The sequence below is a fragment of the Rissa tridactyla genome, chromosome 5 (genome assembly GCF_028500815.1).
Source record: "Rissa tridactyla isolate bRisTri1 chromosome 5, bRisTri1.patW.cur.20221130, whole genome shotgun sequence".
Classification (NCBI taxonomy): Eukaryota; Metazoa; Chordata; class Aves; order Charadriiformes; family Laridae; genus Rissa; species Rissa tridactyla.
The window spans coordinates 45,846,168-46,134,525 of record NC_071470.1 but is presented as its reverse complement, the minus strand read 5'-3'; the positions used below and the strand labels follow the sequence as shown (position 1 = coordinate 46,134,525).

The 288,358-nt window shown below is 38.7% G+C and overlaps 7 protein-coding genes across 27 annotated transcripts; 4 read left to right on the top strand and 3 right to left on the bottom strand.

Annotated features, from left to right (window-relative positions):
- Positions 1–17,786: 17,786 nt before the first annotated feature.
- On the bottom strand, positions 17,787–36,378 carry GASK1B (golgi associated kinase 1B). Its single transcript, XM_054203271.1, has 5 exons — positions 36,189–36,378; positions 34,312–35,598; positions 26,851–27,065; positions 22,834–23,060; positions 17,787–22,537 (listed from the first exon to the last, which is right to left on the bottom strand). The coding sequence occupies exons 2-5, from the start codon at positions 35,306–35,308 to the stop codon at positions 22,333–22,335; spliced, it is 1,644 nt and encodes a 547-aa protein (XP_054059246.1). The 5' UTR covers positions 35,309–35,598; positions 36,189–36,378; the 3' UTR covers positions 17,787–22,332.
- On the top strand, positions 34,098–62,064 carry TMEM144 (transmembrane protein 144). 11 transcript variants are annotated; one of them, XM_054203275.1, is made up of 13 exons: positions 34,098–34,344; positions 44,271–44,355; positions 45,526–45,703; positions 46,898–47,020; positions 47,456–47,555; positions 48,120–48,200; positions 50,122–50,203; positions 51,367–51,437; positions 52,361–52,479; positions 53,726–53,845; positions 54,330–54,427; positions 56,465–56,518; positions 57,520–62,064. In XM_054203275.1, exons 3-13 carry the CDS (start codon positions 45,565–45,567, stop codon positions 57,601–57,603), a joined length of 1,071 nt encoding a protein of 356 aa, XP_054059250.1. In that variant the 5' UTR covers positions 34,098–34,344; positions 44,271–44,355; positions 45,526–45,564; the 3' UTR covers positions 57,604–62,064. The 11 variants fall into 11 exon arrangements, with proteins under 11 accessions (XP_054059250.1, XP_054059248.1, XP_054059249.1 ...); XM_054203273.1 differs by lacking the exon at positions 34,098–34,344 and adding an exon at positions 41,339–41,506; XM_054203274.1 differs by lacking the exon at positions 34,098–34,344 and adding an exon at positions 41,339–41,611.
- A 71,629-nt stretch (positions 62,065–133,693) lies between these two features.
- Positions 133,694–185,857, top strand: RXFP1 (relaxin family peptide receptor 1). Its single transcript, XM_054201726.1, has 18 exons — positions 133,694–133,815; positions 151,769–151,924; positions 164,872–164,976; positions 165,717–165,822; positions 167,739–167,810; positions 169,959–170,030; positions 171,214–171,285; positions 172,115–172,186; positions 173,681–173,755; positions 174,046–174,117; positions 175,053–175,124; positions 175,875–175,946; positions 177,205–177,276; positions 179,683–179,754; positions 179,983–180,212; positions 181,497–181,907; positions 182,405–182,623; positions 185,217–185,857. Exons 1-18 carry the CDS (start codon positions 133,767–133,769, stop codon positions 185,516–185,518), a joined length of 2,301 nt encoding a protein of 766 aa, XP_054057701.1. The 5' UTR covers positions 133,694–133,766; the 3' UTR covers positions 185,519–185,857.
- A 1,843-nt stretch (positions 185,858–187,700) lies between these two features.
- On the bottom strand, positions 187,701–189,052 carry C5H4orf46 (chromosome 5 C4orf46 homolog). Of its 4 annotated transcripts, XM_054201733.1 has the most exons (4): positions 188,691–189,052; positions 188,459–188,586; positions 188,233–188,290; positions 187,701–188,090 (listed from the first exon to the last, which is right to left on the bottom strand). In XM_054201733.1, the coding sequence occupies exons 1-3, from the start codon at positions 188,844–188,846 to the stop codon at positions 188,281–188,283; spliced, it is 294 nt and encodes a 97-aa protein (XP_054057708.1). In that variant the 5' UTR covers positions 188,847–189,052; the 3' UTR covers positions 187,701–188,090; positions 188,233–188,280. The 4 variants fall into 4 exon arrangements, 3 of the variants coding, with proteins under 3 accessions (XP_054057708.1, XP_054057707.1, XP_054057706.1); XR_008466484.1 differs by having other exon boundaries at positions 187,701–188,290; positions 188,378–188,586; XM_054201732.1 differs by having other exon boundaries at positions 187,701–188,290.
- Positions 189,053–189,099: 47 nt separating this feature from the next.
- Positions 189,100–209,688, top strand: ETFDH (electron transfer flavoprotein dehydrogenase). 2 transcript variants are annotated; one of them, XR_008466483.1, is made up of 14 exons: positions 189,100–189,255; positions 191,249–191,395; positions 192,210–192,439; positions 193,354–193,435; positions 193,709–193,827; positions 194,136–194,213; positions 196,884–197,030; positions 198,825–198,965; positions 200,850–200,993; positions 205,703–205,871; positions 207,676–207,858; positions 208,350–208,571; positions 208,879–209,175; positions 209,254–209,688. XR_008466483.1 is itself a non-coding variant. In XM_054201727.1 (13 exons), exons 1-13 carry the CDS (start codon positions 189,222–189,224, stop codon positions 209,040–209,042), a joined length of 1,860 nt encoding a protein of 619 aa, XP_054057702.1. In that variant the 5' UTR covers positions 189,100–189,221; the 3' UTR covers positions 209,043–209,688. The 2 variants fall into 2 exon arrangements, 1 of the variants encoding a protein (XP_054057702.1); XM_054201727.1 differs by having other exon boundaries at positions 208,879–209,688.
- Positions 209,689–209,817: 129 nt separating this feature from the next.
- Positions 209,818–225,977, bottom strand: PPID (peptidylprolyl isomerase D). 2 transcript variants are annotated; one of them, XM_054201728.1, is made up of 10 exons: positions 225,764–225,977; positions 223,720–223,860; positions 223,153–223,259; positions 218,513–218,701; positions 217,621–217,743; positions 215,845–215,951; positions 213,159–213,300; positions 210,760–210,846; positions 210,631–210,673; positions 209,818–210,051 (listed from the first exon to the last, which is right to left on the bottom strand). In XM_054201728.1, the coding sequence occupies exons 1-10, from the start codon at positions 225,846–225,848 to the stop codon at positions 209,963–209,965; spliced, it is 1,113 nt and encodes a 370-aa protein (XP_054057703.1). In that variant the 5' UTR covers positions 225,849–225,977; the 3' UTR covers positions 209,818–209,962. The 2 variants fall into 2 exon arrangements, with proteins under 2 accessions (XP_054057703.1, XP_054057704.1); XM_054201729.1 differs by lacking the exon at positions 210,760–210,846.
- Positions 225,978–233,874: 7,897 nt separating this feature from the next.
- Positions 233,875–285,819, top strand: FNIP2 (folliculin interacting protein 2). Of its 6 annotated transcripts, none has more exons than XM_054202851.1 (18): positions 233,875–234,251; positions 256,602–256,728; positions 260,106–260,240; positions 261,318–261,418; positions 261,501–261,572; positions 262,178–262,278; positions 262,422–262,511; positions 263,655–263,726; positions 264,329–264,458; positions 267,845–268,046; positions 268,578–268,666; positions 269,521–269,667; positions 269,794–269,963; positions 273,284–274,601; positions 275,404–275,560; positions 276,719–276,919; positions 280,561–280,676; positions 281,926–285,819. In XM_054202851.1, exons 1-18 carry the CDS (start codon positions 234,157–234,159, stop codon positions 282,002–282,004), a joined length of 3,402 nt encoding a protein of 1,133 aa, XP_054058826.1. In that variant the 5' UTR covers positions 233,875–234,156; the 3' UTR covers positions 282,005–285,819. The 6 variants fall into 6 exon arrangements, with proteins under 6 accessions (XP_054058826.1, XP_054058829.1, XP_054058824.1 ...); XM_054202849.1 differs by lacking the exon at positions 233,875–234,251 and adding an exon at positions 247,843–249,950; XM_054202852.1 differs by lacking the exon at positions 233,875–234,251 and adding an exon at positions 249,986–254,537.
- The last annotated feature ends 2,539 nt before the right edge of the window (positions 285,820–288,358 follow it).

Sequence of the window (288,358 nt, the reverse complement as noted above, 5' to 3'; positions counted from 1 at the left end):
CCTAACTCTTGTGTGTTCCTGTCCTCCTCATCCTAATCACTCTTTTTATAACTTACATTGCTGTTTTCCCTTAGACTCAAAACACGTCCAACTCTATGGTCAGTATATCTATGGGATGTCCCTGATTACAACTAGTTTTTCTTTTAGATGTTCACATATCTTGAAGTAATCCTAGAATATGAAATAATTCACCATAGCGGTAAAATCCTCTATGTTCTTATTGTACAATCAGAGCAGTAAGGGATGAAATATATACATAGTTCACCCATTGTGTCTGTGACAGATTTAGATACGCTTTATGAGAATTTAGGGTTTACTGTGGTCACATAATCCACAGCAGTTGCAGAAGTGGTGCCCACAGCTTCACCAGCTTCTATCGTCCCTCCTGACTCTGCGTCTGATCATGATCTTAATTCTGTTTTTCCATCCTCTACTGTACAATCGAGAGATAAGATCTAATACTGCAATATGTACTAAACATTGACCAAATGGAATTGCTGCCCCCTGTCCTTCTCTATGCAAATTCTTGCTCTCAGTTTCCTGCCTGAGGATCCTGTGCTGGAAGAAGGCAGAGGGGTGGCATTGGACATGTGTGCCACATGGGTGCCACCTGCCTCCACCTGGACAAACATGTCATGGGACCCAAGAGCAGGTCCCAGCTCTCCGCTGTGACGGAGCCTGGAAATAACGTGAAATAGTTCCCAGGCACAGCCTTGGCACTTGTTGGAGGCCAGTGCTGGCTCCTGCCTTAGCTCTGGTTGGGCAGTGGCAGAAGCTGGGACTTGGGACTGGTTTCTCTCACATACCAAGCTAATGTGGTAGGTGTGGCGTGACATGAGAAGCACTGACTTTCACTGTGGGGTATTTTTTTATTATTTATTCCACAACCACCGCTGAGGCCATCGTATTCTTCCTAGTAACATTCTTGCGAACATAAAAGTTCACCATTCCCCAGAGTTCATAGGCTGTGGCCACTTACCCGGTCCTCAGTGTGCTAAACCTCAGCAGCTAAGGAATGCTGCTCTGGGCTTTTTTTTGGTTTTTCTTTCTCTTACTTCAGACCTTACCCCTTCACTCACTTCTGCTGCTTATTACTGAAATCCTTCCAGCTTATCACTGTTTAGCATAGGGCACTAAATTCTTTAAATTTGGTGGAATTAGATTAACATGGAGAAATACAGACCCCTTCTTGTTTTATCAGCTGGAATTCTGATATAAGCACATCAGAAAAGATTTGCAACTACCTTTTGTAGCAGCATAGTGTTCTGTTCTGCAAACTCAGTTTGACTTTGGTGTTCTCCCTCAGATTTAGGCTTTTTTATTCACTTCTTGTTAACATAATTCTTTTCTTGTAATACATGTATAGATAAAATCCTTACAAAATTCCTCTTTCTTCTGGAGATTGGACTTAAAAAATTCATAACTTTTATAAATATATCAGCCTACTTCTTTTCCACATAGTAGCATTATTTTCTGTTGATGCTTGTTAATCTTAAATTCTTTGTGCATTTTCCTTCTCTTCATTGCTGTTTTCATTGCTTTCAATAGTCATTTACATTTTAATTAATTAGTTTTATTTTATATCTTAATTCAGATCAACCATTAGAAAATCCATTACATTTGAGAATTAACATTAAATTACTGAATAGAAACATCTGGGAAGAATATAAAGCACATATAAATTATCTGCTCATTTGCCTTACAGTTTCAAAAGGGAAAAACGGAGGAAGGAATTCTTAAAACAAGGACTTTTAAGAACAGGAATACACATCACTTTAAATGTATTATCTCTGGATTTGTTCTTGAGATACCTGAAATTCATGAAAAAAAAATCCCAAAATATTAAACAATACAATTATCAGTCTTTTCCTATGCCCTTATAGTAACTAATGAGCTGTAGCAGAAAATGGAGGTGAACGTTCCAGGTGAGCAGCTAGAAGGGGAATGAGATTCAGAAAAAGAGACACTTTTCCCTTGGGAGCAGCTCTGCTCCATGGAAGTATTGGCAGTAGGAAATAAGGACTTGAGTAGAATAAGACTAGTGGAGATTCATAGATAGTTACTGTTTCCCATGGCTCAAAAGGACACTTAAAGATGGGGAACTGATGCAGAGATATCCCACCAACTCACCACCCCACCATTTACACTATAAAAATTAATCTATGCTGAAGTGAGCTGTAGGTCACTGAAGGTGTTAATAAGTGTTGACACATTCATTTTAATTAGAAAACAACGAGTAAGCCGGTTATCCCAGCAGATTTTTTTCATGCCTTAAATCTATCCATAGAGGTGGAAAAGTTAGAATATAACATTTGGTCTTTCCTGTGTGGGAAAGTTTTTTCAGTATAAGTTATGATATTACTTTATGTCAAAAATTAAGGCAGGAAAACCATGTGGCTTGTGGCTTTAACTGCTGTATTTTGTTTTGGCTTACCCTATGTCATTTTAAGTGGGGTTTTAGTATGCACAGCTGTGCACCTTGGCGCCAGTGGTAATTATGCTAGTATAACTGACAAACTCTTCTTTGCAGGCAAAACCTTGGTTTTCCTAGATGTGATGCGGGGGAATAGCTACAGTTTCAGCAACATCCTGAAACAGTCACCCCAACAAATCTTGCCTGAACAGCATTTTAAATTATCTACTGGGACATACTAAATTACCACTTGAATGACGCATTGTGATCATTCCAATCAAAGCCAAGTAAAGTAGTTAAGTGAATAGCATTGGTGTGATGGCCTTCCGATTTTGCAGTTGAACCCTTCTTACAGACCGCAAAAGATTTGTGCCTGCTTGGATGAGCAGTGACAAAAAAAAAATCCTTTCTCTCCATTTTCTCTGGCAAATAAATGCCTCTGTGTACTGTTGCTATACATTTAATATACCTCCTTCACCTTACCCAGGCTTTTCAATGTATTATACATATTTCACTAGACCAGCCACTGCTCTACTGCTTTTAAAATTGCAGCATAAAGAAAATGTTAATCATCAGTCTTAACTTTCCTGTATTTTTTTCTTCTCCATGAGCAAGTCATTACAGTATGTCTGATTACTAGGAACAAGGAACAAACATTTCCTCTCTGTGAAGAACAGGAAACAATGTTTGGAGAACAATCAAGTAAATTCTCCATGGAAAAAAAAATGTAGCAACAGGGGAGAGGCTTGGTCTTTTTCCAATTAAAAAAAAAAAAAAGAAAAAAAGAAAAAAAAAAAGGAAAATCCATTTTCATCTGAAGAAGAAGAAATCAGCTTATGTATTCACCCTGTCTGACCTCTTCTCTAAAGATGTATTCCATTGTAAAGTATATTTAAATATCAAGTATAACCATGAAAGGAAACCAAAGCACTAGGAGTTTTGGACTAAGTATTTTGCTTTTATCTTGTGAAATTCTTGTTTACATCTGCCTGCCATTGCAAATTATGTTTTCAGCCGAACATGAAAAAATGCACAAGATACAAAGAGAGGCTGTTCCCCTTCATGGAGCACACATGAACATGCGCTGCCACCTGCTCACAGCTGTAGTTTACATGGGGGAGTTAGCCTGGGAAATAACATCAGCAAAGGCAAAGTGAATGCTCTGACCACAGTCCAGCTGGGGACTTGTAAACACCAACAGTTACCTTCACCGCTTCAAGTTTTTCATTTTCTTCTGTCTTTTTTCCAGTATCTATTAAAGATCAGGAGGGAATAAAAGGTGAGACAAACATGTACGGCAGTGGCACATGCACTTATTCCCTTAATACGACAGAGTTTGAAGTCATATGGGTATGTATACCTCCTGTCACCTGTCTCATCCAATTGCATATCATACTCCAGATTTCTGTTGTACTGCATAGTTCTTCCCTTTGGACTAATAATTCTTCAGTGCAGGGCAGTATGTCATTTTGTTGCCACAGCAGCTAAGGAGTCACAATATGGTTCCCCATTTGGCCCAAAGGGAGGAAGCAATTGATGCCAATTTTTAACTGATGAACAATACTTCCCTGTGTGTCAGCTCAGACATGTGGTTTGTGCATCTGGGAGCTAAACACAAGGTTTGAATGTTCCCACTCGCACCCCAGACAGCAGAAATTTGATGGAAATGTTTCTCCTTGCTGTGCTGTACAACAGCTGCACTGACCATCTCAATACTGACATTAAAATCCCTGGGTCAGTGCTTCCTCTCTGGCCCCTCAACAAGTGCCATGAGAACACTGACATCTCAATACATTACATTTCAGAAGAAAATGTAAATTTGCGAGTCATAGGCAGCAACAATGTAGCCAGAGCTTACAGTTTTAGTATTAGTTTTGCCCTTTTGGGTGGGATTTCCCAACTTGCTGACCAACAACAGAATCTCAGGGAAGGGAGACTTTTTTTTTTCTCTTTTTAAAGCATATTTCTAGATCTTTTGGATAAGGGGGAGAAAAAAAGAAGGAAAAAAAAAAAAGGCTTGTTGAGGCTTGTTGGGGCACGAAAAACAGGAGGCTGAAGGAAAGAAACTAATCTTTATTTGTCATATTTTTTAATTCACTATTTTTCATCTGAACTCTTTTCCACAGATGATGTCATGGTTTTTAGGCACCTGAGTCTGGCATTACTGAAATAGCAAATGTTCCTTGCAGTCTCTCTGCACCCTTACAGCTGACACATTTCCACCACCGTGCTCCCAGCCTTCATGCTCACTTGACAGGAGCAGCATAGCCGCTCTGACCTTACCATGTCCAAAACCAAGACATTAAGAAAAGGCAGCAAGAAGATCAGAATTGCTTATTCTAAGGGGAGAAAGACACATTGCAAAGACAAATGCAATGAGTGGTGACTGTCAGGTACAAATTCCTGCTCAGAACTCACAGCAGACTGAGGAAACAATGTTCTTTAAAAGTCTGCACACTCAGAAATTTCCGTGAACTGATAGCCCGTGAAATTCATTGCCATTAGACTCTACCAAGCTTAAAACACATCAAGAAAAAGATTAGATGCATATGGGCAAATTCAAACACTGACATGCACAAGGACATGAAGAAGCCGGGAAGAAGCTGACCTGGCGAGCAGGAGGATGTGAAGCAGTACCTGCAGTGTGTAAAGATTACGCGTTTTTTCCCACAGAAAATAATGCTCCATTGGCGCTTGCCAAAGCACTCAGCCACCATCTGACATCAGGCTGAGAGCTTGTTGATTAATATGCATAGAATAACCTTTCTGGCACAGTTTTTTAAAATTACTGGTTGCATTGTAGCTGTGTTTCAGATTTCACTCCCTCTAGAATGAAATAGTCTGTCAAATGCATTCAGCAAATAATATGTTTACTGAATTTCATGATGTATTAGAAAGCTATTATTCAAAGGAACGTTCTCAATAGTTCATTCAGCTCTGGTCAAGGCTCTGCCATACGGGCTGTTGTTGACTGAATTTGCAAATCCTCCTACACATGCAGCAAAGTACCAAGGCATCACAAGAACAAGTTAACTTTATAAATCTCAATCACTTTTTCCCTTTGTTTGAAACAATGCTGCTATTGTCTTATTTGCAAAATTCCTCTTGGGATATAATGATCTTTAGTTCTAACTTATCGCTGTAGTACCATGGAGATCTTAACTTTTTCAGTTTGTTTGCAAAATCAAGCAATTAAGCTTGCAAACTCAATGCTTAATATGTTTTCTGTCTCAGAAATCTGGTGTCTGGGGGCTATTTTATAAAACATAAGAAGCAAATTCTGCCAGTAGTTGTCTCACATTGAGTACAGAGCAAAAGACTGATAGCCATATCTTAAAGATAGAGCTATACATTTAGCATGAACTGTGGGAATATTCTAGCAAGTCATAATTAGTATTCATTAATCACAAAAATGGATTAATTTCTCTTTTTGCATTCCATCCGGGTTTTAATGCATATTATGGAGTGGATTCCACCTACTTTGTGGGTTTTTTCCATTTTAACTCATTCCATTTGTCCAGGTAGAGTTAAAAAACAAAACAAAGTTGTACAATCAATCCTTCATAACGCTGTAGTAATACTAAAGAAATTACGTATTACCCAGAAACTTAAATTTGTTTCCACTGTCACTGGAAGAGCTTTTCTAAATTAGCCTTGCCGCAAAAAATCACTGTCATTCTGTTTTATCCTGTGAAGATTTACTGCTGGGTGTGCAAACCCTTCCAACCACTAGACTACTGAATCCATTAATCCAACCTTTTTAATGCAACACTGGGCCTTGTTCTTTCTGTACCGCCTGCTAAGCGTCAAATATATTTTGCGTTTTTGTACAGTATAAAATTTGAGCTGTCTATGGACCTGTATAAGAGGCTACCCTCTGTGAAAACAATAGCAAAGTGCTAGTGACATTTCTAGTCTGGCAACGGGCCTGGCACGACGGGCCGGTCAGCGTCTGTTGATTTTGGCACTAACACATGGTAGAATTTGTCATAGGAATATGCCATAAAAGCTCTTGAAAGGGGAGACAAAGTTTGAGTTCGATGTGTTAGGGAATTGAAGGTTACTAGTGAAAGCCAAAGGAGAGGTGCTATGGTCATACCATTTGCTAGTGGTATTACGAATGGCTGCATACAGGGCAGCATTGCAATTAGCAAGCACACCCCAGAGGAAAGGGCGTTTCAGGACTCTAGGCATGATATGAGAGCTTGTACAAAACTTAGCGGTGGGTGGGAGAGAGAAGGCTGTATCCTACAGAAGCCGCACAGCAGAATTGCCAAGCAGAATTTGACAGCGAAGTTGCAGGCCTGAGTGACAAGCCAGCTATTGATGTTGTCCACAGTGACAGAGGAGCTGTTTGTGAGGATTTGAGGGAAAAGATTAAAATCTTCATTAAACTTTAGCTGCTGGCAAGAAACCCATGAGATGGTATCAGGCAGAGGCCAGTCAAAACAAACCGGAGGCTTGATGATTCAAGCCAGTTTAAAAAATACAGACAATGAGGAACCGTTTGAAACAATGCTGAACTTTCAGATTCTTTTTATAGTTTGTCTTGAATTTTTCCCAGAAGAATACTATTTTGGTGTGAAAAGTGGCATGCAAAAGTGAAAAAATCATACATTTCTGCATTTTCAAAGAGCATAAGAGGCTACTGAATTAATATATATTCGGTGCAAACTTCTAATCAAGAATGACCAATCTCTATAAGGATTATACTAAACATATATTATGATTATTAAATATATATTATGATTTTCCTTAGCCTGTTGTTTAATTCCTTCAGACATTTAGTGTATTTAAATCATTATGCTTTTTACTATTTATTCACTGTCATGACTGAAAATCCTTCTATAGCGAGAGCATGACTTCACCTTAGAAGCCTTTTAATTACAGCTTCTTCCAGTATTTTTCGGGCTTTTCCTGGCTTTTCCCGGCTTAACTTTACCTCAGTCCCACATCCCAGCCCTGAGTCCCAGGGTGTGGGAGAAAACTGCTTTATACAGGGCAGCTGGAGAGGAAGTGGAGATGGAGACAATAAGGCTCAAATGAAAGGCAAGGAGGGAAAATGAAGCTTTGTCTCTTAAATTCTTTTGCCTTAAAAAAAAAAGTTGTTTCAAAGTAATTGCACCTCCAAGCCCATAGGCAGCCATAACTGCCAAACACAGGCTGCTGTACACCCTCTTGCCCTGATGCACACACCCTTGAGCCTCCCCTCCACTCCTCCACAACAAACCTTAGCACCCCACCATTTCACTGTCATCTCCCAGCAGAAACTTACATATTTTCATGTACTCCTTCCCTAAACTACTTCCCACTGGAGAAAATTTGACCTTGCCTGAGCTATATAATACATATGCTGTGCCTGGCCTTGCACCTGCCTTGTGACCACGTGGGCTTGCCTGGTGGTCACCATGCTGTAGGCTGACCTTAGTTTCACTATACCCACTCTGTACCTCCTGACCAGGAATGGGGGGCAGCACTCTTGCCCCTGGGGCCAGTCTCCACTCCCGCAGGGCCCTGAGATAAATGGCTGGAGACAATCTAGTCTTCCAGTGTTCCTCCTCATGGCTTTCCCTATTCTTAGGAAAGCGATTCTTTCCTTATGGCTAGTACTGGGGACCTGCCTTTCAACGCAATGCATTCAGCTGAGTTATGTTGAGATATTTGTAATCTTGCTCTTATCTTTTCTGCTTGATTCCATTTCTGAGCTAACTCTATCTCAAGCAGCTAACTCTGTGACAAACTATCCCATACATCATCCTCACCCTAAAAAAGACAATTGTTTCCCATTTCCTGTGTGGTTGGATGGTTACACAGATGGTGTGAACACGCTTCTGCATGAAGATTTTGGATCTGGTATTGTTTGTCTCACAACTGAACGCTTACTGTCCCATGTCACATGTCCCTGTCACATGTCTCCTTCATTTACACTAAATTGTTCAGCGGATTTACGAAGTCTTGCATTCAGTGTCTCCATCACTTTCCAGAAGAGCAAGAGGCTCGGGAGATGCTTTACTGATCCCTTCTGCCAAAGTGAGCAAAAGTTTTCAAGGAGATGCTTTATGATATTCATTTTCCAGTGGCTGACTTGACTCGCCATGCTCCATTAAGACAGCCTTGTGCACTAAGCAAGCCTCATAAATGGAAAATTGTGTTTTACAGTAATTTAGACACCATCCTCCCCCAAAACCAAGATTAATTCCTATAGGATATGTGCTGGCACAGTTCCAAGCAGCTGGGCTTGCACAAAGCAGCCTTTTTTCTTTAATAGATTCTGGTGACGTTTTGTCCCTGTCTATAAAAATTGCCTGTATTCTCCTGAAAATAGAAGCAATTGAGCTTTCCCTGACCTGATCTGGAGGAAACATAAAAAAGCTCATTTTGTTACAAAACCTAATTATTTTATGCTCTCAAAGTTCATCACAAAAACTTTGTTGAAAAGTATTTGGGAAAGTAGAGGAGATCTCAAATACGCTATTACTTTCCATCCATTGCGTGGCTGTCACCCATTCTGATTCCAGGGGAGTGCTCTGAAAGTATTCTATGTGCAAAAATTGCACAATACCATGCAAAACAGACACAGGATTTCCTAATATTCTCCAGTTTCATGCTGGAGAACTACTAAAAACAACTATTTACGTGGTTTTCTGGGATGCCAGGCCAGGTTCGCAGCAGCATCGCATTACTTTTGCAAATGCTGAAACAGAACCAAGGCTGCTGTGTGCCCCAAACAGAGGTGTTCAAACTGCATGAGAGCTTTATTCTACACCAAGAATTACTTGTAGAAACAATCTCCCTGTGTTCAGTAGACAAAAGGCATTTGATTTAATGATTTAATTAATTTTCCTTTAATGTTTTCACCAAGATCAACTTGAAAGTGTTTATAAAGCTATCTTGGAAAGCTCAAACAGTGAGTTCTGCAGGGCTGAATTATAGAGAAATAAACAAAACTAACTATAATAAACTAACTAACTACTGTAGTTATCTATCTGTCCTTTTTGGATTTCTTTTCTTTTCTTTTCTTTTCTTTTCTTTTCTTTTCTTTTCTTTTCTTTTCTTTTCTTTTCTTTTCTTTTCTTTTCTTTTCTTTTCTTTTCTAAAGCCTATCTTCAAAGTATTACTCTATTTTGGATTTTACCTCTCTCTCTTAAGAAATTGATTTTGAAGTATGTCTATCAAATATTTATCCTCAAAATTATGTGTATCTCAAACCCCTACCAGCTCTCTCTTTATTCATTGAAAATGTGATCAAGTAAGGATTAGGAATAGAGAAGAAGAGGCTAAGGAAACATTGAATGAGAATGCACAAAGAAGTCTATATATGTGATGTATGGCTCCCTTTGATGTACTAAGCATCTTGATTTTTGAGCAAAGCAATTTAAATAAATAGGTGATAGCTTTTGAGAAATTATTTGATGCACTTGGAAAAAATAGGCAAGTTTTCAGGTGCAGAACCCTAATCAATCAAAATTCAATAGTACCCTTGTTACAATTTTTAATGTAGTCATTCTTATCACAGGTCAGTACATCAGGCAAGAGTCACCGTTTTACCAGCTGTGAATCAAAGTACAGATGAAAATAAATAAAGGTATTGCTATTCAAATTATATTCATAAGAAATAAACACTTAACTACACTTACAAATTTGTGTTCTAGCTATTTGCATAGAGACATGCAGGTTACCTGAGGTGGAAGAGAGACCTGAGCCCTTGTACATGAACTGAAGACCCATTCCCACAATCCCACAACATCATCAGGTCATTCTGTTAATGTTTTGTAGAAACTTAACTATCCTAATTTGAATGCTTACAAGTTAAGGAGTGTTTCCAAAACTCAAATAAAAACCATCTAATTATGTATAATTTGTAGATTGCTCTGGCTTTTCAGTCCTTCACATTTCCTAAATGTTCTTTTATGTAGCTGAAATGTTTTGGATGTATGAGAAATGTTATATGTTTGAAGGTCTGAACTATATTGAAGCTCCAGGAAACAGACCTATTTAAAAGGAGATACTCCTGTGTAGCTGCAGATAAACCACCTGACAGACAAAATGCCTACAATTCGGATGCTGGGCCTTAACACTGGTATTGCGAACTCTTGAAACACACTTTTGTCTGCTCTCAGAGCTACAATAAAAAATAATCACTACAAGAAAGCAGCTGCCTGCAGAGATACAGGAGAAGAAACCCACAGAAAACTAGGAGGTGAAAGGGAAATGTGTGTTAATGAGAGCCAGTGGAAGTGCACATGGCTTCATTAACAACCCTCTGGTCCCCTGGGGGCTTTGCATCACAATCCAACCCCCCCTGCCCACAACAAGCTGGCAAGTGTCACCTCTTCCAGAACTTGGCTCTGAATCAGGATAGCCTAATTAAAGATTAAAGCTCTTTGACAAAAATTAATAACTGCTTCACATCTCTCAGAGAATTAATTGAAATCTTTTCATACTTTTACAAGTAAATTAAAGCTTTCTAATTAGATCACAGCTTCAGGAATTGCAGGTATTCACCTGGGCATCCTCTGATGACAGTTTTAAGACTGATTTGAAGCTGTATTGTCATACACAGGGCTATTGTCATCACCCAATTGATTGGCTTTCAAAGCTGTTATCAAATACAAAGTCAGCCATAACTCATAGAATTTTAGGAAATATCTTTCATATAATAACTTTAGGTTTGTGCAAAATTTTCTAATTGGAGTTTAAAAAAATATATCTCACGAAGTGAGAAGTTCAGCTGTTTCACTGTGCCGTATATTTCACTAAAATATATCTGAAATGGTAAGTAATGAGTGTCTGTTTTAAGAACTGTTTGACTGCATAATTTTGTAACTTGATTTGATGTGACAACTTAGACTATGTCTTCAATGATAGAGAGATCAAGTAAACTATACGCATGAGCCCAGAAAAAGGTATTATAGGGAGGCAACATCAGAGTCAATGCTCACTTCCACCCTGTGCTACATCTGGAAATCAGAGATCTAACACACCATGCTGAGAAGCACAGATCAGTCTAACTCTCGAGTGAGCATGTATCAGCCGTACCACAACTGAGCCAACGCTTACCATGTTCCCTGGGACGGCTGCCATCAAGTCTTCAGGGAATGTCCTACCAGATTTTACATAAGGAATGACCTCTAGATAAAATGGCAGCATATAAACAGTTCAGACATCCTGTTTTAGCTGGAAATGTAGTCTGAACTAAAATTATTTTAGGATCTTTTTTTCAGACAAATATTCTGCTATACTTGATCCATATCACTTTGTACTTCAAAACTGCAGCAAAATGTGGCACGTACAGTTTACCAGCTTTCAAACTGATTATGAAACCTGAACAAGGAGAACTTTCCTCAGACAAAAATTCATTATATTACACATTTGTATTAATTCGAAGGCGAATGATTTGCCAGAAAGCACTAATGTCCTTCCTCATGAACCACATGAGCAATTTCTAATCTATCTTATCTTTCTACACAGCAGGCTGTTGAATTGGTTTAAATGAAAAACAACTCTGAATTGTATGTGCAAAATGTGTGGAATAATACTTGGATTGTTTGTTAAATGAAAAGTATGGCTAATATAACTTGAACTACAGGTGAAAACTTCATGTATGGATAAACATATAAAGTATTTGTTTGCTTGTGTTCTTGCAAGACCCTCAGAGACTATTCACAGCATGTCTCTGAAGGTAAATTTTGTATCTATCTGAAGTTAATGGAAAGACGTGTCATACCATGTCCAATCTAGCAATTCAGTGTTGTCTACTGTGCTTCTGAAAAGTTATTACTTATTTTAGCAAGTATAGTATGTATTTTGGGATTATAAAACATGCTGAAGAGCCTTACACTAAAGTTACTGTAAAGAATTATCTATTAAAAAAACACCAGTATAAATGAGAATCAGAACCCCATTAGGAACACTTAAAGAGCTAATGTAGATAATTCAAAGTTTCCATTTTTGTGAAATCAAGCCCAGGGGTGTATTTAAATGCTGTTAGTATTTAGGGAGGAGCTGGGTAAATTGAGAGACAACCTAAATACAACCTCATATTACCTAATCTTCCATTAGCTATCTTTCCAAATTATATTGCTAGCCCCTTCTTTGCCCGTGATTCATGATGTGAGAGACGTGCCACAAAACACAGCACACTCACTGGGCCATCTCCTGACTTAGCCAGAAGGAAATGAGGAAAGCTGGATGACTACACACAGGCTGGAAGAAATCACCTATTTCCATTGGGAATTAACACCTGCGAACTTGGCCAAAGTAGCCCTTTTCCAAAGGATCCTAATGGTTAGAGCACACTTGTGAATTGAAAAGTGCCTGGACTGAAATCCTCTGCAGTCAAATAATATTTGAATGTAGGTAACCCACCTCTCTACAGGGGAAGGAACCATTACAAGAGTTTTCTGAAATGGATATTTCTGAATTTCTTTTGTGGAACCTGTTCCAACTGGCACTCAGAAAATTCACTAAAAAAACCTTTCAGGTCAGAGCAGATCTCTGAAATGCAGAGAGGAATCAAGCTTTGATCTCTACTATGTTCATCATCCCTAGGAAAAAACATACGAATTGCAGAAGTTTCCCTGGAACTGGAGGTCCAGGTTTGAGCCTTACAGGACACAACCTTTACTTCCATTAATGCCAATGACTTTGTTACGGCCTCGAAACATAGACAAGAGTGGGACAAAATCAAGCAAAACTAATCATACGCTGGGTTGCAACACAGTCCTATTGCAGCTCCAAGACTTGAGGCTGCTAGAGTGGCCCCCAGGGATGGAGTCGAGGGGAGAGGAGATTAGAGCCGGCTACGTGAGAAAGCGTGGCCTCCTTTTATCCAGATCCCACAGAGGAAGCCATCCAAAGTGCAAAACTTTTTCAGGCTTTTGTCATCATATACTGGCAGGGAGAGTGGCAGCTTATAAATGCTTTTGTTCAAGGAAATTCTCTTCGCTTTCTTAAACATTCATCCAGTCCTCAAAAAGTAGAATAGCCATGATATTGAGCCCCACAAGTTATTTTTGCAAACTGAATGAGTATCAGATCACATTTTCAGATCTATGCTTATGAAGTATGCTTTTCTCTGATGACTTGCAGTCCCTCCTTACCAGGCATATTTACACAAGTTTTGGCAGGACTTGTCCCCCACCAAAGAGGAAAAATTATTTTTCCTTGCTAATTACACTATTAGCTATACTTAAAATTAGCGAACGGGCTGAAAATTTTACCCTGAACTATATGTTGGAGGCATGGTGCCAAGAAGTACTGAAACACATGTAAGTTCTGTTTTCTTAGCAGGAAAGGCAGCGATTGTGAAAGCTGGAGGATATCTACACTGGGTGGTGAAGGTGACAGCAGAAAATCAAAGAAATCTTAGCACTAAGGCAACAGTGTAACAAAAAATACATGTCAGCTCTCCATGGCCATGCAGATTATCACTCAGATAAGAGTGTGATAGACGGTAAGAATTCTTTCCCAGTATGGTGTTGACACTGCAGAAGCTTTAATCTGTTGTTCTTTGCCTTTCAGATCTCTTGCTTCAGAACACAAACACTAACAAGTTGACAAAAGCTGTGTTTGCACATTATAGCTACTTGCAAACTAGCGTTTCAAGTTCAAGTTTAAACATATGAGCACGCAAAGCAAAATGAAGTGGAAAGCTGTGATTTTAATGGGGATTTAATCCCTTTTGTTCTTTGACCTATTGTGGCGCTCAGAATACATCAACGCTTCTGTCGCATGAGTTGCCTTATCGGCTTAGTTCATGCTGATGCAGCCAAGCAAGCGCAACGAGAAGTGTAGGTTCTGGTGGTATTTTGCACCCTTTCTAGCAGCAAGTACTACAAGCACTACCCAATGGGATATAAATACTGTGAGTCAACCCAGGCCATAGCGGCAGTCCCAAGTGCAGTGACTCCTGCAGCTGCACAGAAAGAGCCTCATATCTCAGTTAGAAAGCAAATTTGGAAAGCAACTGCTCAGGTAGCTGGCAGTGCAATGAGTCGGGGGGAACCGCCAAGTCTGCTGAGCACCTTCTCTGCAGAAGGCCAGAAAAAGGCAGAATAGCACTGGAACAGAATGATAACATCTCATAACATAACTTTTTCATGTCTGCTTATTAAGAAAACAACACGCTGTGTTTTTAGTATGTATAACAGGCATTTTTTTATTTCCCCTTCCCTTTTATGTTACAAAGCCTGCTCAACTAACAGCCCAACAGTGGAAGTCTCCCAGCTAAAAGTGCAACAGGAACTGAATGACTACAAAAGGAACCCACGGCAGAAGGAATGAGCTAGCTGAGGCCCTCCACAACAGTGATCACTCAAGATGGGCCCAGCAGGAACTGTTGGATTGCTTATGCGATAACAGGTCTCACACTCTCTCATGCCAAACTCTTCAAAAAAAAACGACAGGCTTCTGGGTTTTCTCATCACAATCTATCTCTTACCTGTGCCATCTTCTCAAAAATTCAGCTAGATAAACTCTAATGATGATACACAGGAAATAAATGAGGAGATTCTCTCCAGGTATTTATGTATCCAAACTGCAACTGCAATGCTGGATGGTAGCAGTGATATCTGCTATAACAGGAATATTATGTAGAAGAAAAAGATCTGGAAAGAAAAAAAGATGTTACTTTGGTATTTGAAATCTCAAAGATGATAGGTGATAGGTGATGAAGCTTCACATTGTTGGAGATCACTAAGAGAAAAACAAATGGATACTTATCAGCTGTAAAAGAAACTTGCACCGCGTAAAGATCAGATGCAAAATAAAAGCTGCAGGAGTACTGTTGAGTTTTTCATTTAAACGGCTCAGCCCCAGAGGGTGGAAACATTGAACCTATTACATGGAAAGAATCAGCAAGGTTTAGGAGATCCTGGGTATTAAAACTTAGAGAGCTGTTTAGGTTCAGTAACATTCATGTTATAGGCCAGTGACAGCTGTGATGGTAGAATTGTCCATGTGATCACGAAAAGAGGCAGCAGAATGAGTGAAAGGGAGTTTTGGGAGAGATGTTACAGCCATGTGGGCCTGAGCACCCTATCTAAGATTAAATTCCGCAGACACTTTCCTCACTCAGTGAGATTTTTAAAGCTGGATCTTGTCATATTTAACAGGACAAATCCTTTTATCTTCCTTCAGCATGATGTTTTTATAACTTAGTTCTAGCTTCTGTTTGGGTATCACCAGTTTCCCATGTTTAATGCAACTATGCCACAGCTGTCTTCAGAGTATTCTTCAGTCATTTCTCATTTAAATTTTTTGTTACTGCGTATTTCTTTTTCAGGAGACCTGAGGTAGGAAAGAATCAGATGACCAGAAAAGACCCTGTCTTACGTATGTGATATATCCATGTATATCTGAAAATTAAGATGTACGACCTGCTGTTGTTTTAGAAATCCCAGAACAGAGCAGCTCGCTGGACTGCCAGCTTTTACCATCTGTCAGGCATAGTTCTCACACTTCATAAGGCTGGCTTTCACACTGGTGCTGTTTTCCTTAACAGTTAATAAATTCCATCCCAATCTCAAAGTGTTTCACATAGCTAGCTGAAGAATACCTCTGATAAGGCATGCTTGTGCAGCTTAACAGACCTCCATGGAATGCTATGCCAGCTTTTCCATTGAAGGAAATACAGATAATGTTCCTGAACAGTGAATGCTGAAACAAAATGATTAAATAAGAAGTAAATGTACTGCAGAAGGCTAAAAAGGAAATAACTACTGAAACTGAACCAATTTTTTAAAGAAAGTCACCAACCTATTTCAAGATCTGATTCAGTTAAATAATGTCATTGGTATATCCAGTACCAAATACAGACAGAGCAACGCATCGCAGCAGGGAAAAAAATGTCTCTGCATTTTGTGTGCATTTCTTCTCTTCCAAAAGAACAAAATTGATGGAATTGCTTTTGGAAAACCATCCTCAGGCATTAGAAGGTTGCCATCTGCTTGCTTTCCTTTCTTTCATTGAAGACAAAGCAAACTCACAACTCCCAAGCACCTCCATCCTTGCAAATAAAGATAATTTTATATAGTCTTATAAACAGGGAAAAGGCCTGAACACCTTACAACATTGCAACTGGTTGAATAGCCTTCAAATATAAGAATACATGGAATTCCCTTTTGGGTCATACCAGTGGGCCACCTAGCCCAGGAGTATATTTTAGATTGTGGCAACATGAGGTAAGCACATGAGGCTGGGTCAATATCTGTGGCCCTTTTCCCCTGTGTTCCTCAGCATCCAGAATTGTTGTATTAGTAATGTTAGAGGATGAAAGCTTGCCTAATTTCTATAAAGTCCGTATATAAATGCACTGTCCTTGCATTTGTCTAATCCCCTTTGAATGTTCTGATAATAGCAGTTTCCACAGTTCTTCATGGCAGCAAGTTCCAGAAGCTCAGTATCTGCTGTGTGAAGAAATTTGTTTTATCTGCTTAAAAGAGATACTAGTTTCACTGGGTGCTCCACACCTCTGGTATTGCCAGATTTGCCGAGTAACACTTTCTCCTTGGAGCCCACAGACAGTTGTTTGGAGAACTTGCATGCCAAATTCTATACCCATGCCGTATCTCAGGCAACTCGCTCCTTCTTATTTGTTTGTTACTCTCCTAAAATCTCCTTTTGACCTTAGCGTTCAGCTCTCCAGTCTCTGAGAATACGGATTAACCTAACTGACTTAAACTGTTTTATCTGGAAATGGGATAATTCAGTGGAATTGTAGTGAATTTACACAAATGTATCAAAGAGAGAATTTAGACTGAAGTACGCAGTAATGAGCAAAAATAAATAATGTTTTAAATAAAACAAAACAAATTACTTAGTGTGGGAAAGAGAATGTTTAAAAATGTTTCAACATCTCTGTGTTTCCCATTAGTCTCTCTTGGATCATGGAAAAGATGTAAACTTCAGAGACCAAAAATTCTTAGGCTACTTTAACTCTGTGGAGTCTCTACTCCATGTAAAGTTCAGTCTCTTTCTCCTATTTCCGTACTTGCTCATGGTCTATTATAAAGTTTACCAGTCGTTGACCAGATGTTCTGGCATCATAAAGGGGCAATGGCCTTTTCTGTTCAATGTTTGTGTAAGTTGGCATTGTCAGAATGGGTAAAGAATGCAGTAAGTACTAATGCTGCAGCAACCAGAAGCTCCACAGCTACAGTGAATCAGCTTAGTGAGAAAGAGTTAGAAGTCTCGTGAGTAAACAGCTAGAAAACATTTCCACAGGAAGAGCTTCATAATCTGGTTTGGATTGTTTCTCTGAAGAAGCAGTTTCAGACCATAGTTCTTTCTAAAGAGTATCTAATGATCCACGTATTACATTAATACGTATTACAGTTTTGTTATTGCAACTTAGAGATCTGAACGTAAAATCTGATGAAGATATTATTTTATTTTATATATTCCTGAACATTATATGACAATAGCAGCAGAGATTAAAACAATTCATTACTTGTGATAATGCTTTTACTGTTACTAATAAAAGGACAAATAAGTTGACATTTTAAATGCACAAATTCCAAAAGAAAATGGAAATTAAATAGCTAACATAAAACTCAATAAAAACATCTGAGTCGATATCACTCTGACAGTTTAGCCCAGATACAAAAATATTGCTGTTTTTCTCTACAATTGTAAGTAGAAAACTTTTAAGATTATATAGATGTGTTGGCAAAGGGAGAGTTAATCCTTTGAGAACAAAAGTTTCATCTATAATAATGTTTTGTTTAAACATCAACTTGTGTATATTGAAAACTGGACTTACTTACACTCACAAATAAAATTCTGCATGTAAACAGCAAATTGTATAAACAACTCACTCTTTAGTAGCCAAACTGACCATTATATAGAAACAAGCCAAGGTATATATACATATACACATATGTTTGTGTTTGCATACACACACATGCATGAAAGTGTTCCCAGAATTACTACTGGAAGCTCGTCCCTTAATGTACCCTAAATCTGTATTTGTTTTTTTGAAACCGTGGAATTTATCTTTTTTCAATATAGTGCATTATAGGAGACACACACACAAAAAAAGAAAGAAACTGCTCTCACAGTGCTCCACAAAAGTTTTCATGTCCTCAGCTTCTGAAACGTTTAAGATTACTAACTTGCTGGCAGGCTCCTGAGGAATTTTAAGGCATCTGTGCCTGTGCTACTTATTTTAAGCTCTGTCTTCCAATGTTATGAAATCAGCAAACTCTCGTGGCTTTCTTAGTAATTCCATTTCATGTGGTTCTGGCTTTCAGGCAGATTCAAGAATGACATAATCGTCTTTCCCCACCCACAGGTTTTGGACTGTTGCCGTTGGTTACACCCTTCCGAGTAATGTGCAACATGAATCTTTGTCTGATCCCATATGCCCATAAATGGAAGACAGCCCAGCAAAGATGACTAAAACACTGGATCTTGGCTTTCTGTCGATCACCATCATAGGTAGAGTAAGGCTTCTTTGGGTTCTTTCCTATCGGTTAATATTACTTAGACTACAGTGCAGGAATGTCACTCCAATGTCATGCTGGTTTAAAAGGAAGTGGACTGATTTCCCACTAAACTTTACTCCTGTTACTGAAGGGAGAGCAGATATCTTGAATGTAGTAGCAGCGAATAAACAAGCTCTGCCAAGTGCTTCTTTTGTACTTTTTACTGGAGCATTTATGCAAATGCACTTTAAAAGTACAGAATTCTTAAATTTTGCAAAAAAACCCTAGAACTTGGCTAGTACGTACTCATAAGCACTATCGCAATCGTGCTTTGTATTATTAGCAATACTAGATTCAAATACCAAGCCTACAGCGACAGGATAAACATTATGGAGAAAGGCACTTTCCGGAGTTCGTTATCAATGTTCAGAGAGTTACAAGCAATTTACAGTCCAGTCCCACTGCTCCGTCTCACAAAGCCTGTCCTGACTTCCCTGAAGACTATGAGAGCGTTCCTATGTGTAAGAAATATGGCATGTTAACGCAGCATAGAAAGCAAGGCCGCCAGCTGTGCATAGTGCAATGCTAAGGCACCTTTGTAAGGCAAGAACGGGATGCAGAATGCCCAGCCCTAGACCCAGATTCAAAATTTCAGAGAAAGAAGTATTCTTTTGCCCTGGGAAAGTGTAATGTGTGCAGCAATGGCACAGCTCAGTCTGCCTTGGCCTTTCGCTCTGGACTCACTGGTCCCTGCAGCAGTTCTGCCTCTATCTGCCTGTCTCGTCCATACTGGACAGCACAGGGAGATACACCTATCCTTCCCCTTGTACTTTCTACTTAAATCTAAATATTGGTTTGTCCTGCAGATTACCTCTAATGACAATTTGATCTACTTGCCTCTGCCACCAAAAAGATTTAGTAAAAAACACCCTTCATTTCATAAGGACATTCGTTTGCAGGATTTGTCTCCAAAAGATCTGCTCTTTACAGTTATGCTTTTCATGCTTGGTCAAATTTTTAACTACTGCACAACATCATGGTTACTGGGACCTCTTAAGCTCAGAACTGCTGGGAGGCATGGCTCCAGGTCAGCTTCAGGGCAAATGCTTACTAGTTGGCAATTATGTACCTGCTTTAAGAGCTGGCACTCTTAAATACTTAAATACACTGGCAAATAAAAAAGCGTGTATCATGCTCAAGGAAGCACTAGTCCATGTCCAGAAGAAATGCAGAAGAATGCATCATGTTATCGCCATAAAAATAAACTACCTAACCTGTAAAGATAAAAAAAATCCTGACTGCTGATTTCTTTCTCTCCTTGGACAATCAGTCAGTTCTGGAAAAAACAACAACTGGGCAACGTGAGGCAACGACTTGGCATCAGGATGTGCGGTCTAAAGATAGGAGAGGAGAAGCTAGAAGACGGAGTTCTCATGGGACTTTTTTTTATGATCAGGTACACTCTTGTGTCTCCACCTGTCCCTCTTCTAAGTTCAGTGCCGCTGAGCGTCCTGCCTTTCACTCACTCCCAGCAGTGTGTGCTAACCCATTTGAGCAGGTATCTAGCAAGTGTAATACTGGGAGATAGACTAGAAAATGAGCCAGGCTGATCGTGGCAGTCACCAAAAAGTGGAATTTACTGCAAGAGGAATTCCATGTGAAATGGATCCAGAGGATTATTTTTCTCTAAGGCTCTGTTCACAGTGCAAGCTACAGTAATATTTTTGTTTCTGTGATAGAAATTACCTGGCTAATAAGTTAAAATATTTTAAGAAAGGGATAATATGAAAATCCTCTAAAACTCTACTTTGGTGCTATTAAAATTCCAAGGCACTCTAAAATGTGTCCTCTTAAGGCAATACTTAAGTTCTAGGAAGTTTTTACACATTTATCTGCCTCGCTGACAGAATAAAATAAAAGATTATTTAGATGGCCAAGCTCTTAAAATTTTACTGAGTATCTTTAACTTGGCCTATAATGAGATCTATTTCTTCTAGTAATGCAATTATTGTTAGTAGCTGTTCTGATACTAAGAAAGAAAATCTGGTTTAGCTGCAGTGGAATTGCAATTATTTAAAACATTAAATTCACCCCTCCACATTAACATCGACATAAAACATTTTAGTTTCTGATAATGACAAATGATACCATTACACAAGCACTTTCAAAAATATTTTAAAACACCCTGTATTTTTTTACTATACACAAAGACAAGAGTAGCTATGAGAGTACTGAACTTTTACCATTATCTCATGGAAAGAAGATAATAGATCTTTCTCTAGAAAGACAGTAAAAGTCTTTCTAAACAGATTGGTAGAAGGTATATATCATGATAGACTGTATCATGACATATATCATGTATATATCATGATAGACTGTACCTATGGTGTAATACTTGGGGCGAGTCGTCAGCTAGAATCATCACCCCGCAGTCCTTCAATCTTAACGGAAAACCAGAGCCTGAATTGCTGGCTAGAGCCAAGAACACAGCACAAACACTTTCTGTGCTGACTTTTACAACGCTCACGCCCTTAGTAGGTCTGCTTTTTGATAATATTTAAAAAAAATATTGTCCAGAATGTTGCAAAAATAAAACATGTACACTTATTTAGCAGCACATTCACACAAAGATAAAGCTGAATTTCTTTCTTAAAAATCGTGGTAATAAAGGATGATTCTGTGAGTAACACCCAGTTAATTAATAGACAGAAAATATCAGATCACCCACCCACACATCAAAAGAACCTGTACTGAAAATAGTACATTGTAACAAGTGACTCATGATGAATTGTACTCCATACTGGACAGGTAAAAACTATATTTATCAATTTAATTATGTAATGACATTTCTTTTATTTTGATCTTTTGAAATCTGAGGTTAAAATTCACTGCCTTTAAATGCAGAGGAGTTTGTACTGGACATGAGGGAAATTTAAAAACAGAGTAATAAAAGAAAAGAAAAGAAAACAAACATTTGGAAATGTTGGCATTTTAGTATTCATAATCAAAAAGACAGATTCGTGTACTAGGTATGTTTCAGCAGGTAGATGCAATGACCGTTTTCATCAATCTATTAAGGGCTTACAAATCTCCGTTCCCATTTAAATTTGCAATAAAACTTTTACTGACTTGAATGAGGGAAGTTATATTAACCCAGCCTAATGTACTGAAAATCCTGTTGCTAATTTTCAAACACTTTAACAGAAGGAGTGTTCATGGTACCTACATATTACTACATTATTTATTGTACCATGTGGTTATTTTTCATTTCATTTCATTGGTGACATAAAAGAGACTGCACTGTGTTGAGCTGCAGCTGACGCTCAAATGATGCTTTTAAACCATGTAAGACTTTGTATTTAAAAATAAACTTGAAAGTCTGGGAAAAAAAAAAATTAAATAAGCCTATGACTTAAATCAATTTTACTGTCAGGTTTTGCCTCATACAATTTTTTTAAAGCCTATGTCTCAGATAGAAACAAGACTGCTTCATTAATTCATGGGCAATACTTTGGCTCCATGTGCATTTATATAAGTAAGAAGAATTTTGGACCTCCTTTCTATTACATCAATAAGCTTTTCAATGCCTTTTCTGCCTCCTTGGCTCTCCCAGTATATTTTGTCAAGGAACAAAGACTGAAGCAACTTCTCTCGTAAACGCTGGCTCCTCAGCACTGAAACTGCAGATTCAGGGAATCTGGAAAAGCACAAAGAAATTCATCAGCTTTGCCATCGCTCTGAATTGCAATATTTATGTTGTGGTTTAGCAATCAATTCTATGAATATAGACAGCGACTCAGCAAAGGAAGTCCATGCATGCCTAACCATATGCATGTTAATTGTATCTTACAGCAGTGGGATTATTCATACATTTTTAGACACATCCTGTAAATGTCTTGGACCGACGATATCTATTCCAGTAACTTAGTGTCTCATGCTCAAACTGGGAAGAAATTATCAATCTTTTTACAAAATTAATAACTTAAAACTTACTCATTGATTCCTTGTAGTATTTTGAAGTCAAGATTGTCCTCGTTTCTGTCAAAGAAACCCTTATTGTCTATAAAGGCCAAGTGCCTTTGGTCATGCCTTCTCTGAACTATGTGTGTCAGGTCAACAGCATCCTGATCGCTACATTTCAGCTTCAATCCTTGCTGCATGCAGGAATCCTCCTTGAGAGGTTTGAATCCACAGCAGTTTCTGTCTAGTCGATTATAGATCTAAAACAAAGTACAGCAGAGTGCCAAGTGAAAATAATATCAAAGTATTTGGGGCAAAGTGTCACTGTAAGACATCGCTCACTAACACAGCTGCCAGAAAAGCAAGCTCAGGACAAGTATAATTAAAGTCAGCAGTGAAATGGCATTGAAGACCTGGTCTCCATACTTCGTGTACAGTTAGAAGCAATTTCTCAAACTGTGTATTTTATTCTTTTTATAGCTATGATTTGTTATGTCAGTAGAAATTCTTTGAAAATAATGGAACAATACCATTGTGTGACTGAAATAATAAGATGGTGAATACAATTCCATTTTTTCCAGAAGGCTGTAGTTTTTTGTATTTTCTCTGCTGGAGAACAATAGAAATAGCACAGCCTGACGCACACAGAGGTTCTCCATTTTGTGGGACCTATTAGACTAATAGTGTGCTAAATAACTGAAAAGGTTGGTAAGTGGCACAGCAAACGAACAGAAGCTACAAAATGCAAGAATGAAGAGTGCATTTATAATCGCAGGGTAGCCTCCCTGAGTTGCACTGTGGTATATACTTTAATGACACAATGGTCTAGGCTATTTTTTCCCATGCAAACCCTCTCTTATTCATTGCATTCCACTTAGCTGGAAGGAATACATCTGGTCTGACTTTAGTGGTGTAAATGTTAAGCATCAGTTCTGACTTAGTTGTTTATTTTCCCTTGCATAAACAACGACAAGAACGAGGCACCCCCAGAGCAAAGGATGCCATTTAAGGATAACCATCTAATACGGGAAGGATAAATCACTCCTTGAAAGTGCTTCCACCGCTGTTGACAAGATAAAATACACAACATTGCCAGGGCCCTGAGTGCACAAAGAGGCCTTAATTTCCCTAAGCACCTTCACCTGGGACCTCCACACACATTCCCTCTGCCCATGGTCCCAGGAGCCTTATTTAAGCTCAAGCCTGGCACTTCAGCCCCCCTCAGAGCCTTTCTTGGGGAGGGGGTATCTGCTGCTTGTCCTGCTACCTGTTGCTCCTGGATTGCTGCTTGAGGTTCCTGTTCGTTGGCCTTGGAGCTGCCTTGTCTGTGCTTGATGCTGAATGGGCTATCGATGGGACCTGTGGCTTTCACCACCCTTCCTGCTGGCCCTGCCTGTCCTGCGTGCTGTGGGGCTGCCCTTGGTTCCAGCTCATCTCCCCTGGGAGCAGCCCTGCTCTTGCTGACAGCTGTTACAGAGCAGAAGTCTGGTCTGGTGCACCTAAGGCTTAATGAGGAGCTTATCAAAGGTAAATCACTTTTTCTGTCCTTTTTTGTTGTATACTGCTAACTCTTCAAACTGCTCTAAGCAGAAAAGCATTAATGTCCACATAAGCCTTCTAATATTACAATATTTTATTTGTGACACCCCAGTGAAATGAACTGTTAGGCCTCTTCTCCTGACGTAGAACTATGTTGCATGTTGAAAAGATGTCTCAATTTTGTTCATCAAATGAAAGTCTGAGAGTTGTTTTGTTTTTTCTCAAGTATGTAATGCTGTTGCCACCTGTCTTGGTGGCAGTGTTTGTTTTCAAATGTAAAAATCCTGTGGAAAGGAACAGATTTCTCTTCTTTCTCCTTTCATGAGCAGCACTCAGCATCTGTAGGCACCAGAGCCCCTCTTGCTTGCAGTTTTCTAGCTCATGGGATCTCTCATTCAGCTCCTCCAAAGGTTTTGCCAAAAAGTGAAGCAGAGTCCTTCTAGACAGAATCCTTTGATGTATAGCCCTAATTCATCGGCACCAAACTTCATTACATGCATTAAAGAGAGGAGGAGATCATGTTCTTACAGACAGCCTCTTCATAATATCTTGACTCATTCCAGTATTAAGACAGAATGATGGGATGCTCTGGAATTGATGCTGCAACCTTAATAGTTTACCATTGTTTTTTGTCATATATTTATGTACATAAGAGGTCCGAACCCCCAAAATTAAAGAAGCCATTTTACATTTAATGTCCTTATTCTACTCAAGTTCTGGCAGAAGGGAAGTGAAGGTCAGCCATAAACATTTTTCAGCCTGCTCCTCTGTTTTATAGTGTTTGAAACTGGAGATTAGGAACATCTATTACAGGCACTAAACCTATTCTTCTGAAGGAAGTATATTTAATAGAGAACACTTTTCACCGTTATTCTTTATTTCTGAATGACTCATGAAGCACAGATTATTTTTTTAAACTCAGAACCCCTTCTTGGCATTTTTTGTTTTAAAATCTTCATGTTCTGCTGCTGATAAACTTTAAAGTTCAGTCTGCAAGCACCCAGATAAAATTTTAATCTTTAAGAACCATAAGACCCACTTTCACTCACTTTCCGGTGTGCATGTTCTTGTATAGTGTAACTGGAGGTGTAAATTACTGTGATACCAGCTACTATTTTAAGAGTAATTTGTTTCTTTGCCACATAAAGTTCAATGCTGTTGTATCTTATTTTAACTGACTGCTCCTCCTGGCTAATAGGAGTTCTATTATATAGATTAAAAACTTGTCTTAGAAGACCTTAAAATTAGAAATCAACACAGACCTCATAAGAATTTTTAAACTGTTCACCAAGAAGACAATAGCATGAAAACATTAACCCTGACACAATCTGTACTATTCCTATAGGGGCATTACTATGTTAGCATCAGAATAATCCATATGACTTTATACCAGTTTCTAAGAATTACTTGCTCATAGTGGGGCTAAAGACAGAGTCATTAGACAAGTGACAATCTATTTTTAGAGAAGAATTGAATGTTCTGTTTAACATAACAAGACTCCAAAAATGTAACCCCCCAAAAAACTGGAAATGTCCATTCATCCTAGAACAGGACTGAGACGAACAGGGATAAGTGATGCATAAGCCAAGTTATGATTTTTATATTTCAAGAAATGTAACTCCATAAGAAGCTGAATTATATGAACAACCAAACACAGTGCATAAAACTAGTGCTCGCTGAAGTTTTAAACAAACCAGTAAGTGCTGCAAGAGGCAGAGCCACCCGCATCTGTCTGGCAGGTAAGGACAGTTGGAAGTAGTGCCATGTCTCAGGAAGCCAAGAAATCATCTTCCAACCAGGTGGTTCAGTTCAGTCCTTATTAATACAGAGAGTATACTAATATTCTACTACATAACTGCTGCAACTGTAGCCACACTGGGCAGAGCCCTAGTTTGGTGTTATTTGAAGAGCTAATGATTATGTGCAATACCTAATTGAAGAACAGTAGCCACATCGTTCATCAGTTGCTGCTCTTCTCTTGCTCTTACCTTGGCTAGGATTTCAAAAAGAAGGAAAATTAGCCACTACAACTGTTATCTTGATCCAGATTTCAGCTGACCAAAACCACTCAAATTATCTCTAGGGGTTAGGGAGGTGCAGGAAGGACCCCACATTTAAAAAAAAAAAAAAAAAACAAAACAAAAAAAAAACAAAACAAAAAAAAAAAACCACCATGTATTTACAGTTGTGAACATAATCAAGAACTATGTTTGGAGAAACAAGGAGTTGAGAAGAAACAGTATGCCTGCCTCAAGGTGAAGTAAAGCAAGACAAAAGCATTTGCTTCCTCTTTTAGAAAATGAGTCAGTTAAGTTCCTGATCTCTTTCCCTGATTATAAATTGCATTTTGGATATTTTTATCATAAGAAACAATCAGAAATTAGGTCAAACTATGCAAAGACATCTCTTCCCCATTTAAAAAAGGAAATAAACTAAAATGACTTTTCTAGGAGTCCTATGTGGGCTCACACGACTTCCGAGGCAGATAGTTGCATTCGGTAAATATTTTACCTGCAGAAGAAAATCAAAGAGTGCCATCTTGGACCACTCATGATGATGGATTTCAGTACAGCCCGACTCAGCTTTGGGAACTTTACCATTCTGCCAGCATTTCTGCTTCAATAGCTGCTGATATTGCCCCCAGGTCAATCTCACTGAAGAATGGGTACTATTATCTGTTGGACTCAGTGAGGAATCCCAGAGAATAACAGGACAGGCTTGACCATCTGAAAAAGGAAAAACAGATCATAAATATAGTGCAATAGTGTCAGTCTTACTTGATCATTCTTTAGACATTGCCTAAGCATCAATAATTATGCCGTTTTACAGAATTGGCAGGAAAAATGGCCAGTGACTATTAACTTGACATCCTTTGGTTAATGTGGTCTTATTCCACTTCGAAAACCAGCTACCGCAGGAATGGAAGAAGCATAGACATTATAAATGCCTTGAGTGTACGGAAGGCTTTCTCTGTTTGAAGCAAGAGACTAATGTACAAAATCTTATACTAAACCAGACTATTAAAAAAGTTTATAGGTAGATTAAAAGCCTGCAATGACACTGTGAATCAATGATGTAACTTCCCTGTGATTCCAGTGAACTGTTGAAAACTTATGTTAAAGTACTTTTTCTGCATAATGGGCCCAGAAAGACTACAAATCCTGTACTCAAAGTGGATTTATTTTTTTATCTTTAGTATTTTAGACCTATAATGTGTGACTTCGCAGCTCTGAAATAATATAGGAGAATACTAGGGAGCGTGAACTTAGCATGAATAAATACCTTGACAAGTTTGGTTTTTTTACCCAGATATAATGTGAGATCTGTTTTCTATAGTAGCTGTTTTGGCCAAATTCTTTAGTTCTTCTTTGTAAGGAATATTCTGCTCTTCCATGAAACTAAGTCAAGGGCTTTTAGCTTTGGTGAATCCAAGTGTTCAGCAAAGAATTTTAAATGCGCTTTCCCAGCATAAGAAATGGTAAATACATTTCACCTGATATCAAGTAACAGACATATCTATCTTAAGGAAGTGGAACTTTCCTTTTCATTGCTGATGCAATGCTGGTGTTGCCTTAAACTGTCAAGGACCCAGGACTGACTGTGGCTTGTACATACGTTAAAACAAAAATCCTTTCTATCATTTGTGTGCAGGCAGAAGACAAGAATATAATGTCTTGGTACAGAGTGGAGAAAACATTTACCTGCAAAGCTGCTATTTACTAAGTAGAAAGTGTTGGAACACATGTAAAGCTTTAAAATCTATTTATATTCATCTTGAAGGTCAATGAACCTAAACTCCATACTATTGCACAAGTTATCACATAGTTAAATGCAGTCTAAACTGTCTCTTTGCCTTCCACATGCCCATGGAGCCAGCGATTCCTCTGAAAAGAAACTTTCAGAAACTCTTATGAAGGTAATGAGATCCGCAGCACCATCGCCAGGGCAAACCAGACAGAGAATAGGAATAGCACATAGCAAATGGGTGTCAGTGCCAATGGCAAGGTAGAAGCTGCTACTGTGAATGCTCCATCTCTGAGCGGCCAGAACTGTTAAAAACAGATCTCCATGTAGCTGAATCAAAAAGCAACTTGTTCAAAGGATGCTGACTGATCTAAAACAACAGGTAAGAAATTACCTTTGCCCATACCCAGCAGTGAATCATATGTAAAGATCCATCTCGTATTCACCAACAGAGCATGACAGGCACCACATACAATCAAGCCCAAGAGAAGAACAAACTCCTCTCCAAACCCAGAATGTATTCAATCTTCTTTCTGCTGTGGCTTGCACTTATAAGGTAGTCCTTTTCAAGTCAACCCAACATGCAGCTCCACCACCTCTTTAACTTCCCTCACACTTGCCCAATGTTTCCTTGGGAACACAGAAAGTGCTAGGTTAACGGTTGGACTTGATGATCTTAAAGGTCTCTGCAACTAAACAATTCTATGATTAGGAACGTCAAACTCTTTCACTAGAATCAGTAATACCCTTATTAGCACCATGCTCCACACTCTCCTCAGCTGAAAAAAAGCACTGAGCACTCCTGAAAATCAGGCTTCTCCGCTATTGAGGTGTCGAAGTACTTAGGAAATTAATTTGGGAAATCCTAGCCATTTCCACACCTCTCTAGCTCTGTCACCTACATTGTAGATGACTTTAGCTAAGTCAGGCCAACTATCAGCTAAGCTTCTTTTCCAAGCCAGTTGGAGAAAATCTATATAAGTGTTGGGAATTGTTATAAAAAAGGATAGCTTTCTTCAGGACCAAGTCTGATCTATTATTTTTCTATCGCCAATAATAGCTTATGTAACTATTCATGAATTCTTCCACAAACCAAATACATAAACAGTATTCTAATAAAACAAACATCTCCTGCCTACCCAAAGGGGACATGATAAACAATAGTAATATAAATACTTGGAAAATATGAATAGTATCTTGCCAGTTTCCATTAAGATACAAAAACATTTTTAAAAGACCAAGGCTAAATACAGGAAATGTTCACATTTCAGAGGAAATGGGAGCAGAAAAGATGAGCCAAAATAAAATCTTTCAGCTCTGTAATCAAATTGAATTACGGGAATATGAAACAGCAGCTTCAGTAAAGAGCAGTGACTCAAATTTTTGACATTTGCAGGAAAAACATGAAGATGCTGAATTAAAGCAGATAAGGGGCCTGATTCATAGCCGCATGAATTGGTGTGACACCACTGAAATCAGTGGAGCTCTTCTGATTCAAACCCCGTGAGGATGGTGCTGAAGTTAACTGAATGGTGAAAAGTAAGGCCTGGCTAAGAATCAGAGCTTCCAGTTTGATACAGCCAAACCTGAGGAGGTTGAGCACACTGCAAAATAAGTCCAGTGTGTTCTGCGTGTTCTTCTTTCCTAATCAGCTTTATACGTTAAAACAAAGGGCTACTGCTTTTCTGTTGCTGCAGGTGCATTGCACTGAATCTGCCCCAAAGCTGATTGACTTCATTTTGTTTTCATCTGCTGTTTTAGATCTATATATCTACTTAACCATCTAAAAATGATCTGCAAAATTATACGGGAAAGATTTTTTCAAAACTCATGTTGGAACCAGCTTCCTGGTCATTGAAATACATTTTTAAACATCAAAATATTTCTAAAAATTTCTTAGGCCTTTAGGAGCTACTGGCTCAGAATATCCCAAGCTGAATAAACTAAAACTGATGAAACCTCAGGCTGCTGAGACTAGACTACCTCAAGGCATTCAAACCGCTTCATGTGTGGTTAGGTAATGTATTGCTGCATGGCTTCTTCAACATAAGCATCATCTTAGATATCCACACCCCACACCACTTTGAAAATAGTCTGTATGCTTCTTAACTACAAAGATGATCTTGCAAATGTTACTCTTCCATCGTGTGCTCAAACTTGTAACTACAGCATTTTTTCTATTTTCCTTGAAAGATTTTTCAAACAAACATGCCTGTCACTAAAAAGAGCAAGCGTTTCATGAAGAGGTTAAAGCCCTTTCTCAAACTCCTCATTGTTCACTGTAAAGCAGCACAGCTTACAACTGTCGCATTTGAAAGAAACAGTTTACTTGCCCACATTTAAACAGGAGAGGGTAAGCCAGTGTGGAAAGATGAGAGGGACTGATATAGAGCATTAGTTGAATTTTAGAGTTTAACATTAAGTTCTGCGGGAAAATATAAGGGACCGACGCAGAAAGCAGAGAGAAATTAGGCCATTCATTTTTCTTACTTCCCCTTCACCTTATTTGCAATGAATGTTCCTGTCCTGCGCTCATATGGATGTCAGAATGAAGGAACGCATGAAATGTGCATTTGTTGCTCTCTAGACTATGGACTGCATTACTGCTTATCTGTGAACTTTTACCCAACAGAATATTGGAACCATGCTCTCTGGTACCCCTCTCAGAGGTACAACACTATAGTGCAAGTAATTTGGGCTTTTAGACAGAAAACAGGACAGATAAATTGAAGCATTTTGGAGCATTGTGAATGCATAAGGCAGCATTACGTTTTTCTTATTCTTTGTCCTGACATTAGTGATTCATAATATCTTTGCCTGCTTTTGTATAACTTTTAGTGGGATGTCAAGGGCAGGTTGATAGTGCAGGGTATAACACAGGAAAAACCTACGGCTCCATTTATCATCACGTAGAGGCCAGTAAAGCAAAATGACAAGTACAAGCAGTGGAGCCATCTATCACATGTCATTCATCTACTTGCACTAAACCAACCATGAAAGGTATTACTCAAAGGAAGAGTTTCTTGCGTGGTTTAGGAAAAAAAGAGGTTCTGGGCAAATAGTGGGTTCAATCTTTAGCTAAAAAAAGCCCAACTGAATTGCGTACAACTGTGCTTATGCTTCTCTGTACAGGATAAAACATGTTGAGACAAACATATGATATCAGAAAACCAGGGGGAAGAGAGGTGGTTGTCAGCATGCAGTAGTTCAGGCCCTCAGCAAGTGGCACAACAAAACTGCATAGGAATAGCTGCTTATTTTGTACCAAAAGATGACTAAAGAGCTCAACCTTGTTGCTACAATGCAAGGAGCCAGAGTCCTATCCCTACAGCTGTCAGCTGCAACACAGAAGCAAGCTCGCTCCAGCCCATGTTACTCAGTTGTAGCTCAAGCCCCAACAAACACTGCCATCCTCTTGCCCTGCAAATGCTGTTGCTAAGCTACAGCTCATTCATTTTACTTACAAGTAAATTTGAACTTACAGGTTCAGTCATTTTACTTAGCTTCTGTCCAAATTAATTAAGGTAGGGCTGTGACACCAAGCAAGGACACTTACGTCTCCTCTGTTCCTCAAGTTTTAGGGTGATCAAATAATGGGGATTCTCAGTCTTGTGGTATTAATGTGACCATGCCAAAACTCATAGACACAGGGGTGAGCCTCCATTTTCTCAACAATAGACAGTTTCATGATTATTCTTTGTTGTTTTACAGGCGTAACCTCCTTTGTTTATAGATGTGTTGGAGCTCTCAACACTTTTCACACCTTGTAGGTAGCAACGGGAGTAATGAATCACTGCTTGCGTATGCCCAGAATTTAGGCCATAATACTGAACTCAAAAGGGCTTTACTCAACTGTACTCCCCAGACTTTTTACATTCAACTAATTCATAGCAAGCATACGAGAGAAAGAGTTATCATACCTAATTTTTCCATCCATGATGGAAAAATAAGATAAACCAATAAAAAAAATTCAGTTGTCTTAAAAGGATATACAGTTAACTAGGGAAGGCGAGGGCAACAAACAGGACTTGCATACAGTATTTTGCTAGACTGTATAAAAAAAAAATAGTAAAAATAATCCATGGGGGATTTGTGGGAATAGGGGGCAACGTAGCCTGTACAGGGATTTACTAGGCGGTTCTTTGAAACTGCTTTTGACAAAATGAATGACAGTTTTGAAAAGCCCATTTTTTAAGATTTTAATGCTACATCAAACATGTCTTGTTAGATCACATCACAACTGAGGCAAGTTAAAGGGATGTGTCATGGAGAGAGATATGTCAGCCCAGAAATCATGTACATTCATACACACATCCATAGTCTCTAATCCTGCATTACTTGCTTTCCCATATGAATAACCACGACTTATACAAGCTTCCCTGTAAAAAAACTTTACAGTGCCCACCTAATCTTTACTTAAATGCATATGGGTTCTAGAAATGACCTCACTAATTGTTCATATTATTTTTAAGAATATATTTTTGTTCATTTTCTCAACACAGATGTTTTCCAGATTATGCCAAACACAAGTATGTAAATAGTAACGATCTCAAGTAGATATTAGACGTCTGAGTTCCAGCATATTTCCAGGCTAAAGAAATGGAGAGAGACAAGGTACAGTAACTGTTCCAAATGCTCTGTTCACCATTTAGCTGGAAAAAATGAAGTGAGACCAAAATAATGTTATTTCTCTTCTCATCACCTAGCAACGCTCTTCTTGCTATAGGAACGTAGCCAGTTATGGGGAAAAGAAAATTAAAGAGGGCAGAATGAGACTTTCTGTCCCAGGCAGTCCAAAATATACTGTAAGGTGACAGACAGTGAGCAACACAATGCACAATTAGTCTAATAGCAGTTTTCAGAGGCTTGCAGTCTGTCATCTCCACAGCCACACTGTGCACAGTTCCTCCAACCGAACTACCTTAATGCCTTATGACAACTCTCTAGCAATAAATCTTATTCCTAAAAATAAACTAGGCATAATGTATCTTCCATGCTCTGCAAGTATGAATAATATTCAAAAGCCTCCAAACTGCCGTTCCTAGAGATTCATTCACATTGTTATATAGGCTGCCAAAGGGAAGGCTTACAAAGCAGGAAAAAACTGGAGATCACTCGGTCCTCTTCCCACCATCAGACTTTAGAAAGTCATTCTTGCATTAGTTTTTTGTGGGGTTTGTTTGGGGTTTTTTTTAAGAAACACAGACTGGCATAAAAGTATTTTGTAGAAGCTAATTTCAGCAGCAAGAAATATAGAGCAAAAACATAGCTAGCCACTTTAGCAATGATTCATTAAAATACAACGTAGTCCTTCTGGATTGTGATTTGTGACTGTACAAAAAAAGCAGTTAGGCTGAAGACATTTAACAAATGCTACCAGCAATATTACAAGTAAACTTCTAAGTCATGTTACACGTCTGGAATCTACCTTTAATTTCACTAAAGGTTAAAAATCAAATTCTTAATTGGAAACTTTATACTAATCCTGTAAGAGGCCTATTGAGATATTTACTGTGTGTATTTTTGTCTGCATGATACATAGATGTGTGTAGTGAACCTCAAAATGTACAGCAGGATTCACTGAAATGTAGGGGGTTTCTTAATTACTAGGGGAGAGGGAAGCACTTCTTAAAAACTTTTCAGTTACCAGAGGTATTAGTACCACAAAAGTAGCACCAAGCTTGTGCAGGAAGGTCCCCTACCTTTCTGAGTGGATTATCTGTCTAAATACAAAACCCCTCTCCTTCCACGTGTTCGAGAGAGGAATTCTTGTGCTCAATTTCAACAATATTTTATTAAAGTAAATTCTAAAAGATGAGAAAACTTAAAAAAAATATAATCAGAAATACCCATAGAATCACAGGGTATTCTGGAATTTCTTTCACCAGTTTCACTTCAGGCAGTCTGTACAACATCATGCGATCTACAGATGACTCCCTCTCTTTTTTTTTTTTTTCTCATTCCAGACTCTCGTGGAAGAGAAACTGTTACTGCTTTCAGTAGCTCAATGGTATTTGATCTAAACTTTGGAGTACTGCATGCTTTGGGCAGGATAACTGCACTGCAGCAGTTACACACAGATACCAGCTTCATCACCCTGTAACAATGGGGTTAGTTCTCAAGCTCGCAGGAGTTAAAGGTGGTAGCTGCTGCCCCATGGTTAACGCTGGAGGGGGAAGGAAACCTCAGCACCCCACCTGCAAGCTGAAAACCATAGGAATATGTTACCTTGGAAGAACTCCGATCTCCTGCTTACAGAAGGTAAGCTCCTGTTTAGCCCCAAGATCCTATCCAAATGAAAGGCAAACACCTCGCTCATGTCGAGGGGTCTTTTGACGATGCCACAGTATCCCTGATCACAAGCAGTTCCTGAGGTGCTGGGACCTCCGGCAAATACTACCAGGACTGCTTTATGAGAAGGTACTTCTTGGATGCTCTCTATCCGAGAATCTGCCAGCATGCGCATGTTTAGGATGTCGTCTTTGCTCAGCCAAGAGGGAGAGCTCTCGCTGTAAATCCTGATATTGCTTTCCTCAGGCTGGGGCTGTGCCTTTATAGCTCCAGAAATCCCTCCTGGTCTCCGGTGACCCCTCTCCCTGATTGCCATTCCTTTATGCCTGTGCTCATCCAGCAGGTGCTTTCTTGCCTCCAGAGCTATTGCTGCTCCCATTGTGCCCGCGGCATGCGTGGCCCTCCCTGGCTGTTGGGCAAAGGCCTCTTCCCTGCCCATAAAAGTGACTTTTGGAAAGTGCTGCCCGTAGGACAAAGGAGTTGCATGTTTCTTCCTGCGCTTCGGCTTCACCGTGCCTCTGATATTGGCAGGCTTGCTGCGCTTAGACCGCAGGGTGATATAAACTACATTTGGTGGCAGCAAGGTCCCATAGTTACCAAGCTGGGGTTCCTGGAAATTGGGTGGTGACAGGGTGCCATCCAGTGGGATGCCCAGAAAAGGAGTTTGGGCTGCATCTTGGAGACTTCTGGAACTGATCTTTTGGTGTCCTCCTTTGTGCTGGGGTAAAACATGACCCACTTGACTGACAAGGAATCCCAGGTAGATCACACACGCGGTGCCCACGAGCAGATTCCTCCTTGTTCTTGGGCGCCTGCAAGTCCAGAGCCTCAGTACCCGTTGGGGGCACAGGCAGCAAATAAACAAGTTTTTGATTTTACTTGGCTGATCAAAGGTGGTCATTTCTCTAGTGAATCCACATGATGAAAACAGCATGAAGTCTTCTGTACGTTCCAGCCAGGATGACGATGCATGATTTCCCTTCCCTGATTTGTATTTCTCCTTTTCCAAATAGCTTCCAGCATGAGTGTTGGACAGAGGCTACTGATATGCCTGGGAATGTGTTTAGTACTAAGGATGCTGACACTCCACCTTCTCAAGCTGTTAAATTCTTATCAGCCACCACAGGGGAAGTGATTGGCTTGAGAGAATGAATGGAGCCAGCTGCGTAAGCAAAGTTTACTGACTTGTAGTCTAAAAGATCTGAAGTATATCTCCTTTGCAAACTGCAAAAAGAAAATAGTATTTCATTTCATTACTCACATATGGTATCTGTAGCTCTATATTTTTAAGAGGCAGAAGTTCTAGATGAGACAGTATGCATCTAGAAATTTGTCAGGATACATCTTTCGCTTTCTCATTACAGTATAAATTAAACTCCAAAATCATGAAATACAGGCTCAATTTGCAGTCTCAGCTAGCTGTATTCCAGCATTAGAAAAAAGGCTTGTCAAACCCAGATCATTATCATCTTTTTCTTGAGACAAAGTCTTCATGAAACCCATGTTATAAAAATGCTGTAAATTATACAGTATTAACCACCCGTAACTGTAGTAGTTAAATATACACATATTCACTAATATAAAAATATATTAGCAGTGCCAGATTTCCCTAGATGAATAAGAATATAGTTCACATAATTCATAAGCACACATTTAAGATCAACGATGCTTAATTCCCTTCACTCTTGTGAAGCCATAAATAGGATCTAGCTATAGTTTGTCAAATAAAATGATAGTGGCTTATATATACTTTCAAAGAAAAAAAGAATAAGTACACATTGTATATATTGCTATAAAAATATAAAATCTCTTACCAATTCAGCTTGACGCAGCCTTCGTTCTGGTAAACTCCTTAGGTTATTAAAAGTAACTTAGTAAAAGCTGACGTTCTCAAAGTATTCTAGCACATATTTCAGTTTTAAATATGGTTCATTTAGGTATTTCATTGCAAGCTAAATACTGTTTGGAAGCTAACTGTACTGAGAGGTGGTTTGCATGTCAACTGCTATAAACTTACATGAACCTCAAGTTATTAAAAAAAAAAAATCCAAACGCACAACCAACAAAAAAACCCCAGCAACTTCTATTTTAAATTCTGTAATGAAAAGTCCTATGAAGCGTGTGCCTTCCAAAAGTGCGTTCCAGCCATTTCTAACTCCTGAGGGCCCTCTAGTGCACTGCATGCAAATGTACGGAAGATATTCCCATTTTCCATGTCTGGGGCTTGTTAAAACTTAAACCAACCCCCCTAACCCCTGAATTTTAGAACTTTTGGGAATCATATGTTCTTGTGATGAGAAATGGAAAACAGATAGCGGCTTTTAAAATGCTGTTAACATGCTATTAGGCAGTTCAGGAATGTTCCCTGTTTGTGCTTTCCATAATGAGGCATAGCATAGTCACTATACAGCTGGAAAAGTTGAGGGAGGGAGAAGTTAAGAGCTTGTGCGGAGTTAAGCAGTGAGACACTGGCAAAGCTCTGACTTCTGACTATTTGCCTAGTCTAAGTACAACATAATAAAATGTATATGTTTGCTGCAATTCAAGCTAATGGATATATTCTCTTCTCCATAATTAATACAAAGGGGAATAGACAGTTAAGGAATGGGCTTATATTTCTGATGGTACCAATCTGAACTTATAAAACTTTTGTGAGTGGATTTTTTCACTAGACACCACTTTTTATCTAAATGTGTAGTACCAAGTTAAGACTGCAGCATTTGTACCCATTACCAGGAAAAGAGCCTTCATATCACCTGCTTTTTCCAAAGCTGAGTTATTGGAGGAATGGGGATTATAAGAAATCTCTCCGACCACTTAAGACGTTCTCTCTTTTTTTTTTTTTTTTTACTTCAAATTTCACTGAAGGACATATCCCAAACAAAGAAGATTAATTCAAGAAGCTACAAACAAGTGTATCAATAAAGTCAATAAAGATGTAGCTACTGCTGCTTAGCATTTTTTATACTTTAAAGAAGTCACCAGAGATGGACATTATTAGATCAGCCTTAGACGCTTGAGGGTCCCACTGAAAGATGAAGGGTCATTAGTGAGAGGTACCAGCTTTGCAGCCCACTTGATCAACAGACACTACACATGGCTCACAGTAAGAACGGCTTCCTATATCCTATTTAATACCAGTGCAAAGCGAGTACAAAATATCAGAAAAGTAATATGGCTAAAACTGAGGTAAATAAGGGTAACTGGGTATTGCAGCCTGAGAGCAGAATTTCACCCATGGTGCATATTTACACATCCACATGAAATTTTTTGAAATGTCCAAGATAGGCTGCCCTCTTTAGGATAAATAATAGGGGGGGAGGGGCGGGGGGGTGGTGGTGGTGTGGAAATCACACATCCTTGATTCTGTTTTCACTTACCGCTGACTTTGACAGCAAATAATTCAGCACAAAGCTTTTACTCCGCTATATTTCTTCCAAGTGTCTTTGAACTACTTTGGGGGATTTTACTTTATATTACTAATGGCAAGATAGTTGTTGCTTGAGTTGGAAACGTATTACACTGCAATAGTTGTTTTCAAATGCCCAGTTCTTGCATGTAGACACCAGCCTGACCTGTCCATTACAATCAAGCAATGCCATAACACAGTCCATTCCAGTTACTAACGGTTTTCCTTAGCTATGACATTCCACTTAAATTAAAATTTTGGAATCTGCCTAATCTTCCTACTGCAACTCTTTAAAGATTATCTGGAGGAAATTATGAAAGGGTATGGAGAATTGTTCTTCACTCATTTCATTTGTAGCTTTGAAATCAGAATGAGGTGTACCCACTGATGTACAGTGTTCACTGATGAGGTGTTTTTGAGGCTTTATAATTTGTGATGATAGCAATAATATTTCCTTTATTTTTCATGTTCAGAAGGGAGAAGTCATTCTTTAAATGATGCACCGTTAAATTCTTTGGAGTGAATGGTGGTAGGAATTCAACTAAATAAGATTCAATATCTTGTTAATTTAGCAGATATTTGCCTTTAATTTTGGATCTTTAAAAGTTAGCATATCAAGAGACAGTCTTTTTTTCAGCTCTTGTAGTGTACAGCTCCAGAACCCTACTAGATTTCACAAAACAATTAAGGCTGGAATGGCTATGGACTTATTAGGAAAACAAATGTTTATTTGTGTTTCAGGAAAGAGGAAGAAAATATTTGTTGTTCAGGTGGGTGGTATTCTTCTTTCTGGAATCACTGCTAACCCAAAGCTGCAGCAGGGCATTAAAGGGCATTACTGAACTGAAAGGGTACTTCCTCTGTTGTCATAACGTATTAAAGACCAATTTTTTGAAACAGGCTGAACAACGCTAGTTGTCTGACCAAATTCTGGCCTAGGTTATTGTGCTTTGCCTACTTATATTTAGCCTGTAATGTCAGTTAGATTCTGTATTTATTCCTTGCTCTAAACTATATCTGTGATATTGCCATCTACCTCCATTAAACTCAGCTTCTCATGTCATTTCTTTTCATACTTGTATTTCATGGCCAGTGTTATCCCTTCCTAAGTTTAGGAACACAATCAAAACTAGTATTGGACAACAGACAATAGAAATGAATGGAAGAGGGGAATTTAAGAAGTATTTTCTAATCCTTGACATCCCTAGTTATAGTTTGAAACTGTAAACAAATAGTTGAATTGCAGATTTGCGATTATTTTCCTTTTTTTTTTTTTTTTAACTTCTGAAATTCATCTCCACCTGTACCTGTGTTTGTAGAAGAAACAAGATCAACTTGTATTTGCAGGAAGGACCGTCACCCAGGGTGCTGCTGCTGGTGCTGGACAAGCTACAGACTCTGAAGCAGCTGGTGGCCAGCACTGCCACCAGCCTTCCTAGCGAGACAGTGTCTGGCCAGCCTGCAAGAGCCGGGTGGACTGAACCAATGACCACCACTCACAAGCTCCTGCATCTTGGCTCATGTGCTGGCAACCTCAAAGAGGACCATCCAGTTATTTAAATGATCTGCTCCATTTTCAAATCTCTGAAGATGGGAAGACGATAGCAAGCCATTTCTTAGGAAATAACAAAAATTCACTAATTCACCAGGAAGTTCTCAAAACCTCCTCTTCACAGGGTTTACACATAAATGATTCTCCCCTATGCAATCTCCTACAGCCTTTCACCTTTGCATCCTTCTTAATCCAACCGACTACAGCTTCTGCCTTCTCATCTGAATTATTATTCATACTCCTTATTTACAACTACTTCTGTAGGTGATCTTCTTCCTTCTTTAATCTAGACTAAGTACAGGCATTTGGGATAGTGAATACTATACCTGGGGAACTAAAAAAAAAAAAAAAAAAACAAACCAACCAAAAAGAGAGAAAACCAGCAATACAATATTATTATCAGTATAAAAAGCTACCTCACAGCCAGTATGTTTCTCTCCAAAATGCCAGATAGAGTGTCCATTTTTACAAGTATCAGTTTTGTATTTTAAAGCAATACATATCCTACTTTTTCATTTAAGCCTTCCTTCTTGCTCTACTTGGTCGTTTGAGTTTTAAGAGATATGGGATTTAAAGATGCTTATTTTTTTAGTTTTCCAGGATGTCTCAATTTGGTTCTTCCCACTGTAGTTATGGCTGCAGAAGTTGCTGTGATTCAGCAAAGAACAAAATATTATCTGTGCTGGTTTACAGACCATTTTGCCGTAAAAGACGGCTTTAAGTGGACACTTATCATACTTATAGAAGGCTCTGAAATATGAACGTTGTCATTTTCCATTTTAGTAAACACACTGAATTCATGGACTTCCTTTCCCATATGTTTTTCATCTCCAATAGCCTATGATTTCAATAAAACCAAATAGCACAAATGAATGAATCAGAATCTGTCCATATTTGAGGTGTTTCATTCATATCATTAGTGCCATTTCAACTGTTGTGTTAATGAAGAAAAAAAAAAAGCTCCAAAAGCGGCACAGTTTGAAGAAATTGTGAGGAACAGGCGAGTATAAGTTCAAGTGGGATAGAGACAGTAATTGCGTTTGCTGGTGACTGCTCTGAGATCCATTCTTCCAAGTGAGACCAGGAGCAGGATTTTTGGAAAACGTTTTTGTCAATAGCAAGATACTCCTGAAGCCAAAACTCAACACTGCTCTTTACCCCTGGACACTTGAAAGGATGTCATTTCAGGTCATGGTGTGTGCTCTTGCTTTCTATGTGCAGACAGTTCAATGTAAAAGATTAATGTTTTTCTTAACATTTTCTTTTTTTCTGAATAATGTAACGCATAAACTCACATTGTCTTTAGAACAAAAAGCACTTTTTTCTTTCCAGGCTACATTTGTGATTATGGTATGGGATGTTGTTCCTCTTGGATGCGCTATGGCTAAACTGTTTCCATAGAGATGTTTTGCAATTCGTCTCTCTAAATGTCACACAGGCAGGCATTTATGTTAAAATGATTGATAAATGGCACACTCCTAGCTTTACTGAGTCCATGGGACTGAGAACCTATTCTCCAGAGAAAAAACGCATGTCTTTATTATGGATAATGCAGATTTGATTTGCAAAATATGAAGCATTACTTTAGAAGGCTTGTGCTGTGTTTGTAAGGAGATCAATTTGGGCTGCCATCTGGAGACTGTACTCCAAGAGGACAGAGAGAAATGTTTGCTTCGTGACTAAACATGCTGACTAACAGTCTGTGCTTTAGCTGGCCTGGATCAAATCCTTACAGGGAAATCGGCAAAAACATCTTCTCAACATCGTGCAAAAGAGGGTTTTGTTTTGTTTTGGTTTGGTTTGTTTTTTTTCATACTCGGCGAACAATGCAGGGGCTTCCCCGAGCAAAAGGTGGTGATTTTTGTGCTTAGGAAAAAACCCCGCCGTGTGCTGGCTGCCCAGCCTGGGTGCCCTGACCTGGCAGGGGCCTCTCCCTGGGCCAGGGCCAGCAGCCGCAGCACGGCCTGGCAACGCTCCTGCCTTCCCGGAGAGGCCGCCCGTCCTCCGCCGGCGCCTGCAGCGCCCCAGCCCGCCGGCAGCATCCAGCCGGCAGCGAGGCCTCGGGGGCGAGCGAGGAGCGGCAAGGAGGCCGCCCTTTCCCCTCTGGCAGCAGTCCTGTCTTCGAACCATGTCTGTGTCCCTGGGCACACGCTGCCAAAGCCGCCTGTGAGGTACGCAGGCGCGCATCCACTAAAAAATAATGAATTGTCTCGTCAGCTGCTGTTTGAGACCGGGGAGGGGCAAAGGCGCTTTTACTACGCCGTGAGTGCCGAAATGTAAGGTTTCTCTTGGTGTTTCTCCCCTGCCAGGCGGGCAGCCGGCGCCCCGGAATGAGCCCTGGCGGGCCGCCGCCGCCGTGACGGTTCCGGGGGCGCCACCGCGGCGACAAGTCATGCGAGAGGGACGCGGAGGCCTGCCTCGCCCTCCGCCTGCTCGCTTCCACCCGCTCCGCGCCGGGGCAGCGGATGGGGAGGAGGCGGGCCCAGGCGAGGGGCGGTGCAGGCCCGGGCGGGAGGCCGGAGCGGCGGGGGCGGCCTGTGCGTGAGCGCGGCGCGGGGCTGGCGCGGTGGGGTGCGGGCAGGGGGAGCCGAGGCCGGACGGAGGGCCCGGGCGAGGGATCAGCCGGTGCGGGCTCATCCCCGGCCGCCTCCCGCCCCGCCGGCGCGGGAGCGGCGCGCCGTGCCGTACAACAGGCCGGGGCTGTCAGCCGGGGGCCGGGGCGCTGGGGAAGGGAAGGTGTGCGGCTAGAGGCGGGCTCTGCGGTTCCTCTCGGGGTGCGGGGCCGAGCAGTTGGCCGGCCTGACCCGGCCCGGCCTGGCACGGCTGGATGGCTCTTCCTTCAGCGGCCGCCTTGGCCGAGGGCTGGGCCTGCCCTGCCGGCAGTCTGGGCCTGCCCTGCGGAATCCCGGGCGTGTTGGTTGGTGTCAACAGGAAAAAGAATGTCCGCCTGTGCCGAGAGCTCTCGTCCGCTTGTTCTTTCTCTTGCGTGATGCCCCTTGCTAAAAGTACTGCCCAAAGAACCTCTTTCAAAAACGTTCATCTTGGGGAAGGCTGTAAATGTTTCTTGAGCAGCTCGTCAGGGTTCGTGGTGTCACCGGAGAGCATTGTGCTGAGCCACCTCGGGACTGATAGGAGTCTCCTAAAATAAGGATGAAAGTATCCACCCTTAGTAGCAAATAGATGACGGGAGAAACGTGGAAATAAACAGTCAATGTGACATGCAAACTCTAAAAAATACCCATTCAATTATTGCGAACGATTTCTTTGGGATTTTGGCAACAGCCTGGCTCTACCTTGAGGTGATAGCTCTCAAAGGCAGGCTTCTTGATTTCATGCCTGTTTGCAGAGATGGTAGCAATATGTTGCTGTTGCATTAAGTGAGCATCATAATTTGTTGTGCCTCTGCGTGAAGGGAGAAAATGGTGGCATATTTCTGAGGAAGTAGTGAAAATACAGAGCACAACCTTCCAGTGAGTTAAACCAGTGAAGTTAGTAGGATAAGGGCAATGTGTGCCAACAAAATTCTAGTATATTTCCTCTGCAGCTTGGGAACCTTGACATGTGCTTCAGTAAGAGCTAATTAGTGAAAAATAATAATACCCTTCAATAATATCAACAGTTCCAGTTGTCTCGGCTTGAGTTTCAGATAAAATCACTATGTTCTAGTATCTTAGCAGCTCCAGCAAGTGGTTCTGGTTTGGCATTTGGCAGCTATAAACCTTTGGAGGCAAGTATGCTGCAAGTCCTTCTGGCAATAACATAGGATTATAGAGAAGTGAAGAGGCTTTTAGTGAACTCTCTGAAACTCTCTGACAGGCAATGTACGTGCATGTGCAAAAACGTATAGTCAACCTAATGCTGTGTGCCAGTTCATTATTTACTCTTGACATTGGATCACACAATTGTAGAATAATTTAGCTTGGAAGGGACCTGTGTGTCATCTAGTTCAACTCCCTGCTTAAAGCAGCATTATCATCAAAGATGGAGCAGGTTGCTGTGGGCGTTGTCTGGTTGAGCTTTCTCTTGAAGGCTTTAAAGTGGAGTTGAAAGTCAGGTCTGAAATTTAGCCAAATTTGGAGGTAAGTGCCCCAAATTTTGGAAAGCTACAGAGTTTTAGGCAGTCTGAATGAAGCATACTCTTCTTTGATTAATTGGAAGTTGTGTTTCCTTTCTGGTTTTGGTATCATGATTCTAGTTCTCCAGTTGTGCAACAGTCTTCAATGTGCACAATATAGAGATAAAAAGCAAGCAGAAAAGTATATTGCCCTGCAGCACACAGATTTTCTTTTAGTAGATACGAAACCAAAATATTTTTAAAGTAACAATTCTCTGTACATTAACAAAATCAAAAAGGCTGATGAACCACTTTAAATTTGAAAGAATCTTAGTAGTTTACCTGCATAATGAATTATTTATTTAAAGACTAAAGTACTGAGTACTGCATTCATAGAGGTGCAGTGTAATAAGCTTCGTTTCTACGTCCTTAGCATCATGAACTTCTTCCTGTGCAAAACCCAGCTCTTCTGCCTTATTTGTCCACTAAATGAATTAAATGTATCCACTTAGTGAGTCAAGGTTGATGGGATGAAGATAGCTGATGTAAGCCTTTATCTCTCTTAATCCATTCTTGTGGTGTCAGAGTGTTTCATAGCCTGTGAAGTCAGCCTTTGAAGAAATCCAAGCATTATTATTTGCATTGCTCGGTGTCTACAGCTCCCAAGTAAAACATACTGAAGGAGAAAAAGATAAGATAAATGGAAATACCGTGCTGTTGTACCTTCATGTTGTGTCTTCTAAATGTCATCTGTGTTTTTCTTAAGTACTCAAGTTAAAAATATACTGACATCTTTTGAGGGGAAAAATTGTAGAAACTAAATGGTTATATTAGTTGTGGGATTGAACTTTTTACCTGCTAATGCAAATAATTAATTTCAGCCGACCCTGATGGCCGTGATGAAGCTGTAGATAAAAGCACAACCTCAGCAGAAGCAGTTCTCAGTGTCTAAGGACTCCAGAGAAGGTAAGACTGGAGGGTAAAATAACATAAAAGAACCTGCAGCAGCTCAGCTCTTCCTTATGTGCAGAGAGTGTAGTCACAGCACCGCTTACAAGACTTGGCAAAATTTCCACCATCCTATTTCAGATTTTTTCCTCCGGGCAGTAGCTATTCCACCTACACTGGGGAATGTCAAACTGCATTAGGATGTCATTTGAGTCAGTATAAATAGCATTCCTTCAACAACAGGATTGCATGCCTATCTGTATAAATATGCACCTTTATTCTCACAGTATATTAAGTATCCTGTTGCCATTTGAAGTTAGATTTCCAAACACTTTTCTTATATGTAGTCTTTCAGGTGTGGTGTTAAGATTATGTATGCAAAGATCATATTATTATAGCTGTTCTCAGAGCCACCTTTACTGTCAAAGTCATAATCTATATCAAAAGGTGTGTTACTTCTGTTGAGTGTAACCTCAAGATGAATCTCCCACTAAGAAAAAAAAAAGAAGATATTATGGGATTAAAAAAAATCTTTGCCTTTCTTATTATAGTTATGCAGAATGAATGAAGAAACTTTAGAGGCAGTTTCTCCCTTTGTTCCCCACAGAAAAAAAGAGCCTTTATTCATGTTTTGTATCAGCTAGAGCAATCCCTGTGGTTACCTTCCGATCCTATATTGATCCCACTGTGGCGTCTATAGAATCTCTGCGCCTGTTCCTGACTTCTAAGCAGTAGAGCTGCAAATTGCTATAGCTTCTTCTGCCAATTAAGATTTTGTCTAACCACTGCTTTCTTACATACCCCAGTGTGACCCCACTTTGGTTACAGGAATAAGGAATTTTCTGATCGGGCATCTCCCTAAACCATCAGGGCTTCCCATAGGCCTCACACATTCAAGTCCTCATAATCTTTGAGTGCATCTCTACATTCACATTGTTGTATGTTTTCAGACATGCATTTCTGCAAAGCTGATTATGAAACATGCAATAGTGATTTTTTTTTTGTGCATCTGTTCTTAAGTTGTTATTCATTCACATTTTATGGCAGCTTTTCATGGGATTCTACAGTAAACTTTGCAGTTCTTTCCAGATTTTGAGAGATTGATAAGTAGGGGCCTTTAAGTTTCAGATTTCTGAACTAGGTTGGTATTATTTAATAACTCCACATTTTTAATTCCACAATCTGCAGCAAAACAACTCCACAAAAAGAGGCACCTTCAGACCAAAGATGAACTTCGGGCAAGCTTACAGTACCTTTAACATCAGCAATGGGACAGATCTGGCTATTGGCTTTACCTCTTCTGCAGTAGCTGTCCTTCTATTTGGGACAAACTTTGTGCCTGTTAAGAAATTTGATACTGGTGATGGTAAACTTATTTATATTATTTTGTTGGTTTGTGTATTTTTGCTAATAGAAATAATATTTTGCCAGCAAATATGATAATTTCTATAGTTAGAGTTATAAATACTGTCACAGCCTTAATCCATAGAGAATGTTTTCATTTTCTTTGCTACTGTTAGGGCATAAAGCAATAATGTATTGGTTCAGGATGTGGTGAATCTTTAGAAGTGCCTTTATATGTGGTGGTGTGCACTTTGACAGTGACAGTGTGCATTTCATTAGCATTTCACAATGGAAAGTGAAATGCCCTTTCTTCTACCCTTGTGGGGATTCTCAAATGCATACAGTGTTTTTTGTACTGTAAAAGCTGATGGACTTTGGAATATTGCCTTTCAGTTGTGGATCTAACATAAAAACAATCACAAATTGAAATTTTAATACTTTTATTTGGTGACTCGGCAAGAGGAAACAATAGCTTCTATTTCCTACTTGGAATTTTATCACTTTACTAGGTTCATGTTTTATTTGCATGTTTATATGAATCATAGTCAATTACTAGATCCCTAAATGAATAAATCTGCCATTACACTACTGCGATAATAGTATCTGTATTACAGGCAGGGTATAACCTCTCTCTCTTCTTTGTGCCAAATATGGTCCTAACAAGACAAGGCTAGACTTTAAAGCAAAAGTCTTAGCTCAGCTGGCATAAAGTTAACCGGTCTGCCTAGTTGACCCTTAGAGAATCTACAGAGGTAGAAGAGAACTGTCCAAAGTTTTTAGCATCCTCAATGTCCTGGAATAGTGGAAAAGCCTGAGCCCTGAGCTTTGAAGGAGTTTTGTCCTCTGCAGTCCTCTGTGTTAGGTGCTGCTAGGGTGGTGGGAGAAGTTTACATTAACTGAATATCCTCTTTGTCAGAAGCCTGTCAAAATTTTCATGTCTTTGAGAATCAGGGATGGTGTAAACTTTGTCCAGCAAAGTATCTTTTGTAGCTGCGTAGGAAGAATGCATGGTGAGGAAAAGGTTCATAACAGAATTATAACACCCCATCCTAAAATACATCTTTTGAATATATTGTAACATGATTCCCTGAAATTCGCAAAGGAGGTGGCCACCTTTCAATTTTTCTGTACTATTTTATCTAAAACATAGTATGTTGAGATTCACACATGTATTATTCTACAAGTTCTCTATTGTGTGCATTCAATTTTTCCATAGGCATGTTCTTCCAATGGATTCTCTGTGCCTCCATATGGATAGTTTCTTTGGTGGTCAATTTAATCCAGAATTGTCCCCGGTTTTGGCCTCTGGCTATGGTTGGGGGTTTCGTCTGGGCTACAGGTAAGGATAAAGAGATTCTATTTCTTGAAACACAAAGTAATACTAACTCTTTATAAAAAAAAAAAAAAAGTGATAAAAAGTTGGCCATATATTAGGTAGTAGTTATTTGGCTCTTTAAAGTCTCAGTATTAATGGAGCTGTACCTTTATAGGAAATGTTATTTTGGGAAATTATTTTGCTTATTTGGGAAATATTATTTTCTTATATTATTGTGCTTATTTTATAAGCAGCAAATTCACACCAAAAATAACTTTAAAAATGGTACTGATGAAAAGTTCATGTTTAATGTATTTATTTTTAAAAAACACTATTTCCTACCGCCTTGTAGTTGCCTAAAATTCTTTGCCTTCTGAACAGTCACAGAATCTAAAGCAAAAATATACAAGATCACAGTCTAGTTTTTAACTGATTTTAACTTTGTTTTTTGTATTCCAGGCAATGTTACAGTTGTCCCTATTGTTAAAACTATTGGCTTAGCTCTTGGTCTTTTGATATGGGCTTCTTTTAATTTGCTGACAGGTTGGGCAAGTTCAAGGTGAGTATGTTGAAGTCTTAAGTCATATTCATTAATAACTGTAGTGAAAACACTATCACAAATAAAGAGGATTTATCATATATATGTAAGATCTTTTTCCCTCTCAGTGGAAAGTTCTCAGGTTAATTATTTTCTCTTTTTTTGTTTTGCCTGTCTCAATAGGGAGAAGAATACCCAGTGATGTTAATTAACATAATTGAGTGAATAAATAATGTATTTGTTAAAGTAAAACTAGTACACTGTTTGTATTTTTTTTCTTCTACAGCATGTGTTGACAAAATAATTTAAATTAACTTCAATTTTTAAATACCCAGGTTAAAAAAAGATCAGTGTAAATTAAATTAGTATAGAGATTATTTTTGTAAGGTAGACATAGCTTTCTGCAATCCAACTGAAGCATCAATCCAATATTGCAAATATAAACTTAAACAGAATTATTTACATGAGTAAAGATTTCCAAGACTGGGTTATAGAATCATAGAATGGTTTAGGTTGGAAGATCATCTAGTTCTTTAACTGTTTGGATGCAGTCAGTGCAACTAAGTAACTGGTTAAGTATTCCAGGTTTGGTTGGTTTGGAATTGACCCAGAAGAGGTTGCAAGACCAATCTTAAATTATATTGGAGCTGCACTTTCACTATTAAGGTAAATTTATTCTTATAATAAATTTCTGTAATGTCAAATATATATATTTAATAACCATAGGGACAATTTAACTAGAGAGCAAATGTATTGTAGTATTTTTTTTGCAAATTGATTTACGAATTCATGAGCTATCCATACCTAGCTGGTCAGTGTTGTATTTCAGATTAGAAACACACATGATATCCAGTACAGTGGTGAAATGGTTATTCTTAAACACAGAAATATATTTTTATGCTGGTAGGCAAAGCAGTGATGCACTGATTGTCTCCCTAGCTAGGTTATTAAATTGGTTCACTTTCCCCAAATTTTGTGAGAGGAGAAACTGACTAGAAGAATCTTGGTGAGAAAACCTCTGTGAGATTTCCAATCTGACTTTGCTCAGTCAGGGGTACAAATCCTTCCTCTTAACTGTAGAATATGCCACAGGACCCCTTCCCAGATTTGCAAAGCAAAGAGGCTTTGCAAAGCCCAGAGGCTTTTCATTATCTCCTGTCCTTATTAGCTGCCTGTCTTGTAACTCATAAGCCACGTTTACTACAACTCCCAAACAATGGCTTCCTTTGGGATCTTCAGAAGGACTCCTATTTTGTTGTTCATTATTTGTATGAGTGCACATTTTGGTCCAGTCACAGAGGATGTTATGTAGCAGTGTTCTTACTTTGCAGCTGGGTGTCCAGGAAGGTCTTTCTAGGAACATAACAGTGACCCTAAATCTTAGGGGCAGTATGCTTGCCATAAGCATGCTAAGCAGCAGATGCACATAATGCCTTTAGGAAAAGAAGGGTGTTAAGAACATGGAGATAATGAAGCCATTCTTGATTGCTAGTAGAGAGCTGCTGTTTTAGATTCATGAATTTTGCTTCTACTCTTCCTCTTTCCTAAGAGTCTGCAGCTTTTTACCCATTATTTTTGTATGTACCACATGACTTTGTGAAGTACTCGCAAAATAGTAGGAGTACTGCTATTCCTGCCTGATTAATTCAGTCAGCTCACCACCTGCTTCCTGCCTGTTTCTGAGATACCATGGAGGAGTGATCAACAGGGAAAAAGATTGTGACCAAACATGTTTTCCTGGCAAGCTGCACAAAGCCCATGTGTGTTTCTCTGCAGAGTATTTCATTTTAGCCTCCTGTGTGGAACCTACATGTGTTTGTCTAGTCCCTCTGGAGGAAGCTGACATCCTTTTATACCTATCCCTATTTCTTCAGTAGGAGATGAATCATTCTGCAAATGGAGACGTTCTGTTTACAGTTATGAGAAGCAATTCCAAAATCATTAAAATACCTTTCATAAAAATAAAAAACAGATCTGGCCAGTTCTGATTTACACGTATTTACCTGATTTCCTGGAGCTGGGGGTACAAGTAGTAATGTCACCCTTTCTTCTTCATTTTATTCACTTAGCGCACTGGAGCACCACTGAACAATACCCCTTCTTCCACGTAAGCGTGAGGCCCTGTAGGAGCAGTAATCCCTCATGCACATGTGATGGAAGACTAAAAGTTAACTTTTTTCCTTGAGCACAGAGACAATTCTGTGCAGGTTTAACCTGTTCCATATAGAATTTTCCTGCAGATGTTACATTGTATGTGTGGTTTAGTACAGAAGGGCACTGATAACTAAAGCAACTGTTGTTAACATGTGGTTGTAACTACACACTGTTAAAAAAAGAGACATTTCACTCCCATTACATAGAAGAGAGACCTATAAAGTGATACAAAAAGTAATTTATTTACTCTCACTTAACCTGTTTGTTAAGACTGTTAAAAGCAATTGCATTTTTTTAAATATGTTGAAGTGACTCTAGGGCAATAATGAAAATAAAGTAATAAGCCTCCAAATATAACTTTTGTCTCTGGACACTAAATGTTATGTCCTTATGAGCTGACATGGTATTTATTGGTGTATTTTTCTCTTCTGAGTGCTGTCATATTTCTTTTTATAAAACCTGAAGTCCAGAGTTCTTCAGCTTCATTAGAAAGCACGCCTTTACTGAGAGAAAGTGTGAGTACTCCACAGTTGTTATTTTACAGCAGTAAAAGTACATATCCATTTAAAAACAAAAAATACGCTTAATGTTAACCAGATTTGCTAGAATTTATGGTAGACTACATAGAACTACATAAATGTGCATTGTTTGTATTTAATTCGTGGATCTTCTGTATCCATTTGAATGTGAGCAACAGAAAAGGTTTTTCCCAAGTGTTCTTTCTCTATGGTCAGCATTAAATGGCTTAGAAGTCCTTTTTCATTATGACAGACATTATATGAAAGACGGAGTGTGTTACTTTCCTATGTGAGAAGAGGAAGCACTTTTAATTAGAACTTAACTATAAAACTGGAAGGGTGCTTAGATGAAAGGCAACAGTGTGTAACTCTTATCCACCAGATTTTTGTCACGTTACAGAGCCTGGAGACTGTCAGAGTCGCTGATTCTCAGCATCAGCTGTGGCACATGTTGGAGGCCAATGAGGGGTGCCAGATTGGCTTTCGCTCCTTTGGGAGCCCAAAGTATGCAACAAAAGCTGGAGAAAGACAGGCTACTACTATCATTGTACCTTACTCTTGTAGGTCAGTGCTCAGTTGCTACCTGAACGGAGAGCCCCTCAGAGTTTTCTAGCTGTGCTCAATGCTCACTAGAGGTTCTAGTCTACCAGACCAAATCACAGAAGACAATCTGATTGCAGGATTAGAATAAAAGGACGTTGTGATTTCTTTATGCTGCAGACAGGGGTGTTCCTGTCCCTAATATTCTGACAGTAACACCAGAGCTATCAAGAAAAGGCAAAACTACATCATAAATAAAATCTATAGATTAAATCATTAATCAAATTTAAGGAAGTGCAAGTTCTGAGAGTCAGATCTACCTGCATGCAGATTAAAAAAATGCTAGTGAACACTCTATTGTGTAGTAAACCCAAAGTCCATATCTAAACTTGTACTTGTAAACTTCAAGGTAGGTAGATACAACTATTATTTTATTTTATTAAAAAAAAAATACAATTCTACTTTCTTCAGAGTATTTTTGTAAATTCTTTTTGTTTCTCGTTCCATTTTCATCTTATTTTCTTAGAGCAAAACTCTTCTGCTTAATACAATGTTTGATTTTTTTAAAAAAAATAATCAAACTAAACTAAACTTACATGAAAGCTCTTGGTTTTTTGCAGTCTATTAATGTTTCTGAAGATACCTCTGACTCGTGGGTGAACAGACTTTCTCCAGCAAAAAAGAGACTCATGTAAGTTATTAACAGTTCTTTTACTGGTGCAGGCCAAGTAGTCAGGGAAAGTAGTTGAACATAGCGTAAGAGCAGAATGTGTGTCCTGTGGTTTTCCTAGCGCAGTCATGCACTAATAAATAACAGTTTTTAATGCAGTAGTATAGTGTGCATGTCTATATATAAATAGCTGCACAACTAATTAGATCGTTTCCTTTGCGCTGTTGAGTATGCTTTACCTTAGTAATGAAGTATTAGTTACAACTACAAAAGAACATTTGGCAAAGTAAATGGCAACTAAGTAATTACAGAGCTGTTTTTTACCACCTGATTGATTAGCACTCCAACATAGAAGGTGCCTAGGCTAATAACATGCTTCCAGATATGGTTTCCAAGTGAATACATCTGGAGAAGGCATGGCAGTATGGTAAGGAGACAGCAGGAGTGCTCCAGGGTGGAAGCAGCAGTTTGCAAGGAGCCAGTGTGGGGAGCAGAGACAACCAAGAACACAATGATCTGGAGGTGGAGAAGGGGACTAAAGAGGCAATAAACGTGGGAATAGTTACAAAGAAAATATAGACTGCAACAGTGAAGCTGAGGGTGGGAGCATTTTAATTATATTTTTGTTTGTTTTTTCCTAGCTCTGCTTTTAGGAAATCCTAGTTAGTTGATTTCTCTTCTCATTAATCTAGTCTGCAGGCTCTCGAGGCAGGAATTGTCTCTGTTGCTTGGCCACAAAGTATAGGAAAACTGAGCTACTGTGTTGAACCATTTCTACACTTAAAAATAAAAATGTGCTAAAATTTATTATTTTTTATAGTGTTGCTAGCAATTTTCATATGATACACAGTCTTTAACTGCAATACCGGACTTGTCTTAAGTGTATTGTCTACTTCCCTAATTAACGCTAGGCTATTTTCTCTGATTTTTTGCTCTTTTTAAAGAGGATGTAGCCTGGCCGTAGCAGCTGGAATACTCTACGGTTCCAGTTTTGTACCAGTACTTTACATCAAGGACCATGGAAGAAGAAATGAATCTATATACACAGGAGCAAGTCAATTTGGTAAAGGCTAATAGATCACTTCTGCTTTATTTCGTCAGTATGTTGTGTTCTGCTGCTTTTGTAAAGGCATAGAGTGAAATTCTTGATAAGCCTGAAAATATACCATGACAACTTGTCAGTTCAGCACTATGTTATATGTTGTCATAACCACGATACTAGCACTCCCTTTGTCTCCGAGGAGAATTATGCCATTAAAAGAACAGTGAGAAACATCCCAGAGGATACCATACTTAACTCGTGGCTATGTTCAGAAGGCATTAAATACTAGCACTCTCAAAATACAAAGTTCGTATGCCTGGAACACGAGGTAAACAAGGGCACAAGCTGTACCAATTGCCAAATTAGTACACCAGTAAAAGAAGACGAGAAAGTTGATCATAACTACTAAGCAGAAGAGATATATAACAACATAAGTAATTAAAACCTTGTAGTTTTTGAAAGGGAAACCTTTTAACATAAGCCTAATCACCAATTTCAAACATTTCCCCAGAAATGCTTTCCTTAAGAAATTGGTTGTTATGTCACATATAATTTCTCTTGAATACTGCGACTTACATATTCCCCAGCAAGACAAAACAGATGTTGTCATTACTATAGCTGCCTTTCCTGTTGAGAATTTACAACTCCAAGGAGATAGACATCACCTTGCGACATGCTTTTGCTTTACCATGTTGGAAATACTCTCTTCAGCAAATACAAAGTCCACAAAGGTTTTATTATGGTTAATGATTGTAGTGATCAAAATTGCGTTATGTTCTTCAAGATAAAAGAAGGAAAAAACTGTGCTGTGTTTAGCTTACACAGTGCGTGCAGTTGTGTTGCCTTTAAATGTTAAGAAAAAAGACTATATATAGGAATACAAATGTATAAGGTCAGGAGAGGATGTAGTTATGTAAAATCACCACCCTGCTTTTGTAGCCTCACCTGAGGATTTTTTTAAGGTTTTTAATAAGTTAATTCAGTAGTTTGACTAATATAATTCTGAAAATAAGAACTCACAGAAGTGCATAAAAGCCTGTAATAAATGCTAGGGTCAACACAGCTGTTAATTCATATTTACTATGTGTGTTATTGACCAAATCCATCCACAGTCAGACTGGCAGCTGTATGATCACAATTGAATTTGATTTATTAGCAGTAGAACCTTATGGTTTTTTGTCTATGTGAATGCTATCAGTGAAATAAATTTAGTTAAAATTAATAACTGATGTTTTGGACTAATATAACTTTGTAATTTCTCTTTCAGATTTAGATTATGTTTTTGCACACTTCAGTGGAATCTTTCTCACAAGTACCATCTACTTTTTGATCTACTGTGCAGTTAGGAAAAATAAACCTAATGTTTATCCCCAAGCCATATTGCCAGGTATGACTGTTTTTTAAATTAGCAGTTAATTTCAGTCACTTCTTCGGACCATTTTGCAGTTCAAAGATACGTGTTGGAATTGTAGTTTGCTTTTCAAGTGTCTTCGTTTGACCTTTTTTCTCTTTTGAAAGATCACTCCTATTAGGTTAATTAATTAAAGTTAGGAAACAATGATAAATTTTTTTCTAATCTGAAACTAGAACAAAATGACATTTCATATGGTGGATTTTCAAAAACTAACTGTGCCAGAGTGGAGAGCACATTGCCCAGAAAACTGTGAACTTTAATTAATTTGCTGCTTTAGCTGGAGCAGCTGATTTATCCCTCGAGCTTTGGTTTAGATTACCAGAGCCAGCTTGTTGAAGTAGTTAACATACTAAAATACAAACGTACAGTTTCTGTGTTGTGCTATAAATATATATGTTCCACAAATTGCTGTCTATACCTTGCTGTGCATGTTTTTGATTGGGATTTATTTTTCTAGGGTTTGTTTCTGGTGTTCTTTGGGCAATAGCCAATTGCTGCTGGTTCATAGCCAATCACTATCTCAGTGCCGTGGTCAGCTTTCCAATAATTACTGCAGTAAGTATACATAAATTAAAAAAAAGTAATCTGTGACTAGAATTGAAAGTGAAGAGTTGGGTTTTTTCTCTCCCATTTGTGGAATTAAGTTGAAAATATGATGTGTCTAGAGCATTTTAATCAAGAGTACACATTGCCTCTTCTGCTTGTCTGTGGTAGCCTTTGTTTTTTTAGGAACATACGTGACTGTGACAAGCACCATCTTGGTCAATGCCAAGCATAAAAATACAGAAGGATTGAAAGTGTGAGTCTTTAGGTTATATAAAAGCCAAAATTCTGTTAACCAGAACTATATCAATATTAAATAGTAAGCTGAAGTGATTAAAAGAAGAAACATTTTATGCTTTCATCCCAGCAAGTACATTTTGCCCTGGATGTTTTCATTTGTGATTTTTATCCCCTAGCAGTCATTTTGCTTGATTAAGACAAGTATTTTTTCTTTTTACAGCTCTTGAACAAACAGAACAGATTATGTATTGTTCAAAATAATGTTCTTATGCAAATGAGGGAAAAATAGATTGGCCCATTTTGTCTGGTTTATTTCTATTTATGATACTGTACCTTTAAAGCACTTTTAATTTCCAGAAGCTGCATGAATTCCATCACTAGGTAAAAATAAACTTTACCTTTACTCTCTTGCCAGTCTACTAGATGGTGATGCAAAGGTGGATAACTTCTGGCAAATGAGCGTTCATAAATATTAAAACCAAAGTTTTGCTGAACAGTTGTATTTTGGAAGCAAACTAATGAAACAACATTAATAGGGATTAAGCTTTGCCTCAAGATGCAGTAAATCAGAATAAACTCTGCAGTATGCAATGAAGAAAAAGACTTGGGATCATTCTAATTAGAAATTGAAGGATTAATGGAAAGCAGCTTTAGTAACTTAGTTATCAGTATGCCTAAAGGGCAAGGATATAAAATCACAAAATGAAAAATTTAAGGACAGCACTGATGAGAAATTGCCTATCTGGACCACAGGTTCAGAACTGCTGCTTTACTTCATCCTAGAGAGAATTTCAGACAGCTATTCATCGCATCCCTTTAACAGTTTGTTTCATTTTTTAAATGCATTCATCTTGCAGTGTACATTATCTAGAAAGGTACACCTTAGCTATTATTCAAATAATAGTTGGCAATTTCACTAGGAAACAGCACCCACAAATATATTCAGCGCGAGACACTGTATCCTGCTGGCCTAAATCTGTGTCCTGTCATCTGTACTGAAGATGGGGAGAGGAAGATCACTGTCCAAACATCTGTCAAGTGTTTCTGAGAACAGCTCTAATGGGAAGCATTAACAGAGCCGGTTTTCGCTCCATGTTCAGATAATATTTTCTCATCAGTCATGAAAATTTAGATCATTGCTCTCACAGGGGAAAAACTATATTACCAGGAGTGCCTGGAAATTATTGTTGTGTTTCACTGTTTGCTGTTAGCTAGGAAATCTGTACAACAACATCACAGATAATCAGTGGTTTTCCTGACCTGGCTGGCTGGCTGGCTGGCTTTGTGCTTTGTCCAGATGCCTGCTATACAGAAAATACATTTATGTTCCAGTCTCCTGATATAATACTGAGCGATAAAATCAAACATTGTTCAGCTAGTTAGTCATGCTAATAAAGGCAACGTTAGGAATATCCATGGTAGTTGCCAATAAACCTGAATAGTCCCCTGAAGTGTGGTAACATTGTGAACTGTAGTTTGGACTAAAGTGAGGCATATTATTTGGAGCCTAATAAAAGAATATATAACAGCCAATGCAGACTCCACAGTGTAATTTAGAAAGAAGTTGTGCTTTCTCTGGAAAAAAAAAAAACTTTCTTGCCTCTTTAGGCCTTCTCGAAGATTTTATTGTTTCTTCCTTTGTAAAGATTTCAGTGATGTTTATGCTTTTGCCGTGAGTACTGTAATTATACAGAATGGAAAGGCCTAAAATTGTTATCCAGCTAAAATGCAACCACCCTAAGAACAATAATGAGAAGGCAGTACATTTTAATGAAATTCTGTAATGTACAAATGAATCTTATTCCTTAGGGTCCTGGCCTTGTTGCTGCAATGTGGGGAGTCCTTGTATTTAAAGAAATCAAGGTAATCTTATTAGGTCTCTTATCTAGTCTATCTTGCTTGTCACTAGCTTAAGGAACAGCATGACTTAGTATACAGCTGTATCTCTTTGATTTCTCCTCCTTATAAGTATTATATTATGAAGCTGAAAGCCATATCATGCAACAGTAAGTTTTCCAAGAAGGATGAAAAACTGTGAACAATTTTTTTGGGAATGAAGATTTGCATTTCATAACTATACGAGCAACAGTGGGAGTAAATGAAGACTGCAGCAGGGCCAGGAAGCAGGGTGCCAAGCACAGCCCGAGACTGAAAACAGTCTTTATTTGACCCAGTTTTTTCAATGGGTGCAGGGGAATGAACATTTGTCACGTTCACCAAAGGACCAAAAAATGAGATGGGTTAGTTGGTCTTGCTAATTACAGTACAATGTAGAGATCTTAAATTGATATGGCAGTGATTACCAATAACAGGCTAATTTACTCTACTGAATGTTAACATATATGGCAGACGTTATTTTTTCTGGTAGAATTTGAAGCATTGGAATGTTAGCAGTGTAATTCTTGGGTTCCCTTAGCTGATCTGTCATTAGGGATCATCTTTCCCAGTATTTTTCGTGACTGTGTAAAATGCGTTAGACATCCTTGGATCAGGAACTAGAGGTTCTCTTTCTCTCTCCCTTTTCATACATTCTGGAATAGTCTCTGCATAAGTGCTTACTGCTTAAAATAGGCAAAGGTCTTAAGAAATACTTTTTTTTAAATTGCTGAATTAATTTTGTAAATATTTACTGAGTGTATGGCATCATAAATTCCTTGTATTAAACTGTTTTGAACAGCAAATATGTTACAAACATGGTATGAAATAAAGTGGTATAAAATTTACCATTTCATTTAATGGATTTATTACTTTTGTCATAAAATGAAATCCTAGTTCGTTTTTTTGTTGTTGGGACTTTTTTTTGTGAAGTGGTATCTATTATGACAGCATGATATTTTTCTTTTTCTCTTTCTTTGCCTATCCAGGGACTGAAAAACTACGTGTTACTCTCGGTAGCATTTTGCATCATTTTAGCCGGATCACTCTCCACAGCTTTTTCTAAAGTTTGAAAGGATGTTCTGGACCAGTAGATGGTGCTGCTGTTCAATATAATTAGCTGCAATACATAAAAATTTTCAAAATGTACGTACCTACCTTGCTTCAGGAAAATGAAAAAGAAAAAAAAAAAGAAAACCTTTGCTAAATGTTCCCGTTTGTCATGAAAGAAAATCTGGAAATGTTTGTTTCTGCATTTCTTGGAACAGTAAGAATATCAAAGGGTTTTATTAAATAAAGCTAAATAATTTTGTAGTTACTAATTACTCTTTTTTTCTGGTTCAGGTACTAAACTTTAAGTCATCATAAATTGCGGTTCAGTGTTGGGATGGTGGATAAAGGGATTTTAATTCTTAGTCTCTAATACTGTATGTATTTACGAGCTGATTTGTTTTATTATAACATGCTGTCTTACTGACTTGAGTATAAAATATGTCTTGGAATATTCTTTGTGTAACTGATACACATGAAGATGTGAAGCATTTTTTTTATTGAGAAGCATTATTCTTTAAAGTCATTAGTTTACATAAAAACATTATCTTCCAATCACTTCAGAATTTTGAAGGAGATATTAAAAAAACAGTGCTGTGAAATAAATTACTTGTGTTTGCTGCTAAACTGTTTGTTTAGTCGCAAGAACATTATGTAGAAATCAGGATGCAAATAGTTGGGGAAGCTTGGTGGGTTTTGTATGTTTGTAAACATTACTTTTCTGTATTGCAATATGAGCTAAGTATGTGGTTCAAAGTTTTTTTCCAGATAACTTTGGGCATTTTCCATATGCTTACTTGCTTTTCTATGTGGCATATTCAAATCTTAAAAATTATGTATGGCAGTATTTATTGCATTGAAGCATCATGCTAAAACTACCCAATGATTCTTCTACCCAATGCAAGGTCATCTATTTGTAAATCACGTGACAGCTGTTGTCTACTCGTTTCTTTAAAAACATAAATAAAAGAAGTAGGTTTCACAACATTTTTAGGCAAACTAACGAGCTTCTAACCACTTCTAACTACCTGTCCTGTTAGGAAATCCTAATATCCAAAGGGAATTCCCTAGGAGGAATGTTATGTCCACTGTTCCATGACCGCCACTAACATGGAGAACAGTTTATTTTCATTCTCATGGCAGCTGACCTTTCTATAGGCAAAGCACGTTGTCTGAACCTCCTCTTAGTCTTTTCTTCAGTATATTAGATAACCCCAGTCTTGCAGTCTTCCACTGTTTGTCATGTGCTCATCACACTTTTCTTGCTCTTTCCTGAGCTCTCATTAAGTGGACTAGATCTATCTAGAAAAACTAGATAACGGCAGTCAGATTACAGTCTTACAAAAACCAAGAGCAGCAGTAAGCATTTTTCTTTCATCCACTTTGCAAGCTCTGTTTGTGGTTATGCATCATAGTATGACACTTTGTGCCATCATGGCTTGATATTGTTCACATGTTGAGATTGCAATCAGAACTTCTCCCTTCCACCCTTCTTTGTCTACTATTTATTACATTTGATCTTAGAACCGTTACTTAGCCCCGTTTTTCCCATCCAGTATTATTTGTTCCTACCCAAATGTCAGAAGTTGGTGTTTGACAGGTTTTTTCCCCCTTGAGGCATTTCTCTAATTTTGCTCTGTATGTTAACCCCATTCTCCAACAAGTTGGCAGCATTTTCCAGCCAGATGTCACCTGCAAATTTAATAAACATACTCTCTAATTATTCTAAACGGTTTATGAAAGTGCTGCATGATACATGCCATTACTTACTTTTTGGAATGCAATGTAATACTTCTTTTCACTCTGACAGGGCAAAATTGATTACTCTTTTGAGTACCATTTCCCTCTGTCTTACCATAGCCTTATTTAGACTGCATCCTCTCAGCTTTTATGTAACATCTGGTACAGTTGTTCAGGTCAAGATACATGATGTGTACCATTGTAATACCCGATATTGGCAAGAAAGCTGGCCAGTTTTCTTTTCAATATCCAGGTCAGACACAATTTCTTCTTGGCAGATCCTTGACTGTTACTTACTTAGCCATTCTATTGACTCAGACAAGGAGAAGTAATTAGTTCACGTGTTTCTGAAATAAATTGAATTAAATTTGACATTTAGAATTTCGCTGGATCTGTTTCCCCTTTTCTTAAAGATCACAAGAACTTCTGTATTTCTGGAATATACTCCATGCCAGAAAATTGCTGATAAACAAAGAATTGGTGAAACCAACATATGGTGTTTTCAGGCTTCTCTACTTCAGAGATATGATTTAGTATGTCAGTTCCTTCCCTGTCAGCATTAGTTCTTCTTATTTCTGTGACAGTGTTCACAGTTGCGTTAACCCTGACTGTGTCATCTGTTTAAGAGCGAAGGAACAAGGGTGCTGTGCACTTTAGTTTATAATGTCATCATTGCTGAGTAGTGGCAGATTATCTCTTATTTCCACATGGTTACTGGCAAAAATACTAGTCTTGTAAGTCACTATTTTGCTAAAATAATTACAATGCAATATAATATTTATAAGGATAGCGTGATTACAGCACCAATCCACTTTGATGAACAATTGCTCAGGAAGGATCATCATCTGTTTAGTTTACTACTACCTGTAGGTCAACTTCCACATTTGGCTAAAGGCTGCAAGTACAGTCTACACTATTCAGTGAGGTATATTCGTCACTAGTTTATGCTGAGTGCCTCAGCCTGGAAAAATGGTTGGAAAATGTTCAACCAGAACTCTCAGGGAGGAGAACATCCCTGAGACAATGAACTAGTCTGTTCACACTACTGCTTCCAGGGTAGAACTAGCTTTTAAGGAGTGTGTAAGATCCATATTGCACAACACGTATTTCAGGTCCCAGACATCCCTAGAGCACCTTCAGAGGAGAACAAAAGCAAAGGTCACAGAATCAAGAGATACAAGAATGCATGGCATGATTAAAAATTGAGCTAAGCATCAGAAAACCAAAGACGCCTTGTCTAGCAGAGCAAAGTTCTGGGAGGAAAAAGGAGCGGGGGAGCAGATGAAGCTGTGTGAAGATGTTACAAGGTTAGGTGTGTTGCAGAGCAGAAACAGAGCACGGTATCTCCTAGTCATCTTCCACAGCTGGACAAGCCATAGTACTCACTGAGTAGTCAGTGCAGAGGGGCTGTCACAAGGCTGGTGGGCCTGCACCAGCTCTGCTTGGTAATCTGCATCCCCAGCTGTGCAAGAAATAAACAAGCAGGATTGCTCAAGCCCAGTCGCTGTGGGACCTAGTTTACCCCTAACCTTGGCCAGCTGTTTCCCATCCTACACTACAGTGAGGTTCCATAGGCCTTCTCTGCTACTGCAGTCTGTTGAAGCTCTGTTTCATTTGGTGCAGTGAGTATTCTGAGTAAACGCCTTCTTGGGTTTTTCGGATTTTTAGCCCATAACTTATAGTGACAGGACAAGCTGGCCACTAGTGCTGTAGTGGAAGTGTTATGATAGGTTAGCAAGTAGTAGAAAAATTTGTCCTGGCAATGCCTTGTTTTACTTGCCTTGCTTCAGATTCTGTTTTGCTTGCTGCATTTGTTATTTGTTCAAGATAAATCTGAAAATGCACAAGGAGACTGAATCTGTTACATCCATCCCTTATTAGAGGACTGGTTTGGTCTCCTGATGGTTGTGCAAAAAAATGAAGCTGGTTTAGTTGAGATGCATTTAGGTTTGGGTTTAAACTGTTACCATATGCTTCAGTTTGCTTTAACTGAAGAGTCTTTTCTAATATTATCTTAAGCTTCTACTGTCTCTCTGAAGTTAATGTCTGGTATGGGCCCAGCATCCATCTACTGGATATGATTATAGGGAACCGTTGAATCTTCCAGGGCAGGAGCACCTTTAGATCTCTGGATTTCTGTATGAGGTCATTGGCTTTCTGAGACAAACCAAAAAACTGAACTCCTGACCATGGCAATTGCCTTGTAAATGTATGTACTTTGATGCAGTTCTCCAGTCTATATTGTATGGCTATCAGATGTGCAAACTTAACTGCTGACTGCTAGGGCATTAATTAAAATTCTTGTCTGTGAAAGCTCAAGTATGGCCTTTATTTATTTATTTATTATTCTTAGCAGCTATCCTATTGCATTTTTCTTGCCAATAGCAAAAAAAAAAAACCCACCTCTTGCAGCTCTTTTCTGTGAAAAATCCCTTGTGGTAATTCAGCATGATTTATGGTTTAAATATGTATTTATTCCAAAATATTTTCTGATGATGTTCACTTGGAATATATTGAATAAATATTCCACTCATTTCTGAGATTTTCTTGTTCTCGAAGTTTTGAGTTTGAAGTAACACTGGTACTTCTTTTATGTTAAAATGCTACATTAGCAGATATCTGTTTATAGAGCTATTTATACAAAACAGTCTGGCAGCAACTGAGATTAATAAGAGAAAATTCTACAGCTAATACAAATTATTATGGCTCTGTTTATATCAGCATATTTCTATATCAGTGTGAGAAGTGACCCAGAGTATTTCTAATGTTTCAGGGGGTGGGGGTGGGGGAGAGGTGTGGGTGTTGTTTGTTGGGTTTTTTATATATATAACTGAAGAAAAAAACAAAAGTAGGACCAAAGTGGAAGAATCCCATTTCTTGGAGAAAACTATACTTTCAAATATTTGTTTGTGCTTCTTTAATAACTTTTCTCTGGTAATACTTAAGAGGCAAATTCATCTTTAAAATATAGGTAGACTGGGAGTTTCCAAGTAAGAGTTTTGTGCAATGTTAGAAACCAAGGAACTTACTTACTAACGCCTTTTTTTTTAGACTTAGCCTACCTGTTTATTCCTTTTCCCATGTTTATTATCAGTTAATTTCCTGACACTCACTGCCCTCCTTCCAGATTTTTGTTCCTTCATAATCTTAGTAAAAATTATTGTTATCTGGAAAAATAATTTAAGTACATTAATTTATATATCTTCAAATGTAAACAGTGAAAACTGGCATTTTTTTTATCCCAATACACATAGTTTTCTTTTTCAACCAGTATTCAAGGTTGATTAAATGCTAGTTCAACAGTCTGACCTGATCCTTGAGCTTTCTTGCATCTGGTACGAAAATAAAATGACAGCCAAGAAGACGCACACTAGCAATTAATGTCTTTTTTTTTTTAATTTTGACCTTGCTTTCAAATAGAAGACTGAAGTTTAATGCCACATTCCATAATTACTGAATGACTAATTACTAATGGATTCCACTTTTCTTTAGCTATATATAATGCTGATAGATAGTGACTGTGGAGCATTGTATTTTAGCTGATACAGCTGAAGTGATGGCTCTAACATTTTTCATGCTTCTCTCAAAACATTTTTTAAGAATCCAAAATATGTTTTCTCTTTAAAGTAAACACTGAGCAGTTCTTGTGCCTCTTATTGCACCAAAGGGCCTGTTTGAGAATCTAACCTGAGGGAGGAAATAAGGCTCAGGAAATGGGACCTGCATTAGTCCTGCCAGTATCGGTCATTCAGGCAGTGTGACACCACCATGCGTTTTCAGATGTGTAAGTAACTCTTAATGATCTTAGATTTTAGTATTTATGTAGGAACCAGTATACTAGCAATGAAATAAATTATGCTTAGACGTACATTAGTTATTTCCCATGTCCTAGCATTTTTCATGCCGTGGATGTTCTAAAAACATTTCTTGTAGGACTGGGAGACAAAACCACACAGTTCCCACAGCCAAAGAAGTGAAGGGGTGAGGGAGGGAGAGGGTCTTCACCTCACTAGTTAACGAAATTGTAGAACTGGTGGCAGTAATGTTGCTGTGCCCTTTGGTTTGCTGCAGTGAGGGAAATAACTGTGTCCCAATGCTCTAAGCTACTCTCACTGAGCCCATAGGTAAGCCTCAAAGGGCGTTGCTTATTGTTACCGTTCATGGACCAGAGAAAAAATTATAGCCTTTAACTGATGAGTCATTTTTCCTCTTTATTGTTTGTGGATAGAGGCTGAGGAGAGGAGCCCTTGTTCAGGAGCTGCGGAATGATAGTTGCTCCCCACCTGTGTTTACACTTCTGAGCTTTGATCCTACCTGAGGAAGAACACCAGGAATGCAAAGGTCACAGGCTCTTCACAGACCCAGCTTAGGACAAGGGCTGATCTGGTACTTAACTAGATAGTAGTATTTCACGTCAAGCGATGCCTTGACTCTGCAGTTCATTTTCCAATTGATTTTGTGCACAATTGAAAGGTTGAAACTCGTATAAAACCGTATCATGGCTTGTGTTCCTTGAAGCATACTGTGCTCATCAAGTTCAAAGGAAATACTTTAGACTGTTGGCGTGTTGTGAGTCCTCCAGATGTACTTGCGGGGGGCAGGCATAACCTCATCTTCAACTTCTGCTTCAGATGTTTGTGTCTAGCATTTTTAAGTGAAGTAGTTGAAATTTAGTTCATAAATACATACAAAAGCTACTATTTCTGGCTAACTAAAGCTGCATGTGATTAAAAAATGTGCTCATTTGAATATTTTTAGAGGATGGCAGCATTTCGTATTATGTGATGTTTGTAATATGAACAACAAGATATTTTTAAAAAATAAATTAAGGACTTGTAACTTGTGACTCTGGCAACATACATTGTATTTCCTTGGCTTTCGAGAGGCTAGTCACCACAAAATTTTTTTCTTGCACTCTTCTAACTTTGCAGACATTTAAGTAAACCGCGTCGCTTTTTTTCTTCTCCACTGATGACACTTATTATAGCTCACTGCCTGAGATATTCTTTTTCTTAACTTAGTGAGCAACAATCCATTCCATGCAGCAACAGTGAATTTCACAAAAAAGGAGGCTAGGCTGGACTATGTACCTGTATTCATGCATGTACAATCTTATGCTTGTCGTGATATCAAGCCATGCTATTCTTTAGCAGATCACACCTTTTGTTTTAAATTACTTTTATTTGGCAATTTCCAATCTTGACACACCCCCTGCATCTCCTTTGTTTAAGGGAAATAGTGGTACCATCAAGATGGACTGATCCAATTAATAGACTTCTGCCACTGAATCAGGATTTCACTCCTGTTTCACATTATGTGGGCCATGTCGATTTAAGATGCTGCCCCTACCAAACTGCTTGCTACTAACAGACCAGTGAAACAGACAGTGAAACCAATGGATATGATCGTGAGGGTTTTTTGGGTACTTCTGGGCAAAAAATCAGCTACGTCAACTTGCTTTCCATGAAAATGTCACCTGAGGAAATTCTGGGAGCGGTGAATGGCACCTCAGCCTAGCACATTAAGAAAAGTATGTCCTTGCTACTTCTTATCTGATTGTTGTGACATAACTGCTGAGTTTTTTTCTTTTTGTTTTCCTCTGGTGAGAAGATTTAGCTTTAATTTTACCTGAAGATAAACACTTTGCAAACATCTGTAATTTTACTGTGCCCTGCTAGGCTTGCAAATTTATTTGCTGCTTGTCCTATTTAGCATAATTGCCTTGCCTTTATAGAAATTCAAAATCCTGGCTGCTGTAAACACAGTTTTGTATATGATTTGTTCTTTATCAGCTATGCCTCAGACATTGTGTATTAAATATTGTCTCCTGTTTGTGGTTAGGGCTGTTTAAGGATGTGATGGGTAAAGTTAGGTGGTCTCTCAGTTTTAAGTCCTCATAAACTGTCGGTTTGATAACTGGAGATGAAAACACAAGAAAATATCTGTTCACAGGGCCTCCACGAAATATGCCTAACCAGGATTTGGAGACCTTTTATGTTTCTTTCATAAGGGAGAACCAAAACGGCATTTGCTGGCTGGACTCCAGCAAACAGATTTCTGTGTAGCTAGAATGCATAAAGAGCTGCTACACCATTAAATCGCTTCTGAAAATTTAAAAGGAAGAAAGCACTTCAGCTTCTTCGCTGTCTCATATTCTTGTCAGCATTTCACTGTCTTATATTAATTTGTTATGTCTTTTTATCTGTTGCTAGAAGTATTAGCTTTTAGATTAATGACAATTTACCAATGGAAAATCAATCAAATAAAATTTTAGAGCTGTCATCAAAGCATTGCAAAGAATGTCACAGATCCAAGTGGTTGAGTTGTGTGTCTGAGTTGTGTGTATCTGCAAAATACAGTGACCGTAAAGGTGTAAATATCAATATGTGTGTGCATAGACATATAGGGATACACTCTAAATTAGATGCTTATAACTAAGAAAGATCTGTGAGCTGTTACAAGTAGCTGTCTGAAAACGTCAACTCAATGATTAGCAGCAGTTGAAAAAATGCTACTGTGTTTGAATTATTAAACAGTAAATGTAGAAATATCACTATGTCAGTGTACTATTTCAGTTCACTGATCTCCAAAATACATGTATAATGGAGTTTTAAAAGTCAAAGAAACAACGTAATCTTCCCTCGTACAAAATGATTCCTTATTTAAGTAGAACAGGACTGCTCAGCCTGAATTATGGAACCAAAATGTCAAAATAACATGCCAGTACATTAGTTAATAAACTAAGCACATGAATAGGGAATGATTAGTCACTATGGGTTATAATGCAAGAACAATTGAACATACAACAAAGTTATTACAGATGAGGTTTTACATACTGAAAGACGAAAGAAAGTGAGTTTTTCAAAGAAAGCATAATCTGCATTTTGAAACTTATTCTCAGAAGATGTAGTATATGTTAGTATTCTAAATAGGTTGTTCTGAAGCAATTAATGAAAGACAAGGCCATTTCTGACTATCAGCCGCTACAGCTGATCAGAATGGAACCTCTGGCTCAAGCCTTTAAGGCACCTGATTTCCAGAAGGAAGTATTTCCTGTTAGAAACCTTTTAGTCCCAGACATAATCACTCAAAGACTGATATTTGCAGACTTCAGCTATTCTACTCTGTATCTAGAACACTTGATATTCATGTCATTAAGATGGTCATATAGATTTCATGGCTAGATTAAGTATATAAGCACCTTTTCAGTGTAATTTTTTAACAACTTGCATTATTGGAATGTTCCCAAACAGTGTAAATGTCATGGGTAGTACTAACATGCAATGCTTAAAATGGAACTTAAACTTTACTGTTTAAAATGTTTACATTGATCAAGAACATTAAATTAAAAGTCATAATTTTACTAAAAACTCTAAAATATTAATTCTAACACAGAACCTCACATGACCAGAGGCTGTTTCCAACAGGCGTGTATAATTCAAACTGTGCCATGCCTATTAAAACACTATTGGGTTACAATTATTAAATTATTAATTTTTTTTTACAATTATTAAATTAATTGTACACGATTAAAACACTGTTTGTTTACATTGCATCTGCTGTGGCTTCTGTCCTGCGGCTTACTGCACAGCAAAGAAATTTCTCTGTGGAATCCACATGTGATCTCTTAGTACAGGTGGGGAGCACTTTTGATTAGGCGTAATTGTATTTTTTTCTGCAACTTCTGTCCAAATTTCTAGCCGTGGTTTGTATCAACTCTGATGGCAAACACAAAGCAAAACCCCAGAAGGGAACAAAATAGAAAACATTAAAGAGAGATGACTGAGAAAAGGAGAAGGAGTAAGCTAGTAGAAATAATGTGATGATAAATATAAGCAGAACGTTTATGTAGGACTTCCAGTAGAAGGACACTGAACTTTTAATTAAGATATGAGAGACAGGCAGGAATTAAAGAAGTATGGGTGACAGATCAAACCAAGAGGAAGATGATCATCTTTTCAGTGTGCTGCAGTAATAAAATTAAAAAGCAATGAAGTTAAAATAACAGTTTCTGATTACCTGAATCGAGGGGACTTTCAGCAAATCAGTTTCAGTGCAGCATATTGAACTGATTAGGCTTAGAATTTAGGGACTGTGTCATGTTTAAGCATAAGATAACAACTCGGAATCTGTCTCTTCTAGCCTTAACCGGTGAAGTACAGGCTGATGAAATGAGCAGAGTTCTCCTGTCTGGGAACAATTGCAGTATTTCTCCCCAGCCATTGTGGTATGTCACCAGCATAACTTATTTTCCTCGTTACTCAAGTAATAATTCCATTATTTCCCCTTGCATCTGTTCTCAGAAAACAGGACTCTGTTTAGAGTCTGCTCTAGAGTCTTCATTTAGAAATCTGTAGGCACCAAGGCCGGCTAATAATGTTTGAACCTATTAGAGAAAGGACATAACAGAAAAGGATTGTTTTAGTCCTCTTATGACTACTTGAATGACCATTAGAAGCAAATTTAGTTCACTTAGAAAAGATGTTCTTGTATGCAACTGAAAATACTAATTCATAATTTAGTAATATTTCTATCAATCAGTTTCATAAGAGAATTAAATGCTCTGCTCACTTCACCAGGAAAAGAATCTTTCCATTTAAATTACATACAGTTCTTAACAAATAGTATTGAACTGATCCATATGCTATCAGCTTATTGATAAGGCAGTGTCTCATGTAGCTCTCCTAATGTTATCAGAAAAAAGTAGTTATAGGGGAGAAAGTATTTCTGCTGCTAGGATCTGAACTGCTGCTTTTTTAAAAAATAGAGGTTGCTGTGCATGAGGAATGTTAAAGAACTGGTCCGTTTGCCAACCTGCCTTATCTTTTAATTCAGGCTCTCTACTACTTTTATATAAATTCTGTACTTCTGTATCCTGCTGAAGCTGTTTGTCAGATTTTTAAATTTGTAAGTCCAGGCCCATAGTCAGTTCCTGGAAACAGCGTGTGTCTGTATACCATATTGATGCCAGTATAAACGGATTATCTTGTTTTCCAGCATCTTGTCTTCTGCTTTAAAATAAGATTTAAAAGCCTGTCCTTCAGCTGGAGAAGTTTCACAAGAGGAGCCCTGATCTGAATGAGCGGTGTGACAGGCACACCAGTGGGTGAAACTGCAGCCTCCCGGTGGTGTGCTCACTCACAGAGACGTTAATAAGGGAGGCTGAGATGTGGCAGCCTTGACAGCAGAGTGAGTCAGGTGGACAAAACGTACATGCCTAACCAGTTCCTGCACGGTAAACCGGCATGTGGGAAGAGGAAAAATAATCTCCTAAAAAAGGATGCTCTCAAAGCAACTTGACTGATGAGGAGCAAGAGCTAGGTAATTTTAAATAGTAATAGTGTTTTGGTCAGGAAATTATAAAATATCTCTCAGTAGCTGGGGTGCTTCAAACTATTCAGTGAAATATTCTGCCCAAACTGCTGTCTGTAAACCTGGGCAGGTGCAGGACAGAAGGGGTGGGTGATCTGCCAGTTCCTGAAACCATACCCTTATCCTCACTTCTGTACAAATCACTGTTGTAAAGAAAATCTGAACTACTCATAGGATCACTCTCTGCTTCTGAGATGAATCTTAAAGAGACTTTTCTATTGTATTGGTTTATTCTGACACCTGCTCCAGTATTTCCCTCTCAAACATTGGTAGGGAAAAGAATAAAACTGATTATATGACAATATAACCATGATTGTTTTGCCCAACATACAGGAACATGTAGAACTCGATGAGGAGGTTACTATGGTAGAAATTGTACCTTTAAATCAAAATTACAGTGCTTGTTAATCAGGCTTAGGAAGATACCAAAGCTGCTGGGTGGTCTGGTATATGTTTACATAACATAGTCTTGTAGAAGCATCTTAATGTTATCTCCATGCTCTTTATGATACCCCTATTGCTTGCAGCGTTCTCTAACTTATTGCTCCAGTATGTTAATTTTGCTGCTCCCTTCTCATTCTGCTTACCTTCAAAATAGATCAGCAGTAAAGATCTTGAACAAATGAAAGGTATTACTCGGGCTGTGTGGTGGAGAAGAGCTACCCCTTTCCCTGCCTAGGAAAGCTTGCCTTCCCATGCTTTAGTCAGGCAAAATCTCAGTGAAATTGGGTTCAACAATCAATAACTAGTAGCTCTAGTATATTAAAAGATAAAACTCAAAGTTAAACTCTCTTTGAAGCAATTACCGAATAACACTAGCTACAAAAACCAATCTGGCCATAGCCTAAATATTTATCTCTTGTAGCCATAGGTCTGGTTATCAGGATTACGTAGCTTCACAGATTTCAGTCTCTGTTATTTTAGGGTACTAGTAAGAAATCAGACTACAGTACAAAGACTGTACAGTCTGTTAAAATTACAATTCAAGTGAGCTGTTAATGCTACAGTTTGCAATTAGGATTACTTTTCAATTAGGCTTTTATCCCCTTTAATTTTTCCATACATGGTGCAAGAGGGAGTAAAGGGGGTTATCTGCTGCAACACTTATTCTGTATTTTAGTTTAAAGATTTTCCTGTTAATTGCAAATAGTGAAAGTTCAGAAAAATTATATCATCACATCTTAGCCTGTGCTGAGAATAGTCAAATGGCTTAATATGAATGATCCAAACCAGAAACACATACTTTTACACTTTTTACATATTCTTTGTGTTTCCCATTTGTATTTATCTTCCTTTTGAAATCTATGGAGTAAGAGCTGAGGAAAAAATATAAATGTGTATATAGATTTGTTCAGAAGTAGAAAAATATATATAAAGATGATGAACCTATTCTGCTACATTAAAGGTCAGAACAGTGAAAAACTGTTTAACAGCATTACAAGTTCAGGGCTGCCAGTTATCATAAGCCCAGATTTCTAATGATGCAATGTTCTCAATAACAGAAGTAAAATCAAAGGCATATTATAGCAAATAACCATTCCAGATTTACATTCTGGGTTGCCTCATCACACCGCGGAGGAAAAATTAATCTGGCTTTCCTAGTAAGGTAGAAAACACGCTTCCTTAGCTCTGACTGTGCAGTGTTGGAAAGAGGTAAACTTCTGGCACTGTCCCAGAGCAATATATGTAAGAATGTTAAGGGCTACCAAATGATTAGGGGAGTGGAACACCTCTCTTCTGAGGAAAGGTGGAGGGATTTGGGTCTCTTCAGTCTGGAAAAAAGACGGCTGAGGGGGGATCTTATCAATGCTTATAAATACTTAAAGGGTGGGTGTCAGGAGGATGGGGCCAGGCTCTTTTCAGTGGTGCCCGGGGACAGGACAAGAGGCAATGGGCACAAACTTGAGCATAGGAAGTTCCACCTAAACATGAGAAGGAACTTCTTTACTTTGAGGGTGGCAGAGCCCTGGCACAGGCTGCCCAGAGAGGTGGTGGAGTCTCCGTCTCTGGAGAAATTCAAAACCCGCCTGGACGCGTTCCTGTGTAACCTGCTTTAGGTGACCCTGCTCTGGCAGGGGTTGGATTAGATGATCTCCAGAGGTCCCTTCCAACACTATGATTCTATGTGTTTTTTATATACTTCAGCAGAAGCAGACTAATTTAATCTGAAGTACTTTCTCCTCTTTAACAGTGTGACCAATAAGCAAGTCAAACAAATCGATAAAGGAGTATTGTCCACAGATAGTTTTGCTTTTCAGTCAAAGAGTGAATCAAGGTATCCCTGTCTTGGAATGGGTTTGTGACATCTGCAAAATATTGGGAAAGAAATAAATAAAAACATGCAATGAAACTTCAGTTTGAACATAGTTGTAAGTGTGTTGGGTTGGTTTTTTTTTGCAAGAGGTATTTAAGGCACTTGTGCTAGAATGCATGGACAAACAGTAAGGATCTCCTGTAGGAAATCCTCATGGAGGCACTACAAGGAACCTAATTGCCAGCCAATAGAGGACCCTGCTACAATTGGAAAGTGTCATGGCGATAGGAGAAACCGTGTTACTGTAGCTCAGAAGATTCAAATATTATTATCACAGCAAGGCATAACAGAGATTAATAGAATATTACCATATTATTGTAGTTTTATAACTAATCTGTTTTTATTATTTTAGGTATGCAGGACTGCCACCACTGACTGGTACTCCTGCTTCATGGGTGTTTTTACTGAAGGAAATATGGCTCACCATTTATGTTCAGGTACAGTCTGTTCCCTGTGTCAGCACTGATAATCAGCCTTTGGAAGGTTTATCACTGATAAACTGAGGGCATGTTTCACTGAGAGTGATAACTTTCACTCAGTTTCACTGAGAGTGATAACTTGGCCACATTCAAATCACACACAAGAGCTTACGTGGCACCATTGCCAAAAAAAAGCAGCACGGCGTAAGGATCTGAAATATTCTCATTTTATGGCGGTTCCCAGGTGGAGCAGGGTGAGTGCCTGAGGGGCAATGCACAGAGACCCTTGCTGTTACTTGACACTATGTTTTCTTTCAAAAATTTCTGCTCTGAATAATGATATTTTGCCCAATGAGGGTGAAAATTCCATTAGTTAACTCTGCCGTTGTCTGTAACAGAGAAAAATCCTGCAGATGCCAATGCTGATTCAGACCTGTTAAGATAATCACAATGTCTGTAGACAAAAAGCAGAATAAAATGTTAATCTAGAGAGAGTGGAGACTGTAGATCCTCATCCCATGATATAAGTGAGCTAGGGTTAAGGAGGCCAGAAAGGGATCGTTCATTTCCTTAAATTGCCACAAAAATAGGGTTAGATAGTTCTCAGCAGCATAAAACAGTCAAGTAGCAGAACACACAGGAATACCTCTGAGAGTGTGAAGACTGAGCAATAGAACAGGATGTATTTTGGGTAAATCTTCTTGACAAGCCTTAGTGGTGAAAAGAAAAGTCTATTGCTACCAAGAAAAGTTTATTGCCATTGACTGGCCTTGGAGTCTAGGAGTGTCCAGCCCACGCTGCGAACTTGGTAGTATGTTTATCCATACTGCCTGGACAGAACTGAGAGGGTATCTGAAAATTTTAACTGATTTTCCTGCTAGGAAACATAAGAAGAGGAGAGGGGAAAAAAAAAAGAAAAAAAAACCCAACAACACCCAAACCTCCTCATTTTTTAGACAGAACTTATTTGAAACAAGTAATAGAAAAATAATTGCCATCACTGCTATTGGTTAACTAAGAAACAGAAGCAGATGAAAGCTAACACATGAAAGAGAACACTGTTCACGTTTTTTCTTTAGAAAAGAGGTGCACCTGCAAACTAATCTTCTTTGATGAGTGTCATTAGTATTATACATTGTTAATTGACTGTGATGAAGGTGCTGGTAATATAAACTGAGAGACTGGCAACAGATAAGACATTTGAATTTCTAAGGAGTTTGATATTTGGTAATGATCCTAAAATAACTTAAAAGCAGACTTAATTCCATCCATATGTGGGATAGAATTTTATGAATTGTAGATGTAGATACATCAGCGGTATCTAAAAGGGTTTAGGGTTTAAACAAGTAAATTCCTGTTTATACATGTGAGAAGACAGAGGTGCTGAAATCAGCAGAAGGGTCTAATGCTCTGGTATGTCAGAAAATCTTAGAATTTGCATAGAGATGAGTAAGTGCTTAAATACCTTTAAAAATTAGCTCTATCCTCCCTCTCAGTTCCTAAAGGCAAGTGGGAATTCTGATGAAAATTTGCTTAAATGCATTTCAAAATATGGTACATCTTAATTTGGGCAAGCAAGTTCAGAAGTCACCTCCCTGAAAAGGTGATATAAGTTAGATTCCTTATCATCAAACTTGTCTTTGATTGCCCTGTATGCAACTTCATCATCTTCTGCATGAACCGAACCAAAGTATGGGCTCCCTATGGTTTCGCTTGCCAGGCAATATATGTTTTATGTACTGAAATGGCACAGCTTCATTTTTAAGTAGTTTCAATTTCATCTTTTTACATATAGCAGTGCTATTCTGTTACATTTAAGTTGAAATAATTCAGATCAGTTCCAGAATAATATTTCTGTTTAGATAAAACTTCTTTTTAAACAAGCATTTCTGCTTTGAAATCATCCTGATTTTCAGAGGGCTGGGAGACTGACAAAACTTTTGATGATAAAATACCCACTTAAAAAAGCCACTTTTCATTTTTACCTATTCCATAATTGGTGCCAAATAAAAGAGTACTTTTTAGGAGATTAAAAATCTTAGAAAAGTAGATTTTATTTTACTATGTCATCACTATATAAATAGCAATGCAATATAATGTAATAGCCATGTTATGGTATCTACTGTCTACTCAAAGAAAAAAAAAAGTGGTAAAGTAACTAAAAGCTCTTTCAGAGTAAAACTTAAATCCTTTTTTGCATTTGGGTATTAAATTCCTGGTGTTAGTCAGTAACGTTTTGTGATGAAATGTCTCGGAGTAAGTTTTCTAGTTTCCAACTGTTTTGTTTTCTTTCTTGTACTCAGTGTGCTATGTAAAATCTGAAGTGAAATAATCTTCGATATAGATTTTTTCCTTACTGTAATAGATTTTCTTGATTCTTAAATCCAAAGAAATAACAAGAAATGATCATGTAGAGATACAAACACCAGTTACTACACCTGTTTTATAATCAACACTTCAAAAGGAAAAAACAATTTCAGTTTGTCTTTTGACCTTTGCCTACCGCTTCTGAGGAGTGACTGATAAATATTGGCAGCCAGCTCAATTCTACTTGGATTTTCCTGCTCAGATAAATGCTTGACAGTAAGAAACAAGTGGAGCAGAGACTCCTGTGGTTAATTGTGCTCTTATAGATTTTATTATTTTAAAAAGTACTCAGACACTAAAGAAAGGATCTGTGGTTACAGTACTTTTTTTTTATTATTATTTTTCTGAGGAAAATAGGTGCTATAACTCTGCTGGCTATTAATTGAAAACACAGTAGTACTGGGTTTTTCTTTGCAAAGGTCCCCCTGAAGCTAGCTAAAAAAAAGAAGGGAAAGGCGCTTTTACCATAAAAGTTAATATGTGGACAGTATTCAGAAGGCATCAGTAAACCGTGATATTGCAAGTAGTAGTAACTCATTAATCTTTTCAGTTTACTAGATGGAAAAGAGAAAGGCAGGTGAAAATACTATCAATATTGTAATACAAATCTAAAAATCAGATCATCAGATTTTGGAATGGGTCATAGGATATACGTTAAATTGCTGGTATTATATGTCGTGTCCACACAAAACACCATCGCTTGTGAAAAGTACACCCGTCTGCTGCCAGAGCTGCTCTACAGACCTTTGGTAATCCCTCTCCTCCTGTCCCAGCACTGGAACAAGAGAATTACAGTAGAGGATTACATGAGAGTATCATGTGCTTTAGCAAGTTGTAGTAATGAAGAAGCATGTCTATATGCACAGAGAAATGATCACAGAAGTGTTAATGGTGAAATATTAATTTTACTTACAAGAGTAATATCAATTATTAACATGGAAACAATATAAGATTTATTTTTTTTTCTGACATAACAGCTGGCTTTGTTATACTGTACCTGACTTTTTAACAAATCTGGTGCAAGTTGAAGTCTCACATCCCGTATGCAGGCTCACACCCTCACTCACTGAGTGTTAAAATGGGATTGGGATATATGCGTTCCCATTGCAAACTGTTGCTTTATTTCTAACCAAACTGGGGTAGATAATAGGAACATGCCTATGATGAAGGAACCAGGATTGCATTTTGGAGAATGTTATTGTCCACAGGCCGAGAGACTGGGGGTTGTTCAGCCTGGTACTGAACAGACAAGGTGCCAGGGAGACCTTATAGCGGCCTTCCAGTAGCTAAAGGGGGCCTACAGGAGAGATGGGGAGGGCTCTTTATCAGGGAGTGGGGTGATAGAAGGAGGGATAACAGTTTTAAACTGGAAGAGGGTAGATTTAGATTAGATATTAGGAAGAAATTATTTGCTCTGAGCATGGTGAGACACTGGAACAGGTTGCCCAGGGAAGCTGTGGATGCCCCATCCCTGGAAGCGTTCAAGGCCAGGCTGGATGGGGCTTTGAGCAGCCTGGTCTAGTGGTTGGTGTCCCTGCCCATGGCAGGGGGGTTGGAACTAGGTGATCTTTAAGGTCCCTTCCAACCCAAGCTATTTTATGATTATCCAAATCTCACTATTATCTTAAGCAATTGAAAACCCAAATATTTATATAATTTAAATGCTAGTTCTCACACTAAACCAGGAATCATGTGCTAAGAAGGCTGAAATTTCAAGCGTGAATTGTCTGTCCATCTAAATATTCATTTCCTTTAACTGACTTACAGACATCTCTTGAAGAACAAATGACTGGAAGAAAAAGTGTTCCTGGGTAAAATATGAGCTAAAAATCAAAACATCATCAGTAGAAAGGTCTAACTACTAAGCTTTCACATGTCCTTTCTCATTCAAAATTCATTGTCTCAAGAGGAGTGTATGTTAAACTGATGGCTCTTGCTTATAAAGTTTTTCAAGTCATAGATTCCCATATGTATTCATCTGTGGGATTTTCCAATTCAGTAACTTACAAATTACTTAATTCCATACAAAATATGAATTTTCAAGTATGCGTGAATAACAAGTGCTCTTACACTTAAAAATATTCACTTCAGCAGATTCTCATGAAAGGAGCATGAGCAATTACTAGAACAACTGCATTTTTGTTGTGAGTCTGCTTTAAACGTCCATATTTCTGATTTTGACCTCCATTCATCTTCACCGTTTGTTGAGTTTCTAACTAAAGATTTAATGGGAAAGCACTGCAAAATCATCTGTTAAGGAAACAGCATTTTAAACCTGAAATCTCATAATGCAAGTCCTGACAAAGTATGTGAATTATGTCTTCTCATGATTCAGGGAAAAGGAGAAGTTTCCTGGGGAAATGTCAACTGTTGCAGGTTCAGAGGCCGAGGCAATTGGGGATGCAGTCTTTGAGAAGAAATGACTTTGCTCTACTCTCATGGTTTAAATCAATTAATGGAAGGGATATAAAATGAAGTGGCACAGGGCTATGTTTCAGAAACTTCTTTCCCTCTTTCAAAGACTTCAAAAAGATCTTCCCTTTTAGGTGACACTCCCTTAGGTTTTTATTTTACTTGAGGCAATACCTTAAATCTCATTTACACAGTGCATGAAATTCAGTTCTTAGAGTACCGTAGAAGACTTCCTTGTATACACATTCAAAATTAAAAAGTTGTTTATTGCTCTGTATTTTTCAGATGTTTCTCACGTTAAAAATTCCTTTATTGCAAAATATGCAAATATTTGTGCCTTTATGATAAAGGAATAGAGATCATCATGCCTAATATTATTTGCTTTGAATAATTTATCAAATTATTATTACAAAGGAAACTACAGCATGTGTCTCGCTTATTTCTCCTTAAAAGAGTGCTTGATTTTTTTTGTCCTCTGTGATATAGAATATCTGTGCTATAAGCCTTGAAAAAGATGTTGTTAAATTGCATAAATGGATTCAAACTTCTGACTTTTTGCAAGCCCATCTTCTGGATTTGGAATCAAGCCTCTTATCTGATTATTATTCCATGATATTAATAAAATCAAAACACTAAATCTGAATAGCTGCCTCAAAAGTCAACTCTCTCTAAGTATAAAACCTGTACCTGTTTATAGTGCTTCATGGCAGCGTGGGTGATACTACCACAAGTGAAAACGTTTCACCTGGAATTGGTGCATATCAGTTACAAATGGTTCATGTGATACTGACTGAACTCAGTGTTAGCAATAGAGAATGGTATAGTCAAGAATGACAGAGTATTAAAAAAAAAAAAGAAAAAAGAAAAAAAAAAAGGTTGGTACTCCAGTGTTTCAAAGTGGATGCCACAAAACAGCATAAAAAACTTATTATTACACTTTTTATTCAAAAGCACTAGCAAATAATGGTAAAAGTGGTAAAATTCCAAACAAAAGAAAATGGAAAATAACCTCCTGATGTTGAATATGCTTTTAAAAGATTCCTCTTCCTGATGATGACTGAGTATCGTGTTCTTAAACATGATAACAAGGGCACAGTGAGGAATATTCAGTGATTTTGTAGTTCTTGCCAAAATTACCAATAAAATCTGCAATATAAAAAAAAAATAAAGCATGGTCTTTGTGCACTTCTTAATCTGATTCACAATCTAATATAGTCTTTGAAAATTTAGCACCCACCAACCTCCTAAAGTAAACTGTTACAACTCCTCTGAGGTCAATAGAACTCACAATAGAAATCTAATATTTTACAGTGATCTACCTCAAAGATGAGAAATGTTCGACATATAGAAAGTAATTTTTATTAGTGCTTTAAATCCTTAAGATTAATATTAGACAAGAATTGAGAAACAAAGTAAAACAAATCATTTTCTAAAATGTTTTTCATTTCTATTTTTATTACACTGAAATAGTGACATCAGTGTTCAGTGATACATATGGAGTTACCAAAATAAAAACATTTTTTGTAAACACTGTGACTTTGTTTCCATAGTTCAGTCTCTGCCAGATAAAATAAAAATATGCTATATTCCAATGGGAAGAAGCTGGTGGCTTTAAGTAATGATTTAAAACTCAGCAATCTAAGTCAGCAACCTGAGTCTTAAGTAATCAGTGATAAGTAATCAGTCTTAAAACTCAGTAACTTGAGTTGTAACTAATGACTTTAGACTTCATGGAGCTTTACCGTTAGCACGGGATCTGTATCGCAACCGCAGACTCACCAGCAAGATCGTGTACTCACTGAGGTCAGCAGCGACACCGTTGTTTTCATGAAAGACGTAACATATTGTTTTTGACTCGCAGACTCGTCATGTGTCTTCAGTCTTTGGTGATTAGCTAAAAGTGAGACCAGTCTTCCAAGCAAGTGATGGTCAATAGCTATTTTGTTGATGATTTTATTTGTAACTCTTATCAGATTTGGACTAGATTTAAGGCTGGGAGAATCAGATGTTAATTTATGAACCGGTGAGTTTACCGGTTCATCAGCGAAACTGCGCAAGGTAACTTTTGCACCCATCCATTGCAGGGCTGGTCAACTTCTGCGTAGAAAAGCATCGCAGGATGCTTTCTGTCTGTTGTGAAAACTCATAGCCAGGTAAGTAAAACCTGAGTGGTAACACCTGGTCTGAGAAGAAAGGAGACCAGTCAGCACCATTTGGAACTGGTGTGTTGCTTCAACCTGTGGGTCCTGACCTACCATCAAAATACAGGGCCAGTTACCTCACCTGTGGGCTAGCAAGGCAGAAGTGACGCAGCCAGCCAAGTATTTTATTGCCTTTATGCAATTTTTTACTTTAAAAATGTTTGTTTTGAAGGGATGAATAACTCCAAAATATTTTGTACAGCTTTTTCATTAAGGTACCGTGTTGGGGGGAGTATTACTTAAACCCAACACAAAGAAGAAATTCCTGGCACGTCACATTATTTTCTAATGTGACAAAACAATGGTTGATTGCTGTGGCTTAAACTGTATAGAAGGCTTACTTTGCCAAAGTTATTTATGTAGCTAGATATTATTATTACCTTTGGCTTTGACTTTAGAAATTAGTTCACTGACATCATCACTGCACGGTCCTTTGATGAATGTACTTCCAGCTGTACAAGCTTTAAGCATTCTACCGTAGCTTATGTCACAATGAGTCAGTCTCTCTGAACTGCACTTTATTTAGCCGTTTATTGCAAAAATGTATTCCAGGAATTTCTGAGACAGTAATTAGAAGTGAATTTTCAGGTTGATTCTTTCTTTCAGCCACTAGTGTCTATCTACCAGAAAAATCTACAGTCAGTATATGTATTTTTTTCTAACATACTGGAGCTAAAGCATTACTTATGTACAAATTTTGAAATGCCAGCAACAACCTGAGGAACATCAAACAAGCGGAAACAGCTAAACAGAAATAAACAGGTGTCAGAAATCAGAAACTCGGTACACTTCATAGTTCAATATTATTTTTACATAGCATTTGGAACTGATATTTTTTTCCTGTGTGTTTTTCCAACACAGAGTGTTTAGAATTTTGTAGACTCTGACCCCTATAGTTACGAGCAAATGAGAATATTTTGATCAGCAAAACCAAGGGGTTGGACTAGACGGCCTTTAAAGATCCGTTCCAATCCAAACTATCCTATGATTCCATGAGCTATTCTATGATTAATTCAGGCAAAAATTGCTATTCCTAGTTAAAACTAAGCCTTTCTCAAAAAATGCACTATTCTAGTTTGCTACATGTGATACCGTGTTGTCTAGAAAGAAAAAACAAAGCTGAGATTTTACAGTGTGGTATATGCAGAACAAAAAGCCACAACCAGAGAGATTCCTCAGGCTAAAAAAGTAACCAGGAGCGCAAGGAGAGTTTGCAGACTTGTCAGATGTTCACTGTCCCTGCAGTCGGAGCAAAGGATGAAGGGACAGACACAGATCTTCAATGGAAGTTGTAGTTTGTAGCTCAAAACTTTTATTTCTTTCTATAGAGGAATTCCTGAGTGTGTGTGGTGAGGTGAGCCCTCTTTCTTTTATCTTTTTATCAACAGGCTTAATCTCAGTTTTTCAAGAGGAGGTGAGAAACCTGCCTTTGAATGAACGCTAAAATTCTCCCTACTTTAACAGATATAGCTAGTCATCTTTGCTGCTGCCAGCCACGGCACTGAGCTTCAGAAAGGCTGAAGTCTCTGATTTTCCTGAGAAATGTATAGGAAAAACTGTCACAGCAGGTTCCCGTGCCTATGAAGTTGCCTAATTTGAAGTTTCCATGTCCCAGGGCACTAGACAGAAGGGATGGGGTTACATGGTAGGAGCCTGATGAGCCACGTTGGTAGGGGTTGGAGGCAGGGAAAATAGATCACCAGTAAAAGACAGATATTAAGGAGAGGTACCACTTCAGGTTTGTTTGTCCATCAAACAATCATCAAACTTCTTTTAATAATCACAAATTCTTAGAGAGGATTTGTCACCTGAATTTAGAAACTACCAGTTAACCTTTATTGGTCTCTTGAATTTTCAATTATAATTACAGTAATAAGGTTTCTTTGTCCTGATCCTATGTATATTATCAATTCCATTCCTAGGCAAGAAATCTTACTGCATTTTGCTGACAAAAATATGTATTCTGTCTTAAATACATCGTATGTCAGAGTTGGAATAAGCTTAGAGGCACAAATCATATTATCATCCAAAAAGCAGAGGGTCATAATGTCATTCCTTGTAAAAAGAATAACTAGTCTGAACTCTAGCAGAATTCCTTCGCTGTTCAGTCAGTAAAAAAGCATTATTATGTATGGTGTGATTCCATGAGTATGCGAACTCTTCATTGAGCAAGCAAAATTCTGAAGTTTCTTTGAGTTTAAACCGTGCAGTTCCAGCCCTGCTGTTTGTGGTGGTTTGAATTCAGCTCACTAACTGGGATTCTGTTACACGCTGTGCTCAGGCAAATTAACATCTGAACAATATTCATTCGTAGATCTACAGAATGATTCATTACTAGCAGCAAAATCACAGTTACTTCTGCGAAGACTCCGTGTTGTTGAAGTGAGACGTGCGGTAAGTACAACTACTGAGATAATGGTAATTTGAAACTTGAAGCTTAGGGATAACTTCAGTACAAACACAGGGAGCTGAGGTTTTGAGACATCTATTTGAATCCGCGCATAATAAACCGAAATGCTCATGTGCTTATGCAACTAAATTTAATAAAAAACAAAACCAACCAAGCAAACAACAGCAATGACAAAAGCAAACCTCCACAAGCCTTGGCTGGGTTAATATCATCGGGAAGGTAACAGGCAAAATAAGTATGTCTCTATTATGCTAGGTAAGTAACGAGCCAATAAAATTCTTTTTCTCCTGGCTCATTGTATGTTTCTCTCTCAAAACATGGTTATGCCTGTTTCAGAAATAGTGTATTTGGATGTATCTTGGATGACTAGAAAAAAAATATAAATCAGAATTCCTCAGCTGGTATGACAAATCTAAGAATTAAATTTTATTACAGTAAAGAAAAAGAATCATCTGTTCAACAATGTTCGTTTTCCTGCTCTTAATGTGTTTGCGTCCTAAATACAGTAGGATTTACTTGATTGGTTTCGAGAGTTTTAGAAAAACCTCTTGTTAAGAGGTGCAATTTCTTAGATTTCAGTCTTCTGTTATGAGGTATTCCGATAAAGTTAAGTCAGATGCTAAACTGCAGTTATATTAAGAAGCTCATAAATCAGAGTTGTAGAAATGTTTTGGGTTTTTTTTAGGTCTCTAAAAACATTTCTAATGAAATAATACGGCAGCTGCCCCTACATAATAAATGAAAACAAATTCCTTACAAAATTAATGTGCAAAGTAATACAAGCCTCGAATTTTAAGTGTATATCTAAAACTCTGATTCCTATCTGTTTAAATTCCGTATCATGTCACCAAAAAAAATGATTTTCAGCCAAAGTTATTTATAATGCTGCAGTAGGAGGTGCAAAGAACAGTATGATGTGCTGTAAACTCTTTCATCTCTGGAGCAGAGGGTTTGTAAGTGAGACCTGTGGTGTATCAATCAGGTGCCAGCAATGAAGAAAACATTTTAAGTAGGTTATTTGGGCCTTTCTGGAGGAGTTTCTTTCTCAAGGAGGTTCCTGACTTGATTATTTCTAGTGGCAAAGCCTGCGCTTACAAACGGTGTTTCACTGCGTTGAATATCCCCAATCCTAAAAGTTGTTATCTCTAAATAGCTTAGAATTTTCTGTTTAGGAAGCAACAGTGAATTCTTTCAAAGTAATTCCTCATTTGCCCTCTTTGATGCATCCTTCCATAAAGAATCTCATACTGGAATGATGTGAAATTGAGCCCAAATTGGCATGGTAATTCCTAAATTCCTGTCTTTGGGGTTTCTTCTTCCACTACGCAGACACGTTTTATGTGAATATTTTCAAGAGACTAAGTAGACACATCCGACCATTTCAAACATCAACACACACAAAAAAAAAAAGGTATCTCCCACCATTGTTATAACTAATCTTTAATTAGGAAATGCATATGATTTCGTTTAAATGCTGCTAGTAGAATTGGCAGTTTAATCAAACTGCTTGTGCAACTTACTAGAATGAAGAACACAGTGTTTAGTTTTACTTTGTTCGTGACATGGGAAAACAGTTTGTTTAATCATTACACCAGGAGGTGTAGCGTCCTGGGAAGGTAAGCTTGCAAGAGATATTAAAGACTTTCCTGCATTTGTGCAAAAAATATAGTGTTTGGTGATGCTCCACAGAGACCTTTAATATGGATATAAAGTGTTGAAAGTGCTGAACAAATCTAACAAAGATCTGAGAAGATCATAAATGAATTGGTGATTTAACTTGAATTTATATTACAATATTCTGCATACACCAGCTTACTGATCCAGAAAACTAAGGCCTTCTCAGAGAGAAAGAGGAATATGACCTAACATCTATGTAACAGAGGATTCTTTTATTTGTGATAAGTAAATCTCTTCAGTTCTTAAAAATTGTAATTAAAATAAAGTACGTTTACATCAAATTCAGAAAAGGGAAATGACAGCAGACTACTGCTGTGTTTTGACAGATGTAAGGAAAAGATGCATGTTTATGCTTAGTTTTTTTCTTCTTAAATTAAAATAAAAATGTTTTGGCAACTCGACCACCCTTGTTTCCAGTTCCTGTCTTGTCGTCAGAAATCCTACATTCTTTTCAAACCATTCTCCTGCCTTTCTTCTTGTAAACTAAGCTCATTACATAATTTTCTTTTGTTACCTTGTCTTTTTAACCCTCTAGATCCTCCCTAGGTTGTGCTAAATCCTCTTCAGTTCAGGAGCTTCTAGCTCTCTGCTGCAGTCGCTAGGAAACTGAGGCCGTGCAGCTGTCGAGAATGCAGAATAGGTTTGTTTCATAAGGCAGGTCTCATGAGACAAATTCCCAAAGTGGGATGACAAATCGTGGTGGCACACTTGTCCATCCCTTAAAAACTCGCTCTTTATTAATATTTGCTATTATTTCACGCACTTTTCAAACAAGGAAAATGTTGCACCTATCTGTAACGTTTTAGGCTGACTCTCCAGGCCTCTGTGTGCACCAAGATACACTTTTCTGAAACACAAATCTGACTTGAATTCTTTATGCTAGGGATACCTGCAAAAATGCTGTCTTTGGCTCATGCCACCCATTTGCTCATGCATTCCTACACGCTACAATTATGTTTCTGAATTACATTAAATCCCTCCGCTCAACCCAACTTCCCGGGGTTTTATCCTTGATAAATTTTTATAGCTTTATATTTAAAACATTAATTTAGATAACCTGTGTGACATCTTAATTTTAAGAGTACGACCTGGATTTACTTAAGTCTCAACTATCGTAAAGTACTGTTCGTGATAGTCGAGACTTAAGTACAGCCTAAATCCGGAAGAGAGGGAGATGGAACAATTTGTGAGAAGCAGGAGAAAGGAGGACACCAAATAAAAAGAAAAGAAAGAGTGACAGGAGCTGGAAATGGTAAAGACCACACATGAGAGTAGAAGGAGGGAGCAAGCATAACTAGGGCCAACAAAGACATGTTGAGTGATACAAAGACTGAAATTAGGGATGAAAAGGAAGCAAAAGATGTCAGGCTACAGAGAGGAACAATGTTATAAAGATGAAATCAGAGGGAGAGAAACTGAAAAGGGAAGATAAAGAGGGACAACTGCCAGGCAGTTGTCAAGCAGGAGAATTTAGAAGTGCTAACAGGATTGCTCAGTTTTGGCAAAATTTCGATACAGCGCTGCACATGTGCATGAGCGTTTGACAACAAGGATAAAATAAAGTAATCTATACACTTTGCTTGTGCCATAGGTCTGCTTAAATATTTTACAAGTTTTCAAAATGAGGGAAAGAAGCCAGAGTACACAGGAAATCATATACAGAGTTCTCGATGCAAGTGCTGGAAGACACCGATTAGCCCTGGCCAACCCTTGTACCACCTAGAGCGGCTAGATGTTTCCAGCATGTGAGATTAGGGGCCTCACTGTCATCTTACGTTCACTCGCTGAAGCAATCTGGGCAAGGGGAAAAAAAAAGGAGAAAAATGCTAAAGAAACATACCAGAAGCCTGTCTTTGCAGTTCTTACATTATTTAATCAAAGCAACAGTGTTTCTGTGGATGGGGACAGAAAGGGAGGCTGGCCTGGGAAGGTGCAGCCATGAGCACTTTTCAGAGCATCCGTTTAAAAAAGGTCAAGCCTCGGGGGGGGGGCGGTGCCTGTGTTTCCTGGTGGTTGGTTTCAATGTTTCTCTGTGGTTACCACAGTGACACAATTGTGGTGTTGTTGATCTCTTTCCTTTGATTATTTGAAAGTTGTGTGAAATTAAATTGAAGAAATAAATATTTCGTGAACTTTTTCATTTAATTCTGCAAATTAATACAGAAAGCAGGAACATCACAGATGCATCTCAGACAACATCTTTGGGTTACTTTTCAAGAATAAGAGGGAAATTCACAACTCATAAATATTATGGGTTCATTTGCAACAGGTTTTTTTCAGTTTTTTTATTAGATAGAGGCTTGTCCTCTTTATAGTAGTAATATATCTCGAAGATGAACTTTTATGCTACTCTACCGTTGCATATTTACCTCCTCTCTTTTTAAAATATATTTCCAGGTCTTTGTTTTCTACAGCACCATTTTTCATTTTTTAGCCACTGAAGTTCATACCTGTCATAAAGCTCTAGATACCTCCACCCTTTCTTACCTAGAAGTTCAAGGCAGTATGCTTAACAGCATGCTGGTTCTTCGCTCAAGCAAGTGGAGCTCAGATGAACCATATCTTAAGTATCATTGACTGGATTTATGTATGACACTCTATAGACGTAGGTCTCTAACCAACAAAACAATATGTTTTTAAATTGCAGTCATCAGAAAACAAAGAAGTGGTCACACCTTTTAGCAGTACACCATCTCTCTTCTGCTTTTTGCAGTTAGTGTTGCTTACTCTACAATAGTTAGATGAACAACTTCTCGTATGAAAAGCAATAAGAACGGGGAGAAATGTTTTCTGCATGAAATCTTCATGTTTCTTTAGCAAAAATCTCTGAAACTAGTGATTTCCAGAGCATACTGAGACTGGGATCATTTAATGTCCTTTTTCCGTCTTTCTTCTCCTTGCTCTTTTATAATTAAAAAGCAAATCTGGAACAAGTGCTTTTCCCAGTCATTGCAACCTACATTAGCTTAACACTTCTCCTTTATTGACAGATTAATACAGCGGCCTCAGACTGCTGTGGGGTGCAAAACGTTGTGGTCCTTGTTTGATTGAAATACACCAGCAGAAGTCCTTAAAATTGACAAGTTGGACCAGCACAACCGCATTTTTCTCGGTAGAGCTCACATAACCCATTTACCACTTTGGTACAGAGTGATGTCTTTAATGCACCTTCATTTATATCGACAGTGTTTTACTACTACGATACCCAACTATGCTGGTGTGGCAAAGCACTAAAATATTCAAGAATCCAAATGCATCCAATTTCTCAACCTTAAAAAACCACCATGTGGACAGAACAGTATGCTCCATCATGAACAACTTAAGCAAGAGGCATGTTTCCCCATTTCTTTTTTCTATTTGTTATCCTCAGCTGAGTTCAAAGAATTTTTATTTGTGGTAGTTCACTACTAACATCATCATCATCATCATCAATCATCATCATCATCATCATCATTATTATTATTATTGTTGTTGTTTATATTCATGGTCATATTTTAAAGGCAAATTTGTTCCTACAAAGGAGATTTCTGTCACAGAGATTTTATCAACAGAAGGATTAGTTTCTTTTTCTTCATGCTTTGAAACAGACTTGGCGTTGAAAAAGTCTTGTCACTCCACTAAAGATGATGTTGCAGACTGTTAAGTCACAATCTGATTACTCAAAGCAAGTTAATTAACCTTCAGATGCATATTTAATCACATCCTATGCATTTCAGCACAGCTCATGCATCAAGTATATCAGTCATTACTTTTCAGCAAAAGGTGAAATGAACAACACGTAAGATTTGAGAAATATGAATTTTAGTCAAAAGTGCATTAAGAGTATATCATTTGGGATCTGCAAGGCTGGACCTCCTGACGACTGGCTTTGTTACAGATCAGCATGGCTGAACGTTATTTTTGCTTGACAGCTGCTGTGTCTGGTGTGAGTTACTGGTTGCAGTTCCCGTCAAGCTGCAAGTCTCCACACACTAGTTATCACCGAGTGCCACAAATCTGCAATTCACTTGGGCAATTCAATCCACAGGCCAAAGATCAAACCAACAGCAGAGGGGCTGGGCACATAGGTGGGACAATGTGTGCTGCCTTTCCCCATGACGCGTTTTCTCTTTCAGAGCTAATAACTTAGAAATTTTTGGAAAGTTCACACAAAACAATTTTTCAGGGAACTTTGAAAACTCTTGAGTTTGATATCTCCGTTCAATTCACTTTAGCAAAGTACATTCAATTTGATGTCCATTACCAATATTTCTATTTACTTATGATCTTTCTACTATGTAAAACAAATACTATCGGTTTATTATTTTTAAAACAACCAATTTCCAAACTCTGGGTTTGGCTAGAGCAACTGTTAAAAAGCACGTGTTTGTTTGTGGTAAAAAGTCAGTTACAAAGTACTTTCTTTTCCTTTACCATCTTTTTTTAAGTGTAGCAATTTTCTCTGACGCTTTTAACTAAATAACAGGAATTTTTGATTTTCAGCTTGATGACCTCTTTTATAAAAGGTTCACTTTCAACTACTCCATATTTTAGTGAAATAACCTTGTAACATTTTTCATAGCAACATACTGTGATGTAATTGCTTTTGGGTGACGATCACTACAAGACACTATGAATGAGAAAAGCCTCACAAGCAAAGTAAAGCAATAGTTAATCACATTTTCTTCGTACAAATATAGTTTATTTCAAAGTGTTTCTATGTGCAAGTTTTCCTTTAATAAGCATTGTAAGAGCAATGTATGACATCCCATTCTGAGAGCCATGGAATCATTTAATTTGACCATTTCTTAACACAGCTGTTTCTTTATCATATGAGAGAAACGGTCTCTCTCCATTGCCAAGTGGAAAAGAGTTAATTAGATTCTCATCCACCTGTAGAGCCAATTAGCTTATTAGTTATAAATAAGGCACCTGACAAACACAAGGCTCCTTCCCCCTTAGGACTTTATTTACGGACTAATTCTGTCCTTAAGAAGGTTGTTATTCCCAAATACCCATTAGAACAGTTTCAGCTCTTGGAGATTTTACAAGCCATCTGATGATTGGTAGGTATTATTTAGAAGATAATATTAATGGTTTGGGTTATATTGTGTTTTTCCTTTTACTTGGTTGGAAGGCTGAGGTATTTCAGTTGTAATAGCATGTCTAAAATTCTGCTAGGAACCTCCTATATTTTGCATACATATTGCAAAGACCCTGAAAACTGTTTGATGCACACCTACTGTAAACAAAAAAAATACTGAATCCCATTATTGACTTCTTCCTGTTGCTTCAAGAAGAAATCAGATCTTTCAGAGTACAAATAGAGAATGATTGTAGTATTAAATCTATTTAAGTTGGAAAAGGGACTAATATTACATAGGTTTGATGTTTCATTAAAAAAAAAACCGAGAAAGATGAAAACAAACAAGCAAAAAAACCCCTTATCTTTCAGCAAAAGAGAATTCAGATAGTAATTATTAATTATAAAGCCACTCTAAATCTTGAAGCTCGTGATTTTTCTGAATTTAAAGGGGCTATCCTCAGAAAGATATAATGGAAGAAAAACTTGAGTCAAAGAGGACAGCCTTTGAGAAGGATGAATTAGACAGAAGTCATCAAAAAAGTTTTCCATTTCAGTTTCTGCTGCTTATATAAAGGGATATATTTGTCATGCAACATAATTTTTTTTCAGAATCCTCTGTCACAATTTTAAAAAAGGAAGGCTAATCCTATATGACAACTAACAGGCATAACCAATGTGTTAGTTGTCACAATATTTATTTTTTTTTAATATGGGACCTTCATTTAATTTTTTTTGCCTTCTGTCTAATCACGTATTTTCAGGCATAAGTACTAGAAAATCTGGATTTTAAAAGCTAATGGCTTTTTGTAAATACTGAGATCAAATTATCAAATAACTTGAGCAGATGCAGAATATCATATACATAAATCTTGGATGTTACTTAGAAACTCTTTTGAAGCGGGTTTTTTAACTGCTTATGGAAAGATTTGTTCTGCCTTGTTCTAAAACATCTGGTGCTGTCCCAGAGGAACAAGTATGAACTTGACAAGATAATGGTATAATTTAATTAGGTATCGATTTGGATGATCACATAGTATGGTCACTTGGTAGCATTCCTTCTTGGAAGGAATTTAACCTGCTTGATAAATACTGTTCTCTATGATTGCTTGAAAATCTTTTCTGTGAAAATGTTCAGCTTTCCAAAGGTGAATTGGGGATGAGTCACAAAGCACCCAAATCTTCCTTCACCCCTATCAGAGCACTATACATCAGGCGTAATTGAATTTTTGGTATCTGAACCTTCTTGTGGAACAAGAATCAGATCTCTAGAATCTAGAGGGAACTCAGGCAGAATCAGTGTGGACAGAACAGTTTAAAGTTGACTCCGAGAAGGTGACCCCTAACATTACATAGAAATTTTTACTGCAGAAATAAAATCCTCTGTAAGCGGGATCAATTAAGTATGCAAAGCACAGAGGTGTTCAACAACTGGCGGAATTAGACTTCAGTTTTATTAGCTGCTCTCTTTGTTTTTACAGGGTAAATGAGCATTTTTGCCTTTTGAAGTCATACTTATCTGCTCTAGATACAATCAGCTTTTGATTTGTAAGCAATGTGATCTGCTTTGGCAACTCATGGGGTTCACATAAGAATTTTTTTTTCTAGGAGTTGGATGTTAGATTTTGTATTGTGCATTTAAATTGTATATTTATTAACCTTACAGTAGCATCCCACAGACTTCAGCTGGAAGCTGTTCTAGCATTGTGTGGCTGTGTTTGGGAAATGCTGCACAGTAGCAAAGTTAGGCTCAACTGAAGGAAACAACTAGTTGTTACTAAGTTGTTTGGTTCTTTTAAAATCAGGATAAAAGGATGATTTTGTCCCAGAAAAGATACTTTTAAAAGAAGAGATCAACTGTGTACAGTGTTTAGACAGTTTTTATTAATGTCTTTAGTTGCCGTAGTGTAATACAGGATGACTTAGAGAACAGTTACTTGCTGTGTTCAGTCTGAGGGACCGCTTAGTTTCTTGCCAAAATGAAAGGTGACAGGCGAAACATCGGAAGTTCTGCATAAAATTAATAGTGAGTAAAGAAAATTTTGAACAAATATGAAAATATGAAAGTTATATTTGCATATTTATAAAGCCACTTACTCTCACCCATGTATTGGATTTATGTCTATTAAACCACGTATAACCAACCAAGTTCTAGCAGCTGGAGTGAGACATCTCTCAAGGCTTTTGAACAGTTACAATAGAAATACTGGTACCAACACAGCCAACGTGTAAACGTTGGCTCTGATGGTAACCACAGCCTTCTCTTCCATTGTTTACTTCTAGCGCACAGGTCTATGTTTCAACAACGTCTGTGTTACCCAGCCAGACAGTCAGTCAAATATTTCCTTTGCAAAAGCATTTTCATTCTGTTCCCACTCCTTTTAGCAAATGAGTAAACAAGCTTATCTTGTTTAGAGAGAATGAAGGTGCGTTCTGTTCTGCTGGTTACCAAGACAAACATGTTACAGAAGAATCCTTCAAAGCATCCCCTCTTTGGATGAAAGCCCAGGAATATGAGAACTGATCCTCGAGACCACTGGTCAGATCTCAGCCCTCTGTGGCACTTAAAAGCCAAGTTAGCATCCCAGCCAACAGCTGTTACTCTGAGACCATATTTTGAATATATAAGAGGAATAAACACCCCCACTTCCATCCCTGCGAACTGACTGGAACGCTGGCTTAGACTAAGCTATTGCTATGCTATAAGGAGATTGTAGGTCAATGTCAGATATTAATTCTGGAGTCCATAAATTTAAGGCAATATTTTTACCTATATATTTATACATGTATGTAAAATCTGACCTCAAGAAGTTCTTTTTATCCTTTCTAAACTCTTGATAACACTTCAGACAGAAGTCTATAGTTGTACTGTCCAAGTAAAAGCACCAAATGTTGGGGTTTTTTTTATATTACACTGTTTGCATTCCCAGATCACAACAAATGTTGATATGAATCTAAGAGTTCTTAGACAAAAACAATCTGATAACATCCTGCTATCTTGCAGAGCTATTTATATACCTTGTCTTTCTGATGCCAAATATTTAAATACAGACTTTCAATAGGAGTAGCAAATATAAAGCGTACAGCCTCATTCCCTCCCCACCAAATCCTGACGTAAGAGCTTAGTTCCATAGGCAACACAAACGATGCACGCTTGCTCTATGATTCTCTATAGATAAAGGGAATGGTAAAAGTAAATCATTTCTATTAATATCTGTCTGTGTAAAGCTGTACATAAAGGTGTTGTTATTTAAGAATTCTGCATTGCTCAGGGAATATTGAATCCGAGAACTTTTTTGTTAATCATTGATTGCAGCCTTTCTAATCAGTCTCAAGTGATTCAAATTGCTCCTACCAGAAGTACGCACAGGATACAGTACTTCAAATTTTGAAGGATGTACTCCAGACCATAGTCTTTATACAAGTGTTTCTCAAAAGGCCACCTTGCCCTTTTTTAAGATAAGGGTAATAAATATTCAATTGCTAACAAACTATTACTTGGAGCACGATCCTTCTCTGTGCTAGGTCATCTCTAGACAAAGGACGTGTTACCCTTAACATCACCCAGCAGTGGGCTCTCCTCATAGTTCAGTTAGTAAAAGGGTCTCTCTTCCTGCAAGGGGGGGAAAAAAAAAAAATAAAAAGAGAAAGAAGAATCACTGAGATCTTTTCTGCTCCCAGAATGTTATGCTTAGCTTTGGCACAGAAATAAATCAGAAGGGGACTCTTCCCAGCATCCAATGGGTGTTCTAAAGTACTTGTGGAAACCTGGAGGTCTGCTGGAGATCTCAGTGATATGGGTAGATCTTGATTTTTGCTGTAGCCTAACTCAACATATTTCAGTGACCAATAAAGATGCATAGCTAACTAATATAACATGAAAAACTGATTCAGACTTTGCCCAGTACCCTTGCTAACCCTAACCCTGATTATAATTGTAATATAATTTATTCTTGTTCAGGACTTGTGCAACTCCTTGAGCTATGTGAAGTTACTCTTTACCTCACTCAGGTAAAACTAGTGCACATTTCTTTCAAAGTTTTCAAGGGTTTTTTCATGTTTCCAGATCCTCAATTACTATTGAAAAGAATGGGAAAAATCCAAAAATCCATACAATATAGTAGAGGTCTGGGCCTCCAGTTAAATTTCTGTTAATTAGTTTAGTGATCCATACAGTATGAATAGTGCAACAAATAACTGAGCAAGTTTTTTCAGTTCTCTTTGACATCTGCTTTTGCCTACCTTTACCTGTAAGTTTTCCACTACTTTATGGAACATCTTTAAGAAGTACTTTGTAGTTCAATTACACATCCTTTAGAAGAGTCACTAGGAAACCATTGCTAATATGTGAGTTCTGGCCTTACATAAAGGAAATAAGGAAGATGCAAATTAAAAAATAGCACGTATAATGAGAAAATAAATCCTTAATCAGCAGTTTAGTACAACAGGGAAATGCTTACTAGGCTAAAGATCCAAAGAAGGATCATTCAGGTCATACAGGTACTCAGCCAAGGTATAGTTTCACATTTTATCATAACTTTATGCTAAATTAAACTATTATTCAAGAACACAGTCTGTAATTGATATCTAACCATTAATGTAAGAAAAGAAAATACTTCCTTGCTTTAGGAAATATAATCGAACTTGGCAGATAAATAAATTAAGCAGATCCACATCTGACCTAAGCTACTGGGTCCTGTGTCTTATCTAATGCTGGAACTGATCCAGTGCTCTTTGCACCACTTTTGACTTACAAGTGATGTTATAAGGGTATAAGCATTTTACAAGATCATTTCCACAGAAAAGATATCTTCTTTGTTCCCAAAAATTACCAACCAAGTAGGGCAAAAAATGTGTTTGTCAGACTCTGGAGGAGTATTAAATGCTTCAGTCTTCTCTTTCTCCTTTGTGTGACACCAGCAGAGACATCTGTTTCAAGAGATGAGCAACTTAATGCAAGTCTTATTTTTGCTGCAGAGCTAGATTATTGATTGCTTTCCTGTTCTCAGGGCTAGAGAAGACTGTTATTTAGGAATTTTCTGAGAAAATATTGAAGAGGTGAAAACACGACAGTAAAAAAAAAAAAAAAAAAAAAAAAAAACACACAAAAAAAAGCCCCACTGTTCACCTAGCAATAGTATGTTGAGGGTTACTTAACTACCAAATGTATTATTTTAAATTTTTCTCCTGACACGTTGAGTTAGCCCCTTCTACTTCAAGAAAACACAGATGTCAGTGTTTGTTGTCACAGTGGAGAGAATATTGGCACCATCGTATTACAGGATAAGAATGAAAACAAAACCCAAGCTTGCGTATGTCTTAGGGTGTATTCCAATCCATGTAGATTCCTCTGCAGAGTGGGTCATTTTAGCATTTCAGTGTCTCCCTGAAGTGCATTTAAAAATTTCCTTAATGTCTATCATGTGATTCCTTATACATCTCCTCCTCTGAGGGAAGAACATGTAGTTCAGTGTTTTGTGCTTAGGAGTTCTGCTTTGGGGTGTTTGGTTTGGTGGGGTTTGCTGCTGTTGGTTTGTGGGGGACAATGTTTTCCTTTACCTTGTTTCTCTCCCTCTTTTTTTTTTTTTTGGTGACAACCTTCATCAGTCGTGCAACAGTTGAGCAAACACATCTTTCCTCATGGCGAGTGGCTTTGCAGCATAGAAGTCAAGAAAGTGTAACCTAGTGGTTAAAGGGTAGGGATGTGGAAAGGAGGGACCATAGAATGGCTGAGACACTGCTCCCCTTTGATTAGTCCTGCCGTATGTTACCATGGGTGCATTAGAAGCAGCAGATCAAAGAAATGAGCCTTCCCTTGTAACAGACATTGATAATGTTTGATACATCGTTCATTCCCAGAGGGGATAATTCCTCCTTTGAAACTCCTGAAATTGGATCACTCATTGTCCCAACATTGTGATTTCTTCAGTGCTTTGCATGAAGCTTTTATTTCTTCCATTTTCTGGAAGTTTTGGTTGGCAAGTACTTTTCCTGAAACGTTTGGTGTTTACCTGTCTGCTTTCTCTGTGTTTGTTGGTAACTTCCTCTGGCATTGCTGAGATAGAAATCTGAGTGCTTACATAAATGAAGCCAAGTATAGTTTCAAAACATACAACACAACAAACTGTAAAGTGATAAATATGCAAATTAATTAAAATAATTCAGCATAAAATATCCCCCTGTTTTAAATAAAACTGAAGATAGAGCAGAATTAAGTCTGCTGCAAAAAGCAGCACTGACATTGCCTTGTAAATCTCTTCCATTTGGTTGGTGGGTTTGGAGGTGTTTTGTCTTTTTCATACTATAAAATAAATTCCTGGTGTCTTTTCTCCCACTCTTGGCAATGGAGAAACATGGTTGTTTTCCGTACTTTTTACATTTAAACAGCAAAACCTCTAGTTATAATCACAATTCTAAATGTGACAGCAGACATTAGAAGTAGACAATTTTAACTCTGAGTGTAAAATACCAGGAAAGTCAAGAGCATACATGTTACAAAATGTGCTAGGAGCAATAAAATAAGTATAGTCATCCAGATTCTTAGTATAAATCAGCTTAACATCATTATTTGCAACAGTCTGGATCGGTCCAGCTCACTCCATAGTGTGAGATCTAAAATCTGGGTCGAGAGTAAACTTTGGCTCCTGTTGCATTAGTTTTCCAGAATGTGTTTTCTAATGTGAGAAGAAAGTTAGGCTACTTTAAACAACTACTGGTGCATACCCTTTAATGAAAGGAAAACACAGTGTTGTCTTAGACCGAGACTTCTAGGAGACATTATGCATGAATAACTAAAGGGAGTGGAGGGGGGAAGGCATCCAAGTTGTAGGAAATTCTGTCTTCTGCAAGGTTTTGTTACTGCTTGTTAATCTGATGCAAAATGTAAAATATAATGTGCTAGACCTTGATTCCCAAATTCTGTGAATATCATCATAAAATTATGCAGCATTATTGGTCCCGAGGTCTTGGCTGTAGAGGATAAATTAATTTTTGCGAACACAACAGTAAAATGTGGATCTTCTGAAGGAGGCCTTGCAATACCTAGAAACTAGCATCACATTTCAGTTTTTTTTCTGGGACTGTATAATTTTATTGTTTGCAAGTGAATTTTCATTTTCATAGATAAATAACTGACTACCAGTCAGATTCACACAGGAGAGAAATTACAGATTTTATTTTCCTTTCTTTGACCTGAGAGCTGGCTCAAGGCTGCTCTGATCCCTTCCTAGTTCAGTTCATTCAACGACCAGCTTCAGCAAGCCCATTCTAAAGCTGCAGACAGCTACGGTTCAGTGATACGCTGGCATCAAAGGGTCTCCGGAAGCCAGAACTGAAAGACCACGGCATAGCACTGACGGTGCAGACTGCCTGCTTCCTTAACAGTCGTCTTAACTGTGGGACAACCCAACAAACGGAATAAACAATCTTCTGTTTGCCACCTGCCAGCATAGAGATAAATAATTCATCTCAGGAGAAAAAGAAAAAAAGTTTGTGATCTGAAATACACGTTGTGGAGAAATGCTTTTTAGTCTATGAGCCATTTCATGGGCATCTGTGAAAGGTAACTGATTGATAGTAGGCTTAAATTTGCTGTAAATGATTTATACCTTCACTAGTTAGGACTCCACAAACCAAAAACTGCTGAACACTTCCATGGAGAGATTTTGTGATGTGGGGAAGGGGCAATCTGGAGGAAATGTCTTGGTCCTAGATCAAAACGGCTGTCACTCTGCAGCACGTTGCTGTTGCTGGCATGTGATTTGAGCTGTAGATACACAAGCAGATGCATTATTTTCAACAGCTATGGTACAAGAGTTTGAAAAAATTAGCTTAAAAGTTTGAGAATATTGCAAATATTCATCTCTTGAGAAATAAGGAGAGAAAAAAAGGAATAAACCAATAAGCAGTATATTTTTCTTTAGTTTATTTTCTATTTATTCCCTCCCTTCTAAGTAGAAGCAATTTATTCTCTAGAGCTCTGAAGGTTAGTCACTTGCAAGAAAAGAAGGATCTGAAGAATAGCTAAGTAAAAAGAGATAAAAATGTCAAATGCCTGGGGGTAAAGCAAAATAACAAAGCAAATACTTCTGTGTTTTTCAAATTGCTGGGTATTGTGTCTTTGTGAAGACAAGCGTATTAGTTTAAATAATACGTTACCTTTTGCATAAGGAGAATTGTCACTGGATGCAAAGAAAAAAAAAATCAATTCAGAAGTGGTGAAAAACTATGACCAATATTCTTCTTTTTAGGGAGCCACTGCAGTAGAACAGACAGTGAGCTCCTGTGCAGTCAGAAAGCAGGTTCCCGTGCATGCACAACAGGCAAGGACTGGCTAAACACTTTTCAGGGTTGCCGAGCCATGAGAGTAAGTTCTGCATGAGAGGACACTCAGCAGGTTAATGGTAGAGTATATTCAAGGGTTGTTATACCGTCCTGTTCCTTACATCTTGCTGGCCTAGGAAAAGTAATTGGATCAATACAGGTAGAAATCTGTTTTCAAAAAATAGCGTTTCTCTCCACGGCAGCCTTGTCTGGGACTTTCCCGAGGCATTGAAAGGAATAATTTTCAAAACTTGCTCATAAGTCCCTAGGGTGGACTTGCATCTGGACATTGCAAGTGTGTCAGCTGGAGACATTCAAGATGTGATATTTCACCTATAAATTGGGGGCAAGGGGCAAATGAAGACTTTTTCAAAGTTTATAATAAAATTCCTGAGACCTAGTCTCAAATTTCTCTTCTCAGTATGATAATGTAGTTGCTTAAGCTTTTCCTAGTTCTGGAGAGGAGACAGCAAATCAGTATGTATTTCACATACTATGGATAGAGGGCCCAAGAATGAAACAGTATTTTAAAACTCTGGATGACTATTTCAGAAAGCTGTCTTTCAAGTTTCTGTAGCAAAAAAAAAATGCTTCGTGTCAGAGCCTTTTGTTTTGTAATATGCACTCGCTGTTCACATTGAAAAGTCTGGATATTTTTATATTTAAAAAGAAAAAACAAAACAGTTTCAACTACTTTCTTTCTGCTAATTTGTTTTGTGCTGCTCTGTTTTCATGACTCCCATGCCCAAAAAGCATAAAAATCTGGAGAAGCCGGTTTGCAGAAGTGTAAATTTGACCTCTGTCTTCTGCTAATTTTTAGTACTTTCTAATCTACAATAAAACGTTTGGAAGAGGTTGCTTTAGTGGTAAATATAAATTTAATGAAAGACTTTCTAACTGATGTTCTGATTACACACTCTGATCTGCTTTGTAAGGCACGTTCCTGCTACACGTCGTGGTCTGCTTTCATTCACTTGATTCCTACAGACCAGTCAGTGCTCCTGCAACCCAAGCCAATCCCAAGAGAGGCAGGAAGAGAATGGGTTTCTGGCTGCAGGCCACTATGTGGCTGACAATGAAGCCATTTAAGCAGGAAAAAAAAAAAGTTTTTTTCATATAGTACACTTTGTGTTGGAAACCAGATTTATTGCTTAAATGACCTGACCCTTTTCACAGTTGGGCCCGATTTGGTTAATTTTGTGAAGGATTGTACATCCTAGGGCAGCATGTCCTGTTGATACACTAAATGATCTGTCCTACATTTTAGATGTACCAGAGGAACATTTAATTAAAATGCATACATTCTGTATAAAGTAACCTCAGAACTGAAGCCAATCCTGGCTCCCAAGGAAATTATCTACGCTAACCAAAAGTTATTTTCCCTCTACGCTGTGTAACTGTTTCTTTTATTAAACTTATTAAAACCATTTTAAGCTTTGATGTTCTGCAGCTTTTTGGCTGATGTTTTCATCAGAGATTATTCATCTTCCTAAGGAATATGCTCTTCTTTCAGAGGAGATACTGACACTACTTAGTAATTTATTCTTGTTTAAAAACTAATTCATTTAAAATGTATCAAATTGACAGACCTGGAGATGGTGGTCTTCTATGCGCTTTATCCACAGGACAGAAAAGGCACAAACTGTAGTAGTGTCAATTTTTCGTTATTAAGCTAAGCTAGCTAGATGGTGGTTTCTTCATTATATTCTTTTATATCTATATATATATCTAGAGAGAGATATTTGTCCTTCTTGCATCCTCCTTATCTGGAATCTTGGCTGGTGTTCTCTCCTCTTGCCATCAGTTTTAATGACATATTGCTATAAATATACATATTCTGGCTGTGAAACTTTATTAGACAACTTAGGTTTTATACAGGTAAGAGACTAATCCTGGAGGATGATTCCTTTCATTCTCCTGTGGGCAAGCACAACAGAGAGGATACTGGGGAACTGATTTCAAACAAGTTGGTAAGGAAACTTGATGCTGTACTGGGAGGCAATGGTTCTACAATGAGGACCAAGCAATTTTTGGAAGCAGTATGAGTAGAGTCTATAAGATTACTTCAGAGACAAGAGCAGGTTTAGGCCTGATTGAAAAAGCTACGCCCCTGAATTTTGAGACCATCTTACGAAGAGCATCAAAACAGTCTTCATTTTAAAACCAACAGATACTATATCTTGCTTTGGAGAGATGCATAACATTTCTAGATTTTATCGTTGTGAGGATGATGTTACATCTCTCCACATACAAACAAAAAGAAATTATTCATGTCCTCAGGCCACAGGATACAATATTTTTGGTGGCAGAACTCATATGTGTTGCAAAGGTTTATGACTGCTGAAAGAAATTAGATTCAGGTTGCCAAGACCAAAATGCATGTCAAAGTGAACATAATACTCTGGCCTTATGGTTAGATACCACATTTTCCTTTTCGAAGACAAAACCATGCTTGGTCGTTTGCTCTTTTACAATTACAGATAAGTAACACTTAAAATGGGCAGCTATATACTGTAGAGCATCAGGCACTTTTCAGATATTGCGTGGGATAGATTCTATAACAGCCTTCATTTCTCTTTCAAGCACTGTTAGTAATAAGGCAGCTTCATAGGTTTAGACTGGCATTTTCCACTGCCCTCTTGTCACATACAGCCATATCGTATTATCACTTCCAGACATATAACAAGTACCTCTTGACTATAATTAGTTTTCTCATAACTGCCATTTCTAACAGATAAAGGGTTACACAACATTTTTTCTATCATGGCTAGGAAATTTCTCCTCATATCCGTCCCAAACTTCCATATGAACACCAAATGCTCATTTATCCTTGAGCCGGAACTGTTTTATAGGTCTTTCCCTTCTTTAGTGTTTAACCAGCAGATATGTCTACAGGGATTAAGTTTATTCCCCTTTGGCCTTCATTTTTTCTATGCTAAATTATCGCATCTTCTTTTCTGTCCCGTTATATGAAAAGACTGTATCCCTTCTGCTAACTGTCCTAATACCCCTTCCCTGCTTGCCTTGATATTGCTTTAAAAATTATTGCCCAGAAAGACAGAGGGAGTTTCAGTTAATATTTTTAATTTTGTCTTTACAACATAAGTGAACTTTCGGTGGGGTGTGCAAACTGAGAAGTGGACAGCAAAGGATTAGCAGTCCTAAACAGGACTCGTTAATCTGAACAACGTGTCAGACCTGAGTGAAGTTGAGGAGGGGACAGAGCAGCTCTCTAGAGGCTGAGTAGGGAATAAACAGGTAATACTTCAGGTGCTTGCCTGCTCTAAGGCTGTAACTCAACAAGGGCAGCAGAGCTTCTGCTAAACTGTGATCACAGAAAAGAAGTTGCCCTTGGTGGGTGGTCAGTCTGAGAGGAAAGGTAGCTACGTGACCTGAAGCAAAGCCAGAAAATTGAACACAGGCCACTTTCCAGTTTGAGGTTTTTCCAGAGTTGAACTATGACACCAGAAAAGATGAACCTCTTCCAGTGCCTGAAGTGAAGAGGTGACTATAAGGATTATTGAGGCACAGGAGACATATGTGAAGGGACAACACGGCTATGCAAAATAGCTTTTTGGTGTTTAACCTATTTTTTAAAATTTAAGTACGCTCAAAATAACACATCTTGGGGGATGCCTGGTGGGGAAGAGAACTGAAACTGAATGTAAATAGTTATTTGGTCTCGTTTTTCAATAAGTCAAAATGCACAGTAAATATTTTTCCCTAAGAATAACTTCAAAAAAAATCAAAACGTATTTGTTTCATTCTAGTCTCAGCATATAGTGTCACAGCTAAATTCTAACTCAGGCTGTTAACATTTAGGTTTTCCCTGTAACTTGCATTAGAGCAATAAACTTTGTCTTAAAGATCTTGTGGCCCCTGTTAGACTCTTCTGTATAATGTTCCAAAGGCGCATTGCCGAGGAATGACTGATGTAACTGGTCTGTGTTGCTTTGCGATGGGGGAAGAGATCTTTGGAAGGACAAGCATTACGTAAAGTGTAAAATGGTATTTTCTCAAACCTCTTTAAGGATTATGTATATTTTTACCATTGAGAAATCTACCCTTTAATTATGTGATAAATATGATCATGTTCTAGACTTAGCCTGTTCTCTGGGTCTTTGGATTTCTGTCATCTATTTTGATTTATATTCCTATTATGAAAATGTCACAGAGAATTTATAGTAGGAGTGGCTCATTTTCTTCATTGTCAAACCTGCTGCTTGTAAACTGAATGTTTTGATTGCTTCAAGTAAGATCTAGAGTTCTAACAGACACAAACTCCAGTTTTGTGTATTTCTATTTTTATTCAGGATAGCCTTGATAGAAGACAGCATTCACGTACTCTTGAAATAAAAAACAGCATCTAAATAAGAAAACCGGGGTGTAAAGTGGCTGGATATACTGACCTAAACTCATCATTAATAATTCTCCTATTACAAAAATTATAGTAAATTATGCTTGGTCTTTTATAAGGCAAACTATCATGGCTGAGCCTTCATCTTGACTTACCTCTTCTAAGTTGTTCTGTGGCAGTTTTGCTCTGTCGAGCAAAAAAGAATTGTGAGCTGTAAGGAATTCATGCAGGCAAATTCTAGTACTCACAAGAGATAATAAATGGATAGAAATTGGGACAAATAGCAAGAGATAAGCTTTTCAGTGGCTATCCTTCCCTCCTTTCTCCCCTTCAGCCACTCTCCCGACCCCTGCCAGAAGATCTTCCGATTTGGACTTTTTCCTGGCACCACAACTGAAGGTGCAGCTTGCACAGAATGCAAATGCATTCAAGATAGATATGGCATGAAATTACTTACAGTCTGGGAGCTTAAGGGCATATTACAGCAGTGCTAATGCCTCTGTATGCCAGAAAAGAGAGAGACTGGATGAAAGTGGAGCTCAGAAGTTGTGTTGGCTGAGTTCTGGCAGCTGTTGGACCTGCCCACAAGCTGTGCAGGCGTCTGTGTGATGCTGGCCCTTCTCCTCTGACAGCAGTGGATGCAGAACACATGGGAGGTGTTTGAACATCCCTATGCCTTACGGACTCCTGGTTCATGCAGCTCCAATTGCTCCAATGCCTCCATAGCAGTAGAGGGGGGAAAAAAAAAAAGAAAAAAACCAAAACAAAACAAAAACCACCACCCATCTGTCAAAGTCTATTCATATTGAGTGTCTCTATGGAGTAGGAAGAGGCACCAGGCATATTTTCTGATCCTTACCTTTTACGATAACATTGGCTGCTGATTCTTCTCTACCCGCACTGCTGTCTGTGGTCTGAGAGCTCTAGCAGCCCTCCAATATTTTGACCTTTTCTACTTTTCACTTTTGAAGAGCTAACAAGAAATACTTCTCTCGTCTAAATAATTCTTTTCCAAGAATCTGTCGTCTTTTTTCCAAAGAAAATAAACTGTTGTCTTGCTTTATAAACTTCTCAGCATTCTCACTGTTCTTCTCCTGGACTCTCTATTTTGCTTTAGGAACACATTTCAAACTTCGTGTCATCTTGGCCCAGTGAGATCCCACCAGTATCAACTGAAGTAAAAGAATAACCCCTGTTAATATACCCCTAAGTGTACTGTCCAGACTTGCCTTTTTTGCAACAACTTTAGCAGCTTGATTCATTGAATTTTTGGTTCACTATGACATCAAAATTATTTTCTGCCCCATTGGCTCTTTGCCAGTTATCTTCCCTCCTTCATCTGTGCTTCCTTCTCCTGAAGTGTAGATTTTAGTCACTTTTGGCTTCCACCTTTTATTTCTGGGCTATCTGTCTGAGCCATCAGTACCATGTTGATCATCATCTTTAGAGCTACTACAAACCCCTTCCAACTATTTGCCTGCCTGCTCTCCAAATGTGTACCTCTTTCGTTATTCAAGTGCTGAATAATGGTAGACATGCAAACCACCCTCCCTCCCGTGGGACATCTAAGGGTAAATCATGATTGCTTTCCTTTAGGATGAGATATATGCAGTAACTTTGCCAAATTTTTCTACTTCTAAAAATGTAATGGAGAATTGTAAAAAGTTTTGCCACAGTCAGGATACAGCTACAGTTACATTGATCATGAGTTTGGGATGGATCTTTTGGCTTGGTTCCCTTCCATGGCAGGAAGGAGGAGGTATGAGACTTCATTAAGGCATAGAAGATACAGAAATGGAAACTAATTCTGGTAACAGTTAACCAGAGGAATGGGAGGGGGGCTGGGGGTGGGCAATAATTCCAGCTTTGTCTTAGAAGCTGTTTCTTGTTGGGGCTTTTGTGGCTTTTGTTTCTTTGGCTTTTTTTAGAGAGTTAGGGAATGTGATACTTCTTACATGAATTTTTCATTACTGGAAAATCAGAATATTGAGGATAACTTACTCTTTATGCAAGCCGAGTACTACTTTAATATGATATATCTGGTGTTTTCTTCTAGATTTGTCAATAAAGTTTGTGAATAATGAAAACACACGAAGACATGCTTGCAGCAGAGAGATTGCCACAAGCAATGCTTGCTTGTTCTCTGTGTAGGAATCTCTTTTTCAGGAACTTCTATTAAGACAGTTCGTTTGCTTTCTGGTTAGAAATATAAAAAGCAATTCTATACTGCCTTACTGAGACCTCTTACCTGAACAGATTCTTACTACTTTGGGGATATTAGTACTTGAAAAGACCTTATTGAGTCCATGTTGGAGTCCATCAGATGTGCACTGAAGGCTGTTTTGCTCTCGCTCCTCAATAGTCAACACAAATGACATTCACTGCAGTGGTGAATAGGATTAGGATGACCATCTGTAAAATCCTTAATATTTTTCTGTAGGAATTTGTACAAAATCAGCTGTGATTTTTGAGATCCTAGCCGAAGGAAAAACATTGTGGTTTTATGGATTCTATCTTTCTGTCATGATTCTGACTGAAATTAAAATGTTCAAACTCATGTTTGACCAAAGAGGACCATACTTAATTTCATTGAATTACAAAACAGCAGTTATTTGATTAATTCAAAATACTCGTTCACAACTGCACAAAATCCTTCAAATAAAAATGTAACTATTTTTATCACCTAAGCCAGCTTTTTTAAAAAGGAAAAAAAAAAGCTTAAATACTTTATACTTCACCACCATTTCTGGTTTAAGTGAAAGTTTAATGAGATTTCCCTCTTTCTGGAAATTGTATTCTTCTCTCTGTGACACTAACAAGCAACAGCTGAAACATTATTAGTTCATCTTGTTTGCTAATCAGCTAATCATCAGCCATCAATGAGTAATTATTTTTTCTCAAGCTACTTAATTCTAAATTTCACACTCAATATGCTGAAGTAAGTCCAGGCAATTGAATGTTATCTTTATCATTTTTGTGTAGTTGGTGATTTAATAATTAGAGTAACCCCATCAGAATTCTTGCATTTAAAGTCCTGGCTTAAAACTTTCCATTCTTTTAATGGATTAAGAGGACAACATGTTTTCCTGTACTTTGTCAAACATCATCTCAGACCAACACCACTAAATGTTCAAGAATCTTAAATCACGAAAGTGCTGTCATCTGCTTTGTTTCAAAACCTTTTTATGGGGTTTTAGCACAGAGGACAGTTTGTTGGAAAAAAGAATACGCAGTTTTAGCCTGCTTTACCCTGGGAATGTTAAGGTCTATTTTGAACTACATTGCAGTTAATGGGGACAGTTTTCTATTACCTTTGACACGGACTTGATCTTGCTGCCCCACACCTCCTATTTTCTTCCCCCAGAGAGAAAGGTTATGAGTGTTACATGGTGTTTTACATATATATAAATACATATATATATATATATATATATATAAAAACCACCATATATTATATGGTGTTAATGTCCCACTTCTGTGAATGGTGTTCAGAATTTTACTGCACCTCTAACATATGTAGTTCTTGAATCCATTGCCTATCTTATGTCATGAAATAAAACAAGGAATTTCCTTCCGCTGGAAAATAAGTAGCTCTTTTATTGCAACTACTTGGTGGCAAAATGAGTTGCTACCCAATATTATGCATTGTTAAATAATACGGTGTTGTTATTACAGGTATTAGCATAGTTTCTCCAAAAGCAACCTGCTGCATAATTCCATTTGTATAGCTCCCTCTTGTTCTTGAAATGGAGGAAATATGATGCTATTTCTGTTTATTTCAGAAATTATGCAAGGATCTGAAAGAGTTTACTGAAAAAAGCATCTCCAAAAGCATTTGCTATTCCTAGCAAATCACACTGTCCAGCATGTTTTGACATGCCATTGGGTAAACAGCCAAATCAGTATAATGTATGAGGATGAAAACCTTCTGAACCAATTGCTCAACAAACGCTACGGCTCCAGAAGACAGCTTGATCCCTAGCTGTACAGGAGGGCAGTGTTCTTTACAGTAAAACTAATAAAAATAGTAAATACCTAGAGACTACAGTGACGGGTGCATTACAAAATCAGAGCTGGGCAAGCATATGTCATTGTTAAAAGTGACGCGGCAATTTCTAGGGTCAGCTCTTCCAGCACAGGGAAGCCATCCTGCTTGCCAGGCACAGTGTCAAATGACTCTGTGGTTTGTTATGGACTTGCTAACTGGCCTCACAACCTCTATTCTATGATTCTGTTCTATCCTGTCCTAAAATTGTGGTTGTCTATGGTTTTCTTTTACAACTGCCATTGCACCAAGGTGGTGGTCATTCAAAAAAAGAAAAAAAAAAAAAGTAATAACACAACTATAAAGTCCAAGCTGAACTCCCTCACCAGGACTTTTTCTTTATTTAGACATGCGTGCTGAACATAGATTTCCTCCTGTTCCTGGACATTACTGCTTCACAAAACTATGGTTTTGTGACATACTGCTCTGTGTCTTAAGGATCACTGCTGACAGTATCATCAGTACAGCATTTCCCACTGCTGCCACGTTATGGGCACTCGGGGTTTGTAAATCAGTTACACGGGGATGTGTCAAGATCAAAGCAAATAAGTGATTCATTGGTAGGCTTTGAGGATAATTTAATAGTTTTCTTTGCTTCTGAAAGTTATGTGATTAACTTTTGAGGGATTCAAAAAATAATCATTCCTTACTCACAAGGAAAAAGCCCTAAAGAAATACAAGGTATCTGTATATGTTTCCTGCATCATTTCTCTTATCTGTTCTGATCATTTGAGACAGGTCAGGCACCAGGAGTCTTCTCTCCCATCTGCGAGCCCACAGAGGGTCCCTTCTCTTTCTGCAGCTGGGTCTCAGTCTCTTGTCTCATTTTACAGATGTCTATTGTGAAAATTACGCCTCTTTCATTCCCTCCTAAGCACTTGAAACTAACACCTTTCCAAGTATCTCAAAGCTTGAGAGCCTTGAAATAATAAGTCTTGAAATCCTGAATTAGCAGGTGTCCTTTTTGTCCTGTTTCCAAGGAAATACCATCGTTTTCTAAAGTCAGAGTAGGCTGGACAGGTTTCTCTAATCCCAGCCATTCTGTTGTTCGCATACATCCTTCTGACAAATGTCAGAGCCTCAGTGACCTTTCTCTTTTCCTGTTCTGAAAGAGACATGGCAACAAATGGTTGAATTGATATGCATTAATAAATAATGTATTCAATAATCTAACGGTTTAATATCCTCAACCAGAATTGATAAACTGCACACAGGTGTTCTTTCTAACCAACAACTCCTGCAATGTTAAATTTTCAGTCCTTTTTTTAAGTAATATTCTGTTATCATGAGGAAAAAACCCAACAGTGTAATTTGATTTTATTCCATGTTTAACTTGATTTAACAGTGAATTATCTTAGAAGAGACAAGCAGCGTTTCTAAGTCCCTGCAAAAGAAAATGAGAAAAGATATTAAAATCATGTCTACAGCCTTTTAATGGGTGGATATAAATGTGCTAATCACTCTAGTTCCAAAACCATCAAAGCAAAGGCACATCAAGCAGCAGAAGTTCATAAGGCTTAGATAAAAACCCCTTTCAAATATTCTGTTAGTCTGTGTATATAAATTTACATTCTTAAATAGGCTTAGATATGCATAAGGAAAATAGATTCAGCTCTTGGTTATTATCATGAAATATTGTGGCACATCTATTAATAGAATGTAATTTCAATATCTGTTTATCTAAAGTCAGTACCTGAATAAGTCAGCTTTAACATTACACTCTTAACAGTGTTAACAGCGTGGTTTAGTGGGTGTGGAGGGACATGTGTGTTTTTTCTTTTCCACCTTGGGGTACTTTTGCAACTTTTGCAATAGGTGAATACTGGATTTCAATAAGAGACAATAAAAAATCCTTTAACTTCCATATATTCATCCAGAAAAGCATGTTTGGAAAATCTTTCTTGGAATTTTATGCAATAGATTATTTATGGTCATGATTATATTTGAATATTCAGGTTACTCATGAAAAATATATAAAAGAGATCCCTCTGCCACACTCACCTTAACTTTTTGAATTAGTTTTATACTGGGCCTTCGCAAAGGTGCTAGCTGACCTGGTTTGATAAGAATGACTTCCAAGACTAGACCTGAAATGCCCTGGTCATCCTGCAAATGCATCTGCATTGCAGTAATATGAAGAATCTCTCCTTGCAACTAAGTACTACCTAAAAAATGAGGTCATATGCACCTGAGATACATGTTATAGAAAACCCGAGAATTACAAATTCATCTGTTTACCACAAGTGCCTTTGGAGAACTTTGATGTAATAAGGCACTAATAGGTTATTTTTGCTGTGACCAAGACTGTGCCTTTAGTTCTGCTGTAAATATTCAATTCCTTTTCATGTTGTAGGCAGAGGCAAAATGATATGTCTTGTCTTCCCGTCAGAATAGTATTTTCCTACTCTGACTAGGAAAGCTCCCAAACAGTTCACATCTACAGAATTATCAGCACACCTATTTCAGCAGCATCTGTAACAACACAGCTGGTTTGGGCAATGAGTCATGAGGGCAGCCTCCCCTTCGCTTTCAGATTTTGATGAAATTTCATGAGAAGTCTCCTGGGGAATTCTTTCTTAATTCATAAGTAGGGAATGCCAGAAGCAAATTAACTTCAGTCAGGCTCTGTTCATGATTTCAAAGCCTCATGAAAGTCAGTACGAGCATGTTCAAAGAAAATAAAGAACTATGCTTTGTAGTTGAAAACCACCTTTAAAAAAATCTTTACTATTTTTCATACTGTTTTAAATATTGTGCTATTGTACTCCTTTAGACAATAATAAAAAGTAGCCTGTAGTTCTTCCTGTTTGAATGTGGCTATTGCCAACTAGCTACTGTTCCTACATTCCTTTTTATGTCATACTATTTCCCTCTATTAATAAGCAATCCAAAGAGGATACTGTTAAACGGTAATGTCTGAAAGATAGACTGCCCAAATCTTTATGTCCCCATAAGCCTTGAGCCTTATGTCTTGTATTTATCCATTGTCTTTGGAAATACCGCTATAATAATACAGATCAAAAGAAAATCTAGAAGGATAGCCCTGAAAAAAAATTAAAAATTAACTACATGTTTCATTATTATTTACAATCTGCAACAGATTGCTCACATTCAGCACCACCAACCTGGAAGGAAGCTTTTTGATTATCTGACCAGGATTCCAATTTTTATCTTAAAACCACTTTGGTTCCCATATTCACACTTATTTGGAAAGCTGCTCTAGAAACTCCTTGTGGTGATGGTTTGGTACCTTCCAAAGAATAAAACTGCATTATTTCTATTTAAACTCTTTCACACCAGGTGTCAACCTTGTATTTGCGTGTTGGTGTGGTCTGTTAGCTTAAATAGGACTTCCCCACACTCCAGTCTCTCATAAGGACTTCCACACTTGGCACCTCCACCAAGTATTTTCAGAAAGTAACCCCAGCTACTTTCCACCTTCTGCTTATTAGGATAATAAACCTTTTCTAAGGCAGATTTTCCATTATCCTGATCATCCTCATAGTTTTTCTTTATAACTGAATCTGAACAACTTGAAATGACACTCAGTGCCCAAGGGGAACTCTGAAAAGCACCGTCCATAAGATTATTAATATTTTCCTCCTATATCAGAAAAACTGAAGAAAAACTGTAGTTTGGTTTTTTTCAAGGCTACAAATTTCATTAATAGGGAAACCGTGTTCCTCCTTTGCTTTTAAGTGGTCAAAGTGTACAAAAACTGAAATTAGCTGCAATGAGATAATTGAGTTCACCAGGTTAAACATATTTTTAAAATTCTCTAATGCCAAACAGTTAAAGGATGGGGGAAAAAAAAATTTTCATTTACCCAAACCCAAATTATTCTGCATTGAAATCTACTGACCAAAGAACTTTATTGTATTTTCTTTGGATAGAATTATATTCATTTCAGCCAAATCCAACATGATTTCAGTAGCCGTAGTTTACAGCATGCCTGAAATTGGCCACAGGTTTCTTTTGTGTTTCTGGGAACAACTTGGTCAAAGTAACTTATTTATATGTTCTGAAATGCTGAAGCTGTTGACAGAAAAGACAGCAAAGCTCTGAAGTTGATGGGAGCAGCTCTGTACTGTGACTTTTTCCTACAAAGCCTTGGTACAAAATAAGTTAGCACTGGTATTAAAAAAAAAAAATAAAACAATCTAATGAGGTTACGTGACAGTGTTTCCTACCAGAAAAGCCTTTCACAAAAGCAACATAAAACTTAGGAGTTTCATACAGCAGACAAAACAGCAACTACTAATTTGTTCAATGTTAGATTTGCAGCTGATTTTCTTTTAAAACTCTAAGCTAAAGTTGTTTTAGGAACTTCCAGATATTCTCCATTTTTTTTATTTCCACCTTCATCCTAAAATCATGTGACATTTTAACATACAGCTGTTATCCACCTATAAATTGACTAGACGCCTCACATAACTCTGGGGATACAAAGTTAGTTTGGTTTCTGTAGCAGATGTAACACAAGATATTGTTTCTAAAACAAAATTGTCACTTCCTTAAACAGGCTTTTTCTTTCCAACTGATTAATTACTGGCCAAGTGGATGACCATAAGTAAATTATCAGTGTTTTCCATAGGTTCTTACAGTATTCTGTAGGAATAACTGTCACTTAGCAAGGTGTTGTCATCTTCAACACCTCAATGAAGATATTACCAGGTACCCAAACCATGGTGGTGAGAAGACAGCGAGGCATCATTGTTTCTTAAGGCAGGGCTAGGGGACTATTTTTGGTAGAAAATGTAGAGTTTGTGAGAAGGAAGCAGAGCTTAACAGAAAGTAAAGAAGTATTCAAACCATGAATTGCTATGAATAAAGACATAAAGTCAAGGATCTAGGGAGACTGAGGAGTAATAACAAAAAGGACTAAGCAGGCAGCAAAACATAAATATGATAGACATAAGGTGCAGACAATCATTTAGGAAATTTCAGGTTTAGACAAAACATGAATGAGGGAGTATTTTTAGCAAGAGGTTTCAAAGATAGGATTGATCTAGCGCCACAAAGGTGTAATTTTGAAAGAAAAGCTGGTGAGGAGGAAGAGACTAATAGAAAACTTTCGATGTAAGTCATAAGCACAGCAAACAGTGGAAGAGTCATAGGAGTTGGTTTTTTACTTCACAGGAAGGATATGGTGATTTACCTTAGTAAGAACAAGTGGAATGACAAAGACAAAGACATCACTGGAGAGGACAACAGAGATTAATTCTGCATGAGAAGTAATAGGCATTCTGGGGAGAAGGAAACACACCTAAAACGTTGATTTGAAGAGGCAGTTAGTGTTAGGAGGAAACAATTTCAAGCTATAACTAACTATGGGGCCAAAATGGAAGCAGCAGCCTTGGACCCTGTGCACAGGAGGAGACAGCTCTGGTGGGCGTGAGGAGAGTGCACCCCTCAAACCAGGTCTAGGGGCACAGATCCCAGGGGAGGGACAAACAGCAGGTCCTGCAGCTTTCTGGGACAGACAGTCCAGAGCCCCAGAGCTTGCCCTTCGTGCAGACCTGGGTGAAAGCATTGCCAGCATTGTTTTCTGTATAACCAATAAGCCCCTCTGCAGAGGGTAAAAGGAAAGTAGGGAAAAATATAAGAAAGGCAGAGACATGAAAGCAAGAGGGCACAAGAAAAAGGACAGCAGAGGAGAATATGTAGGCACTGATAAAAATCTGAAGGCAAGTTACAGGAAGGAGAAAAATGAATTAAAAAGTAAGGGAGTAGAATAAGGAAAAGAGAAGCAGTAGGAAGAAACAACAGGTTTCAATGGTAAAGTGTACTATTTCTATAAATACTCTGAGAACTATAGGAGAGGTAAGAAGAATACTCTGTGGACTGGTGTATGGGAGTGAGACAGAGCTGAATAAAGGGAAAATTAATCACTCATGAAAAACAAATGTTTTATTCGAAGCATAGAATTACGATAAATGGTTTAATTAAACATTGCTCACTTGGTATCTTGTGCATTTTAAGACATGCACAACTCTTCCTTATCTATAAACAATTTTGTTAACCAATTATTAACTTGCGATTCTGAGAAGTAATATTAAAAGGGAACAGGAGACAAGTCTTATCTACCATGTAACTGCCAATATTCTGCTCAAAGCTTAGCTGCTGACATTATAAATTGGAAGCTGACCAAATGGCAGCTATGTCTGGTCTTTCTGCTTCCCTCTCCCTTCTCCCTGTCCTTTTTAAGGATGGCAATTGCACAACAAATAGATGCAGCAGAAGGATTTGTTTATGGAGGCCATACTTTCATAGCACCTCGTTAGTTTCTATTCCTTCTGAGAATGTTCACCAGGTGCTGCAGAAGGTCAATATCTTCTACGAATAATTCAGGACTATTCTGGACCCTCTGCTAATTGTTCTGTACCCTTAGACATATAACAGACAGCAAGACAGTTCGTTAGGAAGTGCTTTTTGTTTTACTTTGGTAACTAGGGTGAATTTTGGAGTGAATATTGATTTTTACATGCATAAATCCAACTTTTAAAATTCTGTATTGGGGGGGACAAAAAGCATGGATTCTGAATCCATTTATTCTTACTGTGCTGGCGTTACTCCATATTTCAAATCATTGTGCTAAAATGCAGCTGCTGAGGTACATGTTTTTTAATGGTAAGCTTTCCCATCTTTTCAATGTTGTCAAGAGAAAAGGAAGAGAAAATTAAATAGTTATCTTCAAAGCCCACCTTGCGTAAAGCCAATATGTCACCTGAAACCTACTTTGGGGGAGTTAATGAATAAAAATAACATCAATTGCTTAGTGTCTATTTCTTATAGTAGAAGTTATTGCATTATATGAGGAAATATATGCAAATAAATAATATAATACTAGCATTTGCTATGTAGACAAATGGTGCAATATGTTTGTATTTATAACATTGTTTTGTGACCTGAAATCATAGTATTATGCGTGGCCCCATATTTTGGAGTATGTCCCTAACTAGAAGCATGTGAACAGCTCTATAATATTTGAAGAATTCGGGACCTAAGGAACAAAATAAGCATTAGAATATATATTATGCAAAAATATTTTCAAATAAAAGTTTATTGCAACTCTCCATCTTTGTTAGTAGAGACATACTCTTAAGTTCAGGCAGGCTAGATTCAGAGGCTGAAAGAAAGAGAATATTGAGAGAGAAAAATGTTTTATCTTTTATGTCCCAACCATAATATAACAATCAGTGAGGTTATAATATAATTCTTCAAAATATGATTATACCTTTTCTCCGGAGAAGTTCAATCAGATGAATCTTTCATTCCAAAGATACCTGAATATTTTTGGCTGAGGTCCTTGGTATTCTGTTCACTCTTACACCAAAATAAAACATAGATTATAACTATCTGCATACATCAGAATTCTTCGTCTCCTACAACCACTGTCTCTATTCTATTAAAAAATGAAACAGATGAAAATACTAAATGACATTCAAATTATTATCAGCACACCTGACAGACGGTAACATGAATCTCACACTATGATTTCTTGGTTCACTTCACAGACTCATAGACATCCAACTGTCGTTATAATCTATTAACATAACTGAGGCTCTTTGTCATTTTAGTGCATAAGCAAAACCTTTCTTGGCTACAAAGTGAAAGATTTTTGCCTTTCGCAGTCCCAGGATCACGAATTGCGTGGTACCAGCTTTAAAGTGCTGCAGGTGCCTGTGTGGTATGTCAGAAGTTGGCGAAAAATCTTTTTTTTTTTTTTTTTTTCCTCTGTATGTAAGAACAAAGGAGAAGGGGAAATAAGGTTTGAAAATTTAAAGTTTTTTTAAGACTTAATGTAGATAGAAAAGGTCCTTACCTGAAAGTTACTTTCTACATGTCTGGTGTAGTAAAGAGATCACTGAAAACAAAGACGAGTCCTATTCATCTAAAGACTGGCAAGATGCTACTGCATTTGTGTAGGTGCCATGGAAAATAGAAAACAACGAAATGCTATGGAAAGAGAAAGATGGAACAAGCTGCCAAAATAAGAAAAGGTGTCTGTGTAAAATAATCCTATTAAGTATGCTGTTGCTAATTGAGAAAGGGATTTCATTGTTTTAAGGGAAGTTTGCACTAATTAAGAGATGTTAATATGCACTGAAAATGATGGTGTGTCCCCAGAAGGGAAAAAAAGAGAAGACTTATGAGCAACGTTAAATGAAGCTCATGAGTGCAAGAAACTTCTAGCAGGTAGCTAGAAATTCAGGGGAAAATGGAAAGGACAGGTTTTTTATCTTGGTTGGATTCAGTCCCTTGACTTAGTAAGAAAAAGTTCACAGACATTAAACAGAATTTCTTGGATGAGCAAGTGGAAGGAGCTTTACTGTTCCTGGCCAAACTTCATGTTAATTATAAGAAAAACTTTGGGGACTGAAAATCTATGAATGCTTTAATGGAAAGGTTATGATGGAAAGAAAAAAAATACCCATTCAAGAAGAGTTTTGCAAGTCTGACAGCTGAAATCCTTGAACTATTTATTTTCATTCTGATTGCTTCTAATGATATATTAACACATTCTATAGCACCGTGGGATCTGTATATTTTTCATATGCTATTTCAGTGAAGTGATTTAAAGGAATATCTGAAATTAAAACTCCTGTGTAAATCAATGACCTTCATCTCCTTTGCCTTTATATAAGTGAAATTATTACATAAACAGAATATACTTTGAAATCTGGCAAAAACCAAGGATAGGGCTAACTTATAGATGGGTAGTTCACGAGTTCAAAACCAGAATTCTTCTTGTTCATCTGTTATGATAACAAGCTTTGATCATGTGGTGTCTATGTGCAAACATGCCCATGCCTGAGTTGGGATATAGGAAATCAATCTTCTTTCCTTTTGCAGCCATGCTTAGGCACTGGATCATTAGCCCTTTCTCACTGCCAATGTTTCATACACTACTAAGCTATGTTGACTGCAAACAAAATGAATTGAACAGTCTAGTAAGAACATGCGTTTTGTTGCCGTACAAACAACTAATTTGAGATAACTGTGACCATTCTTTCAACAGGCCAAGATGCTACCTTCTGGAAAAGGTAGTCATCATTGCTACGGGGAGAAAACAGCAGCACGTCTGCTACATAAAATAACTTAACAAATTTGGGTTTGGTGGCTATCACTGGGCCTATCACAAAGACCTGTCTGTGCCATTGAGGGCAACAAACGCTATTTTATTTAGGACCCACGTCAGTACTCCCCATTCAGCCTATTGTAGCTGAGTAATGTTACAGGAACAAGGACTTCTTGAGGATGTACTTACATTACTACCTAAAATGTTAGGTAATAACAGTAGCTCTCTACTAGAGGCAAAATCAAATATTTTTCAAAGCAACAATCATTACTCAGATCAGTCAAAGAAAATTTAGCAAACTTAATTAAAATTAGCATAATTACTTTGGATTCAACAATATTCGGACAAAGACAAACAGTGCAATTATCAGATGTTTAGTATTCCCGGTTCATAATCTTTTGTTTTAATTCACCTCTGTTACCACAAGTTACTCTTTTTAAAGTACATTCTGATGTCAGGCATTGTGCATTAAACAGTTATTAAAGATCTAAAACTGGAAGATAGCCACCAAATCACATGAATAGACAATGCCAATGACTTAAAGCAGCAGTTTTCTAAACAATACAACAGAAACCTTAGTGCAAGGAACACTGGGACCAAACTGAAGGAAACACTGATCAGAAAATGGTTCCCTTCTGTCCTTTCCCTGTCTGAGACTTGCCAATATAATTATTCTTCCCCAATGGCTTTGCTTTACATGTCAATGTACACAAAAAAAGGTGCAAAAAGTGGTTTAAAAAGGCCTTGCATTTTAATGCCCTAACTTTGCATTCAAGTTCTACATGGATTTGGGATTTCACATCCTCTGTGGTCTGAGATAATTTCATTACTTGCATGTCAAAGCAAGGATATGTTGCTGCTATTTAACATATGCTTTTAACAAAGCACGAGAATACTGTCTCTATTTTAGATCACTCTAATATCAAAAATACGTAAACAACTCTTAGTGTAGGTGTCCTCTTTCTATAAAGATTGACCTCACTGCCCACACTAAAGAAATGCTAAGTTAGCTTAATGACATGTACTATCATTCAAAACTATAACAAAAAGAAAAGACAGAAGTTTTAATACCCATCATGCCTTACCACAAGTACTGAAATTTTTAGGAATGAAAAAGGAATAGGAGCATCTATGAAATTCAAGTTTAAAAAAAAGTCAGAAGATAAATTGCATTAAAAGGGTATTTTCCTCAGAATATTTTTTAATCAATGTGAGGTAGATATTTATGTCAGTTATCTTGTGAAAATCAATTTGCTAAGGTTTTTAAAGTGACTAGTATTTAGCATGAGATGCTTGCTTTTTTCACTGTTACCAGTTAGGATTTTATTTGAAGTTCAGTGTACTTTTTCATAAACCATATTGTCAGTGTTTTTATTGTAATAGCATGCTCAGAGACATGGTATTCTTTATTTATGAAACAACTAAATATTCTGACATTTCCTGTTAGAAACATAGCACAAGTACAAGAAGAATTTTTTAAAGCAGCCAAACACTAAAATCCTGACACAATCTTGAAGTGCTTTTCTTTTCCCTTATTTTCTTTAGGGTGAACAGACTAATCGCGTAGTCCAGTGGAAGATGCTACCGCTAGTCCCAGCAGCTGAATCACATGGAAGGATTTGAATCACAGCGCTCAAGACCAAATCACAGTGAGTTAATTTTTGATCAATAAGAAAATCTATAGAATATACGGAGGCAAGAAAAGAGTATATTAAGAAGGAAGTAACAATAAAAGGAAAAAAAAGAATACCAGCGCCATCTCTTTCTTGAGATGGTAATAGAATTAAAGCAGTAAACTAAGAGTACTATTTTCAAATAGTCTTGCAAATAGTGACAACGTACTTGCTATCTTTGTGTTGCAACAATACAATAAAAAGCGATGTTTCCTGAGTTCATAAAACTGATCTCCAAAGTTCCTGTACCGAGGGGTCTTTTATTGCTTCCTTAGGATAATGATTATTATGACAATTTAAAAGAAAATGAAACTAAAAGGAAATTCATTAACTCCTTATAATATTGGAAGGTTATAATTCTAGAAAGATAGCAAAACAAAGTCAAGGTTTATTTCACATCTCTGCCAGAACTAGAGTATATTTTGCTATTAAAGTCTTAGTCCATTAAGTCTGGAAAAGTGATGAATGAATCAATAAACACTGATTGCCCATCTCTATCAGTGCTGAACTGTCCACCGTACCTGAAGAGAGATAACACAGTGATTATTTTTTTTGATTCATTTTTAGAATGAATTGGCTGAGGAAAATATCTGCCCAGGAGAGTGCTGAGTTTTTAAACAAGTGTCCAAAACAAATCTATTTTCCAGTTCTGTAGTTTTGTATTATTGCCCATCTATGTGCTAGCTAGAATTTCATGCTGCCAAATCTGATTGCAGGATCAAAGCCATAATCGTTTAACTTTCCTCGTAGGAAAAGTATTGCACAAGATGTAATCTTCTTCATTCATCTATCCCTTGTACTTAAATTGTGTGTTCTACAAAAAAAAAAAAAAGAAAAAAAAATAAGACATTAAATCTCCAGAATCTCCGGAGAAGTCACTGCAGCTCTTTAAGCTAAAAATTTCCTCAGCTAAGTCATAGCAGCTCATGGCATTTTTCACCTGCAGTCCCCAATATTATTTCAAGCAAACCATAATACTATTGCTATGGTGCGTTCTCATGGGAAGTGATTGCCACAGCTCTGGGAGAGTCGCTCCTCCCTTACCCTGCTTTTTCCTACTCTTCATTTGCAAAGGGGGACCCAACCAGGAACTCAATAGCAAACCAGCATAAAACACCTGCACCTGATCAGAGTGGTGTTTGAGTGTGTCCTGGCGGAGACTGTACGGTTATTATGAGAAAAGTATTGTGTGGGGACATGTGTTGCACTGCAGAGGACACCCAAGGCAGGGACATCTGCCTGGGAGACTCTGACGCTTCTCTTCCCAGGTAGCCACTGGGCAGAGTTTTCCTTTTTTCTTTTCTTTTTCCTTTGTGGGATTATTTTTTATAGAAAAAAAACCAAACAAACAAATCTTCACCAGTAGTCTGTGTGTGTAATCAGCCATGAACCTCCAATGAGCATTTTTGCACGTAAGCCGGTGTAAGAAACAAATAAGAACACAATGCAATCACTCTTTAAAAATCCGTCTTGACATCCCCTAGGACTAGTGTAACTACAACAAAATATGTTCACCGGCAAATCGTATCTTGATGTTGAACTAAATGTTTATATTCAGAGGTACTCTGAGGCTAGCATTTTTCCTCTGTGAGTTATATTACATCTCTGCTATTTTAACCATCATTTTTGACATGTAAGGTAGCTGACATGACTAACAGCTAAAAATTAAATGAGAAAAGTGCCTACACAACATGAAAATATGATTGCATACAATCCCATATATCATGTAAAGCTGCAGATTTTAGGGTAACCAAGCATGTGTTTCTCTTACTTTTCACTGCTACTTTCTCTCTGTGTTTAAACAAGAATCAAAGTAATATTTGAAATACAAACAATTTTGAGGAACAGCATTACATAAAAATTACATGCTGCTTTTATCAAAGTGTAGAGACTTAAGTGAGCTATATTAACTTGAATATTATTTATCATGTTGGGTTTTTTTAAATGCACTTAATTGCAGACTTTCTGACTGAGGGGATGAAAGCACACAGGTGCAATTAGAAAAAGATTCAATTGGAAGCAGTTGAAGTTATATGCCCCCAACAACCAATTTTTCTTTAAAAGAAAATATAAACGAACGCATTGTTATTACTACATTCTTTTATTACTTGCTGTTAAAATAATTTTGTACACCCAAATATTTTAAAACCCAAACTTTAATAAGTTATACTACTGAATGTATATTTAGAAAAGAACTTTAAAGATAACTAAGTTGATGTTTTTCAAGCAATATGCTTGATTTAAAGATAGTTCTGGCCAAGAGCTTGCATAGTTTCCAGCACAAGGAGACTGTAATGTATCATACTTGCTAAGCAGGAATTCTTTCTTCAGGAAAATACATCTGGCATGTAAGAAAGGAGGCCATAGGCAGAGGGAAGAAAAAAAAAAAAAGAAGAAACATCATAGGAATGCCGAGATGGTTGTTTTCATCAAACAGATTACCTTGAGCCAAATGGAAAGCCATCTGGCAGACTTAAAGTGGGATGTTAGCAACAGTATTTGGTGAGTATGAGTAAAAAATGTAAACATAGTTAAATTTTATTTTACACTCTTCGGCAGTCTCCAACATTTTATAATGGCTGTCTAGAGCTTCTGGGAGTGCATATATAGAAGCTAAATACCCTATCACAACCCCCTATAGTCGGTTGAGCTTCCCAAAAGAAAACAGGAAACTTTGAATAATCCTTGTAAATTCCACTGGGTACACAGGAACATGAGGTTCCTATTACAGACATCTAGACTGGGTGCCAGAAACTGGAATATGTGAATTACCTTTCTCAGTTTCACTAATTTGGTGGGGTTTTTTTGAGCGAGAAGAAGCTGTTGGAGGTAGGAAGTCTGCTACCTGCATTCTTGGGCTCAGCTGTATATATTGCCAAATCATATTCTCTGGGTGAAACATCTAAATGGACTCATTATCTTTACTTTGGAAAAATCCAGATTTAGAGCCCGGTCAGGATTATATGACTCGATTTCACCTCTAGCCTCTGCAGTACTGTAAGGAGACCTTCTAGGTATCGCTCTCCCAGTCATTACAAGGCAACAGAGTTTTCCCTCGTGGCCTTAGTCAAAGGCACTATGGTAGAGCCACATTTGAGCTTCACAGGCATTGGGTGTGAAGAGTGTTATTGGTGTGCTGGGTCAAAGCCCTAGAGCTCTTTAGAAGTGTCTCATGAGAGCAGCCCAGCTTTTTGTGACTCTTGCTTGGAGAATTTACCAACAGGGTAGACAGTGAGGATGCTGACTTGAAACGTATGAAGGAATGCTCAATGTAGTCATTAACTCCGTGTATAAACTGGCATTTCTTTAGTAGGACAACCCTAATGGCTACCCTATCTTCTCACAAATCAGGAATGCTTACTCACCATCTGTGGCCCACAACATATACTCAGTTAGGAAGCTACATGAGGTTTGGCAGTCTCAGAACTACAGCCAGGAGTGTTGCATTGGCTCTTGTGCAATTGTTTTTAGACTCCTACTGTGAGGGGGAAGACCTGGATCTGTTTAAGATGTCGTGCACTAACTGAATAGATGCCCCCTCTGATGGGACCAACAAATGTAGTGATTGCAAGCAGAGCTTCATGCAGATGCTGTGGAAAGTTCACTGCACTCATGAAAACCATTGAACAGCACATGAACAACACAGTAGAAGTCTGAGGAAACCTAGGCTATGAGTACTGGCACATGCTTTCTGTATGCCTGTGGCATGCTGCATCTTCCACAGCGTCCATGTTCTCATTGTAAGTGAGCCTAGGAAACCAGTGTCCAACGTATTAACACGTTTAATGTCTCAGGGTGGCAAAGGAAATGAGCGATGCAGCACGCGGTCACCATCCATCCCACGCAGGGCAATGTGCGATTTTGCCTTTTTTGAAATATGGCAAAGCACATTGTACTAATATGCTTCAGAGCTTTAAAGTGCCTGCTGACTGTATTTTTTATGCCCCTACGGAGAGGCAGCTGCTAATCTGTATGGGGCATGTTGTACCTGGTTCATTTTATAGACCACAGTGAAGAGGGGCTTATGTCTTTGCTGAATAGAATTCCAATTTAAATGTAACTCTCTGCTTGTTAGTCTGGAAACGTAGAGTCACATTTAATTGGCTTGCATTGATTGTTTAAAACTGCTTATTAGTTTAATAGAGTGTTTTGACAAAACTGTAGCTTTCTCCTTCCTTTCAAATAAATGGAAAGAGAGGTTACTTCTAACACAGAATTCTATTCAACTTTTTCATTTCCCAAAATATTGATGTACATAAAGCACATTTATAGCCTCTGAAATTTGCTGTTTTTTTAAACTATACATAGAAGTGGAACATGAAAAAAATGAAAATGTGGAGGTTGAAAGAAAACCTTTAGCTGTTTTTTCCTTATGTAGTGCCTGGTCTATCTGTCTCCCAATGATTTTCAACAGAAATAACAGTATTGAGCCAAGAGAATGAGAGAATGGGAGTCTGCAACATTTTTTACACTCAATTAATCAGTTATAAAGGGTTATGTGGAACACTGAAGACAACTAAATTAGTTCCTCTATCTGTATAAAGGTTTTTCAAACCTGCTGACCATTATTAATGTGATGTTCAAGTAAAAATTGCCTTGACAACTTTACTAAGCAAGTAAATATTCTGCAAATAGCACCCGCCAAAGTGGGGAGAGAAAAAAAAGAAAATAACCAAACAAAAATACCCATAAAACCAATGAAATAAGTACCACTTGATTGCTTGGACTTCCTTCAGTCTCAGTATCAAGAATCTCTGCAGAAGAGGAAAGACAAAACCTGACTGGTCTGAACGTTGACACTAGTTCATCTTTAGAAAAGCTACAATACTTAGGGGCTTTGCTGAAAAAAACAGGATCTGTTGACCATTTCCAAGGGAAGGAACCACTCCCTTGAAGTCACAAGCTCTGCCTTTACAAGAGCTCGGTAACCCCTTCATCATGGTGTCATAGCACAACCTTTATACTTAAGTCTTTGAGGTATATACAATGGAAAAGAAACTTCCTGGTACCTCAGTGGTCTGGTTAATAGGGATTGTCAGAGCTCTTATCATGATAAATTCTGCTTCAAAGCAAACTTTCAGTAGCGCTATTGACATGATTACCGTTGTTTGTTCTATTTTTACACCAGCTTTGCCTGCTGGCTCAAAATAAATTACACATTCACACCTGAAGATGCCCCTATCTTTTCTTCATCTCTTGTTCACACTTTTAATTGACATCTCTTCTGAACTATTGAGTAACAATACCCACTAAGCTGTTATGTGGTCTGTACTAAACTGTAGCTTGTTGTATTATGAAACTTGCAGTTTCGTATAGCGGGTTGGACTTTGCTGAAAAGGTCTTTAAAAGTCCACACTAAAAAACCATGGAGATCTTTGGGATAGCATTAGTATGTTTTATTTCTTTGAAATAAAGGAGCAGAGTTTTTCCAAATTTTCAGTGGCATCTACACAGCGTCTGTGGATGAGTGTGATTCTATGTTAGAGTAACAGCCATGCCACAACTATATATTTGTACTTGACAAATGACATTTCAGGCTTTTATAAACTCATTATAATCCACATGATTTACCCTTGTCTTAGTTGGAAAGTAGTCAAACTCTGATCAGGTAATAAGTAGTAAATGTATACTCTCTATTCTGAGATGTAATCTAGGGCTCCTGCATGGCATCATGGTCCCAAATGAAAAAGTGTACTTACACCCGCTGTTGGCCATGTGGATAAAAGATATGAATTTCACAGGTTTTAAGTCCACAAGCAATAGCTGTAGGGAAGAGGGACTATAGTACACATAATTCTACAGAAATTGCACCCAAATGAGCCCCAATTATATGTGTGTTGACTAAAGCATGGTTTATACAGTGCTTTCTGTGATCATTTATTCCACTGATGAATTATCCTCATTATTAGAAAGCCATGCATTATTTCTGGTTTGCACTTGCCTGGCTTTCAGCTCTTAACTGCTGCTTCATATTACATCTTTCTCTGTTATATTAAATAGCCCATTAGTACCCAGCAAAAGTAACTCTGCAGAAAGTGTTTATATACCATAATCAAGTTACCTTTTGATCTCTGTTTTGGTAAACTACAGAGAATGACTCACTAAAGCTCTTCTATTATTTCTTAGTATGTTCTCAGTATATTTTCCTAGTTTTTAACTCCCTCTTCCACAAATCTTAATTTATACAAACTGTCAGGAAAGTAGGTCAAGTATTCATACACTTGCCTGTTTGCAAAGATAATCATTAACCTCTCTAATTGACTTAGACAGACATTCAAGGCATTTTAAGGTGAAGATCATTGGGCAGAACAGTAAGAAGATATTTGACGTATTTACTTATACCCCAAAATGTTCTTTATCTTCTTGCCCCTTTTTGTTGCTGTTCTGTTGGCCACCTGGCCACCTTGAACTTTTGAGTGAAAACATCCAGATAAAGAGCATTAAATACTTTAAAATGCAATTCCACTAGATAGCCTTCACAATACACTTATCAGTAAGCACAGTCCCAAACCTGTCCTTTCATTTTAAATTTTGTGTCCAACAATTTCTTGCTCTTCCTGACATCCCTTGTTAGTTGCACCTTGCCTTGTCCTTTTGGTTATCTGAACTTGGCCCAAGTGCCTGATCTATACCTTTGTACTCATCTTCAGCAATTTGACTTCATTTCAGTTTCCAGTACAGTCCTGTTGTTGTTTAACCCCATGGTTTAACACCATGCAGCTGCTCACTCACTCCACCCCCACCCCTGGTGGGACAGGGGAGAGAATCAGAAAATTAAAAGTGAGAAACCTCATGGGTTGAGATAAAGACAGTTTAATAGATAAAGCAAAGCAAAACATGGCATTCATTCAGCACTTCCCATGAGCAGGCAGGTGTTCAGCCATTTCCAGGAAAACAGGGCTCCATTGTGTGTAACAGTTACTTGGGAAGACAAATGCCATCACTCCAAATGTCCCCCCCTCTTCCTTCTTCTTCCCCCAGCTTTATAGGCTAAGCATGATGTCACGTAGTATGGAATAGCCCTGTGGTCAGTTGGGGTCAGCTGTCCCAGCTGTGTCCCCTCCCATCTTCCCGTGTGCCCTCAGCCCAGTCCCCGGTTGGGTGGTGTGAGAAGCAGAAAAGGCCTTGACTCTGTAAACACTGCTCAGCAATAACCCAAACATCCCTGTATTATCAACACTGTTTTCAGCACAAATCCAAAACATAGCCCCATACCAGCTACTGTGAAGAAAATTCACTCTATCCCAGCCAAAACCAGCACAGTATCGTTTACACTTTTATTCTAAATACTGCATCTTTAAGGAACTGCCAGATTTCTTCCGCTTTTTTTTTTTTTATTATTAAGATCAGTATCCCAAAAGAGCTCACCTATGAAACCTCTGATTTAGGAATTCTGCTTTTTGAAGCCTGATATTTTTATTTTGTACTGCACCGGGTTTTCAAACCAAAGCTTCCCTGCAGCTGTGTTTTCTCCCAACATGTCAAAAGTTTCAGGCTATTTTTGTTTTTGTTAAATTACATGTGGATGCTATGAAGAAGAAATAACAATCAAGTACATGTAATAAGCATGCAGAGAACAATGACTGCCTAAGGCTGGCACCTTCTTTGTCAAAGTATTTTTTGATATTTTTTTATTTCATCTCATGAGGAAATAAACAGGAGAGGAAAACTTGCCCCAAAGGAAAAAATGCATGTCACTGCAGCAGGGTTGCAACATTTAAAAGGTGCATACAGCAGCACACATGGCTAAAACCACGTGAACCGAACTAAATGGGAATCTCGTACCAAAAGAAACACAAAATTCATTTAAAGCAAAACAAAAATTTAATTTAAAGACTTTTGAAGAATAGCCTGTCCCACGTAATGACTTGTCATGATCCGCCCATGAAGAAAACCTCTGAAAAAAGGCTTGTATCTTGAGTTCTTTTTGTAAAAATTACTCAGCCTTATATCTTGCTTGACAATGAGCTGTCCTAGAACACATTTGACCTGTAGCACTTGACAAGGAAAGATTCCGCAGAAACAGAAAGAGCAGACACCTCATGTAATATCTTGAACCTTTCATTCATATGAGCAGCTTTTGAAAACTTGAGAATAACTGCTAAAAATCCATTTAATTTCTTTTTGCTAATTACTGCCTTATCCACACACCCTGGCCACAAAACCCTGGCACAATTTCCTGGAACTTGTACCAGGTAACAAGAAGAACTTTCAAAAATGTATTCAATGGTTGATGTCTAGTTTCTCAGTCGTTTATAAGAATTTTGATGCTATAATACTTTGTTTCCATTTTCCAAGGTTAATATTGGTAAAAATACTCTAATTTCCCGATCCAAGTTTGCCTTTAGGATGTTTCAGTAACAGGAAAGCATTTGTAAAGGTATATACATGTACAGGGGATAGGGAACTATTTCCGAAATTAAAGACAAAAAGAAATTACAGGTGTGAGGCAGACAGTAACAAGGGACTGACTGGTATCCAATACCAGTGCATTCCTACCACAATAACGCTGTGTCTTAAGCTGTTTCCTTTCAAAGTAGTAAGTTTTGCGAGGCTGCAAGATAAGTCACATCCCCAGCTCCAGGGTGGAGGTATTAATATTAACTGCAAAGACAATGCTGTAGCCATATAGAGGACCATTTCCAAATGCTGCCTGCACTTCGAGGAGCAGATAATAGATAACTAGTGCAACACTTGCAGACATCTCAGAAAAGGATTGCTCTATCTTTACTGGGAAATAGAATCATTAATGCCTACTGGTCAGCTGCTCAAGATGGGGAGAAGAAATTAATTAAAGCGTCATCCAAATTGTTACTACTTTCAGATTTTTTTCATGTTGCCTAGTCGACGCAAGAATTTTTCTAATCAGTCATTATGACCCCTGGAAAAGAAGACTAAAGGATTAGACTAAATGCAGGCTAAAATATAGGGAAAAAATAATGAGCTTTTGTTCAGAACATGAAAAAATATACATATTTCATATTATTCTGAAAATTAACCTCACCGTTTAATAATTTTCACTTGTTTTCCAACTTCTTCTGTTCTAAAAAGAAGTAAAATAATGGAAGAATTTTATAGTAAAGGTCAGGTAGGAATAAATAATCATCACACAAGAAGAACTACTTAAAACCTTTCCCTCAGAAATCTGTCTTTTGGCAAGTGAAAAAGTGTTATTCTCTCCTCTTTATTATCTCTATGTTGTACTGAATTACGGCTGTTCTTGGGGTAGGTGCATTTGTAATTAGAGGACAGTACGAAACATGTTCTGCAGCCACCCTAACTATGGAAGAGGAAACTGCTGATATTCAGGAGCTGCGCTCGTGCTTCTTAAACATGCTGGAACAACGATATTTAAAGAAAAATGTTAGTCTGGCCCAGCAGTTACTAATAAGAAGATGATTTGCAGTTTGCTGGTGCAATTAAAAGGAAAATGAGTGAAGTCAGTGCAAATTTATTGTGCTGCTTTTCTCAACCAATTAACCACTGAGCGGGTACCTAGGCATCGCGTGTGCAGCACGCAGCAAACAGAGAGGTGGTATTTGGGCAGCCACAGGAGAGCCGTGTGCTGTCCTCCTACTTCCCAGCATCAAGAGCTGCTGGACGAGGTGTGTTGGGGCACACAACCCTGCCCAAACCTTCTGAAGACCACTCATGGCCTTGTTGCCCTTGACTTTACCTAATCCCGTTTGAACTGCCGACACTATCAGTTTCCACAGCAAGTTGAGCGCCTGCTGGGTAAAGTGTTTGGGCTGAAAGTGATCATCCAGGCCCCTGAATGGACAATGTTAACGAACCAGGCTGCATGAAACTGCTGGACGTGAGATGATAACCAGCTGGCTGTGAGAGAAGACACTGCAAGAAGCTGCTAAAGGTCACATACAGCGCCCCGTAGGGATGGCTGGATTGCACCTGAGGGGACAATTGGGGATCCTGGCATCCCCATGCCAGGGCCATTGCCAGCCCTGACAGCACCTTCCCAACCACTTCCTGACGTAAAGAAGTATCTTCTTCTCCCGGACATGGAGATGCTGGTCTCCACACCTCCAGTACTGCCGGATTTGCAAGAGAGTGGGACTGGAGTTCTGTTCTATTATGCCCTAGGGCAATACCCTAATTAGTGAGTGGTTAGAGAAAGGCATTAAAACATATGTGCTTTTTTGTCCAGTGGTGCTTTGTGAGGAAACACATAGTTTGATGTGAGAAAAAAATGATTTCAAGGGAGATTCAGGGCAGCAAGCGCTGCTCGCTCCAGTCCGACGGCAGTGCCGTCTGTATGGCACTTCATTCTCCTCAGCATTTCCTAAGGGCCCCTGCCCCAGGGGCTGCCATTTTTACCTGCCTGCATCTCCCCACGTGTTTCACACAGCTGTGTAGGCCAAAAGGTTGCAGTGGCAAAAATTTGGGAGCTGTGGTTCTCCAGTTATTGCAGGGATGTAGCACCAGCTGTGACAAAATGTGTTAGTGGAGTTGACAAAATGCGAACAGTAGCCTACGTGACAGCCGAAGGTGCCGCAGACTCACTTGAGCCAGCTTTGCATTAGCCAAGGCAAGTATTGGTGTACTGTGGCCTTGGGAAAACATCCCAAGAGCTTGACTAGTTTTACACTTCAAACAAAGCGTAACTGTTTTCGGTTGCAGCATTATTAACATCTAGCTATCTGATTTTAAAACCAGGTATGTGTTTGTATGGAGTCCTACCACATTTTTAGATGGCAGGTCACAAATACTTCTTAAAAAAGGTGCAAATTTCCCACCTTGTTCTGGAAGGACGCCAGCGTACCTCTAGCCGTCCTGAATGTGGATGCTCCCTACGCTCAATGCCTTCTGCTTAGGGTTTTGGATTTATACTCTATAATATTGGAATTCAGTTATTTATGCTAGAACTATTTCGGCACACCGTTATTGATTCATCTTTTATAATAAAAAATTTAAAAGACTTGTATATTGATAGCGAAATACAGATCTGCAGGAAGCCAACACTACCACCAAAGCACTGAAATGATGCCTGGATAAAGCATGCATAGATCAGAAATACAATAATTGTTGCTTCTCAGAATTCTACCCATCAGTTCCTATTTATTTGTTTTAACATTTTGGGCAATTACAAAGTAAAAAAAAGAATAATAACTGTTAATCTGTATTTCCTCAGAGGCCCGCAGATAAAAGCCAATGGGTGGTAGAAATATAGGTAATCAAAAAATGTGCATTAAATTGTGCGAGATCAAAACCTCTAGAAAAGTACCACATCTTTTAAGCAAGCAATAAGGGCTGAAGCTAAAAAGGGCATCAGATTGTTGAAATCATATAGCATCTATAGAAGTAAAATTCACTGCTAAATTGCTGCTTCCAGGCCACTGGAGACGACACAGTTTGTTATCTTCAGGTTAAAGCACCTGCAAGTTTCATTTCACTTTACTTCAACAGGATCCAGAAACCAGGTATTCATCTGACTGAGCCCTCTGAAGACTTAATTTCAGAGCACACCTATACACCAAAATAACGTCAGCCTCCATACAAAGCATAATGATGGCCCCTGCTGTTTCCTTTAACATAAGCGTGCGTCAGCACCAATCAGTAATGATCGTGTTGCCTCCTTTCATGTCATAGGCCTGCATTTAAAGCTTTTGAGAGGAAGAAGAAGATTTCATTCAATTCTCTCATATCTTAGAGGGGCACACAAGGGATAAAGGGAAAGAGAATGAACTGTTTCTTTTACCGAACCTACATTCCTGAACAAAAAATAATCCCAGACTGAGCCAGAAAGAGAGCACAAGATATAGCATGCCACTACAATGCTAGTGGTTCCAGCACATGTCTTATTATCCCTACTACAAGGACATTTTCTAGAATTAACATGAAAATCATGCCGGGATAAAATACAAAAACAGGCTAAATGCATTGTTTGAAGTTATCTCATTTTCTGTTAAGATCATACTTTATATTCTTTATGGTATTAGAACAGTCAAGATTAGAAATTAGAAAAAAATATCATCTGGGGAAAAAAGATTTTTAAAGTGTTAGTCAGCCAAACAGTTGGGGAAAATACCAAATATTTTGACTTGAAATGTTGACTTTGTAAAACTATTACTCAGTCTTGCAAACCTAGCAGTTTCATCTATATTTCAAAATACAATAAAAAAAAAAACCAAACAAGAAAAAAGCTGGAGGTCATAACTTCCTATGGCTTAGCCATGTGTTCTGCACGGCTACTTTGAAAATGTTTTCTCCACTTGTATCACTCTCAGGGCTTCAGAACTGTATGATTAACATTGAAATCGATTCCTCATTTTGGCTCAAGCTGCTCATAGAAATATTGATTTTTTTCACACACAATTTAGTTGGAGGAAAGGAAGAAAAGCTCACCTAAATAAAAAAAATCTCTGTTAATATAAACTCCTTCACCACAGGCTATCAGCTGTTCCCAAACCCAACATCTTTCCCAGCTCTGTCAAGCAATTTTCATTTTACACTTCTCAAAAGCTGCAGATAAATGCTGTACTTTCTTTGCTGATTGCATCAAATTCGTATCTGTGTAAAAGAACAAATCTAAACAGCACCCCAAACAACGAACTCAAAGCCGCAGGCAATTTAGGTCCTGGATACTTACTAACATTAAGAGGTTGTTGTTTTACTGGTCACTTGTAATCATATAGTGATGACCCTGGGATTTCTGAATTTCACGGCTCCCTTCTGCGCTTTCTGTTCTGTTTGCTGTGTGCTGCTGCAGAAATACAAAATTAGAATTGTAAATTAAGGTATTATGTAAAAGCCACTGGATTGGAAATCATACCTACTTCACAAAAGGCAGGTTCATTTTACAGAGTATATTTTCTTCACAATAGTGCAGTGGCAAACTGCAGGTATGGATAGTTCTACAAATAATCTCTCAAATGCATTCTTCATTTCATTGGTTCCTACTTTTGATAGTGTCCTCTCATATTATATATTTGCCTTTTAATAAATCGTGCTTCCTCATACTGTAAGTCTCCTCTTCCTTCTCAATTCTCATGAGTTTCTTGGGGGTTTGGTTTTATTCTTTTTCTTTTCACAGTGTTTATCCTACATGTCTAATTGGCTGTTCCTTTTCCTGAATCTCAGTTAAATATTTCCTCAATTCAGTTTATACCTTGCAGGGAACTTTGCGGGTTCACATGTAAAGGCGTGGATGAGTAAGCAAGATGTGAGCAGTCCAGGAGGCTCTTGGAGTGCATTGAGGGTAACTTCTGAATCCAGGTGAGACCCTAACTGTATGACACATCTATTTCTCTCTGACTTTAAAGTTGGCTTTGATAATTCCCCAACACAAAGGTTCTCATAGCTGAGTTACCGAATCCCCTTGCCTCCTCAAAACTTTAAAAGCTGCACCTTTTTAGAGTTCATTCTATCAAAGTATGACTTAATTGTCAATGACTGTCTGTTTGGTAGCATCTCGTGTTAAAATATGTAAATATATTGCTAGTGAACATTCTATGAACTTCACATTTTCCAACATTGTATATTCAGCTGTTCATATTTGGGAAGTTTGCCTTTTTCCCTAGAAGCTTAGGTGCTGTAAAACAAAAATTACAATCCCGCAAATACGACAAAGATAACATGGAAAGTGAGTTGCACTGAAAAAGCAGGATGTCATATACAATTCCTATGATATTCCCAAATGGTATAGTAACTTACCAAAACCATTAACATCATGCCTATAATCATATACAATCATAGAAATCCTGTTAAAATCTTTAATTAATGGAAAGACCAAAAATGGCAGATTAGGAAAAGATATCATTGGCAAAGCTTATATGCTTGGTTATTTTGAAAGAAATGTACTTTCTACATTCTAGCGGCAGCTTTGAGTCAGGCACACTGGTGAGCTTTTATTTGATTTAGTCAAAACACCCAGCTGGAAGAGACATCTGGAGAAAACTGGGTAAAATGAAGGAGACAGCGAGTAAGTTTGCTCTGACAGAGCACGCTCCTGTTCCCCCACACCAGCTATAGAAGGAAAGCTGGACAGGGTCACCAAAACCCCAGCAGCACAGAGTACCTTTTGCGGAAGACAGGAAAGCATTTCAATGAGCCCAGAGCCAGCTAGATACTGGTGCTTGTGCACCATTGTCGACAGCCAATCTAGTCCCCATTACAAACAAAAGACGTCTAAGGGACAAATAGTCATCCCCGAATCCTTCCTCCTCTTCTGTCTGCGTTTTTCCCATGGAAAAGTGAAACTCATTGTCCGTGTTCCCCTCCGTAGCTACAGCCACAGACCTAGTGAGGGAGTTAGAATCGCTCTGCAGCTGGGAGCTGGCGCTGAAGCTAAACTTTGTACAGTTGCTTTAGCGTAAAAAAAGGTTGGTAGAACTAGTTTCTCTTTTGAGATACCTGGCAGGTATACACATGAACTAAAAAAAAAAACATTCTGTACTGTCCCTGTAACAAAGGCCTTAGTGAGAGACCATGTAGCTCGGGTAGTTTTTCCAGCAGAGGAAAGCCTCTCCCCCTTCTGCAGGTGCAAATGTCCGTAACCCCAGCTCAGCTGTGGCTGTGCTGATACAGAGGGGCTGGAGAGGGGAGGGAGAAGCCAGGAGGCCCGACAGCAAAGGTGCCTGTGCAGTTAGCCTGTTAGGCCAGCTCTCCCAGGCTCTTTGAGTTTTGAGAGGTAAATCCTATTAAATCTCTGCAATTGTGCAACGGGGAAGAGTGATCTTTATGAAAGATAACACATTCTTACAGTACTGGTTGAGTCACAAGTGTATGAGGTATAGATAGCTAGATGAAGATACTGCAGTACAGCTTACTGTTTGGAAAGCATTGCTGTAGATAAGGTCTTTTCTTATCTTTCTGTGCTTAGGCCGCTTAAATATTCTTGTACTTTTCCTAAAAGATCCTTTAGTTTACTTTGCTCCCTACTTAGGGAACCTGGATGTAGGTGTTAAATACGGAATATATCCTCCAAAGGTAACCGTTGTCCTGTAAAATATAAATGTCTTATTCTCAGTTGCACTGTCTGCAAAGCATATCGACAGAGCTTTGAAAGCAATGCAAATTAGATATAATTAAGCCAATTATGTTCATTTGCACAGTTAAATCTTTTGGATTGTAGGATTGATGTACATAACGAAGGATTTACATTTTAAATGTTGTATTCTGAAGCCTTATCTTTACATTAATTATTCACATTGCTATAATACAAAACCTAAATTTTGGCCATTAAATGACTGAAAAAGCAAGAGATCCACTTCTTGGGGTATCGATTCTAAATATAAACTATATAGTCTTCATGACTGTGGATGGTAACATGGGCCCAGTTTTATTTTCAGCGCTTCATTCTGCACTTCTTGTGTTTCACTAGGGCAGCAAAACAGCTGACGATTTGGTCAGTGTTTTCAGCTTTGCTTAATTACAAAATCACACACCTGTTGTCTTGGGGGTCTTTGATTTGATACGTAACATAAAGTATCCTTGAAACTATTCTTAATTAAACCAAGGAAAATTCCCACATTAGGGAAGAGCAGACATATCTCTGAGACCCAAGCTGCTCAGTACTTGGAGCAGCCTGATAACAGGTAGAGTTTGCATGCATCTATGTGCCCCACGCAGACTAAAACTTAGAGATACCTTTGCTCCCACCTGTACTGAATCTGCTTGAAGCTCCTCAGCTCTAACATTGGGCCTGCTAGAGTCAGAGTTTGAGGTAGCTGCAACCTGTGGGTAAGTAAACCTTTTTCTTTAAGCTGAAAAGGAATTCTAACTTATTTCTACAGTAGCAATGATTTACAGCTTAGTGTATTTTTAGTTTTAATGGTGACAGTTGCAATGGTGATGCATACGGCTATGATTTGTTTACTTCTATGAAATTCCTTCTATTTAGCACCTAATGTGAACTTTAGAAAAAAAAGACTCCAAGGTGCTAGAACTTCACTAGCAACACTTATCTGAAAGTGCCTCCTAATTACCTGTATACTCATTTTATTTTCTAACACTTGTAGTAGAAACAGGAGTGACTCTCCTCGATAATGTAATAGCCGTAATTGTTTGGATTTAGTGAAACACTTCATTAATGTCTTCTGTTAGTTTGTGGTGTGGGTGGCACAACGTTGGTTGAATGGTTGGGGGTGTCCGTCACAGATCTGACAAGTAGGTTCCTACAGTTCTGAAACTGCGATTTTAGATACTCTTTAGACTGGTGCCAGATAACTATGAAGACAGAAAGTCAAATTGTGAGCATTGGTCAGTAAACAGTAAAGAAGTCAAATGGCATCCTCTTTATTCCAATGAATTCAGTTCAACCTTTTCATTTCTTGGAACTCAGAGGTAAAGTAAGCATCTGTGTCACAAGCCATACTGCAGTTTTCTGTGATGTTTTTGGAATTTCATGGTAGAATTGCTATAAGTAGAAATACAAGCAAATACTGACCATCCTAATGAAATCAAATGCCTTCTCAAAGCTGCTTGAAATAAAGATGTAATTCTGATGCGTTAATTCTTTGCTCTGTAAGGAGTTAGTGTATAAAGCCTATTTTTTTTCTTGAAAAGAGAAATCTAAAACACAAAAATGTCATAAATTTTTTACTCTTTAGGCAGGAGGGAAGTATTTATCGCCTTTCTAATGCACAGAAGTGTTTCTTCAAAGAAGTATTAAAAATGCTTTCAAGTAAGGTAAGCCAAAACTATTTTTCAAAAGCTAGTAATGTCCTATTTAATGTTTTGTTCTAATAATGAGCTTGCCTCTCCTCCTTTTTCTGCTCTGCATTCCAGAGTTCAGCAATGTGCGTGTTTGTAACTTTAGCTTCTCGGTTTAAATATAATTATACTGAGAGAACAGGCTGGAAAGTGCTGCTGCTTCTTTATGTATTATTATGAATGTATAAGGAATTTAGAAGAGGGAAGATCTCAGTGGATTTTCCATAGAGCAAGTGTTCGTAGCAAAATTAACTTTAATGAGTATCCTTGTTAAAGGTCCTTGAAAAAGAGGAAGGCTGGAAAGTGACAACTCCCACTGGGGCAGAGCTTCAGAAAATGCATCTGGGTGGTATGTACCACTCATAAGAAAAGCCGCAGAGGAAACTATACTGAGGAAAAAAAAACCTTTCTCTAGAATATCAGTTCTGTCTCATCTTGCAGTAAAGAGGTAGAGCTTTTCTTTTCATTTTCCTTGAAAGTATATTTCTCTTATTCTTCACGTTCTTCGTTCAGTTTCTTCTTATTATTTTCCTACCTTGGAAGTCCTTTTCAGCTCAGGCATTAGCCCTTGGGTATCTAGGTGTTATGTTAGCTTAACTCTTGAATAGTTGTTTGAGGCGAGTGTAGGTTTAGTTGATACACTCCAAAACTGGTCCCCAGCTTATAAAAGGAATCTCTTATAGGTCCATAATCCATTTAATCAATTTTTGCCTGTACACTGCCTAGTACTGCTGTTAGTACAGTAAATGTCAACGTACTTCTTGGGGCTTCCATAGACAAGAACTTTTTTGCTTTAACCCCTTCTATATTTTGTATTCTTTTACATTAGAAATCAGGAGACTGACAGTTCATAATACCTATTTTATAGACACCTTGGCCATAACAACAATGTGGACATTGCTTTTGACTATAGATTTTTCTCATTCTTTAAATTCACCATTTCATGTATGTGTCTGCGCATGCGCATATTTCCTTAGTCTAAGAGGGTTTCTTCCTTAGGTACCTGATGTAGCTGCTGGCACATTACCAGTGATCTCTGACCCTTGTCATCCTGGCAAGCTGTTGAATCTATTAAGCTTTTTTTTTTTTTTTTTAAAAAAAATACATATATATTAAAAAAATCTGAATTTCTTTGAGGGCAGATAAAATTCAGCTCCTCGCTCAAGTTCATCTCAACTGACCGACTCATTTTGAAATATATCTTGCTGTGCTGGTGAGTGTTAGCCTTCACATCGTAAAAAAGATTTTTAACCATGTGACTGTATGTGATGGAGTATACCATGATCTACTGGTAACAGTAAAGTTGGGAATGTCTCAAAGTATTTAAACAAGGAGGAAATCCGTGAAAAATCTTATTCCCACATGGTATATGTTTCCTCTTTGCTCTTTTAGGTTGTTTTCTTTAGCATTAGTCATGAAGAGGGGTTAATCTGTAAAAATAGTGACGTGCTGTTATTGGAAATAAATTACATTGTGCATTTTTCTGTATTTCAGTGAGTGACTGGATTGCTACAAAGGGACTGTGTTTATAAATGTAACTTCCCCTTACTTGAGAAACGACCCATTTTTATCTAAACTGTAGCAAATGTTTGGTTTCAAACAGATCTGCCTGAATAAAACTGTACTTTTCAGGCCTCTCACAGTATTGCAACTTAAGGAAAAAAAAAAATTAGGAAAAAAAAATTGGAGTGTTGATGATGATTCTCTGGACCTGGCTGTGTTTTGTGCAGCAGCAGCCTTCTTTGGGGCAGAGCCGTGTCCATGCACAGAGCCCAGCCTTCGCCTGCTGCAGAGCAGACCTGACCCCATCCTGTAAGGGAAAGCCTGAGGAGCCGGTGTGCTCCCGGAAACTTTGGTGTGTGTGTGTGTGTGTCAGAGAGGGGGGAGAGAGGGAGACTAGCACGAGGGAGAGTAAGGGAGGAAGGCAGGAGGGAGCAGGGTGCTTGCTTCATGCGCTGCTGAAGGCTGTCAGAAGCAGACCGTAGGAGCGGCGCGCTGGCTGGCGTGCAATTTAAGGGACAACGTTCATTGGCTTTATTCATTGAATTGCTGAAGGACAGATATGACATCCGACTGCTGCTTCTATATGTTCTTGCTTATCGGTGCCAAGGGTAAGTGTATCTGGCTTTTTTTTTTTCTTGTTTTGAACATTGCAATGCAGACAGCCGATAAACTTCAGTAGTGGATTTTTTTTAAAACTGTGATGTCTCAGTGTTATTTTACAGTTCTTTGTGGCAATTATTTTTTGATAGAATTGAAGTGTGTAACTCGGTCTCTCAAGGTTACTAGCTACATGTAAGGATCAAATATTTTTGTACTTAATGCTTTGAGAATTACTGTTAATAGTTATGAGCCGAAATTAAAAAATAAGAAACTGTTTAACCATTACATAAATACTTGTTGTAAATATTTAATGAACGTACGTATAGATCTGACTCATTTCAGATGCCTCGAAATCCACATTCAGTAGTTCATAGTGATACTGTGCAGTGCTACTAGAATTGGTAGTTCTTAAAAATCAGGTAACAGGAATTTTTACTGTTTGCTTCAGCTTGATAGGCAGTATAGCATGTGAAATGGATACTGAATTAAACTTAAGTTTTCCTTCACATGTAAATCCCTTCAATGTGGAGGGAATTATACCTGACCTTCTCCTTACTTCAGTAATGTTTTCTTCATTTAATTCGAGTACCCTGTTTGCAAGTGCTACTTTCGACTTGGGTAAAGCTGTCCCTGTAAAGCTGCTGATACTGATACATATGTTGTATTTCCTAATCTTTATCATTTTCTTTAACTGTAGTTTTTATATTAAAAACTTATTTTTGTTGCATTGTCAATACTAAAATAATGTTTTATTGATTTTGTAGATGAAATCAATATTCTTTGCAATATCAACGATTTTATTAAACTAATAGGAGCATAAGGTTAAATTCTGCCACCTTCTTCTGTATTGAACAACAGCTTGCACTCTCTCCTGCTTTTAAATTGAACCTTTTGGGGTTTACATGTTCATACCATGCTGTTTAACATAAGATTTGTAATGGATATTGCCCACATTAGGAGTTTGGGAAACAGAGCTCCACGTACAGCTATTTGTGCAGTTGCAAAGCTCAGTTAAATCCGTGGACAAGCTCCAAGCAGTTCTGTTATGTTTTGGAGGAATACCTCATATGCGAGCTGCAAGCATGAAAAAAACAGGGATATTAATGTATTTGGAATTAAGTTGGTTATGATAATGACATCTTACCAAGCCTGTGAGCTTCATATGCATCCATGTTATCCATGAGCAATAATCCAATATTAAAAGGTAGTACTTCAAGGTATGCAGAATAAAAGCTAAAGGACTTCAAACAAGTTAAGCCTTTCACATTACTGCGTTCTATATCAAAACAGTAAAATGTTGAAACATTCATGCAAGATGTGCAAATTATTATTGGCATAATTTCTGCTGGGTTAAATTCATCTCAGCAGTGGAATTTATAAAATCTAACAAAATATATTAAAGCTTACTGCAAAATAGGATAGCAGATGAGAACTGTAAATGACTACAGGCGTCCTAGTATCATAGTTATGATGACCTTTACTTTTTGAGGTGCTTATTGGCTCATCATATATAGCATATTATAACACTTATAAGAAAACAACATGGCTCATCTAGATTTGTTGAAGAGAGAAGCAGTGTAGTCATAGATTAAAGCATGTGCATGCCTGGAGTCTCTGTTGCCTGTCCGTGCCCTATTTTGCACCAAAATGGGTTCCTGTTTAGTGCCACTTCTCCTAACTTTGCTCATAGCTTCACTGCCTTTCAGAGTTTTAGCCGGCAATCTGAATTGTAACCACATCTGCAAGTTGGCTGATTTCGTCCACACGGTAGATTTAAGCTTTGCTCAAGTCTTTAGGCGAGCTGATACTAAAATAAACACTCCTGATGTAAGTATAGTTGTGCTTAGAAATTGGGTTTATTGTTTATGGACTGCTAAAATTTCAGCTGAACAGTATTGTTGTGTTTTGTGGTTTGTTTCTTTTTTTAATTTCTACAAGTCACAGGTGCTCCTAATTCTTAAAAAGTAAAATGAGAAACATCTATTGTACAAAACCTACTCTTGCCTGACCCATCCATATGGGTCCCAATTGACGGGACCCATTGATCCTATCAATTCAATCTACATCTGCTTAGTTTTCCATTCAACAGCTAAAGTTGCATACAAATAACCCCAATAGCTCTTTTATTTTACTCTCTTCCTTCAGATTCTTCATTAAATCTTCTTATGCAAAAACTTTTCCTTCCAAAATCCAAATAATCAAACTACGTGGCTCTTTATGCACCAGCAGCTCTCAGCAACTGCCTGACTACTTTCCCATGTGGAATATGCTAGACCAGGTAGAGGGTTTCTTTGAAAACGCAGCAGCATCTATACGATGTTTTTTGCCAGTGCAACAGCATCAGTTGTAATGTGGAGAAAAGTAAATTTCGGACGTCGGTTGTGGAATTGGCAGCAGGAGCCAGGACTGGTAGCCAGGACAAACATCTACCTGGGTGGCTCACCCCCCTCGTGAAGCTAGCAGGTTGGTTGGGCATGTGGCTGGCACTGCACTGGCTGACACCTCTCTCTTAGTAAAATAATCAACTGTAATTACTGCAACAACCATAGAGAGCTTTTGTGTCTTTAGAGTCACTTTAGCTTTCTGGGCACAAAAACTATTTTGTCGTTCTAGACTTTGGCTAAGGGACAGACCCGCAAACAATTTGTTTATCGATCATTAAGAAAAACAGAAGAACATTAGTATCTTAAAGTATTCAAAGTGAATGCTGAAAGGAATGTGGCAGGCTCCTCATGGAAAACAAATTGCTGTGGTTACTATTTTAACCCTGTATACTCTGTGCCTCTACCTGAATTTTTCCAGTCCTATTTCTACAGTTCCCCTTCCCTCCTCTTTCAGTTCTTCCCCTCGTATATTTTTTTCCCTTCCCTTATCCTCACTTCAAAATGCCAAGGAAAACTTTCAAACTTTCTTCAAACCATCTGAAACTTGTTAGCCCTTCTGGTGCTGCATGCACGTGACAGCTGTTTTCAAGGCCGAGATCTCTTATGCCAAGTGTTTTCTGTCAAATGTGGGAAAGAGACTATCCCAAATCATTTGGAGAAGTGCAAGTTTATGATTGTGCAGACTGCGCTCTTGTTTACATACTTTGGAACAAATTTTAAGATCCCTTCCAGATTTGTAAATAGGAAAATGAAATTAATTCAGCCTTTGCAAAAGCTCGGATAATCGTTGTGTAATAATAATTTTTGGTTAATTTCCCTTTGCTTTCACTTAACTTGAGCATTAATCTGACTGGCTTCCCTATGGCTAGAAGAGTAACGTGCATTTTGTATATCTGTGTGTACAACAAAAAGTAATATCTTTACAGAAAATCAGGGATGAAGATGATTTCTGAGGAGAATTTCCTCTAATGTCAGTTAGAGGGTAGTAAAAAGTCTACACAGTAATAAACTAAAGCTCTGAAAGTTAAACCATTGTCAACTGCAGAGGCTGGTCTGCCTGCAGCAGCTGCGTGGGCAAGGCCGCTTGCACCTCTCCATTAACAGCACTCAGGGTTACCCAACTTGCAAACCTGTCTTGACTGTTTATAGCAACTCTACCAGACTTGAACCATTTGCTCCGAAATCTTGCAACGTGGACTTTCACCTTGAGCAAGACGACAAGCAAAGCTTTACCAAAATCAGTTTAATTTTTAAGAAAGTGAGCAGTTGTTACTTTGCCTATGTTGAATCATTCTGGGAATCCTGTATTAAGCAATATCTTCTCTTAAATGAATAAGGGCTTCTGAAGTGTTCCTCCACAAAATCAATGTGTCTGAGAGATAGTCCTCTGACAGGCCATCCTGCTAGAGCTAATGAGCCTGGTAAAGTCCGGTTGCAGTAGTGTAAAAATTAACCTTCTCTAATGGGGATTCCTGGATGCTAAAGAGCAGTGTGAAGCTCATCAGAGGAACTGTTACCAGTAATCTCATTGAGAGTTCCCTGGTGGTGCCGTATGTCCTATACTTGGAAGTCATCAAATAAGACTTTGAAACAAGGGGTTCAAGGCAGGGAGCTGTAGGAAGCTGAGAGGATCAGGAAGTCATTGTGGTTGTGTCTGAAAAAGAGAGAAGGTGAAAATGTATGGGGAAGGACTGACCGAGGAGACTGAAAGTAGGGGCTAAAGGGAGAGGAAGGTGGAACAAGGGAGCAGAGAGGTCAGAGAAAAGGCTAACGCTACTTAAAGAAAAAGGAAATCAGAAAGGCTATTAGTCTGGGAGGTAAAGACTTAAGAAAGGGATGTGTGAGAGGGAGCCAGCAGGCAACAATGAATTTGTTAAAGGAAAAAAACAAGGAGCTCTGAGAGGGGAGTGTTTGAAGAATAAAGTCAGAGGATGGTGAGAGCGGAACATCCGTGCAGACCGGAGGTCATGGGAGGACAGGATGGGAAGCAGGTAGTGATTAGGCAAGAAAGGATGGAAGCAAGGTAAGCAGCCAGGGCGAGGAAAAGATGAGACTGGGTAGAAAAAGGAGCTGTGCTTAGTGGGGTGAGGACTGTGCTACAAAGCTGGAAGGAAGCTCAAGGTTGTCCTGTTGCTTACTGTTTCCTGCTGTGTAACACCTCTGCTCAGAGGCTGGTGATTAACACTATCAGATCACCCCACCCTCTCAAATGCCGACAGTCTGGAGAGGTAGAGGTTCTGAACTAGTGATGCCACAGGGTGTCATGTTATGAAATGTCAGAAGAGAATTGATTTTCTCCTTTAATATTCTAGGAGGCTACCTACAGCAAAGAACATTATTAATTTTGCAAACTCAGTGTTTAGAAATTGAGATACAATCTTAATTTGTCCTATGTGCTCATACTAATTTTCTTCATGCTATGGCTCCACAAGAGCTTGTGCTTTCTGTACGGCATTCGAAGAATGGATCAGAAACATATGGTGAACTACACTGCCTGTGTTACCCCTTATTCGTTTGCTGTAGAAGATAAAGCTGTAATGGGAATGTGGCTGGGGATTACAAAATGACAGCCATGTGATGAAGGCAACTGAACTCTGCTGTGGAGAACTGATTTCTCTTCCTGTTTCTTGCCCTGGACAGTGATTCTTTAAATGTGTCATAAATGGATAATAATTATATGTCAGGTTTTCTAGGTTCTTGGCTTGATAATCCTGATGTGGCGGTGTCCGTTTCACAGCTGCCACTGAAGTCTGTAAAAGCTGTGCTTTAAGTAATCTGTGAAGCTGACCCTGAAAGCAGGAACCTAAAATTAGCAGAAACACTTGCCGTATGTGTGTTAATGTCTTAGTTCTCCAACTAAGCAACAATGCCATATTCTAAACTGTAATCTAAGCAATCTGTGAGGAATTAAACACTGGAAGTTTATCTATTGTAGCTGTATGATGGAACTAATGAGGAATTTAATATTGTAATTTATAGGTGGTTAGGCCGTAGACTAAACAGCAGGGTGTCAGTAATCCATTAGAAGACCAATCAAAGTGTAGGTAAAGTGCCTGTATTATTATATGGAGGTGCATTTGCAAAAATGTATGAAATTCAAAGATATGTGACAGACTTTGAATGCATGCTGCTAATAACTGATGTTTGTACATGGTTCCTATCGTAGGAAAAAAAGCAAGAAACTATTTGGAAATTGTGTTATAGCAAAAGCAAGAGGACAATGTATGATATGACTCTGTGCATGCAAAGAAGCCATACACAATATTATGCTCACTACCTGCTGCGTTGTCCTCAATGTTCACGAGGCATCCAGCATGCAGTTGACTTGCGTGTTAGGGCGAGATACAGGTACCTGGAGGAAGGACTGATGGGGAAAACATGGATTTGAAAGAGTCTCTGGAGCCATCAGCTGTGGCCTGTTGGGGAGAGCTGGCCCTGGGACCTGATAGACCTGATGTCGGGGGAAGAGGGTGGCCGGGCAGTTGGGAGGGAGAGCCCAGCAGCAGCTACACTGACCCTGTGGGACTGGTCCACATGAGATCACTTAGCAGAGTTTATCCAGAGAGGACATTAAATCACCCAGTCCTTTATACCCCAGGTCACGCTGTTCCACCCACGTATCCTGTATCAATCTCCAGGCTTTATTTGGTCAAAACGTTTATTCTCGGTAAAGTGTTTCCTCCAGAGGAGAGCAAGTGCCACTATGGCGCTAAGAAGGGCAGAGGCCGTACAGCCGGACTGAGACTCAAAGATGTGCATAGGCCTGTCAAAACCCGTGAACACTGCCTCTTCCTCTTCTGTTCCACAGAGAAAATAAAAGCACTTGCATGACCTGGCAGAGGAGTCTCTATTCCATCACAAAGGTGATTGTCAGTGCTGTGCTGAATTCAGGGGAAAAGGCACAGTGCTTGGAAAGGTTTTGTTGTTGTTGCTTTCGCATAGAAATATATATACTTTTCTGTTTTGCTTTACTTTGTTTTTCAGCTGCAATTAAAAAAATGTAAGGCTGAAATAGGTGAGATAGCTATAGACCAGCTTCCCTTCAGAATCAGTTACTAAGAGTATCCTTTCATGAAACTTAAAATCTGGCCACAACATAGTTAAAGCAAAGTTTGAGCTGTATGAAGGAAAACAAAAAAAAAAAAGTTAATGAATTTAAAAGCCATGTACTTGATTAATTTGAAGGAGTTAATAGTAATGCTGTCAACAAAGATGACCTGCATTTTTAGAGCTTTATTCAAGAAGGCCTATCTACCATGAAAGTACACTTCCTGGCATCATTTCCTGGTCTCCAATTCCATGTGAAGACATGAATTAACTGTTACTTTACCTAGGAACTACAGACAATGATTTTTTTCAGAAACTGTCATTGTTTTCTAGCATTCAAATAACACTGCAAGCCTCTAGTTCTTTTGGTATTTCCTTTGTATTTCAAAACCTGTTATATGATAACTTTAGTTTCAAAGTGTTTCTCAAATAATTCCCTTCAAATCCCTCCTATGGCTGGTTCGAAAATATTTTCTTTTAGAAATGTTGCTTTATCTTCAGTACAGATTTTCAGCATCAAGCAGAAAGACAACCACTTTCTTCCCTCCAAATATATATCAGAAATGGGTATTGAATAGCTGGGCTTTTCGACAATACTGAGACTTATAAGTCACATGAGGATTTTCTTTTTCCTAATATGTTTTAGAAAAAAAACCCAGTTATTTTAAAATAAGTACTGATTATTTCTCTAGCATGCCTACGTATACATTTTTAGGTTTTATCACTATTTGATTTTTTTTAAAATCTTTCATTTACATATTCACTGCTTTCACATCATCTTTTAATCAGACTGGTTTCTTGCCCGAAGAAATAGATTTTTGTGTCTATGGATGTACAGCTTTGGAGAATTTATCAGATATTTTTAAATAATACTAAGTTACAAAGGATTTAATTTTGCTAATAAGTTATGTCAACAATTGTTTTAAGTACTGGGATACCATCTTGTAAGTTACATGTATGCTATCCTGATATAATTGCCTTATTCAATCTATTTTAAAAAAAAAAAAACACAAACAACCACGTAGCCAGATTGTGATGGGTGGTAACAGACAGCTGTGTACCAATACTATCTTTCAGTCCACTTTCTAATGTGACCTAGGCTGAGATTGTGAGACTGGGGCTGCATTTTTCTAGGCAGTCTTCTGCATGCCTTGCCCTGGGAAGCCCACCGTCTGAGACGGGAAGTCAGATGTGGGGTGAATGGAGACCCAACAGAAAGGTGTCGCAGGACCAGGGTGATGCAGTGATTGCTGTTGGAGCAAACGTCTCCTCCTCCCAGCCCTCTGTCCTGCGTCACGTGCCGCGCTAGAGATGGATGGTGACAGCACTACTCCTGGTTGAGGAAAACTTAACATCCAGATAACTTACACCTATGTGCTGCTAATGCAACATCTCTTTATGTACATTAATAATTGTATAAAATCTAAAAGTTATAATCTCAAAATCGATGAATCTTAATCTGCATGCACGTTTTTATATATCCTGCAAAAGAAGAAATAAGCCAGATGTCTCCAATCATGGTTCAGCCAGCTAACATTATTCACTTTAAGAAAGTCAGAAATCCTATTAGCTTGAGATAATTTCTGGTTTATGGCACTTTAACTGGATTGTCACAATTTATAGCAGTGAGTTATGTTTACTAATAGTAAAATATAGTAGAGGTTGGAAAACTTGAGATTTTTAAATTGAACCAAATATTCGTGAGTCACAATCCAATAATAGTGCATTTCTTTAAGCACAGTATCTGAAATTGATTTTTCACAAAATAGTCCCATGAGTTCTCTAAAATGCTTTCAAATTATTTGACTTCAAAACAGAACAACAAAGGATTCTATTTTTATAATACTTCAGGAGGGTGGAATCTCATAGATTTATAGGGTACAGCAACCTCCCAAATCTGAACTTGTACTTCTATATTAAATTTAAATTCTTAATAGTTATAAATGGTTCTTAGTAACAAAAGCATGTGAATAAATAAAATGTATCAGATAATCCTGTCTCAGGTTCACCAAGAAATAATATATTTTTATTGTTACAAAATTAATCTTAAGCATGCTTTAGAGCTTCATTTTAAGTTACACTGGCTTGGTTCCATTGTAAGAACTATCGTTAACATCCTTTTAGACTTTATTAAAGGCACAAGGAATGAAAAAAACAGATTATGTTTCCTATTTCAAATACTTTCTGTAAGGATCCTAAAACGCTTTCTTCCATTTCTCTCTCTGGAGTCCTAGGTAGAAAAAGCTTACCTGAGAGTATTTTACAAAGATTTATTTAAGATTGTGTCAATTAGGACAAGAGGAAAAGTATTGAGGCTCCTGAAATTGTGGCTGATGCGCAGCATGCTTAGTTTAAGTGACCTTGTAGCAAAATAAAAGACTAAAGAGCAAAAGAAGATGTAGAAAAACAAAATAAAGTCTTCCACTGTCCTCCCCTTCAGGTTCTTTTCCTCAGCCTGTGGTTGGGCTGGCTTTCTCAAATCTATTTTGTTATCATCTGTGCTTCAAGATGTTCATTCTAACAGTCTTTCCCCTCCCCCCTCCATCACAAGAGCATACCAAAGTTGGTATGAAAGAAGTTAGAGCTAAGTCATGCAATTTTATTGGCGGGGGGTGGGGTAGGGAGAAAAAAAAGACAGTTTTGCCCTTTTTGACCTAAGAAAAGTTAGGCAAATTGTTATGATCTTTTAGATTGTTTTCTGTTATATGAAGTTCATGATAGTCATGTAATTCTTTGCTCTTTTGCTCATTTACAAATAATGTATTCTCAGAACATCACACAATTAGAATATCAGTAAGTAATTTCCCTGTTCGTTGCCTTTTTATTTTCATTCCTTTTTTCATTGCAGCATTCTCTTAGGGCTTTGCTACAAGTACTTTCTGTCTCATCTCCTGGATTTCTTTTTACTTCCAGGCATGAATGCACATGAACTCCTCTCCTGTACATGGTATTCTGTCATGGAAGTCACTTAAATCTGTCTTTTCTTTATGGAAACTTAAGACACATATTACAAATGTCTGTTTTTTGTTAATTTAAATTATTTAGTTTTCACTAGTCGGTGTTTCGCTTTTGATTGCTTTACATATGGCTGACCGCGTTAACTTGTGCAAAGCAACAAGTCTGATGTGAGCTTCTTTACACTAATCCCTAATTACTATCATTATGTGTTTGAATTCAGAATAGTGGTTATCAGATGAGGTGAGTGATTGTTGCTTGAGGGACACTAATTTATTGATAATCAATCAGAATACTGATCGTCTTGGCTAAAGTACATTTTAAATTATTTGATTGCTCAGATTTAAAACGAAAACAAAACCAAACTTGATTAGCTCACTACTACACATGTTATGAGATAGGGAAAAATATGTAAGAATGTAAGATACACGGCAAATACTGCTAAGAAACTTTTTCCCTGGGAAAAAGTTTAAGTTTTTTTTTTTTCTTTTATACGTGTCTTTAAATCATTAACTCTTAAAAATGTAGTGTTTCAAAGGAGGAAAAAAAATGAGTTTTGAAACAGATTTCTTTTATCTCTGGGGCTCGAAGAGTCAGCCCAAGTACACTCCTCTGGTTGGGAGGAAGAGTCAGCTCCTGGGAGGGCAGTTTTCCTTGATTTTGATGGCTCACCATTGCCTTGTCTGGACCTTTCAGGTGGTATGGTACAGACTAGCACAGCGTATTTAACACATTTACATCGGTGCCTTAATTTTTATTCTATATCTAACACCACCCAAACAAAACCGTACTGTTTCATGTGTCCAGCTTTAGACTTGATATTGCACCAGTGTGAAAAAGAAACTAGTGAAATCAAAGGAGTTACACCAATGCAAAACAACACTAGGGCAAAGGAAAGCCTACCTTAATGTATTTTCTACTGGGAATCATGTCAGACAATGGAGATAGAACTTATTTCAAACAGAAATAATAGTCAGACATCATTTAAATTCTGTGTATTTGGGGAGAGGAAGAAAAGGGAAGGGGAGTGACAGAAAGGTTTGGCTCTGCTCATTAATTTGTGTCCTTGTTAGACATTGTGCTGAACCCTCATCCTCTGGGAATGCTCTGCAAAATTTGAGTTTCTAGATAAAATCCCTTAAACTTCATATTGGGGCTTTTCCAAATAATTTCTTTCAGCTCTTTCTGTGTATCAGAATCTTTTTAGTCTAAGTTCTGCGTGAGCAGAACAAAAAGGCAAATTAATAGAAGGTGTAAGAGCCAAACCCTCTGGCAAGGTGCCACGTGACCAGTCTGAATTGCTCTACTGGCGCTTTCTGACCCTGGAGCATATTTATCTGGCACTTATACAAAGAGGATCTTCCAGCACTATAGCTGGATTAATCGGTCTGAATTAACTGTGGCATAACTGATAACTAACTTTAGTAATGTTGTTATGAGATTGGAGACTATATTTTCCAAAAGATAGTACAATTTTTCTGCTTTGGAAAACACTTCTGAAATGAAAGCATAATGAAACTCACAGTAAAACATAAAGGTACCATAAGAAATTAAAATACAAGATACTGACCAGATTGGCATGCAATGTGGACAGTCACAATACATGCATCTTTTGTGCTAAAATCCTTTGCACTATATTGTGTTTAATGAAAACAAACATTTTACATAGTCATAAATTTACGTGTGTAGTTCAAGTACTACGTATTCCTAGAATGACATCTACTATGGTCTACTAAAGATAAATGTAATGCAATAAAGCTGAAAATGTAATTCTGGTTGCAAGAGGAAGAGACAAAATACAAAAAATTGCTAGTGTTTTAGAAATGAAGATGTCGGAACCATTTGGCATTCTGATTAAATGGTACTGTGTCACTTGAACCCAATAAAATTTAAAATTACAAACACGATTCATATGCTACACAGATATTTAGAAAATGCTAGAGACATCAGGGCTGAACAATTACCAAAGGAGGAGAGGAGCAAATTACAGAAAAGGCAATGTAGTGATAAGAGTTTAATTATACTCCTGTGGGGATCCTGTACAGATGTTTAAATCTGAGCCCCACTGATGTTTTGCCTCAGGAGTTAATGCTGAAGTATCTATCACCACTATAGCAAGGTCTATTTTGGTCTACAAGTTTTGCCCAAGGGGTTACTACAAATGTGTACATTAACAACAAGTTCAAGTGCGTAAACTGTTTTTTATTCTCGTATGAAACTAGAATCTATTTTCAATACATTACTTATGGGCAGTCTTTAAATCTTAATAAAAATGTTTTTAATAGTATGCGATTCTTATTACATATTCAAAGAAATCACTAGCAAGCTTTTCCTAAAAGAAGTATCAGGTTTGGGAAAGTCTTTATAAAATTACATGCTGAAAAATAAAAATACATTCCCATTAATAAAGGTGTAAAAAGTTAAATAAAAGCATACGAAAGTTAACCTCATATTTCTAACCTGAAATACACTAGACTAACTTCATCCTACTCTCTCTCCTAAACTATTCAAAAATCCCCTTGTTTAGTGGGAAGAAACTGAATAATTCAGAAAAAAACCAGGAAAATTAATGTAAGACACAAGTAAATATCATTCACTTCTAGATATTATTGTAATGGACAAATTCAGACAACAAATTATTTTTTTAAAAAATAAGATCTTTTTAAGATGTCATATCTTCCTCTTTTTTTCTGTAATTTGGTGATTCAAATGCTTCTGATGAGAGTTGATTGACCACGTGCTACTACTATTCTTTGTCAAACATTAATTAACCATTTTTTAAGTTAAAGGAATTCATAGTTATAAACTTGTTTTATAGCCTTGTTCTGATGATTTATCTTGGAAAATAAAGGTAACAGGCCTATGAGGTCTCCTCCTCTGTATTACACTAAAGGTTTTTCAAAGCCAGTTCACGTGGTCTTCAAATAACTTTCAGCAGAAGAGGAATTTTTTCATCTATTGTCATCTTGAAGTATTCAGGCTGGTACAAAAATGACAGGCAAAATCAATTTCAACTTTAATGTTTTCTTTCTGTTTTAGTTGAAGAAAATATTCTGTTTCAAAACAACTATTTCAAAAGAAAATTTTCAGTCCTCTCTTGCTCTCGTCCTTTTCCTACTGTGTCTAGAAGTACACGATCTAAAATAGGTCATGGGTTGGAGGAGGAAAAAAAAAGCCCCACCATTTGATAAATTTGCATTGGTCTCTTGGAAAAAATTGGGGTTTTGTAGATAAAATAACTCTCCATCGTAGTAAGTACAGGGTGGTTTCTTCAGTATCATGTTCATTCCTCGGTCCTTGTCACTTAAGGACTCCTTTTTAAAAATAGTTGTACTTCCTCAGCCTCAGTACTTTCAAACTGACAACTTATTCAAAAGGAAGAAAAATACATTAGCCTAGTTGGAATTTGAGCATCATTTTGTACTCATGACGATTTTTGTATTTTTGAAAATACAAAAATATTTTCCTCCTATTATGATATCAGTCTCTGCAACTAGCTGAAAGGAGGGTGTAGCGAGGCAGGGGTTGGTCTCTTCTCCCAAGTAACAAGCAATAGGATGAGACGAAATGGCTTCAAGTTGCGCCAGGGGAGGTTTAGATTGGATATTAGGAAAAATTTCTCCACAGAAAGAGTTATCAAGCATTGGAACAGGCTGCCCAGGGAAGTGTCTGAGTCACCATCCCTGAAGGTATTTAAAAGATGTGTAGATGTGGCCCTTAGGGACGTGGTTTAGTGGTGGACTTGGCAGTGCTTGGTTAACAGTTTGCCTCAATGATCTTAAAAGTCTTTTCCAACCTAAATGATTCCATGATTCTATGTGCCCTTATTTGAACCCATATGCAACACAATTGAGATTGATGTCACTAAAAAGTACCAAGCAGTTAGTCATGCTGCTTTGATTGGTATAACTGCTTATGATTTTGTCTAATCAGCCCAGTATTGTTTCCGTTATGGAGTCATATTCACTTGTTATGGAAGCTAGAAGTAACTGTGTTCAGTTTGTGGTGTTCTAGTGCGCATGCCCCTTGTTTCGTTTCTCAAATAGCATTCATGACCCAGTATCTGTTATCAAAAGCTTTTGACATTTTTCAAAGACTGCACAAAAATAGTGAGCTTGATGAATCAATTTAGCTGGGAGAAAAGCTGTGGTCTCCTGGGAGTATCTTGTTCTTGGCTTTCCCAAATGCATTCCCTCTTTTGATTTCTTTTCATGAGAGCTTAAAGAGGGGCTGCTGTGTTCTTTCCCCAGTGATTCTGCATCCATACAACAGAAGAAAGAGCCTTACCATCTTATACTAGATGACAACCTAACTCTTACTTATTCCTTTAAAAAAGGAAAATGGTGGTGAATGAGTCTTATGTTTTCAAGACTAGCAGCAAAAGTTATGCACTTTCTTCAAGATAGAGGAAAGATCACAGATGTATGTCTTAGCAGTAAGTGCCTCAAAGCAGCAGATCTGGACTAGCTTAAAAGGTGTATGACATGGAATTTTGTTTGAGAAGAATTGGGGGTGGAATACGTCATAGTCAGAAATATTTAATTTGCAGAATTATGAACATGCCCTACTGGGTAGAATGTTACTCTGTGTAGAGACAGTAAACATCTTGTCAAAAATATGCTTGTTTGTGGTTTTACCATTTGTACTGATACCAGTTCACCTATTTCTTTTCTATTTGTTCTAGAAATATTGCAAATATTTTAGTATTTACTCTGATCATTATGAGAAGAAAAAATTGCTGGTACAGTATGGCTGAAATGTATGAAATTACTTCTCTGTCACTGAAAGGGCAGGAGGTGGTTTTCTGTATGAGGTATTCAAAGAAGACATTTTTTACTTAGAGTATCTGTAAAAGCAAACCTTCTGACATAATCAAGTCTGTCACAGATTTATAATTTTCACCTTCACAACTGAGGCCTAAACAAATATGTCCTGAGTTCCACCTTTTCTCTAGTTTCTACCTTTGTAGCTGAGTTCTTTATACACACTTTAACAAGTCTTCCTTTACCTCTCAGTCTACACCACTTTTTGTCATATCTCTGAAGGACACCAGAGTTTTTCTGTTCACTGTGTCAGGTAACAATATTAGCCCAAACTTACTCGTTATAAAACACAAATCATTTATATTAATCAAGCCATTTTAAGGTTCAAATTTATTGTTTATATGGTTTGCTCATGGTGGTACCTTTGTATTATAGAGGGTCTCATGCTTTTACCGTGCTACTTTGACCATAAGAAGTAAGGCTGAGATGTTCTATCCTGGATGAGCTGTGAATGAGAACCTATAAAACAATAGAGGTACCTTTGAAGCTTGATGTGCATATGGAACAGAGGTAGAACCTGTGGATTAATGAAAGGAGTACAAAATAACTTTTTTCTTTTTCTTGATTTAACACCAATGTGAAACAGCCAGTGGCATGACTTGATGAAATAATCATTAATCAATATTTTTTAGAGCTATTCTATCAGGAGGTTTATCTGCTAAAAAAAAGCAAACAATAAAACAACATTCTAGAAGAGTGGTTCAATTTTTCCTTAGTGGAAAATCAATAACAGGTGGAAAAGTTGACACCTTTAATACTGCATGACAAAGATAGCATGATAGATCATTATCTTGGTATAATAAAATCCAGTGTTGGTACAGTTTGTATTTGCAAAATGAGAAGCATTGTTTTTTGTTGCTGTTGTTGCAATGCTACCTTTAGCCATTTTCCTCACACAGAAGACACCATTTTAATTTCCTTTAATCCGAAAGAGAATCATTTGAATATTATCTAGCATTTTACAATGGATTTTACTGTCTTATCTCCTGTCTACCTTTGCCAGCTTTGCCAAATATTTCCGCAGAGGGTTGGGGGGTTTTCCATTCATAAATCTGCAATCTGCAGGGTCCAAACTTCTGTCTTTTTTTGCATAAACAAAGTGATGTTAACAAGTCAATGGACAAAGACCAGTGCTTTCAATGATTCAACTGGGATGAAGTTGTTCAGTGTTGATGCCTTGTTATCTTCTTTCCCAGGCAGATATTTACATGCCAGAAATCCAACATGGCACAAAATGAGTAATGCAGAGATTCAGAATAGATATCATCAAGGCTATGAATTTACAGAGAATTCAAAACTCTAAACACAATGCGGGATTATGTACTCTTTCACAAAGAATGATTTCTAAACTGAGACGGAAAGTAAATTCATTAATTAGTTCAGGGATTAATACTATTTGATTAATTAATACTAATTTATGGAAAATGCACTGAAAATCCATTGAACGGTACTGTGAGAGGATAAACACCATCATTTGGAATTTAAACTGCATGGAGATCAGCCCCTTTAAGCACAAAGTTCAGCTCAGTCTGAATAAGTCTCCAATGTGTAGGGAAAACAGCTTGACAAAATACAAGGGGTTGTTTGGGTTTTTTCCTTTTGTGCTTGCTTTTCCCATATTGTTGTCTTTTACCAGGTGTCTCAGTAGTTGCTCAGATTGTTAGATAACCGCACTGTAGGGACGGACCCTCAGTTGTCTGTGATTTCTTTCAAGACACGTTACACACTAAGTACTACACATACTCTCTTTCCTTAACGCGATACCATTAGCCTGTGTAAGATTATTTTTTTTTTTATTTTGCTACTTGTTTTTGGGAGCAGCAGATGAAACATAATACTCCGAATACAAACACAGAACAGCAGAGAGACTTACAAACATGCAAGAGTGAATTAATCCTAGGACTAGAATATCGCCTTACTTTTGGTACCCATACATAGGTGGGATAGGGACCTAAAGCAAAAGTCTCTTCCAGCAAGAGCATAAGTTCTACAGTTGCAGATAAAAGCAAATCAACTTTTCAAAATCATACGGTGATTGATAGCTGGAATATATGACTTTCTATGGAGGATGCTTCTGACAGCAAAGACAATTCTGTGCATATTGGAATAACAGAATATTTATCGCAGAATCTCCTGGAGACATTACTCCTGCATTTCAAATTTCCAGAGTTGTAAACATCTTCAAAGGTTTAACATGTGAAAGTTCTTCCAGAAGGGATTTCTTATGAATCTGAAGTACTTGATTCAATTTCAGGTGATTCCCTTAGTCCAGGAGAAAAATGAGGTCAAAAATCAGATGTTGTGTAATAATATATTCCTTATTAATCTGAGAAAGTTGCATAAAAGATTTATACTTTGTCTTATGAAAACATCCTGGAAAAATAGTTGCATGTTTCAGGAGTGGCAATATACTGTCTGAACAAGCGTTACATCAGAGTTTGTATAGAGTGTTTCAAGTGCTCTAAGACAGCAATGAAACTTAAAATATCATTTGTATTGGCATTTGTATCTTTTTTTTTGTGACAGTGTCCACTATGTCAAATGCTAGCTATAATGAGGAAATGACATTCCTTTTTGAAAGTACTTCAAAAATTAAATTAGCAAGTCCTTGCAGAATGGCACGTCACTGAGGCTTTGGGAGCACGAGGTAACATTCTGTGCTGATGATACTTTTCTCCATTTCCAATATGTTGGAAACTGAAAACGTTGCATTCTAGAGTAATTTAAAACCCTCTCCATCGTATGCTGCTGGAAAGAAGTTGATCTTATATGACAAGAAATCTGAGCTGGCACCCTGCAACCTGTTACAAAGCAGTAGGTCAGTTGAGCTTAGCCTGGAAGAAGTGATGGTGGCCGGATTTCTCCCTCAGGTGCACTGGAGGGACTCATAAGGCAGCACGCATCTGTAAATGGAGCTGCTGTAGCACAGGGAGCTGTGGAACAGAGGACAGGTAGCGTCCTCCAGCTGCCCTGGCTGTACTTCATTGGTATCCTGCTACCTTTTCCCTCCGTTACGGCTTGAATGAAGTCCCTACATTCTGTGAAATTACTTCTGTTAAGCGTGTGCTTAGCAGAACAGCATCTGTGTATCTAAACTTCAGACTGATAGACTCTGAATAGTACATCCAAATTTTTTGGACCAGGCTGAGAACTCTTCCAAAGGATTCATAATGGCACCTTTATGTCTCTTGAGTCATTCTTCAGCAAAACTGTGTCATAGATTTGATTTTACTTTCCTTGTTCTTTGTTGCTTGATCAGTTTACATCTAGTAATTGCTTTAAAATTAGAATACGTTCAAAAATATATAATTCTGCCTTTGTATAAAGAAGACTTATCTATCTGGGTCTTCAATTTCAGCCCAAATTAATATAATCCATATCTGCATAGCTCATCTGGTATATTGCTATAATAAATTAATTTCTAGAGCAAAGCAAAACAATCCTTTTAAATAGCGGCCTTGGGCCATTCGTCTTGCGTGATTAGCATTTCCATCTTATTCCTAGGATGTGTGGGGAGGAATTACCTGGTTGCTTTATATCAAAGCATATTTTAATTAGCTGATTATATAAATGTTTCTTGCCAAGTTAACTTAATAGACTATTATAATTGCATGTCCAATGATCTAATATGTATTTATTGCTTGATATTCACATTCAAATGCAAATAAGTATTTATAAAAGCATTATCTCAACGATCTTTAAACGTCAAGAACATATGTTAAAGTAAGCATATTCTTTTTGTTTCTATTTAGTCATCCGTGACTCTTTGGAAGATCATGTTTCTGGAGTTGGGGTCAGGTGCCCTCTGGGCTACTTTCCATGTGGCAATATCACAAAGTGTTTGCCCCAACAACTTCACTGTAATGGTGAGGATGACTGCGGGAATCGGGCCGACGAAGACAACTGTGGTACGTGGCTGAGGCTTCTCTTTGTTTCAAGCACCTGCAGTCACTGAAACCCATGCACTGCTCACACTAAGCAGAGTTGCAGAGTGTTAGAAGTAAGAAAGCTAAATGTTTTGCAGAGGATTTGGTTTTGCTAGGAAGGAAGGACCATGTTTCTGTTTGTGTACGGTATCGGTTTATCCAATTTCATCCCTGCTTTGAACTTGTTTGCATGTGTCGTTTTGATGTGTACAAATGGACGGACGTGATCTAGCAAAAAATCTTGGCTGAGGAAAGGGAGACATATGCGCTAACAGGGTTTATATTAAGCTTAATGTGACGTTTAAAGTTGTTTGGGAAATGTACTTAAGAAGAATTTTCAATTTTTTTCGGAAATCTTTTATGTCCTAACTCAGGAGAATAACCGTGACTGTATGAGTGTACTGTACAAGCTGCACTGCTACCAGGCTTCAGGGGTTATAAATGTCAAAATCTGAGGGAAACCATATCGTGAGGCCACTGCTGCCTGCTGTCGTGATCCTTGTCTCTCCTGTCCCCAGCAGGTGGTAGTCCGGTAAACTTGGCTTGGTTTGTAGGCTTTATCCCAGCTGCAAACTAAGTAGGGCGAGGGCATGGGCTTTGCACTGGTGCCTACCTGTCCACACTGCTTATTTGTGAGCATGGCCCCGGCGCAGCTTTAACGTGTGCTGAGCAGCATCTCTCACGCAGTGCCTGGACACAGCTCGGGGGGTGGCACAGGCCTGGGATAGTCGGGGAAAGGCCTCCCTATTTTTTGTGAGATGAGAGCTTAGACATTTGGTTGTGAGCTATGACCACAGGGAGAGAAAATTGGCCCTAGCACATGTTATTTACTGGTATTGTCAGCTTACTAACAGCCTGGATAGTTTCAGAGCTACTCTCCAGAGCTGCTGATCCATGGCAGGTAGGGAAACTAGACTTCCTATTCCTTAGTAGCTTGCCCGTAGCCATGGAGGGCCGCCAGCCGCATGGTGCCCTGCCTCGCACGCTCCGCAGTCATGCAGGTGAACAGTCTGCCTGTCCCAGCCAGGCATGCTGCCATCAGAGCCCTGTGGGGGGAAGGAAGGGGAAAAAGGAAAAAAAAAAAAAATTAAAATATGAAGTGAAACTTCCAAGCTATATAGGCCGAAGAAATATTCTGAAAGAAATTTTGAAGAAAGTATGGTAAGGGTAGTTTTTCACAAGCTTTCTCAGCAAAGTCAGGGAGGTTTTGAAAACAGTTGCTCCCACTGTATATCTGTGAAGCTGATTTTTGTACCTACATGTAGTATTTTTATTCTTATGCCATTGAATTTCAGCATTTTACTCCGTGTGAAAGCCAGTTTTAATTCTAATGCCATCTAATGGACCTGCAGCATTTTCTAGTTTTATGTCATTTGCTGATGCCATAAACATACTAGCTGTTGCCAGTAATCAAAATCCTGAATAAAACTGGCTCTTGTTCTGTTCTTCTGTAGTTCTCTTACCCTACAGTGGCAGAAATTGATGATGGTGGTGGCCTCTTATGTTTAAGAAGTCCAAGCACTGGTTTATCCATGTTTCATTTCTGTGTAGTACCTGGAAGTCTATGGGCAAGAGCTTACTGAAACTGTACAGCTTGATCAAATGGCAATTAGGATATACACAGTTTTGTACTGGGATATACAAGACAGCACAGCCTGCAAGACAATTCAGCTGCGATACTGAATCCTCTTCTGGGTATAGTAATTCAAGAATGAGTTAGCCTCAATTTCTGAAAGCCTAAATTACAAAAGATGAAGAGTTATTGTATTGACTTACTGGGAAACATATGCTATTAGTGGTTTTCTCATATCTTGACCTCGTATTCTCATTTAGAAATGTGTGCCATGTATAATGCACTAAGGTCATATTCAGCAGTTATGTTTTCTTAAAAACTGTTGTTGCAGTCAAACTTTGTTGTTCGAATCAAGGAAGAGTCGCTTCCTTGCCTGAGAATATGGAACACACTGATGTGATTTTCTGCAATGTCCCTACACTGTAGTAAGTGTGGAGATCTTTGTGGGATAACTCTGTTTTGTGAGCATTAATCTTGCTTAAAATCCAAGAAAGGAAGCCTCATTGATTAGCTCCACAGACAAAGAAGGCGTACGGCTATTTTCTTTGCTGCAGTTTCCCAGGACCGCTTTAGCATGCCTGCCTTATGCCAGCAGTTGTATCTGGTTCTTTCTACCCCTTTTTTAAATTTGCAACTAGTTTTCAGTTAAAGTCACTGCTTCTGGTTACAGAAAAGCAATTCAAACTGAAATTATTCCAGTGTAGTAATTGTTTCATGTGGTAACATCAAAAATTTTAATCTTATCCACAAGGTACTCCAATTAAGAGCTCAGCTTTTAAATTCCTGCATGCTTTCATGGTGCACAAATTTGAATAAGAGCTTTGAGGTGGCCAGTCTACAATATTCAACCCAACAAGTGTGGGGAGGGAAAAAAAGCAGTATAGAACCTCAAGGCAATTAAGAAATACTTCTTTACTTCTTTTTTTTTTTTTTTCCCGATGCCTGTATCTCAAACACAGCTAGTTAAAGCAACTACTTTACTAACAGGTTCTTCAGTAATGGTTAGGGTAACTAGGGTAACTATGTTAAGCCTATAGAAGAATGTTATAGTGAAGACTTGCATATATCTTATGTACAAGCCAGTATTATGACATAAGGAAACATAAAGCAAAAAAAGCAAAAATCTGTCACAGACAGTAGTTCTTTCTATGATGAAAAGGATGATACTGATGAAGAAGAAGAGGAAAAAACAAAATAAAACAAAACACTTATTTTGAAAACCATAATACTGCTGTATGGAAAAAAAAACCAGGTACTCTAAACATAAGGAAATCCAAAGTCTAGCTGATCAATACAAGCCCCAAAGTGTGCTTAATATCAACAGCAATGCAACTACTGCAATAGCACTTCTACGAAACGTCGGTGAATGAAACAAGCAGAGAAGCAACTAGCATAAAAAGCACACCTAGATTGTCCAAGAGAGCTAGTTTGTAAAAGCCTTTAAATGTCCTTGAAACAAAAAGTGAAAGGCATCAGTACATGATCAGAGCCTCTGAAAATACTGAAACCAGACACTCCAATTATCTTATAGCAATTCCGTCCCTTTCCTCTTTTAGTGAGTAAAGTTCTCTTGTTCCCCATCTCATTGCTGTAGAGAATTTATTGTTGCAATCTTTGAGATGATTTGCAATGTTAGTCCTGTTTCATGCCCTGTGTGCCCAGTAATAGCAAAACATGATGATAAATATTTCAAAATAAACCGAGTCCTCACTGAAAGGTGTGTTTTCAGATGTGCTGTAATCGCCATTCACATTCAACCCAGGTGCATAAAGTTTGGCTTCATGATGCCTTCTCCAAATGCGCTGCTTCTTTCACTTCTGCCATGCTCTCTGTGTCCAAATAATAAATGTAAAACTAAGGTCCGGAGAAGTTAAATGAGCTGAAAATAGGATCATAGGCAGAATTGGGAACAGACTCTTGGTCTGAGACTGCTGTGTCAGTGCTTAACCTCGGGGTGTGGATATCCTGCTGGTCAGCTCAACTTCAGTATTTCTTCCACTTCTGGAAAGGGGTGAATTCCAGCTGGTATGTTACAGTAGAGTGAAGCCACTCGTCTTTGAAAACTCACATGCCTTTGTCACCTAGTTGGGTTTCCAAAACCAATAAAATACTGTGTGTGATATCCTGATGGGGAAGAGCTGGAGGCAATGTGGTAAACTGCAGTGAGAGGAGGCTGCCAGCAATTTATCATGCCCGAGGTGATGGGAGGCTCTTTTTTGAACTATCACTAGATAAACTTGAATGTGCATGGAAAATGCAATCATACCTTTTGAACTTGACAACATAGTCCATCAAGTAAAAGTGGGTGTCTCTGCAAATTTGTCGGGAATATGATATTTTTAAATAAAAGTGATTTATTTAAAGTTTCATAATTTCTCATAAAATTTTATGGTTTTGAGGGTGTTCCTTTTTGAGGTTTGAGTACAGCAGTAAATTTTTCTCTGCTGTTCTGCCCTGTGCTCATCCCTTCTGAAGCGCCGAGTTCTTAAAAAGACCAAATGCATTGTTAAAAAGTTTAGCATATATCACATTTCCTTTGGAGTTATTTTTGTGTCTGTTAGCAAAACTCAAAGTGTGTGAAAAAAAAAAATAGCGATTCCAGCATCTTTCTGTGCCCAAGCTTGATTAAACCTCGAGTTGGCAAAGAGAGGGAGTTTGGTAGTGTTTTGTCCTACTGAGACCATGTTGGATTTTAAACGTAATGGCTTCAGCCTAATTTTCCAGGGAAGACCTTTTCCTGTTTATTTACAGGTGTAAGATTTGATTCTGTAGCTACCTGATGCTTATAGAAGGGAGGTTAGAACATTTGTATACTTCATCATTTTTTTAAACACGAGCAGGAAGGATAAATTACTAAGCACAATCACCTAATGCTATGGCAGTGTTGACATGGGAATTGTTCCTAAAACAAGAATATTTCTTACACTGAAGACATTACTGCTGCAACATTACTGTTAATATATTCTAAACAATCTCTAGGCAAAGCCCTTTGAAGCCCAATGGCACAGCAAAAGTGCCAAGTACATATTCCCAAGTACATATTCATAGAAAGAAGCATTTTGGAATCTCTGCTTTGACAATGATGCTTAATGATAAACAAAACAAAACTAACAACAGTAGATAAAAACAACAATTGATTAATGCAAAACAAAAATAATAGAACAGGACTAGTGATGTAGCTTTTCACTGAGTGCACGTGTTTTGTTATCTTAAAGTGCATGTTTGTTTAGATGAACAAATTCTGACACGTGACAAATTGCAAAAACCTATGAAAAGTTAAATCGTAACATAAATGTACTCTACAGATTTGGACAGCAGACAAGTAACATTGCCAGTAATCATCTGGCATATTTTGGATTATTTTTTTTTCAAAATACCAACTCTCTCTGTAGCTTTAGACAAAAAAAAAAAAATCCTTTGTCTGCTCCCTAGTTAAGTATTTAAATTTTAAAACTTACACATAAGCACTTTATATTTTCTATTCTCTATGCCTATTCTCTGATATTCCATCTACTTAGAGGGCTTAATGAGCAAACTTTTGTCCTAGATAAGGGTCAACTTTCTCTGAATAAAATTTTCCTACTGTTAGATGAAGTGATAAAATGTAATGTTATCGGTCTAACAACTTTTGTGTAATTATCTCTTCGAGATACATCACTGGGTCAGTTATCATTTTGTAGTTGTATCATGTTAATTACAAAGTGCTGCAAAAATTCTCAATGCAGTTAAATTTTAAATCACTGAGAGACTGAATATTTGGTTTTCTTGTGTGATCTTCTCAGATCTTTGTAGCAATTGACCCCAATATCCCAGACATTCTGCTGGATAGTCAGCATGATTTGTTCATCGTAACTGAAAATTAGCTGTGATGCTGATATGATGCCAGTTCTTGGAGAGAAGCCTTCTAGTAAATTGCCATGCAGCTTACCTCAAGTTTCTTCTTCCAAAACCACCCATTAGCTCTTGAATTTAGTTTAGTACAAAGTTGTAAATGGAGGAATATAGAAACATAATCAAATCTCAAAAGGTACTGAGTTTTTCTCCTTTCAGGGGAAACATCTTACTTGGCGAATTCGAAAGTATATTTTATGATATGTCTTGAAGTCTAAGATTAAGCCTTACTGCTTTGTCTCTGATACATTTAGCACTATGTGTCAGCACCCTGTAGTTACAGATTCTGAAAATCCCTTAGATGTAAAGTACAGGTGCGCTTATTTCTTTATAAATAGTCCTGCTTTCAGATTTAAACGTTTCTCCTAACTTCCATTAAGGTTTGACAGTACCTAAACATGCAGTCAAAATCTGTGCAGTTATTGGATTTATGATGTTCTGTTCTAATTTAAAATGCAAACAACAAGACCGATATAAAATCTTCAGTCACACCACCTGGGCTTTGGACCACAACAGGTCTTACGAAGCAAGGCTGACCCTGGTGATAACTGACCTGGACTGACTCCACTGAAATCAATGGAAAGGCTCCCACTGTCTTCAGTGAGCAAAGAATCATAACTTACCTAAATTAGGAAACTAATGAAAAACTCTGATGTTTCAAAAAAGCCATGTTTATGACTCATGTGCTAGCCTTCCTAAACAGTACAGGATAAGACTGTTGGAAGCACTGTGCGAGCAGAGATCTTTCTATTTTATTTTTTTTTTCTCTAGAAGAGATGAAGAAATCTAGGTTGTGATCTCCTGCAACTTATCACAAAAACAGGAGATACAAAATACAGTATCTTCCCATACAGTCTGCAATATATAACTCTCATAAATAAATGTCTTAATTCTTCTTTTCTTAAACTTAATTGGGAATTGAGTGGATATGGTTTATGTTTTGTTTAAAATTAGGGTTACTGTCATTTCACACTGCTGAATAGCTCTTATGCTCCACCTCAGAACTGATTTTTGAAACAGGTTCTTGATTTATTACTAGTAAATCTCTAGAGGAAATGGTTATGTGCAAATAACACAGGTGTAAGTCGTATTTAGAATAAAAAGTATTTTAACATAAGAATTGTCAAAAATTCAAACACCAGAATTCTTATTAATTTCAAAATCAAAATCGTGTGCATTGGGCCTAATCCTTTGCACCTCTGTAGACTGGATTGTTTCACCGTGAATGGGACATTAAAAAAAAAGAGTGACTACTGTTACATGTTTGACTACCACTCTACTTAACAGCAATAATAAAAGGGGAATGGAAGGAACACCATGCTAGGGTGTTTCATTTTGTCTTTTTTCACGAGCAAAGTCTTTAATTATGTAGAGTAGTTAATGGAACAAAGTAGCCTGAGCTATTTTGAGAGCACAAGTTTCCTCACTGTTTAAAAATTTGGCTTCTGGACAATTCTGCTGATAGTTCTGCAAAACTGTTTTCTTGGCAGTTAAGCAATGGTTGTAGTGTGTCTGTATTTGTTTTTTAATCACAGTGTCATAGCCACATTTTTCCAGCCCAGTGAAGCAAGAACAGGCATGCAGATTTAATTTAAGATGTTTCTAACTCTCCGGAGGAGTACTTCACTGGCTAAATGTATTTCACCATTGTGTTGCTCCCAGGCCTAAAAGGTCTACAAACAAAAGGCAGCATTCAGCTCCCCGTCTGTAAAGTTCACTTATAGATGTTCATTAAGCTCTGTCTAGCTCACAGGCTGGAAATCACAGACAGAGGTTTCCGAAAGAACAGGGGCAGGGAGCGGCTGTTTGAAGTCTATTTATGTCTAAAAGCACAGGCCTCATCTGTTACTGTGTGCCACACCGTCATTGGGCGACTGTCTTGCCTTATTTAATAACTTACAGCATACTACCTCTTTTCTAAAAGGGCCTATAAAATTCAACAGGATGAAAGTAATAACAACCTATATAGATGTCACGCTGTTCTTATATGTGTTTCTTTGAAGGTCTATAAACTTACAGAGAATTATTGCCGTTCTGTAGATTCACTAAATCATCTCCTAGATTTCCACAGCAGAAATCTGAATTTCTATGGGATGTTTCTAAACAGCTATACAAAAGATGTACGTTTTAATATTATAAGATTGCTCATAAGGGATGAGAAATTTCAGAGGGTCTGAGTTTTCCATTTTTGCCTCAGCACATTGCAGAAGAGCTTGATGACTTTATATTTCAAATTAAGACTAATAACTAATAATGTTACGGTTAGTCACATCTTTTCCTGGCGTGGCATTTTTTTCCATCATACTTAAAATGTGAAATTTAAATGTATGAGACACCATTCAGTTTTGAGCCCTAGATAGTAAATTCTGTTTATGAAGCAAAAAGAAAACACTTGGAAGTAGGCAGCATGCTCAAAATGTAGCAAATACTTGGAAAAAGATCAGATTTTCAAGATTCACATGGAAATTTTTTATATATGGCCAAATATTATTGTCCCTGCCATTGCCATTCATCCACAGTATATGGCACTGAAATAATCAGATTTACACTGATGTGCAAACATCAGCAAATGGAATAGCTTTGCTGCAGTTCTGGAGGCTTTTAATACATTTCATTATTGAGATCTTTAACTACTGTTGATAACTAAGAGGAACTTTTACAATTCACTAGTCTTCTGCCTTTTCTGGTCTCCACAGTAGTGGCCTACTGCTAAGGGAATTGCAAGCAACACAACATTTTATAGATGTAGTCATGCTATTAGCTTATTTTAATTTACTCTGTCACATTTATTTTAAAAATTGTAAATACTTCAAGAGAAACAGAATAGAAAATTGGATTAATCTATGTAGACTAAAAGTATTGTTTTATAAACTAGAAACTCCCCGATGAAAGTATTTCACAAGAATAAAGCTACAATATTGAGAAGATAGTTATCTTTTGGAAATTTGAGCCTGCCTATTTTCTTAAAAATTGCACTGGATTAATTAAGTTGTTTTAAAATCAGGAATAAACTTGTGTAAGCATGTAATCTATCTCATCCAGAGAAGCGTAAACCTTATTTCAATTGATTTAATTCTGTCTGTTTTTCTGTGGTTACATTGTCACGTATAAGTAGGCAAGCTACGTTTCAGTTAATCAGCAGGTAGAGGATGCAGTCAACATGCAGTGACACACAGTTCGGTGTGGGGTGAATTGCCTTTGCTTTGACTGGCAGGTGTCCGGTTTTAGGTTCTTCAGTTTTTCCACTTGGGTATCTAAACTGGGGCTGTGAAATTCACTCCCAGCATTGAATGCTCCAGGCACCGCAACAACCCGCTTTGTAAAATCTCAGTGTGGTTTTCGTCTTACTGTAAGTTATTAGACTGTATCAGTATGCCCCAACACTGTGGAATAGGGCAATTATATTCCTTCATCTGTAAACATTTTTAACTGCATTGCTTCTTGTCTGGAGGACGCAGGTGTTCCTTGTTGCATTTAAGAGATATCTTTGTGAAAAGCCTGAAGTCATTTCTTACAGCAAGAGAAAGTATATTTGAACAACTGGCAGAAAGAAATGTCCATGGGTTATGACCACCAATAGCAAAGGCGAAATCAAAGGGTGACACAGTGTCCCTTTAGAGTGCTTATGTATTTAACTGATAGCATTTCTCTGTGTAATAACCCATGAAGTCATGGCCGAGAGAAGGGGAAAGTCTTACAGATAACGTCCTGTTCATAAGCTTCATACTAAATAAGAGATGTGTCTTTAATTGAGCAAAGCTGATATTTTCTTGGTTCTGCCATTGAAAAGATTATTCAAATCTGTATTTTGTTAGGATTAACATATTCCTTCTCATTTCTTTCCCATCAGAAATGGTAATTGACAACTTTTAGCAAGGAACAGTGTATTAATCTCTAGCCAGATAAATCCAGTTTACAATTATTTATTTCACTTATCCATGTAGGGGAAGATTTGCTGATGTCTTGTTTTCTCAGATTTCATTTTTTACAGAAGTGCAGCCAACACAATCTATTTTAGAACTGGCTTGGGAAAAAGCAATTTCTCATCTGAGCTGTACTCCCCCAAATGAAAGATTTGGGATTTCAAGACCAGTGCTATTACCAGTCATTTCTTAAAGTGTTTGGAGAACCTCATCTTGACAGAGGTAAACAGGTCACAAACCTACCATATAAACTCTAAACGATCACAAAGTGATTTACAGTTCTGGCGTTGAGTGCTTCACCCAACGGTTGTACTAAATATAGTTATTTGCACAATGCATTCTTCCGGGATTTGACAAAACAGTTTGTATAAAATAAAGACTGTCCAAGGCTTGGGCACAAAGCTTGGCCCAAAGCAAACATTTTTGAAGGTCAGAAAACTTGGAATGACTTATTTTGTTGTATTCAGGTATGTCTTTGTATTTCTAGTAGAAGTCAGGAAAATCAATGCCATGAGAAAAGATCGTTATTTCAAATGAACTGACCAGAAATTCCAGACAACTGGAATGCTTCCAGTACAAAATAATCCATGCTGTCCCTTCTCTGTGCTTTTTTTTCCCCTTCTCTTTTATGGCCACCCAAAAATACACAGCTGCCTCTTGACTTCTTTGAAAATGCTGGTGAACTTCCCATTCGCAGTGAACTGCTCCCTCGTTCCCATTAGTGTAGGAGGCCCTGCTCATCCTTTTTCTCTGCAGATGTGAACTGCAGTGATCGTCAACTCTTGTACGTGTTTTGTCACATGGCAAAGCAGCTCAAAAATACTAAAAGGTGGAATAAAATCTCATCTATCCACTCTTTAGTGTCAGAAGCAGGGAAACGCAGAGAAATTATACTTGATATGTTCATTGCCTTACAGGAAGATCTATATATTTAGAATCTGTAAATAAGTAGTTAGTTGTCCAAAGATTTCTATGAATATAATTATGAATTAAAAAGTCCCAAAATATTTTGAGACGGTACTCCTGACTGCAAAATATTTATTGGGTATAATTATACTCCAAGAATAATCTCATTTTTAATACGTCTTTACAAATTTCTGTTTAAAAATCCTCAATGAAAGATTCCTTTCTCCTTAAACCTCACTTCCTCCACATACATTGTATCCCTACTAGTTTCTTCAGGTCCCAGTTGCTGGTCCCTGTCCTGCAAATGAAAGTCGGTGGATGTGCTCCAGTTAAATATTCAGCAATAATGATAGGGGAAACCTCATCACAGCTCTAACTACTGGGCAGTAGGTTTATAAGGCACTCACTGCTTGGCAAAGGACCTGTTCTCGTCACTTCAATTACGGCTTCCATGTTGCAGGTAGTCCTAAAACTGAACTTCTGCTGAGCATTTAAAACAGGCAGGAGCAATATTTCCATGGGTTTGCCGACACCTTTTGTTTTGTCCAAAATGGATTAGGCTGCTTCTGAATATTGGCTTAATGATCTAAATGGGCAAAACTGCTAATGGATCAGAGCATACCAGGTGCTCTTGAGGAAATTAGTTAAATGTGCTTAAATGCCTTCTCCGGGTGGGAAGCTGGCATTCTTGCAGGGCATAAATTAATTCACATTAATTTTCTACTGAAGAAGGCACTTTCAAGTCTGTCTTTTCTCTTAACGGAGCAATTCCTGACCACAGAGAATGTGATTTACTTTGTATCCTTTATCTTTTCAATTAATGCGTAACAAACGAATAACAAGATAAAAGATAGTTTCCCTGAAGTTAGTTAATCTGTCATAATGTCTGTTAATCAGCACGTATAGCAGCACATCTTTGCAGTTTATGCGGCGAAGGGGCAGGCATCTCTCGGAACAGCCCCATCTGCTGACACTCCGTAGCAGGCTTCAGGAGATGCTTTCAAGGTAGTTTCCCTACCTAGCTGAGAAAACAACTGAGTCGTAATGTGACCGGAAAAATGAGACAGCCTTTCAGAATGGGAAAAGTAAATATATTTTATTTCTCCCTGCCTATTTTGAAGCCAATAGATATAGTAGTAATATTTGCTTGAGTAGAAAGATGTATAGAGAAAAGTCTGTGAGGAACTGTATTTAACTAAACAATTACCATGTGAAATTGCAGGGGAAAAGATTGTGGCTAGCATATCATAAAAGTGAAACTAAGACCGTAATGACTAGCAAAAGAGAGCCACGCTCGGAGTTCTCATATAAATGTTGTTTGACAGTAAGTATCATTACAAAGTAATGCTTTCAATTATCACTGATGCTTTAACTCACCAGCTAGTGAGTGCCGTCCTAAGGAGCATTTCTGGTACCAGTGCATATTCATTACGAGACGCTTTAAACTAAAAGGATGTGAGTGTTGTCAAAGCTGAAGAGAGGTCAGACTCAAATTAATGAAAGTAAAATCAATCACGGCTTTTAGAGGCAAGCTCTTTTTTTTCCTTTTTTTTTGTTTTTCTTTTTTCTTTGTTTTTCTTTTTTGTTGTTGGTTTATGGTTGGGGTTTTTCTGCTTGTTTGGTTGGTGGGGTTTTTTTTTGGTGGTGTGTATTCCTGCCCTATTTTGGAAGTGGTTACCTATCAGTTAATTTACAGATGTCAGATACACGACAGACTTCCAAGGAACAGGTCTGTAGTTATTTCCAGCACCACTATATCTAGAAATCTTCATTTGTGGAAAGGAACTGAAAGACCTGCTCTTCAATTTTCACCTTTATGGCCATAAACCATCTGTACCAGTACATCTATACAGTGACCAAACTGGTAATATGGAATAATGCTTTGTTTAAGATGATGCATATTAAGCTTAGCTTAAACATACACCACGTCACCCACTCTCTTGAAAAGCAGTGTTCATTTGGCCTTCATCTAGATTTTCAGGAAAGAAATTAGAGGCTGTGATAGTGTGAGACAGCCCTCTGAAAGAAGTACTCGGAGTCGTAGCAATCATTTGAGCTTTCCTGGACAAAGCCGCACTTTTAAGGAGGTAGGAAAATGTTTGCCTCTTGCTTTCACACTCCCGTGTAAACAAAAAAGTTCTGAGGTGAAAGATTATACTTTTTTGGTGCAACTGTCACAGAAAATATTGCTGTTGAAGGTGTAATAAGCTGTTCCTACTATGCAGATCATCATCTCTATACATACATGTGATTAGGCAGCTGTATAAAGATGAAATCATCTAATAGTCTACAAAATGTTCTGGAAAAACCATGTTATTTAGATAAAACTTGATGCAACTAAATTTAGTGAGGGTAGATTTAGATTGGATATCAGGAAGAAATTCTTTACTGTGAGGGTGGTGAGACACTGGAACAGGTTGCCCAGGGAAGCTGTGGATGCCCCATCCCTGGAAGTGTTCAAGGCCAGGTTGGATGGACTTTGAGCAGCCTGGTCTAGTGGGAGGTGTCCCTGCCCATGGCAGGGGGGTTGGCACTAGATGATCTTTAAGGTTCCTTTCAACCTAAACCATTCTATGATTCTATTTCTACCTTCTATTTCTATTCTAATCTGTCTTCTATTTGTGTTTTTTTATTAGAAGACAACAACGGATGGTCTCTGCAATTTGATAAACATTATTCAAAGGACAAATTCAATAAACTGAAATCTCTGTATGCATTTCAGACAAAGACACCTGAGTGCTGTGAGTAATTACTGATATTATTTGCGTGATTATTACTGATGATTCCAAGAAAGAAATACTTAGCAAATATCCTTAACTGAAAGAGAAATATAGTGCAGTTTCATTTATAGTAAAACAGAATTAACATCTCAGATGAACATATGCATTGAAACTAATTTCTGTTCCATTAAGAGTGATTAATTTTCTGTAAGAGAAGCATCAAACATACGTCAATTAGGAGTGCAATATAAACGTTTATCTGAATATATTAATACAGCTGGAAAGACCATGTAATACATATCTTCTGGAGTGAAATTAAGGCAACATTTGTCCAAATTCACTTCTTCATATATCAAATGATTCTTGCAAGCCCCCTCCACTTCTGCGGGCGTTTGTCCCTTTGTACAGATTTTCTGACTCTGGTGTCTACCGTGAGCACTAATTTAAAGCGCAGAGACAGGGGAAAGGGAGCAAAGACTTCCTGACTCAATTTGATCCCTTTTTCACCTGGACAGAACTGTGCTTATTCTAGTAAATATAAGAGGACTGAATGATCTAAAAGAGGGACACAAAAAAATCTATATTTATTGTCAGGGTCTTCCCGAATCAATTCTTCTGAGTCAATTATGTAAAAACCCGTGCCTTTATTTCTGTTTAACACAGCCTGCTATGTCAGCCTTGGTGCTCGCTGTTCTTTTACACGCTATTTCTTTTCTCCCCATCCCACCTTTTGCCACAACCACGTTCTTGTTCTCACGCAGTGGCTGGTGCTGTGCCAGCAGAGTGTACCTGCCAAAGGCTGGAGATCTTCTGCGACGCTGCCAAGCTGCGTGCCGTCCCGTCAGTGTCTTCAAACATAACCATAATGTAAGTAGAGCAGAAGAGTTATCTCTTGCTCTGTTCAGGTTTGACTATCAATCCTACAACCTTTTCACAATTACCGCCTTATAATTATGACCAGTTGGCTCAGCTGGTGCTTGTGAGAGCATCATGTCTCTCTCTTGACAAGTCCTTTAATGTGTTAAGCACAGATTTCCCCTAAATAAAAGGAGACAAAAGGAACTAAAAAACTCTGTGAAGTGATTATTTCATGTTTGTAACAGTGACTTGAGCTAGCAACAGTTTCAGGAAATCTGAAGAAATCTTCAGAAGAAATGTTTCCTTTTAAGACACAATGCTTAGGACCTTTTTATTATTCTATGATCCTGCCAATATTCCTAGTCTATATTCCTGCCAATAAAGTCAACAACCTTGAACTCAGTGGAACTACCTGCCTGAGAAAATCTTTTTAGTTCTCATCTGATGTCTCTGAATATGCTGTTATTTAAAAGGATTTAATCTGGCTGGATCATCATACAGATAGGTATGCATAAAACAGATTTTTGGAAGAGATTAGGGAATGGTTGATATTGATCTTAGTTACTGTTTGAGGGGCCATTTTCTGTGTGGTGAGCAGAGGGCAGCATCACACGTTCTTACCTGAGGATCTTCCCTGTAGAACAAGGGTATGGACCTCTCTGTTCAGCTGCAGTTTGCACTCACGTGTGGCTGAAGTTCTCCTTGTTGGAGAGTTCTCCTTGTGTGGGTTCAAATACCGCAGTACTTCATAACAAAGATTGATGTGGAATGTCAAATATATATTTAAACTGGCTGTTACCTCAGGGTCAACAAAGACTTCAAAAATAATGCCTCGGTTCTAGCTTTAGAAAAAGCAGTGAGTCTGTTCAGCTGGCTTTTGGGCTAGGCTCTCTTCTAATCCAACCTGAACTATTTTTGTTCTGGAAAGGAAACTCAAGTCAGTGCCCAATGGAGATGGGGACATGGGGACACATGCACCAGGAGATAAGCTCTGTACGCATTTGAGGTTTGAAATAAATCTATGGTTTAGTTTATACTCAAATCGAGCCAGCGATGTGTGCTTGTAGCCCAGAAGGACAACTGTATCCTGGCCTGCATCAGAAAAGGAGTGGCCAGCAAGTTGAGGGAGGTGATTCTGCCTGTCTACTTTGCTCTGGTGAGACCCCACCTGGAGTACTGTGTCCAGCTTTGGGATCCTTAGCACAAGAAAGACAAGGACCTGTTGGAGCAAGTCCAGAGGAGGGCCACGAAGATGATGAGAGGGCTGGAGCACCTCTCTCCTATGAAGACAGGCTGAGAGAGTTGGTGTTGTTCAGCCTGGAGAAGAGAAGGCTCCGGGGAGACCTTATAGCAGCCTTCCAGTACCTAAAGGGGGCCTACAGGAAAGATGGGGAGGGACTCTTTATCAGGGAGTGGGGTGATAGAACACGGGTTAATGGCCTCAAACTGAAAGAGGGTAGATTTAGATTGCATATCAGGAAGAAATTCTTTACTGTGAGGGTGATGAGACACTGGAACAGGTTGCCCAGGGAAGTTGTGGATGTCCCATCCCTGGAAGTGTTCAAGGCCAGGCTGGATGGGGCTTTGAGCAGCCCGGTCTAGTGGGAGGTGCCCCTGCCCATGGCAGGCGGGTTGGAACTAGATGATCTTTAAAGTCCCTTCCAATTCTAACCATTCTGTGATTCTATGATTCTACTATTTTTCAGTTCCCCTGGGGACATGGAAGAATATTTTTTGATGAGGAAGTATTTCGCTTACTGTTTAAATAGATACAAATATTGAGACAAACAGAGGTAGCATATTCAGACAGTTTCATGTTGTTTTTATTATTTAGCAGTGTGAAAACTGCCCTTATTGAATAACAGAAGTGGCAGTACTGCAGGAAGCTGGGAGAGTATTTTTACTGTGTGCGTTCATTCCTACAGGTCTCTTCAGAGGAATCTACTAAGGAAACTTTCTGCCAACATTTTCAAGAAATACCAAGACCTTAAAAATCTGTAAGGGAGTATTTCAACTTAAAATATCTATTTCATGCCTTAAATACTCATCCTCTCCCTTTCACATACACACACACACAGAGCTTAACATCTAAATGACAACCTGCAGTTTGTACTCAAAATTCTGTTTTGTCTTACCCTTCAGTACCTCATCTAATTGTGTAGCTTGTTTGGCTCAAATAGTTTGATTTGACATTTCTATTTTTGCAAAATCATAATTTATGCATATTTATTTTTTTAATATTGTTCATTTTATATCAGAAAAATGCTAGACTTTCATTATGTCTGAAGGAAGTTACATTTATAATGAACAGTGAACATGCAAAAGAAATTCAAGTAACTTAATCCATTTACTCCACAAAATGAAAGTTTGAAAAATTAAACTTCCCATTTTCATGGGGGGGGGGGGGGGGTCACTTACATGGCGCTTGGTTTTACTCCTAATTATATCTGGTACCAATTAGATAATGCTAGTCAAGTTGTTACAAATTGTTACAGCAATTGTCAAATTGTTACAGCAGCGCAATACTGCGCTATGTTTGATGATGTCTAGCATATATGTTGTTCAAAAATCATAGCCTTAAACAAATTTGCTTTATACAGAATTAGTGAAATTAAGAATTAAATACGAAAGTCTAGAGCAGCGCTCTTAAATCACCTCGTCAAGGCACTTTTGTTCCCAGAAACTTTTATGGCAACTGCGCTGTGCTGCAGCACCCTCTCGTGTTCACAAAGTTAATTGCCATTCTTAAACCACGGAAAGAAACCTTTTCATTAAGAGAAGTAATCATTAATATATATAGTCATTATTGAGTGTTAGTACTTAATATTAATTCCACACATTTCTGATCGGTAACTGCACATTTTCAGAAAGCTTTTGAACAATGTTTGGCACAAATCCATTTTGTCAAAACCAATGTCATATTTCTTACTGCTTTTTAACGGAAATGCACTTGGATGTTTTATTGACTGTACTTTAGTTTAAAGGATTTGTATGCAAATACTTCTCAGAGATAGCGCTATAATGCTTTAAAATTATTTTAGAAGGATTTAATATTTGCAATTGATAGCATTTTAAAACTTATTTAATCAAATTAGATAAAGAAAAATAGAAAGAAAAAAATAGTATTCTTTAGTTTACAGAAAATTAGCAACATTCATTTTATGTTTTTATTATACCTCCTTAAAAATTCACAATTTGAAAATTATCTGATACCATAAAAAGAAAATTCAAAACCACATGTTAATTTGGCATTTGCCATGCAACCTTTTGCTTGTAGCAGGATTCTGGCTAAACATAAAGATAAGGTCACACAGGTGAGAACTGCAAGGTTAGGACCTAAAACAGGAGATCGTGTACAACCACTTCATTGTTCATCTCAGGCAAACCAAGTGTCTCAGACTAAATTTTGTGATGTGGCTGTGGGGGGATATTTCTTTTAAAACACATTTACAGTCTTTGCAACATAGTTGTGAAATGCTCTGGTGAGACCCCACCTGGAGTACTGCGTCCAGCTCTGGAGTCCTCAACACAAGAAGGACATGGACCTGTTGGAAAGGGTCCAGCGGAGGACCACGAAGATGATGAGAGGGCTGGAGCACCCCTCCTACAAAGACGGGATGAGAGAATTGGGGTTGTTCAGCCTGGAGAAGGGAAGGCTCTGAGGAGACCTTATAGCAGCCGTCAGTACTTAAAGGGGGCCTACAGGAGAGATGAGGAGGGACTCTTTATCAGGGATTGTAATGATAGGACACTTGGTAACGGCCTCAAACTGAAAGAGGGTAGATTTAGATTGGCTATCAGGAAGGAATTCTTTACTGTGAGGGTGGTGAGACTGGAACAGGTTGCCCGGGGAAGTTGTGGATGCCCCATCCCTGGAAGTGTTCAAGGCCAGGCTGGATGGGGCTTTGAGCAACCTGATCTAGTGGGAGGTGTCCCTGCCCGTGGCAGGGGCTTGGAACTAAATGATCTTCAGTGTCCCTTCCAACACAAACCATTCTGTGATTCTGTGATATTGTCAAATTTAAGATGTAACAAGTTTGACAGCACACAAACGCATCCAGTTTCGTTGATAGATTTTAATTGGTTATTTACACTAGCTTTGACTTTGCATGCTTAGAGAATTAATAGTTGTTGTATCTTCTTAGGTACCTTCAGAATAATAAAATCAGAGCTGTATCTGAACATGCTTTCAAAGGTTTATACAACTTGACAAAACTGTAAGTATTGCTTTTTGAATACTGAAGTAAAGAAGAACGAGAATTGCTCTGAGAGTCACTATGAACGTCTTGCTCTGATTTGGTTCAGTGTTAGGAAGCTGCAAAAATGGTCTAAATCTTGAACTCAATGATTGGATTGAGAAAGCAAACATAGATTTAAAGTTATCTGTGCAAGTTTATCTGACAGGACAATACTTTGAAAATACAAGTGGGCTCCACGCTTCACTCCCATTCCCCAAATGTGCAGAATGGAAGAAGGAGACAGTATGGTAGTTACCTGCATAAAGTCAGAAAGAATGGAAAAGGAATAAAACCAAAGCCATAGCTTGTGATGAATGAAAACTCTTTAATGTTATATTTTGATTTACAGAAGCAAACGAAGGTAACCAGTATGGGTAATGAAAATAACAATCTTTTTTTTATTTTGCAGCAGCTTTTTGAAAGATGTTTCTAACATCTAAGGAAAACACTCAGTGAAAGACACAGTACATAAATTGTGCTGTTTGGTTCAGCTTTTTGTTTCTGCAATGTTTTTAAAAGGAAATTTTTTTACAATGTTGTACCTCTTCTTTTTCCGTCACATGAGCGTGGTTGATTATCTGTTATTACAGCTGCTGTTGTTACCTTCCCAGCCCATTTACAGTACAGCCCCTCACTTCATTTCTCAGGCTTTCTTTTTCTATGATTCTGGTATCTACGTTTGCCTAATGCCCTTAGCAGAGACTGAACAGGATCCTGGGAACATTCATGGAATGAATCGCTCCACAGAAGGAAACCGGGAAGGGCCTAAAATACAACACAGCGAAAATATGCAGCCTGTTGTGTTTTCTTACAGATAACACAAAATGTTCACCATAATTGTTCCATAAGTCCTCACTACAGAGTCCTGCCCTGCTCTGACATTTCTGTGGAAGACACAAGCCCACGCATTTCCTTCTGTCACAAAAAATTGGCTTTCTTGGGGAGAGAGAGGCTGGAATCGCATACAAGGGGCTTTGTGGCTTACTTAATGGTTTATCTTTCAAAGAAAAGCATGAAAAATTACCCTAACCAAAAATGATAATTATGAAAATTTTTAGCAGTATTCTGATAAATTATCAAGGTAAAATCTTAAAACTCATTTTCATGCATCTGATGCTAATTAATTGTTCCATTACTTTATCTTTGCCTGGTCTTGTTTCAGATACCTGAGCAACAACAAGATAACCAGTTTGAAGCCTGGTGTCTTTGAAGATCTACACAGACTTGAATGGCTGTATGTTGTTTTCTTATTTGTGTGTTTACTTTCTCAAGGATTAATCAAAGCAAGACAAAGAAATATTTGGATTGCTTTCAATTTTGTGCATAGCGGTATTTTATACTAGATAATAAACAAGGAACTCATGTTACACTGTGCAAGGTAAAAATCTGATTGACTTTGGTGAGGGCAGAGATTAGTTCTTGCAGCCTTTATGGCTCCAATGACTGGTGACTTTTACAATACTAAATAATGTTTATTAGTAATTGCCTGTTACAAATTAATAAATTAAATAACTCAGATACTATAAAACAGTAGGAAGATTTGGGGGGGAGGGAATACACAGTGCTTGAAATGTCCCAGACAAAATGACTGTCATAATCTGAAATATTTATTACTGCTCTTCAGACAGATGAAGTTGGAATACTGTTTTGACTCAGTAAAGTTATTAAAAATAAGCAAGTAATAATATGTCTAGCATTTTTCTGTGTGTTTTGAACTGATGGATTGCTGTGGAACACCATTATGTGGTGCTGCTTTGTTTTTGCAGGGAATTCATTCAAATTCTTGATCAAAGAAATTTTAAAACTGGCAAGAAAATACTTTTTTTCTAAACTGAAAACAATTACTTTCACAAAGCTAAAATATTTATTTTTTAAATAAAATTCTTCTGAAAGAAAGTTAATTTGATTAATACCCTGACCTACTATGGAGTAGTGCATTAATTTTTTTAGTTTGAATGGGCATTTGAAGAAAACCACTTCAATTATGTTATTTTTTCAACATCTGTTCAATTTAAGACTGCAGACAATTATCAATCTGAGACATGCTTTGCTATTATTCATAGGATAATTGAAAATAACAGGATAAATCGGATCTCTCCATTAACATTTTACGGACTCAAGTCTCTTATTCTCCTGTAAGTATGCAATAAGAACAAAAAGTGTCATTGTCCTTGTTTGAGGTAGAACAAAACCAATTTTCTTTTCAGTAATTTTACTTTTCAGTTAAGTTTCTTCTAACTGACTGCACTCTCTGAAATTAATGATATGTTTTTCAGACAGTATCCGTTTCTAGCAGATAATGTCTGATGTTTATAGTTAATACCAAGGAACGGTATGCAGAGAGGCTCCTGCTTATACTTATTGCTATAAAACCCAAGCCAGCTTTGTTGTGTGCCCAGTTGGAGAGTCAGAAGCAGACAAGCGTAGAGGGGTCCCACCTGCAGGGAGCAGCAGACAGGACAGGTGACCCAAAACTGACCAACGGGGTATTCCATCCCATCTGTCCCATGCTCAGTATAAAGCTGAGGAATCAAGGGGTCACCCTCTCTTCTTCAGTGGCCAGGGTCTGAGGAGGACTCTGTCCGTTCTTCCGTCTTTGATTCTCATTGGTGTGTTCCTGAATCCGGTTCCTGCCTGCTGCAGAGTCCCATTGCTTGCCAGTGACGTGACCATCATCCTGGTGCCTTGATATTGGTTTTCTATATATTTACATATATTTCGTTATTTTCTTATTAATATTATTATGTTTTCTTTTTGTCATTAGTATTTCATTAGAACTCTTTTAGGGATATTTTCCAGCCTGTAAGTCTCTCTCCCTTATTCTCTCTCCCTTCCCCTTCTGTTATTTGTTTAGTGGCTAACCCAGCCCAAACCACAACAGTTACTTAATGGAACAGAACAGAAAGGGCAGATATATATAAAAACCTTTTTATAATGGCTGTGCTTGCTCACCATGGAGTGCCATCAGTACACAGCAGCTTCTTCTTACCCCCAGCTGTGATGTGCTGGAGTAGGAGGATTTGGCAACAGCGGACATGCAGTGTTTGAAAAAGTATAGGGAGATGGGTGGGAAAAATAATAAAAAGTCAGTGTCTTTTTACTGCAGTAATGGGGGCGAGTTGTCCTCCAGAGTGGCGGTGCAGGGGGTGGGGGTCCCAAAGCTCCTTCCCTCGGCAGCAGCCCAGCCTCACTGCCTGAGAGCCCATCTGTAATCTGTCGCTGCCCTCTCCAGCCCCAACGACGAGGGACCCCCTACCTTTGCAGCTCGGAGGGAAACCTCCCTCCATCTCCCCCTTCTTCTGTCATGAATAGAAGTTACATGACGGAAGTTATGACACAATAGTCAAAACATTTGTATTGACTTGCTATGTTTTATTTAAGAAACAGTGAAGTGAACATCTTTCCTTTACCTGGTAATTAACTAGTTAAGGATAAAATACTGCTCCACAGAATGCCACAGGGAAAGTATGTGGAAGTTTAAGAAAATAATACTACCTTCAAGACTATGAGAAATGAATCAAGCTTTCACTGCCTTTTTTTCAAAAGTACAAATATAAGACATGGAGGGTTTTTTTTTCTAGAATGTAATTTTTGGCCAATGTAAATAGCTACACTATTCTATTTTTCAGAGAGATGATGAACAATTCTCTTGCTCGTTTGCCTGATAAACCTCTGTGCCAATACATGCCGAGACTAAACTGGCTGTAAGTCTACCTAATTTCACTAGAAAAATATTATTTTGTTGTCTTTGTATGGTGCTTCCACCCCACTTTTTCTAATGGGGTGCTGGATCTTACAGAGTGGGTAACTTCCTGCTGGGTCACTGCAGGGTTGATGACCTGAAGGCATCAATTAGGTGTGCAGAAATATTACTTGTCTGGTTCCCACTCTCTGTTGTGCAGTCATGAATTTCTGATAGTATTTTTCCTTAATTACCTTCGAATAACTGCCTGAATTTATATTCAGTGATTGATGTTTTGTTTTTATATCCCAGAGACCTGGAAGGCAACCATATCCATCATGTAAGAAATGTCACTTTCATCTCCTGCAACACTCTAACTGTACTGTAAGTAATAGGATACGCTAGCCTGCCAGAATCACATATGCTGCTGCTGAACAGTCAAGTGATTTGTTATAGCTAATATTAAAGTTTCCTCAGTATCACGGTTATTTAGATCTCAGGAGATTAAATTAAAAATGTTCAGTTTTAAATGAGTGCCATAAAAAATAACCACTGTTTACATTTATAGCAAAGTTCAGTGCTGATATATGCAACTGAACTTCACTGGAGTGATTCTGACTGATATTAAGATTTAGACTTTTTTGTTCTAACTTTTTACTTGGAAAAAGAGGCAAAAAGTTCTCATAATAAAAAGCAGAAAACATAAAAATATGTAGCTCGTTTCTTCATTTTAATTAGTTTGTTTGGCTGGGTCGTCAACTTTAGAATTTTCCCCGTAGTTTGACTGATTACAGCAATGATGTTGTAATCATGTTCAGAAAATCCCTTCAACCTTTTGCCAGATTAGTAGGCTCCACAGTACCTGTCACTTTCAATTTTTAGCTATTGTTCAGTACCCATATTCTCATCTTTCTCTTTGCTTTAAAACCCAGGTTGTTCATTTAAGGAGCAAGCTCAGTGGCAGATGACATAGGGGTGAAGGAAAAGTTGAGCGGCCACATGCCTGTGTCCAAGGTGTGGTTAGGTCACAAGCCTTCCAGCCCGATTTATCTTCCGCCTGCCCTCAGCCAATTTATATCCGCCTCCTATGGGTGTGTGGATATATACATACCCACACACAAACACGTATGTGCATAGGCAATAAAAGTTATTTATCAAATGGTAAAATGGTAAGCTTCTACATCTGATTAGCTTGTTAACTGAATTAAGCAAATATTTGAAGATGCAGAGAAGAGAGAATTTTAAAAGTTTATAAAATCTTTCTCTAAAACCAAATAGACGTCGAGAAGCAGCAACATAAGTTTGTTTTATTCTTTCAGGGTGATGAGACGAAATAAAATCAGCTCTCTAAATGAAAACAGCTTTTCTTCTCTCCAGATGCTAGATGAATTGTGAGTTGATTTCTTCTCTTACTTGTATAACAAGTCACACAGTTTTACAATTTATATTACAAACATCATTTATCATAAATTCTGTTTCATATAACATGCTCTGCAGATAGCACTCGTCCTCAGGGTTTTTTTCTGTGTATTTAACAGGGCAGAAGGAGTTGGTAAAACACATTTTCTGTGAGCATCAATAATACTGAGGGTTTTGCTCACAAGATCCTTATGTTTCCTGAATAGAATCAGACTAATTAATCTTAGATCACCACAGTGTCTTTTAGACTCATTTGCCAGTTTCAGTCAGACTGAGACCTTTACTCCCCTGTCCACAGCTATTAAAATGTGTGTTTAGTGAAAGTACGCAGATAGATAGAGACAAAAACGGAGGGAAAGATGTAGTGCTGGCTAGCCCATGTGAGAAAATTCCCATCATGAAACAGTAAATTTAATTTATTTTCAAGCTCCTACAACTCAAATTAAAGGTATTTTATTTTCTTTTTGATGTAAACACAACAATAATAAATTATGTATCTAAAGGCATATCTGAAGTAACTAGACAAAGAGAAATCCGGTGGATCTAGCTTCTCACCCTGCTTTAACAGCATTCTTTCACAGTCAAAGTTTCTGATACCCTATATTATAAATAATATTTGGCAAACAGGATAAAACTGTGTGTCTTGAAATTGCAAAATGGTTCGGTAAAATTACTGAGCCTAGTAAGAACTTACTGTATCCTACCTGTGGCTCTTTCTGCAGAGATTTGGCTAGCAACAAGATTGAATCACTTCCTCCATATATATTTAAGGATCTAAAGGAGCTTTCACAACTGTAAGGATTCTTGATTATTATGATGTATAACTGTATATTACTCATTTGATATGATGCTTTCAGTCATGAATGCTGGGAAATAAAAGCATGTGTATGTATGCGTCATTTAAGCACTGCCTAAAAAATACTTATCTCAAGAGTAATTCTATACACCATTTTGCCCAGAGTAGTTTTGTAGATGTGTATTGTCATGTCCCAAAAGATACCAAATTCAAATTCTACCCTTTTTTAGATTTTGTTGGTATATACAAAATTAGCTATGCTAGCTATATAATGAGAAATTAATATTTCGGTGGGAATGTTTAGTGTGATATCAGAATTTGCTCTAAAAATAGATAATAAACCTGTGTACGAGCATCACGCAGATGCCTTGTTTGAAACTGTTTTTTTCCTGTGAAAGAGTTCCAAAAAAGCATAAGTTATTATAAAACCAGAAAGATATTATCTCTTTTTCCCATGATGCATATATGGGCAAATTGTCAAATGCTACTGCTGGGAAGTCCCAATATTTCTCACATAATCTGAAAGAGGCACTAGTCGCAAAATTGAAGACCTCCCCAGAGGAGAAGGGGTAGTATGTGGAATAACATATTTTTGAGCTTTTCCAGCATCCTCCAGATCCATCACAATACACTGGGACAACCAAGTGTGTACAGCTACATTTATTGAGTTTGCGCATTTTAGTTACAATATTAAAATAAAAACATAAGGAAAAGTTACAGGGAGAAGAAAAAGGGGATGTACCAAGAATCACTCTTGCACCGAGCAAAAGCATCTAATGATGATGTCTATTTTCACATTCCACTGCCTCTGTCTGTTCCTGAACTCACATGAATGATTATGAAAAAATTGAGTTTAGCCAACAGCAAAATCAATTGTGATTTATTTCAAAGTGCGTGCAGTTCAGCTAGCTTCTTTTACTTGAAAGACAAGTCCAGGAAGTTCAATACCTAAATATTTCTATAGACAAAACCTTTAAGCATAAGGTTGGGGGAGGCCGTTGTGCATGTGTGTGTGTGTGTGTGTGTGTGTGTATGTGTGTAATAGTGTGCCTGTGAAGCATCTGACTACTCTTCCCACTGGCTTACCAAGCTGGATAACACTAAATGAATGTTACCATTTGCAGTTGGAACTGCCAATTGTACAAGTCCTTCCTACAGGGATGGAAAAACAAATGGGTTATGTAGTTTGACTTTATTTTTAGAACAAACTGTAAGGAAGATGTACAAAGTTACTTATGTCTATGTTGTGTTTACAGGAACCTTTCTTACAATCCAATCAAGAAAATACAAATAGACCAGTTTGATTTTCTAATTAGACTCAAATCCCTGTAAGTACCGAGTTTTTAAATTTTGCTGTTTTCTTTGTGATTATGCACATCTCCTTCAGCAGGACATGATCCAGAATATGTTTTATAAGAAATTGCCCTTGAAATAGTCCGTAGTTATGGTAATGATCCTAAACAATTTGAGCCTGGAAAATATTTACTAGCAATACTCAAATTTTCCTTCCTGTAAATACCAGTTTCGTAATGGATTATTTTCCAACAAAAAGAGATCATAAATTCAGCTTAGAGAAGGACGTTGTCTTTTCTTCTATTATAGAACAAGATTAGCCCTCATTTGACCTTATGTAATTTGTTCACACGGCCTAAGGGTTAAGCAAGGTCCAGATGAGGCTATTAATGCCAGGAGCGGGTACCATTAGGGTATGTAAAGACGGGAATTATAAAGGAATTTGGTATATGTACAAGTTTGGGGACAAATGTCCCTTCTTACAGAATCTACTGCTAACACCATGAAAAGAGCACTATAAACCAAGTACAATTCAGCTGCCATGCCAGAAGGAGGTGGGACCTTTACAAATCTTTCCGAAGAGTTTAGCAGGAACTTTTGTGGCTGCGCTAACACAGCAGCTCCAACTTGAATTCTGCCAGCAGAGCTCTTCCTAAAACTGTGATAGTGCAGTGACAGCCTTGCAAATCTGAAATTATCCTGTGGTAGATTTAAGTACATCTTCACAGACCACGGCACATTGGCAACAACCAGCATGGTAGAGCACAGCATTGGCTCTCGTCAGTCATCATTTCAAAATCATAGAATCATTAGGATACTTTGGGTTGGAAGGGACCTTAAAGATCACCTAATCCAACCCCCCTGCAATAAGCAGGGACATCTCCCACTAGACCAGGTTGCTCAAAGCCTCATCCAGCCTGGCCTTGAACGCTTCCAGGGATGGGGGATCCACAGCTTCTCTGGGCAACCTGTTCCAGTGCCTCACCACCCTGACTGTAAAAAATTTCTTCCTTATATCTAACCTAAATCTTCCCTCTTTTAGTTTAAAACCATTATCCCTTGTCCTATCATAACAGGCGCTACTAAAAATGGTTGTGGAAATAGAAAATGAGATGTTTCCTTGGATAGGAGCATAATAGGAGTTTTTGATTTGACCCAACCAGCAGTGCATACGCCTCCGTTGACCAGTCCAGCTTCCTCATGGTGAGCTGGAATCCGATGGCCAAATTCAACTAAATTTGGTAAACGGCTAATGGCCTGAAAATACTAAATCTGTACAACTTTCATGAAAATAAACAATTGAGCACAGAAAAGAATAGTTAGTTACCTCCCTAACAGTTGGGGTACAGCATATACTTTATCCATTATTTAACACCAAAGAACTCGTGCAATTCAGTGACTGGGACCTTCCATGTTTTTAGGTTAAGAAAGTTGTTAAATCTTGAGATAGATCTATACGAAGCAGTTTGCAGAACATCAGTTGCTTCTTTGCTAGTTTGAAATAGTAAGAATAGCTGGGGAAAGCCCAGCCTAAGATTCTTTGCGGTGCTTAAATAAAACTAACACTGGGCCATACTGGGGGCTTTTTTCCTGTCTCCTAGCAAAAATGCCCGCCAGACCACAGCAACTAACCAGTAAGACTGGTACTTTTCTCCACTTTTGCCTAAATGTGCTCAGAACTCACATGGATATTGCATTCCAGGCATTGAACAGTGACTTCAAATAAGGGTCCCCACAAGGAGAACCAAAGACCTCTGACCGGTTGCACACCTAACCAGTGGATCAGGTGGACTGGAAGAATACAGAAACTGAAGTCCTAAAAGAACAACTTACACAGTTACACTTTATTGATCTAGCACTGCAGGGGGAATAATAGTGCCATTTTCAGTATATTAAGAAAAAAAAAAAAAAAGAAAGAAAGAAAGAAATCCCATCTATGTGTCACAAGCCAGCGTTTTCCCTCACATGCCATGTTCTATGTCCCAGCTTCCTACTGCTCTTGACACAATGAAGACTGAATTCCTGCAGTTGTTTGATTGTCTAGTAAAGCACTCCCTGGGATAAAAGGCAGAAGAGACGTGTAAAATATTACTATTGGAACAAGTTATTATTTTCTCAGAGATGATGAAAGAACATCAGTAGAACAATACTTTGGAAGGGCAACACAATAATCAGAGATTGCACTGCTGAGAGCACTAAAAGAGCCACCTTTGTGATTTTGGAAGAACAGCGAGTTTATTAGAATTAACTACAATTTATTTTATTCCACTTTAACTTTTACACAGGCTTTCTGTACAAGTTTCAAGGGGATGATAGATTAGATGCAGTTAAAGTTTATCTCTAGTTTCCTATATCCATAGAAGCACAATTAAATGCTCATAAAGTTTGTTCTTTTACTACTGAGTTTCTATGGCCTTTTACTGAGAGTACATTGTTTACAGCAGCTTGGAGGGCATTGAGATTGCAAACATCCAGAGGAGAATGTTCAGGCCCCTGAGAAACCTTTCCCACATGTAAGTAGGTTTGCTTTCTTTGGTCTGAATTTTACAATTTACAGAATACTGGGTAATTGAAAACAAAAATATATGAAAAGCACCATGTGTGCAGTTGTGAAATTTTGACAGTTTTTAATTAATTTTTCTTCATTCAGAATATGTTTTCTGAGTAGTTACTAGAGAGTTTTGATAACCTGGTAACCAAACCAGAACCATCTCTTATCTGTTTTTCTTTTTCACGACCAGATATTTTAAGAAATTCCAGTACTGTGGATATGCCCCTCATGTGCGCAGCTGCAAGCCCAATACTGATGGGATTTCATCCCTTGAGAATCTTTTAGCTAGCATCATACAGAGAGTGTTTGTCTGGGTTGTATCCGCCATCACCTGCTTTGGAAATATTTTTGTTATCTGCATGAGGCCTTACATCAGATCTGAGAATAAGCTTCACGCCATCTCAATAATGTCTCTCTGCTGTGAGTACTCCATGCGTAAAAGAATATTGGTTTAGTCTGCTCATAGTGTATATGGTATTTGTTGCTACAATATAGTGACATATTTCCAGCACTGGATTAGCTGAACTTTCATGTGGTTTCAAATGACAATACAAAATGTTGTGTACCTTACGCATTTGGAGGTCTTCTGCATCAGGACGCTGCTTTTGTTCTGTGCCAACAGGCAGTTGACAAATTCCAAAGGTTTCATGTTCGATTTTAGTGCTGTGGGTGTTGTGTCAAATTCATGCTTTCTTTAGCAAGGAGAAATAAAACTTTTCAAAGGCCCATAAACTTAAGTTTTACTATGCAGTTTTGAGTAAATAGCAATTTGCTTGTGTAAACATTGTGTTAAAGATAGTTATTTGTGTTTTTCTCATGAGCAAAAGGTTACTTATGCAAACATAGAAAATCAATCACCCTTAGATCCCCAATATCAAGAATTAGGGTGTCTCTTTTTTTTTATTTTAGTCCTAAAGACAAGTCTATGGATTAACTATTTGGCAGTACAGTCACCACAATCTCAGTAGAGGAGAGTCTACCAGCATTTTACAAACGCCATTAGTTGCATTTTGAAAAGCAATTGTCAAAAGCATATAAAATAAGTGCAATGTTTCTAAACACAGCATGTCAGTGATTTTGAAACTTTGTTGTTTAACCGTGGGAACGGTCTGAACACCACACAAAACTTCTAGCCAAAACACCTGAGAAACCTTCGGTTCTGCGTTGCCACCTCCTCTGCCCTGAATAGTCTTAGAAGACTATGCACATTGGTTTGGAATTAGCATAAGGTGGACAAACCAAAAGTAAACTTTGAAACCAGCAGAGATGCCCTACTCAAAACAAATTACCTTAAGCTAAATGTCAATATCAAAAGGAGTAAGACCTAATAAAAAAAGGGTTGCAAGAGTATTTCTATAAATGAAGCCATATATTTTTCTGTTTACGAACCAATTTTATCTGAACTTCAAAAAATCAGGTTGGAAACAAGTACGAAACACAGGCTATCAGTCCAACTGAAAACTAATTAAAAAAAAAAAAAAAAGAGGAATGAAACTGAATTATGCTGCCTTTATTGTAATTCGCAAATTCACAATAGCATTCCAACTATAATACTGATTTGATATCTATATATTAGATGACTTTTAAATATGTACGTGTATAATATAAATATATGCGTATGTATGTCTGTTTTCCAACATACATATACACAGAGAATGGGAAATTCAGATGTGTAAATAATGATGTTAAGCACTGTGCCCACAGGTGCTGACTGTCTGATGGGAATATATTTATTTGTGATTGGAGCTTTTGATCTTAAATATCGCGGAGAATACAACAAGCACGCTCAGTTGTGGATGGACAGTATTCATTGTCAATTGGTGGGATCGCTGGCTATTCTGTCTACAGAGGTGTCAGTCTTACTGTTGACTTACCTGACTTTGGAAAAATACATCTGCATAGTTTATCCTTTTAGGTGTTTGAAGCCCAGAAAACGCAGGACAATTTCCATTTTGGTTCTTATCTGGATAATTGGGTTTGCTGTTGCTTTTATCCCACTGAGCAATAAGGAATTTTTCAGGAACTACTATGGCACCAACGGCGTCTGTTTTCCTCTTCACTCAGAACAATCAGAAAGTTCAGGAAGTCAGATTTATTCTGTTGTAATTTTTTTGGGTAAGTTGCATTTCTTCTTTACATATGATTAGAGCTGCAAATGATCTTAATGTTCACACAAATAAGATAGCTTTGCTGTGATGTTCACACCTCATATTTAGATGCTCCAGTAAGCGCTCACAGACTTTTTCCAGACCAAATATTTCACTATATTAGATGCATGAAGGGCTGAGAAAGTAGAAAGAAATTAATGACCATTAAGTTCCTGAATGAATAGACTTTGTCAGGGAAGTAGAGCAATGATAAGACCAGCAGAGAACTATGTAGTTTGGATCAAATGGCAGCCATTTATCAGGTGACGATGAATGAAATCAATACCTGAGTAGAGGCAAAAATTCATTGTTCAAGTGAATACACACTCAGCTCTTCTGGCCACTTAATTCTATGGGACTAGCAGTTTAGATGAAACATTTTTCTTTACTATCCAGCCTGCAAATAGGTGACATGAAAATGACATTATGTTCTTAAATTATAACTCATTTTAACCTCTTAAACAGGTGTAAACTTGGCAGCCTTTATCATCATTGTGTTTTCCTATGGGAGTATGTTCTACAGTGTTCGCCAAACAGCTATTACGGCTACTGAAATTCGGAATCATATTAAAAAAGAGATGATCCTTGCTAAACGGTTTTTCTTCATTGTGTTCACTGATGCACTATGTTGGATACCCATTTTTATTTTGAAACTCCTTTCTCTACTCCAAGTAGAAATACCAGGTACGTCCTTTCTTTTGTGAAGCTGTTTCAACTGTGTCTGTATGAAGAGTGTTGTTTCTGCTTTAGAAGAAAAATAATTTAATATATTGAACTATATTACTATAATGAGCTTTATGTTATATATCTATATATATATGTACACACAACATAATGAACTATAAATTTTTACTACTGCATTGAGCTATATTGCTATAATCGTCAAAGCATGGTCGCCTTTGTGTGAGCCAAAAGAAAAAACTAAAATTCAAATAGTTCAAGTCTGTCTCCACAGGATATCTATAAAACATACAAAATGTATTTGAAAACCAAGGCTGAATTGCATTGGTTTGTCTCATCTTGGCTTTTGCTGGTTCTGTTGCCTAAATATGGCTCAGAACAATACAGTGTTTCTTATCTTGATTTAATAATACAATTATTACCCTGAAATAACTTTCTTTTACAAACTGATTCTTGTAGCTCAATACATGAAGTTAGATAAAGCTGTGCTTACCTTCTTTATGCTCTGAATATATCAGCATGGGAAACCAGCCTAACCTAAAGGACTAAAAATTGCACCTTATTTTTTATTCAGCAAATTAATGTTCTGCATTAGATAAACTGGATCAAACAGTAAATACTTATTTCATAAAATTAAAGACGTTATAGAATCATAGGATCATAGAATAGTTTGGGTTGGAAGGGACCTTTAAAACTCATCTAGTTCAACCCCCCCTCAATGACCAGGGACATCTTTAGCTAGATCATGTTGCTCAGAGCCCCGTCCAACCTGACCTGGAATGTTTCCAGGGATGGGACATCTACCACCTCTCTGGGCAACCTGTGCCAATGTCTAACCACCCTCAGTGTTAAAAATGTCTTCCTTATAACTAGTCTAAATCTTCCCTCTTTTAGTTTAAAACCAATACCCCCTGTCCTATTGCAACAAGCGCTGCTAAAAAATTTGTCCCCATCTTTCCTGTAGGCCCCCATTACGTACTGAAAGGCTGCTATAAGGTCTCCCCAGAGCCTTCTCTTCTGCAGGCTGAACAACCCCAACTCTCTCAGCCTGTCCTCATAGGAGAACGGTTCCATCCTTCTGATCATTTTTATGACCCTCCTCTGGACTCACTCCAACGGGTCCGTGTCTTTCCCGTGCTGAGGGCTCCAGAGCTGGATGCAGTACTCCAGGTGGCATCTCACCAGAGCGGAGTAGAGGGGCAGAATCACCTTCCTTGACATGCTGGCCACGCTTTTTTTGATGCAGCCCAGGATACAGTTGGCTTTCTGGGCTGCGACTGCACATTGTCAGCTCATGTTGAGCTTCACATCCACCAGTGCCCCCAAGTCCTTCTCCTCACGACTGCTCTCAATCCCTTCATCCCCCAGCCTGTACTGATACTGGGGTTGCCCCGGCTCAGGTGCAGAACCCTGCACTTGGCCTTGTTGAACCTCATGAGGTTCACATGGGCCAACGTCTCAAATTTGTCCAGGTCTTTCTGGATGTGGCATCCCATCCCTCAGGTGTGTCGACACCACCACTCAGCTTGGTGTCATCGGCAAACTTGCTGAGGGTGCACTTGGTTTCACCGTCTATGTCATCACAGAGAGCTGCCTACAGTTTTGAACCCCATTTGATAGAATTTCTTTTTTTGGGGGGGATACACTGTGACAGATTTTGAACTAAGCATCTACTTGTTTCCCAAACTGTAGACAATGTTACAGGTACCAACAGGAATGCATTGATATTGCAACAAAGTCATAAAGCCGGAGAAGGGGGGCGGGGGAGAAGGGAGAGCAAATTGAGCTTTTTGTGGAGCTTGGAACAGTTCTATAATTGTTTTATAAAGCAAACAATGCAACGGAGGGCACCCACTAACATCTTTCAGCACTTTAATCCTGTCCCTTCTCTGCCTCGGATAACAAGCAGACTTATCTCCCAAAGAGTAAGGATGAGAAGGGCGTGCTGGAAAAATGCGCAGACTCCGGTACAGGCAGGGGAGCAGGAAACCTTCAGAAAGGAAGAAGGTGTGAACACAGAGACTCTTCCAACAGGGGAAGAAGGAAATAAGGAGGGTGTCTACAATGCCCTTTGAGGGGGGAAGAATGGAGAAGTCCTGGCGGAGAGGAGAAAAACAGCCTCTGAGTGGATACAGGGACTGGAGGATATTCCTTTGCAGGAGGACAGGACATCAGGGACACCATTAGCATTGGATGTCACTAGTCATGGGAAGAGGATGGGGAACAGACATCACAGGAAGAGACAGGGAGCCAGGCAGGGACAAAAAGTTTTGGGGCAAGAAAATGGGGCTCAGGCAGAATAAGTGTGCCAGGACAAATGGCGTTGCTATGGTACTGCAAAGTTAGAGGGATAAATGGAACTACTGGAAGAGTAAAAGGGAGTCCTGGAAACAGTGAGGGGTAAGAGGGCAGTGCAAGCATAACAGTGAGAAGAAAATGAAAAGTACCTGTTGTGGCATGAACTCAGCCTAGGAGCGCGTGACCGCCCCTCTCACCAGGGAGCTGGGCTGCGTAGGCATCAAGTGCTTGTATTAATTAAGAGGTAGCAAACACTGGAATGGATGTTACAGCTTCCTTTCTTTTTCCCCTCCCTAAGGTACCATAACTTCTTGGGTGGTGATTTTTATACTGCCAATAAATAGTGCTTTGAATCCTCTTCTCTACACTCTGACTACGCGACCTTTCAAAGAGATGATTCATCAGGTTTGGTATAATTACAGACAAAGAAGATCCAAAAGAGGTAAAGGCAGTCAGAAAACGTACGGTCCGTCGTTCATTTGGGTAGAGATGTGGCCCATGCATGAAATCACCCCAAAGCTAACGAAGCCTGTGCTTTGTACAGACTCCTCTGACGCTTCGGTGACTACACAGTCAACACGACTAAATTCATACACGTAAATAAATACATTTTGAATCTTCACGGTGACATCTGCACTGTTAGCTTCACATCTGTGGGCTTACTGCTTTACAGCAATGAGGAAAAATGAGGGAGGTACGTATGGCACCTGGGCTGACGTGAACCAAAGCAGGAAGATGAGGGAGCAGTGTGTCTGTTTGCAGGTAGAACTGACACAACAGTAATTTTACCAGCTCACAACGGTACCTGACATTTTGGCAACTCATCCTAGATCAGAATGAGAAGTCAGTTGTTTATTTTTTAACTCCCAGAAGCCGGGAGTGTGGGAAAAAAATGATTTGTCATTTAAAATATCTCAGAATTTTACAAAATCATCTATCTTTGGGGAAAAAAAGTTATTTTCATTAAACTTTTTTTAAAAAATCCCTATTTCAACAGCTGAATTTAAGAGTTCATTAGTTTCCTCATTAAGATTTTTTTTTCCTCCTTAAAATTTCTGACTGGCTCTATTTAGGCTGCATCAGCTCTTAAAATCTTCAGGGAGTAACAGGCCTAAGAAAAATATTTCGATTTCATAATTAGACTGGTTTATTATATTTGTCAAAGCCAAACAAGTGAAAATGTTATCCTTTTAAAGGTTTACCAACTATTTTACTCCTGTAAAGGCAATTCGGAAATTGTAATGATTATTCTAATTCAGACAGAACCATAACTGTGGCGAAGAAAAAAAAAAAAGGTTTTTTCCCTGAACTGAGTGTCCCCCAGCTGTAGCTGGTGGAAGTTTCTTTCTTCAGAAGAGCATCCATCCCTGGAAAGAGCGGACTGAGTATCCCAACATCTTGATGCTGCTCTTTCCCTTGCTGTTTCTAACTGGGCTACCATAAGTAGCTCCCCATAGGTTGCAAACTTCAGCAAATTTCAGTCTTAAGATGTGTACATGGAATAATGGGACTTGACCAAACAGAAGACTTAATAGGTGTCATGACATCTACATTTTAATCACCTTGTGCATCTGACTGGATGCGCTACAGTTAAAATATTTGAAGGAGCACAGCCATTCAGTACTTTTTAGGGCATTATTTTACTTCCTGGCACTACAAGGGTTATAAAATAAATTATCTCATCTGAAACAATCTCTAGAGGGATTTCCTTCACATATACTTACTGAAGAAAATCTTTTCCACTACGAATTACTACAACTTCCCTAGTTCTTTGAGTACTGTGCTCACAAACCAATAGCCTAGGAGCCCACAAAGGGAAAAGAAGTGCTTCTTATGCATTGGTGGTTTGAAGCTTTTTAAAATGAAGTTAAAAGATACTTCCAATGTTTGCACTTAACTTCTTAACAGCGTAAGAAGTAGAATTAGTGTGACCCACACTTCAACTGTTTACAGAACTTTGGGTTATCTTGAAATTGAAGTGTTAAGCAACTTGTTTCCACTACTGTATGTTTTATTGAAATAAAGGTCATCTGCTGAACAAAACAACTACTTTTCCAAATTGCTTAGGAACATTTGGGGTTGTGGGGTTAAAAACAGCCAAGTGAAATCCTGCCACGTGGATTGCCTTTAACTGCGGTAATTAATTAAAACACAATTTAATAGAACTTGTGTACTCAGAGGGGCCAAGTCTTCTCAATTGACTGTAACTGCTTTTAAGGAGAAATGCAGGGATGCCAGTCCTTACCGTTGCTTCTGTTTTTCACTTAAGTCAATTATGGATATACTCAATGTCAACTTTGTTGCTATGAGTAACACAAGAATATTCATTAAGTCAGATTTTTTTTTGTAACAACTTTATTGTTTTGATAATAAAACTACTGTTTGTCTTTTAAAAAAGCCCTTCTACCAGTAAAAATAAGTCTGACTAATGAATCAGCCATGTTCTCCTGCAGCCTCCCATTGCGTGTCAGCATTACTTTGTTCACATTGCTCTGGTAAAGGTACAGGAGTTTCAGTACAGCTATTTATTACACATTAGCAATCTTTCAGACCAAAAGACTATGTTAACAGTAAGCTCTTGACTAAGCAACTAGTAATTGCTTAAGGCAAAGATATAAAATAGGATCAAATAGTGAAAAAGCTCCAATGTGCCTCCCAAGGGACGGGAGAATACATTTCACAGATTCTTTTCTAACTGATGGAAGCCTTTACATATAGTTCAAAATAATCCACCCTATCAGTAAACAATGCTGTTAAACTTCTACCATGCAGAGATACACAGTCCATCATAAGGCACTTTATTGCAACAAAAGATAGTACAAAATTGTTTGCAGTAATCAAATATCTTGCAAAAAAAATTGCAGCTTTATAGAAATATATTGCAATGTTGCTAAAAATAGTAAGGTTTGGGATATGGGGCTTATCTAAAGCTTGTAAATAAGCCACAGCTTGCTGTATTATCCCATAGAAATGCAATATCGTGTGCATTTCTTCTCTACGCACACGAAGAAAAAGCATGCATAGAGAAAAATTGGAGTTAGCTCAGCAAGTTTCTCTGGAGCTGGCAGGGTTTTCGCTGGTGACAGCTCTTAAAAAGGAGGGCTGACAATACCTCCTGGCAGGACACCACTTCACCACCAGTAGTGAGTTCTGGGCATACCACACGTACTAACTTTGCATCCACCACATCAGCCAAAAAAAAAAAAAAAAAAAAAAGGAGGGTATTTCTTATCTGAGACTGCTTGAGCTGCAGTGGAAGAGTCTAAAAGTCACAATTCATTCCCTAAACAAAGTTATTTTACTCAGGGACTTACATACAACATCCATACGAGTCATCAAGTATTTCTGAAAGAACTCCGGGCTCACGGGGAGCTGCCGAGGGAAAACAAAAACCCACGTGAACACCCTAAAAAAAGGTCGTTTTAAAGAAAAAAAGAAAACCACACAAACACAACAAACCCGAACCCCCGCATCCCAGCCGGTCAGCAGCGGGCAGCTCGGCGCGACCCGGCTCAGCCGCTGGGCTTCAGGGACTCGTACCCCTCCCTCAGCAGGTCCCGCCATGTTCTGAGGAACCGGGCGTTCTCCGAGCACTTGGTGGCCAGCTCCTCCACCTGGGCCGACACGGCCGACGTCGCCTCCAGGATCTTCGCCAGCGAGGAGGCCGCCTGGAGGAACGGCAGAAATGTTGGAGGTCGCCGGTGCCCGCCCGGCCCGTCGTCCCCCCCAGCCTCCCTCCCTCCCTCCCTCCCTCCCTCCCTCCCGCACTCACGTCGCCGATCTGCATCTCCACCTCCTCCAGCAGCTCCCGCGTGTCGCCGACCGGCAGCTCCGGTGGCCGCGACCCCTCGCGGGTCCTTCGGGGCTCAATGCCGGGCGATCCCCCGGGCGCGGCAGCGGCGAGCGGTGGCGGCCCCGCCTCAGCCATCTCCCGCTCCGCTCGCCGGCACCGCCCGCCGCCCCGCCCCGAGGCCCGCCCCCGGCGTCCACCGGTCAGGAGCGGGCCGGGGCCGCCGCGCTGCACGCCGGGAGCGGTAGTTTTCTTCCGCCGCCGTCCCGCCCCGCCCCGCCAGGAGCTCAGCTTGCCGCCCCTCTTCCTTCGGGCCTTGCCCCTTCAAATATTATACGGGCGAATCGGTTCGCGCCGCCGGGAGCTCTGGGAGCGGTAGTCCCGCCGGTGGGACGGGACGGGGCGGGCCTGGCCCCTCGCCGGCAGCCGAGTGCGCAGGCGCGACCTGGTCGTGGGGCGGTCGCGGGGAGCGGAGGACGCTGAGGAGGGTGGTGGGCTGCCGCTCTCGCTGCTATGCTGCTGTCTCGTTGCCCGTCCTCCAGCCGAGGTAAGGCGGCGGCTCGCCCCGGGGGCGGCTGAGCGTCCCGAGGGGATGGGGCTGAGGTGGCCGCCGCTCGGCGGGGCGGGGCGGGGAGGGGACGGGGAGGGGACGGGCCGGCGCCTGGCGCGGCGCCGAGGGAAAGCAAAGGTCGCGGTGGGGGCGCGCCCGGGCGGGAGCAGGGCCGCCAGCGGGGCCTGGAGCGGGGCCCGGGGTAGATCCTGTGGGCGAAGGGGGGGGTCCTGAGGCCGTGCCCCGCAGGGGGTGTCAGCGGCGGCGCGGCCGTGGCCCCCTCGGGCCCAGCGGCCTCCGCCCGCCCGCCTGAAGGTGCTCCCGGGGGGGGTGCAGCGGCGTGAGCGCTGGCCGGGTCCGAAATGCGGGTTATCGGTGTGTCTTACCTGTCTGTGACGGGGGGCGCTGAAAATGTAACTTTTTTCCGGAGCGATACTAGGTGTTAACCTGTTTTAAAGGGTAAAAATAAAGCAATTGCACCCGTGCCCTTACCGACGAAGTAGCTGTAGGGACATTGTGCTGGCAGCAGTTGTTGAAGAGCTGCGGAAGAGTAAAGTTTCTTAAAGATTGCTTGCTTCGTGCAAACGTTTGACTTCGGGTCACCAAGTGTCTCTGCAGCGTGGTAGCACAAGCTCGGTTCCCTCCCTGGGAAGAATCTGCCTGTCCAGGGCTTGGACCTGCCTTTGTCATTGTCAGTTGTATTCTGAGCTGAATATCACTTCTTTTGCGTGTATGAAATAGTCGATGTTTTTTTAACTTTACGATGTAATTCATAGTACCACCGGTTCTGCTTAAATAAAAATATCTCAAAAATTAAGTGCAGGTGTCGTGTTTTAATGTAGATGTATAGGTGTAGTTATTGTTATGCTTGTAAAATACATTGCTTGTTCTCAGATCCTGCCTGTTTGCAGGTAAAGGATGATTAAGAGATTATATGATAATAGCTTTTATGCTATGTTGGTTAAGTACAAAATTGCAGTTAAGAAACTAGCATAGATAATACTTATTGGCTTGCTCATAGAGAGCAGTATCGTGACTGTCACTGTGCGGAGTTATAATGGAGGATGTTTGTGCTGGCCTTGCCAGTCACCATTCTCAACAAAACGTTTCAGTCATAGGATGTTGGTGATTTTGCTTATGTAGTTTTGCAGAAATACTCTAAATATGATATTCTCCTTCTTTACCTCTGAAATTTGGGAAAGTGAATCCTTAAAGGAAGGAAAAATACCTGTCACAGTGCATTAGTTCACAGACCTTTTAACTATAACTAGTTTTGATGCTAACCATACTAGTTTTCTGAGTGTAAATCGCATGCATCTTCATAATTTTTTTGTGAAAGAGGAAAATTAGAACAAGAATGCAACATGTAATAGCCCTTCTGTAGAGTCCTATTTTGATAATTTTAAACTTTCATTTGGTCCATTTGCTTAAAAAGAAGTTGTAATTTGTTCTTTCAATAATTAATGTATCTGCAGCAAAGGTGGAGATTAACTGTATCTACTGTTCCTAGCTTTGGGTAAAGTATACTGGTTTTAAGTCTGAGCTTTTATAGTGGACCATGACACTTACTTTAGATGAACTGTCTACTGTCAGTAGCCCAAATTCTGTGTCAAAATGTGTTGAGATGTTGGAAGGGATGAACTTGCATGTCCTAGCCCTATAGTTGATCGGTCATTTTAAGTGAAGTCTGAGATAAATCTTTTGAAGTTTGAAGTGAAATAGGAATTTAAAATGTGTTTCACTTGTGTACACACATGTTATCCTATTCCTGTGTCAGCTATTAGAAATGGCTGGCCAGCATATTGAGTGGTATTATGTGAAGAATGCTTAAAGGGCAAGGTCTTTACTCCTTTTTTTTTTTCTTTTTTTTCTGATTTAAAATTTTCTAGCGTATTCCTAACTTGAAACTATAAAAATCTGTTTTTGTGGTTCCTCATCTTCACATCACCTGGTAGCGATTACTGATTTGACAAATTTCTTGGTTTTGCAGCACGCCAGTGCTTTCATGCTCTAAAGTTGGTAAAGAGAGACTGCCTTCCATCATTGCATATCGCAAGATGTGCATCTACTGCCTCTGTGCCTCGCATAACTACGCATTATACAATTCATCCTCGGGACAAAGACAAACGATGGGAAGGTAAGCAAAAAATGCATTCTTTGAAAGCTTCTTTATTATTATTGCTCATTTTTCAGGACACTGAAATGTGTTGCTTTTTTTTTCTTTTTACAGAAATTCTGTACTCTTAAATACAATACTAATATTCCAAATTAAATTTTGTGGTTGCTATCTCACAATGAGTGTCTTTAGTGCCATAAAATGGGATCAGATTTAACTTGATCCTAGTTGTTTAAAGAAAATTTCTAGGCAGCTTTTGCTTTAGTGACTATCACAAGATTTAATTCTAGGCAGGTATTTATCTGTTGGATTTTTTCAGTTCTTACCATGAGAGTTTGTGAGAAAATAAGATTAATATATATCTCGGGGCGTTCCTGCCTCTACATATTCAGCAATTTTGATGGCGTCAGTTGCAGAAAAGACACTGATTAATTAATGTAAAATAAAGTTACGTGATCTGACTAAGGGTCTTTTTTCCTTTCTTTCTCCCTTACCTAGAGTCTCAGTTGGTGTCTTTGATACAGCTAACCAACTGGGCTCTTAAGTTTAACGTTCTAAGATGATACTTACTTTTGGTGCATAGAGACTGAGTATGTATTTTTATAGTGTGTCTCCTTACAACTTAAAAAGAGCTAGTTTTACATTGGGATGCTAATGTCCTTCTGCAGTCTTCCAAGTACTGAAGTGGGGGTTCTGTTGAATATTTAGCCTCCTTTTATGCAGAGTAATGCTTCTGGGATACACAGTAGCCAATCCTGCAGAGCAAGGTTTAGTGAGAGAGTGTTTGGGGGAAAGTGGAGATTGGTTTATGTTATTATCTTTTTTTCTATTAAAGGGGTAAACATGGAAAGATTTGCAGAGGAAGCTGACGTTGTCATCGTTGGAGCAGGCCCCGCGGGTCTTTCTGCAGCTATTCGACTCAAACAGTTAGCTGCTGAGCATAGCAAAGAAATACGTGTTTGCCTGGTGGAAAAGGCTTCTCAGATTGGTGCGCATACACTCTCTGGTGCTTGTCTTGAGCCAAGGTCCTTACAAGAGCTCTTTCCCGACTGGAAGGAGCGGGGGGTATGTATGAACATATAAAACACTGCAATTAATCGCTAGCTTGTAATAAACTCCCTATCTGACTCATTCTGGTACGACTTAGTACCTTGGTATCATTGGTACTTAGTACTGTTTTAAAATATGTTGATCTAACGAAACAAAAAAACCCCAACCTTCTTTTTAGCCTGTTTCCTAGTTCGACAATGCTGAATTTTTATGTCTATACAGATATGCTGTGGCCTTTGCCCTTTTATATAGTAGTCTTACTGCATATACGCAGCATGCCTGCTGCCTCTTGGGATGCACTACGCTTACTGCATTTGTGCCGAATCCAGCTCCCATGCACAAGCAGTAAGGTGGTGGATTCTTAGCAACGTCAGACTTGTTGCTTCTGTACAATACATCTTCATAGTCTCAGGAAATGACACACAGTACGCTGATTTCTGTGCAGACATAGTGGTGTAACGGAGGCCTAAGATGCTTCTAGGAGGGAGAATAGCAAGACATGAGCTGCCATCTCTGCCAGAGCAGCCATCTGACTTGTGTCCAGCTGCCTGCTACCACCTGGGAGCCGCCAGGAAGTGGGCCATCAACTAGCTGTTGTCTTACCAGGATAAATATGCAAGTTGAGCTGCCCTCTTTAGACAAGTCTAGAATACTGAGGTAGTACAAGCCTGTGTACAAACTATAGAAGTGATTTGCAAGGCTCTATTCCTTTTTTTTTTTTACCTCAGTAGTTGTGTTGATTCTTGCCTGATGACTGCCTCATAAAGTACTTTATCTTCTGCCTTATGATACTTTCCTATGGAAGTGCTTTATTAAACCTTTAATTGACAGCCAATTTGATTGTTTGATTTTATTTTATTCGTTATTTTGTTGGATTGTCTAGAAAAGCATAACTTTCAGTACCATTTCTATTTTCTTTTTTTATGTAGGCTCCGCTTAATACTCCTGTAACTGAAGACAAGTTTGGAATTTTAACAAAGAAATCTAGAATTCCAGTGCCAATTCTTCCAGGTAAAGTTTGGTGAGGTGGTAAAAAATCATCTTTTTTGGTATCTTTTTCAACTTTTCCATGAATGAAACAATTGATTTGATTCCATGTAATGTAGCAAGTATACGTGGAATGTCATAGCTTCTACTGCCGGGGTCCCTGTAGATCATGGCTGTAATAACATATGACATGACTGTGAAGATAGTAGTTGTACAAGAAGATACGCCATCTGATGTATACAATTTTTGTTATTTTGCTTAGTGTTCTGCTTTTGTGTGTGTGTCTCTTTTGTCTAGGACTTCCAATGGTTAATCATGGAAATTACATTGTACGTCTGGGCCACTTTGTGAGTTGGCTCGGCGAACAAGCAGAAGCTTTGGGTGTTGAGATTTATCCAGGCTATGCAGCAGCTGAGGTAATAATGACATCAGTGTGTATATGAAAAGTGGTTTTGGACCCCTGCTTCAGTCGACTTCCAATTTATTTGTACATTCACAACATACCTCTTAAAAGAAGTATATTGTGAAAACTGTTTCGGTGTCTAAATTCCCTGGCCCAGATCCAGCAAAGTGCAAGTGGATCATACAGTATGCTAATAAATACATAATTTTCATGTTTGGCCATTAAAGACGTAGTGTGTAGAAGTTCTGCATTAGAACTTTTTATGAATGGATTAAAATGAGATATCATTAAAATGTTTCATTTGTTTAAATATTTCCAAAGGTTCTTTTTCATGAAGATGGTAGTGTGAAAGGGATAGCAACTAATGATGTGGGCATTCAAAAGGATGGAGCACCTAAAGTAAGTAGCTCTCTTCCCCATAACTAGGGGTCTAACTGTGGAAATTGTGATGTATCTGCTTCTACCGTCATCAGTAGTCTTGCTGCAGGCTAAGAAAAGTGTAAAATTCGTATCTGTCTTCCCTCTTGGTATGTAAAATGGACCTATTACCTGTGAAAGCTCTGGTCTCAGAACATTGTAAACTTCTGAGATTAGCAGAAAAAGCCTTTGCAGAAATGAGGTTAGTTTGAGGGTGACTTAAGGAAATATTGTAAGGGTGTTCTGACGTATGTGAAATCAGGAAAGAAAGGAAAGGATTCCAGGAACTCCTAGAAAAAAGGTGGAAAGGTGAAACAGAAAGCTGTTATCCAGCTGGTAACTAGCAACATGTAAGAGAGTGTGCTTCTGTCTGATCCATTTTCTTTGATATTTACAACTGCAGTCACATTTGTTGACAGTCCGTCTACCTTGTTGGGGCAAGGTACACACTGAATCTTTATACCTTTTTGCTGGTTGGTCACATTTCTGTATCCAGAAGGTGACTCCCTGCCCTAAGTGTTGGACTTTGGCTGATTTTTAGTGGAATCCAGAACCTGCGGTAAGCGTATCGCTTCCCTGTGCAATATGTAGGGAGAATTTGGCACCTCAGAATAACTCAGAACAACTTTCACAGGGAATTATTTGGCTAAAGAAGTTATGAGTACAAGTCTTTTCTTAAGGTTTACTTTTTTATAAGGTTTCTTACTGGTTACGTAGAGTTTCAAAGAGGTATTTACTTTCACATAAAAGTGAGGTCTATTTTTCCCATTTAAAGGCAGGGGATGAGAAGAAAAGATTAATTCTTGTTCTGAGAGAATATAGCCAATGGAGGAGGAAACGGTGTCAGGGAAAAATAATGTGTTTTCCCAGTACAGTATTGTCTGTCTCCTGTAGGGCATAGACACGCTCCTGTTTTCAGGTATGCATTTTCTCCAGCAGGAGGCGCATGTGCTGTGGTAATGAAGATTAATTAGAGTTTTGGGTTGGTTTTGCTTAAAATGGGAAGGAACTATGATTTTTTTTAAATTTTTATTAAAGCATCCTCAAAACCTAGATTTTTTTTTCCCCCCATTTATTCTGGAAGAATGCGTCTATTAACTTCTTTAATGCACATAATCAGTGTGCCACTACTGCAGACTTTTTGAGTATTCAAGTGTGTTAACTGTCAGTTAGGTCAGCTGATAATACTTCCAGCGTATAAAAATTCAGATAAATAAACATAGTTTGTGTAACCTTCAAGGCAAGAATATCTTCAATGTGTTTGTACAGAGCCTAATCAAATAGACTGTGGTTAATGAATAGAGTTTCACCTTGCAGTCAGCACCATTCAAACAAAAATGCCAATGGTAAAAATACATAGTAAAAAGTTGCACATTGATTCTTGTGTAGATGTTGGAGAAGGATCTTAACTGTGAAAAACAACTTTGTTGCATTACTGAAACATTTCAAATTCATTAGTTCCTGATATTTACAACAGAGAGTTTTATTTAATTGATTTATTTTATATAAATCTACTTCAGATTGAACAATATGTTTTTAACCTTTAGATCAAGTAATAATTCCCTGTAGTTCTCTTAGTAATTTGTAAGGGTAATTAATTTTCAGGTTGATTATCAGAAATTCAAAGAATACACACACAAAAAAGGCAAAATTTTGTAACTCCTGTTTAAAGGTAATTCCTGACCAGAGGGAACATTTTCATTTGCTAGCCTTTTTCAGAGGTTTCCAAACAGTGAGTTAAAAGCAGATTTCACCTGAGAGACAACTTCAAACCAAAGCAATAAGCTGCTTCTGGACGAATGCTGGCTTGCCTTCAGATGGTTTTAATGGGTACTGCTGGATATCTTAATCCAAAACTGGTTTCATTATCCTTTTCAACATTAGATTTTTGTCTTAAATCAAGCATGTTCTTCTTTTTTTACCCTGCAAGATTATATATATTTAGAATCTTGTATCCTTACATTGCAAATATAGTCCAGTAATACTCTCATCCAGTACGCTCACACATGCAGGTGGCATGCTTGTACATGAGTATGCTGGTTCCCCTTATCTTACTCTCAGTCTCATTATTGGAATTTTTGATGAGATTTTTTTTCTATAATGATACTTAATGTTTAATTTTACTGTATGTTTTAACATGTAAGATTGGTGTCATATTATAGTAACTTTATTCTGAGGTAGTGGGTTCTTTTGGGGGTGGGGGTGATGCAGGTTTTTCTAATCTGGTGTGTCTGTCTAGCCTCTGTCATATGTGCGTGGGGGGGTGACAATGTTTTATTGTAATGTGACTTCATAAGCAAAAATTAAAGTGAAGTTATAGGTTAAGATTCTTTGTCCTGTCAGGGTTCCTTTGCGTCATATGAACAAGCAGATGTGATATGAGTATCCTCTTATGTGGAAAAGATTCTGTTTTTCAGTAATGACTGGTGGCTCTGCAGTGCTGCTCTACTGAAGTCCCCTTACAAGATTTGTCAGGGGTGTATCATGATTAGGTGGAAAAGACAACTGGACTAGAGCCATAGCTTGCAGTGGTTTGTAGGTTCTGGGAAGCGCCACAAAGTAGTGTAAAATCACTTTATTGCCCTCCAATTTCTTGTTATGAGTTTGTTGCGGCACAGATCTAAGTGCTGATGAAATGCTCTACTTTTGCAGGCTACCTTTGAAAGAGGCTTGGAACTCCATGCTAAAGTCACAGTCTTCGCTGAAGGTTGTCATGGACATCTAGCCAAACAGCTGTACAAAAAATACAATCTAAGGGAGAAATGTCAACCCCAGAGCTATGGCATTGGACTGAAAGAGGTATCACCTGCATGATTTTAACAATTAAGGAAAATACTGTGAAGCTCTAAGGTAGTTTCTGTTTGCCTTCAAGCTAATTTATGTAAGACATTAGAATGATAGACTTTGAGTTACACTTTCAGACTTCAGAATCTTTGCTATTCTGAAGCTGATCAGAGAAGATGCTCCCTCAATGTCGTGACTGCTTTGTTTCATCTGCTTCTTCTCTTATATCTGTGTTATAACTAGAGGTACCCATGAATTCACTCTGTTACCATCTTAATTTGGTTTCAAATTACGTTCATTTCTGAAATCTGTTTTCAGTAATCTTACTAAATGAAAGAAGGATTCATGCTGCCTAAGTTTAGGGGATTTTACTACCTGAGGAGGGGAGGAAGGGCTTTCTATAGATTTTCTGTATATTCGTTAGAGAAAAAGAGAGAAAAGGGCTGTTCACACTCTCTGAAACAACTTCTGGATGACCTTTTTTTTCCCTGCAAAGTACCTTCACTGTTCTTATAAAATTGGGATAAGGATCAGGTTTCCTTTTTGAAATATTTTGTACTTGGGAAATATCACTCATGAAGAAAAGCTGTATTATTTAGAATATGTTCAGAGTTTGACTCCAGCAGATTCTTTGTTTATTACTTTAAGCATGTGCTTCCGGCTACAAAATATTTGTTAAATAATTAGTTTACACTTCTGCAGAGAAAAATCACTCTGTAAATGTTCCTAGCTATGACATAGTCTTAGTTACAATTTCTAATACCTAAGTTGTCATTAAAGCAGGGTTTTGCTGTAGAGTTCCTTTGCTTCTGGATGAGATTGTGTCTGCTTTAGCAAATGGTACAGTCCAATAGGTATGGATCTGTATAGTGAAATAGTTGGTGCCGATGAGCTGATATCTGTACTATGCACGTTTCAGGGTTATTTTTACTTCGGGCTAGCTTTGGTCTAGTCCCATGGACTGAGTGCCCTTTTGTGACTGGAATGCTTTAGATTGGCTTCTGGAGCCTGTCTTACCGTTTAGTTTCATGTGAAAGGAATCCAGTTCGTGCCTTCCATGGCTGCTCTATGATGTGAACCACAGCACCGTAAGTGGGAGGAATTAGGAGTCTGGCTCAACAATGTGCTCCTTAATCTAAGATGGAATGTTAATGTAGATGTGCTCTCCATGCTTGAGCTGATCTAATGGTGCTTGACTGCCCTCTGTCGTTAGTCTGCACCTGGCACATAATTCCATGGTGAAGAGATGTTTTGTGAAATGAGCAGAAAATTTAGTTCCTAGTGGAAGCATGAAGATGCTTTTAGCAATTCACCATGGGTCAGACAAGTACTGGAGATGTGTAGGAGAGACCAGAGAGAGGACAAGCTGTTTGACAGCAAATATTTGGATGAACTCAGACATATTGTTAAGCCTGACCTTGAAAAACTTATGAAGAAATTGCAGTGATTCATATGAAAAAATAAAGTATTTAAAGAAAACAGTCAATGTAAGCATTGCATTCCTTAGCAGAAGTATCTATCTATAAAGAGTCTTGTCGTTGAATGAAAATTTTGGGTATAGTGCTGGAGTCTCAGTCCTGTTTTCTGATGTGCAATATTTCAAGAAAGAGAAGTATTAGGAAATTCTTAAATGGTAATCTGAAACAAGTATTCGTACTTAGTACCTGGTATTTTGCTGTATAAATTTATGCATTGGCCATAGCAGTAAATTAATTTTCTTCTCTACTTAATTATGGGTTTGATTTTTATTAATTATTCAAATGTCATTACTTTGCAATAGAAAGTAATATTTTGTGATCTTCATTTCAGTTATGGACTATCGATGAAAAGAAATGGAAACCAGGAAGAGTAGAACATACTGTAGGCTGGCCTTTAGACAGACATACATATGGAGGATCCTTTCTTTATCACTTAAATGAGGGTGAACCTTTAGTTGCTCTTGGATTTGTGGTAAGTGAAGTTTTTTTTCATGCTTGTTTGTTGTTGTTTGGTCTTCATTTTTATGTAATTTCTTTTCTCTGTTTTAATGTGAAGATGAAAACACGAGAATAGCAACAGACCAAACTTAGTAGTTTCTCAATCTTAAGTGCATTTATTCTCATATTAGGGAAAGTTAATTTGTCGTATTGATCTGTCTTTAATCCAGTGTCTTTTGTTAAAAACAAAATGGAAATTTACAAATACATTTGTTTTGCAAAACAAACAAATTTTCGCAAAGTGAAAACCAGATGATTCATCAAAACTGTACTCACAAAATCTTTGCAAGTTAGGAAATACCTAAATCACATACACCTTGGGTGCATATGCACTTCATGAGAGAAGCATACGAAGTGAAATCACTCTGCAGTTCCTCAAGTGGCATCCCTTCCATTTCTGAGTTCTTCAGCTTGTTCTTATCATTCTTCACCCCCATTCAACTTGCCCTCTTTGGCAACTGTCTTTCTGAATTGGACAGGCAGCTTCTTCCTTCTTACTGCCTCTTTATCAGAAGCATTGAGATCACTAGAGAGAGACTCTGTCATTCTGCCAGCCAGTGATGCAAGGAGCAATGGTAGGAAAAGTATTTTCTAGCACCTACAGTCCGAAGTGAAGCATGCACTGTTTATTCTGTGCATGTGCTTTACGCAGAAATGTTTTAAGAGTCAGGGACACGATCTGGACTTTTAGCAGCATGGGATTAAGGTGACCCTTTGGTCCTCTAGGTGTCAGAAGGATTCCAGAGAATGTGTCAAAGGGGTGAAAGCTGTATTTTTGTCTAACTGGTTTGTAAGAAACATTGAAAAAACTTGTTAGCTTTTCTCAGACATGCATACTTCTCCTGTACAGGTTTCCAATATTGGAATTAATAAGTATGGACAGTAGACATTCAAATTCGGTTTGCTTTCAGAAGTGTAGAGAGCTTTGATTCCTACAGAGAATGGTAATCAGTAATGTTCATATTATCTCCAGTTCGGATAGGAGAAAATTAACTTTTGTGTGAAAATACAAGCACTTTTTTCTTTGAGCTTTACGCCTATGTGAGTCTGAGCTGATTCTTGTAGAAGGATTATCTTGCACTTGTTTTGAAAATTTTTCATTATCCAGCAAGGAAAGTAGATACGAGCAGTGCTCTAAAAGCAATGAACTGCCAGAGAAATCAAGGAACTGTTTGTTGCTGACTCATAAATCCTTTTAAGAGTATATTAAAGATGGGAAATGCAGAGTGTATCTTTCAGCAAATTCTCAAATACATACAATAAGAATCCTAGGCATCCAGCCAATTGGCGAAGTCTTTTCCCCCCATTTTCTGCATTCATCATTGCTCCCCTGTGCTTTATTACAATGGCTCATCTAATTGGAAATGATAATTGACTCCACTAAACGATGTGAAGAACTGTTTAAAATATGTGAGCACAAGGACATAACTGTCTAGAAAAAATTGTTTACCTCTTCTTCTAGCTTTTCTAGGGCAAAGGGGTCTTGAAACACAAATTTAAAGCAAGTTTTCTCACTTATCATGCCCATTGAACCACGCGTAATTTAATTTCACGATTTTATTTCAAAGACAGATGGAAGATGATTACAATGCCATTGAATGTTTTCCATGCGTCAGGTTTCAGGTAGGGCAGAGAACAGTCTTATGGCAGCAAATTCTCAGATTTGCTTCTACTAATAGAATGTATTTTTGGCTGTAGTTTCTCCAAGTAGAAAGATCCTGAAGCTGGTTTAGTATAAAATAGATGTAAAGAGATGATGTGGTAATAACGTGATTGTTTTATTTTCGGACTTTTGTTGAGATGTCATACTTTTATTTTTATTAAAGTTGCACCTTTTCTTTTCTTTTTTTTTTTAAAGGTTGGTTTAGATTATCAAAATCCCTATTTGAATCCATTTAGGGAGTTTCAGAGATGGAAGCACCATCCCAGTGTACAGCCTACTTTGGAGGGTGGAACAAGGATTGCCTATGGTGCCAGAGCATTGAACGAAGGTGGTTTCCAGGTAACTTTTTCATGAAGTTTTTGTATTTTGAGTTCTCTGTAGCCGTGTTTTTAGTGCTGTAGATTCAGGTTGCATGTTGTTGGGGAAACAACTGAACTATAAGAACGATGGATAAGGCCAAAAGTTTTGCTGGACAGAAAAGCCTTGTTATCTTGCTGGATACTGACTGCCAACATTTGCTAGACTTAGGCTCTGTCATGCTAAAAATCTTCTGACACAGTCACTTTACTTTCTAAATGAAATATGAAGTACAGTTTATATTGCAATCAAATGTGTGTAGCAGCAAAGAAGGTATAGATAATTTTTCGTTGTGCCTGGAACCCTGGGGAAGAGAAGGTAGCACCAGTCATCTGGGCTTGTTTTGTGGAGTGGGGTGGCATGTTTTCCAAATTACTTGTTTATCCTAGCAGAGGGAAGTTCTTTCCAATGTTTGACCCTTAAGCCAGTGATGGTGTTGAAATTGTTATGTAGCTTGACAGAAAAGAGTCCTTACCTCCTCAAGTACAGATGCCTTTGGTATCTTTCATGCACAACTTTGAGTTTCTGCTTTCTTGAGAGATGGAATACCTTGTTCATTTTGTTCCTTTAAGGAGTCTAACAGGTGAAATTTAAAAATGCATTCATCAAGACTTAAGGTCGTTGAAAGGGTTGGAACAACTTGCAGGAGAAATAATCTAGAATTTGTGTTCAACAGCTAAAGTCCTTTCAACCTGTTGGCTTCTCATGTGGGAATATTGAAACACGGGGTGTGGCTGTGTGTCCTGGACTCCCAGATTCATTTTCTAGATGCTCCTTTCAGTTTGGAACTTAAAACTAGCCTGAGTGTTCATGATCCGTAGCCCATGTGTGGGGCTGTGCCACTCTGCTGACTACTTTGTCTTTCTTTTTTTGAACCTCCTCTTCGGTATAAATGTGGCTTTGTGCAGCTTTTGCAATACAAGTAGAATTTCAGCAGCAGCATAACTCTTGTCACAGTCTCGTGGAGTTAAGCTTTTACAGCGGCGTGGATGCCTGGGACGGAGTCACATGGGTTCATGAGCCAACTTCTTGGTTATGCACATGATACGCATTTAATCACCCTGCGGGTTGATTACTTTGTCCACTCTCAAGTGGAAATATGTCATATCATGTTGTAACATGGCTGTGTTACAAGCTTATTTTGGAAACCACTGTCAGTCCATTATTAACACAGGTAAGATACAAAATGCCAAGATGTTTTAATCTAGACTTTTATACAAGAGGGGCTTCTCTTTCCACCCCGTGCACTGGTTTCTCTATCACAGATAGACATTATTGAATTTCTGGCCATGATGAAGTAGCCAGATTGTGACTTCAGTTGCGTACTCCTTATCCTGCTTGAAACATATGGCTGAAAGAACATGGTATTTTTTTAAGTCACTTACAGACGTTGTTTGTGCTAAGTTACACAGACAGTAGCACTACAGCTCTTGCCCATCTCTGCACTTCTTTGTACTTTGTTGCTGGACTTAAAACAACATGTCACTTACTTTGCACTGTTCTTAATATAAAACCATGGGGCTTGTTAGTTGTGGCGTGGTTTTGTTTTTTTTTATTTCCTGTAGATAGAATTGTCTAGTTAATCATGAAGTCACACTTTTGAATGGCTTTTTTTAATACATGCTTTCAGTAAAAAAAAGCTTTATTCATGAGTCACTTAGGAAGATTTAGCTCTTCTTTTGCATGTGTTGCTTTGATTAATAACTGTAGCAGTCTGACTCATTTGCATCACTGGAGTCCAGGAATATTTTCTTATGTAAGTCATTCTGTAGCACTGTTTTTCATTTTGGTGACAGTATTGCACCAAACAGGTGTATAAAATTACCATCAATCTAAACATTTTTTGCCTGTTATAGATAACCTTATGACCATGTTGGCCAAGGCCAGGCTGGACGGAGCTTTGAGCAGCCTGGTCTAGTAGAAGGTGTCCCTGCCCATGGCAGGGGGGTTGGAACTAGATGATCTTTAAGGTTCCTTCCAACCCAAACCATTCTATGATTCTGTGTTCTTTAGTCTTTAACATATAGTGATGCTAAGTTGGTGAGAGAGGGAGCGAGCTCTCGGATGTTGCCCCGATTTTGTAGCTTTCTGGGGTATGTGGAGGGAGAGGACACAGTTTAATAGGCTTCATCTACATAGCTGTTATTTCTTTTGTTTATTTTAATTGCAAAATCAAGCACTTAAAATTAAGAAATTCCCATGCAGCCTCTGTTTTGTCTCCATTTTATCAAAAATTTTGAAAAGATTTAAGCGTTTTGTGGAAAAAACAAAAGGTGTTGCTGTTCTTGAGCAATATATATTAAGAATATCAGGGAAAAAAACCCTTCATATTGATGACCTGTGCAAGTGTCAAACATTACTCACTTAATAGATTTTCAACCCTGAGCTGAGCTAAGGGGAGGAGAATGTGGGGTTCCCTGTCTACTGTAGAGGAGGACTCTGCAGGGAGCAGGAGTCTCCCTTCTTCCTTCCTCCAAACCAGCCTTGTTTTGTCTGTTTGCTGCCAAGAGGGTGGTGGCTTCTTCAGGTACTCAAGGTTGAAAGGATTTTACCCTGTATCTCAGGGACAAGGAGGGCTTGTGCCATGCTGGCATGATGTGTTCCTTCAACTCAATAAACTGACTGCGAAAACAGGCACCAAGTGCCATGCTAATAATAATAAGGATTACTAACAAAGCTGCAGTATGTGCAACCTTTTGTGTTACATGACTAATCTCTTTTATACTTTGACAGTATGTTGGTCACTAAGTACCTATTAAGTGAAACACTTATAGCAGAATAAAAATGCTTGATCACCATCATTTTATGTAATTCAAAGAGTCAGTCAAGAAATCTTTCTATCACAGAATGGTTAGGGTTGGAAGGGACCTTAAAGACCATCTAGTTCCAAACCCTCTGCCATGGGCAGGGACACCTCCCACTAGACCAGGCTGCTCAAAGGCCCATCCAGCCTGGTCTTGAACACTTCCAGGGATGGGGCATCCACAGCTTCTCTGGGCAACCTGTTCCAGTGCCTCACCACCCTCACAGTGAAGAATTTCTTCCTAATCTCTCATCTAAACTTACCTTCTTTCAGCTTAAAACCATTACCCCTTGTCCTATTGCTACGCTACCTGATAAAGAGTCCCTCCCCATCTTTCACAATTGTAGGTCCCCTTTAGGTACTGGAAGGCCGCTGTAAGGTCTCCTTGGAGCCTTTTCTTCTCGAGGCTGAACAACCCCAACTCTCTCAGCCCGTCCTCATAGCATAGGTGCTCCAGCTCTCTGATCATCTTCATGGCCCTCCTCTGGACCTGCTCCAACAGGTCCATGTCCTTATGCTGATGTCAGCGCTGCATCATTGCATCCTAATAGATACGACAGAATAACTGTTTTCAGCCAAAGGTCTTGTGAAAAGAGAGGATATCCTACATACTTCGTTCATTGGAAATAATGTTATATAGCTGAACTTATGTCTTCTGGTGACTGAAAAGCAAGTTAAAAATCATAGTTCTGTTTTCAGCCTCAGGTGCCTTTCCTGCGAACCAAATCACTAAGCCTGTGATTAAACAAATCACCCAAAACACAGGGGAAATGCTGTGTAGTACAACTTTTTTTAGTGACTACTATATGAATAGTCAAAAGTGGCCAGCCCTGGGTGAACAGTAAACAGATAACAATTGAACGGGCAGAAGAAACAAAACATTTATTTTGGATCATCTTGAATTCCAAGGGATTATTTTTTTTATGTATTTTTCATTAAATAAAACTACTTGTTTGGAGCCAAATTATTTAGGCTATTAAAAGACGAATTCTTTAAGGCAGCTTTAATAAAAGCAGGATGCTAGATTCACAACCACTGCTCAGTACTACAGACTTTCAGAGGAACATTATGTTCATAACTTACCTTCAGTAGTGTCAGACCTAGGATTTGATCACAGTTTTCTGCTCAAAGTGCTGCAGTCAATCTTCAATATTTTGAAGCTGTTTCCTGTGTAAAATCTTAATCTCATTGGATGAGGGTGAGAGTAACGGTTTTGATAGTTGAGGTATTCCATAGTTAATATAGGTGTATAACATAGTATATTATTACGATAGATCGGATGTTTGCAAATCATCTGGCTGTCTTAGGTTTGTGACTTGACTGTCCTCAGTGACATTATGCTTCTTACAGAATGGGAGGAAGACAACAATTTTGCACCAAAAATATACTTGTTGGCTGCTGACCAACCACTAAAATAAGTGGGACCTGGGGGCATGGGGAGGGCACTGTGCAGCTTCATAGAACAGATTGGTAGAAAAAAGCACTGAGTAATAAACTGTGAGATGAGATGCATACAACTTACTGTGTAGAAAACAGGAACACAAAGGTCTTCACTTAAATTTGGAGGAAGAAAACAGTATCGGTGGATGACATTACCACAGTCTTGTTGCAGACAAAGCAACTGGAGAGAGGATATAAGGAAAATGTTGCCTTGTCATTATTTCAGAATCAGCCCCAGTACAATGGCTGTATTTGTATTTGCTTACTATGCCAAAATTCCTTGATTAAGAGGAGTAACTGGTGTATTTTTAGGTAGTGCACATGCAACTCTAAAAATATAAAGGACATGCCAGTTTCATTTCCAGATTAGTTTTGGTTTTGTTTTTTTTTTTGAAGTGAAAATAACAAAGCAAACAAACCAACCACCTTTTTTCTGTTTGTTTTTCAGTCAATACCCAAACTCACCTTCCCAGGTGGATTATTAATTGGTTGCAGTCCTGGACTCATGAATGTTCCAAAGATCAAAGGGACACATACTGCAATGAAAAGTGGCATGTTGGCTTCAGAAGCCATCTTTAGCCAATTAATCAATGAAAATCTCCAATCAAAGACAATAGGTAAGATCACTCACTGTACCTTGATTTGTAATTGCCTTGTGTTCAGCTGGAACCACCAACAGCTTAGCGGTAACTAAACGTGTCTCAATGTGTTGAGAATGCAAATAAATCATGAAATGAATGTAGTAGTTTAAAAAGGTATCTGTTCTTTATTTACTATTTATACTGTTAAAAGATTTAAGGAAGAACGAAATCAAACAAGTTTTGCTTAGTTATTCTTAAGTATTTGTCCTACTGCTAGAATAAAAATATGCCTCTAATGAGCGCCTGAAAAGTAAGCTTACACTTCCTGTATGAGTAGAGAAGAATAGTATATGTTTCGTTCCTACAAATATGTTAAAAATTAGCACTTCGTGATTCGAAAAGCGTTACTGAGAGACTACAGAATCAGAGAGAAAAAAATTAAAAGGAACAGATTCAATGTAAGCAAAACAGGGTGAGATATTTCAAGTTTCCTCTTCACTGTTAATTGCTAGGATACTTTTTTCCTTCAGGCTCCTTTTTCTGTCTTTAATTTTATAGTTTTCTCAGTTTGAGGCTATGGGTATTTCCTGTTATATGTAATGCAAGAAGATTTGTAGTTATCACCTGATCCTGACAGCATCGTAGTGATTCATTTAAGCCTTTGTTGTTCCCTTAAATCTGTTAAGACTGTACAGAGAGAGAACCCAATTGGAATTTCAGTCATTCTGGTGATGGACGCTATAGCCAGGTGCCAAATAATTATTATTTTAGAAATCTCTTCTCTGTAGTCCTGGATTCAGTCCTAGTGAGTTCTCATTCAGCTGAAACATGCAATACGCGTTACCACAGAGGGTATGCTGAACAACTGAAACTTCAACTAGTGTAACAGGCTAAAACGCTTAGAACCTATCTGAAACAATAAACGCTCTTACTGGGTAGCGTGTCGCTCTTGGTGGATTATTGACAGCTTTTATAAGCTGTTTCCAGTTTTGTCAAGACAGCAGAATATTACGGTCTGTTTTCTTCTCTGTGCATAGATAATGAACTTTTTTTCTGAGCCTTATGTGAGACAGAAAATATGGACTGAAGCATATTTTCATGTGTAGACAAGGCTTAAAGCTTATTATTTGCAACATCTATTCCAATACAGTAGTAATGGAGAATAGTGAAGGGGGGAAGCTTTTAGAAAATTTTCATTTGAAGAAACACTTTTTTTTTTTTTCCTAAGATAACTTGACTTTAACTACGCTGCAGTAGATGGGTCATATGTCAAGTGTGCCACGTCTAGTATTTGTAAAGAATACAATCAGAGTTTAAATTAAAAGTTTGTCGTCCAAATCAACTTGCTGATTACAAAGGGAGAAAAATTGTTCTCTAGCACTGGCATAATCCATTGTGCCATAATCATAGTTACTGAAATCAGAATGCTTGTCGTTGTGTAACTTGCAAAGGAAAAGGTTTTGAACTTGACAACGCTAAAGTCACAAACCTGACTCTTGGATCACAGGTAAGCTCTCCCGGTCAATTCTTAGATTCTAGGAGAGCGAGTAGCTGGCCGGCTGTCTTTATAGTTTGCTGAGGTTTGAGGCAATTTAATGCTGCTTGTGGGTCATTGAATAGAGGCTACAAAGGAGCAGTAAATAACTGCTGATAACTGCCAACAAAACAGATCTCTTCAGGAGGCTGAAATACGTTGTCTAGTGTATTCCTAGCTTACTATTCTGAAATTCTCATTTTGCTGCCTTCGTTACTAACAATTACCTCTATTCAGCAATTATTTTTTATTTCAAGGCTAGTCTTTATGTACTGTAAGTACCTAACAAGTAATGTACTGCCTTAGGACTTGATGTGCAAGAATATGAAGAGAACCTGAAAAAGTCCTGGGTCTGGAAAGAGCTGTACGCGGTTAGAAACATCCGACCCTCCTGCCATAGCATATTCGGTGTGTACGGAGGAATGATTTACACAGGTATATTTTATTGGCTACTGAGAGGAATGGAACCGTGGACATTAAAACACCCAGGTAATTTTATTATCTCCTGAAAGAAGATACTAAATGTAAATGTCAGTCTTTTCTGGTCTTAGTTGAAGCTGGAGCACATCAGGTCAAGTGGCGAGGCCATAAAGTGTAAAAAAGAAATCGATGATAAGGCAGTGAAGCAGACTTTGTCCTTAAGGCCAGGCTGGATGGGGCTTTGAGCAGCCTGGTCTGGTGGGAGGTGTCCCTGCCCATGGCAGGGGGGTTGGAACGAGATGGTCTTTAAGGTCCCTTCCAACTCTAACCATTCTATGGTAACAGAATCTCTGATTCAATTACCTAGCATATACCGTAAATGAAGACATTAAAACACTATTCTACTTAGCATAGTTTTTGTCTCATGAAAAAGGCTACCTTTTATGAAATGCTTCATTCTGATGACAAGGGAAATTAAAATAGCTTAATTAAATTCTTCTTGAGTAACTGGAAATTACAGTCATTCTATACTGAAGCTTATTTATTAAAAATGTTTTTAGGCCCAGATTTTGCTCAGCTCAAGCCAGCCAAAGATTGCACGCCTATTGAATACCCAAAGCCCGATGGAAAAATCAGTTTTGATCTCCTGTCGTCTGTGGCTTTAAGTGGTACAAACCATGAACATGACCAGCCTGCTCATTTAACTCTCAAAGATGACAGCATCCCTGTGAGCAGGAATTTGGCTGTATTTGATGGACCGGAACAAAGATTTTGTCCAGCAGGTAGGTAATAAAAATGTGTGCCTGAGCTGTTTTTGCATGATGAAAGACTAAGTACTTCAGGAAAAGTCCACCTGGTCTACTACTTCAAGCATTCTACCCCAGTCATCCTCCTAGAAGAGGGTTCAAGAGCAGGTCTTAAAATATATTAACAGTACTTTCCATGACGAAATAATTAGTAAACGTGGAAGAAGGCAGTTGACTCACACCAGTAATATACTTCCTTTGCTACACTTGCTGGTAAGCAGTTGAGCGTACGTGCTGGGGGCAACTGTTCAGTGCAGTGATAGCTCTCTTTTGCTCTTCGCAGGGGTTTATGAATATATTCCTCTGGAAACGGGAGAAGGATCGAGACTGCAGATAAATGCTCAGAACTGTGTCCACTGCAAAACATGCGATATTAAAGACCCAAGTCAGAACATTAACTGGGTAGTGCCTGAAGGTGGAGGAGGACCAGCTTATAACGGGATGTAAACTGATGGGAAATTATTCAGTGACTTCTGATCGCCAACCAGAAAGTTGGAGTATTTTATGCTGCATTGTAATTAAAGTACAGCACTGACCTGAATGTTAGAGGTCGAGGCTAATGTGCCATTCTGAATTTTAGGTATGACCGTTGCATTAAATGGAAAGTCGGTGCCTTCTGGTTAAACCCTAGCCTTATTTAAATAGAACTTCTTTACAGGAGTTGTGTGGCAGGCAGAAGAAAGTTCTTCTGAGGACTGACAAAAGAACTTTGGATCCTGGATTTATTGCTGAAGTTCAGTGATAACACGAGCTGTATCCAGAATTGTGGGTATGGTGGAAGAATTTAGTTATAAAAAAGGATTTTCTCTCTCTATCTGGAGTGATTTACTATATGTAATCCTACCTTGCGGTAGGGAAAAATACATCAGTCTAGAAAATTGTCACTGCTTCCAAGTGTTACGCATTTTACATCAAGTTCACAGGTTTGGGGCTTTCTTCCTGATGATAATAGGGAGCCCATCTGCAATACAACCTGTAAAGTGGTTTAAAAAAAAAAAAAAGTGTAATAGTTGCACCTTCCTTGTTCATTATTTCATTTTTATTCCTTACAAGAAATCAGGCCTGCTCTAATAAAAACTCTAATAGAAACTGCCTGAATTGTCTTAGTGTTAAACCAAGCTTCCTAGGAAGCACTAACTACTACTGATTTACACATCAGAAACACACCTGAGTGAAAAAACACAAGTTATTACAGCTTAAAAAAAAATAAATAGAAAACCACTTCACCTTTGAACAGTTTGTCTTTATTATTAGACTTTTGAGTTGTAAACACTGAAAACTGCAGTACAGGGCAAACGAAAGAAGCAGCTCCCTTTATCCTTTTCCATGAGTTAGTGCATAGATTTAAAAGTTTAGAAAAAAAAAAATCAAGCAAACATTTTAGCATAAGCTGCCTTCTCTTTCTCCTTTTGCGCTTTTATCTTCTGCTTGATTCTGAGTGTTTCCGTCTGGATAGCTGCATAAAAAGAAAATCCATGATAAAGTTATTGTAATCTCTCCATGTTAGGTCTCCTAATATGTCAAGACCAGGTAACGCTGCTGCAACTTGCCAGGTTATTTCATTTAATAGAACTGCGTTTAATCGTCTAATTAAATTAATTAATCATCTAATTAATTAAATAATCTAAGGGACAGATACCTTGTCCTTTACTCTGTTTCACCTGGTAAGAGGAGGGTTTCATCAGGTAGAGGAGGGTGTAGCAAGCATAGTATTGGTGCCAACACAGAATTTATGAGTTAAAAATCTTATCCAATTAGAACAGGAAATGAAGAAAGTTAGTAAGGCCCCTGTGAGAGAGGGAGATGGTTCAAGAGGCTGACCTCCAGAAGCAGGTTTCCCAGCGCGACAGAAGCATCACTGCTGTATGAAAACAGGTTTTTCCACCTTAGTGGGCTCTGCACATCAGTGTTTAAGCTGTTAGAAGCCGGCGGTTTAGGCATCGCACTGGTAAGATTTCCTACTAAATACTCTCCTGGTTACTTTGTTAGATTATAATAATAAAAAAAAAATTATTAAGAAACAGCTTTATTTTACCTTTGTCTTCAGGGGCTATTTCATGAGCCTTTTTAAGATCAGCCTTAAATAAAAGAGAAATATAAATTAATGTTCTGATTAACTGTTCAGATTTAAAAAAAAAAAAATATTAAATAATGTGATCATTACCAATGCCTGATCGAGATCTTTTATTCCCTGCCATCCTTGAGCCCGTCTGTAGAGAGCTTTAGTATTTGCTGGATCTATTTTAAGAGCCTGTAAATTTAATAAAACTGTCACATTAACATTTGATATACTTCACAGCCTCCCATCTCCACAAATGGCACAGTTCACACCAGCAATCTCCCCAGTTGGTTTGAGGGTAAGCTGTCAAAACATTAACTGTGTAAAAAGGAACAGTATAGTGTAGCACACTGAATAGCTAGCTAATCAGTTTTAATATCACTGCACCAGAAGTGGTCTTTTGTGAAGGATGAGCATATGTGAAGATAAAATGGAACCTCTGTCTGTCTGTCTGTCTATCTATGTCAAGGTAAAGGTCTTGCTGCAGTTCAAACTATCCTAACCTTGATTCTCATAGTACAACTCTCTATTGCAGCTCCTTCACACCAAAGAAACCCCTCAAATGGCATCATAAAGAAAACAGGCAGATTTCCTGTAAAGCTTTTTTTCACTGTAGGCTAGAAAGATACATGCAGGCAATCCATCTCACGCTTCAGGAACCTTGCCAGGTACCAGTCGTTATGTCTTTTTTCAGCTGAATGGTTTCACTAATGTGTATATGCCAGCTCTAATATGACAGTATCAAAATAGGAAATAAAATGGATGGGCAAAGAGATTGTTCCACTATTTGATTACTTAAATTATTTAGTTGCAGTACCTCAGTTAATTTGGCTAGCTAGGTGTTTTGCTTTCTTGTCTGTGAAGTTCACATTCTTTTTTCTTACTGCAGATAGTTCTGTAGTGTGCCCTTTATTATTAAAGAATATGGTTCCTCAGTGATTAGAGGAAATCTCTTTGCACGAACGTGTGGCTTTATTAATTTCATTTATTAACTTTAGTTCATTAATTAAGAATTACAGACATTAGACAATGCATCCATATTTTTTTAAATCACTTCACATTTGGCTGTTCATATAAGGGAAGTCCTACTCTGGGCATTCATCCTGATCTGTCTGCTCTAAAGCCTAGAGCCTCTTCTCTGTCAAGAATTAGAAAATTAGGTGTCCCTGTTGCGCACACACCGGTAGCATTCCTTATTTTTAGCTCGACCATTGTGCTTACAGCTATTTTAAAGCAAAGTTTGTTTGAACAGGTTCAGCCGTTTGTAATTCCTTTTTACACCAAATAATGCATGTATTACAGATTGTTAATTTAAAACACCTTTGGCCTTTAGGAAATCATAAAAGCAAAAATGTATAGTTTCTTATTAACAATTAGTTTGAACTCTACTAGTTAATCTTAGGAAACTGGTGTTCTGATTAAAGCACTGATAGACCGTTTAACAGTTGTGATTAAGGCATAAGCTAAATACATTACTGAAGTCTGTTACAGCTATGGAGTTGCCTTTATCTAATAATCCTGTGATCTTTAAAAAAAAAAAAAAAGGAAGTAGTTGGGTTTTTTTTCCTCAATGGCAAGTATTATGATTAGTAATTTATATCTGTAACACTTAAATGCTGTTTCAATTTCTACCTGTTTCTAGATGACAGATATCACATTACAGAGTTTTTGTATTCTTTTTCTCTCCCCATTTGTCCATTCTGACGATAGGTTTATGAAAGTTTTTCATGCAGTAATGCCGTCAGCAGGCTAGAAAGCGAGCCAGCTCTCCAAAGACCCCTCACGCAAAGATCAGCTGAGACTCCCGCTTTCGGCACGAAGCCCTAGGAGATGCTGCTCAGGATCCTCTGCTGACAGATAAGACCATTCTTTACTCTGTTTCCTTCAAAATTTCCGAGTTTTACTGAATTATATAAAGTTTCCTCAAATTCTGTCAGTATATCTATGTCACTGTTCCTTTTTTTTTTCTTTAATTCTATTATTTTTCAGTTATTTCTGTATTTATTGTTTCCTTCCTTCTTTCTTCCTGTTCACTGGCTTCATTTCACCACTGAGCCTACCTGAAAGGGCTTTAGTTAGAAAAGTCACTTCTATGAATAAAATGCAAGACCATCAAACCTAAAGGCAAGTAAAACGTTTTGCTCATACTGGTCTTCCAGAGAAAAGCACTCCTCCTTCACTGAAGACAGTTTAACTGTTTGTAATAGAAAAATTAGCTCTGCTCTGAGGAAACAAAACTGACAGTGACAGTGTGCGCCACTTCTGTCAGTAAGCGACAGCCCTTAATCGTTTGTTTCTAATGCGTAGTTTCCATTTCAAAATCTTTAAAAAAAAAAAAAAGCCACATAACACACTGGAAAGTTAGTAATAACTTCACTATCAGCCTTCTACTTTGTTTACTTTCAAATCATAAGCTTGTTAGAAAACTCTTAAAACTTTGTCATTTCAGTCTCCGTTTTCTATGAAGGCCAATTGTTAATCAAAATATTAAGCATAAAATTTACCTCTGAACAACTTTCAATGGCTCCCTGCCAATCCGACAGTTTTAGTTTACAAGCGCCAATGTTTAAAACGCAGGTCAAAGCAACAGTCTTTAACTTTGGTTTGTCTGCCTCCTCTGCCACTGCTTCAGAAGCTTCTACATACCTGCCGAAAAACAGATGTACGAAGAGCGTGTATTAGTGTTGCAACTTCCCTTTTGTTCTCCCTTAGCTATCTGTGAACTGGCCTCTCCAAACTGCTATTTTTAAAGCAGTTTCAATTCCACTGTTACAAATATATATTAAATCAAATAGATAAGACCTACCCTGACAAAAAGATGAACTCACTGGCAAATGTTTTCCTGTAACTCCTATCCCTCCTGTGTACTAACAGCATTCTTTTTCTTAAGACTATTCTAGATTGCATGAAACCATTAGAATTTATCTCAATGACCATGTATTCTCAAAAAACATGTTGCTCATCAGTGGCAAAAAGCTGACACCATCACTGCACCTTCTACATTCATGGGAATCTTCATATCTTCTTCAATTCCCTCAGCAATATTTTAATTAATTTAGGCATTTACAGCTAAAAGCTGAAGCTAACTTGACTTTGTAAAGGGGCATTAGTAACTCCTCCTTCTTTCTGCTGTCTTTCTTCATGAACTTTTTCCTGAACTTCAGAACTGACATTGGTTCAGGACTAAGCCACATCATTTACTGCATCTCTGTTTCATAGGCAAATTGTATCTCATTCTTCTTCACTTACAATGTGCTAATGCTGTCAGGTTTTTTATTTCAAGTGGCAAATGTCTGTTGTGGACATAAAAGTTCTAACTCTCTTAATGGCCTACTTGACAGAACTTCTGTGGCTTTTACTTAAAAAATAAAAATCATGTGTTTGCATACATTTTAAGCATGCCATGATCAATGCAGTCTTTGCGGATCCGTGTCTATGTAAATTTAACTTTTGCATGCCCTGTCCTTTGCGTGTTGCATGGTTTGTATACAACTTTGGACCACAGAAATAAGTAATACTTAAAAAGTAAATTAGACATAGTCCCAGTGATTTTTCCACTTGCTGGGCATCATGCAAAAAATGAGAACCAGAAGAGAGAGAAAATGGTAAAAAGCTAAGGAGAGTTATAATACAAATCTGTGTTATGTTCAAAACAAACAGAATATACTTCTAATATTTATAAGTTACACCAAAACATGAAAGACTGCAACCATTTTGGAAACCAAATTAGAGTTTCCAAGTCAAAGAAACCAGTAAGATGAATATCAAGGGAGACACTAGGAAGTAATACATTTTTTTTTGTCAAAAAAGTGTCAATTCTTACATATTGAAAAAACTGGTTAAGCAGCAATAAGCCAAGAAAAAGAATGGAAGGTTATAATGGTTACCGTTGGTAAAAAGAAAAAAACAACATTGCTAGGTGAGTTGTACCTCAGACATAGGAGCTGATAAGAGCTATTCTATTCCTGTCAGTTCTGGCAAAGTGCCAGCTAAAGTACACTATCTTACCTAAAGTATTAGATTTTAAGATACAACAACAGGGCATGTCCACAAAACTACGACCTATAAAGAAGAGCTTGAACGATCAGGTTTGTTTAGTCTAGAAAAGTTACTGTCCTTTCCATTGACAAGGACAAATAAGCACCAAATAGAAGACCCCTGCTCAAACTGGAAGAGCCTTCATTGGGTGTGCTTAGGAGTGAGCAAGACAATTAATTGTAGGGGATGGCACAGTTATACCTGATATTTACCTACGAATGGGGGCAGGAAATGGACAGATACAACACACAGTTCCTTAAAGATCCATTCCAGCCTTTTTTCTGTATGATTTCTAAAAGGTTTACACAGAAATCCTACTGAGTCTGGGTTTTTGTTGGTCTATGATGGGCTTTTTAAGGGCAAGGGAGACATTGTATCTTGGTTTAATACCTGTAATTATTAATTTTTATGCTTCAGAAAGACATCACTTGTTTGAAACCCAGTCAGCTGAAGCATTAAATATGCCTGAATTATTTTTCTTTCATTGTTGTTACTGATAGTTAACCAGTGATCATTAAGAAGGTGGGGATAAAGGTAAATATAACTTTAAAAAAAAGTTTTTAGCAAAAGCTCATATACATAAAGTCAAAAGCATGAAAAGAAGAAAGGAACAGAGGAGCAGTATGGAAACAAAAGCAGAACAACCATGATTTTGAAGGCAACTCTGAATTATACATGGAGTCAGGATGATGGTATGGAGCCTCAAAAAAAAAAAAAAAAAAGAATTCATAAGGGTCACATTTGGGGGCACCCTCTCTTGAACTTATCAATTTTCTAAACCTACTGGTTTTTAGAAATCAGAGAAAAAATATCTCCCTCCTTCCCTGTTCGTTAACTACCCTGTATATACTACTGTGCTTTTCTTCCCAGTTATGAACCAGCACAACAAGAGTATTAAAAAATGAGCATTTAGTCTGTTCCAAACAATACTTCCTGCCCATAGCTCTTACCTAGCAATGAGTAGAAGACCTACTTGAATAATTAGCTAAAAATCAACCGGATGTTTTCCAGATTCAGAGGGCTCTTTTTTAAAAAAAGAAAGAAAAAGTAAAGAGCACAGCAACAGGCACTTTTTAAATGCACATATCATTGCTTGATAGCAGTATTAATTTGGGTTATAGGAACTACCTGATTGAATGATGATAGCCTTACCGTAAACTTTTACTATACTTTTTAGCTGCCACTGCCCAATTTTGCGATTTGAAGAAAGTATTTCCTATATTCTTTATGTCTTCTGCTATGGCCACAATCTTGTCAACCTAATAAAATAGATGGAAAATATAAAGGATGAATGTACTTATGAAAGAAGTCTTGAATTACTTTAATGTTTAACAGTAGGATCCCATGTCCATCCTCTTTCAAAGATTATTATAAAATCTCAGAATAAAAATATTCCAATTTTAGACAAATACTAGCTTCAAACCACTCCTGTAGTATACTCTACTTCATGTAACACAACAGTCTGAAAGATGAAATTCCTAATGAGTTTTCTACAGTATAAAGGGTGAGAAAATACCAGAGACAACACAGCAGTTCAACTTCTTCCCCTAAGTGCTGCTACCCACAGAGATATATATATAAAGGTGCTGACCTTTAGGTTTATTATATATATATATAAAGGTCCTGTTGTTTATAGAAAAGAAGGCATGTTAGCAATCAACGTATTCAACCAAGACTGCTTTATCCTTAAGAAAATTTTGTCATCTCCTTCTCAAAATGGTATTAGTCAACCTGAACTCTGCACGCTCTTAAACTAGAAGTCATTATCAACACAATTCTCCTTCTCTCAAAACACTTAAAACATCCATGGAAGAAGAAAAAGAACAACTGCCTGTTTTTATCAAATCCATCATTTCTGTTTCCAGACTGGCATACATTTCAAGTGTTAAGTTACTTTTCCAGTGTCAAGAAACAGTTTATAATTACTGCTGTCTATACCACAGTTGTCTTAAGCTCTGTCAAATGTATGTATTGCCATTGGTAATACTATCAGTTTACACTTCTACCCTACTAGAATTAATGACCTTGAAAAAAACCGATCACAGTTTGAGACCAATGTCACCGTGGTTTCTCTGGTTAGTTTAGATGTACAAGTTTAAGGTTAAAGGAGGCAAGCACCTGCCAACTTCAGTTCTGAACCAAAGCAAATGCTATCCAAAAACATTTTCGCAAGCTGAAGTGCTTCTCAACAACCAGATACAAGGAGTTTCGGATTTCTAGCTGTAATTTTTTTTGCTATTCTAATTCTGTATTTGGAATCTACACATGCAGCCGCCTTTTTTTTCCCCTCTCACAAAACACTGTTTGATTGACGCCGCCTGTCTATTTCACTTGCATGATAAAAGTAAAACCTGCAGAAGAGCTGCTTTCACCAGTCCGCTTCCTAACCCAACAACAGGTCTTCCTTCAGTCTGAACAACTTGAAAAGCAAACAGCTACTGGGAATTGAGAACAACTAGCTCTAGGGTAGTAAAAATCTTTTGAAAAGGCTGATCTTCTATTATTTCTAGTAAGTGAGAAAAAATCTTTTTAGGGGTGGATATTTAAAAAGTTGCACAGAAAAAGGGTGCAGGTAAAACGCTAAGTTAGCCATCTGCTGGATGGAGTTCTAGAAATTGCAATTTATCACTACAGCACAAAAAGAAAAGTAAAAAGAAATGAAGAACAGAAAGAAATTAAGTGTAATAATTGTAAGTATTTGTATTTTTAGTTACTGGGCAAAAAAATCAGCTGCAATTAGCACTGAAAAAAAGAGACTGCAATCCCCTCTCAGTGTTCTCTTTCCTAAAATTGAATGTCACCGTTTAATCAGGATCTTGATCAATTCTTAAGAAAGAAGGCTTAGTGAACATCATCACAGACACCATGTAACTCAGATTACCTACATGTCTCGCATTCTGTAAAATACCTTAAAAGAAAAATACTTACATCTTTCAAGTCTATATCTGAATCTTCAGGAAAATCTGGATAAGCATCTCCAGATCCATCCTGGGGAACAATGCCCCAGTCATCTCCTTCCTTTAGCTCTCCACATTCTGCGATGACGCACAACTGAAAAAATAAAATGTAAATAGCAATATTGCTTATTAAGACAATTTCCTCCAAAAAAGCCACAACTTCTGAATGCTGAGTGCAGTGAAAATTCTTTTTCATCTGTTGTTTGGGTGCATTGATTTCAGAAACCCATCACATCATTAGCCAATCCTCATCGGAAGGCTTTTATCACAGAAAGTGTTGCCTTCAGAGAAGCAGCATTCCAAGAACACCATACCCATGCTCCACGGAGAGGCTGGAAGAGGAACTGGCAGCAAGCTGAGATGCAGCAACACACAAGACATGGAATTTCCACTACATTAGAGAAGACGGTTCTTTCTCAAACTGGTAAGTCTTTTAAAGTTACAGAGGTATTAATTTTTCAAACCACCACAAACTGACATGACCTACACACCAATTGCTTTTCCAGAAAATGTTTTTTCTGACCTAAAATTCATAATAATTACATATCACTTAGGTAGGGTTGTGAATGCCACCTTTTAATTTCGTCACTCATCCTACACTTCTAACTGTGCAGTTCCACCTTCACCCTGATAAAGGCTGCCACCCTCACAGCTGCGTCGAATAAATTGTTTGTGGAAATTCACAGCAAAAGAACAAAAAGCCCCTTAATTAGGATAGTAAAATGGAAATTAACACTGTTAGTAAAAATAACTGGTTAACATTTAATAGTTCTAAATGTTACACCAAGCATTTAGAAGAAGTTAATATACAGGATATCATGGAAGAATAAACATAAACATAAAGTGCTTTGGATTTTGCTTACCTTAACAGGATTTTCTCCATTTACTTCAACGTTTTCTAGTATTTTAACTACACCCATTCCTTTGATCACTTGGCCAAACACCACATGTTTCCCATCCAGGTGAGAAGTAGGCACCGTTGTAATAAAGAACTGAGAGCCATTAGTACCAGGTCCTGCATTTGCCATGCTCAGCAGCCCTGGTTTATCATGCTGCATTGGGGGAAAAAAATCACAACCAACACATAAAAGATCTGTTATAAAACCCATACTTAAGATTCTGTAAGGCTATTAATATATATAGCAAGGACAGCCACAATGACACCTTGGTAAACCAGACAGTTACATACAGTTGACAACTAATTCTACCTGTCATGATTGAAGAGGGCAAATTGCCCAGCTCTGCATCTTTACTTGCCACCTAGCAGCCCAGCAGCAGAGCCACACGTGGGACCTGATGCTGTAACACCTGTCTGCTTCCTGTACTCTCAATTCCCTGCACAGCTGCTGAGTTTAGACAGATCACCTGAGAGATCTGTGAAGTTCCTCGCTGGATTATTCAAGACCGCTGGCCTCAAGAAACAAAGCAAACCACCACTTCAACCAACTTTAATGTTAAACTGTCAAGATGGGTATGTACTGTTAGTTTTATAAGGGCTACTCACACGATGTATGTCATAGAACTATGGGGTTTAGGGGACTGTGGTCTTTATTATTTAAAAGTCGGTGGGTTTTTTTTAACACCTTCACTTTCCTAGAAAGTCAGTTTTTATTCTGTTGGGATTTTTAACCACCTAATTATTTTGGCTTACGCTACCAGGCCACAAACTATCAAAAATTTATTAAAACAGCCCCACATGAGAAGATACCGTTTATCTTGTTTCCCGTAAGTACTTTTTCCTTCTCTGAAATAAGAATTATCTTGCTCCATCACACAGATTATTTAATTTTCACTTGTACTGCAAAAATGTACTTTTCATATATGTTGTGAATCTCTTGTTGTTAAACTGGCATGACACAGTCATTAAGATCTTACTATTCTCCCCAAGTTGATCTGGTTATTAAGTGCAAGGAATTCTGTTTAACACAAGTCAGTATGTTACACCAAGACCCTGGTATGTGACTGAAGCATGCAAGCTGCAGTATTCCTAAGAAACCTGATACTGTGGGGAGGAGCTGAGGACAAAAAAAAAAAGTATAGCAGCATAGAGGAGATGGAAGCAGAAATTGCTGTGAAGCAGACCTTGATCTCGACAGGAGGTTGATTAGTTTGAGAAAACAGTCTGAGATGGCTGTATTTAAGCATCTGGTTTGCTCCTCTAGTCTCTACTACTTTGAAGAACATGTTGTTTTGAAAACTGTTTTCCCACGCGTTTGGATTTCCATGGTGGTAGGGAGAACTCCTGGACTGAGGTGTTCATCTGGTCATAAGGCACAAAGAGTCTGAAGCTTTACACCAGGATTTGGCTCAGGAACTCTGGGAAAAGGTTGTACAGCTGAGAGCTAGAATTGCACCTAGCCAGCAGAAGGCTACTGGAATAATCTTGGCTTTGTGTCTTCTAATCTTGAAACTCATCCTGGGAATCAGAGATAGCAAACGACACAGAGGAAGCCTGTGTTTCACAGCAAGAGAAGGCGTCTGGTAGGAAGCCTGCAGGAGTGCAGCCTCCAAAACAAACACCTGACATTTTGCATCGTAGTTGCTGACAAGTTAATCAGAAAGAGTTCCCCCATGGGAGATTTTTGCAAGTAACATTGGAGGCTGGTCACCGATTCACTGCCCAAGAGGCAGAGTAAGACCTGTAAATCTTACTTTTTTTTTTTTTAATTACAGCTAATGCTAGACAGCAATGGTTCGTAAACAAAGAGACAAGTAACAATAAGCTCTGGTGTTGCCTCACACCTGCACGTTTACCTTTTATCTGTAAAGATCTGGAGGACAAGTTGGAAAGTTATGGATGGCAGTCTGGTGGCTCTGATGATGATACTCACACGCAACCCCATTTAATTTGGGACCAAGTCTCAACATTAGACCCATGATAAGAGTCCCTATTATATAAACAGAATTGTGGTCACTCATGCATTTTCTTATCAGAAGTGTTTGGAAAAACACTGCAGATAGATAGATAGTTTTTCCCATGGTGGTTTCTGCTTGTCATTTTGTAAGCTTAGAAAGTGAGTAAAAAAGTCGGGACAAAATCAGATTCTCTGATGGATTCAAGTCTTGCAAAACTATGCCATGGTAACAACACTGCTTGAGGACTGTGTAAGTTGGGTGTTCCACAACAGTACAGCCATTAGCTGGAGAAGTGACACCAAAAAAAGCCTAGTGGGATTGATCTGACATCGTAAGCTGACTACTGACGAAGTCTTGCAGTTTATTGCAATTTACAGGAAACCATACAAACAACACAAGAACAAACAGGTAGCTCCAGTGTCCTCAGGTGTCAACAACAACAACTCATTGTTGTCCCAGACAGAGGACTCTGCAGGATTGCTAGATTAAGTGCAATATCCAGTGATAGGCACTTAACTCCCACTAAAATCCTACCATACGTGGCCAACCGATGATTGGAATTGAGCTCCCAGACTCTGTACAAGATCCAAGGGAGTTCTTCAGCTCATCCCTGGCACGCTGACTTTTCTATTAGCTGAGCAGTCAGAGAAGTACAGAAATGGGGATCACCTGCATTGCATTCATAATTGCCTCCAGATCTCACTTGACAGTACAAACAAAAAAGTCACAATGACACAGTCTCCTTCTTCAGGGAGCTAGAGATCCTGTGACAAGGACCAATGCAGAAGAGTAACTTTAAGCAACAGTGCTATGGGCACCACCATAGCAAGTGCCAGACCTCAGAGAGCATCTCTCACAACTGTAATTAACTCTGTGATGAATGCTGGAGCTACCTTTCCAGCTATTACTCTGAATGCCTGATTAGTGGAGGACTGCTGTATTTTCTTTTCCGAAAATACTGTTCGGAGTCAAGCACCATTGCAGTCAGGGCTTTGTTTTAACCACAGGACAACAATGTCTGTAAGTTTTTTAGCGAGTGTTGTTGAGGAGTCATTCACATGCTATCACATAATAACAAGATATGAAAACGGTTAATGCCAGTACTGAGAATTGTTACACCTACAGCAGCGGGTGTCCTGACTGTTGTAAGGGGTACTTGCGGAACACCTTATTTTTTTTGTTTCCAGAGAGTACTCCCGCCCAAGTTCAAGATGTGATTACTGATAGTTCAAGCACAGGGGATTTCTTCCAGACACACAGCCCTTTATGTACAGCTGAGAACATAGATGAGCACTCAAAACAATTAATATGGTTGCCACTTTTCTTCAGAATAGCAAAGTCTGATAGCCAAAAAATGTAAGTCACAGTGTACAGGTAATACTTAAATTTGGAGATCTTAGAATACTGTATAAATTGCAGGCTTAAGGTACACACGCCTACTGTAGAGTATGGTGAAAAGCAGTCGTCTTCCCTTTCTGGAATACCCACTTTTAAAGAAAGGTAGAACTAAGATGCTTTTAAAAAAAATTAAAATACAGAAGGCAAATATTTCTTCCTCAAAAGCATAAAAAAGAATCAATCTCATGCCAAAAGACAGACCCTGGAAGCATCAACTGTATTTGATTTTGATGACAAAGAGAAGCCTGAAGAATAGTAATGGACGTTTTGAAGGTTATGCCTTTGCAAAAGAAAAAAGACAAGACACAGGACACATTCTGAGAAAACTGTTGTTCCAAGAACTGTACTTGTGAAGTTGTGTGTGTAAATCACGTGCACCTACAGTCTTCCTGGTGTTACTAGATGTTGATTTCGAGGACAAAGACCATTTTAGAATCTCCTACTCTTGCAGCGCAGCTCCCTCCTCTCTTCCCACAGCTGGGCTGACAAAACTGCTTGTGGGACTGCACTGATGGTTGCTAGTGATGAAATAGGGAGCTGATACACGAGCGGGAATAATGGGAAGGGTAGGAATTTCTGCCAAGAAAGCCAGCATCTCTTAAAATGACATCCTCAAATTGAGACCTTTGCATATTCAAAAGCTTGCTTTGTTCAAAGCACATTCTTCCAACATCTTAGGTGAAAAAAAGCCATTCATAAACAGCGTTTTACTTCTCATATCATTAAAAATAACTGTAGTGGGGAAAATGATTTCTTTTAAATTCTCCTTTGGATTAATCCTGCAGTCTACCATGGATTCCCCGTTTCTTAAATAAGAAAGGTATTTCTCACATCTAATCTTATGAATTTTATTAGTATATGGGAAAAAAAAGCATAAAATCGATTTAATGTTAACATACTATATATTCTTCAAAGTTTGCCATTCTTAAAATAGTATCCCTACTTCAATGAGAACTAAAAAACTGTTTCGAATGAATTTCTGATGGTGCAATTAAAAAGAAAATTTAAACTATGGTTATCTTTGTCTTAATGAGGTTGACCTCATGTTGTATGTATTCATACCCGTATTTGTTCTGTATTCAACAAAGACTTTAAGGACAAACTAGTTTGGGGCTTTTTTGCTGCATTCTTTCCACTGCTTAAAAATACATTAACCTTGAACTAAAGAGGGTTAATTCTGAACTTGAAGAAAAATAAAAATCACTGAAACCTCAAAAATTGAATACAATTAGTATTTTCAATAGAGTACCTTATAATGAAAGTTTTCATCTTCAAATTTTTCACCATATATACTTTCTCCACCTGTGCCATTTTGGTTTGAGAAATCTCCACCCTGGATCATAAATTCCTTAATAACTGTAAAAGAAAATAATTATAAAATACAGCAGCAAGGCAGGAAAGGCATGAAGAAAAACAATTCAGAGGTGAAAAGATATCCCTGTCACCAGCACCTGCGCCTAAATAAAACCGAAAACCACCTTCTATTTATCAAGTCTCCCCTAAGTGCTCCTTTTCAGTTAAGTGGACATCACTTGATATTTAATCCTTTACCTGAAATCCATTTCAACCTATTCACAACTCACAATAAACTAGTTTAGTTTTACTATTACCAACTTACTAGTAAATTTATAATTTACTATTGTCAATGCATAGTAAAAACATTTAGTCATCGGGAGGATCAAAAAGTCAAACACTTACTTTCAGTCAAGTTACTTCTTAAAGAAGTGCTCCAAAATATTATTTAACATTATTTCAAATACCGACAATGGAGGATTTCTGTTACCAACAGGAAAACATAGGATTTCATAGAACTTACTTCTGTGGAAAGGACATCCTTTATAATGGAGAGGTTTTCCAGTGGTAGGCCCTGTTCCTTTTTCTCCTGTACATAACGCACGGAAATTTTCAGCAGTTTTAGGTACGACGTCAGCAAATAATTCAAAGACAATGCGTCCAACTGAAATGACAGAGAGAGAATGAGACCTGTTTTTAAGTCCTGTCCTTGTTATGGTGATGTGGCCATTACAGGGCAAAGTACATTAATGTTTCAGACTTGATTATTTTTACGTAGGTTACTATAAAATTTACATTTGGGGATTGTTCCATGGCAATCACTGAATGAGTTACATTAGGTTTTAAGCCAAGTTATTACCAACAATGAACTCCACTATGGAGAATAACTTAGGGGGTATAAAGACTGATTCTGCCAAAAAGTAACAAAAATGCGTTTTCTGCAAAAAAATATATGCGGGAAATCACACACACATATATTAAAGCCAGATTATGTATTTTAATATCATACTTATTTCATGTCTATTTTAACATACGTATGTAGCTTGTTCAATCAAAAATAGATATAATTTTTTAAAAGGCTGTTTTGTGGAGACTTTTATTTGATCAAAAAGCTTATGCCAAATATGTACACCAACCTTACTCCTCATTTTCTTAAACCCTAATTTTACTAAGACACAGTAACACTTCATGTGCAACACTTCATGTGCATATGAATAATGGCTCTTTACAGTCAGATGCTACAAGCAATCGTTAAATCAAAAAACGTACACGTTTTAACTAAAGGGAGTGAAACCTGAGTAGCTAACAGGTCCTGTAATAGTCGATAAATGGATTCTGTGTCAAATTCTCATCTTCTTACAAACTGGCTTCTCAGGGAGCTATTTCTCACTCCTAGCAGCTGCCATCAGCTGATGCTCCTGTTTTCTCATCAGCCTCACAGTCAATTAGTTAACATAACTCTACCGGAAGCTAAATGTAAATATATTAATTCTAATTAATACAGGAATGAAAACAAATTAGACAACTGAAAGTCAGTAAGAGGCAAATCATCTTGCAGATGTTCTTCTTTTATTCTTTTGAGTAGCAGAATGAATAAATGAGAGGCAATATCCTGACAAAAAGGCAGTGTCTATGGAAATGTTGAAAACCTATGCTTTCAAGTATTAACCCAGCTTCCGTGTTGTCGTTTTCTTATTTCTATGTTGACCGTCTGCCCAGATTGTTGAATGACCTCTGGCAACACAGGCGATGCCAAGAGGATGACTGGGACAGCCGCGCTTTTCCCCGGGCAGACCAGTACCGCCCGGGGCCCCTCAGGCCGGCTGCCCAGTGAGGCCTGACATGATGTGGCGTGTCCCCAGGACATGGCGGGGTGTCACGGCTTGAGGGCGGGAGACGCAGCCTGACCAGCCTGTGGGTCGCTGTGATCAAGGCCGAGCTGGGCACCCCGACAGCACGCGTGTAGGCGCAGACCGCTGCCACGGCCACCCCAGGGACAAACACGGTGCGGGGCACACGGGCTGTGCTCGGTAGGGCGAGGCTATGCGGGGACGGGTCGCTGGGGTCACCCATGGCGGTGATGCTCCCCTGCATCTCCCACGAATACCCCTCTCAGCTGGGAAGCCACGGCGGACAGGGTCATGACAGAACACGCAGCCATGTTGCCTTCCCCTCCGCTTCCTCGGGCCTGTTCCATCCGGCGCGGGAACCTCTGTGGGAGGGCGCAGGGCCCGGCGGGGAGGCTCCTCCCGCCCCACAGGAGGCCCGTGTTTCTCCCCCTCCGGCGCGGGGCGTGGGTGCTGGCAGCCCGCGGGGACAGCGCCCGGCGCGGCGCCACCGGCGCCCAACGCTCCCTCCCCGTCGAGAACATTCCGCCCCGCGGCCCGGCCCGGCCCGGCCCGGCCATAAGCCGCGCCGCTCCCGCCCGCTCCCCCCAGCACAGCCCGGCCCGGGCCCGGCGCGTCCCGCACAGGGGTGCCCCGGCCCCCCCGGCCCGGTCCCGGCCCCACCGCGCGGGTCTCGCCCGGGTCCCCGCCGCGATGGCCCCCTCCCGCCCCCCTCCCCACCTCGCTCGCCCCCGATGTCCACATCGAAGAAGGCGCGGGGGTTGCAGGGCTTGCTGGGCCGGGCGAGAGGGGACGGGTGCGACATATCGCAGCTGTCGGCCGCCGCGGTGACTCCGCCTGCTCGGCCGCCCACGATTCCGGCCGCCGCGGGGTCGGGGCAGCTCCCCGCTCCTCCCACCGCCGGGGGCGGGCGGGTGGCAGAGCGGGCCGCGTCCGCCGGGACAGGGGGGAAGTGAGGAACCGGCCCCCGAGTTAATGGCGGGGCGGGCCGCCGCGGAGAGCGGCGTCCCTCGGTGGCCCCGGCCTGGCCCGGCACCGCTGTGCGGAAGGGCCGGCCCTGGCGGCGGCCGGCGGGGCGCGGGGTACCGCAGGGCGGAGGGGGGGCCCCGCAAATGGCTGCGGGAAAGGCCTGGCTCTGCGGCCGGCCTCCAGGCGGCCTTAAATGACTTGGAGGTAATTGCAAAGGAAAAAGATTTCTTTCTTGAGGGTGTGTACACACGCAGAAGGCCTGGAAAGACGGGTAAGGAGAGGGATTTGTGATTTTGCCTGGGTTTATAGTTTTATGAGAGAAGTGCAGGCTTTGCGAACAGCTGCGAGCGCTGAAAAATGGGCAAATTGTCAGCAGTGGCTGTTGCCACATAAATGTTTAGAAACACCGAATAGCTCCAGTCTTCTTAAGGTCTGAAAGCAAAATGTGTTTCTTCGCAAAATATGAGTATCATGGTAAATGCTCGGAGGCAAACAATCTCTTTCAGCCACTTGTGTTGAGCAACGGATGTGAAAACCATCAACAGACTTTGTTGGGGTTCCTCAAGACACCATATTCCCAAGCAGATGAAGGGGCAACATGGACACATCCCATGCTCACTGGCATCATGAAGGCAAGGTGTGTGTTGAGGCAACAGCAGAAGGGGCGGAAAGAGTGCTGGTCTCTGACTCTTGCTACCTTAACCATCCTTGTGGGAATGCTGCTGGTGAAAATGAGCCTCTCTATTCCCTGGATTTATCTAATCCAACCCAGAAAACACTGCATTCATTCTTTGGTTCACAGCCTCCTCCAAAGGCTTTCCCCTCTAATTCATGTCGTCTTTGTGTGTTTGGACTTGAGCTTCATCAAGCTGGGTCTTCCTGTCTATCTCAGTATGTTCTCAGATGTCTCAGAGGGCAGTTGTAATTCCCAGATCAAAATAAAAGATAAAGTATCATTGATATTAATAATCGTGATCATTCCTACAGCCTCTGTACAGATGTTGGATAGAAAAGGTGATCAGCACCAAGTGCTGCTGCATGTTGCATCTGGGAACCCTTAACGGAAGGAAAAGCCATCTGCTACCATCTGGGAACACTCAGTAAGGAATCAGTGGAACCACGCTAAGGCATTTCTCTCTCTGAGCCAGGTCATCCAGCTGTGTCAGGGATTTCACATGCTCCACGATGTCAGAGGCCACCAGAGCTTTGAGTCATCTGTAAGTCACCAGGCATCTGGCCATGATCACTGGCGGAGATATTTTTATCATTACGCTGAGCAAAGGTGAGGAGCAGTGGCGTAGGAGAAGTGATCTCAGTGAGGCGGTTGCTAGCCAAGTGAGTACGGTCTAGAAGAGATTTCTTTAGCAGACATCAGAGTAAAGTGTGTTCTGTTGGTGTGTGTCCCCCGCAAGAGCTGTTGGCAGCTTCCTGTCAGGGAGAAGCAGTGATTCATTCTTCCAGGAGCAGACTTACACAGTCCCTGCAGTGTTTTTCCTGGCCAAATTGGAATAGTCTAGATTCTAGATTAGTAATTCATATTATAGTAGCTGCTCGGAAGTCTCTATGTGCAAGGTACTTTAGAGGTACAAAGAAAGAGGCAATCCCTGTGCTTATTCAAAGATGTGAGCTGAACAAGAGAGAAATTAAGCAACTTTCTCAGTGCCAGCAGGAGATTCTGGACAATATGTGAGCTGTATGAGTATCTCCCAAGCACTGCAGTAGTGTAATTACTATATAGATTCATTTATAGTCATTGACAGATTGTAAAAAACAAGTATGGTGTGACTTCTGTGGAGAATTTACTGAGTGATTTTATGTTCAAATTAATATATTAAGTTACACAATAAATTGATAAGTAATCTCTTTCAAAGTCAGACTTACTTTATAAAGTCCTCTAAAATCTCTGTTTTCAAGCAGCAAAATCATCTTTATGATCCTCTAATGCTTTGTGATCTTGTAATTTAAAAATGTTTCCTATCACCAAAATATCTCTTATATTTAGGCACTTTGAATACTTTACATAGCAAATAATTGTAAAGCAGTACATTGAAAATAGGCACTATAACTGAATTATCTGTTAAAGGTTTTAATTCAGATATTTATTTTTCTGCACATACAGCTTTGGCTACCCAGTAAAATTAGTTTGAGTATTATCGTTAGATAAACACATGTTGGAGGTGCTAAAAACTTGAAGCCGTTGTCTTCAAGTACAGGTCTCCACCAAGTACATCATGCTTGTAGGAGTATGACACTCCAGCCTAACTGAACTCAAAGATCAGTCAGAGAAAGGGATGTGGATCTTCTGTGTCCAGCAAGTTATAAAATCTTCAGTTTCACCTTCCCTCTCTGACTAAAGAAGCTATCATTGATGAATGCACAGAAATGCATATATCATTCTAAAACTTGTACTCTGATGGAAGGCACAATAAGCAAATTTATTTCTTATCATTCTAGCCTGTCAAATAGCATTCACGAAAGAATAAACTGTAAAATAAAGATTATTTATAATTGTTACTGATTGTGTAAGATGGGCAAATATGCACACATTCAGACTAGGATTTTTTGCTTTTTGTTTAATTTTCTCGCTCTTTTTTCCACCTCCAAATGTGTATTTGGCACCGTGAAGAAAACAGAAGCTTAAACATGTTCATTCCACCAGAAGGTGAGTGCTTTGGCTCAGTGCAGAGCTGCCTTGTCTAAGCATGTTTAAAGCCATTTTGGTTTGTATAGGAGTAATCATATGTTTGTGGGGTTTTCGCCGGACTGAAGTGTAGCTTCAGTATATGGTTCAGTGGAGTATTGATGGGATCCAGCTGACAAGCGACTGAAACACATACCTCACCAGCTTTTCGTAACAGCTATCAAGAAGCTTCCGATATGCAATTTCTTGGTAACAGCCTTGGTAAGGATGCTTTCACTGCTTGCTGTGAAATAGAGCAGCCACTCAGCCATTCCTGTGCTGTGTGACACAGGGGGTGCATCATGTGCTGTTCCCATGTGACCTGGCGCATCAAGCATGTCACCTTCATGAGAGAGACGTGAGACAGGAGAGAGAGAAATAAATCTGTTTTCTCATCATCAGGCTTATTGTTCCCCATCTGCACTAAGTCTTTTTCTGTATAAAGCTGAATAAAGAGGTCCCAGATTAAGAGCGGTTATTGACTCTGAGCCGATTCCTCTAAGCTGAATTAAAAGGCAATGTTAAACAATGAAAGAACCATATGTTCTTGTCTCAGGATGTTTTAAAAAGAAAATTGTCAACACGGAGCTGACATAATATGACAGAAATTGAAAGAAAAGTCATGCATTTACTCATCACCAATTTTCAGATACGCTGATCCCTAAAGAAATGGTGTAGCTAAGAACCAAGCCAAAAAAAGACTTTTTAGCTATATATTTTAGCTCTGCTTAGAACATGTTTTAGGGGTGAATAACCAGTGTAGCATTTAGGACCCTGGGACATGAGGAGGTATGGCAGAGAGTGCCTACAACTCCTGACAACAGTACAAGCCAGGGCTTGCAAGAAGGAAAGGCCCAAAGTGTTAACTAGCCTCTAGCAGCTGTTGCCACAGTGCTGGTGTGGGATGTCGGTTTTGTTGCTAAGTTCCTGCCCTCACTTTTGATACAAATGTATGTCCTGTATATTACTGCAATTTCATGTTAAATGTATCATGCTGTTCATCATAGCTGTCACCAAAAGGTGTTAAAATATCAAATATGATGACTGTATTCTTTATTACGTAGAAAGCCTTTTTGGTCTGCATCAGATGTGGGGTAGGCTGGACTCCGAGGTGAACTACATCAGCGTGGATTTAAAGACAAGAGTGCAACCAGCAAATAGGAAGTCCCACAACAGATTTTGCCATTGAAAATCTGGGACATGAGGATTTCCAGCTAGGCTTTGGATGGAGTCCCCGGGCAGGAGGCTTAGAAATACAGTCTACCAACGCTAACACCTCTGTTGTAGAGAGGAACCAAACCATGTTCTAAACCAGCATTTGAACATTCACAGGCTCTTCTGGAGGAAAAAGTAGTGTACCTTCGCTTTAGGAAGATATACATAAGTTAACAGTAGTGACTTCAGAGGATTGTAAATACCTATTACCTTCACAGAATCCAATTCTCACTATATTACTCAATAATTAAATTATGGTGATTAAAAGAAGACACCTCTTATCTGGCCTTTCTCTATTTTTAACACCAAAGACTGTTGAAAATCAAATGTTTCATTACATACCTCAATACTTCCCAGTGGTTTTGGATCAATTAAATTAACATTTTCCTTTCAACTTTTGTTTTCAATTGACTGCATCTGACTGTATCTTCTATGTTAAAAGACAGTGAAACTGCTTATCTATATTAAGGCAGCACCTTTGTGGCACTGTTCGGGGGTTGGGAAAAGTTGCTGCAGCAACAGAGCAATTTAGGTAACGCTCCGTTCAGTGAAGGATTGGCAAGCTGGTTTGCAGAGGGCTGCAATTCCAAACTCTCCATTGCTGTCAGTTTCTGTACTTGCTTGCAAAGTGGAATGCATTTTATAATAGGTTTTAAAATTCTCTGTGGAGAGTAATTTAGACTTACTGTGCTAAATAGTAATAATACCAATATGGAGAGAGAATAATTCTAGGCATTTCTTGGTACCACATATTACTTGGCATGTTTGAAGTGGCAATAGAAATCAGATTTTATTTATTTTACAGAATCCAAAATGTTGCTGATGCATTGCAAGGTGTGGCAAGACTTATCTGTGTTCATGGAACCTATACAGCATGCATCACCATACTAAAACAGTAAGTCATTAATGAGCATCCTTGATTAAACAACTTTTTATTAAATCTTCAGAGTTTACCTATTCTGGGCTCTGGCTTCCAAAGCCTAGTTCTGACAACAGAGGTTTAGGAGCATTTTGGAGTTGTATGTTCAGGACTGAGCAGGGTGGAAGGGAAGCCGCCATAGCGGAACTGAAAGTTTCACCCAGGTCTAAGTGACAGGGAAACTAAGTGTCACCAAGGAGACTTGGCTTTTAAGCCAGCCTGTCCTAGCTATAAAACCTAGTTCCTACAATTTCAGGAGAGAATATTCAGAGAGATTTATGCTCTATGAAACACAGAAATGCTTATCCAAGCATTCACCTATTCTAGGATTTGAATATCCTTTTTATGTATTGACAACTTTCTAACAAAGTCCCATACATTTCTACTTTAAGAACCTGGCTCCTCTGGCTGAAGTTTCGTCAATTACATTGTCTTTTTCTCCACATAAAGACTCCGACCCTTAGTCAGAGTGTTATAAAGAAGGTTTTGATTCTCATATGCCTATATGTCCTGGAAGAGTGAGGGCTGTAGAAACACTATCTTGCTGTAAATGATCTTTGCTTGACAGATGGTATTGCTCTTTTCTTTGCATCTGCACATATTTTGCACTCATGGATTACTGAAAAATCATGTTTGCTTTGCCAGGTGTTCTTTGTAGCCAAACTCTGTTTGAGTTTGGACAGTGCATACTGACTGTGAAAGTTATTTCAGAGTCCTTTGCTGATTCTGCTGTGTCTTCCCCATCATTTTTTTTTTCAGAAATAACCTTCAGAACACTAATGTCTTAGTGTAACTATGGTTTGTTATCAATTTCAGATCATAGTGACTGTCACAGACATTAACAGAAAACACCGAGAACTAATATTGCACTGAGCATCAGCCAACATGTAGGGTCATTGACACTGCCATTTTTGCTTGCATCAGAAGTGCATTTTTAAAGTCAGTCTCCCAGTTGTCCTCACTGACTTTGTCTTGCTTCACATTTTGGAATGGCATCTGGACATACAAAGTGGATCATTTTCAGATGAAACTAAACCAGATATTTTTCAGAAACAAATTCAGTGTGCTCTGGTCTCCGGGGAGACTTTACAGCAGCCTTCCAGTACCTAAAGGGGGCCTACAGGAGAGATGGGGAGGGACTCTTTATCAGGGAGTGGAGCAATAGGACAAGGGGTAATGGTTTTAAACTGAAAGAGGGGAAGATTTACATTAGATATTAGGAAGAAATTCTTTATTCTGAGTGTGGTGAGAGATTGGAACAGGTTGCCCAGAGAAGTTGTGGATGCCCCTTCCCTGGATGTGTTCAAGGCCAGGCTGGATGGGGCTTTGAGCAGCCTGGTCTAGTGGGAGGTGTCCCTGCCCATGGCAGGGGGGTTGGAACTAGATGATCTTTAAGATCCCTTCCGACCTAAACCATTCTATGATTCTCTGACAGGATGTCATGGTCCAAAATAAAACCCTGTAAAATGTTCCTGATGTCCACATCAGGTTCTATAAGACAACTGCTTTACTCTACAATTCTGCCCCCACTGGTCAGCAGTACTTGCTAACGCAGATGTAGCCACAGAGTGGCAGCCATGGTGTTTGGAACTTTTAAGTTTCTCAGGATTGTTCTGTGAGAAATACTGTCCAGATCTTATTTCTGGAGCTGGATGCCTAGATTGTTATTCACACTGATTACTGTGTCAACCATGATGTCTTTCATCTTGTCCAGCCACACCCTGCTATTCACTTCCCTTTCGGTGTACTGTCATCACTGTCCCCTCGCTTTTCCATCCTTCAGCTTTGGTTGAGTGGATTGACCTTAATGACTGGGATCATCTGGTGATGATGGTGGAAGTAAAGAATGAAAACCTGTAAGAACATGCAAGCTGAAAGATTTATGCTGGGTATTCAGTCTCACAGATGAAGTGGCTGAGAGCCTTCAAAATGGTGATCCCTTCTGAGAACAGGCCTCCAGACAGGGTCAGCTGGGCATTACAAGAATTAATCTGGTATTACAGAGTGAGCAGCTGATCAGACTATCAGGCCAGTAGACAAGTCATCTCTTGATTTTTATTTTAAAGATAAAGCACCTTCTCCAGCCATCGAAAAGCTGGCTCCAAAGCACTAGCATGTCCTCCACCACTTCTGCCACTACAGGATGTTGAATTTGCAACCAACAGTTGTAATGACCCTTTACAATACTGTAATGATCACCATTCTCCGTATCTTGTCTCCAAGTTTCCTGAAAAGAGGAAGAAGCTGTTGTGACTCTGGTTTTGGTTGGGGGTGGTGTTTTATTTTTTTTTCATTTTTCTTTTTTTCTGCACCATGCTATGCAGCTAAAGGTTAAAAAGGAGCATTTGAAGCTGAGTTCTCTCAGTGGGTGTGTGATGGTGTTATCCTGCTTGTGGGCAAAACCACACAAACAACCCTTTTCCCCAAAGTCAACAAACAAACAGAAACCTCAAAACGACCCCCAGATACTGCATCATTATCTAATTATTTGTTGAACGAAATAGATCAAATAAAGAGAAATGAGTGAAAATACGCCCCGTCCCAGCAGAGCTACCTTCCTGCAACACACTTCTCGCTTCCCTGGTCGGGAACTGACGTCTATGTTAAGATTCCCGGAGGGAATCGCAGGACTTTGACAGCTCCGTGACGGGGCTTCGTCCCGCCGTTACAGAGACTAGGGCGAGAAGAAGAAAAAAAGGAAATCAGATTAAATCTTTCCCAGACGGTTCGTTACTACCGTGGAGATATAACATACGTGTAACGTATGCGCGCAGGCGGACGTGCGGGCCCACCGGGAGCCTCAGCCCTCACGGCGGCACGCGCCTCTCTTTACCCCCCCGCCCCGCCAACGACCCCAACGGCCACCGCCCGGCGCGAGGCAGGCCGCCTGGCCCTTTAAGCCTGCTTCCGGCGCCTTTACCACGTGCTGGGGGCGGGGCGGGGGGCACGCCCCAGCCAATGGGGAAGGCCGGAGGGGCGCGGCGCGTTCGTGTCTCCCTTCCCGACGCGCGGCTGCTGGCGGCGCATCGTGCCGTGCAGTTCCGTGCCGTGCTCCGTCCGGCGGGAGGGCGGCGGCTGCTAGCGCCGCCGGGCGGGCGGGCTCGGCCCCTCGGTCAGGTGACGGGCGATCGCCGGGAGCGGCGCGGCTGAGCGGGCCCAGCGCGGCGCTCCCCTCCCCTCGCCTCCGCGCAATGCTGGGCGGCTCCGCGGCAGCGGGGAGGATGCTGCCGCGGCGGCCGCCGCCGCTCGCCGCCCGCTGAGCCGCTGCGAGAGGCGCGGCGGTGCCGCCGCCGGGCGGGGCGGCAGCGGCGGCGGCGGCAGGGCGGCAGCATGGCCCCCACCCTGCTCCAGAAGCTCTTCAACAAAAGGGGCGGCAGCGCGGCGGCCCCCCACGGCCGGGCTCCGGGGGAGGGGCCCGCCTTCAGGTGAGCAGCGGCGGCAGGGCGGGTCCGGGCTCGCCGCAGCCGGCTCCACATGGGGGGCGGCCGGGCAGCGGGGGAGGCGGCGGGGAAGCCGGCAGGGAGGGAGGGAGGGCACCGCTACCGCCGGCGGAGGGGCCGGGGCGCAGGTGTGCCTCAGCCCCCTCCCCGCGGGGCTCCCCCTCGGCCAAGTTCCCCGGGGAGGGGGAAACACCGCCGCGCGGGGGGGGGGGACTCTTCCCCCGCCTCCCCTCTCCTCGCGTCTCAGCCATTTTCTATCCGAGTCGGGAGCGGCGTGCTGGGGTCGGGGGGCGCTCGGCGGCCGCCCCTCTGCAGCGGCGGGGGAGAGGCGCCGGGCCTGCCTCTCCCTGTGCCTGCGCTCCCCCGTGATTGCTGCCGTGACTCGCGTTCAGCGCTCGCCAGCGCAGGAAAATCAAAAAATGGCTTAATCGTTGTGACCTACATACACGTGCATGGTCTGGTGACCCGCTGAGCGCCGGGGACCTTCCACTGCTCGCTCTGTGGTATCGCAAGTCCATAAGGGTGAGGTTTGGTGGCTGTTGCTGCTTCAGGGCTTGCATATGTAATCTCTGTCTGATATTGAGTTGTTACTGTTTTTCTAAACCCTCGGGGACAGCATCCTGCTCAGGCTGGTGGTTTGGAGCTCTGTTACTTTTAGCATCTGTTTTGCTCACAAGACCAAGCCGGTCCTGGTGAGCGGAGTGACTGTCACATGCGTGTCCCGTAAGTTCTGTCCCTCTCTCTGCTCAGCATGAGTGGACTGGTCTTGTGATCAGATAATATACAGGATTTAATTGGAACATGGGCTTTCACTGCTGAAGCTATTAAGAATGGTAAGGGAGAGGGGTGGAAAATACCTCGATCCACAAAGTGCCATAGTGCCGAGTATGCAGATCACAGTCATAGAGCCATTACAATTTCAAAGACAGCCTGTGTGGGCCGTGGCCATTTGTGTGGCCAAAGTTGCAAGATCATGGTGAAAAAATGGAGTTACATCAAAATGGCATTAGGATATTTGGGTTATAAGGCGATTCCTTTGACAGTGGCAGGACACAGTACTGGTGCTGCATTCATACCAGAGAACAGGGCTGGTGAGTCTCAGGAGACTATAAAGTCTTATAAAGCTGTACTTGCTATTTCATTCTTGTAGCATTTATTCACCTCATGGATTAAATATCTCCTTTAATTTGAAAGAAAACAAATATATTTTCCACACTTAAATTGAATAACAATTCTTGACTAACTCTATTGTTTTGCCTTGTACTTAAAAATCTTACCAAGTACTCTGTATCAGACACCAATGCTGTTAGTTCTGGTTTTAAGATTATTGTATTCGTCAAGAGTCTCCATGAAGGCAGATTCCTTGCACAATGTGTCCCCTATTAAAATCAGTGAGACTGTTCCATCTGGAGTATTTTGCGAGATTAGGGCTTGTATTTGTTTTCCTCTTCTTCCTATTCCTTAGGTAAGATATTCCACACTCAGTTTTCAGTTTGAATAACATGTAAATGATGTGACACTTCAGACAAAAATTGTTATCATTAAAACACTATTGTAGGTATCCGTTGCTCTTTTTATCCCCTACTTTCCCCCTATTCTCTTGCTATATGATTAGTTTTTGGCAAACTTAAGGTTAATAGGGTTATTTGAAGCATTTTGCATGTGGATTTTTTTTTTGCCTGTTAATAGTGCATTAAGCTTCTTTCTTATGACTTCTAAATGTGCTGCAGTGCTTTTTCTTTCTTTCTAGTGATCTGTTGGTGACCTGCAGGAGCATACTTACTGGGTTTTAGAAGCTCTACTACAACACTTTTAATATACTTTCTGTTGGACAGTAATCTCAGTTTGAATGGAGATAAGTGATTGGACCTAAGTAAAAGCAAAGACTTAATCCTTTGCTAGCTTCTGTGTTAAGCATATGCTGCTGGCCACTCACTGTTAGAGGCAAAGTGTCAGGATCATTTTCTGTTCTAATGGCAAGCCTATATTTTTAAGGATTTTAGTTATTTTTATTCCCTCTTCATGTGTTGGTTAGTGAGGTCCCTCCGTATTCAGTAGGTCTTGCTGCGTATAGCTTTCTTAAGCAGCCCTGTCAGACCAGTCATAGTTCATATGCTTGGATGTTGAATTGTTATGAATGTTTGGAAGCCTAAGTGTCTTAACACACCCTCCTTGCCCAGAACAATAGCAGAATTAAAAGAAATTTCTTTAGTAGATAATACCTCCTCAAATTAACTTAATTTGACAACTTTTTTCAAGCATGTTGTTAGGAATCTTTGCATTCCCTAGTCTTCCCAGGAGCACCAGGAAAAGCTCTGTTGCAGAGGGCCATCAACTAGGCTTGAGACTTGCCTGTAACAAGTACTGTGCGTGCTTGTTCTGTTGCCTCCTTTCCTTTAATAGGAGCTAAATCTTGACTAAATGTTGGTGCTGCTTCCTCTCCTGGGTTCTGAAGAAAACAGCAAGCTACAAGGTCCATGCTGCTTACCGGGATGAGCTGGCACAGCCTCAAAGAGAAAGAGAGGCATGGTGCCTGTAGCTGAATGTGGAGCCACAGGAAATAGTTTCTTGGATGCATGAGTGTCAACATCTTAATTGGGATCAGGAGTGCTCTTTTAAAGAAAACCTCTCAATTGTCTCCACTTACTGCACTTTGGCTTACATAGCCAAGTGGCTTCTGTGTGTAAACTGGATTCCTGTTGTATTGAATGAAATTAGAAAGTGTGCTCCAACCACTAATGGGCATTCAGTCTCTGGGACCAGACTACAGCTGGTCAAAAGTAAAACCCCAGAACACGTATAGTGTGGGTGTCAGGTCCTTAGCACCAATTAACTCACTCTGTGGATCTAGTCCTGTAGGGCTGCACTACATGTTCATGTAAACACAACCCTTACTTGCTGGGTGAGGAGAAAGTAAATATGAGGTATAGATGTTAATATAGAGCTATTAGGGTAGTAGGACTTTCTACTGCCCTGCACCTCCCTTCAAAATAATGGAAGTATGAAGTGGTAGAAGGGTAGTAGTTAGAATTGTAGAATATCTTAATTCTTTTTTTTAAAAGAGAAATTATAAACCAGCTGGAGAACAGATGGGTATCGGTGATATAATATTGTATTTCTTCTGAGCAGTTTTGTACACAGATCTTCAGCTTCTGGTTTCTATTACTGCTGCTTTTTGCTTCCCTTAACTGAAAATATCTATATGTGTGTTTGTGTGTGCATGTGTATAGTGCATACAGAAAAATATATGTATATACACACACTCATACCTTTCAACAGACACTGGAGTGACTATAGTTCAACATATTTCTCTTTAGCCTCTAGCACTCTGAGGAAATCCTAATTACCTTGTGTGCGAGAAATGTATATTCATGTGGCTAAATTCCCCTAATGTTTCTTATTCTCTTATCAAATGTTACTTCCCTTACAGATTGATTTAGAGTATTTACAGATTTTTGGAGTGTTACTAGGGCCATGTGCTCAGCAGAATGGTGGCTATTACAGCAAAACAAAGCATCCTACTCCCCATGAATTTTAAATTTTGGGGATTAAGTAGAGTGTTTTATAAGCACATAGTATCTGAAGACTAGAATGTCTCAAGTGCCAAACATATTTGAGTAAGGTTTGTGGGATGGCTTTAAGGAAATGGGTATGGGTTACAGATAGTTTGATTGTAGTTAATTTTATAGCAGTTCCTCTATAATTGTTTTTACCTGATTTTAGAATAAGATTTCACATCAGTTTTTTTTCTGTACTTTTCAACATGAAAGATTGACGTTATCCTTAAACCGAGGGCTAAGGTTTCACACTAGTTTCAGTCTCTGTTATGTTTTTTTTTCAATGAAGTACCTATACCAGGGATGTAAGAACAAAAAGAAATGCCATGGAATTTTTGGAAGACTGTTCTTTCACTGCTGAATGTGTAATGTCTGCTTTGTAACCTCTGATCAAATTTCTTTGATATTGGTATGTTTAGTGAAGGAATGTTGTAAAATGGAATAATTTCATTTTATGTGGATTCTATTTATAAAAAAAATATTATTTTGGATATGTCTGAAACTTGCAAATGGGCTGTTTCTTCAGCTTGAAGTATCAGCTGCTCCTTCTGGTGTCTATAATGGAGCGGATGTCATGTTGTAACTGCAGGATATCTAGCTGGTAACAGTTTGTTAGCTTTGGTATATGAGATCATTTGTTTGGCAGCTGATACTAGTAATTCCTCTGGTCATAGCGCTGAAACGCTTGGTGAGATCCTACTTGCTAAGCATTATTTCACAGCATTTATTACCAGCCTGGCAATGTTCCACCTTCTGAATAAGGAAAGAAAGTGGTGGTGAGCTTTGAGCCTGCTTGCATGTCAGTTTGTTATATCTTTGTTAAAATGAAACACACCTCAGTAAATTCTTGTAGCCTAATTGGGTTTTTCTTGAGCTTCTTGCAGCTTTGTAGACATCCACACAGCAGTAATGCTACTGAGGAGCCATGTACATCTTTACATGTGGAAATGTAATTAAACATCTGGTTGTAAACCCTTTGAAAAGCATGTGAAAGAAAATCACTATTTTATATGCTGTAGGAAGGGCAATGCAGCCCAGGGCCAGATCTGAGCATGGGGGAAGAGAAGGTTAAACAGCAAGCCTAAGCCACCTACCTCTTCACTGACAGCTGAAGGTGAGCCTTAAGGTGTAGTATTATACCTCTGCTCTGTCATTAGCCTTTCCTCACTAATGAAAGCTAAAGAGCAAGTTCTGCAGAAAGAGATTTATTACAGTCTCACTCAAGAAAACAGCTTAGGAAATGATTGAAAGTATGGTCTTTTGACATGGAAACCACGCTTCCAGCCTGGGGCCGTTTTGAAGGAAAACAAACCAACCCCAAGTCCTCCAGCTTCTGAGCTTTGCAGGAATCAAGATTGTTCTCCTCTTAAGTTGTTTGGATTTCCCCTCCCCTACACACTTCTGTCACTGAACAACCTCTTGGTTTCCTCCTCTAGCTTTGCTCTGACACTAGCTCTTCCCCCCTGGCCCCTGATGGCTAAAAAACTGGGTGGAAATGCATAAACTACTGATGTTCTGAGACACATGGATGTACCTTGGGTATTTAATTTAAGTCCATGGAAAAAAATGCATTCTTGCCTGACTGATGACACTGGTTTTGCCACTGGGTTATCTTATTTCTGACTTACAAGTGACTTATCCATGTGGCATAATCAGCTAGTAGTGTGTTTTCTACGTGCCTGACTCTTGAATTGATGCAAAATTGGATAGTAGGTGCTTTATTCTTTAGTCTTGGGGTGTTTTTACTGCTTATGTGTCCAAAACTGGGTAGGTGAGTACTCTGCCACATAGTACACTGAGTAGAAAGCGATTTGGGGAATAGTAGCAACAGAAAGTCTCTGAGATACTTCCCCTTGTTGGTAGCACAACTTGAAGTAGAATACACTACAATCTAAAGCAATGATGCTAATGCTGTAAGGGACATAGGTGTCTGTCTGTGTAAATAGATTTATGTGAGCGAGAAAACAGGGCTGCTTGGGGCTGAAAAATGTGGACATGCATTCATAAAAGCTGAATTTTTAGAGAAACTTTTTAAAAGCTGATGCAGAACTTTATTGCCTGTAGAGGCTGGCTTCGTGTAAACTTTGTTAACTTTTCTTATGTAAACTTAGTTGAAGTAGCAGAATACCTTTATTAAACTTTAGAGGACAGGAAGATGGAAGAGGTTTGACAAAAATGTTGTAATCATTAGTCATCACGTCATCCCACTTTGACATTGTGGGATGTAGGTGTTCCAGTGCATGGTAGTGGCCTTTTGTGGTAGCTTTGGTCTGAACAGTGAGTAACAGCAGACCAAAATCCCAGAGAGAATAGTTGTGACAAAACAGCTGGTGTCAGAGGGGCCAGAAAATGGAGTAATTGTTTTCATAAAAGCAATTTATTTCTTATTCTGGCATTTCAGTAATATTGAAGCTGCTGAGGACTTCTTTTGCAAAGAGAATTCTTTGGATTAATACTGACTATATGTGCTACAAACCTTGGTAACATACTTGTTCCTTTAGGTATTCCTTCAGACACTAACAATCACGTGCTTTCATCTGTAACCTACTTTGCACCTTACTGACATTCAAGGGTGGCTTCTGAAGAGAAGACTCAGTTTGAGAGGTGTGTGTTGTGTTTTATATTTGTCAACAGTTCTTTCTACTAAGTACACCCTTGATTAAGAGCATGCTGTCATTGTGCATGCTGCTTAGGCAAAGTGTTACAAGAACAATGTTCTCATGCTATCCTAATTATCAGTATTTGCTACGTGAGGGTTTCCATGGGTACACTTGTTAGGCAAAAGATGAGGAATGCAATTTTGTAGGACGGTGGTTAACAGGCTTGCTAGAGAGAATAAGCAAGAAAAGGAGGACTTTGAATTGGGTGCTTGTGCGAAGACAGCAAACGTGTCTGCACCTTTGCATGTACTTCCTGCGATAGCGTCAGATGCTGCTGATCTGACTAACAGGCTTGGACGTGGTTCTGCAACTTTGCCTGCCGTGAATCATCTCCTCTGACTTTGCTCTGCCTCCACTTCTTAATCTACAGCTTCTTCTCCATTCTGCTTTCCTCTTTATCTTAACAGTGCTTGCTGCCTTTCTTGCCATTTACCCTATTTCTATGCGTTTGTCACTTGGATACTGTAGCAATGTCCTGTTTTTATATACAAGACTGAGGTCACAAGACAAACTTCGGCTCAGACTGCAAGGCAAAGCATTCTTCTGAGGCACCGAGAGGACTACCTTAGGAGTTTCAGTTAGAGTGCCAGTGCCTTCCCAACTTCCTTTAGGGCAAGTTCAGGTGCTTTTACATGACCAACAGCCAAAATATCTCTTGTTTTGCCAGTCAGTATGCTTCCTGGATATAGGTGAGATACTTAGCATTGCACTGATAAATGGGCATGAAGGTTTTACATCACACTTGCTGCTGCTAAAACTGACTCATGATTTTCCTGCCATAGACTGTGCTGAGATGAAATTTGAGCTGTGTATGATGTAATTACTGAATCAGTATGCAGCTTTCTCTGCAGCATGTTCTCACCTCAATGTAATACACTTCAACTTTTCTCCTCTGCGGTGCTCAGTGGAGTTTCACGCATGCTAATGAAATTAGCTGTATTAAGTAAACAGCCTGACAATATTTATTTACTTTTCTAATAAAGGTGCTAACAGGCTGAATTTGGTATTAGCACTTTCAAATTAGAAATCTGAACACTTTACTGTAGTATAGTACTTCATAACGAAATCAGGAAGTTTCTTGCATAATAGTTCTTAGCTCTTATTGTCATGAAGTTTACTGACTTTTATGAAATAAAACAGTGGCTTGAATGAACTCAGTGCTCTGGTTTTTTATGTGGAGACTTTGCACTGAATTCTGAATCTATATTATCCAATACCTGAAATTGCTCGACTTTTGGTCCTGGATATGTGAATGCATGGCTTCAGGGGTACCAAAAATCTGAGCAGAGTACACCAGATTATGTTTTTGAAGGAAATCCCAGCAAGAATGATCTACAAATGGTTGAATACGTAGTTCTAAGCAAGTTATTCTTAAATTGTTATTCTTTCACTGAATGTGGATCACTTTACACAATTTAATATAATGTTGTACTGTTAAAGCTCTCTGTGGCCTAGAAAAGACAGTTATAGATTTTTTTTTTTAAAACGACAACTCAAAGAATTAGCTTATGTTCAGACAAATTTTGTCTGTCTTCTGTTTTTCTGTGTGGGCACATGAGCTTGTCCCAGCTATTGCTAATCAACTGAGTGCTTGTATCTGTCATCTTTCCTTTCGTGTTTCCACAAAATGACCTAAAATCTTCATGTTAAACACTCTGCTCTAACTTATGCTCTCAAATTTTTAAGACACATCTGACTGTAGGAAAGGTCATGGGCCTTTTGTTTCTGAAGTCCTGGCTTCTTTAACGTGGCTGGATTAAACAAGCTGGGTAAAGACCTGGTAAGCTGCTGGAAAGGAGGGTTGGTGACCTCCAGTGCAGGCACAAGGAAGAACTGAGTTAGATGCAGAAACCACTTTGCGCAGCTGTACAGCAGCGGGGTTAGTCCCTGTGTGTTAAGGCTCTGGTCTTGGCAAACGGCTGCAGTGGTACAAGATGCTATTGCATTCTCCCGTGTTGTGCTGAAATTGATGGACGGTAGTGTTGATAGAATAAAGAGTGTTAGAGCCTTCCTCAATCATGTCTGTGTAAAGGTCAATGATATAACCATCTCTTGCAGTAGTTTGTGTTAAGCTGTCAGACTTTGTGCAGAAATGGGTATGGAAGGCTCGTATGTTCTAGTCCTCAGCTGTGTTGATAAGGCTGGAATACAGAGCTGGGAATTGGTAACCACTTCAGTTCACTTGGCAGACATGCATCTGAGCTCTTACTTGATCTTGGCTTTTAGCCTGGAGGAAGGTTGCTCTTACATGGTAGACAGCTTCAGGAGTGCCAGCCTCTGCCTTACCAACTGTTAAAAGAGTTTCTCAATCACATCAAGTTAAAGAGTTGGAAAAATTAGCCCTCTCTGATTATAAAGATATTTATGACTTCTGGCTGTGGATATATAGTATGCTTACTAAGCGCTAAAATGATATCGCATGTGATTCCCAGTTATGGTGGCACTTAGTAACTGTAAAATGCCTATGTGTAGCTGGACTGGGTAATGGGTCCAGGGGCAGGTATGCAGTGGAGAGGAAAATGAGAATGGAACGCTGTATTTGTAGTGCACATTGATTTCTCAAAACAATCACTCAATGCAAGGAACCTGTGTACACATTGATACTACATCTGCCTGATTTCTTTTTTTTTTTTTTTAAGCAAAGTACACCTGGGTGAAATAGCAAAGATGACTTGAACCTCTGAATTAAACTTCGTTTACTGCTTAAAGAAATAATTGTATGTTTGTATTGAAATGTGGTGTTGGCATGTGAACTGGAAATCTGATTGAAGCAGTGGCTTTTTGTTTGCATTACTGAAGCAGTAAAAGTTGGTGAGAGTATAGACTTTATTAGAGTTGTATCCTTGGGCCCTGTTTTGACTAGAAAAGAAAGTTAGAGTTTTGTTTGTTTTTTAATGAAGTTGTCCTGAATCTGTAATTGTTAAGAAGGCTCCTAATGAGTCTGCTCTGGTAGACTTCATCTCTCAAGAAAGTCTGGTCCATTATAAAGAAAGAACTTTCTTATAGAGTGTTTTACTGGGGAACACTGAAGGAGCTTGACCAATTCTTACCTTCTAATGAGGAGAAATGTTTCAAATTTTTCTAAATAGATAATTGCTCCATAAACTTGCTGACTGAAATTTTAGTTTGTTCCTATCACTGAATCTTCAATGTGTGAAGCATTTTCCTATTGCATGACAAAGTTGCAGCTGGCTCTTTTTCTGTGATTTTTGTCTTTTTGTCCAGATATTTCATGATTGACAGACTGCTACTTGGCAGCCAAATCTTAGCATGTTACTGGGTGTGCTCAACTGTAATTATGTATAAACCTGGCAGTATAAACTTTAAAGTCTAATATAACACTAGTATTTTTTTGAGAAAATATTTAGGATCCCATGTGAGTAGTTAGAGCGGTTGGCCTGCTTTAAGGAGGAGGCTATTTCATAACTTAATGACTATTTATACATTCAAAGTCCTACGCAATTGGTGGTAAACACAACGTAATTCTCTTGCATAGTGTCTTGCAGCAAGGTTAGGTTTGCCCATGCCAGTCAGCTGCAGGACTGTGGTTTGTTTGGTTTTGTGTGTAGTCTTTCTCATTGTGAAGGTATTATGGTATGAGTGATTTAATTACCCTGATCTTCTGCACAGGGTCCTAAGACGCGGCTCCTCCTTCCCTTTCCAGTGAAACTTGAAAATAAACATATGTAAACCGTCAAGATTCAGTGCTAGCTACTGGAAAGCTACCTTCCAGGCTGTCTACAAGAGAGGGTTAAGGAATGTGTTTTGGATGGAATAGGCAAATTATCATAACAACAACAAGAGGAGCAAAACATATTTTTGGCTATAACCAGTGAAAAATGCCGGAGCTGACGTTATATCCGTCCATGTTATCACTTCATTCAATCTAAGTCAGGATTTCCTGGCATTCATCTAGACAGAAGTGATGGACTTTGCTGTTCATGCTATAGCAACTTTTGAGTGATCAAGCATGGCTTCTTGTGTGTGTGTTCTTTCTCATATCCTTACTAGTTGGGTAAATCAGTAATTTTTTCATAAATATTCAGCATACTTAGTTTTTCATTCCCTTCCTCATTATAGCAGACTAACTTTTTTGTTACGATCTCTATTTTAAAAGAATCAAAAAACCATCTTGCTCTTATAACAGTTTAATATAACCATTTACAGACGACTCACCGATATTATGTTAGTTGACCAGAAAACCTGGGCTGCTTCAGCTCTCAGCACTGCTGGAGAGCCACATCTAATAACTTTGATTTCATATATTATGAATTTGGGAGGATGCACCTAGAATCAAGTAACTTAAATTTGTTTTTAGTGAAATTACGCTGCTGAATACACACTTCTGGGCTAGTTGAAACTGACCCCTTCTGAAGCAATGTCCCTTGGAAGAAGGGCTTGGGGTCTCTGTGTAGCGCTTGCCTCTAGCTCTGCTTGAGAGCATTCTCTGGTCCCTAAACTTACTTGGCTGTAAAGTTTGAGAGAGAATGCCATGTCCTCTGAAGTTTTCAAGGTCCACTTGTGAATGTAGCCTTTTCATAACAGGAGTGGAGGAAATTTGTAAATAAATTGTTTCTGCTTATATGCAGGTGTGTTACTTTAAGTAATGGTGTTTGTATGTGTTTTAGCAAAAGGAGTATTTTTCAGCTAACTAGAAAAAATCGGGGGGGGGGATGTTGAACATCAAACAATCGTATCTCTGTATCAGTTGGCATTAATATGTGTTTACTTATTTCTAACAAATAATATTTTTAGTCATGCTTTTTTATTTTCATATTCTAAAACTACTCCTTTGAACAGGGGCTTGAAAGCTGCATACAGACTTTTTTTATTAAATAAAAAAAATAGGGCTTTAAAGAAGAGGGAGAAGGAACAGGAAAGAGCAGGCAACCAAACCCATGCCTCAGGATACTGTCCCTGAGGTGTGGCCGTGATGTCTGTGCTGGTCTGCTCATTTACATAGGCGATATTAAGGTTTGAAATCTGTCAGTACTTTCATACAGCGTTGAAATGCAACAAGAGCTGGTACAGTGTTATAAAGTGCCCTATTCTGTCTTGCGTTATTGCTCCAAATTCTCCTTCAGCTGTGCAATGTGTAGCTCTGCCTTCTGTTGAAGAGAAGGTGGGGAAAGGCAGAGGCAGTAAAGCTGGTAGGATAAGAGATTTCTATTCATCTAATTTTCTGTCAGAGTCAGTTCTCGGACGTGCCTTGGCAGGGTCTGTATTTAGTAGCTGTGTTCCTGGACGCTGGCCCAGTCACATGGCGCCGCTGGAACAAGTGACATGGGAATGATGTGTTAGCCAAGAGCCGGGGCTGTGTGCTGGAGGAGGTGGGGTGGCCCAGCCGGCCAGGCAGCCTGTGCCCCGGCCCTCGGGAGAGACACTTGGACCCAGTACGGCTTGCTCCCGGCCGGCTGCTGCCGTTTGGCTCAACCTGTTTCGCTCCAGTGAAAGCTGGAAGTTGGTTACTGGAGATGCCTTTAAAAAGATAAACAGGGAAAAAAAAACAACCCACAGCAAAGCCTACATAGTGTCAAATTAACAAGTCAACCTTCAGTTCTTTGAAATGACAAAGATTATTACCATGAAACAATTTCTGTAAAATAATTGACTTAATTTAGATCAATAAGCTCTCCTAGCTGTTAGAAGCTATGGGAGTTGGGGGGGAAGTAAGATGGAAGGGGGAAAGTTGATTAAGACTAATCAAGTTTTTCTGTACTGAGGAAAGGACTAGGTGATGGATCGAGGGTGCTAACCTCATTGTGTACTTTGCCTTTCTTTGTATAAAGTCCCAGTTTAACGAAAAGAAACACAGTTTTCTTAATGGCAAAACACAATTAAATACATGCACTTTTTTGTGTAATTGTAAGTCTTGAGCTCTTCTCTTTGCTAATGAGGAATTCCGTTGGTGGGGTTAGCAGCCGAGAGCCCTCTGTGCTGTTTATGGTGCTACTTCAAACAAGTTGTTGGGTTTTTTTTGTTTGGTTAGGTCTCTTTTTTCTCTTTTTTTTTGGCATAATCACTAAAACACTGTATGAAGCCTAGCTCCCAAACTTCTGACTTGTTGATAAGCCAACAGTGAATCCAAACTTATGAAAGTTGGCCAAATTGTGAAACACTGGCTTAATCAGCTGTTCTGATGTTTGTGGAAATTTATGGTGACTTTAACTTGTATAGATCTACTTGTTAGCCTCTATCAGGTGCGCGTGGGGTTTGTGGCAATTTTTTGTGCATATGTGTGATAGTATTGCTTTCTAGCAACAAAGATGATGAAAAATACATCCAACCTTGCAAAAATCCGGTATATTCTCCTTCCCTCAGCGGAGAATATGTGGAATTGTAACTTTTCAGTGAGCAAATATTTTTCAATGCTGTTTTGCTTTTCATACAGTAACAAATAGAATTATCTTTTTTGAAAAAACTAATCTTTCAGTACAGCGATCCGATACAGAGAGCTTTTATTTTTCTCCACCAGATCTCTTTCCGTAGGAAAATATAAAGTGAGCAAAGTGCTGCAAATAACATGTTCCTTCACTTGTTGCATGACTAATCCGCAATGTATCCCGCCTAACTTGTGTGAAACTAGTAACTATGTATCATGCTTGAACAAGGTGGTTCATCTGAGGTTAATAGTGCTTTACCATATTAGGACTGCTTTAAATCATTGTGGAAGAAGAATGTGGCGTGGCATCAGCACAGCTCTTCCATATCCAACGTTTTAAAAAGAAGGGGAGCAATGTAGGGTAAATACTTCAAATAGGGAGGGAGGAAGAGAACCTACATCTTCTATATAAGCTATTCAACAGACTAAAAGACGGGAATTCATCATTAAGCCATCCAAAATAGATTCCACTTCACCTTTAAACATGTGTTTGGCACTCATCCTGAATGTCTGGGTCGTAGGCATTTTTTGTGTATCAATTTTGGTAAGTGTATGTTTTTCAAAAACAAATGCTCATTGACACAGCAGGTATGATTCAAACTTTCTGTTTTCCTACACTTCTCTAGCCTGCTTCTAATAGCTGTTTAGAAAATAAAACCTTACGGGGAGCTCTGCAAATATTCTGTTAGATTTGAAAACAATGCTTAAGTTTTAGTGAGCAGCTGTAACATACAGAATTATTCTTAATGAGATAACGCCATCATATATATTTCTTTTTTCTCCCACCCCAAATTTTCTTGCTAAAGTATTACCTTTAGTTGAAATCATTTAGGCAATTGTCTCGCAGTGGAGATGAAGGACAGGAAATGACCTACAAACAGAGCAGGTGACATGCTGTCACACAGCCTAGAAAAAAGAGTCATTAAACTCTGCTTCCCAGAGGATTATATCTGGAGAGCAGGACACTTTCTTCCTCTTTCTGTGTATTATCTATTTCTTGGACTCGGGGGGTGGGGTGGGTGGAGTTTCATGTGTGTGTTTGCTTTTTTTTTTTGTTCAGGAATGCTTCTGTGGGATTTTTGGTAGTAATTCCCCAGGTGTTTTGGGGTTTATAGTATTCTACAGATGACCTCATCTACAGATGAGGTAGTGTTGTGAAGCACCTCTATTTAGTGAGTTTACAGGAGTTCCTAGTTCTGGACTCTGATGTGAAACCAATATTGTGGTCATTTAACTGAATGTTTCGGGATTTTGTTTTGGTTTTTGTTTGGGGAAAAGACAGAACAAGTGAAGTCTGTCAATGGCTGATCTTACTCTAAGTGTAGGAACGTGGCCATCAATTGCTTGTTTCATTTGCACTTCAAAGGTGACTAGGGACACTGATGTTTGAAGCAGTCCTGCTCAATGAGGTGAGGGCTAGGAGTCATCCTCTCCTAGATTGTTTGGATAACTTGAGAACAGGCCAAAGCTTTTCACTTGTTTCCCTCACTTGGGAGGAGGAGTGATTGTGATCTAGTACTTGTCATTTCTCTGGGAATCGAAATTGAGCTTTTTTTTTTTATTGCTGTAGGCTTCCCTCTGCAACTAAGTTGTTCAGCCTAACCTTGCTCTAGTTTTCTGCTTGACTTTTGTCCAGTGTTTAGAGGTTGGGGTTTACTGAGATTACAAAATCCTTGTAAGAAGGGTGCTGTGCTGTTTAGCTGGTAGCACGTAGCACTAGGTTTTGAAATCTTACTGTGTTTTCTGACCCTGCTACTGTATTTCTGGGTGAGCATTAGAAAAGTTATTTTCCCTTTTTTAATCTGGAGGAGAAATAACACTATGGTTATCATCTTATAAAATGTCTAAAATTTTACTGATGGGGGAAGGAAAGCTATGTAAGATCTGAATTATGAGCAGATGTATATGGATAACTCTTTTTTAAAGCAGCCATGGGGAAGAGGACTTTGTTCTGCAGTGGAATTAGCAGAGTCTGAACAGAAACGTCAGGTTCCTTTGTTCCATTTAAAACCTTAACTTTTCTTGATCAAAAGTATTTTATTAAATTGTTTTAATAGGCACATGACTGTAAGTTCTCATCAACCAACTTGATGTCTGTGACAAACGTTTTTGGTGGTTGTTTTCCCTTCTTTTTTAAAAAAGCTTTTCAAATTGTAGTATCAGATTCTTGGCCAAGTGTACTGTTTGTCCTTAAAAGTAAAAGCATTACAGTGCAGAATATCTGGTGTGTTTCTTGGTGTTGGTCACTTTTTTAAACTGATAACCATATGGCAATGATGACAGATTCTTATTTGCTTCTAAGCTATATGAGGTTGCTAGGGGTTGTCAGATGACACTTGCTCACATGAGAGCCATTAACAGGGTGTTGTAGCCAGTGTTAGAACAACCTTGCAACTAAGGGCGAGTCACTGCAAAAGCAACTATGCTTTTTTTTTTTTAAGAGGCCATATGGTTCAGTCTTGTGACTACATAATTGCCAGCTACCTAATCACATACCAGGAAGCAAACATAGTTAAAGTCAATATTGGCTGTTGTATCTGCTACAGCTTTGTGCCAGCCTCGGTAGGAAAAACTCTAACAGCAGCAAGAGCAAGTCTACGATGGCTTCTGAAACTTGGAAGTCATGTCTGCTCCTCTGTCTGGAATAATTGCAGCAGTACATTAGCTACAGCTGTCTTTCTGCATTAATGGCTTATAGAATATATGAAGATCTGTTTGCCTTTTTTCCCCCTAACAGGAAATTCGGCAGACCATATTCCTGTCTAGGGAAGAAAGCTGATGGTAAATTACCATCGTTAATGGTTGATCTATAGTAAAGAAATCCGCTTGAGGCTGTATCTCTTCAGCGGGTATTTGGTTTCTTTGAGGGAGCTTTACAGGAGGATTTGTAGCAGAAGAAAATGTGTGGGGGTACACCAAAAGCTGTAAATGGTACAGGGGGACAAGTTGAAAGAGCAAGAAACAACAGCGATGTGCCACTTGGAAATAATCTCTCTTGTACCAAATTGGATGAAAGGATTAGAAAACCTTTGAGAGACCAAAGTGTCAGCTGTGTGAGCAAAGTGACTAGACTGCCGCAAAACAGGTATGCGTGAAACTTTTTTGATATATATGATTTCTTGACAGAGAATGACATCTTTAGTTGATATTAGATTTATAATCATGTGCCTGAAAGGCTATTTTGTAAATAATTTGAAAAGTTCTATTAGAAGCTTATTCTTGCTGATGATGGTAACTGATACTTCAAAAAGTCTTCTTTGTTGTCTGAAAATGAATCTACATTCTTGACTCTGATGTGTAAGATTTATGTGTATGCAAACTGAGGCACGAAGGATAATTGCTTTTCTTCTCGGTTAAGTAATCTTACCTTCTCTTTCTAGTTTTCTAATTAGTTCCCCTCTTATTTTTTTGCCACCTCCTGTGTTAGTGGGTCAAGTAGTAACAGTGTGCAGAGCAGTAACAGGAGAGAATAATGTAAGTGGAGGAAGAATGCAGGAAGGAACCCTCTGCTTTACTTGTAAATGACCTCTAGATCAAGCATTACATCAAAGTAATATGGAATATGAATAGTGTTTCTTTGACTTCTTTGTGGTGTCTTTTTCAGATGTGTGCCAGCCTGTCTCCAATGTCTGAGTCTCTACTGCTATGTAACTGTTGGAAAATAGGTTCAGGGCAGCTTTTTCCAAACTGTAATGCTCAAGAGTGTTATAGCAAATAGTCTACATTCAGGATTGCTGATCTAAGAAGCAGAAAAATATAGATAGATATATAGGTATATAGATATGTTTTACCCTTTTTATTTATCTAGCCTATAGATGTTGCGCTGAAGTACTGAGTCACTTTCAAAAACGTTTTAAGGTCAGCTGAAATAGTTTTTGAATGTAAATTAATAGGTCACTCTTCAGTTATTGCATACCTGCCTGCTGATTATTATAAAGGTGAATCAAAAGCTTTCTTTGTAAAGATCAGGGTTTGGAGATCTATATTATCTGAAAATACTGATTCAAGGCAGAATGGGGCAAACTTTTTTGACTTTTTTCCAGGAACAAAGGAGTCTGCTTTCTCCTAAGTAAGAGAGAATTCCTTGCCTCTGTGTCTCAGATCTGTAATGGCAGAAATGTTGAACAAGCCAAAGGAAAGTAGTTTATATGCCAATTTAAGAGAAAATAAAGAAAATTAAACTTAATTTTGAATTCTGGGAGAAAACTTGCCAGGATACCTGTAACCTGTTCCAAACTTGTGGCCTCCTTTAAAAAAAACAAATAAGCAAACAAAAATGCCCCCAACTTTATTCATAGTGTTTTAGTGTCTTTAGTAGACCTGGTTTTCCTGTTGTATGAATGTAGACAGCTTGATTTTATTTATTTTGACTTGAAGATGATGTTTATTAGTTCTAGCATCTTCCACATGCAGGAAAGATCCACTCTGAGGGTGAGGCTAGATAATCTGAGCTGTTCAAATAGACTGCTGATGCTGGCGGGAGTAATTGCATTGCCTAATCACATTGCCTCTTCTTCCTTTGCTTTCTGGCATCATGCTCTTGTCCTTTTTCCCCTTGTGCTGGCCTTGGCCTTTCTAATCCTTCTGGAACTGGCTTCCCTTAGGGAGTCAGTTCAGCTCACTAAGCAGGCAGAAAACTGACTCAGGAACAAGAAAACTCAATTAACATTCTAACTAGCCTCAATACTTATTTGGGATGTATAGGGAATGTTTTCTTTGTGCCCTTTCCTAAAGGTATAGGATGGATGAAGCGAGTTAGTGTAACTCATGCTGCCACCAAGAGGTGGAGGTTCCATTGGCTTCAACTCCCTCCTTCCTTTTTCCAGCTACATTTCTGATCTGCTTTCATGTGCTGCAACAGACTTCTGCTGCAGAGAATTCGGTTAGTTTACAGAGGGGTCCAGCAATTACCAGAGCAGACGTGACTAACAGGAAGGGTCACGTAGTTACAAAAAAGGGGAGAAAGGGTATGTGGGGCTTTTATTTTTGTGGTCATTTAAGAAAACATTCTCTTTGGTCAAAATAGCCACATTTAACCTGAAATACGAATGTCTGCACAAGCTCATATTAATTTAATTCAGCTAATTTTTAAGAATATGTAGGATCTGGCATAATGCATTGTTTTTAAGCCAAAGTCAAGCATTTCAGTTAGCTGTCAGTCTCTTCACTTCCTTACCTTTCCAGGGTATAATGTCATCAGAACCCTGTTTTGTCACTTTGCAGTATGTTGACACTCAGGTGTCTGAAAAAAACCCAACAAACCCTACTATAATTTCATTCATTTTGTTTGTAACATTTGTTTAATAAGTCGCTTAGCAATATATATTCCTTCAGCACAATCTCTTATCATTCTATTTATTAAGTAGTTCTTAAACAGGAATTGACCATATGAATTTTCTTGTATCAGCAGAATGAGAAAATTTATATAAACAGGGCTAAGGCAAATGATGTTTCAGTTGGTATTTAGCAAAACTTTTTTTTGAAGGCTTTTTTTTTTTTTTAGGATGACTGAAAGAAGCAACAGTTGTTTTCCAAAAGTAGTGATTGTAGCACCTTTATTCTTGCTAAACATTCATAAGAAATATGAAGCTTACCCTGGGGATTATATAGTTTTGTTATCAGGAGAAACACTTTCAGCAGTAGGTATATAGGCAAAATTACTCGTATTGTATATCTCTCCCATAGCTTCCTTCAATATTAAGTATGGTTGGGTAAGCTGGTTTAGGCAGAAACAGGGGAAAAAGGGAATAATCAACAGTGTACCAGTTTACATTTTATGAAATGACTATAAACAACTGAGTCTTGAGACGTGAAGTAAGAGAGTGTCGGGAGTGGTGGTGAAGAGCAAAAAAGGGCTCTTCTGATATGAATAAACATCAATATTTGTTGTAACTGGACATGGAGTAGACTGTTAGAATCTCATAATGTGGTGCGACTGGAAAATAAGGGGCTTTTTGTAAGCGTGTTGAAGGTTTGCTTTCTAGTCCAAAAGTGGAAGAATTGATAATTTTGTTACATAATAATGTTCAAATTCTGGTGCAAGCTTTTCATGTAACACTTTCAGAATCTTCTCTTTCTCCGTCTTCTATCTACCTCCCACAAATGCACTATGAGTATTTTTTTGGTACCTTAAAATTAACACTAGTTCATATTGTGGCCTTGGAGGAGGAGGGGAAAGAGTCTGTTATCTCCTTCACTATCTGTTTTTGGTGGATAGAAGTAGACATCCCTTGATCAGCTTGGTGGTTGAAATTGATTAGTGAATTAACAAATAATTGGGCAAGATGAACCTGTATGCATATACGTTGCCTGTGAGCATAGGAGCTTTTTTTTCCTTATGAAAAGACAGGCTAAAATATTTCTGTTGTCTATTTTGGATATTATGGTCTTACTTCTCAGAAACAACTGGTGGAAGTGTGTAAGGTTTTTTTTTTCTTCTTAGTCAAACCCTTAAGCTATTACTTTCTAACATCTAAAGGAATGTTAAGCTATACAAACAGAAGTGTGGTATTTTGTTTTTTCTTCATAAGCTGTGATTTTTGTGTAAGAGAATCTTATCTCTTTCTCAGAAAATGTATGTGAAGAAGAAACAGAAATGCATGCCTTTCAGCATTGCTAAATAAACAAGAAGCTGATAGAGAGATAAGTAAGGTTTGGGGTTTTGGCTTTGATGCATGTGAAAATGGAGCTAATCAATGATTCTGTGTGCTGTCTGTATTCTTCAACACTCTGCTTTTAGGAGATGATTGAATACTCCCACTGTCCCTGTTTTGGGGGCTGTATGTTATACAAGCTGACTTAAACAATAAAGGGTGGAAGTACTGTAAGCAGTCTGGTCACCAGCTTTTGTGATGGGGAGAAAAACATCGCACTCATCTGACCAGTCTTGAAACTATGGGTTTATATGGCTGTATAACATGCATATAGATCTGCTTGATCTTATTGAATGAGGTTTTATCTTCTGTAATATCTAGGACTGCTGCAGGAACTGCATCTGCGTTCTGGGTAATTCAAAGCCTGTAAGCAAAGACTTCATTAAAACATACGTTAGATATTTGGTAATACTGTAAGGATACTGTAAGAAGTGCTATCTGCAGTTACTTCCCTGGATTTGATCTATTAGCCACGTAAAGCTCTGTATAATAGATTTTATGTAACTTCTTAGCTTGTTGCTGTCTGGTACTAAAATCCATTTGAAGTTCTGAAAGATTACAGCAATCTTTAATTCCTAGCATGCTCTGTGGAAAAGGCATCTCAGCAGGCTGTTAAATTGGATTCTGCTTCAGCATTTGTTATAAAACCCCGTTCATGTCTTATGCAGAAGTTGGCACCATGCAAACAACATGAAGTTTGCTTTAGTGAAGAATGTGGGAGCTCACCTGTTCATAAGGAAACCTAAATTCATGCCACAAAAGTACTGAGCATGCTCTTAGCATGAGTGGGCAGATGCAGGGCTGGACTTGCTCAATCCGTGCCTGAAACGAATCTTTCTGAGTTTAGACTTGCAGTCCTGTGGCCTGAACTACAGATCCTGCTGTGCCAGTCCTGAAGATAAGTCAGACTTTGCTCTTGGATACAATTCAAATTAAGGCCATGGAGATGTACCTTTTCTTTGTTGTTAATAGGAGGGAAGACCCATGGCCTTCTCAAGAAAGCAGCATAGTTACTTCAGGTATTGTCTGTTGCAGAAAGTCTGTAAGTAAATAGGTGGCTGTATAACTGAAGAGGTATCAGTGTATCTGGTACTGAAGAGCGTCCGATTCACGTAGCAGACTAAAATGAAGTCTACTGATGGCTATGAGTTCTCTTGCATTCTGTATAACTGGATTTTGTAATAGCATTGCGCAGGCAGTGGGCTGAGAAACTAGTAACAGACTTTTAAAGCAGATGGTGTAGTTGCAGCTCTCTGTATCTGTGAGGTGTGTAGGATCTTTGTTGGGCAACTGTCAACAATGGTATCGGGTCTGATCTCATGCAGGTTAACTTAATGCTGTGACTCTCTTTGAAAGGGGAGACGTGAAAAGAAATCTGCCTGGCACTCCTAGCATTTTGGAGGCAACACATTACAAACGCATTGACAAGTTTCCTCTCTGTTGATGGCAAAACAGCCTCCAGCATCGTTCCATGATCTGGCTTTGATGTGTACTGGACCCTTGTATTATGTATGTAGAGTATATTTGTATCAGATTACCTAACAATGGAGATAGGTATCTGACTTATTCTGTCCCAAGGTATTTAAAAATAGAATAAAACCTGCCAGATTGATGAGGTCTTTCAGCTTTGAAAAAGGTGCCTATTTAGGCTTATTTTTCTTTCTAGCTACATAGAAAGGGGAGTTATCTTTGAAATGCAAGCTGAAGCACAAAGAAGAAATGAAGCTGGCTTTATTTATAATGATTTGAAATTTGCAAGTCTCTAAGTGTGTTCCTAAGGCAGTTGCCCATGGTTACCTTACTGACTCTAGCAGGAATTGATGGTGTTTACCGCACTATTGATTTATGGCTGTTAACAGAGCATGGAATAAAAGAAATAACTTCAGAAATTCTTGTCTTTCAGCTGTACAGAGTTTTTGTGCTCTTCCCTCAATTCTCCACCTTTCAGTAAGGCGTAGTTTGGGAAAATTCCTAAATGAAACATCCTTTTAGGTGGGAGATCAGTGTGGCCTTGACTGAAGTCTGTTATGCAATTTGTTAAACCAACAACTATTAATAACTGTTGTACTCTTACCCCCTAGATGCAGTTCATCCAGGTCAGGGATGAGGCAATAGGACTGAGCACCAGTGCTGTGTACCACTGCTTTATGCAGCAGTAGGTTTTTTCCATTAATTCCAGCATGTCAGCTACATAACATGAAAAGCCAAACTTCTATGCTCTGACATGCAGACCAACTCCCTTTGGAATTAGGAAATAAAGTCTTTTGCCACCGCAGCTATGATCAGTTGTGCTCTTAAACCTCCTGCAGTAGTGCAAAGAGGCAAGTCGTGTGCCATGGTGTATCTCTGAGGAACGGGCAAATTCTGGCTGGAGAGAGTTGTTTAATTCAGGTTGAATCTTCAGTGGTATCTTTGTTTCATCTACTAATTGAGCTTCGTCATAGTCAGAGATCAAGTCTCGGTAATCTATGGTTGCTCTGTAAACCCTGAAACATCTCAGAAAAAGGGGAAAAATAATGGAACAACACATACCTTGTCTTTCAGTTACAAGAATTAAACTTTGGAAAAATTGTAACTTATATTGACAGGAATAGGTCAAAAGGAATTGGGTTTGTGGTGTTCAGAGGAGAGAAGGGAGAGGGAGGGTGAAAGCCTTAAGCTTGTGAAAGGCTATAGTAAAGAGGATGGTAATCCATTGTTCTTTATCACCGCTGAGAGAACTGCACAAAATAGTACACCTACCTTGCAAGAAGGATGACCCGGACTGTGTATGGAGAAGGAAATAAATTTAAGAGTAGTTAAGCCCTGGGGCAGGTTGTTGAGACAAAGTCTTGTGTTCCCTTTCTGGAAAACTTTGAAGGAATGTTGGATGAAAATTGGTCTGGCTGTACCTGCCTGTGTATGAGTGACCCTGGACTTAGGTGCTCCTTTGAGTTCCTTTTCAGTCGGAGTTCTGTGGTTACAGCCTGATTCTTGTAAATGCTAAGTAAAAAATGTATTTGCCAAATACCTGTTTCTTCACTTAAATAAGCCTGCATAGCAGTAAGCACACTATTTTAACATCTTGTGTTCATAATCTGCAGCTGGTCCTCTTCAGAGTTTGACTTGAATGAAATCCGCCTGATAGTTTACCAAGACTGTGAGAGGAGGGGCAGACAGGTCTTATTTGATTCCAAAGCGGTCCGCAAAATTGATGAAGCTGTGGTTCAGGTATGAAATGCTAATTTTGCTTTTGTCCTATTTTCCTTTTGTTTCCCTTCCCAAAAGCAGGAATTTTAATATGACAGCGTCAATTTCCTAATCTTATTTGTGATCCTTCACTTGATCTTAATTCTGTGATAGCTGCAACAAGAATGTGTTAGATTCCAAAAAGCCTGTGAACACATATCTGTTATTTGGTGTTTATAATAGAGATATGGCATTGAAACTTAACAACTTTGGTCTGATTTGCTTTCGAGCAAAGCAATCTACACCCCTTTAAACTCAGTATTTCCTAGCTTTTTCTAATGTTGACCAGGATTGTTTTTTGGTTTTAGCCCTGGTTGTGCAGCCCCATTGTTCCAGTGATGTCTAGCATGTCTCTAAATGTGCTTGTCTTCCTTTGGTGTTTGGATTGGTAAAGTTGTTGGCTTTATGTGAATTAAACCAACTCAGCTTTGGCTAACCATGCTGTAATGTGTAAGACTAACACATGGCAATATACAGCCATGTAAGTTTTGGTGACGCGTGTAGAAGCAAGAGTAGATGCTGTCAAGATGAAAATTCTTTTGCTGTTCACCAGGCACACAAATTTTGGAGTAATGCTTTGAGCAAACTTAAGTGATTTTAAGACAAGTAAAACAATAGTGTTTTGTAGTAGTTTTGTTTGTTGTTTTTGGTTTTTTTTTCCTACTAGTTCTGTGTTTCTCTTCTATGTTGAATTATTTCAATTTTTTGTTTGTTCTGGAGCCCTTGTTACAACCAGCAACTTCGTCATGTCAGACTAGCATGGTTTATCGTAGAATCACAAGCTATACACAAATACTTGTGACTTGTAGAATTTACTTATGGAGATGCTTAAAAACCGGCAATATCTATTTTAGTCACAGTGCAAATACACCATTGTGCCAAATCAGTAAGACTGATGAGCATCATCAGCTGATGACTGATCATGTGCTTAAGAGGGTAAATGGGTCAGACTGGTCTGTTAATCTTGCTCTCCTTTTCATCTCCCTCCCTCCTCACCCCCCCTACCCCTCCACCCCCCATCAAGGTCATTCCTTTGTATCTTAAAGTTGGTTAAAAACACACAGTATGTGAAGAAGAAATATATTTCTGACTTCATTGAAATACTCAAATTATTCCACTTGCTTGAATACTTTAAACTAAAAGTTGACTACAAAATGTCCTATCAGGAACTGTATGCAAGGTTTACATAAAACAGATTATAACCTCCCTCATAACCCACAATACAGGCTATAATCTGTTTTCTAGCCAGTCACGGGTCTAGGTGCCCTTTTAGAATAGTCAGAGCACTTTGAATGGCAGGCAAACACATAGATGTTAAAAGTGATCTTGAATGTTTGGTCATTTATTTGGTGTGTTATCAAATAGCGAGCCTAAAATGTTATTCATTTAAAGTTTAGGCAAAATGAGTCTCAAGCTCAGTCCTGTTGGAAGTAAAGTCAAGAAAGTGTGTGTTTACTGTGCACTTATCTGTTTTCCTGAAATACAATAAATCTTATTCACATTGAATATTCAAATACATCGATTGTCTCTAAAGTATGCAATAAACTTACTTGGGGGAACTAGCAGGTCTGTATTTCATTTAACCATGTGTTTGTTTAATATACTGCATTTCTTTTCAGTGTTCTTAATCTAATCTCCGATTCTTTCTGCAGATGGCATATATCAGACCACTTTTATTGGGCATTTTTTGTCAATAGCTCATTCAGCACGTGACTACTGACCCTGGTGCATTTCTAAACCCTTAATGACAGTCACAATGGGATTAGATAAGCAGTAGCACATAAATACTATGCCAGGAAAAAATGCACAAAAGGAGTGCAAATATAGGATAGAATATAAAAGTCCAGGAATTTACTTTTTTTAATATGCTAGTAGGCTTGTTTTTAAATTGGTAAAGGAGCTGTACTGTCACTTTAGTTTAAACTGAACTTTTCAAAAAATGACAGATCATCTACCCCCCTTTTCTTGGCCGCCTCCTGTTTTTCTTCCGCATCTTTCCTTTTGCCCGTTTCATCATCTGGTCATTGTGACTTGAGTATTCCAAAACTTACTACTGTTACTGTACTGTAGTATTCAAAGTGTTTATCTTAAAAATCAGTCTTGGGAATATTGGATTCTACTTCTATTTCCATTTAATTTCCTGTTATCATTCCTTTCTTGTCTTGCTGAGCCCAAAATATGGCTATGGCCACTTTTTACTAGTGTCTAGGTTATTACTGTTTCTTTTTGCCTGCTTGCTTGCTTTTTCTGTAAACTATCTACATGTACCTTGTTGACATTTTAAAAAAATTTAGTCGATCTCTGCCAATGCATGTTCCCAATGAGCTAAACCATGCTGGTACAAAATGAGACTTAAAAAAAATACACTTCATTCCAATGTGCACTACGTGAATGAATGTGTCCATTAATGCATATTAAATGTATGTGCATTAAGGGATTTTTAATTTCTTAAATATTTAAAAACTTTCTGATCAGTTTTCATTGCTGCAAGGTTAGGGTTTTGCTCCCTTCATATAAACCATTTCAAGTGCATGTGAGAAGTATGTTCAAAATAATGTGGCCCTCTTAACTGACATCTAATGGACATTCAAACTGGGGGAGGGGAGGAGCGGGAAGAAGCCATCAATGGAAACAAGAAAGTCATTAAGTTTTGTTCAAGAAAACTTTATTAAGCAAATCCCAATGAATTAAATGCAGCTTGTCTTATGAAACATGTACAAATAGCATTAATGTAACTGGTATCTTTCTGAGACTTCCTTTACACCCTTCTGATCAGTTCTAAGAGGTTGTTAAAACATAGCGACTTGAGAGTAAACTTTGAATTCAAGTCATCTGAATTTAAGTATTCATTTGCTTGCTTTTTTCTTTTCTTACACAACTCCTTTACAGCTTTAAGAAATAGATTTATTTTTTTTTTAACTTGGTAATTCTACCAAATGATGCATTATTCACCCCTTGGTTTTGCTGGTTATTCTTCTGTTTAAGAAATCTGTTAATCGGTTGGGAAGCAAAAGTTATATGCAATTTGAATGATTAGTTGTGCAAATGATAACAGAAATTGGTCTGTAAGCAACTCATAAGATGAGATTTTATTTGCATAAACTTTGGCAAATGTTACACAGAGCAATTTAGAACAATTGGGAATGATCTTCCAGTGGAACTTTGACTAATTACTCTGACTACATGTGGTATTATGAAAAAACCTTTTAAAACTGATACATAGTTCTTGAACCAAGTAAGAGTGTCTCTTATTTCTGTTTCTTACCTGTAGTTTAAGAAAAATCTTGCTGTGGTATGTTTACAGATGCGAGTTCTCATGTTTGCTTTGTTTTCATCATATTGCTCTATTTTTTACACAGAAAATGGCAGAGGATGCTTCTGTAAAGACTTCTGCCAAGAACTGTCAAGCAAGCAATGGGAACAACAATATTTCTTCCCATAGTCCCTCAATAAGCTGTATGCAAAATGTCAAAGAACAGATACCGAAGTATCAGGTAATGTTCATTATTTTTCTTGCTTGTATTTATCTGTTTTACTGAAGAAGTTTGCATATAAAAGCCTTAATTTACATGTATTTAATGACTAGTTATACTTCCAGAATATTACAAGTTAATGTTAATCTTGAGATATCCACCCTATCTTTAAAGTCTTGTAGAGTAGGAACATGTGGGTACACGTTAACCTTCTGGTCTATTTTGGTCTTGTCTTTCAAAAAGTTACGAAAGGTATTCAATAGCACTATTATTTGTGACGGTCGTAAAAAACACTATACCATTCTTGTTTTGAAAGAGGTTTACCTATGCTTCAGGTCAGCTCTGAAGGAACTGTTGAACATGGTATACTAGAAGTCCCTTTAGCCTGTCTTACTATAAAATAAAATTTTTAAGAGAACTATTTTTCAGATATTCTGCTGTTTCTCAATAAAAGCATAAACATTTCATCTAGAGAAATGTAATTTGAAGCATGTATAGATTAAAGTAGAAAAAACTTATATTTAACTAAAGGTAAGCAATTTCCTTCAGAATTAACAAACTTCTCTCCATATTTGCTATTGATAATCAGTCTGAAAAAAAATCAGAAATCAGTCTGATTATACTTAGGAGCACAGTCCTCGCAAATTATTTTCCAGTCAAAAGTGTTTCCAAGAAGCTTTCTATAGGGGCAGGGAAGGAGAATATACTCATTTGAATGAGGAAGACAGTTTAATGCTTGGGGATCCTGACCACAGAATCTAAATCCTGTGAACACCTGTAGGTTTCATCAAACACTCTGATGGGAATGATTCTTTGGAAATGTGGTAGATCTTTTTTTCCTCTTTTTTGCCTTTGAAGGTCTCCCTGGAACAAGGGTAATAATGCCCATCTAGTGAGCAAAACAGAGTACATCTTCCAGCTGTACTCCCTTGTACTTATACTCAGAATGTTAGAACCATGCAGGATCTTAGTCTGCATGGGAAAGCAGAACTTATTTGTGTTCATAATTGAAAATGTAGCACTATGGCGCTATATTAAATTGAAATAGTATGCCAAGTTATTATTGACTTTGCTCTTCCCCTTTTCTTGTCTGTGTAGTACACCAGACCAGCATCTGATGTCAACATGCTTGGAGAAATGATGTTTGGCTCAGTGGCAATGAGTTACAAAGGCTCCACCTTGAAAATTCACTATATACGGTGAGTGTCCTTTTCTGTGATGCGCTCTCCTGTCAGGCACTTGGAATTGATGACTCACTGAAATAACTGTTTATCCTTTCAGCTCTCCCCCACAGCTGATGATAAGTAAAGTCTTCTCAGCCAGGGTAGGAAGCTTCAGTGGAAGCAACAATAAGTAAGAACACTTTTTTATTTTTTTTCCTCCCGTGTTCAATGCAGTCGTCTTTCCTTCTTTCTCCTTTTGTAGTCCTTCTGTCACTGCTTCTAAATTTGACTTAACCAAAGTGGAAAAGTCTAGTAGGAAATCAGAAACGGCAGCTGTGGAGAAGGATTCTCTTGATAGATCCCTGCCAGGCCACCCAAGTTTAAAAAATAAAATCTGAGTTCTGCATCTTAATTTGTGTGTGACATGCAATAAGCTTCAGAGGTTAGGTGCTTTGGACCATCAAAGCCTGTGTCTCTTCCTGCTGCCAGAAGGGTGAAGAAGGGGTATGTGTTAAGAAAGCTTTGTGTCCCTGTACCCCACTTCTGTTTCCTTCAACAGTGACAGAAGAGATACTGTTTATCGTCTGTTCCCTTTTTCCTTGTCCCAAAAATGGTCAAATGTGAATAAGCTGAGTCGCAAATGTGACATTTGGAAAACCTACTGATCCTTGAGTTTGATTGTAAAGTTAATCTTCAGCCTTCTTTTTTTCCATTAAATGAGCCTAATCCTCAAGCTAGTATTAATGCCTGTTGATCACGTTCTTAAGGAATGCTGGCTTTTCCCCCTTTTTTTAGCTTACAAGATAGCTTTGAATACATCAACCAAGATCCCAGCCTGGGAAAGCTGAGCTCGAATCAGAATGGTTTGGGAACCTGTCGCAGTGGAAGTAATTTAGGTAAATATTTCCAGGTTCTATGTCTTTCTGACAATGAAGCCATCTGTTCATTCAGTTTGGTTTTTTCTGTGCATCGCCTTCTTTCTTTTTTTTTTTTTACTTTTTTTGCATTGCATTTTCTCTACGTTGCTTTTGTTTCCTAGGTGTGTTACAGCTGTGTAGCAGCAAACTGCTGCAGGGTGTGTCTGAAGGAGGTCCCCTCCGGCTCATCCGCAGTGCTTCTTTCTTTGCAGGTTTGTGCGGAATGCCAGCCACAGTGTGACCCATCCATATGCACACACAAATCCAGCTCCTTCTGAATCCTTGCAGGACATACATAATTATTCTCTAGAAACAGAAAGGGCTAAAATAGTGACAACAGATGTATCTGGCTTATACTTAAAAATCTTTCTTCCAAAAAAATAGCTAAGTTAATTGCTTTTTGTTCATATTTCTTTTCTAATTCCTGTTTTTAATTTTAAAGGTATTTTTATGCAGTGTTTAATAATAAATGAGCCCTTATGTTTCTTAGAGAACTTATGTTTCCTGGCTTATACCTGGTTTCTTGCTAGTGTGCAGGTGTCTTGCTGATGCACAGCTTTTTCTTCTCTTACCTCGTGCTACTTTTTTTTTAATTTGATGGCAGACATTCAAAATTAATTCTTGAGCTAAGTCTGGGAGGCTTTAAGGTTTTTTTTTTTTCTTTAACAATATCAATTTCTTTAACTTTCAAAACTTAAACTATGTAAAGTCTCCTTTTACAGGCATACTGATGACCCATGCAGGTGGGTAGATCTTAGGCCTGATTAGTTCTGTTAATTGCAAAAATGTGAACTAGAATACCAATGCAGTTTCTTCACAGTCTTTGCAAATCTTGCATGCTCTACAATTTGAGTAAATCTGCGCTACTAACACTTCAATGTAATACAACATAGGTTGAATGTTTCTTACTGTGAGGCTTTGTGGATAGTAAATCTCTGCTTGGGGTATGAATCAGAAGCTTAGTGGACCTCGTATTTGACTATTTTATTATGATGTTAACCTGTGTAGAATGACAATCTTGCCCGCAAACAGAAAAAGTCAAGATGGAGGTACCACCAGCCCTCATTTTCAAAGCATATCTGATTTTTTATAATGTAGACTATTCACATTCTTAAGCTTCTTAGAGATGTTTTCAGACTGGGGCAAATAACCAACTTCGTCTAGTAACATGATACTCAGTATGGGAATACTGTTTGCTGCCACCTCTGCTCACACCATACTGCTTATTTGGAGTAACGGTACAGGATGTAACTTTGCTGTTTTATGACCTTTAAACTTAAACATTTTTTTAAATGCTGACAAATAGTATGATGAGTTATGCAATATTTTTTGTTGATCTGATCTGTTTGTTTTAGCACACAGCACGCCTGTTGATATGCCTAGCAGAGGACAAAATGAGGACAGAGACAGCGGCATTGCTCGGTCAGGTATCTGCTCTCTGTCTTGTTTGCCTGCTACTGTAATTGCAGTTCTTCGGTTGCAGTGATTCACCTGAAAGATAGGCACCTTATGACACATAAATCCAAATTTTTTTGGATCTGCTAAGCTGTTTTCTTTCTGCCTTTGCCCCAAGCTTTAATGCAAGAATACTTGTAATGATATTCTTTGTTTACATCGTTTTCTGGGTTCTTAATGAATTTATAATTTGGAGAAAGAACTGTCTGTAGCCTTTACTAAAGCAAGGGAAGAGAAAGATGGTTTTGCACCGAGTAGGAAAAGGAGGCCAGAAGATCTGTCTATTGTAATGGGGGCGGGCAACACCTCTCAGGATAGAATGCTTTTACTGAGAATAAGAAGGCTTTTATGTTCTAGTAGGGAAGATTATGACTTTATAAGAGAAGAATGTTCTCAGGCAGCAAGATTAATTTAAAATAATTGTCTCTCCTGTTGTAAGTAAAGTTATGTGAAAAAGATCAGCAAGCGAGAGCAGTATTTGTGGGAATTTGTTCCCAGTTAGAATATGAAGAAAAATATTCAACCAGCGCTCTTTCTAATTCAGTATATGTGGGGTTTCTTGCTTTCTTAATAGCATCTCTGAGCAGTCTTCTGGTCACTCCTTTTCCATCTCCAAGCTCTTCATCCTCATCTTCTAGCAGCTACCAACGTCGCTGGCTCCGAAGTCAGACAACCAGTTTAGAGAATGGAATTATTCCAAGGTGGTGAGTGCAACACCTTTCTTACAACAGCTGTTTGGCAGTAATTTAAGCTAAATAGGGCTTAAGCCTCTTCTCTTTAAAAGGACAAATCCTGTTATTAAATGCTCTCAATTCAATCTAGCTTCTGTGCATGTTACATAAGATTACCAATATGAAGAAAGACCAAGTTTTGGCTGAACATGAACTGCAAGGCCCAATTTGAAATATACTTATTTTCATTCAATGTATAGGCTGTGTCTGAAGCCACATTCTGAAAAGCAAATTAAACTATATGTGAAGGAGCGGAGCATCCTGTTGAGATGAAAGAGATTATAACGGCACTGCTGCCGTAATTACATTATACTATGATGAAGTCTGACTAGTGAGCAGTTACTGAAATTTTGGAGTAATAGCCCATGACGACTCTCTTGGCTGGTACAGGATGTTCCTGATGTGACTTCTGCCAAAACAGGAAGAATAAAAAGAGCTGTGATCAAAAAGCTTGGCTTCTCTTTTGGAATTTTATTAGCTTTTGTAGCTCAGTGGCATAACAAAGCATGGAACGCAGCAGACTTTTCATAGCTAATAAGCAAATTCTTCCCTTGTCAGTTGTAAAATAGCAAATGGTTCTTGATGATCTGCTCATATGTACTCATCCACCTGCACCCAGAGATAGCACGGAATTAGTGGAGAGCTACAAGAAATTCCTACTGTTTGGCGCCTCTCCCTCTTTAGTGTTTTCAGTTAAGAGAAGCTTAAAAGCTGCCAGTTAAAAATATGTGGTCAGTTAAAAAAAGAAAAACAAAACCTTTTTGAAAAGAGTTTTTCCCTAGTGTCAACACTTGAAGCTTTATCCTGGATATTCTTACCAAATCATTGTTAACATGAAGAATTGTGTGGTGGAGCTAATGTAGCAGTCATGCTTTCTAAATCATGCTTGCAGGTGAGAATAAGCTAGTAAACATTTTGCTTTCAGTAAACTGAAGTACTTTTTAGCCTAGTTTCCTAAAGAAATAAGCCTGAGAGCAGTGCATGCAAAGAAAAGTTTAAACATTTAGGGTACATAAGATAATTTCAGCTCAGTTTAAGAAGCTGCCAGTTTCACAAATAGAAATTCCCTCTAAACAATATGTTACTTTTGTAACACTGAGGAAAGTAGGCTTTTTGGGCTGCTTGTTCACTGCAGGGAGTAGGCTGTGTTTCTTCCACACTGGAAAATCTATTCTGGGGAAAGATACTGGAAACACGACATTATTATTTCCGCTATCTAGAACTACTCTTGAATTGGTGTTCTTTCTAAGCCAAAAAGCCTCTTCAGATACTTGTTTTATGATGACTTGCTAGAGAAACAGTAGGATTCTGGTTGAATACTTCAGTGGCAGCAGAGTTTGCACTTCAGTTTGTACAGCCAAGATTTTACAGTCTCTGTGACTGATGTTTTAGGCCAATAGCTCAAAGAAAATGAGATGTCTAGCTGGAGCTCTATGTAGCCAATTGGCAGGCAAGCTAGATCAGCAGCTTTGTTGAAAAGGCTTCTCTCACAGACCTAAATTCTTCAATTTCGGTTCCTGGGAAGCAGGACAAAAGCTCGTGATGTTTCTTAGATGCTGACTGACCATCCTTTCCCAACTTCCTTGGGAATTTGTGTCTCTGCATGCAAGTTCCTGAAGTTCAAATGAGGTTATGTTTTTGTCTTGAACTCTTGTTTCCCACAAGCTGTTTTTTGCTGGGGTTTTATTGTGTGTGCTTTTACTGTATTCCTGGACTCATACCTCTATGATGAGAAACTTCTGTATATTTAACTTTGTCAAACCAATTAAACTGTAAACCGCTTATTTTTAGAATGAACTGAGAATGAATGCTTAGCATTCAGGCTTTCCTCTTGTTAATTGCTTCATAGTGGTCTATAAATGCCACAGGCTCCGTTTCAAGATAATTCTGATATGAAAAGCCTTCAAGCTTTTAATTACCGCTTGCTGATATTGCAGTCTTAACTTAAAAAGAAACTCCAAAACCAAGCTATTTCCATGAGAGCTACTGCTCTGACTGTCTCCATTTGCGTTATAATGGCTTTCTTGTCTGTTCTTACCCTTCTCCCCCTATAGTTTCTCAGTGTATTAAAAGCGTATTCAGTTAAACAGTGTATTCAATTAAACTTGCTTCCAAAAGACGTTTTCACCATACTATTTTACTCATTCATGTATATACTTTTTAAAGATGGTTTTTTTCAGTGAAATTGATCAAGAAACTTTAAGCAAGAAAAATTTTTTTTTTAAATTCAGCAACATCAATATCTAGCAGTGCATTGCAAGTATTTACGGAGGAATAGGGTGAAAGGATTGACACTTTTTTGTATAATCACAGAAAAACTTATCCTAGCCCGAGACTTGTGGATATCATCCAAATCAGTTGCCCGTGCAAAGGACTAGCTTGAAATTTAGATCAGGTTGCCGTGGAACTTGTCAAATTGAGTCTTGAAAATCTCCAAGGATGGGGATTCCACAGCCTCTCTGGACAGTGCCCTCCAGTGTATTGACCATTTTCCCCCCATTTGGCATCATCTGCAAACTCACTGAAGGTGTGTTTTGATGCACAGGCCAGGCTGATAATGAAGATATTGAGCAGTATTGATCCCACTATCAACCCATGTGTAATACTGAAAAGTGGCATAACTATCCAGTGAATAAACAGAACTCGGGGAAATAATAATGGTTGCAAAATAGCCGCTGTTTATTATTTTTTTTTTAGCAGAAGACAAAGCATTTTAAACTGAAGTATATCCAATTTTGAGCTAGGCACGCGTGTATTTGTAGGCGTTAAGTTTGTGTTTTCACAGTAATTACTAAGTGGTGACATTTTGTCTTCAATTAAAATGGAAAGTTTTATTTTGCATGGTTAAGTGTCTTAAGATGCTGGAACAGTATAGGTAGCATGTTTCCCGACTTCCCTCATAAGCAGCAGTACAGATTCAAGAGTGTCGTGGACATACTGCTGAGCACCTAAGCAGGAGTTTGAGTGCTGGATGCAGTTCACAGCTCTGAAATTACCTTTAAGCTTTTTTGCTAATGATTTTGCATGTTGTGTCTCCATTTCCCTTTTCTTAAATCTCCCTTAAAGACAATTTCAGAAGGAGGGATTTTGTAGTAGCTCTGTTTGAGAGGAAAGTGTTCATTCACGCCACTTCAGGAGCTGGCCTCTTTGGGGGTTGTCTTCCTCCTACCTGAGCAAACATAGGTCTTATCCATCAAAACGCTGGGTGTCCTCTGTTCAGGCAGGTGACAGCAAAGTCATATGTAGTCAGTCAAAGGAGACCTAAGAATGAATTACCTTCTACTATATAAATAGATATGGGTAGAAGACAAATTACCTCTCAGTATATAGGTAACTGTCCTAACAAATCTGTCTTACAGGTCCACTGAAGAAATGTTTAGTATGACTGATGAAAGCTGCAGCTCCAATCCTGCAATGGTTCGGAGGAAAAAAATTGCAATCAGCATAATCTTTTCTCTGCCAGAAAAAGAAGAAGCACAGAGAAACTTCCAGGATTTCTTTTTCTCTCACTTTCCTCTTTTTGAATCTCACATGAACAAGCTGAAATATGCAATAGAAAAGGTACGGAATACTAGCTTGGCTTAATGTGAAAAAATAAGTGTCAAACAGAATGAAGTATTCTAGAATCTGATAGATGAAGAGTGGGAGAAGGCATGTGGTTTCAAGCTTCCCTCCCTCCTTACACATGTAGGAATGAGCCCAGTGTAGGAATTCAGCATTTGCTGAAAAAGACGTGCAGTTTCCTTTCTAGTCAGAATGAGAATGGAGAGTTTTATGCCATGGGTGTTTTTCTTTCCTTCTTACCATATTTCACTGCGGGTGAGACATGGAGACAGTGGAAATGATGGTATTCTGTTCGTTCTTGTTCGTTGCTGTCTTCCCCCTACTCTCTCAAAAAAACTCTTCTCTCCCCATGTCCAGTCTTAGGGATTGTCTCATGAGGTGGAGGGAGGTTGGCAGCTATTGCTGTCCTGAGTGTCTGTGTAGCACTGGGGCTAGATCTTAATCATTTTGACATGTTAATGAAGCTTAAAAAGATGAAGAATGCGAATCCTTTAAGAAGCTGTTTTGTGTCTTTAACTCTTAATCAAGGCCATGATCTCATGTAGAAAAATAGCAGAATCCAGCCAAAGAGTGCAGGTTTATATCAGCCGTGTCATGGATGCCCTGGGAGAATTCAGGTGAGTTGATGTAATTCTGAATTACAAGGAGAGCTCTTCTCATGCCCCTTTAAAGACATTTATCACTTCCAGTTATAAGCAACTGAATGCAGGGTCTTGTAATTTAGCCAGTCTTGAAGTTAGCGTGAATGAACTTTCTGTGTTTTGGGTATTGGGTAAATGTTTTCTAGAAAACTTCAGCAAAGCCAGCTCAGCCATTTTCAGAATGAGAGTAAAATTAGTTCTGTTGTATTCACCTGTACCTGGGACTGTCAATTAAAGTCTTTAAGATCTCAGTGAGAGTTGGCTTTTGCCAATGCCTGTGCAGATGAGTGGATTGATTGTTGTATTCAGGCAAATGAGTTGTCTGCTCCTAGCCATAGATGCTGAACAGTATAACTGACAAGAAAGTTGCTGTCAAAGCCTCTCTTTTTGGTACCTAAGAGAGGAAGGAGGCCAAGAAAGGCAGCCCAGGAGAGAGAGACGAGGCTTTGGTGGGGTGGAGTTTCTGTGATGTTTCGAATGTGGAATCAAATCACTGTAATGAATAAATGGATTCTATCCCTCCTCAAAATGATTTCTGAATCGATTCCCTGAGGACAAATACAGAGGGGAATGCAAGAAAGTGAAGACAAATATGTAATATTTGAAGATACTGAGTTACTGGTGCACTGAATTAAACAGACTAGTGTTCTGGGACAGTAGTAATTAGTCAGTCCAGAAAAATTCCAGTTTGTTTAGTCACCTAGGTCTTACAAAAAATAAATTAAAAAAAAAAAAATCAGTGAATAATAGAAGAGGAAAGGGGCTACTTATTAACATGCACATTTCAATCTTGCAAATACACTTACTTCTTGGGAATTTTCTTTGAGCAGAGTTACCATCTGGAACCTATATTCTGTTCCAAGGATTGCAGAGCCTGTGTGGCTTAATATGATGTCCAGCACCCTGGAAAAGAATCAGCTATGCCAGCGTTTTCTTAAAGAATTCACGTTTCTGATAGAACAGATCAACAAAAATCAGTAAGCTTCCTCGACCCCTTTTTTCTTAAAAAAAACTTGTGTGCTTCCTAGTGCACATGGATATATTAAAGCACTTAATGGGATATTCTTTTGCTGCTGTTACTTTGGTCATGTTCTTTTTCCTAGGTTCTTTGCTGCTTTGTTAACTGCGGTGCTGACATATCATCTGGCTTGGGTCCCAACAGTAATGCCGGTTGACCATCCTCCCATAAAGGCCTTCTCTGAGAAGCGTACATCACAGTCTGTGAACATGCTGGCAAAATCCCATCCATATAACCCTCTCTGGGCACAGCTTGGTCAGTAGGAAATGGAAAGACTTCTCTAACTAGCACGTTTTTGCATCCGTTCATCTTATCTGAGAGCTACTTATGATCCAGATCACATTTGGTGATTTGCCTTGCTGTAAGCTGGGCAGAACTACCAACAGATGTCCTGTTAACAGATTAAACAGAGTATTTGGAGGCCTGCTTGCATAGCCTGAGTGCTCTGCTCTTTTCCTTGGTCCTTTGTCGTCCTCTGTTACACTACCTGGTTAAGTAACAGTATAGAAGCATTAAGCAAGTGCCGTGAATGATCTGAGCAGTTTGGGAAGAACAAGAGGGAACAGGCTGGACTGAGGGGAATTCTCTGGGCCTTGGAGGCCCTTTGTAGTTGAAACTGCCCTGGCTACCTCCTTTTATCTCTTTCTCACAGAGCTAGGATGGACACCAAGACAACAGAGAAGTCTGGCAACTGGCAGTACCTCCATTCATTCACAGTTACGTGAGTGGGCTTGGGCTGAGATTTTCTTTCTATGCCCAGCTCCTCAGGCTGTTTTCTGACAAACATTTTATAGCTTATAAATTATCTTGATACAGGGGATTAAATAACTGCTGTCAACTGAGTAGGTGAGTGAGAGCTGAGAGAATAATACTGCCAGTGATTAATCCCTGAAAATTCCTCCTCTTGGCTCAGCTGTGAGTCTGACGTCAGATCGGCCTTAACTTTAACTGATGTACTATATCGCCATGTAAAATAACATGCATGCATACTAAAGCGATAATGTGACTTTTAGACCGTGCTACTGGTTGTATTTCTTGACAATTGTCTCAGTTATGTTTGTTATTCACAGCAATCTTTATGAAACTAAGAATTGCTATCTTGGCCCTGTAGTTGTAGTAGAAGTGTTTCCTGTTTTAGGATGTCTTTAAAACATTATGCAGAGGAGTAATGGATTAGACTTGGAGGGGAAAATAGAAGTTTGCTCAGGGTGTTGAGGATGAAGCCAGGCCTGGGGTTATAAAAACCAGCTGGACTGGAGGCGTAAGATTAGCAGTAGCTCTTGTGGTCACTCCCAGGAGCCACCACTGGTGACTAGTCAAGAATCTGTTTCTCTTCTCACCTCCCCAGGCTGTATGTTGCTACCAGCATTGGCCTAGCCAAGTTCTTAGTGCCTGAACTCAAAATGCTTTCTCATTTTGTTTCGTTCTTATAAAGCCCAAAAGCCATTATCAGGCGGTTGCAGTAACTGACAATGAAAGTAAGATGTTGCCCTCTGCTGGTCTCCTTCTTCAGAAAGAAGGGCGGGGGAGGAGGAATAAAAAAAATCATGGATCTTAGTGCTTTAAAATGGAAATGACTTTTTATTAAGGGAAGGATTTTGACGTACTTGTCTTTCCACCTTCAGACCTATGTTTTCATTACATATTATATATATATATAACTGTAAGTACCACTGTCAGGAAGACATAAAACTGTCTCTTAAACATCAGCTTCAATCTAATGACTTTTTCTACTGTCTTATTAGTATTGGTTTTATATAAAAGCCAATTGTGCAAATGAACATGAAGCCTGAATCTGATTTCCATAGCAACTGTGCTCAACTCGAAAGGAAAAAGATATCTTATCATTTCCTTTCCAAACTGTTAGTCCTTGTGGGCCACCAGGCATGGAGGTTGATTCCAGCTGAGTAATCTGAAGCCCTCTTCCCATTATTGAGGAATGAATTTGCTGGCATGTTAGGCTATGGGGCTAGTTGCAAGGGTGTTTTAAACTGGGGGAAGACAACACGCTGGTGTCACCACACAGCAGCGTCTGCAGTGCATCGCTGGCATCATGGGAAATGGCAGATCTTGACAGGGGAGACAGTAGGTGTGGGACAGTGGAATTACTGTCCCATTTATTCTTGTTTTGCAGGAGTGGAGTCAGGAGCCTTATTCCTTTTATGTTGTATATGGCAAAGAGGGCTCTGGGCATAAATGTGTTGTTTGGGGGGTTGTGGTTTTTTTTTTCTGTTTTAGTCTCCTCATGTTGAAACCAGATGTCCCCTTGCCCTTAGTAGAAACCTACCTGAAGCTCTGATATAACTTTCATTTAGTTTTGTTTCTTGAGGTCTAGTACAAAATCCTGGTGGCAAACTCGGTACAGAACATTTGAGCAACCCTGAACAAGGACTTAGCACCTAAAACAATCTGGTAGATAGCAGGTAGCTGATAAAGCCTCAAGCCAGAGAAGCCTGCTTTCAAGGTGAACGCTTACAGTGGCTAAAGAAAACTGAGCTTTTGGTGGCTGTCTCCCATCAGCCACAGTTTGGTTAGGCAAAGACAATCTAGTGGGTGTTCTCTAATGGGTGTCAAGTGAAGACAATTGAGTTAACTCAACCGGGTAATAAATATTTCTTGAGTTAACCCATCATAGAGCATGTGAATGTTTGCTTATTAGATGGAGCAAGTAAATGTTCCTTTATTGGCTATCTATGCTTACTTCTCCGAGAACTTTGGAGTAGAAACCCTTCAGCTGATGGAGGATTATAGACAGCTGGAAGGTAGTTACCACTCTCCAAACAAATGTTGAAAGTAGGATATGCATGACCTTACTTTTGTTAAAAAAGCAGTTCTTCAGGAAAAATGAGCTACCAAATAAGAAGTTCTTGGGAGGACTCAAATTATGTTGTAGTACCTACCTTTCACATTACAGTTGTATTTTAAGTAGTGAATATATTTTCTAGTTCTCCGACACCCCCTGCCAAAGATAAATGTTCATGTTAGTGAGGTTGACTCCAAGTACATAGAAGCGCATGTGCCTCTTCTTCAGAAACTTATTTATTAAGCTAATATGAATCCTTTTGAGCTCTTTTAATATATTGGTCCTGAAAAATATAACTTAGATTTTACTGTATGAAAATTCTTGTGTTTAACAGCAAAAAGACTGCAATAAACCAGAATTACTTTGATGTGAAAGAAAATTAGTAGAAAAATAGAAAATAGTATAGCTGGCTTCAGAGTTTAGCTAGATCTATATTCCATTTTACCCCCTGTTCTGTCAATTTCCAAGTGATAATATCTTGTAAGCTTCGTTTAAATAAAACCTTAGTGGCTTTGAACAGAAAGAAACTGAGTAATAACAGCTAATCCCTCACAAAACCACCAAAAACCCTTCTGGACACAAGCCAGGTATAAGAAGTGCTAGAGGACTTTTCTTATTCTTTGTTTTAAACTTTTATGAACCTACTGTGAAAGAAATTAATGGTCTGATTTGTGTCCATAGTAAATGCTGTTTCAAAATGTGTTGAATTTAAACAGTATAGTTTATATTACAACCAAACATAAGTATGTGAAATTTTTGTTTTCCTGTATAGGTGATCTCTACGGTGCCATAGGCTCCCCAGTTAGATTGACTCGAACTGTTATTGTTGGAAAACGCAAGGAGTTGGTGCAGCGCTTGCTCTATGTTCTAACTTACTTCATTCGGTGCTCTGAGCTGCAGGAAAATCAGCTGACATGGAGTGAGAAGGCTGGGGAAGGAGAGCAAGTGCTAAATGGGAGCAAGATCACAACTGCGCTAGAAAAGGGAGAGGTAGAGGAGTCTGATTATGTGGTTGTCACTGTTAAAAATGAACCTGCTCTTGTGCCTCCAATCCTACCTCCAAAGAACGATGGAAGTAAGAACAACGGTGTTGCAGAGTGGGTACATGACCCAGAAAGCACTCACGCTGTCCCAGCATCTTCAAAAGAAAAGAGAGAAGCGATAGGAAAGGCCAGTCAGAACTCCGAAGCATCTATTGACTGTCTAACTAGCAGTTTCTATAAAGGAGCAGCTGATGGTAGGAAAAGAACTGTCACTGATACAGGAATTGTATCCTACCACTTTGATGATCTATCTAAATCAGAGGATATAATGGATGCGAAGAAGAACAAGAACCAGAATGAGAGAAAAGTGGAAAAGCAATTGTCTAGTAGGTCATCTGCCTTACCTTGTCCTGAAAGGTCTGGCCACAGGAGTTCACACTTAGAAAAGGTCACCTTTCATATTGGAAGTTCTGCATCACCGGAGTCAGACTTAGAAACCCACAGAAGAGAAATGGAAGAAAATCTGAAAGTACTCAGAAAAAATCCGGAGGTGATACACTGTGCCTCAAGTTCCACAAATCTGACTGTGGATGCTTCCCAGAATCAAAAAGAAAGTTGTGAAGCTGCCTTTGTACCCTTCAGTAAACATAATGTTTGTTCTGCACAAATCCCACCTTGTGAGGGGAAGGAGACTACACTTAATAAACACATGGAAAGTAAAGGAACTGAAATGAATTTAGCGAACACAGTATCTAGTGAACCACTTTTGCCCACAGATAACATAGAAACTGTAAAATTGCCAAACCTGAAAGAAACTAGAACTTTATGCTCTGGCAGTCTGGATAACTATTCCCCTGGCTGTGTAGAAGTAGGTTCTGCTGTCAAACAGGATTGCCCTAAAGTAGGTGCTAAAGATGTCCCCTATGGGGACGCTGGAAGGAAAATCTCCTTCAGAGTTGAAGGGGACATTCCAAGGAATGAGAGTTCAGACAGTGCTCTTGGAGCCAGTGATGAAGAAGGTGATTGTTGTATCCCCGAGGAAGCGCATCATGATAACGTCAGCAAAAGGCTTGAAGAGTTTGCAGAAGTAGAACTTCCTTTACCAAGGTAATGAAGTCTTAATTAATTTAGAACTAAATGGAGTCAAAATCTGCAGCTACTTTAGAGATGTTCAGGGTTTCAAGTTTGAAATCCTCTGGGATCTTGACTGAATGCCTTGCAAACAAATCTATAACAGACACTGATGTGGTTAGGATTTTTGTGAAAAGACTTGGCAAAAAGAAAGCCAAGACAGAGCAGTTTTAGATAGTGAAGTCTTGTGACAAAGGTGTTCTTCAAATGTCTAATAAAAAGCGATCAAACTTTTTTTATATAAACTGCCTGCAGCATTTCATGTAGACGTGTGGACAGAACATCTGAGGACAAGCAGAACTTCAGCTTTGCTTAAACCAATAACTCTTTAGATTTGACATATTTGACAAATCAAAGACAGATTTGAAATAAATAAGGGTATCATATTTGAAAACTTCTGAGCTTTACAGGTGCACATGGAGCTTGCAGATGCTTAAGGTAGCTAGAAAAGGTTTGCTTCTCGGGTTGAGTTGGAGGAAACTCAAATTTAGCAAATATGTTAGATGCAGAACGGGGAGCTCATACATACCACAAGCTCTAATACATGTAGATTTGCCTTGTCATAAGTTTAAAGGAATTAATATATTGTTAAAATTCAGCTTTTAAAATCCTTGTTTCAAAGAGTACCAGGAACTGGTTTACTTAATGTATTTGGAGTACAAATGTTGATTAATATTTTCAGTAGAAGCAGGGGTGATAAAATAAACTGCATTCATGTAAAATCTGAATGCAGTTTGTCAAGCAGGAATCTTACCAGCTTTGTATTTCTGTATTTCAGGTCAAATACAATCAGCAGTCAATGTGTGAAAAATTTTGGAAGATCACTTCTAGGTGGTTACTGTCATACGTATATACCTGATCTAGTGCTGCATGGAATAAATAATGATGAAAAACTCAAGCAGTGTCTACTAGCAGACCTACTTCATGCAATGCATGTGAGTTTAAGTACCGTTCTGAGTCATTTTAGGAGTTGTGGTATTACTGAGATCTATAGAAGCAGGTCCTTTTGAATAGGTTTCTTTCTACTTCCCTATTCTGAACAGCAACACCTGACGGGTCTTCCTTCTTGAAAGATGTAAGCCCTTAACTCATTGTGTGCAAATCCTGTTCACGCAACAATCACATATGCTTTTTTTTATACTCTCTTAAGGCTTCTCTTCAAAGATAAACACAAGGAAAATTGTTTGCAGCTTCAATTTACAAACAAGGAAAAAAACCCTCAAACTGTTTCTCTCTTCAGTCACAATAGCAGACAGTTATCTATATTTCATAAAAATGTTGAAACATCTTATTTTGTCACTTAGTCGCATGTGTCGCAAGGGAGATGAAGTCTTGTGGAGGCCTATGTTATACTAGACTGTAGCAGAAATGACTAACTACAGAAGGTAATTGTCAGTAGGTAAGAACTTTGCCGTGTTCTTACTCTACTTTAGGCACTCCTAAATTATATAACTAATTTATAACTAACCTTTCACTAAAGGAACTGTCACCTTAGTATGCAATTTTAAATGTTTATCTAGTAATGGTGAACAGCTTGTCTCTAGAGCAATTAAGAATCATCCTGCTGGAATGAGTTCATGTACTATCCAAAACAGCGATGTGTGTATATGTAACTACTTTAAACAACATCAGATTGGTCTAATGGGTTACTGTCTCTTCATACATACCCTGCCTTGATCGTGCATAGTGAAATCCCTCACGTAGCTCTGAAACATACTTTCACCATCACTGGACCAGTATAATTATTACTCTCTTCATTTTGGAAGAAACTTATCTTTTCAGGGAAGGTGGAATACTTGAAGAAAAAAAATGTTGGAATAGTGATTTTGAAGCATTACTTAAGCATAATTAAATGCCTTGATCAAATTGGCAGTTATGACTTAACTGACCCAGTGTTGCTGAACATAAACTCTGTCACTGAAGCTGCTACTCCTTGTCATTTTTGAGATGCCTTTAGTTTCCTGTTGGACCAAAACATTCATTGGACCACTTTCTTATTCCCTGCCTCAGTGTGAATAAAAGTGGAACCTCAAACGGAGTTGTGGAAATGTATACGAGTGTCACATCATGTTTGTATTTTGTATCTGTTGCAGCATCCAGTGCTAGATGAGCCCATAGCAGAAGCTGTCTGCATTATTGCAGATACAGATAAATGGAACGTGCAAGTAGCTACAAGCCAGAAAAAGATGATGGACAATATGAAGTTAGGCAAGGATGTTTTGGTTTCAAGTCAAGTATCCAGTTTATTGCAGTCTATTTTACAGCTTTACAAACTCAATGTCCCAGCTGACTTTGTAAGTATTTCTTTACTGAAGACTGAAGCTAATGAAAATTGCTTAGCTTCGATAGTAAATGCAGAGTTTTGTACGCGGTGTTGTGACACCAATGAACTAACGCCTGAAATAATGCAGAGTTGGGTCAACATATTTAAAAGAATGCGTGCTACAGTCCAGGAACAGATACTGTTTTATCTGTAATTTACATCTATAGGATCAGATTAAAGTTAACTACTCTGAAATACATATGCCAAAACTAAAGTTGTTTATACAATTTTAGCATGGCCCTTGTGTGTTTATGATTAGGAGTCTTAAATTTGGCTTTTATTTTTTTGTTTGTATAATTTCTGCACTTCTGCACTCTTTATGTTGTTGAAGCTTCTATCTACTCAAGCCTGTTTCTAGCATACAACTTTCTATTCTTGGGCTTTCTGTCCAAACCCATGCAGTAGATGCTTCTTTTCTCTCCTCATCAAATAATTGTGACTCTGCGTGTTTACTTGACCCTTCTGTTTAGTGCATATTTTAGCCAACCCTGTCAGCAAGTGCTGTCTCAGATAACCTTCCTGGTATCTCCATAGGATTGCTGGGAGGAGACTGAAACCTGAAAACACCTAGGGGTGGGTGGGTTGCAGCAGGGGATGTTACTTTGATATATTGCATACTCCTATCCCACAGCATCCTTTCCTGTCCTCAGTAGTAGTAGAGTTCATCATAGCAAATCTGTAATGCTGGTTTTGCTGATTATGACAAAATTACAAATTACCCACAAGTCTGACAGTGGTAATTATAATACAGTTTTTAGTGTATGATTGTAGGTGAGGGGAGACGGGGTGGTTTTTTGGTAATGGCCCATTCTTCAGTTAACAGAATTGGTTTGTCCTTCAGCAGATAGACTTAAGAAACTTTGTAGGAAGCCTGTGTAATGACTGTACCAGCAGATAGAAGAGGAAGATAGAGCTAAATGTGAACAGATGTAAATAGTATTAGTTGGCACGGTTTTGGATAAAATTGGTGGTATTGATTATGATAAGTTCTGGAAGTCAAGTGCTAGGCAAAATATGTGGGTACACTGTCAGTGTTGTCTCTGGATTCTTCTGGGCATCGAAAAATATGCAACTTTGGTTAAAATTACATCCTAGCACTTGCACAGTAACACCTTAAATTCTGGCATTTTTAAACTGAATAGTTGATTCTGCAATGGAAGTGTTCTTTCTGATGTTGCCTTAGGGTTTGTGTACGCAGCTTCTGTATGATTTGTGTGGTGTGGGAGGGGTTTGGAGGTGGAATGTTTTTCAGGGTTTTTTTTATGTCCCTTTTTTTTTTTTTTTTTACAAAAAGGAACAGGGAAGTGACAGTGCTAGTAGCTTGTAAATTCTCTGTAATCCACATTGGAGACACTTTGATCCTTCTGTCAGTGGATTTTACAGCACTTTGCTGAAACAGAACCATCGGTGCGCGGAAGTTAAGTGTTCCACTAAACTCTAGGGGGAGAAGTGTGACTCTTTTATTGTAGTGACTGTATTGATTTAAATTTTGATGAAAACATATGTACTAATACTGATCAGAGTTGAGCATAATGCAGTATGTTTGAAGCTTCCTTTAGGAGCGTATGTTTCTTTGCATGCAGTTACTATTCAGATGAATAAGTGTTTTGGTTTTTTTGTGGCACAACGAAAAACAAAATCCAATTTGAGACTGAATGAAAGGCAAGTGGTGATATGTTTGTTGTGGCACTTCAGACTGGTAACCATCCTGCAGAGAGCTTTGCAGTATGCTGGGTGAGAGGGAAGTGATGATCACCACTGCTGCATGTCAGCAATATGTCAAAAAGTTTTATTTTCACCTTTAAACTCTTTTCAAGCTATCTTTCTATTTTTAGAAGTGACTTGACATTTATTTTTTTCTCCATTTAGTCAATGAGAAAAGCTGCTGAGGAAGCTAACATTAAAAAAAAAAAAAAACTTCTGTACCTCGCTTAATGCGGACACTTTGAACAAAATGGATTCATGCACCGAGCTTATGGGGAAAAACATTTTGATTCTTTGCTGGCATTCAGGAGGAGCAGATAATCTTATGTAAAGAGTCTCTCTTTTAGAATAATGTGGGATTCTTCCTTACTTGCTCCCTCACAACTTAAAATAATAAAAATCCATAATCCTCTAGCACGAGTACTGGAATTGGAATATATTGAATTGCTACTTTGTGAATCACTGCTTGCTCCCCTGAACCACTGAGGAAGTGCTCGGAGGCTTTTTGCATTAGGGTTACCTGTAATGGAAGAGATAAGAATGTTTCTCTTTCAGCTAGAATCAGAAGTGTCACAATTATAATGACTTGAGTGAAAAGTTGCTTGAAGCAAATACATCAAAGTACTCTCACAAAGCTTTTGCCTTTCCTCAACTGGTGACAGTGATCTTATTCTACTGCTATGTAGCACGCTTTTTAAAATCTTCATCTTGCTCCAGACCATAAGAAAAATACATGGTAGGCTACCTATGAGTCTTTTTTTGCTCATTATTTTTTAATTAGTAAAACTGGTTTCACAGGATCTCATTTCTAATAGTTATAGCTTTCATTCAACCTGAAAAGTAGATTGGACAATGGCCTGAAGCAATTTGCTGCTACTGTTTCTAATTGCTGTCTACGCCTGCCGGATGATTATGCCTCTGATAATGTGAGATTCTGCATGCACCTCCTGCTTTCATCTCCTGGAGTTTGGAAAGCTGAACTAATTTAACTTGTTTGAAGTGGTCATCCCTGTGGAAAGAAGGAATATTGAATTGAATGTACCTTTGGTCTAGAACACTCACCTTGAGAAGACATCCTACTACTGACCTTGTCTTGCCAAAAAAACCCCCCTCTCTCTCTGAAGCTAAGGTTCATCTGCTCTTCTGCAGTTGGTGTATGAGAAGTTACCATGTGTCACTGTATTTAAAAATAATATGCATTTCTAGCATGCTACTGCTGAAAGAAAAGGGGAGTGATTAATTTGGTATTTCAACTTGAACCTTTTGGCAAACAGCATCAAATGTTTAAGGACTTTTAAACTAGAAGTACCCTGGACTAATAAAAACAAATGCCTAAAAAGGATATGTAATCTAGCTTCTACAGTAAAGTAGTGAGCAAGAGAGCTATAACTTTATGATGAATAAGATGATGGTGTCTTCCGCTTCTTGAGTGTTAGTTTCTTGAATGGCAGATACCTTGAGCTAGAGTGCTGATTTTAGGAACTGTTGTCTAAACTGAGTCTTTCAGAAAAAATAGCACTGATTTATAACAAAGACATCTTCATTCAAGTATTCTGATATGATTCTTAGTAAGATGTCTTGAGTGTCTTTGAACCTGGTTAAAACTATTTAAGTCGGCAGAAACACTGTGGCTGACTTCAGCGGAAAATGGATGTGCAGTTTGTGCAATAAACTTTCTGCCCAAGGAAGCTGGAATGCCCCAATTCTCTGAGGGGGGTCCCATTGAGGGTGTAGTGTAACTTCTTACTGTTCCTAGCACAGCTGTAGCAAAACTAATTGCCTCTCCTGGATTTTGGAATGGAGATTTAGTTTGAAAGATGTTCTAGCAAAGACAGAAGCTAAAATGATATGCTTAATTTCTGTAAAATTTCCTAAAGCCACTCTGAGGTTTTTGGTCTGTGTTTACAGTGCATAATGCATCTTGAGGATAGACTACAGGAGATGTATCTCAAAAGCAAAATGCTTTCGGAATATCTGCGAGGACATACAAGAGTGCATGTAAAAGAACTAGGAATTGTATTAGGGTGAGTATTGCAGGTATCGATCTTAACCAATGGCAAAACTTGGGGCAGTTATTTTCCTCTTCAGTTTCTGAATGTTGACATCATGTTCCATGATGAGGACTTGCTTACTTCAGATTTAGCACTTTCCTCTTCCGCGTGCCTAATAAAGTGTAATATGGGGTTTTACTAAGCCATCTGTAATTCAGGAGGAGACACAGTTCTACAACAAGAACAAATTACTTGTCATTCTTAAACCTTCAGAATGGAGAAAGTTTGGATTTTGGTCATTAGGAGGTTATCCACACATTTGTGCACACTCTTTCTTTCTCCTTAATGAAAACTTCATCCCAACAAATACTTGAGAATTTTTGGAAGGTTAGGTGGTGCAGTTGTATCTTGAAGGAAGAGGGGTTCTCAAAAAGCAGGTGTAGGAAAATAGACAGGTGTCCTGTTTGGCAGCTGTCTTCTAATAATAGTACTTGATTGGCATACAACCTTTAGGGATGCATCTGCTGACAGCAGAAGAGGGGGAAAGGGAAACAAGTGAACACACTTTCCCTAGAAGATGGGTTTTAGCACTGTAGGTAAAACTTAATTTATCTTTATCCAGATTGTTCAAGATTTCTGAGATACTGAGAAATGTAGCTGTAAATAGTGAAACCCTGAGATAAGCACTCTTCTCACTGTGTGTATAAATATACATCTATATATGAATATACACAGATGTCCTGGCCTTTGAACACCTTTACATTTGGAAATGGTTGGAAACTGACCATTGCATTTGAGAGACATTCCTGGTACTGTTATTGCATGATAATTAATAATTCCAGCTTGTTGTCATTTTATTAAGAAAGTGCTACTGTATGGTGAACTGAGTTATATTAAAAACATGAAGTGCACAGTCTTCCATAAGCTGATGTTTAGTACTCTCTTAAATGGGCTTATTGGTGCCTACTGAATGGTAAAACTACAAGCTAAGGCTTACAGTTTAGCAAAGAAATAAAAGTTTTTATTTAAACCACAAAAGATTATATACCACAAAATGTAATACTGCTATCTTTTGACTAAAATGGTAGCATACTTCTTGGTTTTAAACATTATTACCTACGTTTACTGGTATGTATGAGTAATGGCAATAAATAATTAAACAATGAACTCAGTTATAGCAAGACACTTCCAGTTTCTTTAAAGTGGATAAAAAAATATCTTTTTGTGTTGATCTTTTGTGAAAGTGGCTATATTTTAAAGTCTCTCTTTTTTTAATTTCCAGGATTGAATCCAATGACTTGCCTTTGCTGGCTGCTATAGCAAGTACTCATTCCCCGTATGTTGCTCAAATACTCTTATAAATTGCGATCTCAGGATAGTCATTCCCTTAAAGTAAAATAAAGAAAATGGGAACGTTGAATGAAGAACAGAGGTGCCAAACACTGGTAAAGGGGAACACTGAGGAAAGCAGGTGATGACTGTACATTCTACCACCTTTGGATTCTGATTTCAACCGGATGTTTTATCGGAGGACTTCAGTTTACATAACGTAAAAGGCATTCAGGTTTTTCTTACAATCTCACTTCTGACTTAAATCAAGAAAGTGACTGTATCTGTGCATTTTATTTTTATTCAAAGGACAAAAGTTAACACTATATGGCAGACCCGGAGCTGCCATCCAAAACGCTGCTCAAAACCATGAAGTAACAGTTAAAAGAACAAGTGGGTTAGAATGTATTTCGTAATCCTATGCCTGTGAGTGTGGTGTATGTTTCTTTGCTGGGGAGGAGGAGGAGCTGTAAACTATGTATATAGCATTCCTATACACAAGCATATTAGGTGGGACGTGATTTTCTTGCAGAGCGTATGCATGAGTTTGTATAAGTAGAAGTGATGGGCTCAGAACAAGGAACCTGGATTCAGCAGCCAAATGTTACATTGAATGGAGGTGTGCATGAGGTGATGAGACTTTTCCCTTTAAGGACAAGAGGTTAAGAAAGCTGTGGCTGTTTCTGTTGTCATGAGGAGGCATTCGAATGAGCCCGTGGCTAGAAGTGGAATGGAATGGACTTCCAAGATAGGGATTTTGTGGGAAAGCCTTATGGAATTTCTGCTACAAGTTTACATTTGTTGCTGATGCAACTTCAATAACTCTTTTGAGTTTCTGTATGACTGTAGTCCTGGGAACTAAACCTGTTTCTTGGTGTCATCAAGTATTACTGTCTCCGAGGAGTATGGATTTGACAAACTTCTGTATGATACCAGTGCTGTTAACGCGCATCTGTGTGCACGTACACCAAGAGATTGGCACAAACTGAAGACAATCTTATTGGGGAAATAAAAGACACCAACCAACCCCCCCCCCCCCCCCAAACTTCTAGTCAAAAGTATTACTTTTTTTCCAGCTACTAGCTGTCACTCTAAGTAGGAATAAAAGAGGAGCATTGTTTGAAGTAAAATGAAATGTAGGGGGTGAACCCCAATATTTGATATTATGAATGTTTGCAATTACCCTTTTTGATTCTACAGAAATCTCAAACTATCATCTGGGTGCCTTTCCTTCATAGGTTAACTACTCTGAGACCAGAAACTACTTCTCCACTAGTTGATACTGGCCTTCTGTGTTTCTAGAAAGCAAAATAAAATTTTGTACTTTACTGTTTTCATGTGGTTGATAACACGAATGTATAAAATAAAAATTACTTTTTTTGCGTAAAGCACTGTTAAGCTGGATATGAAACTATGGACCAGACTGAGGAGAGAACAAAGGATCAAAAGAAACACTCTTAAAGAAATGGAAAACTCGCTGTTGGACCATTCTGTTTGTGAGCCAGCATGAATGAGGTGTCTGAAATTGTCAGCTTGCAAGCAAATTGCTAGCACCACGATTGCTTGGGAGTAGTGAATTCTGATAAGAAACTGCTGGTCACTGGTTGTGAGTTCTCCTCGTTGGCGATTACAGATTTTTAACACTGAAGGGACACGCTTTTATTAAAAGTGGTTTTATTTCCTACTACCTTGATGTTTGGACTTTTCTACAGTAAACTTTCAATGATTTGAAATAATGAAATGTGCATATTGTGAGTTGTTTAAATGTGATGGGGGGGGGTCTTGATTAACCTTGTGTTGCTCTTTGAAGGAAATGGGTAGACTGACCTACTGTGACGAGAGGTTGTTTCCAAGCGGAGGGATACTTAATATTCTGATACAATGCTTCTAAAGCTGTTCCTTATACACTGGGGTTTTGACCTGACATTCCAGATGTTTCTTTTGTCACATTTTCATACTTGTCCCTAGCATTCTTCCTAAAAAGGCTAAAATCTTTCTATGGTTCAGGTTTTCTCCTGCTGCTTTATAGTTAGGCAAAGTTTTCATATCTTTGGTCTGTGAATCCTTCTGTCTGCTGGAAAGTAAACTTACCTCTGCCTATAGCTGTTAGCAGATATCGCTCTCTCTTCCACGAGGTTAAGACACAGTAAGAACCATAGAGCAAGTCACATATTCCTAAACCACCAAATCCCTATGGTGGAGAATGTGTGTGCGCGCATGTGTAAGACTCTGAAACTGCTTCCCTGAGTGTATATAGAAATCCTCATGTACTTTCTCTATTTTATGTCACTCTTAAGTAGTAGCTGAGTTCATGAAAAGTCAATTCCAGTTCTCTTAAAGTATTAGTTGGGTTCTTATCTGAACAGACTCTGACAATTCTTCAAAGAAATATGTGCTAACATAGAAATATGTGCTTTTGTTATCATAGAGTATACTAAGGAAGTCAAAGGTCAGCCAACATTCAGTGATTTCAAGACTGATACCATGATCAGTAACGCCTGATTTTACTACATCAACTATTTAAGGAAAATTCTTCTTAAAATCTGCCTTTTGGCAAGACATTAAATTAACGTAGGGGTGGCATGTGAGCCGACGGTCAAAAGCACTTGGATTTTCTTCAGCCCAGGCTAAAACTTTATAGTTCTTGCTGCTTTCTCTAACATTTTGCTGCTCTTCAGAAATCACATGATGAACTATCTTGTTCTCACAATTTTAGTTTTGGGGGAAAGAAAATCCAAAATTAAAGCTGTTTATTACCTTTAAAAGGCTTTAGTCTAAAGCAAGTTAAATATATATTTTCCCCTCCACCAAATGTACTACCTCAGTTGACAGGATTCCACCTTCTAGGGCTTTTTTTGACTCTAAGTCTTTAACTTGTTTTTGGTAGCATCTTGCTGTTTATGTAAATTAGTGTGGCATGACAGGGCAGTAAATATTTACAGATGTGTTGTTAGACATCTTTAGGGCATGTTTCTGTTTTTATTTTAATAGGATGAAAAGTGATATGAATGTACAGATGTGTTTAAAATTGATAATGTAGCTAAATTTTCAAATATTCCAAAGTTGGTTTTATCAGTATTATGTAGTTTTTTGTAAATTTAAATACATACTTTCTTGGTTAAGTGGGAGTGCACAGTCTTTCCAAAATCCCACATAAATGCAGTTTACACAGTGCAATTTAAAGAATGTATGCTTTTTTTCAGGCAAGACTAAACCTTCATACACGGAGAGGAGGAATGAACTGCTAAATTGTAATATTTAATCTAAATGAATTCTTTAACCCCAAACGATACCAAGATCTAAACATTTTAAGTAGGTACTCTCTGAACTAACGTATACAACTTTCTTCTACCCAAAAGAAACGAATGGACGCCGATTCTGTAATTCACATTTCTAGTGGCATCCTCCAGAGTTACGGACTGATCTTCCCCACTCCCTACTATATGCATCTTTACTCTTAAAGTCAAAACCCCTTTTCAGACACACCAAACTCTTGTAGATAAAGTTTACACAAAATGATCTCTTGTCCCTCAAGTATAACTTCTACTTCAGTTAAAAGGACCCAAATCAAAATCGAGTCTGAACTGCTGAATATACGCTAGACTTTTTTTTTTTTTTTTTTGAGGTCAAGTGGGCTAATTTGACATACATAGCAGGTTTTCCATAGTAGAAAAAAATGTGTGTTGCTATTGCATGTTTGAAGAGCATAGGCTTTTTTAGGAATGACTGAATACCGATGTCAAACTACATGGTTTTTTTTTTTTCTTATAGTTGTTTATGTATGCTATCATTTTGGTCTATTTCTCTGCGGCATTTGGTGCAATAAACTTTCTGAAACAAACGTAAATGGTATTTCGTATCTTCCTTTTTAAAACTTACTTCTGAAGTAGCTGTTCATGTTGTTGTAGCTGAGATCTAATAGCGTGTGGACATCCGATAACCCGTTAGTGAGGTAAGTAAATGGTGCAAGAAAAGTCTAACAGGAAGGCTTCACAAAATTTGTAACCTGTTTGAACACTATCCTGTCTTTGGAAGATTTACTTCTCTTAGATGTAAACAAGAGCTCTTATAGTGTGAAAACTAATTGCAAAAAATAATGGAAAGTGAAGACTGTTGGAATAGATCCTGCAGAGGTTCCACACACCTGTGTGCTGGCTCAGATGCATGTGAAAAGAGCTATCTGAAAAGTGTGTTGCTTTTACATAATATATCCAATTTTTAAAATTACTCAACCTAACAGGAATGAGTGACACCTTGTGTTTACTAGCTTATGAATTGGATGACGGACTTGACATAAATTAGTTTAAAATAAAGAGGTCTTCAATTTGTGTCAAATTCTCCATGACCTGAATGTCTATTTAGTGTTCTGCAGCTTACTGGAAAGCCCTTATTTACGAAATAAAAATGGAGAAGAGATCATCAACTGTAATTATGCTGAACATCTTTGAACAGGTATAGTCTGATTTGTAAGGCGGAAGCACTTCTTGCCTGTAGACTGAAATGTTTGAGACTTGCGCGTTGGTCAGGCTAACAAGGATTGGAAATGAAACAAAATCCCAGGAACTTTGGCATTGAGGACTTTTCATAGTGCTCTGAGTACAGCTTCTGGCTTTCTGGTTTGGCTGCAGTAATTATCAGCTCTGGAGAATCTGGAAATAAATCTACTTGTTTTCTTGTGCTCAGAGGTGCTAAATGCTTGTGTGCACACACTTGAAATAAGGAGAAATGCCTGTTGTGTTGTCTTCTATGTCTTTATGTCTTCTATGACTCCTGCGTAATTTGTGCTCCTGTTAGTACTCTTGCACAAATGGTGACCTGTTGTAGAGGTTGACCGGATTTCGTGTTTATGAGAATGAAAGCTTTTTTAGTGTGAAAAGTACATCAAATGCTGGTGCTGTGGTGAGCTCTAACCTCACTCCAGCTCTCCTGCCAAATTGTGTAGGAGCCATCCCTCTTTTGAAGTCTATGCTTTCATGAGAAAGCTTGACATAATTTAATAGCTAACCCCTATAACAAGAGGAAGAGCCCGATACCCTGTCCAGTCTTTCCTCCTCTCATGCTAGCTGCATCTGCAAGTTGCTTATGCTATGGCTTGCTCTGGTGCTCATTAAATCACTCATGGCCAGGTGCAGCACATTTGCAGGAAGAAAAGCCGCTGACGGATGTCTGCTGGGTTAACAAGTTGGATTTGCCTCCAGTAAGAGGTAGTGTAAGGGCAAGGGAAGAGATGGGACCTCTCAGCTAGGAGCAAGAGAGAAAGGCAGTGAGATTGCTCCAGCTCCTGATGTGTTTGATAGTTGTGGGCCATTGGGCTGGCTCAGCAGTTTGTGTGGGTCAGCAACATGGGCTTCTACCCAGGCTTTGTGAGACTCCATGAAGCTCCTCTGCCCTGACTTCACTACTTTCAAAAAGTTGTAGTTGTGCTGTTGGTCATATCAACTGGTTTAACGTTTTTCTAAAGGACACTTAGCCATCTCTTTCAGAATCCGTATGATTGGGACTGTGGCGGGTTAGCAAGAGGCAGATGCACAGGCTGACCAGTATAAAATGGCCAAGCACTGGGAAAGGGTGGAGACCTGTATTATATTTAGGTGGTATGGCTGAGAGGGCTGCTAAGGAGTGTTTAGAACTGACAGCTGCAAAAGAGAAAATAATACCTAGATTTGAAAACCCCTTGAACAGTCAAGTTCTGTGACTTGTTCAAAAGATATGACTTGAAATAATACAAATATTAGTGGTGAACAATTGATTTTACTTTTTTTTCCTCTTAAATGAATGGCAAGGAGAATCACGGAACTGACGAAGAACTATTCTCCTCATGTAACAAGGAGTTCAAGGCCACAGCAAGCATAAGTGAACATGAACTGTATCACAAAGTAATGAAGTCTTGTGACAGAATTCTGCCAGTCTCGTTCCTTCCTTTTCTCTTTAAATGAAAATAACAAAGTTTTCTGCTAGTCATCCACGTACCATATTCTTTGGGTTTCTGTATGGGTACAGTGAAGAGGACATGATTGAAAATAAGAAGCAGGGTTTTGGACATAAAGGACATGCAGCTGGGTGACAAACCGTGAGACTGTGACCTACAAGGCTTACGACCCTATGTAAAATTAGCTTAAGTGGCCGCATGTTTGTAATCCACATGCTGGAAAATGACTCTTATAATAGTTGCAGTCGGTTGTCCGTCTGGCACAATCCCAAAGCTAAAACAGTTTAAGCAGTACGAGTAGCATCTTGTCTCGAAATCCTAAAGGTCAACACAAGGCCGAAGGGCTTAGGAGTGACAGTCAAGCACTTAAAAAATAATCTCATAAACTGGATTTCTTCCGTTTGGAGCCCCAAGAGAGATTCCACTGTGATCTGGCAAAACGGTGTTTGAGAGGGAG

What these genes read in the sequence shown, in the direction of transcription:
- FNIP2 (XM_054202849.1), top strand. Translation starts at nt 249,766, where the DNA reads ATGTGTGGGGGTACACCAAAAGCTGTAAATGGTACAGGGGGACAAGTT. An exon ending in GATGCCCTGGGAGAATTCAG is followed by an intron (nt 268,667 to 269,520) that starts GTGAGTTGATGT and finishes TTCTTTGAGCAG; the next exon opens with AGTTACCATCTGGAACCTAT. An exon ending in ACCTACTTCATGCAATGCAT is followed by an intron (nt 275,561 to 276,718) that starts GTGAGTTTAAGT and finishes TATCTGTTGCAG; the next exon opens with CATCCAGTGCTAGATGAGCC.
- TMEM144 (XM_054203275.1), top strand. Translation starts at nt 45,565, where the DNA reads ATGAACTTCGGGCAAGCTTACAGTACCTTTAACATCAGCAATGGGACA. An exon ending in GGGTTTCGTCTGGGCTACAG is followed by an intron (nt 47,021 to 47,455) that starts GTAAGGATAAAG and finishes TTTGTATTCCAG; the next exon opens with GCAATGTTACAGTTGTCCCT. An exon ending in GCTGCACTTTCACTATTAAG is followed by an intron (nt 48,201 to 50,121) that starts GTAAATTTATTC and finishes TTCTCTTCTGAG; the next exon opens with TGCTGTCATATTTCTTTTTA.
- ETFDH (XM_054201727.1), top strand. Translation starts at nt 189,222, where the DNA reads ATGCTGCTGTCTCGTTGCCCGTCCTCCAGCCGAG. An exon ending in TCCAGTGCCAATTCTTCCAG is followed by an intron (nt 193,436 to 193,708) that starts GTAAAGTTTGGT and finishes TCTTTTGTCTAG; the next exon opens with GACTTCCAATGGTTAATCAT. An exon ending in CAGGCTATGCAGCAGCTGAG is followed by an intron (nt 193,828 to 194,135) that starts GTAATAATGACA and finishes ATATTTCCAAAG; the next exon opens with GTTCTTTTTCATGAAGATGG.
- RXFP1 (XM_054201726.1), top strand. Translation starts at nt 133,767, where the DNA reads ATGACATCCGACTGCTGCTTCTATATGTTCTTGCTTATCGGTGCCAAG. An exon ending in GACAAAGACACCTGAGTGCT is followed by an intron (nt 164,977 to 165,716) that starts GTGAGTAATTAC and finishes GTTCTCACGCAG; the next exon opens with TGGCTGGTGCTGTGCCAGCA. An exon ending in TTATACAACTTGACAAAACT is followed by an intron (nt 170,031 to 171,213) that starts GTAAGTATTGCT and finishes GTCTTGTTTCAG; the next exon opens with ATACCTGAGCAACAACAAGA.
- GASK1B (XM_054203271.1), bottom strand. Translation starts at nt 35,308, where the DNA reads ATGCTGTTTTCATCATGTGGATTCACTAGAGAAATGACCACCTTTGAT. An exon ending in GAGATCGGAGTTCTTCCAAG is followed by an intron (nt 27,066 to 34,311) that starts GTAACATATTCC and finishes TTCCTTTTTCAG; the next exon opens with ATGGTCAAGCCTGTCCTGTT. An exon ending in TCTTTGATTTTCTTCTGCAG is followed by an intron (nt 23,061 to 26,850) that starts GTAAAATATTTA and finishes ACTTTGTTTTAG; the next exon opens with ATCTATAATCGACTAGACAG.
- PPID (XM_054201728.1), bottom strand. Translation starts at nt 225,848, where the DNA reads ATGTCGCACCCGTCCCCTCTCGCCCGGCCCAGCAAGCCCTGCAACCCC. An exon ending in ATGAAAACTTTCATTATAAG is followed by an intron (nt 218,702 to 223,152) that starts GTACTCTATTGA and finishes CCCCCAATGCAG; the next exon opens with CATGATAAACCAGGGCTGCT. An exon ending in ATGGAGAAAATCCTGTTAAG is followed by an intron (nt 217,744 to 218,512) that starts GTAAGCAAAATC and finishes TTATTTTTTCAG; the next exon opens with TTGTGCGTCATCGCAGAATG.
- C5H4orf46 (XM_054201731.1), bottom strand. Translation starts at nt 188,846, where the DNA reads ATGGCTGAGGCGGGGCCGCCACCGCTCGCCGCTGCCGCGCCCGGGGGA. An exon ending in TGGAGATGCAGATCGGCGAC is followed by an intron (nt 188,587 to 188,690) that starts GTGAGTGCGGGA and finishes CCGTTCCTCCAG; the next exon opens with GCGGCCTCCTCGCTGGCGAA.